Consider the following 267,500-nt stretch of genomic DNA (forward strand, 5'->3'; position numbering starts at 1 on the left):
GTAAACTCCATCCTGTTTCGTGAGCTGAGGACATGCCCCTACAAAGCTCTGCTTGGACACTGATGGAGGGGTTTGTTCATTAGTGGCACGTATTTCCTCCCTCCACACATCCATCTGTGGATGAGGACATGGATAAGTGCAGAATCAGAGGCTTTATCAGTGTGCCGGACGTAACCTTGCGATGTGATTCATGCCCTCGGCCGGGGACGTCTCCTGCTGACTGCCCCTGCTGGTCTCTCTTTTGCCCATAAATCCAGGCGGAACGGCAAAAGAGGATCCAGGCGGATTCGATTCCAGACTCGTAACTCAGGGACCAGTCTTTGGTGGTGGTGTTATAACTTAAGTTACGACATGGCAAACCCCAGTGCCTTGTGTCTGCACCAGAGTGAAACACTCCCAGCGGCCTCATCAGTGGCTAATCACACAAGAAAGATGCCTTTGGGCCCAATGAGGCGTTTAGTACACTTCCCACATCAGACAGTTAAGCTCTAGTCTATTGGTTGTCCTACGTCAACACATATATAAACTTAAGTTTGATTTTCACAAGATATATATAAAATAAAAATAGCATTTACAACACATTGTATCCACTTTCAGTCATATCTGTATTTTTAACATCTGCCCTCTGTGCAGGGCAGTGTAAATGCAAGTGCTGCACAGACTCTGAGGCAGACAGCCCGCAGACTGGGGCATGTGCCAGACCAAAAACAAAGCTGGGCGGAGGCAGGTGGTGCCACCCTCTGCCCGGCAGGACCACAGGCTGCCAGCTACCACACACTACTCTACAGGCGGAGAAGCAGGAGGTGGAGGCGGCAGCATTCAAACATGGAGCAGGAGCCTTAGGATGAATAGATGTCAAATTTGTATGTGTGGGTGTAGCAGACTTTGGAAAACACCAAGCAAATTCCCCTTAAATCCCTATCTCCACCCCACACTTCCGAACCCTGTGGTGCGCATTCTGTTTGATCTGGAGACATCTCCAGGCTTCAGCTCATTGGAGGGAGACAGGTGTGTCAACAGTGATAAGCAGCTTCCTCCATCTTGGCTGGCTGCATAATGGTGATTGTCATGTAAACCAAACTGCCTGTGCTGGCCATCAGGACCCATCAAGCGAAAAGAGTGTTTTTACGTTTGAAAGACAACAACCAAAACAGGCGGCATGTCGTCGAAACCGTGCACAGTGTGATGCTACTGCTGTGGTGATAAAAGTAACCGAGTGGGACCTATTAAGGGGCAGTGTGCTAGAGAAGCCCAGTGGGTGGCGCTGTTCTGATTTGTGACATGGGCTCTGCGATCAGCAGGTGAGAGAGCAGTCTGGATCAGAGCCAGCAGGCTTCAAAAGGCAATGGGCTGCATGAAGCCGTAAAACATTCCGCATCCACACAATTTAACACAGGCCGGCCGCCTCTGTGATCACCAAGGCAAAAGTGCTTGGCCTATTAAATATTAACCATGGCGCTTAGAGAAAGAAACACTTTTACTCCGCAACAGCATTTATGTGGTTATGCACTGCACACACAAAAATGCAAACTCACTAGTCTCTCTCTTTCTCTCTCTCTCTCTCTCCCTCTCTCTCGCTAGCTCGCTCACTCACTCACACACACAACACACACACACACACACACACACACACACACACACACTTACACATGACTTCACATAAACCATGCACTTATCAAACCCACCAAATAGAAATAATAGAGATCAGTATAGGGATACAAAATCTCTCAGAGGGTTTTATAGAAAAGAGCAGGATGGAAATCCTTTTTGCCAGAAAGCACTGGCCTATGAAAAGGCCTTTCACTTAAAATGAAACATTGAATCAGCACAAAAGCAATCTCACATTACAGCTCTCTACTGACACTGATTATGAATGAGAGTCTGTTCCACTGAATAAGCCCAGAAGACCTTGAAGGCATAATAAGGCGCCGTTAGCCCTGTGAATAGACTTTGCATAGAAGGTGTGCCATCCCTAAGATTACTATAAGATGCTAACAGTCAGTGCCTTCATTCTAACACTAACTTGCCAGAGACCAGGCTGTGTTAAAAGCGATACGTGACTCCACGCATCGTCAACTGTGGAGACACAGCGGTCTCCTCAATGACCCTCGGCTCTCAATGAGGCCAGTGCAGCTGGGCCTGAGCTCGCCTCTGCTCAGCGGGACAAAAGGCACCCTGACACCGGGAGAGGACAGAGAGAGAGAGAGAGAAAGACGAAAGTGCAAAAAAGAGCAAGAAGGTCATGTTTGTGTTTTCATTTCTGTGTGGAGAGGGTTAACGGGACGGACGCTCCAGCAAGTCTCTCGCCGCCTCGCCCATCACGAGGAGCTTGTCATCTTTGTCAAACAAAACCAGACGTGTTTGTTCGAGACACACAGAGCGCTCGAGGAGTCCCTGCACACACAAAGACACACTCTCTCGTTACTTCGAGTAACTCTGAAGATTTGCACCCTGTTTATTTGTGAGGTGCTTTATTTTCTAGGGAGCGGGGGCGGCCTTAGGCTCTTGCACAGGGGTTGCTGGGATCCTGCAGGGCAGGGGGAGATTAATGGGGATGACGGCAGCTGTGGACGGGCAGAGTTTACGCATCCTCCAGAAAAGAGGCCAGGAGCCATGGCCGCTCAACCTTAAAAGGCAGCCGGCACCACAGTGGGCCGCGCTCCCGCCCTCCTCTCCCTCTCTCTCCCTCTTATTCTCCCGCCCTCCTCTCCCTCTCTCTCCCTCTTCTTCTCCCGCCCTCCTCTCCCTCTCTCTCCCTCTTCTTCTCCCGCCTCTCTCTCTCCCCCACTTGGCTTTGTTGAGATGTCAGGCTGAGGAGACCGACGGTGAGGAGCAGCCCTTTAAATCACAGCGGTGGCTCAGGGTTAGCTACTCCCCGACAACACTGCTTCTCAGAAGAAAGGAGGGAAAAGGTAAAAAAAAACAAGAAACACTGCTTTTGCTACAGTAATGTCATCGTTAGGCACTACTACCAGAGATTCTTTTCAGTATTTGCCCATGTGCTCTATGCACTTTGTTTCATAAAAAAACACTTGAAACAAAGAAAACACACACAGTGAGGAAGACAGTCATAAACTTTGCCGTAAGAATTACATACAGGAGTCATAACATTGCCATTAATATCATCACTGACAGTTGTTTAGGCCATTGTAGGTGTAGACTGAACCTTGATTTTCCCAGCACTTGAGTCCTTGGCAAAGATATAACTACAAAAGAATCCTAAAAGCTAACATCAGCACCCTCCTCATACCCACATACAAAAACACAAACCAAAGGCATCTGAAAAACCCTGGTGGTCCCTTTTTTCTCTTGTGTGCCTCCACAAAGAAAGACTTTTATCGTCATCATTACCATCATGCCATGACCACAGAGTCTCATGAGCCTTGAATGGAGGAATGGAGAGAGCATTTGAGAACAACAGCATGTTAAATAAGGAGGCTCAATGGGCTGGGTCCGAATGAGAATTGCCACCCTGAAATTTGACAGAATAAATAATCTGAACTGTTCTGAGGTCACTTTTTCCTTTAACTATGACAGGACAAAGACAAACCAGTGGAAGTGGTGGTATGACCCTACACAGTGGCATTGTCTTACATACCGGTACACAGTGTTGGAACCAGGTGGGGATCACATCCGCAGTCCTGTTTCTCCTCTGGGCTTTATTGGTTTCACAGAGAAGAAATCTTATGATTGTTAGAAGATGGACTCATATTAGGGCACAAGAAGAATCAATAAACTGTTATATATCTTATATCAATCACTATATCAGGGGAGAACATATATTTGCTTGCAAATGTAACATTACAGTTTGTACTCTGATAGTCTATCTTCCAGGGTCCTCAGGAGCACCTCAGGAATATGTGAGCTGTATTACAAAACTGTTGTGTTCATCTTGTTTAATGATCAGGACTTGAGTTTAATAACAACCATCAGTTTGCTGAAATGCAGCTTATTACGTGGGCAGGAGTCAGCCATAATCCTTCCCTGTTCACACCAGGGTCTCTTCATTCTGCTTTATTTTAACCTGCAAGGCTCATGTAATCAAAGTGGAATGAGAGGTGCGCTTTCTATCTCCAGGTCTTGCCGCGTGGCTCAGAGCTTTGTGTTAAGCTCACATGATTACCTGAGGCTGAGGCTAAGTTGCATCTCTTTCTCTCCATCATCACCTCTCTTTCTCTCTCTCTCTCTCTCTCTCTCTCTCTCTTTCTTCTCTGCTGGACTTGGCAAGTGCTACCTCTTATTTCTATGCCAAAAAAACCCTGCAGAGGTTACAAAGTTTATGTGACACTAAAATGCCCATAATCAAAGGTCTGGCAAGCCCAAGCAAGCAAGTCTAACTCAAATGAACACAGACTGCTCAGACTCAGCTACTGGAAATTCAAAACTCAATATGTTATTTAGCCAGCAGGACAAAGACCCATACCATGGCAATGTTTAAAATTCCATTAAAAACAATACCTCAGTTACAAAATGCAACATCAGCACTCAGAGATAACATGCGACATGACTGATGTCTCCTAATACGAGATAAGTGAGGTATTAAACTGATTAGTGGTCTCGAGTTCACAGTGTGTGAACAGTCAGACTGCTTTGATTGAGCGGACGCGTGGGCGTCTGTAATGAGATTCCAACAGGAAATTGAGCACCATGTCTGCGATTAAAATGAGATCGCTTTCCACAGACATATGGCACTGTCGTCGCCTGCCGTCGCCGCGATATCCAACCGTGAGAAAGCAGCCTGCAGCAAGCACAGTCTACAGACAGAGACAGAGAGAGAGAGAGAGAAGACAGTGAGAGAAATAAGATAGAGAGAAGAAGAAAGAGAGATAGACTACCACACCATGTAGGTCTTGTGCCATTATGCCATCATGCTGATATTATTTGATCTTTGTAAACAATACATTAGGACTGTCCTGTCAATAAGCTAATTGGAACTGTAAACTAATTTGTGTGTGCATATTGTGCTCTAATTCATGTCATTCTCTCCATTTCTCTCACCACACACACACACACACACACTGGTAGGCTACTTCCCCTACTGACACCATCACATTGCAACACTGTAAACACTAAATATCATGCCAACAGAGGATACAATAATATCTCTTCTCAGTGTGCCGTCATTACTCAGAGAGAGATTGCCTTCATGTAGCTGCAGCTCATTTCCTTGATGAAAGACTCAGTGACAGAGGGGATTTTCATTCTCAGTAATCAGACAAGCGAAGACATGGAACAGACACACAAACACACAGAGAGAGAGAGAGGAAAAACAGATCGACCACAAACAGGAGAGCTGCCTGCCTGAAAATAATGACCTGCAGGTAAACAGTGTGTTCTGAGAAGCTTTTTAGAGTGCGACTGGACAGGTTGTCTTCCCCACGTCTAGGATTTAACATATAACAAGACATATCTACCACAAGGCGGTTACTGGTGGGGCCAGACATGAAACACTGTTGACATTATCCACAATAGCACCTCTTCAGTTCATAGACAGACAGACTTAGACAGACAGCCACAGAAAAATGGACAAACAAACAATAGGTGCACATTGTATGAGACTATAAGTATAAACCCCCAAGGGTACGCTAGCTTGTTAGACTGACAAAACAAACATAACATAAAACAACACATATAGAACAATACAACGGGTTGGGATGACTAAAAGTATACTGGTGAATACACATGACTTTAGGTCTTTGCCAATTTCACATGGACGAATTTGGCATTGAGGGTACTTGACAGAGCCCACAGCCGGTGAAAAGCAGCCTCTTTTTCTGTCTCTCCTCTCACTCCTTTCTTTAACGTCTCACTGTAGTGATGTCTTGCCACATTCCTCTCTTACTGTCTCACTCTCTCTCTCTCTCTCTCTCTCTCTCTCTATCTCTGTGCACTGAGCTGCTGGTGTGTCTCTCTCTTTGTCTCTGCTCAGTACTGCTGGGCTCAGCAGGGGTGGTGGGACTCGCCCGGCAACTCACTGTACGCAGCAGCCTGCGTTGCCACGGCAACCCCTACAGCCTGGCAGTCAGAGAGCTGTGTCTGTGTATGTGTTAAAGAGAGGTAGAGGTACAGAGAGAGAGAGAGAGAGGGAGGGACAAAGAGAAAGAGAGAAATATACTGGGAAAACAAGAGTGCATAGTGAAAGAAGACAGAGATAAAAAAAATAAAAAGAGGAAGATTGGTGGGTGGGAGGAGAAAGGTAGTATTGCCAAATAGGTCTGAAATACAAATAACATGCCAGTGAATAGTGACCTTTTAGTATTCCGCCAGTGTTTACTCTTCAGTCTACTGTAAATCTTAGAGACTAGAGAAGAGTAGATGCCTTTACTGGAGAAAACCAATGAGTAATTTCTGCTGACACAGTCCACTTAGAATCCCGCGGAGCTTTAGACATGCATGGACATTTATCTAGGATGTGTCAGTTCATTAAAAAAAAGCTATCGCTAAATACCTTAATTCACTTTCTTTCTATGGGATATTAGTTTCAACATGCAGTGAAGCTGTAGACAAAACCATACTATTGTGCAAATATGTGATGTGATAAAAAAGCTGCAAAATAAAAAAGTATGCAGGAACAAAGTTGGTTGCTTTAAAGAGGGAGTGGGCTTTATTTTAGGAAAGAACAAATTCTGCTGCAGGGCACCCAGCCTAAAGTAAAGCCTCTCTCTCTCTCTCTGTCCCTCTCTCTCCCTATCTCTCTCTCTTTCTCCCTCCCTCCCTCTCTCTGCCTTTGGGTGCCGCCGCTCCAGGCTGGAAAACTGTCCTCATCTGAACACTCAGAGCAACACACACTCCTCTTATCAACTAATGGCTGAGCCTGTGTGTGTAACAGGCCATCATTAGGTAACCTATCATTTCTTCCAAGACAATTTTCTTCAAGCACTGCAGTCAAGTACTGCATGCTAGCACCCCCCCCCCTCTTTATCTCTCTAACTCACTCATTCTTCTCTCTATCTCCTTCTACACAGACCCCTATCAAACAAAATAAAACTGAAGTTGCTGATACGCAAGCACAAACTTACAGCTCCCCCTACTGACAACGAAGAGTAATGCAGCTTGAGGACACCGTGAGAAGCCGCTTGATGCAAGGCAAAAGTGAGGCACAACAATGGTGCGACCAGGATCTCAAAGAGGTGTGTGGGCTTGAGCAGATGAGGGCCCTCAGGGTCCTAGTGCCCGTGTTTAGGGTGGAGGCTTTGGTCGTGGTGCCAGAAAGATCATTAACTCAATGGGAGCCTGGGGGTAAATGGCAACCAGACAGGACTGCAGGTACAGTAACAAGGGTGAGGAGAGGGGGCTGGGGGGCTGGGTGGGCAGATCAGGTTACTACTGCAGTGGAGGAGGAGGAGGTTGTGGAGGAGGTTGTGGAGGAGGAGGAGGAGGTGGTGAAGGAGGAGGAGGAGGTTGTGGAGGAGGAGGAGGAGGTTGTGGAGGAGGAGGAGGTTGAGGAGGAGGAGGTTGAGGAGGAGGAGGAGCAGGCGAAGGGGGTGGGGGGGCAGGAGAGTGGAGGAGATCAGCTTCACGAACTGTCAAAATTACACAGTCATATTAGAAGGTTTCTGTAAACATTCACATACAGGCACAAGAGCGCAAACCCACACACTCACACACACACACACACACACACATGCACACACACACACACACACACACACACACACACACACACACACACACACACACACACACACACACATACACACACGTGTGATGTCTGAAGCCTTTAACTTTTCTCAAGTATATCTCAATTTTACCGGAAACATCCAATTACACCCATTACCTGCTCAACAGGCCGAGACGGAGCAATCGCTCTGCTTTCAAACGGGAAATGATTCGGTGTTGAGAAACGTGGCAGCTTGAGATTCCCCACCCTCTCCCCACTCTCTCACCTTGCCCCTCTCCCCCCCACTGGCCCAGCCGAGGGGGAGTCAAAACGACACAATCCATAATTGGGCTGATGAGATTAATGCAGATCTCTGCCCCTGTAGACTCCCAGGGAACCACTGAACCACTTTCACGCTCCCTGCCAGATCTGCATGGAAACTCGAGCCAGTCTGCTTCGCTCATTTGCTCTTCCTGGTGTACTGTCATACAATGCAGAAAGTATGCACTCTCTCACACACACACACACACACACACACACACACACACACACACACACACACACACGAACACACACACACACACACACACACACACGAACACACACACACACACACACACACACACACACACAAACACACACACACACGCATGCACACAATCCCTAACACTTAACCTACACACATTCAATCTCTCTCTCGCTCTCTTCTCTTTGTCTAACACACACACACACACACACACACACACACACACACACACACACAAACACATACACACGCATGCACACAATCCCTAACACTTAACCTACACACATTCAATCTCTCTCTCTCTCTCTTCCCTTTCTCTAACACACACACACACACACACACGTAGCACTAGTAGTTCACCCCATAGGCCATGAGCACTGTGTGTTTGAGGGATGCAGAGGAGCAAGTACAGAAGAAAGCCAGTCAAAAAAACTCATAATTTAGTCACTAACTGAATTATTTGGGTTACGGATAGAGGCACACAGATACACTCACTCACGCACACACACTCACAAACACACACACACACACACTCACACACACACACACATACACACACACACACACACACACACACACACACACACACTTATACATATTTTCCAAGGACATGCTCTAATGAGCTACCAACTCAGTCTGCGGTGTGTGAGCGATCAGTCTCCCTCTCTCTCTCCCTCCTTCTCTCTACCCACTCTCTCCCTGTCTCACTCTCTCTCTCTCCCTCCTTCTCTCTCCCTCTCTCTCTCTCTCTCTCTCTCCCTCCTTCTCTCTCCCTCTCTCTCTCTCTCCCTCCTTCTCTCTCCCTCTTTCTCCACATCCTGCGTTTCCCCCTCAAAGGCCTTTCCCTCCTCATTACGCGTGGAGGAGCCTGTAGCAGACAGCGATCTGGGCTTGTGCGTATAACATGTATGACACAGTATCTGGGTTTGCCCCCGTGGGAGCGTGTGCTGGTATTGCATGAGTGGCTAAAGTGGGTTAATCGAGATCACACAAGCGTGGAGAAAAAAGGAATCCATTTGGATATCGAGCCTTCCGCTTGAACTCAAATGGAGGACATGCAGGTTCAGAAACGTGAGAGATGCATATCTACGGCTCATGCTGATCAAAAAAAAAACAGTGGTCAGCCGTTAAAGAAAAAACGAAAAGAAAACATTCATATGTCCGTTACACCAGCTATCTGAGTTAGCACCTCTCTCCCCTCAGGACAGCAACGACCTGCCAAGGTGTTTTGGATCAATTTTAGCCCACCTCCACAAAGCACAAAACAATCCCAAAATATATATATATTTATATATATACCGAGGAGAAAAATAGCCCAGGGCAGTGGAAAAGCCCACTTCAGAGAGGAGCGGATGACAACAAGGGAGCGAAATCGACAGGAGACGAAAAAGGCCTGAGACAGGATGCCGGAGGAAGATTGCACCTTTTCCCATCGGCTCCAAAATCAATAGCTACCAGAGGAGCTGTAGAACAGAGACTGGCTGTAATGATCTGGCTACAAGCGTTACATACATGCAACCCTATGCTCCGAGCCAGAGAGGTATATCGCTCATCCCCTAACAGGATGCAGCCACAAAATAAAAAACAGTAATTTTGCAGCCATACACCACAAGCCAAATAGAGTGCAGAGGAGGAAGAGCTGAGGGTGGAGGGGGGGTTGGCTTGAGATGCAGTCTGGATGAGGGGGGCACAGCGGGGGGGTGGACAGACGTCAGGAAGAGTCAGAAGAGGACAAGGGCCATGGATTACTGTCTGAGTCAATGAGGCACTAGTGCAGAGAGAGAGAGGAGATAGAGAGATAGAGAGATGGAGAGAGAGAGGAGGGAGAGAGAGAGTTACAATGCAGTAGGGAGTTGCGTGTATAGCTGGTGCTGGGTGGACAGACGGCTGGGAAGAAGCTCACTCAGCCATCTCCTGCTGGGACTGGGCCTGGGGATGGAGGAGGAGGAGGAGGTGGAGGATGAAGGTGGAGGTGGAGGGGTAAACCAAGTCTTTGACTGAAGAGTTAATCCCACTTTTATTACAGCATAATACAGGAGTGTGGAGGAGTAGGAGGAGAGAGGGGGAGAGATTAGGATGAATGGTGAATAGGAGGTCTGTGTGTAGTGGGTTAATGAGAGAGCACATGGCTGGCTGTGGGATTCACGTGACCTGGGGAAGATGTGGAGGCAGAGCGAAGATGTTTGGAGACAGAGGATTCTGGGAATATGTTGTTGGTGAATGGATAAGGGGGTGGGAGGGAGATCTTAATAGGCTGAAGATTAAGGTGTGCTCTCCTTTTTAAGAGCCCTCTGAACCAGAGCCCCAGGTGCCACCTCAGGTGTTTGGAAGCTCATTAGGGGAGGATTAACAGAGAGATTGTGGCTCTAGTCACTGCACCAAAAAACTGCCTCTAGCAGAGGGATTTATGATATTTTCGTTCACCATGTTTGAGGAATACTGAATAAATCTAAGAATATTATATTTTGATATCCATCTTATACCAAAGCAAATAGATGTTTTACATGTGGAAAAAAATGTTTGGTGACAGACAATTTAGAAACTGTCAATATGTATATATTCTTGGAACAGAATATGCTGATATTTAATTGTGTTTGTTCAACTAGAGAGATTTGAACTTTTCTATTTTCTATGAATATGGCTCCCATATCAGATCAAGACCGGACTCTTGTGTGTGAAGATGTTGCTGTGTCAGCTTTTCCTCTCTCCTCAGAAAGGTATCCATAATTCATGACTAGCGTCCACAACACCGGAAGCCTGTCTTTAATTTGCCGACGGACACGTTCCCCTGGAGACTGATTGGGAAGGTAACTAAGGGTAAATGATTGAGCTGGAGCTATGGAAGTGGACTTCCTCAAGGTGACTCTCTCACTGGGGTGGGGCAGTAATGGAGCCTCTAATCGGAGTCTTTCTCCAGGGCACAACCATTTGTCAGTGGGGAGCAATGATTTAAGTCTTCCAAAAAACAAGTACACACACACACACACACACACACACACAAACACACACACACACACACACACACACTTGACTGACCTTCATGCTCTGTGGAGCAGAGAGCATCCTAGGAGCTGGTCGGAGCTGAGACGAAACATCTGGAATCTTCTGATTACACTCCAGCATGGAATGCCGCAGGACTGCACCATTTGGCAGGACAGGGCAGGAGACATCCCTCACCTGCAGCCATATGAACCCAATATGCACAGACCAGGCCAATGGTTTGGTCTGCTTGGCCTCAATCTACATGGAATCTAGCGGACTGATCTATTCCCCTGTGGCATTACCAAAGTAAATAAGCTGCATTTGGATGCACTTATAAAAAGACATGTGGATGCACTAATAAAAAGAGATGTTATAATTGTAAATCTATGAGTAAAAACCGCTTCAGACAACACATAGGCAGCACACATAAATGCAAGCATGCATGCACTGGGAGGTAAGCTGTGTATTAATTCATAAACTTGCGTGTCTTACGTTAAGCCTGTCTGACGGAGTCTTGTACTAGTGAACTACAAACGACCCTGAGTTAGTTTATACACTTGTGCACCATCCCAGAGGCTTTGCATGCTGTTCACACTGTAAATCTCACACACACACGCACCCACCCACACACACACACACACACACACACACACACACACACACACACACACACAGTATGCTGATAAGCAAATGTATTCTCTTGATGGCCTCATGTACAAAGACAGTCCTCTCCTGGGAAAGAACTCACTGACAAAATGTTCCAAATCTAGCATTTTGTTTCTGCTTGCGTCAGTTCAAATCTGTGCGTGGTGTGAGTCTTTTCCGAGGGCACTTCTAGGGCTTGGACACACAGATTGGCATGTGGTGGTCAGTCTTGTTGTCAATTAAAGGGTCTGCAACCACTGCTGCCCACCCACTAACAAAGTGGCCTCTCACACAAACAAACACACACACACACACAAAGAGAGAGAGAGAGAGACATACTTACAGATACACACACACACATTCACACACCGATACACACATACAAACTGAGGCAGACGGTTGTGTAAACCTGTGGTATGCACTCATCATTACAGAAGTAGGTTAGAGAGGGAGAGGGGTAAGAGAGAAGGAGCAGAAGAGGAGAGAAGCGGAGGGGTGGAAATAAATAAGAACTAGAGAGATATGAGAGATGGGTAGAGAGATTGGTAGTAGGTGTGGGGAAGAGAGAGCGAGAGAGAGAGGGTGAGGGAGGAGAGAAGAGAGAGAGAACAATGGAATGAAAGGGCAGGAAAGAGAGAGTTGGAAGACTAAATAGGACAGGCTAAGGGGATGGAATGGTAAAGAAGTTCAGTGGAAAAGAGAGGCCTGGAAGAGAGAGAGGAAGAGAAATGAAGGGAGGAGAGAGAAAGGAAGGGAGAGAAAGAAAGAAACCCCTCCGCTATAGAGTGTAGGGATGGGCAGACAGAGGAGTCTTTGTGTCGGGTTTGGGTAATGGAGGATTGCGCTCAGCTCCGGGAACACATACAGTGTGCTAAACTAGGTCTCTGCACACACACACACACACACACACACACACACACACACACACACACACACACACACACACACACACACACACACACACACACACACACACACACACACACACACACACACACACACACACACACACACACACACACACACACACACACAGACAAACACAGAAACAGAAACACATACACACACACAAACACATACAGACAGAAACACACACACACACACACAAACACATACACACACACAAGCGCAAACACACACACTTCCACAGCACGTGTCCACCACACACACACTCAGCACAAGCCAGAGAACAGATTCCCCTTTGAAATCAGACTTAATTGGTCACTCCTTTCTGTGACCTTCAAAACACAAAGCAATGCCAAACCCTGCCAACTAACAACAACAGCGATTTCAAGCAATATCTTCATAGCTGACCAGATCCCTTTAGACTAACAGGTCAAGTAGCAGATATAAAAGAATGACACAAAGAAAGACAAAGACAGTAGAAAGTGTAGAAAAGAGGGAAAAAATTGACTTATGGGGAGTCCACTGTGGATGAAATGGGTAAGCTGCTGACACACATCTCCCAGGTTAAAGTGACAGTGAATGAGAAAAGAGGAGCCTTTTTCATGGTGCAGTGTTATGCAAGTCAGAGGCTCAATCTGGTTTATGAGCATTAGTCCTAATGCTGCTCAGTCAGACCCAACATTCCCAATCTCCCCTCATTCTCCCCCCCCCTCCTCCACCTCCTTGTCCACAGCGTCGTCCAGTAGAGGTCACCTCTGTTTCTGCCTCTGCTTTAAACATGCAGATAGGCACGCAGTTCTCTCAGAAATGTGCCCATAATGGTGCCATTAGTGTAGAGCCACAGCACAAAGTATGTGCAATCTCATTACACAATTTGGGGTTTGGGTCATTTGCCATAATTAGGATTCTTCAGCAGTTCAAGGAGGATTCTGTGTAAAAGAGAAGAGAAGAGAAGAGAAGAGAAGATCCTAAATAAAGATGTCATTGACCTTATGATGCATTTAAAAAAAAATATTGCACAAATTATATTGATAGAGTATTTTGATCACAAATGTCTATTTGAATAAAGTAAAGATTTAAAGAATGTATTACTGTCAACACAGTGACAGAAGAATCTGTTATGTAATTGAACCTAGAAACATTGTACTGTTGAAAAGTCAGTGTTGGTGGCTGCTTTGATTAATTCGTTCTCTGCCCATGTAAGCATTGCTCACATGAAAACACCAATGTGAAGAAACGACTGACACATTGGGCAATCTGGCCATTCGATCGGATCACTGATATCTTGCAGAGATCACCAGCTGCTGTGGAGCTCAAACAGACTCCCCTCCCTGCTTATATTTCCCTCCCTCCCTCTTTTTCTCTCTGCTACCCCCCTCTCTCTGCCTAACGGTCAGATTCAAATCCCCCTGGACCATTGCGCATGCAGAAGAGAGGAGTGCGATGGAAGGATGAGAGGGAAGGGGAGGAGGGGTGGGTGGCTGCTGCTTTTTTCTCTTTCCCCATTGCTCATGCTTTCTCTCTCGGTTTCGATCCAGGCACAGAGGTATTATGGCGTTTTTCCAGGTTGGAGAATTGACAGTGGCATCAACAGAAGGTCTCAGAAGTGGACGCCTATAAAGGATTTTTAGGTGGATTTGCAAGACCAAAATGGAAGAGGACAGTTGGGCATCAATCTTCTGTTTTCTTTCTTCCATCTCTCCTTCCTTCCCTCCATCCTTTCCTTTCATTTCTCATTCCATTTTTTAATCTTAATCAAATGAGTTACAGATGTCGGTTTTACTCTTTCGTTATTTCCCTCTCTTTTCCTTTTCTATTCTTTCCGTCTCTCCACCTCCCTCCTTCTCTCATCATCTGCTTCAGCTTCACTCCTTTCACACCTCCTAACCTCCTCCTGATCCTAATTAGCCTGTCCTTTTTTCCCCCTCCTCTCCCAGCCGTTGGCTCTATTCTTCCTTCTCTCTCTCTTTCTCTCTCTCTCTTTCTCTCTCTCTCTCTCTCTCCACATACCCACCTGTCTCTGTGCGTCTGCGAGCCGGGGAGTGTGGCGGCTGACGCTGAGCACAAACAACAGTGGCCTCTTCGTCGCGCATATGCTTAATGGGGTCAAACGCCCATGACAGCTGGGCCAACATGTACCCCTCCTCAACTCCCCCCAAACGCGCGCGCATACACGCATACACACACACTCACACACACACACACACACACACACACACACACACACACACACACACACACACACACACACACACACACACACACATGACCACACACATACATTACCACACACACACATACACACACACACACACACACACACACACACATACACACACCCAGGGGACCCCAAGCCTTTGCCCTGCTGTCTGCCAGTCGTGCCCTGCTGCCTAATTCTCCTGCCAGGCCTCCTCAGGCTGCTATGGGGGAGAGAGAGGCTGGCGAGCCCTGACACTGGCCCTGTATCTAACTCCGAGAGGTCTCGGTACACCCTGTACATGAGTGACAGGTGAGTGATGGCTCCCACTCCCCTGAGAGTCAGACAGGCCATTCAACTCCTCCTGGGTTAGGCCTCGGGTAACCATCCTGTTAATTAAGAATCCACCCGAGTTTGTTTCTGTACTGTTGCGTCGTGTCTATGTGTGTGTGCATCTGAGTGACACCTCTTTGTGTGAGTGTCAGCCATATCAACATTTATGCCTCTGAACGGCACTGTGCGTGTGCAATACAAAAGACGGAAGGCATGTCGTCATACAGCCCTCAAGTGAATGCAGTGGAAAAGGCGCTTCAACCCACTGAGAATTAATATACTGTGGAGGGCCAGTCTGCCATTCATATGCTAAGCCACAGAAGAAGCCCGAGGGGAAAGGCTCTTTTCAGGGATGTGGTTTGCCATATGCACGGATGCCATGGATCTGATGCCAGAAAAGTCAAATCAGATTGGATGTAGCCTTCTAGAAATAGAAATGTCCGAGAAAGCGCCTGGGCCATGAAACGTCGCGTTCTGGGCAGTAAAACATCAAATGTGTTTGGGAGCAATACCTGGTGAGTGCACTCTATTCTTTTTTTATTGACTTTTTCCATATGTCCAGCACCTGGAGCTTTCCAGTGTGCGTGCCCTTTTGTTGATGGAACCATGATGATGATATTCTTTCTTCAGCCTGCGGTGTGTACTCTGGAGCCCCATGGATTCCCAACAGAGCCATACAAGCACATGAAAAAAGCCCTGTGTGGAAGATCATCAGTATCTGAGGGAGGAGGAGGAGGGAGGAAAAGGAGGGGAGGGAAAGGATGGGTGGGGGGGGGGTGAAGGATTGGGAGTCCTGGTGAAAAATAGGACACGATAATAAGAGACGGGATGGGACGGGAGTCTGGGAAGAGAGCAGGTAGCAACCCTGCCTGGGATCTCTGAAGCGATGCTGTGAGCGTGACAGCTGCGTCAGGAGCGGCTGGGAGTGGATGTGTCACCGGCGGCTTGAAACGGATGTGTCACTCATGGTGCAGGACTGGAGAGGGAGGGTCCCTGGTGTTCCCTCAAACACCACCTCACAGGGCAGTGGGAACCTGGAAGCAAACACTGAGTCAGTGTTAATGAATGAGAGAGACCCTTTTCCTTCCGCTTTCCCTCTCATCCCAACAGTAAGCAGTACAAACTGTGTTATACTAGAAAGGATTAGAGAAACACCTAACATATCTCTGTGTGTATATGAGTGTGTGTTTACATATTCACTCAACACTGCAGACACACACACTTGGCAGGCATGGATGAATACCTGCCACTCAAAACATTCTTCCCCCCGTAGTTCTCCTCTCCTCTCTGTCTCTCGCCCTCTACAACAGGGAGGAAACAAGGCCTCCTCCAAAAGCTGTCTTGGTGATTAATGATCACAGCCTAGTTGCTCATGCACAATCCAGCAATTTGGCAAAGAGCGGGAGGCTGCAGAGAGGATATGGAAAATATATAAACACAAACAGAAACACAATGGGACACACACACACACACATACACATACACGTACACACGTACACACACACACACACACACACACGCACTCACATATATACAGACAGACAGGCACAAACAGGCTGCAGGCTGTTGCTGGACAGCCCTCCCCCTCCTCCATACCCCTAGACACCAAAACAAGCAGCATGGCATGAATTATTCAATCAGAGGTAACCCAAAGAGCAGCAGATGGCCTGTGTGCATGTGTGTGTTACTGTGTATGTATGTGCTCAGATTCATCATTTGAGACATCCACCCCAGAAATGTGCTCTCGTGGTGGGTTAATAACCAGAGAGGAAGGGAGCCCACACTGTAATGAACTGATTCTCTCTGGTCCACCCACAGGGCCAGCAAATGAAGCACATCGTCATTGTGCATGATATAATATTATTGTCTTGATTCTACTGCCCTCTTGTGGTCACTCTTTGTCAAAAATGGCAAGACAGCTGTTGTGTAGGTTCATTGCTGTATCATGGATATAAAACCATGTTAGCATAAAATATATGGTGTAACATACATTACTGTCAGTATGTTGCAACTGTAATTATATATCCTGCAAATCAAAGTCGAAGACCTTAATGTGTTCTCCTAGTTTTCGGTGGATTAACCATTGTCGGTACTGGTTTCCTTTGAAAATGGATTGATGCGTGCATCTCATCGCTCCCTGACATACAGTTGTGTGCAGAATAATAGAAGTGTGTTTTAAAAAATTGAATAAAGCTCAAAATCCTTAGAATAGCCGTTAATTCCATAATATCAATGCATTGGGAACACTGCACATTCAATTTCAAATCAAAACATGACCAAAATTGATCAAGCTTGTGTTTTACCTTTACAGAAAGTGAAGAAAAAGGAATGTTAGGCTGTTCAAAAAAACATAAACAAACATTTAGTGCATGTGGGTCGTTGGACAAACTGTCTGCGGCCCCCAAGCACTGAATTCAAGCCACAGTACACTGTGAAGACAGTAAAGCATGGTGGTGCACAATTCATGTTATGGGGATGTTTCTCATACTGTGGTGTTGGACCTATTTATCGCACACCAGAGATCATGGATCAGTTTCAAAACATCAACATATTTGAAGAGGTCATGTTGTCTTATGCTAAAGAGGAAATGCCTTTGTGTGTTTCAACAAGACAATGACCCAAAACACACCAGTAAGCGACAAAGTCTTGGTTCCAGACTAACAAGATTGACGTTATGGAGTGGCCAGCCCAATCCCCAGACCTCAATCCTTTAGAAAACTTGTGGGGTGACATCAAAAATGTTGTTTCTGAGGCAAAACCCAGAAATGCAGAGGAATTGTGGAATGTTCAATCATCCTAGGCTGGAATACCTGTTCACAGGTACCAGTTGGTCGACTCAGCAACACAGATGTGACGCAATTCTCAGAAATAATGGTAATGCAACTAGAGTGCAGTGATTCAAAGTAAAGTGCAAATAATGGTAATGCAACTAGAGTGCAGTGATTCAAAGTATGGAATTGACAGCTATTCTAAGGATTTTGAGCTTTATTACATTTTTTAAAACACACTATTATTCTGCACACAACTGTAAATGGGGTGCTGTGTGCTGAGTCCATGTGCTAATGGGACATTGAGGTGAACTGGTCAATTCACCAGTTGCACGTACTCGGGTCCAGTAAAGGCTACAGGGCGGCTTGTTCAAGGCCAGTAATTAGAGAACTCACAACATCTCATTAGCCACCATCCCAGTGACAGTCAGCCAGCTAGCGCAATTAATTGTTACTCATAATGGTCACCAAGTAGGCTACACTTGTTTGGGCATTCCTACTTCCAACTGAGATGAGAAATAATGGAGGAGACAGGGAAAAAAAGAGAGGTGGAGATAAAAAAAGAAAAGCAGGAAGAGTAGAGTGGGTCAGGGGAGAACAGTTTCTTCCAAATTCCTCCACTCCAACCTCAGAACGCTGTTGTCAGCAGGTTTGCCTCTCCATTAATTTAGGTGGATGGGGAGAAAGGCGATTAATTATGTGGACAGAGACAAACCAAACAACATGGCCGCCGGTGCATGCCCCTGCCAGTCATCACCAGCCTAGTCACAATGGCCAAGCAAAGGCTAATGAGCGTCCATCTTCCCCCACGATTCCCCTGGCGCAGCACAAACATTAAGCAACACAGCATTACCCAACTAGGCTACAGAGGACAATAGAAACAACTGTGTCTCAGCCAAATATCTGAACTGAACAACAACAGGAAGACAGTCATTTTGGAGAATTCCAAAACACCTTCACACGAGACAAGAGCAGACAACGAGGCGGAATTCCTTTCAGTTGTTTGTTTTATTCCTTCACACCTTCGATCATTAAACATTGTTTATGACGCACATTGTTTGGATGCACCGAGATGATTCGAACGACAAAATCAACAAAAAGGAAAACAGAGAGCATTCGGTTAACTCAAAGGCATGACAACATCTGAGGGGTCCATCCTGTCTTTGGAAATGTAATTTACAGTGTTTACAAAGAGGGAAATGAAAATGCTTCGACAGCTGAATGTCAGTAGTCAACAACAGCCTATTTGAAGCTGAGGTCCATGAATTGCACTACAGGCTTAGAATAAATCAAATATGTTCTTTCATCTACAACAGCAACCTCAAATACAGACCCCATAGACACAGTGAAGGAGAAGTAGTAAAGTGAACAGACACGTTTCCCCAGCACTCTGGGTTCAAATGCCGGACTCTTAACTCACTGTGTAAGACGCCGCTGTGGGCTAGACTTATCTCTAGCACAAAAAGATGTCACACCAAGAACTCAAAGCACAAGGAATAGAAGGTTCTAAAGAGGAACCAAGTCGCTGACGTGGCGGCTCAATTTGGCAGCGTAGACACGTCAGGGATCTCCTGAGGAGGAGAGGAGCACTTATGTAGAGACCCACGTCTCAAGGGGCAGGTGGACAGCCGATCACAGAACACAAACACAATTCATGCAGAGCACAGGAACCTGAGGACAGAGTAGTGTGTGTGAGCAGTGGTATGTGTGTGTGTGTGTCTGTCTGTGAGTAGTGGTGTCTGTCTGAGTAGTGGTGTGTGTGTGTGCGTGTGCGTGTGTGTGTGTGTGTGTGTGTGTGTGTGGCCTTCTATAGTGGACAGAGAACCCAAGCTAAAGTGTGCGCTAATTTTGACAAGGTTTTGACATTTTCCACTGTGACAGTCTACAGACAAATGTTTCAGACCTCTCTAGAGAAAACATGTTATTGCCTTGGGTTAAAAAAAAAGAGCATTAATAAAATAAAAAAAGTACTCGCACCCTTACAATCTAAGGGTGTTGCATGGTAAGGACAAAATTTCCCATTTCCCAGGTTGTTATTGGCACATTCACACAAGAGCTTCAGTCATGAGTAAAACTTCATGCATGACTATGACCATGAAACAAAATTGAACAGATTAAGGATAAATGAAAACCTGACATTGCTTGGTACTTTCTTTCTATTTCAATACAATCAGCATCATCATCCTCCACAGAGCATGACACACAAGCAGTAAAAGCAGCGACCCAGTTCATGGCAATGCAAAGCGTGTCTAACAATGGTGAGAATGGCTTGAATGACAAAGGTAAAAGACAAAAACAAAAACACATCTACAAAAAAATAAAAGGACATGTAAAAAAACCAATAAACAAATCATGGTTAAAACAAAATATTCCTACTATACAAATCTACTCTACCCTCAATGTAGGGCAAAGATACTTCTTCTCTCATTTCTTAGTTAATATTTTTCTCTTCATCTGAGAGGATCTCAGAGGGTTCTGGCAGTCTCCATAACACGATTTTTTACATCTCCAAAGTTCTTCATGCCCATTTCCTCACCCATTTCTCTATTCTCTACCCTCCCCTACCCCACTCCTAACCCCAATCCCACAGACTCTGCTCTCCCCCACTGGCCGCTCCTATTGGACGTGGGGAGAGTCGCTGCAGGCAGGCTCCCCCTGCTGGTCAGACGGCAGTGCAGCAGCGGTTCTGGAAGAGCTGCTCGATGACGGAGGTGTCGGCTAGCGTGGACACGTCGCCCAAGTCGCGCTCGTTACAGGCGATCTTACGCAGCACGCGCCTCATGATCTTCCCTGCGGGAGGAGGAGGGCAAGGGGAGAGAGTGCAACATGGAACAAGGGAAAACTGTTCAAAGAAATGCAGCAAAACATACCTTCATCAAGAATAAGACAAAGGCAATTAAGACAAGACCAGACAATTTTATACTAATATACTACTAATACCATAGATAAGTGCACAAATTAGAAGAATTATGGTAATATTAACTTCAAAGTGTCCAATCACCTGATCTGGTTTTCGGAAGGCCTGGGGCACTCTGGATGTAGTCAGGTGTGGCAATGGCACCAATCTTCTCCCTCACTGCAGAAGAGAGGACCGCACATTTAGGCGGGGATCACATTAGCCAACGGCAAGCGGCAGGTTTCTTATTGTTCTCTATGGTTCGGCAGCAGAACGGTGGCAACGCTGGCGTAATGTTAGCGTTGAACAAACTGAGGAGCGTTGAACTTGGTTCAACTTTCAAAGCACAACGCGAGCGTATTCAATTGACAAACCGTTTGTGTTGCTTAGGAACGAGATAAAACGTATTATGGTCTGAACGTTGCGTTGGCCGCTGGCTGATCCCTGCCTAACTCCAGAGACCAGTCCCACGCGAGGGACGACAGAACATAACTCCTCAGCACTTCTGCTGGGATAAAGACATTATGTGGGATAAAGACATAATGCTCAGGAGACATCTTATTTGTGGAGGTCATTAAAGCCAAGAGGGGGCCCTGTTTAAGGTCTAATGTAATGCCACATCTACAGTACGCAGTCCCAGGGTTCACTTGAACCATCCCAATTGAGGCAACTGAAAGTCCCAAGCTGTCTGAAGTACATCATACTCACAGCTAAATATAGGCCAGCGCAGATATGCACCCCCTAAGCAGGCTAGCACACATTCACACTAGGATACAGCAATAACACACACAAATACACATATCACGTATACAGTCTCACACACACACACACACACACACACACACACCGTTACATACAACATATACATCTTACACACACCCTGCTGTTTGAGCTCAGCCTCTAGCGTGCGGCTGTAGCTGATTCCTTCGTTGAGCGTGACGAAGCAGTAGAGGCTCTCGCCCTTGACCGGGTGGGGCCGTCCCACCACCGCTGCTTCGGCCACCGCTCCGTGCTCCACCAGCGCCGACTCCACCTCCGCCGTGCTCAACAAGTGACCTGGGAGAGGAAGAGGGAGGGAGGGAGGGAGGGAGAGATGGAGAGAGAGAGCGAGAAAGTGACTAATGTTAACCATCAACGTTCATCTTAAAGCTGAACTATGGGACAGAGTTGAACTAAACAGAGAGACCTATAAGCAAGTATATGTTCCTATAGGTTCTGTAAGTAGTACAGAATGGTGAAAACCTACTTTTTAATGAAGGGAAACATTTAGAAAACCTATCTACAGGTAAGGAAGATGAACTACTGAAAAATGTATGTTGGTTCATATAGCTCCAGCTCACCGGACACATTCAGCATGTCATCTATCCTCCCTGTGATCCAGTAGTATCCATCCTTATCCCTACGGCAACCTGGAGGAAAATCAGACCACACCTCAGACACGTCTTGATGACAACCGCCATTTACATTTCAACGGGAGGAGTGGGTGAAAGGCTTGCAAAGGCTCCCATGAAAAGAAAATTCAATTTCACTTAGCCACAGCCCTAAACGGATCAACAAACAACAGAGCCAAGCTTGAGGAAAACAAGCTGCTTTTCAGCAGAGTTCTCTAATCCTGGAGGACGGGGGTGGGGGTTAATGGGGACTAGAGCAGGGCATTCTGCCTCTGCACTCAATAGTTCAGCTTGTAGGAGGCTGCCAGTGAACAGCTAGGCCACATTCAGTGTTTGCCTGTTCAGTCTCTCTATACAACACACACATATAAAACTAGACTTGAAATAGAGTGTTTATGTAGCAAACTAAATAATAGTCACACACACAAAAGCATGAGAGAGAGCTTCTCACCATCTCCCGTGACATAGTACCCAGGGAATTTCTTGAAGTAGGTGGTCTCAAACCTCGGGTGGTTCCCATAAACTGTCCTCATCACACCTGGCCATGGTTGCTTAAACACCTGGGAGGAGTGGGGAGGGAGGAAAAACCTTAATGCTCTATGTGGGCTCTAGAAACCCTGATTCTGTTTCAATGTCATTATCATTAACCTGTCTAGCTGGAATGGTTAGTACTCAGATTACCATCTTGTTCTGGATGTACCCTGGTATCTGGTCAATAACCAAGTATTGCTAAATGACACATATCCAAAAGCATGCTCACAAAGATCAGGTTTATGACCTAGAGCAACAGAGCAAAATATTTTAATAACATGTTTTGGGTCAATATGTAATGTACAGGTGACAAGTGGAATTTGGGACTTCAGGCTCTGTGTAGAGGAGCAAAGCTTCAATTGTAGGCGTCAAAGAGATTTGATAAAATGAGGTTGAGTGTTACTGTAACGTCATTGCGTCAAGGTATAGTCAAATTTTTTTAAAAAAGGGGTCAAATAAAAAAAAAAACACCAGTGTGAATGAGAATGACCTCTTGTATACTGTACTTAAGCAAACGGAATACTGTAGTTTGTTGGAACTACATCCAAGCAGAAACTTGCATAGTGGGAGGACTTACCAGGTAGCCCTCACTTGGTCCCTCCAGCTCCTCTCCGGACTCATTCAGAATTGCTGGAACAACTCCAAAGAAAGGAAACGTCTGCACGGAAACAACCACAAACGTCACATAAGTATACTTTTTTTGAACATGCCTAGAACAGATGTCTTCAAATTATGACATATTATTTGCTTTAGTTAATGAGGTCGATTCTCATCTTTAAATCAGATCATCCTCCAGGAAACGTATGACTCACCGCTGATCCAGGCTTCATGGGTGTTGCGGCTGGAAGTGGTGTCAACACATGTCCACCCTACATATACAAGATAAAGAGTGACCGATGTGATAATCGATAGGAAAAAAGAAGGTTTCATGTGCAAGGCTTCAAGAGACAATGAGATGCCCTCATTACAAATGTACAAATATCTAAAGAGGCATATATTTTCAGGCATCCAGACAGATTGATAGACTTGATAAACATAATACATAAACAAAACATGCAAAGTGAAGGGAACGGAGAGAGGGAGAGAGATGGAGTCCAGTGAAGACCCGAGTGCCCACCGTTTCCGTCTGCCAGAAGGTGTCCACCACAGGGCACCTCCTCTCGCCCACCACGGTGTAGTACCACTGCCAGGCCTCCGGGTTGATGGGCTCCCCTACCGTGCCCAGCACCTTCAGAGAGTCCCTCTTGCACCTGAGGAGCAGCCGACAAGGGACACGTCAAAGGAGCTCAGGGTGTGTGTACGGATGATGTAGACACCTTTGAGTGATCCCTCAACTCAAAACCCTACACACACAGAGAACACCTGTCCTGTGTAAGCACACACACCCATCACAAGCTGGAGAACGGATTCCCCTTCAATCAGGCTTAATTGGTCACTCCCATATATGACTTTGAAAACACAAAGCAATGACACACACACACACACACACACGCACACACACACACACACACTAAACTAACACACACACACAGTAAACTCACTTCTGCACGGGATCACTGCCGTACTTCATGAGCAGGCGGATGGCTGTAGGGGCCGTGTAGAACTTGGTCACGTGGTACTTATCGACTATCTCCCACATGCGGCTCACCTCTGGGTAGGTGGGCAGGCCCTCAAACTGGGTGGAACAGGAAACGGGGAAAAACCACAGGCCAATAAATCACCAGACAAACCCAAAGACAAAAACACAACCTAGTTACTACACAGTGTTGTAAATCAATCCATTTCCTACACAGCTTAATACTAAAACTACACAGGATTTACCACCTCCCATCACAGTATTAATGTGTTCCTGTTGTAATCTTACAAACTCATACACCTCCATCATACATAAACCAGCATGTATGAGAAAGACAAAGTTGCTAACTGCCTCTACACACAGTTGCGTGCGTTGCAGTGCTGAAGACGAATCCCATTCACTTTGCATGGGCTCACGTCATCCGTTGCCGAACTGAATTGTGGGTCCGTTGTGTCGTGTTTCTCCCGTCGCTCGCATTGAGAAGTTCAGCTGTTGCTGCACCGACAGATGGCACCGGCCAATCAAGCCAACCGACGGACGGCACCAACCAATCAAATTACGGTTATACTTCAGTATAGTAATTTGGATAGCTACTGTCGGGAACACCCACTGGCATGCGTTGACGGAACGCAACTGTGTGTAGAAGCCGTAATATTTAACTGTCAGAGGAAGAGTTGAGTTTTTAAATGGGTGTTTATTTTGGCCCTGTTCAGTGAAAAGAAGAGCTGAGTTTTTATTTGGTGTTTAGGCCGTGTTCACAATGAAAGGAGGAGCTGAGTTTTTCTTGGGTGTTTATTTAGGCCGTGTTCACAGTGAAAGGAGGAGCTGAGTTTTTCTTGGGTGTTTATTTAGGCCGTGTTCACAGTGAAAGTAAGCGGAGGTTTAACAAGTGTGGGTTGTACTGTGCCTGCTCACCAACACACTGGATGCCCCGTTGGCCAGAGGGCCGTACGTGATGTAGGAGTGGCCTGTGATCCAGCCAATGTCCGCCGTGCACCAGTACACGTCTGATGGCTGGTAGTCAAACACCAGCTTGAAGGTGGTGGCTGCGTACAGCATATACCCACTCACTGTGTGCAGTACTCCCTGAGACAGGGAGAAAGAGGGAGAGAGGGAGAGAGAGAGAGAGGGAGGGAAGGGGGGGGAGACAGAGAGAGAGAGAGAAAGAGACAGATATTAATCTCAGGAAATGAGACAGTCCACTTTAGAAGAAGTGAAAGTTGGCAAGGGAGTGAGGAAGCATGTCAACTTAAGGAAACAGAGGAAAAATGTGGAGGAGCCAGAACTATGAAAGGCCTTTTATAGGAACAATAGAAAACTGGATCAGGAAATACAATACAGAGGAGAGAAGGGGGACAGGTAGAGATCAGGTAGCAGCCAGATAACCATAAATGGGGACATAAGGAAGTTAAGATAAGGAAAAATAGAGTGAGTGGACAGAAATAAAAAAAGAGCAGAAAAGAGCCACCGAGAGCTAAATTTGTTTAAGAGGAAGAGAAACTCATTATATGGCGGGAAGCGGTGTGTGAGTGGTACCTTGGGTTTGCCGGTGGAGCCGCTGGTGTAGAGGATGAAGAGGGGGTCCTCTGAGTCACACCACACCGGCTCACACTCTTCTGACACGCCATCCATCAGCGTGTGCCAGCACAGGTCCACATCCGGGTTCCACGTCACCTGCACGCAACCAGGGGCATGAGGACACTGCAGAGCACACGCGGTCAACATCCAACATCTCCACACACAACATTACCAGTTGGGGCTAGTGCGTGTGTGTGAAACAGAGTGCATGCATGTGCTTATAAACTGAGAAAATGTGCAGGGACTCCACTGTACATTTTCTATGATCACAATACTTGGGAGAAAGAAAAAAAAAAAGTCTGTTCTGATCTGTTCTGAAGGAGGTGTCACACTTGGTACTCGACACACATCTGGTAATTCTGTCGAGCCCAGCGCAACGTGTGTAACCAAGTGTTCCAGTGAAGACACACTCCACATCCAAAAGTTGCACTATCTGACAACTACTTCATCTAAGCAGAGAGAAAAATCTGATCAGGTTACCCATGATCTATCTGATACTCAAATGACAGGAAAGAAAGAAACAGATTAAAGATGATGTGTGGATGCAGAGCTAAAAACAGATCAAAGAGAGGGAAAAAGATGATGAGATACAGGTGTCTACTGACTACTAATGACTAATGACTTATCAAGACGACATGTATTAGTACTGAAATTCGTAGACTATCTCATGCAATCCTCTAAGCGATGTGCAAGAGGCACACCAGGTCAGCAGGAGAGTACACATTTCATTTAAGTGACAGTCTCATTTAAATGAAGCTCAGGAGGAAAAAAAAAAAAGTGACTCAGCATTTGACTGCACAGCGAGTGGTCAAATCGATGAGACAACGGAGCCAGTACTACAGAGCACTGACTTAAGAGCCAAGAGCCCTCATTTGCTATGGAGTGTTCTGACAGAGAGAGAGAGAGAGAGAGAGAGAGAGAGAGAGAGAGAGAGAGAGAGAGAGAGAGAGAGAGAGAGAGAGAGAGAGAGAGAGAGAGAGAGAGAGAGAGAGAGAGAGAGAGAGAGAGAGAGAGAGATGGACGGTTCAAGGCACTGGACATGAGCAAAAACCAGTGCTGCAATGTGTTTAAATCTGATCCACAAAATAATGCTCACAGTTGGGGGTCAATATATGATCAGAAAAGATACATAAAAATACTGTTTGACAGATAGCATAAGGCTGTATAACACATGTTTTGTTAAATATCGTTTAAGCTGTATTGTGTTAAACAATTACCACTACAAACAACTAAAACCAATTGTTTTTGCTTGCAGGACATTATCATATGATTCATTTAGGGGGTTTGTAGCCGTACAGAGACCTCCCAGCGGTGACGTGTTCATATGAGCGGTACGGGCCGTTAGTGGACACAGGACAGTTAGCCTGAGAGACGAGAGACAGGAAACAGCCTCCCCACCCAACGGCTGCTGAGAAGCGGACAAGACAGGTGTTAAAGGAAGGAGAAGGAAACGATGAAAAAACAACCCAAGGTTCAGAGAGAGAGAAAGAGAGAAAGAAAGAGAGAAAGAAAGAAAGAGTGAAAGAAAGAGAAAAAGAAAGAGCGAAAGAAAGCGAAAGAAAGAAAGAAAGAAAGAAAGAAAGAAAGAGACACTGTGAGTGTGAGCAGTGAGTGAGTGAGTGGGTGAGTGGAGATAAGAAGTGTGCAAGAATGATAGAGATAGAGTGTGTGTGTGTGTGTGTGTGTGAAATATACAGAGTGAGAAAGATAGAAAACACCAGAAAAGCACAGGGTGGTCTATGTGAAATACCTGGGGAACGGGGCGGACTCTCTTTACTCTTTCTTTCTGTTTCTCCTGCTAGAGAAGGGGTTAATGGAAAGGTTATTTCAACGTAAAAAAAATCTAAATAGGAGAAGTGGGGGGGGGGGGGGGGTATATGGTAACACTTTAAAATGCAGGATCCAACACATAGCTCCATTTCAAATACTGACACAAGTCTTCAGTGACACCAGATTACTGTGGCTCCTGCTGCACTTCACGCAAGGCCATGGGTGTCATGGAAAGCTTCTGTGAGCATATGACGGGTCTATGGCATCAAACCCGTCAGCTTAAATGTTATCAATCATTTATGGTTCTATTGCACCGATACAAAACCATACAAGATGAGAACAGAAGGCTTGCAAGCTTATTTGGAAACAAACATAACAGAGAAAAGGGGTCTGGAAAATAACAGAACATGTACATACACATGAAGAAATAAAGATGTTATAGAAGTTAGTGAGGGCAGAGACCAAATTAAATGAAATGAGAAAGCAATTGTTGAATATCTTTGACAGTGGGTCTAAATGACCAGGGTGAGGGAGGGTGGAGTGTTAGCCCTCACCTGCAAGTCAGGACAGGGGCGTTTGGCTGGAGGAGACTGGGAGCCAGGTGCAGCCGCCTCCTCTTTAGACAGGTGCTTCAGCATGATACACCTCTTCACAGGAACACCCCTATGAGAGAGAGGGAGAGGTAAATGGAGAAGGGGGGAGAAAAGGGAAAGTGTGAGAGGAAAATACTCAATGACCACAAACCACTGGCTACTTGCATATCATCACAGTGTGTACAGATGGTAGGGGTGTCACGATTCTCCAAATCCTCGATTCGATGCAATTTTCGATTTTAAAGTCACGATTCGATTCGATTTTCGATCTTTTTTTCAACATTACTATTAATGCATTCCTTATATGTTATTTACTCTTTTTGGCCATTTCCTTTTCTGTTTCGGGGGGCTTTTATTTTGAAACCGTTCCAATCGCGAGGTTGTAATGTAAACAGAACCAACATTAGGCTAAAACAGAGACGTGAACATAGTGAAATGAAACAACACAGAATTATAATTTGATCGTTTCAGCACACTTCGAAGAGACCCAAGGTTAGTGTTCATGGATACTTTTCTATGTGCATTTTAAGCCTTAAAGTAACTTTGGACTGTAACTAGATCATCTTTTCACTTGCTAAGTTGAGTAGGGTAAGTTAGTTTTAATTGACGTGAATGAACGAGTACTTCCACACCGGTGATTTCAAAGTAGCAACAGGGGCTTTGATTTTGGTAGGTTGATGTGTATATTTTAACTGGCTGCAGCCTAAAATTAGAGGAGTGTTGATGCTGCAGTTCAGCACGTGCGTTTGTGCTTCTTGGCATACATGCTGGATGTGACATTGGGGGTGTGGCTGCATCGTCGATTCTACTTTTAAATTCGAAGTTCGAGATTGAGATGTAATTTCGAACGATTTCGATATAAAATCGAAATCGTGACACCCTTAACAGATGGGGAAGTGAAATTGATCTGCACTGAATGGGCATGCTTCTAAGCCATGTAGACTAATCACACAAACTTGCCAACTGTGTATGGGGGGGGGGGGGGGGTTCTACCCTTCACCCATATGACTACACCATAAAAGAGATACAGAGGTTATAGTGTGTGTGTGTGTGTGTGTGTGTGCGCGCATCCCTGGGTGGGTAACACAGGCTGGATGTTGTACGGTGTGTGTGTGTGTATTAAGGAGGCTGTAAGTAGAGTGTCTGCATGGCTCTTACTTGTCCCTGCACTTCTGCAGTGCATCGTCAGCGATCACCTTCAAGTTGATCAGCTTATCTCCTCTATAAAAGCCATCTGAGATTGGGGATGGAGGGAGTGGGGGGCAGAGAACAAGGAGAGACAACATAATCAAATAAAGACAGACTCGAGCCTACAAATCAAATAAACAGAATGCACTGCCATTATTTATGTGTGCAGAGTGCTCAAAATAGCCATGGACAGGAATGCCCTTTTTCATTTTTATATACGTCAAGCAACATTAAAGTAATGTACTGAAATAATGTGACACAAGTACAACAACTTCTGTCACAAACATTCAGCATATGAAGTTCCAACATCCATCATCTAAGGTCCCTGACTGTATTGGCAGCCCTGTCTGTACAAAGAAAATGTTGAACCATGACCACCCTTACAGTCACAACCAAAGCCCCTCAACTAAATAGGGTTTGACCGTAAGCCGATTAGCAGCACTGCAAATCCAGTCTGGTGAGGAGTGTGGTTCGCAGACCTTTCCCTTTTCAAAGGAATGAGAATCAGCTAATTGACACTGAGATTAAAAGGCCAAGTATAATCTCAGGAAATATGAACCATCTGAGCAGGCAGATTTTCATTCACTCACCTGCAGTGATAAGCAACGAACACTGCGAGTCCAAGATCCTCTCGCACAGGGACTCCGCGGAGAAGCCGGCAAACTGAATCACACATACACAACACACACACACATACACAACACACACACACACACACATAGAAACATGCAGACAGATTAGTTAGTACGAGTACACTGATATGGAAAAAATGTCATTATCCAAGAAACACCAAATTTCGCAGGTCATAAAATAACAACCCTGAGCCATTATGATGGTCTTTTACATCTCAGTTCTATATGCTGGTGTTTCTTATGGGCTTCCTCTAGACCCAACTTGGCCCTGCCCACCTGTATTTTCGGCTCATTTAATTTCACTGAGATATTAGTCTGGCTCCCATCAATGGATCAATGTTTCCAAAAACTCAAAAAGGAAATCATAAGTGGCAGTGGTAAATGGTAATAGCAATGCCTGCCAACATAAAACAAATTGCAGTGGAAAGAAGGTATACATGTACAGCAAATAGCAAAAGGTGAATAGATTGTTTCCTGACAGCCAATGTGGATTAGTATCAGTTTGCTGAAGTTTGGCAAATGAGGAGCAGTTAGGAATCCTTGATCATTGTAAACAATTGTCCACCTTAACCAGTCACAAATTACCGCAAAGTCTACACAAAGTCAACACGCAGTCATTACAATGCTAGGGTTGGAAACATTTCCCAATGGAGAGCACCCAGACCTATCTTCACAAAGTGAAACTAAATGAATGAGTCTGGTGACACCAGGCTACTCGTAACTACTGGTCACACACTGAATAAGGGCCACTCACCACAATGGAGTGCACGGCTCCAATACGAACACACGCCAGCATGGCCACCACCAGCTCCACCACCATGGGCATGTAGATGGACACGCGGTCTCCCTTCTTTACACCTGGGTGAGGGGCATGGGAGTCGAGGAGAGAAACATGCATGAAGTCCCTTTCTTTCAAACAAGTACACTTTATATCCCTGCTGAGATGACTTGACAGAGTCAATTAACACAGAGCCAATCATTTCTGATAAAAGTTTTGCTCAATAACAACTGAGATTAGTAAGTTGTGTGCTATTTAATTGTAATGTGTTGCACTAGTAATTAGTTATTATAAAAGTTTGAAAGCCAAGAAATTAGGCTACCATATAATTAAAAGCACACACACACACACACACACACACACACACACACACACACACACACACACACACACACACACACACACACACACACACACACACACACACACACACACACACACACACACACACACACACACACACACACACACACACACACACACACACACACACACACACACACACACACACACACACACACACACACACACACACACACACACACACACACACACACACACACACACACACACACACACACACACACACACACACACACAGCTGTTGTACCTTGTGACTTCAGGACATTGGCAAACTTGCAGACTTGCTGCAGCAGTTCCCTATATGTGACAGTCATCTCGTCCCCTGGCTCATTCCCCTCCCTGGTGGAAAAAAGACACACTTGCATCAGTAGACAATCAAAGTACATACTCCAAAAATAGCCAAAACACAGATAACAGATAAGGGTATAAACATCACTCCAAACTATTACAGATTTTACAGATGTATGGAATATTTTTTTTTTCACATCACATTTTAACACTGTGCATTCTGTGCCCACTGTGCAAAGAGGTGCTGATAAGTGGAAATACAGCAATGATTTACTTTAGCCTTTCTGAAGGCCTGATGTTGCAACATTATTGGTGTAGCAATCTTTTCAACTGAAAACTCCCAGTTGGTTTTTACGAGAAGAATGTGTGGCTCTTGGCACTGTGTCAGACACTGCCTCCGAGTTCAGGAGAAATACAGGATTCACTAGAGGCAACATAGAACACCAGGGGAGGTATGAATACCATAATATTGCTGGGGGGGAAAATACATATGTTTATGTCTTTAGCAGGTTAGGGTCAATCACGCAAGAAATGTAACATTAAACTGGTGTCTTTTAAAGAAGTATGACCAAGTAGGCCATTTCCATAACACATAAAATATTCAAATAGAACAAGCAGGTGAACATGCATAGCGGAATTCCACTTTGGTAGTAAATTCTAGTCACCCTATCTACTCCAGCTTAAATCAGAACATGGGCCAGGAACTCCAGAGGGGATCATCAGCACAGCCTACTATTACTATGACGACATCCCAACACATGAACCTGACATTAGCCCATTGCAAACACCTGGACCTGAACACAAAGACAATGAAGACCCAGATGTGCACAAACTGGAAGAAAAAAAAAAAAAGAAAAAAAAAAACGCCAAACGCTACACTAGAATGCTAAATATAGCACAGCAGGGCAGCACGAGCAGCAATGAATGCAGATACTGTTGCTCTCTGCATCCTGTGCCAAGATCAACATGCAGCATTCCATCAGAGCTTGATAGTGAGCACCTTGTTGCAGAGAGCGGATGTCTTGATGGAGTAATTTCAGCTCCTCGCGGCCGTTAAAGGGGATGTCGTAATTTCCCCCCTACAAAGACAGAGCCTCCCTTGGTAGCCTGGACCTCAGCTGCAACAGTAATTTAATTTCAGGCAGAAGTGCATGGGACACATGCTCAATGCCAACACAAAGCAAGGCTTACTAGGACCAAGTTCAACTTTTTTTCCATCCAACCCCCCCCCCCCCCCCACCATCACCATAATTTGAGTCAAGAGCCACAGTGCTGAGTCAAGGGTCACAGTGGGTGAAATAAGCAATAGCTCTATGTAGTTTCAAAACACACAGGACTGGGGAAAAGAAAAAGTTATCATCATGCTCAAAACACCGCCCATATAGAGCTACTGTTTGTTTACATAGTAGCACTGGTCCTGAGGGGCCGTTTCTGGAGAGAGCCTGCGTGCTGCCCTGAATGCAGACATACTGCTCTCTGCCGTCAAGGTCAGACAAACTTTCTCTATGAAGGGCATGGATGGGATTTGTTCACACAATGAATAAGATGGCACTGTAGTAGTTGCTCATCGAGACATCTCTGTGCTCCTCAACATTCCTCCGAGACGAGATACAAACAGGTAGCGTAGCCTTGCATGACAGGTAGTGCTCAACGTAGCTGACGACAGTGAAGACATAACACTGGGTGACACCACACGGAACAGGTTAGACGAGATGACAGCAAAAACCTTGCCTAAAGACAAATGGAGCCTTCATACTTCAAAGCATGGGCCATCTCTCTCTGATGCACTGTGAAAGCTTGACTTGCTTGGGAAATGTGCCCTGTGCACAGGCACAGGGCCTGGCCAGAGAGTAAGTAAGCCTCTGAGGCTTAAGGATATTTCTGTGTTACTTCTGCATGGGCGCAGACACATCCATAGCCTTTGTCTGTCTGTGCTGAGGCAGAACTGAGTGTGAAAGCCCAGCAGTTATCACGCGTTTTCAGGTGCAGGGGCAGCCCAACAGAGCCTTGCTGGAGAACACAGTTCTCAAAGCTCAGCAGTCAAAGTCACATGGGCAGATGATTCACTATGAACGGCCTTTAGACAACATTTCAATCATAGCCCAAGATAAAGCACAGTAGAGCCACATACGGCAAAAGCAACCCTTATCACTTGCTGAAAGAATCTCATATACACTCAGTCTCAAACAATGGGCACATCATCAAGGAAACAAACAAGTCATGCAACTAGTAATTGATAATTTAACAGTATAATAATACAACTTAGGGCATAGTACAACCATAAATGTATGCAGTAATTTCCTGTTAAGACTAATTCAGACCATTTACTGGGGGGCAAGACAGTGCAGATCCACAGCGGAAATGGTACTCGTTGGATGAGGGAGATGAGAATGAACAGGCCCAACAATGGGAATTAGCTGGCTGACAGGACCTGGCCGATCCAAATGGACATACATTTTACACTTGACAGATCACCAACTTGAAAGGCTTTATGAGGAGGAGCCCCCACTCACACACACACACACACAGGGCAATCATGATTGTCAGGCTATATCTCAGCAATAGAGTTTTTGCTAGGATTACAATCCAAAAAACACTGAATTCAGTTGATGATAAAGAGGACGCACTAGCAGCAGTGTTTCCCATACATTGACTAATCTGTGGCGGGGCGCCACGAAATAAAAATCGGCCGCCACAGATGAATATTCTATGTTAAATTTAATTTAAATTAAATATAAGGTCAAATCCTTGCATTGCCATTGAGCTGCGCTTTTAACACACGCAGCCTTTCCTTGCCCCGCCCCACTCTCTCTCGTAGCCCGCTGCCACTCCTCTGCATGTGCATCGTGACCATGCTGCGCAAATTTGTTCAAAACTGCTGCATTGAAGTGAACTCTGCTAAGGTCTTATCACAACATAGTAGGCTATATTGAAGAGACTAAACTAAGTTAAGTTATGAAATCATACAGTATCTCAAAGCTAACGTTAGATTTGGATGTCGAATTTAGCATGCTTAGTCTACTTACAGCTGCTTGTCAATTTCATTGAAGGGCTCATTTTATTGACTCTGACACTGAATGTTTGCAAAATCCCGATGTAAATGGAAAAGTGTTTTCCAAAATTCAAAAGTGCTTGTCACAAGGAGAAGTACGAACCTTTATTTTAACCCCCCCCCCACCGTTGTCAAAGTCAGCTACCGCCACAAATTGAATCCAATTCTGTGGGACACTGAGCAGGTAAAATCCAACCACAACCATGGTGAAGATGTGGTTGGGAAAGATTCAGACAAGTTCAATTAAATTGATAATATAGTAGTAACAGTAACATTTATTTGGGGTAAATAGCCTAGATGACATAACGTTGACATCATTCAACTTTATTCAATATGTTTGATTCAGGCTCTGCTGCCCAGTGTGATAAGCATAGCAGGTTCAGGCTATCCAAAAGATATTGACCAATTGAAGGCTGCAGTGAAAACAGTGAATGTTATTGTTTGGTATGAAAAACATTCTAGGCCTTGACCTTGTTTTCCTGACCTGTATGTGTACAGTGGTGTTCGAATAGGACCTACTTGCACTAATATAACAAACTTAATGACCAAGATGTCATTTCAGAATAAAATGTGAGGCAAGTTACAGTGCGTAAGCTGGTGCATTAATTGAAAGGTTTCATATCTGTGCTGCTCTGAACACTGCACTCATACCAAGGAAAGAAAACAACACCTTCAGTCAAGTCTAAAGTCCAGAATGTGAAGGCCAAGATGCCTCAGATATTTACTGTGATCAAACACAGACACACGCATTCACTCACCAGTAGAAGGCAATTTTGTCCCCCAGTTTCTTTTCATGTACGTTACGATCCAGCAGATTGTAGCAGATGTTGGTAGTGGCTCCTTCCATGCACTTGATGAAAATCTCACCCTTGGTGACATCGAAGTTGTAGTCCAGGAACTGCCCTGTATGCTTTGTCTTCCAGAAAAAGTCTTTGGAAATGTCTCCCCAGAACTCTAGAAAAAAGGACAGAGCATTTAAGTCACTGGTCAAATAAAATGCTCATCTACATGAACATGGGGAAGATCCCCTTAAGGTAAAAAGACGCTCCTAGAAACTTTAATTCATAACATTTCGATCTTAGTCAGGCATTATAAAATATCCCCTTAAAGCAGTATGCCCCTGAGACTGAGACAAAAGCAAAATGTTAGTAGTAGTAGCATTGCTCTATTGTAGTAGGCCTACATCAAAGTTAAACATGAGAGCATGAGTAGGGCATCTATAGTGACTTCAAATAGCATGAAGTTTAGTTTTTTTCAACAACAATAATAATAATTAAAAAAAAACAGTATTTCAAGTGATGTAATGCTTCAAATGGACTTTAGGTCCTTAGGCACAGTTGCAGTGGAAGAGAGTAAGTGCAGGCCTATGGACGTGGATCAGCACACACGAGAGCTGCACACGTTCACAATGAACGCCTAACAACAACAAAGATACATTTGACAGACCGTCTTAAAAATAGACAGGCGCGCGCCACCATGCTATTTAAAAACAGAGCGCTATTTATCAAACAGTGCTAGGTCCTAATGACGAACATTCAATATTAGCGAGTAAAGTTACATGTTTAAGAGTTAAGCATTGTTGACTGATACAAATTACGCAAAGCGAAAAGCAGATTTGGTAAGGGCGACTTGCTGAAGTGTATTTGTGCATCCTGGTTATCGCAGGGAAACAAAAGTATGTGAATGACAAGGACACCATCTCCATTACAAAAATACGCCACATGTGTAGTGTTCAATGAATAAGCACCGCATAAAAACTATTATAACACGCGGGCGAGCAAATGAATGAAGATTGACTGGGAACCATTCCAGCTCTGGTCAAAGGAGAAGAGTAGAAGAAGGCTAACTACTAGCGTGGCACTGGCCACAGTGAGTTCATCCCAACAAGGAAATGCTAACTTAGCTGCCTGACTTTGAAGGAAACATGTTTACGTTACTTACCGTCAGGATTCTCTATCGATTTCATATACATTTCCTTGTATTTCTCAAAGCTCGGTACGTGGGCTTCTTTCTTCAAATCGCCACCCGCATGAAAGACGTCCTCTCCAGGTGCTTTGTCTGGAATCATCTTGACTTGCTTAGCTAGTGATAGCTAACGTTAGTGTACTGTCAAGTCTGTCAAACAAAAACTGTTGAGTAAGCTTCTCAGTTCTCAGGGTAATTACTAAACAGTGTGACATTTTCTGTAGTGTTTGACGATTTAGCTTGATTTGCTAACTGACCCTTTACTCTGCTCTAGCCATATAATTGACGGATACGAAAGGTTAGCCAGTTAACGTTAGCTCACATTTTTAGCAAGGAACTGGTAACGTGAAATGTCAGCTAAGATCATTTATCTAGCGTTGCTCTCAAACTGTTTTATTGAATTTGGTTTGACCTTCCTCTTCACGATTTCATGACTAACAGATATATCTAGCTCGTCTACTATTCTGTAGCTGCACATAAATGGTTTACTGCTTAGAGGTCTTGAACATCTGTTAGCAAGCAAGTTAACGTTACCAGCAATTAAGGACGAACGAACCCTGTGTTGTGGCTAGCCCTCGACTGTCTGAAAGCGCGAGACCAGGCCGTTAGCAAAACCTTATTAATTAACGTTACCTTTCGATCAAAATCCCACCTTCTCAGTGTTACTGCAGGTGCCTTATACTGTGCACCAAGACAACCATCGGCCCCAGAAGTAGACCTGTTTTACTGTCCAAGCTAATGTTGCTGTGTCCTCTTGTCACTCTGCAAGACAACGCGAGCTGCTGCAGGGAAGAGTCCAGGCTCTGCATGCTCGCCCCTCCTATTTCTCCTCCGTGAACTTCGAGTAGCCCCTGATGGGAGAAAAGGTAACCAATCGGCTGAGAAAATAAAGATGACGAAACTGTCTATTTTGCTAGTGGTAGTGCAACAGTAGCAGTAGGCTACAACTTCTAAATCAATTCATTACCGATTACAGTAGGTAGTCTACACACACACATTAATTATCCACCGGGGTCACAGTCAAAGACGTGTAAAAAATTAATAGGCCTACATTTGATAGTCGACGTAATTGAAATTTGGTTTCATTTTTCTGTTCATTCTCGGCCAGAGTCAAACCAGGCTACTCAAAGACAAAACTGTGCCAGGCTGTGTCAGATAAAACAGTAGGGTAATGTACTGTAGCCCACAGAACAAGAGCTATGGTGTCATTAACAGCCCTCAGAAACCACTGGATTACAATAGTCCTATAGTGACACCATCACCCTCAGAAAATGAGACCGTGCATGGCTCCAATGCATCCTTTCAAGGGGAAAAATGAGATGCACACTCAGTGTACAGTGAGACAGATATATCGCGAGCGCTACAAATGGACAGCGCCCAGTCCTGCACATTCTGTGTGTGTGTGTGTGTGTGTGGGGGGGGGGGGTTATGGGGGTTATGAGTGTGTGTGTGTGTCTGTGTGCATGTCTGCGTGTGTCTTTGTGTGTGTGCATGTACATTTCAACTTCATCCGGCAACCCTACGCTCAACACCATCTGCAGGCCGATTTGTGTACAGTCACTACACATAAATTACCTTATTGTATGGCCCCCCATGAATAATGATCCTACAGATCAAATTCCATGCAGTTCTGAACACGTCAGTCCTGTGATTAGAGCCTCAGTTTTGCTTTTTTTATGTGGCGCTTTACCGTAAATAAATGGTTATGGGATGGGTTGAGATGGCCCCTTGAGCCCAACATCCAAAACAAATGTGGTCCTCCTAGATCCACCGGTTTTCGAGATATTCACAGAAAACCATCCCTACAGTGTCCGCCCTACCCTCCTTTTGGGGGGTCCAGTCCGGCAGGGGGGCAACAGATCAAAACGAAAATCAATGGTTCCGTGTCATCCTTGTGGGGCTACAGTAGGCTACATGCCCACCAAGATTCGTGCAGCCCGGTCTTTCAGTGTCCTGGGAACCATTGACTCAAACAAACATTCTGACCAATGACTGGAAGAGCTTTGTGGATTTAAAGATTGTCATAATGTGCTGTCTCTGCTATTGCTGCTTTTGATCAGTCAGATTTTAAATCTCCTGTGGTGGGTTGGATATATGTAGTGTCATCAAAACGGCCGCCCAGATTCTCCCATTCCGCCTTAACGCATTTACACTGGTGCCAGAACCAAACAATTTTTTTCTGTAAAAGTCTAGTGCTGCTACATGCCCACCAAGATTCATGTGCTCCGGTGTTTCGGGTTCCCGGGTATCGTTGACCAAGAATTCAGGAAATATATGATAAATTGCCTATTTGGGAAAGTGCTAGTGCAAGAGTTTGTGTATAAAAGGCGATGAAACACATGCCTTTGGGGAGCCTGCAGTGTGCATGTTATCCTTTTGTCAGACATGAGCCCACTTTGACCCATTCTTTCACACAAACTCACTTCACAGATGTAGGTATAAGTATAAGTATAAGTATATATACTCTTTTGATCCCGTGAGGGAAATTTGGTCTCTGCATTTATCCCAAGCCGTGAATTAGTGAAACGAACACACAGTGAGGTGAGCACACACTAATCCCGGCGCAGTGAGCTGCCTGCACAGCGGCGCTCGGGGAGCAGTGAGGGGTTAGATGCCTTGCTCAAGGGCACTTCAGGTTAACGCCCATTTGGAGGTGCAAATAATTGCATTTTTTGTTATTTAACCATAAGTTATCTTCAAAACAGGCATTTTACTTTGGATCGACAATAGCAATACATCGAGTGATTAACGTGAAAAAATCTAGACTGGAGTAACTCAACATTAACACCTCCTATATGTTTAGTGTTCTAAAGATGTCAAATAGTCCGCTAAAGTTACAAATTCATAAAGAACCAGAAGTGAAGACACATGGATGGCTATAAAAACTGTGCTTACATTATACAACTAAACACTACAAAATACATTTATAACCCTTGAGCCAGCTCCTTATGTGATCTCAATGGCGATTCAGCGTTTGTTTGCGCCTGGAGGCATGGATACCTCCCAAAAACGTCCACAAATAGGCTACTCATATGTTTGTGTGAAAGAATTGGAAGAAAGTCAAGGATCCATGATCAGACCTGCTTCAAGATAAAATTCCTTAGCTAATACCTCTGCAAGAATATTGGGTTGCATGGTGTTAAAAGCAGATGAAAAGTCACACTTGTCAATTTGTCTCCATCTCCAATACTCCTACTCACTTTTGTGTATGTAAATGAGTGTTTGAGGGGGGGGGCAGTGTGTGTGCATGCGTGTTTATGTGTGCGCATGTGTGTTCATGTATCTTTATGTGTATGTGTGTGTTTATGAGTGTGTGTGCGTGTGTGCATGTGTAGTGTACAGTCACTAAATGTACACATATGAATTTATTATATGGTCCCCCATTAATGGAACTCCACAAAACTTGGCATGCATTCAGAGGGTGTGATAATGATCCTACACTTCAAATTCTGTGCAGTTTTGAACCTGTCATCCAAAGATACCTGCGAATATAATGCCTTTTTGCCTTTTCATGTTTAACTACGTGGCGCTATACATTAAATGAGTGGAATCGTTGAAACAAAATTACTGGGGGGGGGGAATCCGGAAGAAAAAAAAAACTGCTTCGCTGCGTGTCGGTCATAATAAATAAAGTCAGAATTGCATACTCCGCCCCCCTGGAGGCTTGATGAGCAAATTGCATGGGGTCCATAAGGTACTAAACATCATGTTGTAGGGCTGAATAAGAGGAGAAGCTTACATTGATCTCTTCCACCGTTTCCTCCTCCTTAAAGGAACACGCCACCCAAAATCAGTAGTGATATATGTTCTTACCGTAACTTTCACGAGTTGAGTCGTACCTCTCCCGCGTTGGTAGGTGCACTCAAACGCTCTGTCGCGCAGCGCGAATGTGTTAGCATGTTGCTATGCTAGCGGGCTCTGCCGTGGCCGTAGAGAGAGGCACATAGGTATTCAAACACCTCCACGTTTTACCTACTTAAATACAGTTGCACGAGTAGTTGATGAAAAATGTTAGGGCACACAACATGAAACGTGACGATTTTCCAAGCGAATAAACATGAGAACTACAATGTGTGGCGCAATAGCACTTGGGAGTACTTCGACCTAGCGTGGTAATATTATTAACACCTAATTGTAGATCCTATCCACCACAGAGTTTAGAATCCATGCTGGATCGACCCTCAGCCTCTCCCTCCCCTCTGAGCGAGAGAGGCACACACACTAGAGATGCGCTGATGGGCTATTATTTCAACCATAACTGCATAGCAAAACTTATCATCCATCAGCCATCCATCAGCACCAAAGTTTGTTGACCAATTTTCAAAACTGCACCTGCCCACCATCCGCTGGTTGTTTTAATGTAGGCTATATGGGTGATGCAGCGCTGCTGACGTGAGGCTAGAAAGCCCTTGCCTGTTCTAGAAAGACTGATCTAATGCAGCAAATATATTAAAAGGCAAAAGTCGTACATTGGCTAGGCCTATCCCCAGAATATCAGCAGCAAACTCAGTCTCTGTCGCGCAAAACAGTCTCCAAATAAAACGCACATCGGCCTGTTGCCTATTCTGCCAGCTTGTGACAATATATCGTCCAAAATGCTTGATTGCATTGCATTCTCCACATTTTTAGCTACATTTTCATGTACCACATCAGCATTTTTGTTCAGTGAATCTTTTGTAAATTGCTTTACAATTACCGTCGGGCCCTTGTCAGCAGACTTCGGCTTGCCTCTTGCCATATTCACTCCTTGTCTTCCGATGTCATTTCTGAGTCATCTACAGATGTTTTGAAAATTGGTCAACAAACTTTGGTGCTGATGGATGGCTGATGGATGATAAGTTTTGCTATGCAGTTATGGTTGAAATAATAGCCCATCAGCGCATCTCTAGTGTGTGTGCCTCTCTCGCTCAGAGGGGAGGGAGAGGCTGAGGGTCGATCCAGCATGGATTCTAAACTCTGTGGTGGATAGGATCTACAATTAGGTGTTAATAATATTACCACGCTAGGTCGAAGTACTCCCAAGTGCTATTGCGCCACACATTGTAGTTTTCATGTTTATTCGCTTGGAAAATCGTCACGTTTCATGTTGTGTGCCCTAACATTTTTCATCAACTACTCGTGCAACTGTATTTAAGTAGGTAAAACGTGGAGGTGTTTGAATACTGCTATGTGCCTCTCTCTACGGCCACGGCAGAGCCCGCTAGCATAGCAACATGCTAACACATTCGCGCCGCGCGACATAGCGTTTGAGTGAACCTACCTACGCGGGAGAGGTACGACTCAACTCGTGAAAGTTACGGTAAGAACATATATCACTACTGATTTTGGGTGGCGTGTTCCTTTAAGGTGCATTACACAGGCCTACTTATTATAAGCCCCTTCAAGATATGCCTTTGCTAAACAACTCCCTATAGAGCTGCACAGTCCCGCCCACAGCCAAAACGCGGTTAGGTGCCGGACGTAAGCTTCCCATTCATTTGTCCCATTGACGTTTGGAAAAATCCGTATCTAAAGAGTTTTACAGCATGTCTTAGGCTAACTAGCTACGGCATAACTCATAAGCATACAACATATCATTTCGAGTGAAAAAACGAAGAGAAAATCCAAAAAAAGTCAAAGGTACAAGACTGTGTACATATTTTCATTTCCGAGCGAAGGAACTACTCATCCCATAAACCACCGGGCCTCACTGAAAAATATATAAGCAGCACGAACCAGCGCGAAATATTTCATTTCCAACCGGCGACAGCAGCGAACCCTTTCCTCCAAACAGTGATATTTATATAGTGATTGTGCAGTTAATAGCAGTTATTTCAGGAGTAATCGTGTAAATAATAGTGTTTTGATATTGAATTTTATATTTATCATCGTGTATTTTATATCGTGTGTGTGAAAGCGGTTAACGTTAACGGCAGTGCTTCATAACGTTACCTGACTCATCCTATGCTGTCATCACTGCTCAGTCGGGCTGATGCATGGTCTGGTCTGCTCTTGGACCACCATATTCAGTTTATTAATTTGCCGTGAATTATTACACAAAATGTTCATTAAATGCACGAAGTATTCCTAGGTTAATGATTAATATGAATCATACAGTATGAAGGCTACAGTAGCCTAGCTAATGTTAACTAGCACTGCTAGCAGCATTAACATTACAACCTCCCTGCTTAGCTAACTCACCACAACTTTGTAGGTCTTGTCCCTCATGCTGCTGACCCTTACAAAACCCACAAACTGACTCTCGGACACACAACAGTCAACAATGTGACCCGATTTAAAGTGGCTTTCACCCCTTTGGACACTCACTAAAACATAATATTCATACCTGTGTTGCAGCATGTAGGCTAATGTTAGCTGCATTATGTAATGACATACAATGTCGGAAATGCCGAAGGTTAGCCTGTCGGCTAGTGCTAGCCTACCTGAAAAGTTTGAGTGTTTAAACTAACATTTACAGTGGTCTATTTGATAGTGTATTGGCCCTGACTAAGTTCGTGTGATGTATAAACCCCAATCCTTGTTGATACAAGTACCAATATTCGTCAAGAAAGTTTTTAATCACATTAAGATTTTCGCCATAGGCAGTAAAAAACTCCTCCATCTTTGTCAATATTTTTCCGCTGAGAAAGTTTCAAACTATGACCATAACTGCCTTTCCACCAATCAGAGGCATCACTGTGGGTGTGGGATTGTTCAGGATTGTGGGTAATGAAGTACTTATCCAAGAGATCGCGAATAAAAGGCATTTATCTCAAAACAAGGTTAGTGCCCCACGAACTCTTGGTGTCTATAGGAGCATATACAATCGCTTAGTACAACCGTAGCTGGTTTTAAGTCTACCACGTGCAGTTAAGTTTTTATGGCTTACACCGCAATTGTCAATGGAGAAATTGCATTGACTTTTTACATCCGGCATCGGCTGTGGGCGGGACTGTGCAGCTCTATAGAGCATCACAGTTCCGCCCCTCCTCCGAGAGAGTTTCCGGAAGTAAATTTCCCATTCATTTCTCCCATTGACGTTTTGGAAAAATCCGTATCTAAAGAGTTTTAGAGTATGTCTTAGGCTAATCAGCTACGGCGTAACTCATAAGCATACAACATATCATTTCGAGTGAAAAAACGAAGAGAAAGTCCAAAAAAAGTCAAAGGTACAAGACTGTGTACATATTTTCATTTCCGAGCGAAGGAACTACTCATCACATAAACCACCGCGCCTCACTGAAAAATATATAAGCAGCACGAACGAGCGCCAAATAATTTCCAACCGGCAACAGCACACGAACCCTTTCCTCCAAACAATGATTTTTATATAGTTAATAGCAGTTATTTCAGGAGTAATCGTGTAAATAATAGTGTTTTGGTATTGAATGTTATATTTACCATCGTGTGTGTGAAAGCGGTTAACGTTAACGTTAGCAACATTGTGCAGTGCTTCTTATCGGACTGCCATCCTGATGCATGGACCGGTGCATGGTCTGCTCTTGGACCACCATATTCAGTTTATTAACTTGCTGTGAATTATTACACAAAATGTTCATTAAATGTACGAAGAAGTATTTCTAGGTTAATGATTGATGATATGGCTCGTACAGTATGAAGGCTACAGTAGCCTAGCTAATGTTAACTAGCATTACCAACCTCCCTGCAAAACTCACCACACAACTTCGTAGGTTTGATAGGTCTTGTCCCTTATGCTGGCCCATACAAAACCCACAAGCTGACCCTCGACACACAACAGTCAATAATGTGACCCGATTTAAAGTGGTTTTCACCCCTTTGTACACTCTTGATTTCGTCCTTGAAACTGAAATATTCACGGGGGCATGGACGGTTTGCTAACCATTTTACTGCAGTGTCTACCCGGTGGTAGCATCCAGCTTTGCTATCAGCTAGCTAGCTAGTTCAAAGGTTTAAGTTCTTAATGGGGATATACAGAGCTTTTTATGCCTCGACTAAGTTGATGTTTCATATAAACAACAATTCATGTTAATAGAAACAACAAGGTCACTAAAACATAATATATTTCATACCTGTGTTGCAGCATGTAGGCTAATGTTAGCAGCATTATAATGACATTCTAATGTCTGAAAGGCTATATATCAGCTAGCAGCTACCTGAAAAGTTAAGTGTTCAAACATTTCCAGTGTTCTATTTGATGGTGTATTGGCCCTGACTAAGTTCGTGTGATATATAAACCACAATCCTTGTTGATACAAGTACCAATGTTCGTCTAGAAAGTTTTTATTCACATTAAGATTTTCGCCATAGGCAGTAAAAGACTCCGCCATCTTTGTCAATAATTTTGGTTGATAAAGTTTCAAACTATCATAGATATATACTGTCAGTACGGCCTTTCCACCAATCAGAGGCATCACTGTGGGATTGTTCAGGATTGTGGGTAATGAAGTACTTATCAATCGTGAATAAAAGACATTTATCTCAAAACGAGGTTATATTAGTGCCCCGTGAACTTTTGGCGTCTATATGAGCATACACAATCGCTTAGTACAGCCGTAGCTGGTTTTGAGTCTACCATGTGCAGTTAAGTTTTTATGGCTTATACCCGAATTGTCAATAGAGAAATTGCATTGAATTCTTACTTCCGGAAACTCCTGTGGGCGGGACTGTGATGCTCTATAGAGCTGCACAGTCCCGCCCACAGCCAAAACGCGGTTAGGTGCCGGACGTAAGCTTCCCATTCATTTGTCCCATTGACGTTTGGAAAAATCCGTATCTAAAGAGTTTTACAGCATGTCTTAGGCTAACCAGCTACGGCATAACTCATAAGCATACAACATATCATTTCGAGTGAAAAAACGAAGAGAAAATCCAAAAAAAGTCAAAGGTACAAGACTGTGTACATATTTTCATTTCCGAGCGAAGGAACTACTCATCCCATAAACCACCGGGCCTCACTGAAAAATATATAAGCAGCACGAACCAGCGCGAAATATTTCATTTCCAACTGGCGACAGCAGCGAACCCTTTCCTCCAAACAGTGATATTTATATAGTGATTGTGCAGTTAATAGCAGTTATTTCAGGAGTAATCGTGTAAATAATAGTGTTTTGATATTGAATTTTATATTTATCATCGTGTATTTTATATCGTGTGTGTGAAAGCGGTTAACGTTAACGGCAGTGCTTCATAACTTTACCTGACTCATCCTATGCTGTCATCACTGCTCAGTCGGGCTGATGCATGGTCTGCTCTTGGACCACCATATTCAGTTTATTAATTTGCCGTGAATTATTACACAAAATGTTCATTAAATGCACGAAGTATTCCTAGGTTAATGATTAATATGAATCATACAGTATGAAGGCTACAGTAGCCTAGCTAATGTTAACTAGCACTGCTAGCAGCATTAACATTACAACCTCCCTGCTTAGCTAACTCACCACAACTTTGTAGGTCTTGTCCCTCATGCTGCTGACCCTTACAAAACCCACAAACTGACTCTCGGACACACAAGTCAATAATGTGACCCGATTTAAAGTGGCTTTCACCCCTTTGGACACTCACTAAAACATCATATTCATACCTGTGTTGCAGCATGTAGGCTAATGTTAGCTGCATTATGTAATGACAATGTCGGAAATGCTAAAGGTTAGCCTGTCGGCTAGTGCTAGCCTACCTGAAAAGTTTGAGTGTTTAAACTAACATTTACAGTGGTCTATTTGATAGTGTATTGGCCCTGACTAAGTTCGTGTGATGTATAAACCCCAATCCTTGTTGATACAAGTACCAATATTCGTCAAGAAAGTTTTTAATCACATTAAGATTTTCGCCATAGGCAGTAAAAAACTCCTCCATCTTTGTCAATATTTTTCCGCTGAGAAAGTTTCAAACTATGACCATAACTGCCTTTCCACCAATCAGAGGCATTACTGTGGGATTGTGGGATTGTTCAGGATTGTGGGTAATGAAGTACTTATCCAAGAGATCGCGAATAAAAGGTATTTATCTCAAAACAAGGTTAGTGCCCCACAAACTCTTGGTGTCTATAGGAGCATATACAATCGCTTAGTACAACCGTAGCTGGTTTTAAGTCTACCACGTGCAGTTAAGTTTTTATGGCTTACACCGCAATTGTCAATGGAGAAATTGCATTGACTTTTTACATCCCGCATCAGCTGTGGGCGGGACTGTGCAGCTCTATTAGACTATTTGATTTGTCGCCATGGTAACAAGGTCAAATGGAGGATCCAAGATGGCCAAATAGTGATCCCTTGGCTGGAAGAGGTAAGGTTCATTGATTATATTGAGAATAACTGCAACCAAGACAAAACAATAGGTTCAATAAACACAGGTTATATGACTTTATGGTGTTATATGGCTACTTTGCAGACACTGTACTATGGTAATCTTTTTGCACAATTCCCTGGAGGCGCCCAGAAAGCGTCTAGGAGCACGCCGGGCCAAACTCTTCTGCCTGGTGTTCTTGGTGTTATCTGCTCCCTCCTGTGTCTTCTGAAGCTGTTCCTTTATTAGATTGGGCTCTGGAGGCTGGATTATGGGCAAGAGGGCTGTGCAGGGCATTGCCTTGTAAACTCTTAGCTGCAGAAGTGACAAAAAAGGAGTATTATAGCAGTTAGTTTGACTCACAAAACATAGAGAGAGAGAGAGAGTATAAGTAGTAGTAGTTTAACTCTTTTGATCCCGCGAGGGAAATTTGGTCTCTGCATTTATCCCACACTCAGCACACAGTGTACACACAGTGAGGTGAAGCACACACTAATCCTGGCACAGTGAGCTGCCTGCAACCACAGTGGCACTCGGGGAGCAGTGAGGGGTTAGGTGCCTTGCTCAAGGGCACTTCAGCTGTGCCTACTGGTCGGGGTTCGAACCGGCAACCCTCTGGTTACAAGTCCGAAGCGCTAGACCAGGGGTTCTCAAAGTTTTAATTGGTGAGGGCCAATTCAAGAACCCAACATTGAACTGAGGGCTGCTAATGGGGCGGGGGGAAAAAAGGAAAAAAAAAACTTGGAAAAAAAATCCCATTTCTAATCATTTTAATGACCAGGTTGCATCTCTACAGTTTATATGTATTGCATTAAACACATTTTAATTCATAACTGAGGCTAAACCTGCCAAAACTTGTGAAAAAATTGCAATGCACACACAATCCCTGGGGTTCTCTACCCTCAACAGACAAATTTGGGATATAACAGTTCTGGTTACAGTCCATTTCAAGTACAACCTTATTTAGAACAAACAGTCTCAGTGTGCCTTGCTTCTTATCAGCATAGGCCTTATTCAGGAGCAATTCCAGCTACCAAAGCACCACAGGAAAACCCGACGGCCACTAAACACCACTAAACAGAGATTCATTCTTTTCAAAGCACACAGTACAGTTGTAACAGTTTTACAGATGTTATCGCGGGCCGCCAGAAATGTTTCAGCGGGCCGCACTTTGAGAACCTATGCGCTAGACAGTAGGCCACGGCTGCCCACAAGAATTTGTTTGCACCCAGTCAGAGAGAGAGAGAGAGAGAATGTGTATGCTGCCCGTATGTGTGTGTGTGAGTCAGAACAACACTACCACTATGAATGGTGACAGCTCTGAACTACAGTATACCTGCTCACGGCTGCTGAAGGAAGATTGTAGATCAGGGGGGCAGGTGGGCAAATGATGCCTGATTTTCTGTCTGTAAGTCTCGCCAAGAATGGAGCTCTTCTGCAAAATAAAAAAATAATAATAAAAAAATACTGTTCTACTGGTCTGACCCAAAGACAGAAATGTTTGTCAACAGAATTCCGTCATTTTTAGCCATTACATCTACACTAGTACATTAGAGTAACCTAAAACATAGAGATCTCACAGTCACTCAAAAATTCATGTCTATGCTCCCTGGCCAATTAAATAAGTGCTGTAGTATAGCCCCCAGGGGAAATTGGTTGTGTGTTCTGAGTAAATTGATGTCAATAAATGTACTGATTGTGCACAAAAAATCAACTAATAGAATTGCTTTAGCAAAATAATATATACAACTCATGTTTCTCACAGAATGACTGTACATGTGAACTGAAACAGCTGCTTTGTCATTTAGAGTGCTTGCGCTTCCATTTCAATTGCTCACATCTACTACCAAACATCATATCTCTGTGTTCCTGAATGGAGACATGTACCAACCTGCTTGCCCTTCATGGCCCACTTCTCCCAGGTCTGTTCGATCTGCTCGTCAGTGTACTTGGCGATGCGCGGGTCAGTGGCCACCAGCTCTTGCAGGTTATCTGCCGCACTGGACATGGATGCCTGCTGCCGTTGTACAGTGAGAGCGTGCAAAATCCGCCTGGCACAACTACAGACGGGATTGAAAGGAAAATGAGAGATGGCTAAATCAACAAAGATTAGGGGTTATATTTGGCACCATAAGTGGGAATGGGATAACAAGACACAGAGTCACCTTTTGCATTTTCTTTGTTTCAGTAATCTTTCTCATCCAAACTTACTTCCAGTGTGGTCTCCTGCCCTGGTTGAGCACCTTCAGTGTCTGAGAGGACCCTACCCTGCGCAGATCTAGGGGCAGATCCCAGGGGAAAGCATTCGGATCTCCCATGCGCCACGGTGCCTGGCCAAACGTACCTGAAAGGCATCCACCACTACAGTTCAGATTACCATGGGCTCATTCTTTTAATACACATTCAGGTAGTTTCTCAGTGAAAAACACTATCGATTGATATGGTGTAAAACAATACTGTAAACTAAATATATTCGCAATGTGCATGTCAGAGTTTTTTCTTGTCAGAAACACACACCCACATAGCCTCCAGCGATGGTCCACACACGCACGTTACAGTCAAGGCTTGCCGTGACGATGAGACAGAATCGCTCCACATACTCTAGGCTGACAATGCTCTTCACGTGACAGCGCCAGGAGCTCAGCAGAGGAGGTGGGATCAGGGACACGGTCCATCCATCAATCACCTGCTGTGGTGAAAATGCAAATGTGTTAATGCAAAAGCACACAAATATTTTAGATACGGAAAGTAACAGACCAAAAAAATAGACGAGACGATATGACTATACCACATGAGATAGAGAGGTAGCTATTTAAGAAAGCTCTGACTATCAACAGAATGGTCATTCAAATGAAGTACGTTTAGTACTGATCTTTAAAGCACCCTCGCACTCCCACTGCCCCATCTCCCAGCCTTACCTTTGAGGCATCCTGTGTCACTATCCTCCGTGGCCCCTCCAGGTTGCAGTACTTGGGGATAAGACTGGGTAGGTTGATGTCTCCTGGCTGTTGGCACAGGCTCTCCTGCCCTCCTTGCATGCAGTAGCAGTACTTCCCAATGTTCCACAGCTGGGGACAGGAAGAGAGCATAAGGGTCCCCAGTGGAGGACAAGACTTGTTTTTTTTTTTTTTTTTTTTAGTAACTTTACCAAGATTGACTACACACTTAGAATTATGAAAATAATATCACTGCCCAAACATAAAAAAATCATTACCAGCCTGGTAGTTGTCTTGTATGTAGGTGAGAAGTAAACTGTCAAATGCAAATATCCATGAAGTGATATGCATATGCTTTACATGTGACCCCCAACTGAGGAATCATCTTCCCAAACACCATCCTACACACATGAAAATCCACCATCCCACAGACATAGTATCTGTCTAAGCTCTTTAAGCAGTCTAAGCTCTCTGATCTCAGACTTCCAGACTAGCTCACCATGATGTATCCCTGACTGTCCCCAGTAAGCAGCATCTGGTTGTGCAAATCAGTGGACATGGAGCTGATGGACGTGCTGTCTCCGTGCACGGCTTTAAACTTGCCCAGCAGCCCCCCCTGGTGGTGAATGGACCAGGCGTAGATATAGCCATCAGCAGCACTGGTCAACAAGATGGCAGTGTCAGGACTCCTCTCACGTGTGCCCAAGAAGAGAGCCTGATGAGTAGGGGACACATCAGCTAGAGGTGGTTGAAGACAACACTGCTGTTTCAAGAGTTACATTTAGATGAAGCAAGCAAATCAGCAGGAGTGTGTGTGTGTGTGTGTGTGTGTGTGTGTGTGTGTGTGTGTGTGTGTCTCATTCAGACTGAATAAGTGAACATGAGACCTTCTCCACAGCAAGCCGAGGTCTCTCCAGCTCCTCCGCACCGATGGGTGCAGGTTTAGCTTTCTTCTCCTTTGATTTTGGTCTTGCTGAGTTAGAGGACATGTTATTCTCCACATCCTCTTTGATTTCCTGTTAGTTACAAATACAAGTGTAGTTGAAGTAAAACATCCGTTATAGTCCTTAGAGAACTTATTATGTAGGCAAGGGATTTTTTATGAAAGAAAGATTGTAAGTAAATCTTCTGACAGGCAAAGATATCACACTGAAGGACCAAAGTGAACACTTTATATCAATGTTAACTTTGCTAACATTTAAACTTTAACTTTTAGCAGATAAGGCATACACATTAGGCATAAATGAGGGTTGAAAGACTCAGGATATGAGTATGACATCTACACATGAGGGCCTGGGTCATCTCATCACTGACTTGTGTGACCTCAGTCTGTTTGCTGCTTGTCCAATTTGCCTGGGGAGACGAGGTGTGGGAATGAGTCTCATTGTGGCCCTCAGGACCTTCTGTTTCATCCTCATCTTCATCAGACGTCCTGCTCAGTACTGATGAGCAGGACTCTGAGTCCTTACAGGCCTCAAGGCTCTGGCTCAGCTCAATCACCTGCAGACACAGTGGCAGAGAACTGAAGCCAGATCCAAGGAAGACAGAGGTTGTAGAACCTGCAGCTCAATCTGTATTAATCCCACACAGATCAAGTGGTCATTACACACAGTCAATGGATACTTTTGTTGTCCTGTAAAGGATCTGGTCACAAATGTCTGCTGTAAAATGTAATCTATTGTAAGTATTTTTAAAATAATATATCAATGGTATGGGCAGGGAAAAGAGGCAGTTGGTGAGTTAAAAATGGCGCCTGGAATCAGTGTTGACTGCTCACCCGATTTGGCATGAGTGGTCGAGGGCTCTCAAAGGCATTGAACCGAAAGAAGGCTCGGCCCGAGTCAATGTTCCACACGATGATGTCACCACTGTAGGAGGCAGTGACCAGCATCTTGTTGCCGTGGGCGTGCATGGAGAAGATGTCCTCAGTGTGATACTGGTTCCACACGCGGCACTCCATCTCCATGTCCTCTTTCACATCTCTGAAGAAGGTGATCATTCATTAGAGCTGTTTCCCTATGTGAACAATATCTTACACCCAAGAAGTGAATTAGGTTACAACTTTTCACTCCCCTATCCCCCTCTTACTAAGTTTCGTTTGTATCAGATCAGCCCAAACCATAATGTGGTTGTATGACACTGTTTTTAACCCAAGAGGGGTTCTAAAAGCTAAAGATTAGTAAGAGTGCCCCATATGTCAAAAGGGTATACACTAATTAGCAACATCTTGTCCTATTATAGTATTTTTAACAGATAGTTAGCAGTGAAGGAAATGATGGTTTTATCTGAAATATGATAGTGTGAAATATTTTACCAGGACTTTTTAAAGGAGGCAGAAAGAACACATTTACTCACAAATACCACATGACTTTCTTGCTCCACCCAGACACATAGATCCTTTGGTTTATGTATAGGATCCCTGTCACCTGGGATGATCATAAGAGAGACCAGGCACATTGTAAAACTAAATTGTCCATAATATCCAACTACATTACTGCGTTTCTATTGTTAGTAGAAATGTATTTTAATTTATAAATATCACATTTGAACAAGTGGTATTGTTTTTCAAACAGCAACATTCTGTTTATGTTTCTTGAAATAATGATTAATGATGTTATGATACAGTAATTGATTATTGAATGAATGATGTCCAATGTTTCACAGGTGAGAGTAGTCATATAGATTTTTAAGGTGTGGTGATGCTTCCAGGCAGTTCATAGTATGATTAGTTTCAAGGGAAACATGAGAAAATGTTGTTAATTACAGACACTAAAAACACACACAAAAAACATGCATAAATTGTGAATGATAGCCATAATGAAATATCTAAAAATGCCAGAGAAATACAACACAATAAATGAGAGCTGTGTTGGGAACAAAAAAATATCCACAAGTATTGATTTTAAGAATAGAAAATCTCCTCCATGACCAACAGAGTTTTTCAGTATACATAAAGAAGAAACTTGATATCAATAGAGATGGCTCCATGTTGTAGTGTGTGGGACTACTTGTGGTGTAGGACCTCATTTTCTTCCAGCAAAGGGAGTGTGAGCAACAGGGCTCCGTTGTTGAAGTTCCACAGACGGATCATTCCGTCTTTAGATCCGGTGATGAGGCGTCTCTTGGGCCCATCAAACGACATGGCGGTCACCTCCACAGCTTTTTCTGGGGATGTCTGGAACTGCATAACCTTGTCACCGGTCAGGATATCCCACACACTAACCACACCATTATGACACCCGCTCACCACCTACACAGACAGAAGAAGGGGTCAGTGGTTATTACCTGTAATCTAATGTAATCATACATGTAATCACCTCTATACAGTGAGTTAGAAAACAGTCTGAGTTTATACAACCTTTTTTAAATAAATAATTTCTGCTCTACCTCAGACATCAAACAAGGGTCAGAAAAATACCCCATCATCCTCAACTACTTCATGTGTCATGTCCATTACATTCCCCTAACCAAGAGACCAGTATCACTGCCACTTTTGATGATGATTCATCATTACCCTGGATTACTGAAATTCTGTTGCACTTGTGAAACATCTTATGGGCCACATTATTAGAGGCTCTGACCTGTTTGAAGTTGCAGTTGTAAAGCGCAGTACATAGAGAATTCTCATGGGACGTCTTCAACTTATCAAGACTGTCCATGTCATCAACCACTCCATGAAGAACCCCTATCTGTGTGAAGCCATGAAGACACATTTACATTTATTAATTTATCCAAGGTGACTTACAAAAAGGAGGAATAAAATTCAAGCTATAACACTTAGGTAGCAATTAATACCACATCAATCAATACAATAGGCTACCTATCTACTGAGTATACTCTGCATCTATTTGAACAATACACAGGTTTCCAGTTTACCAACAAAACTAGATTCGCACACAGCCGTGGGGCAGAAGACGCTTGATGTCCGTCCACAACGTTATAAACATAACCTAAATAGTCGGCTGCTGTAAGCTACAATCGGAATTTTTTGTATACCCCTGTTGTCTCAATGATAATAACATCTCATTTCAGACTATATTTCAGAGTTTGAAGTTCATTTGCATTATTAATATAACATCGTATTTTGTCTTTTTTGGCATTCCGTTAGGGATACTGAACATATTGAACATTCTCTAACCATCATGATTTCGAATTGGTGCAGTTTTCAGCACAAAAACTAATTTTATTATTTTCATGGAGAGCACTGCTCTATGCTGTTCTATGGTGCTTTCTGCCTCTTAGTTGCGCACGCATGTTTTCGTGACGTTGCATAGAAATCCATGTATAGGTCCGCTTAATACACTAATGTGAGGTCCTATATTTTGTACACAAAAGAACCTGCTCAAGACACAGGTCATGCGACAACACATTGTCATAATGATTAGTAATGTCACGTTGCACTTTGACCCACCACAAAGGTGCCCATCACTAGCGTGTGTGTGTCCGGGTTGTAATGCATGCTGTAGATGGGGAACCGGCCCATGGGCATGTTCCTGGAGTGGATGTTTTGCAGGCAGGCACAGTCCTGCAGGTCCCACACACGAACATTCTGGGGACAGACAAAAAAGGAACAAAAAGAACATCAAGATCTGTGTGTGTGATCCGATGATCTATCAAATGATATTTCACAATTCCAAATAGAGGGGTAACAGCCTGCTTTTTACAGTGGACAAGCCTAAAAGCAAGAGTCACACAATTATTTGACATGGCAAAATGGAATAAGATCTTAATATCTTAAGGACCATCAGAACCTCTTCTTTGTTGATCATGTTTTTTCCCCCTCATCATTCTCATTATTCCTTAAGTGGCAACAGCTATTCTGATCAAAGATTTTAGAGTGCTTGAGAGAATGGAATAGAATGTACCATATGTAATCAGATGAAAATCATTCAAAAAGGTTTAAAAAAAAAAAAAAAAAAAAAAAACCTGACCATGTAAACCCACCTACAGACAGTTTTTTTGTCATTCGGAATAGCTGTTGCTGCTTTACATTTCCTTGAGAAGCTACAGCAGGCAACCGCAAACATGGTTGTTCAATCGGAATAAGAATGGGATACACCACCCTTTCAATCTGATTAAAATTCTAATTGGATCAGACCAAGGTGTTTAAATGTGTCATTTTTATTCCGATTGAGCCATTATTCCAATTCTAATCGGAATAAAAGTGTCCTCTACTGTGATGCAGTATGCAGTGAGTGAGTGGAAGTAATGCAGTGAAGTTATTGAGGTTTTTCCATTTTTAGGTATCCTTAGGACATTTAGTGAACATTTCTGGATGAAAACATTAAATTTAGGTAGTGGCAAATGTTTTATTGGCATATTTCTAAAATGGCCGCCAAAAGAGTCAGATGGACAATAACAATAGCCTATCTCTGCACCTAATGGGTCAATCTTGATGGTTTTGCTATCAAATCATAGATATTTTGGGATGCTGAGTCCATTTCTGGGGTGAATAAAGAGGTTGGGGGTCAAATTTATATTGTAATGGTCAAGGTGATGGTAATTTCGAGCCCAAAAATGAACAAAAAAATAATTATCTCAAATAACAGTGGTCAGAGTTTGTTATTCACTTGCTATCTATCTAGCATTAAGATGAAAAATAAATAATGTTGGTATAATTTGGAATCAGACCTTGTCTTTGGAGATGCTGATGATTTTGTTGATTTGGCCATTGACAGAGATAAAAGTGACCGCAGTGGAGTGACCCTTCATCTGGCTCGTGGCACAGTTGGTGACATAGGGATTCCACACCCTCACAATCCGGTCAAATCCTCCAGTCACTGCAGGAAAGGGACAGTTACATCTGGCAAAGCCACTCTACATATCCTCAATGCTAATTTACTGAATCACTTACTGTATGTTTATGTTCATGGTATTTGGCAGACACTTTTGTCCAAAGCAACTTACAGTATATGAAGACTACATTAGTTAAAATTAATAGTTATAAATAGAGCTGAAAAGCCTACATTAAGCATGATAATACTAGTAATAATAACAATACTATTAATAATCATAACAATATAAAATATCATCAATGAAAATAATATGTCCGAGACCATGTATGTGCCATGAGGATGAAAAGCGGTATGAAAAATGTGAAAAAGAATTTCCCTAAGGGGACAACTAATAAACTAACTAACTAACTAACTAATGAGTTCCCATATTATCAAAAACCATAATCATACAAATCAGAACTCTAAGTTCACTTACCTATGATGTTAAACTCTGCCGAGTAATCAAAACACAGTATCCCTTTCCTTAGCTGAAAGGCAGAGTTACTGAGAGGGAAAAAAACACAAGGAAGTACAACTAAGAGTGTGTCAATATCACATTTTAATGAACTTAACCTGATTTAAGTGTGCAGAAAGTGGCATTTAATAAAATGTCATAGTACATATCTCAATGGCAGTTCTTTGAAGCTACTATGTGTCACATAACAGTGTTGTGACTACTTCATTCAGGGCAGACAAGACTGTCTTTATGACAGAAACAAGAGACAACACATACAAGTCAACTATAGATTTGTGTCTTTATGTTTGTTGTACAAGCAACACACAATTGCACTGATTACAGGGGGCTGGTTAATGAGTGAGCTAGTCACAAGAACACCAATTCCACTGGGTGTTATGTGGCAGGTGGTGAGGGGAAGAGAAGGAGTGAGGAGACCTACTTGACTTTGGCCTTGTGTGAGTGGGGAATGCTGGTCAGCACCATGGCAGTTTGGTCGGACGTACAGCAGGTGGCAACAGCGTTCAGCTCCGGCAGGAAGCGGATCTGATGGCACCATGTGTTGTGCAAGGTCTAAGAGAGAGGAACAGAGAGAAAGAGAGAGAGAGAGAGAGATGTAAATGGGAAGTTGGAAGACAGTGAAAGCATTGTGCAGTAATTGTTGGGATATATAGAAGTGAAAGACAGTTATGGAGGCACACAAAGTCACAGGGAGACACAACCGTCTCTCTCTCTCTGCTTATCTGCCAACACATGTCCATAAAATACACGTATAATTCTCACAGAAGAGATGAAATGCACTGCTGAGGAACTTTCATTCAAGAATAATAGAATGAACCTCATTTACAGAAAGACCGGTAGCTCCCTCACCACTTTAAAGCACAGGTAATAATTGGAGGTGTTCTTAAGAAGTGCTGGGACAGCCAGGCGAGTTCTGCCCCCTAAAATAATCAAGAACACAAGAAACACATTTACAGTTGTATGGAGAGTTTTATACACAAACATATGCTTACATAAGCAAATATACACATATACATACACAAATGAATGCTTACTTACAACATATAGCAAGTACCTGGTTTTATAGATTTAATGGCACTGCTATTGAAAAGCCCATTTTGTACCACATTGTGTGAGATAAACACAGAGATGGCGCCATCCACATCTCCTGCGCAGAACACCCCTTTGGTTCCATCGGACCTGAAGGGCAGACATGACCCAAGACAACAATGAAAGATGGCACACTGTCCACTACAGCCCCAAGGGTTTGAGCTAGAATAAGGCAGAAATCCTCAGCAATTATTTTTCTACATGGGAGATGGAATTCACAGTACAATGTAATACTGTATTACTGTGATGCTCTAAAGACACCATTCCACTTTTTTGGAACCACACAACCTACCAGTAGTCCATGACCGCCACGTATCCCTCTAGGCCAGTGAGTGAGAACACAAGGTCACATTTGTTGGCGCTGATGTCAAAGAATTCTGAAAAACACACACACACACACACACACACAGAATTATGAGGGTTCTTCAAATCATGCTCCAGAGCCCCCTGGCTAAATACTTCATGCAAATGCAAACGATGCATACGGTCAGTTGCACACACACCCACGTCTCGTCCAGTGGTGGCCAGGGCCAGTAGATTCAAGTTGCTGAGGCAGATCATGTCAGTCACCCAGATCTGCTGGGGATGAGAAGTAAGCTGGGTGTGCTTCAGTTGGTCCAACTGAAAGAAACAGAGAGAGAGAGAGAGATTTAGTCTTTCCCATGTTTCATACAGTACTCAAACGTTGCGTTAGTAAGAAGTTGCCTGGGAGCTTTAACAACAGTGTGCAGGTCTCTATCCTTCATTTAACTCATACAGTTCACAACAAATGCATTTCCAGAAAAATCCATCAAAAAACTACAATTTAGCACACAGAAGCTCACAGAAGTCACACACACACTCAAAATATGACTATACACTTTCCTCCTCTGTTATAATGCACCATTTTACAATTACTGTACATTACATTACATTACATTACATTTGGCTGACGCATTTTTAACCAAAGCGACTAACAACATGGTAACAGTTAAGTTTTAAAACAATTCTCTCAACAATTTTAGGACAATTTAAAAAAGGTAGAGTACAGTAAGAATAAGTGCATCAGTGAGTGCTGTTTTTAAACAGTTGAGTGTTAGTTCAAGACAGCTGGTAAGTGCTAGGATCAGCAAGACTTGTTGTAAGTGGTGCCCGACTATTCTATTTGACTCAATAACATTTGTTTGAATAGGAGTGCCACTTAAATTAATTTGATCACATACATTCAATTGGGCAGCTTAGATCAAAGGATGCGATCTTAAATTGTTGATTCAGTGGAGCTTAATGTGTTTATGCAGCTGATGCCCATGTGCCAGCCGCACTCCGCCACTGATCTCTGAACAGCTAAGAGACCAGACAATCGTAGCCTTTGGCAGCCTGCTAGTGGCAAAATGACAGTGGGGAGCAGTAGCAGCAACGAGCGCAGCCCCGTCCGTCACAAGCGTCCTGCCGGAACAGCTGTCACAGCGGCCTGTGCTTGTCCAGCGGCCGCACACTGTCCCCTGCAGCTTAGTTAGCGTAGCGTGGCGCTAGCAGTGGTGACTTATCTATATGGCAGATGCCCTAATCCACCCAGGCACTGGGGCATCAGCGCTTAAAAAAACAGGTGACTGTCGGGCAAGGATGGGGTGGGAGGGGATGCAGCATCGTGAGGTGAACGCTGAGAGAAGCTGAGCATTTGGATTGATATAGTGTTTCAAACTGGTTTTACTGGGAGCCATTCAGTAGTGTCTTCCTCTAAGTGGGTCACAAACATCTTCTTTTGGACTGTTATATATGACACAGACATAAAAATAGGCAAAATTACAGACACACAACCAGACACACACATAGGGGACTGACATTGATGGTGCGGGTGAGCTTGAAGCGCTCGCTCCAGTAGTTGAGAATGCCATCACGGCTTACAGTCAGGTAGCGGCCCAGCTGCATGCGGGTCTTTGGCGCATTACCGCCCTTCTTGTCGGCCTGCAGGGACTGAAACGGATGAAACTGGATCCGCACAATGGGCTCACAATGGGCTCTGCGGACAAACACAAACATCAAAAGACTACAAACAGCTTACAGTGGGCACTGAGGATGCACATATCTACAAATACACAGCTTACAGTGGGCACTGAGGATGCACATATCTACAAATACACAGCTTACAGTGGGCACTGAGGATGTACATATCTACAAATACACAGCTTACAGTGGGCCCTGAGGATGCACATATCTACAAATACACAGCTTACAGTGGGCCCTGAGGATGCACATATCTACAAATACACAGCTTACAGTGGGCCCTGAGGATGCACATATCTACAAATACACAGCTTACAGTGGGCCCTGAGGATGCACACAAAAACAAATAATTACTCAAAAGATCTAATTTCACAGCCATGTTGACACGTAATGTGCTGTGTGTATTTCAGTGTGTCCAAATGTTCCTGTGGTGAGAGACTCTGCCCAGAGGGTCACGTGCTGCTGGTGCCGAGATCTGATCTGTATTCACAGCGCGTCCTGCCTCAGACAGACAGCTTCCTCAAAACGCTAACTGCAGTCTGCAGCCGCTACTGAGCCATTAAGTGCACAGTCAGGGTATGTGTCATCTTTGGCTGGGAAGGACTGTGGTGTTATACACGCGCGCACACACACGTCTACATACAGACAGGTCACAGCCATGGAAAATGAGGGCAGTGAATCATTATCACTGACAAAGAGAGCAAAGCGTCTGTGACACATATGGACAAAAGCGAACAGATATCTCTTTGTACAAAACAGAAATATCCTCAGGAACCTCATACACATGGTAGCATTCAGATATAGCTGAAGTGTGACTAAAGAGGTATGGATTCAGATGATAGTTTAAAAACGATTCATATCAAGGATAGGATAGGATAGGCAAGGATAATTTATTTACTCTAAACAGGAAGTAAAACTGAAGAGGGAAGTGAATTTAAGATTAAAGCAAAAACAGGATCAGAGAGGGGAGTCAGAAAGAGTGGAAGTTATTAATGACGGAGAGAGACAGAGGGGAGACGGCTAGGGTAATGAGTCTGCGACCAGGAAATCCATAAAGCCTATCTCATCTCTCCAGGCAAGAACCTACAGGTCTCCAGACAAGGATAACGATGAGAGAACTCCGCCTGCCATTCTCTCTTCCCCACCCTATATCATTCTGTCCAGCCATCCACCATTCTACCATGTCTCTCCAGGCCTCCACTCTTCCCTGTTTCCTTTCAATGTATCTCTTCATCCGTGTGTTCAATAATATAAATCCCACATTATTATCAGCACGTCCAGCACAGCACCTCCCCAGCAGAAAGGACACTCACACAGGGACCACCTTCAGAGGCTTGGGGAAGTAGAGGGGTCTGTTCTGCTTCTGTAGGGAGTCTTTCTCTCGGTACTCCAGCAACATGTAGTTCAGGTACTCATCCTAAGGTGACACAAAAGCACTGTTATCATGATTTTTAACTTGTTAAAAATACAAAGGCTGTTGCACTGCAATTATACAGCAACATTAACTGTTCAATATATTTTACTATACTAGACTTTATTGCCAAATATTGAATAGATGGTAGTCCATGTGTCTGATACTGATAAGCCATTTCAGCAAGTTTCAAAATCGCTGCACATTTTTGCAACTAAAGATAGAGAGACTACAGATTTTGTACCGGTAAATAAGAACTATATTGTATTGCTGAGAATAGTAACAGGGAAGCTAGTCTTTCTGTGTGATGAACAAATTAAAGTCTCATTAAAATTAGATGAGTGCCTGTAAGATCAGATAATCAACAATTGTACATCATTCTCTTAATAGATATGCTGTTATATCCTGCTGTTTGTCTGACTGATGCCTTTTCAAAGAAATGCTGGGGGTTTGCATTTCTTTACCAAGTGAATCCCTTCATTTCTTTTGGAAAACCCCCGCTCTCTTATCAGAGAGCCCAGTCTCTCTGATCTATGGCTCTGTCTAAGAAAGGGGGTGGGTGAAGGCATTAGCGCTGGCCTGTCATAAATAATGAATGTGGGGGGCAGCTGGCCATTTGACTCATTCTCTGCTCTCTGCGACCTGGGGGGTGGGTGCACGTGCCGATGTTCTATGACATGCATAGCCAAGCGTGGATACACCCCTAGCCCTCTCTCTCTCTCTCTCTCTCACACACATGCTGCCAATCACAAAGATTACATCTTTAATTCAACTTTGACTTTATTTACAACAAACAGGGAAGGAATAATTAACAGAAAGGGGGGGGGGGGGTTAGGTTATTCATAAGGTTATTTATTAAGGTCTGAATGTTACATTAACAACATAGCCATTGTTAACAGTGCAAAAAGGGGACTCAAAGGGGGACTGATATTTGAAACATATGGAACATTTTGGAAACGTATGAAAACAAGCCCACATATGAAAACAAGCCCGTATATGAAAGGAATAAACTCAGTGAGAGAGAGACAAGGAGAAAGAGAGCCTGCAGTGATATGTAAAATATGTGAGAACAGTTGATGTTATTGAAACAAGACACCCACCCAATCTACACTGCCATCACAGTTTGTGTCCACTTTCATGAAGATGATGTCCACGTCCTCATCCTCAACTTTACCCATGATCTTCTTCATTGCCTCTCGGAATTCCTCCATATCCAGACCTGATAGAATATAAACAATGCAACATGGATCGAAAGCAAGACACACCAGGAGAGGGATAGAAATAGCAAGAGAAAAAGCAAGGGCAAGGGAACGAGATGGAACCAATGGTCAGAAAATGGAAGATAATGAGAACCCTAAGGTTGTTAGACAGGTCTCATTATGCTCTCATTTTTTCTTTAGGCCCCTTTGTCTGAAAAAATGATATTAATTCAATATTTCAAAAAGAAAAAAGCACTGTGGTTTCTGGGGGACTATGACAGAATAAGAGCACTCGTATGTATGTATGTATGTCGTGGGGGTTTGACTGGCCTCCTCCTCCGTCTGTGTCGGCCTCATGGAACATGGCCTCAATGCGACGGAGGTGCTCGTTGTTGATCTGCTCCTCCACGCGGCCCTGACCCCGCTTCTCGCCCTCGTCCGATGACTCGCTGGCATGCTGCTGCGGAGGACAGAATGTGACAGGGAGGAGACAAGCGGCACCTAAATGTTTCGTCTCCGCAGTTCAATTCACGTCATGAGACACACCCACTTGCTAAGCATCCCCATCAGATAAGATAAAGTTTTTACAGTCAAAGTACCTGAGCTCCATTGTTTTTATGCCGAACTCCATCTGTTGAAGAACTGATATAAGACATGCAAAGTCAGTGGCAACAAGACATTTCCCTCAGCTGTAAATAATATACTTTATTGCCACACAACAACGTTGGTGGTAATTGTTGTTACAGAAAGTAGATCAATCCAATAAGGGAGAACAGAAAGAAAAACGAAATAAATAAAGTTGAAGTCAGTTTTGTAGTGTTGGTAATAAAGATAAGTCTAAGTGCCTAACAGCATGACAATGCATATTTATGGCTTGAGACAAAAGGCCTATGAATAATAAATGACTCACCAAGTCTCCGTGTTAGAGATGTCATTTATTGAAACACTTCCCATGATCTCTAAGGCCTCATATTACTGCCTTTGAAGGAATATGACAGGCTCAAAGTAGGATAGAATGAACCAATTCCGGAATGTTTTACACATAGATGAGGTCACTGAGGAAGATCATGGTTTGTGACAACTCAACTGGAAGTCATTGAACAGAGGAACATTCCATTTCTCCATTCTATTCCAGTTTTGAGAACCATGTTTCAGAACATGTTAGGAATGAGGAGGAATTATAGGAAACCTAAAAAATAATATTTTAACACATCTACCCTACATTTAAATTCGCCATTTGTTCAACAACTGACTCTGCATTTGCAAAACTCCCATTCAGCTTAGGGAAATCTGACTGTTTTTAAAGACAGATCACACAAATAAAACCAGCACATCAGCTCACATGTAAATACAGATTTATTGTTTGTAAGAAACAGCCTTCAGTAAATACTATTTAAAAAGGAAAAACCTAACAACCTGCAAGTACAAAAGGGGACAAAAGGAGAGTGAGCGTGTGAGCATACAAAAGATAGAAAAAGAAAATGAAAGCAGTTGTGGCCATTGGCCCCACAGTGTACAAGCATCTCTCTGCAGATTGTTCCAGAAGGCCACAGGAGGCAATCAAGCCCACCTTCACCTTTCACACCAGAAGAACATGGGGTGGTTCTAATGTGCATTCCTTGGCTCAACCTCCCTTCAAATAATAATAATAATCGAAGATCTCAAAACTACAAAAACACACACACACACACACACACACAACAAAATGGATTTTAAAAACAGGAGTGGGAGGTCAAATTGGCACAGAATACACCACACCAGTGCAACAGGTAACACCAGGAGACATCAGCACCTCCAGAAGTTGTTAATGTTGAAATGATTGTGCTTAAGCAAGACGTCCTTCCATTTTAAGTCCCAAACAAACATCAATGGAAGGAACTTTTCTTACTAAGTCTCAAAAAAAGATAAAGAAAATAACCTGATATCACAATAACATGGACTCACATGATATTGTAGAGAGAAAGAACTTGGCCAGGTTTGACCTGGGTTGCTACTGCACTGGTCAAAAGCAGTTAAACATATCTGATTGCAGAGGTATGCTCCCTGAAGGGGAAAAATAAAAGATGGCACACAGATGAACCAACATTTCCTTCTGATACATTCCAATGAAATTAACTTCTTAAATAGTCAGTGAAATTAACACTAGAAAATTATACTCTTTTAAAAGGCAACTAATTAATATCGGACATCCGTAGTATGAGCAGACATCCTGACATCTATCGGGAAAGGAAAAAAAAATAAAAGCAACATTCAAAAGCCACACCACTCCAGTCTTAATTAGGGGACAGGGATCAGATTTAATGAGGAAACACTTGCAAGGCAGTTTCAAAATGGGTATAAAATTCTCCAACTTGCTGGCCTTTGTACAAAGACTGGCAGTATTTCTTTTGTAAAGGCATATTTCGGCCAAAGAATGTACCAGTGACCACTGATTCTAGTTTGCTATGAGAAAAACAAAAACACATGCCCTAGTCTTGCATCATCTTTCACAATGCATCAAATGCTTTGGCAAGAAGGCTTTTTTTCAGTCCCATGATTGGGTGTCTCCTAACCTGACTGCTAAAATTGCTAAAACTGCTACACATTTCTGACGAAATCTCCAAGAACTGCATTTAATGTTGACAAGGCAGACAGGTTGAAAGGGGAGGAACTACATTAACCAAGCTGTATGGGCCCAACAGATTGAAAGCAGAACACATGATGGTACTTCTGCATACAAAGTTAAGAACCACTACTGTGATAACATCATTCTTTGTGAAAACAGCAAAAACATAACAAGAACCTTTTCATGATTCATACCAGAAATTCATAAATGTAAATCAGAAAACTGAGGACAAAACTTAAAAGATGAGTGACTCTAGGTTGACTTAACATTGCAGGTCCAACTGAAGTTGATACTGTGATCTTGCGGAAAAAAAAAAAAAAAGGAAGAGAAAACGCAACAGGAAGTTGAATCTTACAGACAAACAACCCTCTGCTCTCATCAGGGGGCGGAACTTAAGATGGTGGTCATCTTGTCCCTGAGCTCCACACTGAAGGCCGGAGAGCTGCCAGAGGCGGGTTTTTCAAACTCAGCTCGTCACTGCTGCATGGTGCTAGAGCGTGGTATGATGCAACAGTTCATTTGGAAAGACTAGTTCCCAAAGGCAGGGTGCGTTCGGGATTAATTTCTCTTTTAAACAGCCGTGGGGCAGGGTGTCCAGAAGAAAAAGGAGGTGGTTGGTGGTGATGGGGAGTGATGCTGGGTCCAGTTTGAGTCATTAAAACTCCTCCTGGTCTTCTGACTCTGCATCCGGTATGACAAAGCCCTCCTGGGAAATAGAGGAGAGATCAATCAAATGGGGAAACAGGATTTAGCTGATAACCATGTTAGTTGATTGACACCATGAACGTACATTGTAGAACTGGAGAGGGAGGAAGTATAGTACACCCATTAATTTCAAATGGCCAATGCTAGACTAGCTACTTCAGTCAAAAGTTTGAAATTCACCGCAACCATCTTTTTCAAAATGGCGTTTCATGGAGCTAGAGTTAGCCAATTAGGTGCCACATTACAGATGGAGTCAACAGTGTTATTACTGCAGAGTGGTGGTTGAGCTGGCAATTTCCTGCTGGGAGGATGATCCGATCCACATAGACAATATAATTTGTGGATAACTGCTCCTCCCAGCAGGATATTGTCAGCTGAACCACCAAACCACACAGATGACAATTTGCAGCCATCGGAATTGGGACACCTAATTGGCTCGATTCCAAAAAATGGTACCAGAAGTGAGCATGTGGCAGCCAGCTGGAATGCTAACTGGCTAAAGCTAACCCTCCAAATCCTGAGCCCCTGGTGGAGACGGAGACGGACACTCCCCCCCCCCGACAACTTTTCAGCTGTTAAGCGTAGGACCAGACCCTTCCCCTGATGCTGCCAAGACCATATCCCTCAAGTTCAGCTGCCCTGTGCCCTGTTAAGAAATCCGTCAGCCTACAAAATTCCTAGCAGATCAATCAGTAAGGAATGCTTTAATAATTTAGGTGTTTACAAGAACAGTTAAGCTGAAGTTGTAGCAGTTAGCATAAATACCAATGCAATACTGAATCCTGCACAGGAATGGGAGAAAAACAGATACAAATTATTCTCACGACAATGTAAAATTTAGTTTAGCACTGACAGCCCATATCTTGCAAACATAGTTTGACATAACAAGATCATAGTGTGACATCTCAAGATATGACATTATGAACCAATTTAAACAATTTCCATCTAATTCTGGTTTCTACACTCCCCAACCACCACACACAGTACAACAGCAAAGAAGTAGAAAGTAGTCAACTACACTTGTAGACTAGCAAGTTTCTCCCATAATTTAACATTCCCTATTTTTGAGCCTTAGTACTTTTAATGAGCCTATAGTGCAATATGGACTAAGCAGTTAGGCTACTAACCATCCAGGCTTACGTACGTCACTCACCTCAAGTAGCCTAGGTCAAGCAAAGTGCAGGCCGAACAGGAACCAAGAGAGGCCTCAGCCTCATTTTATTCACTGTTAGTCACCTGACTGTAGACTGATACTTGTGCTGCTCTTGGTCAAATGGAAAAAAATCACATCAATTTGCCAGCAGTTGCTCAAACAGCAACAGTGTTACTATGCCATGATCTGGTACAGCAGCCACTGGCCAGAATCTGCTTTAAGGCCTTCACTTAGTGTTTCACGATGAAAGTCAAAAATTGAGGCCAATTTGCCTTTTTACATGTGGAGGGATCAGTCAAAATGTAAGTAACAGTATGGCATCAATGCATAAACTAGAAAACACTGAGGTATCCTTTAAACTGTGTTCAAGTCAAATTACGCTCAGCTTACAACACCCTGCAACAGGCTACAAATCCCCTAATACATGAAAAAAAATAAGAGACGTGTTAAGTAGCCCACATGAATGCTGTAGCCCAGCAACAGGAAGCTCGCGAGCTACCAGTAGTTCCCCATCTGTTTCTAAGTAGCTCTCCAAAAGGTTTGAGGAAAATGTTCATAAATCTGATAACCCAGTCACTTGGGAAACATGTTCAAATTCTACAGAGAGAGAAGGTAAATGTTCAGCGGTTTTGGGGGGAGATCAGCTATGTAAATAAATGGCATGCTTAGCCTGGCTCCGCCCGTCTATGTACTTCCGCTCAATTTCAGTTGAAGTCAGAGAGTCTGGTATCATCAGGCTATGGCATGCTACTATTAATATAATAGCTCTCGGCCATGTCCATGTAGTCAAAGTAGCTCTTGGAGGAAAAAAAGACTCTTGGCCATGTCTATTTTGTCAAAGTAGCTCTCGGAGGAAAAAAGGGTTGGAGACTCCTGCTGTAGCCTATCTACGAATGAATGCATGTCTTGTTTATTTACGACCTTTCTACCCGTTACACCTCAGCTAATTTCCATAATGTGGATGAATAAGCAGCTATGAGGCTACACTTCAATAACTCATTTCCAATCCCTTCACACACTTTTACTACATCTTTATTTTCTATAAAACAATATTTACATTATCAAGCAGCTTTATTTTTAACATCAAACTATACTGCAAATCAATTTCTTGTCCAGAGGATATTGCGGTTCTATCTTGTTTTGTCATGCTGTATTTAGCCAGCTGATGGACTTGGTATTCACTTGCTCTGAAAATACGGAAAGTCAAAATTTTAAGCAGTACAAGATGGGACATCCTCTACAAATTCCACAAAGATGTTACCCTTTGGAAGACATGACGGCAAGTGAAGTTTGCATGACTCAGCACTCACATGTACTCATTGATGCTAGGAAACCGTTCAAGTGGATTTCCTTTATGATCAATTATTAAACAGTCAACATCTCAGTTAATTGATGCAGGTCAACGATTTATAAATGTCAGAAATCTATAAAGGTGGGGCCTATATGATTACTCAAGATAACTACAAGTTCTTCTTGTTTGCTGTAAAAGCAGCATAACACTTCTGAGAAGCAAGTATCAATACAGCATTTAATGAAACATGACTGCTACCCATTGAAGACCACTGGTTTGTTGGCCACTGAAAACAAGACTGTTGTAGCCGACCTCCTCTGAGGTAGGAGAAGGGTTGAGCCATGGATTTTATTCATGATGAGTGCAGGGGTACTGCTGCACCTGTTCTTACAACCAAAATGACACCTTCATGAACCCTTTGTCATCAGTGATTAAAAGGTATTTGGCATAACACCATCAGGGTGCCACCTGCTGCATAGAAGATTAGTGCAGGTTCAGTGAAGACTGTTTATCACATCTAGCCAATTTAATGCCAGTGTTGCCATGAAGAACAATGATACCAGGTAGAGATTAATTCATTCACAAAATCAGCAAATCTACACAACAAAATGGCACAAATACAACTATTCATACCATGAATCTGGCCTGTTAATGACATACGCATACAAAAAGGGACATGAAATCCAATAAGAGTGCCGTGAGCTCTGGCCACGCACAGAATGTCACCGGCTAGATATTGGACATCAAAAGTATTTTCAAATGCAGATTAACCATTGAAGAGGCTTGAATTTGCCATTTTCGAATGTGTGATGAACATTTAGAAACCTTTTTTCTTTCTTTCTAAATTTGCTCTCCACCTTCATGTGTGCATGACTTTCTATCAAGCCTCTGGGTTCGCATGCTTCTGAAAAATCAATGCTTACAAAGACCCTTAAAGCAAGGCAATCAGCAAGGACACCTAAACCAAATCAGTGTGGAATAACCCAGAAGACTAGTCTATTTATTTCTTTTAAACTAAGAAACTGAAGGCCGTTTGTAATCACTACAGGCCTGACCAGTTAACTTGCTTACGACCCGACCTGATGTCAAACTGCACTAAAATTCCTTGTGGACCATATAGTTTTTCCTATTCCTATAATGTATACATGCTCTTGGGGGAAAAAAAAAACATGTTCTTTCCAATCATGTATGCAAACAGGTGAGGGGTAAAAAAAGTTGACATTAGGAGAGCCGTAGCGCAGTGGTAGTGTTGGCGATAGGCTCAGTGCCCATGAGGACCCAGGTTCAAGTCCGGCATAAGGTCATTTCTCAAACCCACTCACCATCTCTCTCCCTCCCTCAATTGCAGTCATCATCTCACTATCCTGTCAAATAAAGGGAAAAAATGGGGCAGCCTTTAACGATGACAGGAGGTGGTTTGGACTGCTTTGTACACAACCAATAGCTACCCTGATGGGGTTAGTATTAAGCAATTAGAACATGAATTATCTTTGAAATCGAGTAAACAACTGCATTCAAAAACTTTGTCTACACGTTTGCTGTACTTCCAAAGGTATTCAGTAAGAGCTTAATATTCAATGGAAATTTAATTTCACCAGTGGTGAAATAAACCAAATGTCCAGATATTTTCTCAATTGTGAATTGGTTTAGTGTCAGCTAGGCTAGGGGTCACACCCAATCAGAGATAGAGAAGGGTTGGGTCTCTACTACTTGTAGTCTTCCACCGCCCCCTAGTTGGATCTGCACAAATATCATAAGTGACCTATTCTTTTATACCAAAAAGGTGAATTTCGCTGAAAAAGGAATGAGTTTGCATCTGTCTCACACCATGTTGGGTGCTTGGCATGTGCATACATCAATCGTGGAGAAATAGGGAGAAGACATGGGTAAACTGCCACTTCAAGTGTTGCTCTGGGCCAAACCCAAACTCAAAACTTGGCAGGTTGCCCCAGGCTCACCCATTCTGCCCCCACGGGGACTGCATCAGTAGCATGAGTTAACTAAAAAAAAATCTTAAGTCATCACACTCACATCTGTGGCATAGAGAATATCCACAATCCTCTGGAGCGTGGGGTCCCCCTCTCCTTCCTTCTCTTGGCAAATGAGCTCAATGTTTCTCAATTTGCCGAAATAAAAGTCCCTCTCCTTCTCCATGTCCTGGATTGTTGATTTCAGTAGATTAAGCTGCGTGAAGAGAATTTTTTACAAACCATTAATAAACCTGTGATTTAAGCCATGAAACTACAGCATAAAAGGGTGGGAAACATTGAGCATGTGTTTAATGGCAGGTGGATGTACCTCCTGGACAAGCTCTGCCCGCTCCTCATCACCACTGCCACCTGGCCTCCTTGCTGAGCCAGGTGCCATCTTGGGAGCTACCTTAGCAGCAGGGCGCTGGGGAGCTGCAGAAGAGCAATTAGAATTGATATGTGGAGCAGGGGAGAAGGTCATAACTAACAATTCTCAAAATGATGCCATTACACAAAATGATTAAGCTATGAAAGTTAGGCTATTTAGGCTACAATGGCAAAGTAAAATATAAAAATATTTTGCCACTGTAAGGGGAGCTTGAGTCACCAAAAAAACCTGAAACGGATTGCTTTAAAGTCTAAAATGCCGGTTTGGCTATTCATAGATTCAATGATCTGCCAAATTTTGAATCTGTGTATTTTTTTTTATAAAATATGTTAATAGCAAAAATGGATGCATGTGATTTATTTTGATTAATTAAATCACAGAGTAGGTAATTAATTAGATTTTTTTTTTATGACAGCCCTAAAAAGTATGCCATTATACATTCATCACACATGAAAGTTATTAACTAACCAATCCATCTAATTAACTAAATCACAAAGTTGTGAAAGTTTTCTTTATAATAGGTGTGTGAAGCAGTTTCAATCAATCTTGGACATTTTGCTTTCAGGCAGTGAGTTACATCAGTCAGTGAAAACTACTCATGTGGGAGGAGATGGATATTGTATTGTATGGATATTAAAGGTAAACTTACCAGCAGCCATAACTTTCTTGGGCTTGTTTAGGGCTGGCACTGCCGGACTGGACACAGGTGCAGAGTCCTGACCCTGACGCGCCTCCACTGGGTCATAATCTTTGCCGTCATAGTTGGCGTCAAAGAATTTTTTAAACCACTGGACAAATTCAAAGTTGTCCTGGAATTTGCCTTTAACCAACTTGTCCACAGGGATAATCTGGAGAGAACAGGACATGGTTGCCAGAATGCTAGAAAACACAGACTTCTGACTTGATGTGCTACACAGTTTGGTCTCCAAAATATACTGAGGACGGGAGTAGTCCATTCATAGTGCATTTGGGGTCAGGCTGAGATCACACAGATTAAGCTCCCATATCCTTCTTGCATAATTGACAGCGTAAACAAGGAACCATAATCAAGGCCAACATTTGAATGACAATTAATTACAAAACAGAGCCCCGTCTGTCTGGGATGCCCATCTGACTTGTTCCTCTATCTCAGAAAATGTGTGAAAGAGCAAAAGAATATCTCAGATCATTTAGCCAGAGCTACTCTGTGATAAACACAATTAGGATGCTGCTGGACCATGAAGACCTATGACTGACATCATAAGGGCCCTTCAGACAGACGCAAGCAAATAGGACATCGAGAGTGCACACAAATAGGACATCAAGATCAGAGAACATTTAACAGAAGCCCTACAGGCAGTGCAGATGTCTGAAAAAGGGCAGCAAAAGTAAGCAAGTCTGACAAGTCTGTCAAGACACACAAATTCTAAAACATAATTGTATTCTGCCTTAAGAGGTGCCCGTGAAAAGCTTAGATTATAATGCACTCAAAACACCAAGCCAAACTGACACAACATACAACTGTCTTAAGCAGACGCAAATGCATAGCTGAGCTGAACTGCGAGTTGTTTCACAGTGCTTACTAAAATGAATACAGAGGTACAACTTTGAGGGCATTCAGGTGAGATATTTGTAAATTAGCTTTACAGGTTTTTACATTTGGTTTCAAATACTAGTGTAATGGTGACTGAAATAGCACTCAACTTACTTTATCAACACCCATTCTCTTGAAACCAGCTTGCAGGACCTTGAAGTTATGAATGTATTCATGCTCTAGTTTGGCTGCAAATTTAACTTTCTTCAGAGGCACACAGCCAGGGAACAGCATATCCATAAACTGGCAGTATGCGGCACCTAGAAAAAAGTGTATTTATAGGGGAATGACTGACATGAGAGGGCAATATTATGTACAATTCACAGAGAAGTAATGTAGATCACCAACGCAAAATCACTTGCATCCTGAAATCATCAGTGCTGACCATTCCTAGATCATTGGAGTTCATTACCACCGATGTTGTCAACCTTCCTGGAATCCTAGTGTCTCGCTTACCTGAACACAGATGCTCAATCTTGGTCAGGTTGAGTTGTAGGGACTCATTGATCCACGCCAGCATATCATGGCGACTCAGGTTGTCGCTGGTCACAGAGGTCGAGTACACATTCACCGCCATATGTAAGCTGCAATATATGAGCAGAGAAAATAATAACTGTGATTAATTCAAGGCAAGACTGAGAGCAAGGTGCAAACCGAATTCTGTTCGACTGCTTAAGTAGTCAGATATGTATTCCTCCATGCGGTCATTGCGAAACATTAATATAACCTGCGGTTGGACAGAGACGAAAAACATTACCACTTAATGATAATTGCTTGTGTCTTTCTGGCATTGGCTCACTGCGCACACGATTGGGCTACTTCCATGGGGCATGTGTCAATCATCAGGATACTCACTGGTTGTTCAGTCTAGCTAGATTGCTTGCTAACTGAAGAGAAGACATGGTGATGTAGCCAGCCAGCTAGCTAAATGGAGCGGATTATTATACTCGTGAGGCCGACTAATGACGTTGAGCCGGTTTAGGACAGCTGGGGCATTCATTGGAAAGAGGGAGTTGTTCAACTTATTCGACGCAAACCGCTGAGCTAGGCCTAACGGTTGGACATATTTCTAACGAGTTAACTTTAACGTGATGCTAGCTGCCCAGCTAATGATGATTATAACTACCGTTACGTTAGCGACCCAAGTTAACATTAGCTACCAACGCGGAGTGGGTGGCTAATCTAAGATGAGTTATGATTAGATACAGACTCAACCCACTGCAAGTAGTGATTTAAGGTATTGCCACTTGGTAATGGAACGAAGATGCAGCCTGTATTAAACTGTAAGCCGTTACAAAAAGGTACAAAAAATGTCCCCACCCTCCTGTTAGCGAACTTAGCTATCTATAGCTAGCTCACTCACCTACATTCAGTCTAGAAGGCTAATGCTAGATAGCTAGTTTCCTAATTCAAGATCAGTTTGTACACATGCTAAAGTCGCTTCGATATCGTCCAAACGCATCCATTCCGTTTTCGTATCATTGACCTCAACATCACCTGTATTTATTACCTGGTTGTTGTAGATGTGTCAATTTATGTAAAGAAAAGACACAGTTCGTTCCTCTCCTAGTATTTCTTGCCGGCAGGTCTTCCTGTGATACATACAGCCGGAGATGCTATATACTGCGCGGTGTGTTTGCGGCAAATGGCGTCACCACGTAGCTGAGTAACGTAGGTCTGAGCATGTTCATGGGTGCGGCATTTTTTCATAGGGTGGTTCGGTTCATGCAGCCATAGAGAGAATTTTCTTTATCACTCTGGGGTGGTTGACAAAATGGGTTAACTTGTAATCATGACCATTCCATTAGTCCACAGAGATACAAAAATCATAACAAGGAACACAAATAAAACATCAGCAATACTCCTTTTTCAACTGATAGCGTATGGCTGCAACTCGGCTATAGAAAAGTAGCCTATAGTTTGTTTCTGTGTAATTGTAATTTAGAGTGCACACTGCACTGTTATAGGATGTTTCTTCTTATTATTCCGCTGATCACTTTTTCTTAATTTGAACTTAGTGTTTGTAAAGTTGATACTTTTTGAGATATTAACAAAAAACAAGATTATTTTTCCAATAGACTTTGCATTGCCGACTACATCATAAAAAAGACAATTAAACTGAGTTGCACCTGTTCTAACTGTCAACTGCTTCTTGACTCCCTTTCTCTCTGTGTCTCTTCATTCAACAAGAATTGCAAAGCACCTTTATGGCGTCAGTTAGCTGCCTTAATTTTGTGAGCGCATAAAGAATGAAATCGATCGCAGATTCAGGAATAGAGCGACAAAAACTGAGGGGTGAAAAATAATCTTGTGGTGAATAAAACTGTTATCACAACTGTAGCAATTATGATTGAGGGCACAGAAATGACGTTCGCATTGGGCCGCTCACCGGCTCTGTCTTCTGCTTGCTTTTGCTTTCAAACTTTCTATGCTCTCAGTGTAATTTCTCCAACCGGAAACACGTCATGGATTAAGGCTCCATCAGACGATCACCCGTGTGTCGATTGAACTGAGAATTGAAACTTCTAATGTGACTGTAATTGATAATTTATTTAATGATGTATAATTCAACTTAACATCAATAGCACTAGCCTGTTCTTGTTAAGCAGATCGCTGGTGCACTTGATGGGTGTTGATCGTCTGAGCTGGTGATGGGTGTCTAGGGTGTTGATCGTCTGAGCTGGTGAGAGGCCCGATGCAAACGTACATTTCTGTGCTCTCAATAATAATTGTTACAGTTGTGATAACAGTTTTATTCACCACAAGATTATTTGTCACCCCTCAGTTTCTGTATTTACACTCTCGATTCCTGAATCTGCGCTCGTTTTCATTCTGTATGCGCTTGCATAATTAAGGCAGTTAACTGATGCTATACTAAACCATCTATCCATAAACATCCTTTAAGCAATCTGTCTATCATTATCCATTAAACCATGTAAACCTAGCAACCGCCATAGTAACCAAAGATTATGCAACCAGCATAGCAACCACTTTATTTGACATAGCAACCACCATATGTACCTTAGCAACACCCTAGCAACCATCTCAATTACCCTAGCAACAACCACTATGTCAACCTCGCAACCATCATTATTACCCTAGCAACCACTTTATTTAGCATAGCATCACTCTACCAACCATCTCAATTACTCTAGCAACAACCTAGCAACCACTTCTATATTGTCAACCAACATGTTTACTCAGGAACCAGCATAGCAACTGCTTTATTTGGTATAGAGCAAGTCCACGCAAAACTGTCACGTCCATTACTGCCATATTTGTATGATACAAGTTTTTCATTTAAGTTCTACAACCAAGAAGAGTGAATGCTCAAATTTCTAGTAATCATTCATGTAACGATTACCGGTATAATGGTAAACCGCGATAAAAATGTTGACGATAACAATTACCGTTTTCATTTCAAATATCATGATTATCACGGATGATTACCACAGTGTGGAAACCGTGTTTAATCCTTCCCAGCTTCATCCAAGCCTGCTTTTGACATACAGTAGGCCTGGTACAATGAAACAAAACTGGTACCCTACTGATGGATTTAATTGTGGCACAAAGCCAATTAAACATGACCAAGGTAAAAGTGAATGTGACAACACACATGCCATGCCATGGTAACATTATGCTATGAATTAAGAATGCTCAGCTCAGCCAGGTTTGTTTGTGCAGTCAGGATGTAGGCCTATGAATGTGAATGAAAATATGCCCAGTTCTACTTCAAACTATTCATCAATCTATAAAACTATCAACATCAATTAAACTGCCTATCTACCAACATCCATTAAACTATATATCAACATCCATGTCTAATTAAATTACTACTTAGCAACCTCCATGAGTACCCTAGAGACATAACCTAGACACACCTTTCATAAGTGTGAACTACACTAAATGTAACTATTTTCTCTCTTCTTACCTCCATATCTTTGCTTGCATTATCAATGTTAGTTATAAATTATATGACACATTTTTTTCCATCTTTAGTTTAATTCTGTTTTTTTTTATTTAAACTGATACAGACCCATGAGATTGTGCTGTATGTTATACAGTAGGCCTAGTTGTTATTCATGCTTGTACACAGGAGTCCTACCTTGATTCCTGTTTAATTTAGGCCATCTGCATGCATAGCCTACTGTTCTGCATAAGGTTCCTATCATGATAATAGTCTAGACTTACCTGCCAAATGGTATAGGCTATATATAGGATTGGGACATTATAGAACCTCAAATAAAATATCACACAGAGTAATTAGCCTACATTTATTTGAAGTATTGCATTTGTGATTTTCGCCTTTAACAAAAACATTTACCCAAAGCCAGTTTTTCCCCATCAATATGGAAGCTCCCTGGGAATAATTGTGATGATGTTTGATCAAGGGTCCTGCAGAAACACCTACTCGTGGTGATCATGAGTACGTTTTTGAGTAGTTCTCTAAAAATAAAAAACAAATCTCACAGCAAACATAAAAAATAAAAATCAGATGACTCCATCTGTATGAGGTCAATGTGCTTCACATTTCATAAATTAGCACACAGACAGTGAGCATTTTACAAGATCATACTGTACAGGAGTTTCAGGAATAGATTTAGAAAATGACATGTAAAAAAAATGTGTAGGTTGAAGGTATACATTATTGTCCCCAAAGGGAAGTTTGTGTACATCCAACACACTCTAATGGTTGATTTGAACAACACAGGATTACCAATTCTGTGCATACTGGTATTCAATTCTATCTAGCAAAAAGCATAAAAAAAAAATATTAAAATCATTAAAATGTGAAAAATCAAAAACACGGCCAGAGGTTTAAAACCTAAATACAACCAGTTCCTGTTTGCAGCAACTGTAGAAAATTCATCAAGATACAAATACATTTCTTTGATGATCCTGATTGATCATACTACTGTATTAGCGGTGGTGGCTGTGGTCATGTCATAACAAGCAAAATAGTCCTTGAGAGGGGCAAATAAGTGCCTGATGACTGGGACACTCCAGGACTTGCCCAGGACCTTCTGCCGCTGCTGACGTCCCATGTTCTTCACATCTGTGTAGTGTTTGGGAAACCCAAAGATCCTAGAAATGCAAATGGTGGCAAACAAACATCTTATGAGTATGAATCTAATGAAAATTCATGACATAAATCAAACATGTCTCAAAGGAAGTGATATGTTCATCCACAATTTAAATATTGTTGAATTTTTGTATGGGGCTTAAAATGCCATACAATCTATCCCAGATGTAAGTTTGCAATCTAATTTATGCAATGTGTGAGATGCAAATAACCTTTCCAACTCAGTGATCCACAAATTGTCATCTTTCCCATTCATAGTGACAGGATACAGGTCTCTTGGGCCTTGCTTCAGAGAGTTAGATCTTGTGGTAATGGTCCTCACTTTGGAAAACTGTTTGAAAATGATGTTTATCATAATCACATTCAATCCTTACCAAACCATTTCATGAGAATTAAAGGGATTCAATCAGTTATTTTAGCACATGGTGATGTAGAAGAACTTTCTTTAACCTTCAATAGATTCAAAATAATTTCCTAGTAAAGATATAGTTCTCAAGAGCCTGACCTTTGCTATGCGGCCAATCTCCAAGCATTCTTGTAGGGTCAACTTGTCATTCTGCGTGGCAATGATGGGCCTACAGACCACAGAAGACAGAGCTTTGATTTTCAGGAAGATACCACCACATGCACCTTAGTTTTCCTGACCACAAAATACAGCCATGACCCAGTGAAGGACTCCATTCAGTAGAAAGGACAAAACTAGCCAGTCATGTCCACTCTTCCACCATCTCAAGCACTATTTCAAAGCAATTTGAATCAAAACACTGGAATAATATGATGCACAGACCTGTTCATTCCAGGAAGATTTCCCCAGAAGCAGCGAGCTCTATGTGCAGGACTGACTCTCACAGCATCAATCAGCACTGGATTACACTGCAGAGCACAAACACAAGGACTACTTCAGGATGACGACAAGTGAACGATAAAATTAAGACATGCTTATATCAAGGCACTTATCTAACCAACCAAACACAAAGAGCCTTACCTCCAGATAGCGACAGATGTCAGTCTTATCTCGGCGAGACATGAACGACACATTCTCAAACAGCCAAAAGAACGGTTTCGGATCATCCTCTTTGGGCCTCAAGATATTGAGCACTCGGTAGAAATCAAAGAAGAGTCTCCCCGTTCCCTCTGCAGCAGATTATACCATTAGGACAGGCTTTAGATCACAACCAGTGAATCAGCACTGATATTCCCATGGTCATCATGGGAGGAATGCACAAGATGACTTTCAAATGGGTGCAATACTGCCCTCAAGTGATTCGTAAATGTCACCACACCACGTCTTCAGTTTACACATGGCAAACAATTAATCCCGATTCAATGATAATGATTTAACACTTCAAAGACTATTTTCACTACTCTAAATACATGTGAATAATTACATAATTTCCTAATAAGCAAACAAATGTATGAGGGGAAAAACGCATGGGAGCTCTGCTTACCATATAATCCTTTCCGTGCAGGGTTAACAATGGACAAGTCATTGCATGGGCTTCCCCCGATGAGGAGATCAAACGGCCCCCACTTCTCAATCTAAGAGAGACAATTTTGCTTTGTGAGATACAATTCAACTCCTACCAATGACTCAAACAAGTAATGCACCGAAATAAAGACTACATGCACGAAAGGCTCTCTCATTCATTTCAAGTTGAGTGTTAACTGTTGTAACAGCATCTTCTGTTATATTCTGCTCCTTACATCTTCACTGACACTTAATATCTTGTTTGCCCACTTATAACAATTTTAGCACACGCACAAATCCTTCTTTATCGCAAAGTACGGATTACGGAAACAAACGAGTGCAGAGAGCCTTTCCTGCACATAGCCTATTCTGGGCCAATACCGATGCCAGTACAGTTAGATTTTACTTGTATTTTTTTTTTTCAGTTTCTGTTGATTATATCCTTTAATGGCAGGGGAAAATGGTTTTGTGATGAATATTTTTACGTCTCTCAGCCCTTCATAGCACTATCTCTGAACGCACAACACTACTTTTAGCTACGGCAGAATTGATGCGACATATCAGAAATATATAAGCTACTATCATCAGTAAGTGTGATATTTGACAATGGGCCAGTCAGCCATACCAGTCAACAAGGCCAATATTGGCCAATATATATCGGTGCATCCATAAAAAGCCCTAGGTGAATTCCTTTTACACATGTAATCAATGACAGAACTGACAGCTCCTATACCAACTGCAAATGTATACTTTATTTAAACATAAATTAGAGGAAGGAAAAACACAATGTCTAGACATACCTGTTCCTTTGTGATGGACCGAACATCCTCCTTGTACACAATTTTGGCCTCATGGTTCACCATGGATACAGAAATGGACTCATCATCAATCTCTGAGGCCACGTATGTGTCCACTTTAAATCCCAACTCTTTCAGAACCAGATATCCTGTAAGGCAATAACAACAAAAAACCCATTTGAATTTACTTACTTTACATTTTAATTTCAAAACTCAAACACATTTCTTGCCTATTGATTAGTATTCAATATTTCAGCTCACAAGGCACCAACCTGTGGCTATGCCATCAAACAGAGAGAGAACTCTGATGGGCCTTCGCTGGCTGGCTTGGACGGACGGGTAAACCCGGTGAGGTTCCTGAAAGGTAAAAAATAAATAAAAGTAATAATAAATAGATCAATAATTTTAAAAACAGATCTAAAAACACATTTTAGAGTCTGTGTGTATTCTTATTTTTTCATTTATGAGTGGATGTTCACAGTGGACTGTGTCCAGTGTACAACACAATCTCTTGAATGGTTATTAGCAGTGGCCTCATAACGGCTACCCCAACCAACACACACACACACTTACAAATGCTAAGCCGCTGTCATTGGCAAAAAACTCCTGGACACGGATGCTCCAGTCCTCCCGAGGTTTGAGGGCGCCTCCTGCACTGCTGGGCTCACACAGGTAACAGATCCAGGGGTCGACCTCCTTCAGCCGGTCAAAGGTGCCCGCACCCACCAGGATATTCAGGCAGTCCACACAGTATGACCTAAGTAGAGGAGCGAGGATTGTGTTGACATCACAGCCATGTGACGGTGGAAGAGGGTGTATTCTACAGTAAACTTACATTTCCAAAAGATGGTAGAAGACAGAGGAAAGGAAAGTAGAGACAGCGGTTTGGAATTGAGATTTGATATTTCTCAGCAGGTTTCGCTAGGCTGGTTCCCTCTCAAGAGAAAGCAACATAATCAAAACGTCATTGGCAGCCAACGGCACATTACCCTACAGTCACATTAGCTACAAAAGACAGCCAAAACTCCACCAACTTGCCACTGAGTGGGCGGTAAACAAGGCTGTGTTTCGCAGGTGATTGATTGCTACATGCTAAGTGGCTGGCAGATAGATTGGGACCTCAGATGTATTTTTTTTGGTTACCTGTAACCAGAATTTTTAGATTTAATAGTGATTATTTCTCAATAACCTTTACAAAGTAAAAGGCCCTGAATTTACTTGTTACTACAGAAACACTGCCGTCTATGAGTAAGCTCCGCTATCTTTGATTATTTTTTCGAATGAACGCAAGTCGTCTTCATTCCGATTGGCAGTTGCCTTGCCTTATCACTCAGCATTTGCATAAAATAGAGTCTAGAATCAAAAGTCTATGCTTTCTAAAAGTCTATAAGTGGTTGTTATGCCGCGAGCACTTGTTGCTTGCTCTGTGAAACGGCCACTCCCATTGAAAGTTAATGGCAGCCTGTCGCCTTCTCACCGTCTCTTGTAGCTAGTGTGACTGTAGGGTAACAGAGAGGTCCTGACATACCGGCAGCAGCTTTGATTCCCACACAGAACCACCTCCAACCCAGCGCAGCACACTGTGCAGTACGACTGGTAGCCATCCTCGTCATAGCGGTAAAGTGTCTCAGTAAAATTATCCTGGGGGAAAAAAACACTGCATATTAATTTTCACATTATTAACCCAATAGAAATAACATACAGTAAATCCCAAAACATACAGCACGCATTCCGCACGAGCAACGTACGTTTTAGTCGTTCAGTCAACAGTTCACTTTGAGTCTGAAGTGACAGGTCAGACAAAGACAAAGAAATGAGGCCTGGAGGAACTCACATTGCACTTTAAACATAGACTTCCTTCAAATAATGGATGAAAGATGCTGATCTGAGCCGTTCCACAGGACAAGCAGAAATCTTCAGGTAAAGAGTGAGAAAATTAAAGAAGAATGAGAATTTCCACTAACACCAATTCTGATAGAAAAAACAGGACGCAAGGAGCATAATGTTCATTTTCACAATAAATGACACACACATACACACCCACGCGTTAAACACATTTGTATACATTACCTTCAATATTCTTTCCCTTGACCAAAACCTCATTTACCATTTGATCTGGGGGGAAAAAAGATGACGAAATATGTGATGCCTTACTCAGGGGAGAGCCACTTGAAAATCACACTTAACGTGTGTGGAATGTAGCAGAAAATGGACATGTAAACAAAATGCAACAATGTTGTTTTTTGCACAAATAACTTTGTAATAGATATCAAGGAATAATATGAAACAAATCAGAAGTGTAGGGCATGACTCCTTTAGAGTTTAGTAGCAACTTACCTCTGTTGAAGTCTGGTTCTGTCTCTGGCTCACTTTCTAAAGATCGTTTCTGAGCCTTGTTATTCTTGAGGCCATTTTTGTATTTTCTAGGGCGACCCAGAACACTGGTGTGAGGAGACTTTGTTCCATTTCCATCAATTGGTTTTGGTTTAATGGCTATGGTGCCATTTTCCAGGTTTAAGGAGTTAATTTTTTTCAAACACACAGATACTTGTTTCAAGCTGGCCAGAGTAGACTCATCCAGTTTGTTTTTCACAGAAGTTGTTAAGTGATTTGGCAAGCCATTCCCATTCAGTATTTTTTCTGCAATTTTGTAAAAATAAAAATTTAATTACAAATGTATTGTAAATATATAAATAAATGCTGTAGATGTATATTTGAAACACCAATGTGATCCCATTTTCTGTTGTTCACCTGTGGGGCTGTCTGTCTGGGGCAAAGGTTTGAGGCCATCAGGTCCAGACGGCATGAAGCCATTGAAAGCCCAATCCAACATTTGTCGCAGAAGCTCGTCTTTATTATCGGTCTTCAATGTGAATATCTTCCCACACCGCTCTGCTGCTGTCTGCAAAGACAAGGACAGAAATGGTTATACTGGGGCATTATAAAAACATAACATTGTTATTAAACCTGGGTCAGCAGTAAGTACAATTACTACAGTATTTTCACTACAAAATGATAGCATAACATAACCATTAACATAGTCGATGTGAGCGAGCAAATATGCATGGTCACCTGCAGGGACTGGAGGATAGCAGCTTTATATGGGGCAAGAGTAGCCAGAGATTTGTGGCAAAAGCTCTCAGCGAAAGCTGAGAAAGGGTGAAGTCCACCAACATGAATCTATAATGAATAGATATAATAGAATAATTCACAAATTAACAGCATGTAAGTATATCAATAAGGTACTGTTTTGAACATTGCCATAACAAAAATATTATTAAATGCAAACAAAATGATAGCATAACACAACAACAAAAAAAACCGGTGTTCTGCTCACCCTAGAAAGCAACCCATCCCCAAACCACTTCACTTTCCGGATGCCAGGCTTTGTGTTCTTGGTTCGCCATGGCAACACCACCCCAGGCCATCTGGAGTAGCCAGTCACATTGCCCCAAACCAGATTGCCAGCTTCAAAGCCCCTCCCATCCTGCATTGGAGAACAGGGTAGTTAGCGTATTTAGCAGAGGTTTTTATCCAAAGCGACTTGGGATCGCAGTGGGATCAGGAATATAACCCAGGTATGAGTGGTTATGGATTGGGTTGAAATGGCCCCTTGAGACCAAGATACAAAAAAACGTTGGCATCCTAGGCCCTACAAGATATTCACAGAAAACTGTGTCCGCCCTACCCTCCTTTTGGGGGGTCCGGTGGGTGGGCGACGGATCAAAACGAAAATTAATAGTTCCGTGGCATCGCTTGACTAGTGCGGCAGTCATAGTAAATACTGAGTAAGATGAAAGTCAGACTCATAAATAAGCGCAAGACAGACACCACAATTTCTTACCTGGTATGGGTAACCTTGTTTTTGCCTATCAGGAGTTGATGCCAAGCTCTGTGAAAAAAAAAATCATTAAGATATTAAGTTTGTGTAAGAGAGCAGGGATGCAAAAAGAGGTATGGTCAAAAAGGAGTGAGATTATCGAAGCCCACGCCCCCGCAGGAAATATCATATAATTAAAAAAATAAAAAAAAAACAGTCTAAGATAGTTCCAGAAATGTATCTTTATGGATATATAAAACCATTATCATTGTTATGGTCTTGTTGTTGCACAATTGAAACTAAAGCAGTACATGAAAACATGCACATCGGTGGACTGCTTTACTAATGCAAAATTGCAAACTATTACAATGATTTCATTGCATTACTCAGCATGGTTGCACAGTGCTTGCATGAGAAATACCTCCCAAAAACCTTCCCTAATTGTAAGGATGCCATATAGGGGTGTAAATCACAAGTTTCATCACGATTCGATACAATATTGATTCTTTAAGCCAATGATTTGATTATTTTCGATCCTTCAAAATTGTTAGCAATTCCATGTGTTACTGGGGTCTGTTGTTCATAGGAAATGATAGATTTTGATTAATTTTCGTGGATTCAAAAATGCCAAATATTAAAGGCTTAATTATAGGCCAAATACTGAACATTGACTGTGGAATCAGGTGACACACTTTTTTCTCTTTTCCTCCCCTAAAACCTCCTGTCACTTGCCAGATGCTTTTGAATTTAACATGGTTTAACTCATATGTTGCAGTCAAAGTGAAAGGAAACTAGCCTATTTGGAATATTCTGTAGGCCTGCTGTTCCTTTTATGAGAGCAATTTAACTGACTGAACAAGTTTTCATCAGGCTATTGAATGCTTTATATGTGAATGCTATATACTTAATTTACCATTAGCTAGATTAGAATGGTTCTACGCAGTTGTCATTTAAATGCAGTGTTTTGTAGTAGGCTATTCAAAGCATTTCACGTTCATCACTCGTGGTGTAGGCCTATGTCTTGAGTGATCGCTGTCCCTTTAAATGTCTGGGACTTTAAATTAGGCCTACGTTTTGACTCTGTGCTGTTTTTGTTGATGGACGGCGCCGTCTTTCATTCAGTTTTCCTACCGTTTTAATTAATGACACACGCAATTCCGTGGTTGAAGTAAGGAATTGTTTTTACCCGTATTCTTGCAATTCCCACATAACATTAAATACTAGGCCTAGTTCACTGACAGGAATAATTTTATTATTGTACGGTTCCGGATGATCAGTCAGATGGCAGCGTGTTGCGTGTTAAAACTTCCACCTGAAGTAGCTATACTGCAGAGGTAAGAGCGCGAACTGAGAGAGTTGCCTCCTAACGGAGCCCATTTTCTTAGCTGCTATCAGAACGATAGACTACAGCTCCTTTGCTACATGATCAAAGATGAGTGGAGGTTATCAGAAGCACATTAACCAGCAGGCCCATATGAGAAACGCTCTGGTTCCTCTTGTAGCCTGCGGTAGATGACGTGAAAAAAGCTAGAGTCGCCGGAAAGCATCCTTGATGATCAGACACCCCCCCCCCCACTTAAAAAAAACTCGATTCACACAAGTCACCCAAACTGAAAAAAGTGGGAGGCGCCGAAAAGCGCCGTGTTTGCATCCCTGAAAGAGACAAAAACAGATGAAAACACAATCAACTAAAATCCTTACCGCATTATGTGATACATCTGTCCAAATGACCTCATCAACATCATCCTCCTCCTCCAGATCATCAATTATTATGGACTCCGATATACTTGGTTTTGTTTCTAAAGAAAAATGGTAGAAGGTTATAGACAAAAGAATATCTACTAAATGCAAAATTTTTGCCTTACTGCATTGCATAATACTAGCATGTGTTGGATGTCTTGTGCCAAACAGTGCACTTACCTTTAACTAACACAACATCTTCTTTAGGCTCCTCCTCAGTATCCATCTCACTCAGTTCTACCACATCTAGAAATATTTAATTGTCAATGTCAATGAAACAATAACTCGTTCAGGAAGTGTAAAACGAATAACAGCATATATCAACGCTATCAGATTTTTCAAACTGACCTGACAATGAGGATGTCGATTCTCTTTGTGGCCTCTGTGGGGTAGTGACCTCTGCGCTGCCACCCGAGGTATTGTCAACGTCAGTGTCCGGTTTCTTGGGATCTTCTTCAATATTTTCCGCTGTTTGAAATACCTGCAATACATATTGTTTACGTCAGATTTCCTGATAGCTCAAAATTGCAGTACACCTTTGTAGTTCACACACACACACAACGCACGCACTTGCGCGCGCACACACACACACACACACACACGTGTAATGTGTTCCAAGCTCAGAAAATACCTGACACACACCTGAGAAAAGATCCTGTCCTCTTTTAGTATTCTAGGGAAAGACATAAAGCTGAGGATGAGTTTACGAAACATGGACGACTTTCCCATGATCCTCAGCGCTCCTTTCCAATGCTGATCCACATTGAGCTGGCTGTCCACGTCCTCACAGAGCTGATACTCAAGGAAGTCATCTGTGAGCTGGGCCACCTCCTCTGGGTTCTGGCACAGGCCCATCTGGGTGGCAATGTCCGTCACCGTTCTGCTCGTCACCTCAAGCCTCCCCTCTGGTTTCAAGATGCCAGCCATGTTCACAAGGGCCACAGTGGAGAGAGGCAGGCTCTTGACAATGCTGGACGTGACTGCTGCATAGAAAGAGACCGTGCTCTTGTGGAAATCTTCCAACAATGCAGTGAGCTCTGCCTTGTGCAAAGACAAGAAATCTTCAACTTCGTGGCCCACTTTCACCTTGCCTATGGGAAGGTGTTCTGCCGCATCATTTAGTAGTGTGTCATCGTAATTCCTGAGGTAGCGAGCGATGGCTGTCAACTGGAGGAAACTAGAGGAGTAGCCCTGGATCAGACCAGATGAAACATTGAGGATCTGGCCAAAATTTGAACCCTTTTCCAGTATCTCTTGATATGTAGCCAGTGGTTCCAGGGCAAAGCTTAGGAACATGATTATCAGCCTCAGCCTATGGTCTAAGAGGAAGGAATGGATCTGACCTGCTCCCTCCTCCTCAACCACCTGAGAACCAAAGTATTTGGTCAGCGTAGACCAACGACTGGAAATCTTACCAAGAATCCTGATGAATAGCAAGCACTGCGCAGTTAAGGGGCGATTGGTGTCTAGCTTTGCCAAGTCACTGAAGAGCTGCTTTAGAGTCTCTCTTGTGACAGACGAAGAGTTGTGCACAGACATCTTCCTGATAAGTTCTAAGACCTGATCATAATGTCCTGTTGCTGTGAGACCCTCATGACACGCTTGTGCTGTTAAACTCACAAGGCCACACAACGACACCACTGAAGGCTGCATGGCTTTTAGACCCAATGTGAACACACTGCTCTGGTCACGGTCCACCAAATTGGAGTAAAACACGGTGAGGTTTTCCATGGGAATATCAAACTTTTTCAACGTCTCTGTCAGACTTGTCAACCCAGTTGTCTCTGTATCTTCCATGGGCTGGATAACATCCAGCATACGCAAACAATAGTTTCCAGCTGTTTGGTCAAAGAACCCGATCAAAATCACATTTCCTGTTTCCTTCTCTCCCAGTTCCACACCCACATACAGGTACAAACAGTATGGCGTTTGGGCACATATGGCTGTAATATCTTTTGGGTATCCATGACCAAGAGCAGCCCTGGCACCTTTGAAGGACATTGGTGAGCTGGAGCCAGCTGATGGTTCAGGCATATGTTTGCGAATGAATCTTAATGTGGCTATACTGCAAGAAAAGGAATCCATCGAGTCGGCCTCTGCCATGTCCGTGTTTGGGAGATGAGTCTGTGCAGATTCACAATCCCCAGAGTTATTGGATTTGCCCTCTTCTTCGACTGTGACATGGGGAAAAGATTGAACAATGCCAGTGTGAAACTCATGTATCAATGACAATCAATAAACTATTTTGACAATTAAATAAACTATTTTCCTTAAAAGGGAAGTTTTTATTTTTTTTAAAGCCAGGATATGATAAACAGAAGAGCCTTACAGAAGTTCAGCTGTGTGAATGCTTTTGTTCGCTGAGCAGGTAATGGCACCAATCTCTCTGCATCACAGGTTTTCAAAGAACTGCATTTCTGTCCTTCACAGTTACGGTTGAATAAATCTTTGAACCAAAGCAGAAGACTCAAGGCCTCTTCAGATTTTCCTTGAATCAAAGTCTCCACAGGGATTGTCTGCAGTATAGAGTACAAGTACATGACATGACAATTAAACAAATACTACGTAGAACAGAGAAAGCTTGATTGCTGAGGCAAGGTAGACCGACTTGTAGAGCAACAATTTCCATAACACAGCCTTGCTGACTAGCAGTGAAACCCAAGTCAATGAAGACAACAAAAATAGGGGCTACAGTTGAGTCAACAGTATAGTAAGCATTAAAAGGCCATTTCATAATTATGTCAATGTTACGGCCAAATAAACCGACTTGGTCTGCAAACCTCTGTTCCCCTTTCCTCCTCTAATATATTTCCTGTCGCTCCATAATCACTTACTTTAGTGATTCCTTTCTTCCTAAAGGCAACTTGAAGAAGACTGTAGTTGTGGAGGATGTCCAGTTCCTGCTGTGCCTGAAAGTTGACCCGATCCATATTTACAGAACCAGGGAACAATAGGTCCATCAGCTGGCAAAATGCAGCACCTAAAAGTCCAAAATCACACAGTAATGATTAGAAACTACAGAAAAAAGGATTTATGGACACCATACTGTGTGCTTTCCCTTTATCACATTCACACACAAACACTAAAGACAGTAGACTGTTCGAACCAGTGGTCAACATGAGTTTACCTGAGCATGTCTGTTCCACCTTGGTGAACCCTGCTTGCAGTGACTGATTGAGCCAGCACAGCAATTCATTTTCACTCTGCTGCTCAGCTGGCGTCGGTTCCATTTCCACAACCAGCTTCATGTCTACCTTAACAAGGATACATGGGGGGGATGCACAGAAACTAAAAATATTACAACACATTAAAGGTTGTATCAGTGATTGTATGCTGTGACACGAAAGTGGCTCTCTTTCAGCATCGCTGTATCACCATGGTGTCAACCAAACCTGGTTGGGAGCAGGTTATGTGCTAACCTAGCGTTCATGGGCTTCGGAAAAAACTTTTTCACAGTGAAAACATCATCATTCCGCGTCATTCACGTCACGTAATGTGTGAGTCAGAGGTCGAAAACTGGGGCTAGATTTTGCTAACAGAGTTGCCCAGTTAGGGGCTCGTCATCACTTTTGTCGTCACGTTGTAGTTTGTTTGTATTCCGTGTGGCCTTTCATGTCCAACAGTTTTAATGTGAACTTGGGAATTTGCCGTTTTTGTCATTTGAAAGCTGCATATCTTTCTTTCACAAGCGTCTTACACTATATTTTAAGCAAATACAGTTGTTTATTTAGGATTAGTGAATGTTTTAACCTTTGTAGTGGCATTCGTGTTTGTCACACATTCCGACGGCAAAGCCAGGGCTCCAGAGTGCGACCTAATTTTTCAAAAGTGCGACTAAAAAAAATCGGAGGTCGCACCGGTGCAACCAGCTATTCGAGAGAGGAAAAAGTGTTCGCATTGAAACTCTACCTTTGGTTCAATAACACACATATTTGGCCAATTTTGTGGTTTAAACAAACCTCCCCTCTGATTGGCTGTGGCCCAGTGCCTGTGTGTAAATTTGAAAATGCGTGTGCTGCAGATAGAGAGACAGAGGTCAGAGACCTGTCAGATAAACAGAGTGGATGTAGTTGCATTACAGTGTGGTCACATAGGTCGAGATAAATTTCCCCTCTCCCCACTGCCTTTCGGCGGCTGGCAGCAGCAAACCGATCAGACGAGCCCGAGATGATGATCAAGTTTATCGTTGCCTACGATAGGCCTAGTAAAACTTCCCTTCACCAAGTTCAGTCCGAAATAATTATTCACCAGAAAAATAGTTTGAACGTAAACCCGATGTACAGGAATGCCACTTGCGCCAAATTTATAGGAGTCATTGCAGATGAAAAGACGACTTAAAATTGTGAACAATGCATACAAGGCCTTCCCGAACGACAGATACAGATATCGCCGAAAAGGAGTGCGTCATTGACCACAGTTACATGCAGGGAGTAACCCGGTTTTCAACAGCAATATTTGTTTTGCGCGCGAGTTGTGTAAACTCATTCTGATGGCATCAGTCAATTTAATCCGGTATTTGGCGCAAACCGAATATCGCTGCTACATTTAAAGCCCGAATATTCCCTGCATGTATAACTGTGGTCATTGTGTACGGTGAATTGAATGGACACATTTAGATCGAGCATGGCAAGTCATACAATAGCCTATAATAATAGGCCTACCATTTCGTTACTGCATTAACCATAGTGATGTTCTTATTGAAAATTTAAAAATACTAAAATTAAAAAGTAAATTGCATTGTGGGGCTGTCAAATGATTAATGCAATCATCATTGTAAAATCACATAAAAATCCCCCAGGCTACTTGGAACATCTCTTTAAATTGTGCTCAAATACATTTCTATGGAAGATGCTATGGCGAGCTGGTTTAGCCAAGGCCTAAAGATCATGAAGGATAGTATGTAAGACATTGAGCCATGAGATGTGCAGTTTGAAGCCCTTAAAAGACGTGCACTGTTAATTTACTCACTGTTATTTTTATTTAATTCATCTTGAGATGTTTTAAGTTTCAATTTCAGCTCAGTGAAGCACTTAAAGCACCAACACTTCATTAAGTTACTTTTCTTGTAGAATTGTAAATCATAAGTCATAGGACAACCTATATAGGACAGTAATTAAGGAAAAAAAGTGAACCTGCTGCTGTGTTAAATGCGATGTGGTTGAAAATTTGGGTGCACCTAACTTTTGTGCTGGTGCACCTAAGAAAAAAAGTTAGGCGCACCAGTGCAACCAGTGCAAAAAGTTAGTCTGGAGCCCTGAAAGCACATGAACACTTGCTGTGGGAAAAACAAAGAGCCTCTATTCAATTATTTTCAGCCACTGACTTAGTATGTAGATTCATATTATGTAAATTGGGAGATTATTGGGGGCCAAGCAGCGAAGCTGCGAGGCAACCATTGAGTTACTAGCTTTTCCTATTATTATTATTCCTCTGACATTGGAGTCTATGGCAGCCCATAGAACGCCTGGCTAAAAAGTTCGGATTTTTTGGCAGAAAGTTTTGGGACACTCCACTGATCACTCACACTCATTTACGGACCTCTACACCCAGCCGTCTAGCGCCACCAACAGGTTGAAATCTGGCCGATAATTGAACCGCTGGGTCTAAAGTTATGAAGTTCGGCACACTGATTCAGCACTGTCCCATGATCACTCTCACCAATTTACAGAACTCAATGCCCAACACTCTAGCGCCACCAATGGGTCAAAACTGGATTGCATTAACGCATGTGACCATTGAACGGTGCATCCGATTTTCACAAATCAGGCACTGAGACTGGACTGACCTAAGTTCAATGACTCCTATTACGTCACTTTCCGCCATATTGGACCGCCGCCATATTGGATTTAGTCCAAACTCTACGAAAAGTTTCAGCGGTTACAAATTTCATCCGATTTTAACAGAACTTGGCGGAGATGATCTTCAGACCGAGCCGCAGAAAAGATACTGGTCAGATTTTTTAATTTCATTTTTGTTTGCTCGTGACAGCCAATCAAATATGGAGATGAAGCGCCAAACAGGAAGTGGACTAACATCTTTGTGCCACTTTGAGTTAACATAAAAAAAACTCGATACCATTAGTCAGGACACTGTCCCAATCACTCACAGCAATTTATATGCATATACATTGAACACTCTAGCGCCACCACCAGTTCAATGCTGGACATGTGTTCATGCGTGTGATCCTTGACTCTTTTGTCTGATTTTCACAATTGAGGTAGTGTCTGAATCCTTGGACCATACAGAGTTCATCGACCCCTATCCTATCAGTTTCCGCCATATTGGACCTCCGCCATATTGGATTTAGTCCAAACTCTACGAAAAGTTTCAGCGGTTACAAATTTCATCCGATTTTCACAGAACTTGGTCGGAGATGATCTTCAGACCGAGCCGCACAAACGATACTTGTCAGATCTTTTAATTTCATTTTTGTTTGCCTGTGACAGCCAATCAAATATGGCGATGAAGCCACCAAACAGGAAGTGGGCTAACATCTCGGCTATGCTTTAATGTATGAAGTCCAAACTTGGTACAGGGACTTGGTATCTGATTGTGAGGACGCACTACGAAATTGGCATTATGTGGCCTCTATAGGGGGCACTGTAATACAGGAAGTGAGCTTGTATCTCAGCAACGCTTCGGTGTAAAAAGTCCAAACTTGGTATAAGGACCTGTTTACCTGATTATGATGACCACTAGGAAATTGGAATCATTTGGCCTCTATAGGGGGCGCTGCAATACAGGAAGTGAGCTCCTATCTTAGCAACGCTTTGATGTATGAAGTCCAAACTTGGTACAGGGACTTGGTACCTCATTGTGAGGACACAGTAGGAAATTGGCATCATTTGGCCTCTATAGGGGGCGCTGTAATACAAGTGGGCTCATATCTCAGCAACGCTTCGTTGTATGAAGTCCAAACTTGATATATGGACATATTAGCTGATTGTGAGGACATGCAAGGAAATTGGTCTCATTTGACCTCTAGGGGTGCTGTAATAAAGTAAATGAGCTTATTTCTCAGCCATTCTTTATCCAATTGCAATCAAACTTGCTGTGAGTGCTTGCTCATGGCATGGCAATGCCATTCCTGCTATAGCGCACTGCTTGGCCCCCGCATTGCTGCTTGCAGCTATATTTCTTATTGTTTTTGTGGTAGTTCATTGTCATTTTTTACCATTTGGCTTTATGGAGAAAGATGAGTTATGCTAGTTAGGGCAGTGAGCAAACCATCGTCAATAGTCAATACATGTAGCCCTACTGATAGATATGTAACAGGAGTATTTTGCTCTCCATAAATATCCTCTGCGTTGTGTTTTTAAAAGAAAAGTTGAAATATTGCAACGTGACGTTCGAACTGGGTCTTACTGAATTTGTTTATTTTCGTACACAGGCTATCACATTCAGGTGCTCCTGTTGCGTGAAATCTGACAAGCCCGCCTGGGGTAGTGGGACACTTAGTTAAAAGTAATTTTTTGTGGAGCATAGGCCCAACGTCACACCTACACCACTCCGCCTTACCCTTAGATTCCTGTGGGAAAATAAAGAAAATACAAAAACTCCAAAAAGAAAAGCACAACTCATGTGGGGAGATTCAGGGAAACAACATTAACCCTGCTACAGATACACTGCTTAAGGATTAAAAATGTTGAGTATACAAACTATATGTTTTCTGATTCATTTTACAAAAATAAAAAATAAGGATTTGGATGGGTGAAATATGTTCAAAAAATGCCTTTTTCCAAGGTGGGCTAAAATGGTACAGTGACCCAAAAAACAGCTAGCGTAAGCTAACTTAAAATAGGAATTCTTTGTTAATTCAGAGAGTTTGGCAAAAGAGGTACTATGATGGCAAGTGTTAAAGCATATTTAGGCTCAGGGCTCTACACTAAAAAAAAATTTCAGGAGCACTTGTGCGCCCAATTTAAAAAATTTAGGAGCACAGACAAAAATTTGGGCGCACAGTCAGTTCTGTACTTAACTTACACATAATCTAACATTATACTGCAGCTAACAGTTAAACATGCCAGTGCACCAATTGCGAATATTAAGAATGACTGACAACATTTAGGCAACAGGAAACAGGATTTTAAAGATCAGTAACTACTTTATTTTCAGTCTGTTCTATTTTCCTACATTTTGTTAATGTAAAATAATATAATACATTGCCATATTTGCATTTAGCCTGTATATCAAGTATCCTGCCAAATGTAGGCTAATTTATTTATTTGTGAATCCATCTATAGCTAATCCAACCTATCTGACTGCATACTGCCTAATACTACTACTAAAACAGTCAATTTTCTCTTCCACAAAACCCAACATAGGCTAATCAAGGATATATGTTTTAGGGTCATTCCGTGTGAAATCACCCAATTTCAGCGCAATTTGGCAGGTGACCCTCTCCGAAAAAATCTGAAAAAAATCACAGGTGTTTGTAGACCAAATCCATGCATAGATCTTAAATAGTATATCTGTATACCTAATCGTTGCAAAACTACAGCCCTTTGAAACTTCAAGTCATTTTAAGCATTGTGGTGAACAATCCTTTTTGTTCAACTTCCAGCATTATTGGCTCTTTTGGTATTTCACACACATTAGTGAATCTATGTAAATAGAATTACATTTTCCTGTTGAATTAAAAAATCCAATCGGATCAGACGTATCTTGTATACTTTCCCCTCTGCAAAGCTCTGAAAATGGCTATAAATTCATAATGTGAAAAGACATCATCACCTTTGAGGGCTTCTCATTCAAAAAGTATGTGACACAAATTCATCAGATTTTTTTCCTACACATATATGTATTATAAGGTCCTGTCCATGCATTAACTTTGGTTGTTATCATTTTCATATTTTCAGAGCATTTTTTTAAAATTGGGCTTGATTTCCAAAAAGCCTGTTTTCATCTTCTCATTTCACCACGTGGACAGTTAACAGGATTTTTTTTAATTTTACCATATATCATTCTGTATGTGAGGATCATCTGCCCAAAATTTGGGCTTGTTGCTGAGTTTCTTCATTGAGATAAGATTTTTTTTAAATATTGTCTATAAATCCATTGAATTTGTACTGGATCTGCAGTACCACTTTGCACCACATGTGGTGCTCTTTTAATACAATGGAAGTCAATGGAAGAGTAAGAGAGTCACTTGTTTGCTGCACATAAATCTACACACACAGTTTATGGTTCATAGTTGAATTGGTCCAAATAATTATTGCAACATGAACAACATACTACTCATACATAAATCTTATTTAGAGAAAATAAACTGATCAAGTAAATTATACACACATAAGACTGACTGGTCATCATACATGCAGCAAGAGGATTTAGCATAATTACCATCTTTGTAATGAGTTTTCTACACCAGCTTCAACCTATCAGTGGCAAGAGGCATTTGTAAAAAGATGATGAATCTTTAGTATTGATTTTTCTGCATCTGACAATGCACTGAATTTTAGAAACCCCTTTTTACTTGAACCATATGAACCATAAACTGTGTGTTTAGATTGGATATGTGCAGCAAACAAGTGACTCTCTTACTCTTCCATTGACTTCCATTGTATTAAAAGAGCACCACATGTGGTGCAAAGTGGTACTGCAGATAAAGTACAAATTCAGTGGATTTATAGACAATATTTGTAAAAAATCTTCTCAATGAAGAAACTCAGCAACAAGCCCAAATTTTGGGCAGATGATCCTCACATACAGAATGATATATGGTAAAATTAAAAAAAATCTGTCCACGTGGTGAAATGAGAAGATGAAAACGGGCTTTTTGAAAATCAAGCCCAATTTAATAAAAATGCTCTGACAATATGATAATGTTAACAACCAAAGTTAATGCATGGACATGTCCCTATAATCCATACATGAGTGGGAAAAAAATCTGATGAATTTGTGTCACATACTTTTTGAATGACAAGCCCTCAAAGGTGGTGATGTTTTTTCACATAATGAATTTATAGCCATTTTCAGAGCTTTGCAGAGGGGGAATTACACAAGATACACCTGATTTGATTGGATTGTTTAATTCAACAGGAAAATGTACTTCTATTCACATAGTTTCACTAATGTGTGTGAAATACCAAAAAAGCCAATAATGTTGGAAGTTGAACAAAAAGGATTGTTCACCACGATGCTTAAAATGACTTGAAACTTCAAAGGGCTGTAGTTTTGGAACCATTAGTGATACAGATATACTATTTAAGATTCATGCATAGGTTTGGTCTACAAACACCTGTGATTTTTTTCAGATTTTTTGGGAGAGGGTGACCTGCCAGCCACTGGGTGATTTGACACGGAATGACCCTTTATACTTTTAGTTTTCATTTGAAATATCTGCATTGATGGGGGCAGTAAGCAAACGATAGGCCTACTTTCGTTTTGCACTTCAGCTTGTATTCGGTGTAAACAAACAAGAATGCGTGGAAGCCTGGAGTTGTCAGTAGCGTTCTACCTTTGAATAAAATGGGATATAATATTACGGGAGGCTACTTTTGTGCCGGTTCGCTACAGCTATATTTTGCATATTGCAGCCGATACGTCAACTGGGCTAAAAGGCATGTTAGGTTACCTTTCCTTCTCTCACTGCATTCTCAGAATCTCATCCTGTTCCTCCTATATCCAATGAATTCGGTGGATAGAATAACTAATTTCTTCAATCTTTGCATCTTGGCTGGCTAGTCTAACTTTCCGCTTTTTCTGCGCGCTCCTGGATTTGATAGAAGCGACTACTAGCGAGTCACAACGCGAAACTGCTAACGTTGATGGGAGGTGTAGTTTTTATGCTGCATTCGCAACGTGATTCTATGGTTTGCACCAGTAATGTTTCTCGATGTTGCAGTGTATTTTGTAAACAAACATTGACATGGTTAGAAGTCATTTGCACCAGTGCGCCTAAATATTTTTTTGCACTCGCACGGCATCATTTTTACTCGCATGTGCGAGTGAAATGGGCGCACTGTAGAGCCCTGTTTAGGCTACAGGCATTTCTGTATACATTTGATCATGTTTATAAACCATCTTAGTGTCTATGAAAAATATGTTAACTTAGAACAGGGGTGGGCAAACTTTTTGGCTCAAGGGCCACATTGGGTTTTTAAAATTGGCCGGCGGGCCGCACAACACCCCCCCCCCCCCCACACACACACACACACATACACACATTTTTTATAGCGTATAATTTAGTATGAAAAGTATTTATTTTAATTTAAAAATATTACTTGCTTAAAAATACTGCTAATTTTATGCTGTTTAACAAATGTATAAATTGTGCAGTCGCTTTAAGACAGTCGCTTTAATTCACGTTTATTTCTCAAGGATCTTCTGCCTGCTCCGCTATGGCTAGTGCTGTACCTACGGCTGGGTCCTCTCACAGTTTTTAAATGGTCAGTAGTGGGAACTACTGTTGCCTTCATGATTTCCTTTTAACAGTTTCTTATAAGGAGATATCAATGATCGACAATGACAAGCCAGCTGGAACATGCGGCTCTCTCCCTCTCGTGAGTGCAGACGCGTTCCCAATTAAATGGATCGCATAATGTTCACGTTAAATCTGCTGCAAAGGAGATAACTAAGAGTTATTCTAAACTTATAGTTTAACATAATGTTCTCTCTATTTAACATGATGTTTTGACATTGACATTGTAAACGTTCTCTAAGGAGAGTGAAAAGCAGTTTGCAGTAAAGCTAACCAACGCCGTCTATCGCAGGAAAAAATAGCGAGCAGCCTGATAACCAAATGAAATGCTCGGCGGGCCGGATGAAAGTGCTTGGCGGGCCGGATCCGGCCCGCAGTTTGCCCACCCCTGATAGAAGGTTCAAATCTCTCGTCGTGAGTGACTTGCGCAACAAAAACGAGAGATTTATTATTTAGCAGCTGCATTTTAACAGTGAAAAGTGATTTTGCAACTTTGGTAGCTCTTGGTCTGAATGCATAGTTAGACAACAATCAGACAGCAATTTTCCCTCTATAACCTTTATAATGTAATAGCACATAATATTATATATAATGCTGACTTCATATAACGCAGCACCAATGCCAGCTTTACTAGATGATGAGGGAGAAACTGAAGAATCAACACCAATTTCTGATGATTAGGATGATAACTGAAGTGATTTATTATTATGAAATGTCTCCATTCAAGAAACTAATGATGAACTTGACTTACTTACCCTAAAAAACATATATTTTGACCTTTTAATTACATTTGTATCAGGTTTTAAGCCTGAGATATGGAAAAATCTCCAAATGGCGGCCATTTTGGACGCCATCTTGAATATCTCAGAGAGCACATGGGGGATTCACGGGGACTTTTAGTATGTCATTCCTAAAGGTATTCTGAACATATCCTGAAAAATTCAGCTTGTTACTAATTTGTTCCGGGTGTAACCCTATTACTACTGGACTATACGGTCGTTTCCCTACCGACAGAAAGACGCAGGCATAATTGCGTCAAAAGTTTGCTTCCCTACAACCGGACATGCTAACTATTCTTACGGGAACCCAACGTTACGTACGAGGTAGTTGAGCCATGAAGATAGTACAGAAGCTACAATGTCGGCACTTGATATATGTTATATGAAGTTATAGGATTTCAAAAAAACCCAAATGAACGGGCGTTCTATGGGGTTAGAGAGTTGATAACCACGGCTCCATGGGTGGTTCAACTTCCGGGAATTCGCCTGCCCCCTTGGTAGTATACCCAGAATTTCTAATGAGGAGACACAGCAATCAAAAAATCCTCCATAGAAATGCATGGGGCTAGTTTGTAACGCGTTGTCTACACATATACCGCTGGAGCAAGATTGGTGTCATGAAGCCTTGCGCACGCTCATTTCTGCCGAATAGGATGCCCGATGAGTACCCAAAAAGCGTTGCAATATGGCCGCCGAGTGGAGGGACTTGCCTAAAAGGACTTTGGTACACCCCACAGATCTCAGAGCCTATAGGCTGGCTACAGAGACGCAGCTAGCCGATCGTTAGGAATGTGATCATTTATGTTTGGGCCTTTTTGGGCCTGCAATATAGCCTGGATATTCCAGACCCTGGTAAGAAAGATTAAAGGTGATCTAAGCGATGCCACACGTTTTTTAGGCTAAAACATTTTATGTCACTTACAGCAAACATCACCTAACCAACCCGCTAGCTGTCTGTGTCCTGAATACACTGTACACTGCCCAGGCTCCAAAAACGGTAACAAAAACAACCTGGGCAAACCTAGCCCATAAAAAAACATAATAAACTGTTCCAGCAAATCACAGACGAGATGCGTGTTTAGAAGAGTTTCAATTGCACGGGAGCAGCATGTGAGGGAGGGGGAGCGAGCTAGCTCTCTGTTTTGTTTGAAAGTCAACAGAAGTGACATTACCCAGCATCGCTTAGAGCACCTTTAAGGGTCTGGCCAGGAATAATATATGGTCCAACTCGAGGGGCAGCACCAAGCGTGCATTTGAAAATCTCACTACACGCAATTGGATAATACGACCAACGTTTACTGACTGATTCCGGACTTCGACGCAATTGGATAACACTACTGTCATCTGTTTAGCTCGCCTCTGGGCTGCCTGACGGCTCGTGTCCATTATCGCGGCAAAGCCCACCGCGCCGCACATAGCCCATTGATTTCCTATGGAGAGCGGCAAGGCGTGGTTTACGCTTCCGCAATGCACCTTGGGAAGGCGGCGCGGCCATTCAAACAGAGGCGGCGTGTCAAGAAGTTGGGCTCGGCCAGAGCCCGTCTACGGAGAGCCTCCCCACTCTCTATTAATCCCATACAAACCGAATTTGGCTGCAGTTCACCAGAGTTCACCTAGATGGCGATCGCGGGCGAGTCCAAAAACATGGGGTCCTATGGAGCTACATGGCTACATTTATTGTTTTCACCTATTTAACAACTGAAACCCTCAGATTTTATTTTATTTTTCGCAAAATGGATATGGATTATCAATCAAAAGTGAAATAATCCGGGAGTGATGTCCTTTCGTTTTCTTGTTGCCCATAACACGCTAGCATTGATGCTATGCTATGCTATGATCATGCTAATGAATGACGTCATTGACACGTTTGAAAGGCTTTTTAGAACAATTAAGTGACTTTAAAAAATATAATACTCAACCAAGTGTATTGTCTTTGTCTCCCCTTTCGAATACAATATTCAAATTACTTGAAAAAAAAAATATATCCCGAGAAAAATGGATTTTGAGGGGTACAGCTCCACAGACCTTCATTCATTCTGGACTCGCCCGCGAGCGCCCCTAGATGCAGTACCACACCGGAAGAGTTCCGAGCATAGACTGTACAGTCTATGGTTCCGAGAGTGAAGGTTCTCCCCTTATTAGACATTCTCTGGCTCGGCTGAACTTTATCAGAGAATGTCTAATAAGGGGAGAACTGCCACTCTCGGAAAACTTCCGGTTTCTAAACTGTTCTGAACTGGTTGCAGTTCCTTCTGTGGTTCCACATGAGGGCGCTCGTCCACGAGTGCAGAATGCATGGAGGTCTATGGAGCTGTACCCCTCAAAATCCACTTTTCTCGGGATATAATTTTTTTCCAAGTAATTTGAATATTGTTTTCGAAAGGGGAGGCAAAGAAAATACACTTGGTTGAGTATTATATTTTTTAACGTCACTTAATTGTTCTAAAAAGCCTTTCAAATGTGTCAATGACGTCATTCATTAGCACAATGCTAGCGTGTTATGGGCAACAACGACCCAACCTGTAAGAAATCAAAAGGACATAAGTACTCGTTCATTCAACTTTTGACCTATAACCCATGTTGAAGTTATACAAACTACAATCAAATCTGAGATTTGTCAACGACAATCAGGTGAAAGAGGCAAATTTAGCCGTCTAGCTCCATTGACTCCCATTCATTCTGCACTCATGGCGATCGCCCCCAGTGGAACTCTGGTGGAACTGCAACCAAAATTCGGTACAATGGGACTTAATACGGAGTGGCAAGGCTCTCCGTAGACGGGCTCTGACTTTATGCAAATGAGAGCGGTTAACGCGAGGCGGTTAGCCAATGAAAGTACATCTTCGGTAAACAAGTTCTGTCCTTTGCTCTAGTCTTCCGGTCCGGAACAATAGCCTGCCACAAAGATTTGTTCCGCCTGATAATCGTGTAGGTTTTATGAAAATATATTAGGCTATATAGTGGCGAAGAAGTTAAGTTTAGAACAAGTTCGCCACTGCACCCTATCAAAGAGACCTTGTTGGCGACTTGAACCAAGACAGAATGTGCTTTGGAGGAACATGTCAGTGATATGTGTGAGTGTTTCAATAAAATATGTTAACAGTAGTAGGCTACCTCCACTTTAGTAGCCTACGTTAACTGGCATTGTGTAATTACAAAAAATAAAACGTTACACCATACACTTTAGCCCACAAGCGGCGACGGGAGAGAGGGCTATAGGCGTCTGCAAGCGTCTACGCGCCGCAATAATGGACACGAGCCGTGAGGCTCCCCGCGACACAAGTGGCAAAAGTAACGTGCATCATTACTCATTTGCCAGATGTGTCTCGCAGAGACCATTCAAATTGTGTTCTTGCGAGAACTATAGAGTTTCCAGTGTACCTGCAATCGCTGATACAACCTTTAACAGGCAACATGTATGATAGAATCGAAACACTGTATTTAGAGCAAAGCAGTCTGACAACTGGAAAAAGTGAAAGGAGGATTGTAGTCTGTAGACATTTGTGCATTAACAAACACGAAAGTAAACAAACACATCATGGAAGGGACATCCACATTATGTAAAAGGGACGTTTAAAACGTTGAAGCAAACTACTGTTTCGAAGTGGTTCGTGTTTAAAACTTACGTTTAATTCAGCATAGGCTAGACATCCGACTTGTTGTGACACGAATGCTCTTTCTTGACTCAGTCATATAGCCTGTGTGTAGCCTATTTTACCGCGCAAAAATAGAGAACCCGCTCCTCCCACTAAAACTCAGCCCCGATCTGCGCACTGCAACCAGAGATCATCTAAAAAGAGACAATCCATCCCCAGTTGAAAACAGTGGTGTAGTCTACTCTACGTGATACACACTACACAGTATACCATTTAAAAAGTATCACCATCTCAGTACACCCACTTAAAATAGGCAAGGATACGTATTACACTAACATTTGGGGTTGATCACAGTATACCCACTACAGCTACATCACAGTATATCTACTACAGCTAACTAGACTAGCACTGCTTGAAAAGACAACCGGCGTTTACACCGAAGATTGGAATTTTTCCTTTTCATATGGTCCCTCCCTGGTCGGACCCGGAACGCGCACAGAGAATTCTGGGAAATTATCTTTTCTCTCTTGGAGCACAAAGAGGACACCCTAAAAAGCCGGTCACGTCGAGCCAACTTAAATCCATCTTAATAGGCCTACATTTAATCAAATGTCCTCCTACTACTAGGCCTACATAATTTCTTAGATGTACGCTTGATTTGGACATGCAAGTAAAGCCATAGCCTTCATTTGTAGCCATGCGCCAAAACTGAATCAGTATAAAATTAAAATACCTATTTACCAGCCTAAATCAGGCTGATTTATAAATTACCCAAATACTCAAGAAGCCGGAGCAATTTTTGAATAGTAAACAGACACGTGCCAGTGCCCCACTTGACTGTTGTGGCCTCCTAAACATGGCCTTTCTTGAGATATCATTTTGCAATACTGAAATAATGTTGCATTGCTGCGTTACAATGTTGCTAAAATGTCGACGTTCGATGTAATTCCGTAACCTATGGGTCCGTGAATGAGAAAGCAAAGGCAAATAACAGATTTAAATAGCTAAATATGGTGTCATTAGTCCCTTGGCTATCTATTTTGATTTTGTTTTGTTTTTAATACAGGTTAACACGTGTTTCCGTAAGAGTTTGGGCTGTAGTCTGGTAGGCTGCCGATGTAGGCTAACCATCTTCCGCGTGCATGGCCATATGTATGTCAGAGCTGCGTATATCTAGGCTAACGTTAGTCTACAAAATAACCTTCGACGACAAAAAATGGCAGTCAAGAAAAACCGTGACTTACCACCATCCGAGCTTCAAGATGTGACTGGTGTTCAGCCTAGCTGTATTTTTTCCCCAGCGTCCTCCCCCTGACCCTTTGGGGCACCCTCTCCTGTGATTGGTCTAGCAAAGAACAATTGATCGTAAAGACTTCGTAGCTTTTCATAGCTCACGCCCAGTGTTCAAGGCGAATTCCGGCGATTTTGCACATATCGCTGTTTCTTGAGGTCACTCGAGTAGGCTACTGGTAGGCTCTACGAAAAACAGAAAAAAAATCGGTTCTACCTAGCTGAAGTGGCTGCAGCCAACAGTTAGAGTTGACAGGTAGTGCTACACTCTGGGGTCATGTTAGTATATTTAGTTAATAAACCTAGTAGGCTAGGCTACAAAACGTCCTGCCAAAGTTGTTTTGATCAGTAGATGAACGAACGTTGAAACCACAAGTTAGTTGCGTAAAAAAATCCCTTTAAAGTAGCCTAGATCACAACATTAGCATTCCGCAAATTCTGGATGAACAACGATTTTATGTTAGTGATATCAATATTATATTGATATCACTAACCTAGGATATTTGAGTTAGCGACGCTATCTACAATTGGCAAATGTAGCCTATTTATCTACCATGAATCAAAGGTTACAGGACGACTCTCATTAAAAGTATTCTAAGCTAAAACATTTTTTTCACATAGGCTACAGCAAATATTTCCTCGCGATATAGCTGCCTGTCCACTGTAAAAACGGTAGACATCCCAAAACAGCAATAGGGCTACAACCGCCTGGGTTGTCTACAGGAGACATGCAGCTATCAGATTGCGAAATGTTTACTGTATGTGACTGTTTTAGCTTAGAAATCGCGTAGACTAACATATAAAATAGAAGAAAATTCGAGTTTATGATAGCCTGCGTAAACGTCTTTCTAGCACCGTGGTAAAGTTGGTTTTATATTGGACGTTGGATATTCGACACATTCGAAAAATCTATTTAGCACTGACTACGAGGGTCGAGTTTGTGTCAAACCAACTTTAATGTGTTTAAACAAGGCCTGCCTATATTACACAAAGCTTCTTTTGTCCAAAAACCCATGTTTTGATTTTATTAATTTTTTAGGCTGATAAAAGATTTCAATCTATTATGCGGCTTCACCTTTTGACTTACCCATACTAAAACACATCTCCTGAACTCGGCTTACTGCCCTTTCTAGTACACAAAGCTTCTTTTTCCCTAAAACCTACTCTTTGATTTTATACCATTTTTAATGTTAAATGTTTCAAATCTATTATGCGGCTTGCCCTTTTGACCTACCCATGTCAAAACACATCTGGTGAACTCGGATTACTGCTCTATATAGTACACAAAGCTTCTTTTTCCCAAAAATCCATTCTTTGATTTTATAAATATTTTTTAATGTAAAAAAAATGCTTTAAATGCTTTAAATCTATTATGCGGCTTGACCTTTTGACCTAACCATGTCAAAACACATCTGTTGCACTCAGCTAACTGCCCTACATAATACACAAAGCTTCTTTTTTCCAAAAAACTCACTCTTTGATTTTATATAAATTTTTTACTATTCAAAAATGCTATAAATCTATTATGCGAATTGACCTTTTGACCAACCCATGTCAAAACACATCTGCTGCACTCAGTTAACTGCCCTACATAGTACACAAAGCTTCTTTTTTTCAAAAACTTACTCTTTGATTTTATATACATTTTTTACTATTCAAAAATGCTATAAATCTATTATGCGGCTTGACCTTTTGACCTACCCATGTCAAAACACATCTGTTGCACTCAGTTAACTGCCCTACATAGTACACAAAGCTTCTTTTTTTCAAAAACACACTCTTTGATTTTATATACATTTTTTACTATTCAAAAATGCTATAAATCTATTATGTGCCTTCCCCTTTCGCCTTACCCATATCAAAACACATCTGCTGCACTCGGCTAACTGCCCTACATAGTACACAAAGCTTCTTTTTTCCAAAAATGCACTCTTTGATTTTATATACATTTTTTATTATTCAAAAATGCTATAAATCTATTATGCGGCTTGACCTTTTGACCTAACCATGTCAAAACACATCTGTTGCACTCAGCTAACTGCCCTACATAATACACAAAGCTTATTTTTTCCAAAAACTCACTCTTTGATTTTATATTATTTTTTTACTATTCAAAAATGCTATAAATCTATTATGTGCCTTCACCTTTTGACCTAGCCATGTCAAAACACATCTGTTGCACTCGGCTAACTGCTCTTCATAGTGCACAATGCTTCTTTTTTTCCAGAAACTCACTCTTTGATTTTATATAATTTTTTTACTATTCAAAAATGCTATAAATCTATTATGTGCCTTCCCCTTTCGCCTTACCCATATCAAAACACATCTGCTGCACTCGGCTAACTGCCCTACATAGTACACAAAGCTTCTTTTTTCCAAAAATGCACTCTTTGATTTTATATACATTTTTTATTATTCAAAAATGCTATAAATCTATTATGCGGCTTGACCTTTTGACCTAACCATGTCAAAACACATCTGCTGCACTCAGTTAACTGCCCTACATAGTACACAAAGCTTCTTTTTTTCAAAAACTTACTCTTTGATTTTATATACATTTTTTACTATTCAAAAATGCTATAAATCTATTATGCGGCTTGACCTTTTGACCTACCCATGTCAAAACACATCTGTTGCACTCAGTTAACTGCCCTACATAGTACACAAAGCTTCTTTTTTTCAAAAACACACTCTTTGATTTTATATACATTTTTTACTATTAAAAAATGCTATAAATCTATTATGTGCCTTCCCCTTTCGCCTTACCCATATCAAAACACATCTGCTGCACTCGGCTAACTGCCCTACATAGTACACAAAGCTTCTTTTTTCCAAAAATGCACTCTTTGATTTTATATACATTTTTTATTATTCAAAAATGCTATAAATCTATTATGCGGCTTGACCTTTTGACCTAACCATGTCAAAACACATCTGTTGCACTCAGCTAACTGCCCTACATAATACACAAAGCTTCTTTTTTCCAAAAACTCACTCTTTGATTTTATATAATTTTTTTACTATTCAAAAATGCTATACATCTATTATGCGAATTGACCTTTTGACCAACCCATGTCAAAACACATCTGCTGCACTCAGTTAACTGCCCTACATAGTACACAAAGCTTCTTTTTTTCAAAAACGCACTCTTTGATTTTATATTATTTTTTTACTATTCAAAAATGCTATAAATCTATTATGTGCCTTCACCTTTTGACCTAGCCATGTCAAAACACATCTGTTGCACTCGGCTAACTGCCCTTCATAGTGCACAATGCTTCTTTTTTTCCAGAAACTCACTCTTTGATTTTATATTATTTTTTTACTATTCAAAAATGCTATAAATCTATTATGTGCCTTCCCCTTTCGCCTTACCCATATCAAAACACATCTGCTGCACTCGGCTAACTGCCCTACATAGTACACAAAGCTTCTTTTTTCCAAAAATGCACTCTTTGATTTTATATACATTTTTTATTATTCAAAAATGCTATAAATCTATTATGCGGCTTGACCTTTTGACCTAACCATGTCAAAACACATCTGTTGCACTCAGCTAACTGCCCTACATAATACACAAAGCTTCTTTTTTCCAAAAACTCACTCTTTGATTTTATATAATTTTTTTACTATTCAAAAATGCTATACATCTATTATGCGAATTGACCTTTTGACCAACCCATGTCAAAACACATCTGCTGCACTCAGTTAACTGCCCTACATAGTACACAAAGCTTCTTTTTTTTCAAAAACGCACTCTTTGATTTTATATTATTTTTTTACTATTTAAAAATGCTATAAATCTATTATGTGCCTTCACCTTTTGTCCTAGCTATGTCAAAACACATCTGTTGCACTCGGCTAACTGCCCTTCATAGTACACAATGCTTCTTTTTTTCCAGAAACTCACTCTTTGATTTTATATTATTTTTTTACTATTCAAAAATGCTATAAATCTATTATGCGGCTTGACCTTTTGACCTACCCATGTCAAAACACATCTGTTGCACTCAGCTAACTGGCCTTCATAGGACACAAAGCTTATTTTTTCCAAAAACTCACTCTTTGATTTTATATTAATTTTTTACTTTATAAAAATGCTATAAATCTATTATGCGAATCGACCTTTTGACCTACCCATGTCAAAACACATCTGCTGCACTCAGCTAACTGCCCTACATAATACACAAAGCTTATTTTGTCCAAAAACGTACTCTTTGATTTTATATAAATTTTTTACTATTTAAAAATGCTATAAATCTATTATGCGGCTTGACCTTTTGACCTACCCATGTCAAAACACATCTGCTGCACTCGGCTAACTGCCCTACATAGTACACAAAGCTTCTTTTTTCCAAAAATGCACTCTTTGATTTTATATTATTTTTTTATTATTCAAAAATGCTATAAATTTATTATGCGCCTTCATCTTTTGACCTACCCATGTCAAAACACATCTGCTGCACTCAGCTAACTGTCCTACATACAGTAGTACACAAAGCTTTTTTTTTCCAAAAACTCACTCTTTGATTTTATATTAATTTATTACTATTCAAAAATGCAAAAAAACAAGCTACCTCTTTGTACGTAGACATACATCATTTATATTTATTAAGTTAACTATATTTTGTTTTCCATCCAAAGTTCCATTTGGCTGTGTAAATCAACTGGATTTTTTTAAATTTTCAATAAATGTATAATATAGATTTATAGCATTTTTTGATAATAAAACATCTATAAAATCAAAGAGTGGGCTTTGGAAAAAAATAAGCTTTGTGTACTATGTAGGGCAGTTAGCTGAGTGCAGCAGATGTGTTTTGACATGGGTAGGTCAAAAGGTCAGGTCGCATAATAGATTTATAGCATTTTTGAATAGTAAAAAATGTATATAAAATCAAAGACTGCGTTTTTGAAAAAAAGAAGCTTTGTGTACTATGTAGGGCAGTTAACCGAGTGCAGCAGATGTGTTTTGATATGGGTAAGGCGAAAGGGGAAGGCACATAATAGATTTATAGCATTTTTGAATAGTAAAAAATGTATATAAAATCAAAGAGTGTGTTTTTGAAAAAAAGAAGCTTTGTGTACTATGTAGGCAAGTTAGCCGAGTGCAGCAGATGTGTTTTGATATGGGTAAGTCGAAAGGGGAAGGCACATAATAGATTTATAGCATTTTTGAATAGTAAAAAATTTATATAAAATCAAAGAGTGCGTTTTTGAAAAAAAGAAGCTTTGTGTACTATGTAGGCAAGTTAGCTGAGTGCAACAGATGTGTTTTGACATGGGTAAGTCGAAAGGTCAAGCTGCATAATAGATTTATAGCATTTTTGAATAGTAAAAGAATTATATAAAATCAAAGAGTGCGTTTTAAAAAAAAAAGAAGCATTGTGCACTATGAAGGGCAGTTAGCCGAGTGCAGCAGATGTGTTTTGACATGGGTAGGTCAAAAGGTGAAGGCACATAATAGATTTATAGCATTTTTGAATAGTAAAAAAATAATATAAAATCAAAGAGTGCATTTTTGGAAAAAAGAAGCTTTGTGTACTATGTAGGGCAGTTAGCCGAGTGCAGCAGATGTGTTTTGACATGGGTAGGTCAAAAGGTCAAGCCGCATAATAGATTTATAGCATTTTTGAATAGTAAAAAATTTATATAAAATCAAAGAGTAAGTTTTTGGACAAAATAAGCTTTGTGTATTATGTAGGGCAGTTAGCTGAGTGCAGCAGAGGTGTTTTGACATGGGTAGGTCAAAAGGTCGATTCGCATAATAGATTTATAGCATTTTTATAAAGTAAAAAATTAATATAAAATCAAAGAGTGAGTTTTTGGAAAAAATAAGCTTTGTGTCCTATGAAGGCCAGTTAGCTGAGTGCAACAGATGTGTTTTGACATGGGTAGGTCAAAAGGTCAAGCCGCATAATAGATTTATAGCATTTTTGAATAGTAAAAAAAAAATATAAAATCAAAGAGTGAGTTTCTGGAAAAAAAGAAGCATTGTGCACTATGAAGGGCAGTTAGCCGAGTGCAACAGATGTGTTTTGACATGGCTAGGTCAAAAGGTGAAGGCACATAATAGATTTATAGCATTTTTGAATAGTAAAAAAATAATATAAAATCAAAGAGTGCGTTTTTGAAAAAAAGAAGCTTTGTGTACTATGTAGGGCAGTTAACTGAGTGCAGCAGATGTGTTTTGACATGGGTTGGTCAAAAGGTCAATTCGCATAATAGATGTATAGCATTTTTGAATAGTAAAAAAATTATATAAAATCAAAGAGTGAGTTTTTGGAAAAAAGAAGCTTTGTGTATTATGTAGGGCAGTTAGCTGAGTGCAACAGATGTGTTTTGACATGGTTAGGTCAAAAGGTCAAGCCGCATAATAGATTTATAGCATTTTTGAATAATAAAAAATGTATATAAAATCAAAGAGTGCATTTTTGGAAAAAAGAAGCTTTGTGTACTATGTAGGGCAGTTAGCCGAGTGCAGCAGATGTGTTTTGATATGGGTAAGGCGAAAAGGGAAGGCACATAATAGATTTATAGCATTTTTGAATAGTAAAAAATGTATATAAAATCAAAGAGTGTGTTTTTGAAAAAAAGAAGCTTTGTGTACTATGTAGGCAAGTTAGCCGAGTGCAGCAGATGTGTTTTGATATGGGTAAGGCGAAAGGGGAAGGCACATAATAGATTTATAGCATTTTTGAATAGTAAAAAATGTATATAAAATCAAAGAGTGCTTTTGAAAAAAAGAAGCTTTGTGTACTATGTAGGCAAGTTAGCCGAGTGCAGCAGATGTGTTTTGATATGGGTAAGTCGAAAGGGGAAGGCACATAATAGATTTATAGCATTTTTGAATAGTAAAAAATTTATATAAAATCAAAGAGTGCGTTTTTGAAAAAAAGAAGCTTTGTGTACTATGAAGGCCAGTTAGCTGAGTGCAACAGATGTGTTTTGACATGGGTAGGTCAAAAGGTCAAGCCGCATAATAGATTTATAGCATTTTTGAATAGTAAAAAATGTATATAAAATCAAAGAGTAAGTTTTTGAAAAAAAGAAGCTTTGTGTACTATGTAGGGCAGTTAACTGAGTGCAGCAGATGTGTTTTGACATGGGTTGGTCAAAAGGTCAATTCGCATAATAGATTTATAGCATTTTTGAATAGTAAAAAATTTATATAAAATCAAAGAGTGAGTTTTTATGAAAAAAGAAGCTTTGTGTATTATGTAGGGCAGTTAGCTGAGTGCAACAGATGTGTTTTGACATGGTTAGGTCAAAAGGTCAAGCCGCATAATAGATTTAAAGCATTTAAAGCATTTTTTTACATTAAAAAAATATTTATAAAATCAAAGAATGGATTTTTGGGAAAAAGAAGCTTTGTGTACTATATAGAGCAGTAATCCGAGTTCACCAGATGTGTTTTGACATGGGTAGGTCAAAAGGGCAAGCCGCATAATAGATTTGAAACATTTAACATTAAAAATTGTATAAAATCAAAGAGTAGGTTTTAGGGAAAAAGAAGCTTTGTGTACTAGAAAGGGCAGTAAGCCGAGTTCAGGAGATGTGTTTTAGTATGGGTAAGTCAAAAGGTGAAGCCGCATAATAGATTGAAATCTTTTATCAGCCTAAAAAATTCATAAAATCAAAACATGGGTTTTCGGACAAAAGAAGCTTTGTGTAATATAGGCAGGCCTTGTTTAAACACATTAAAGTTGGTTTGACACAAACTCGACCCTCGTAGTCAGTGCTAAATAGATTTTTCGAATGTGTCGAATATCCAACGTCCAATATAAAACCAACTTTACCACGGTCTTTCTAGCAATGTAATGGCTTACACTAATTTCTTCCCAATCTAAACACTCTCAGTGCAAAACCACTGTAATGGACAGACTCGTACATTAACCTCTAGCCATACCTTCATTAAATAATTTAAAACCGGTTTAAGTGTAACCACGAATTAATTCAACACGAACGTATCATTCGCCCGGCCTAATCGTCAAATTATCAATTGGCTTTCAGGAAGACTACACAGTTACGGGTAGGCTAAATTGTAGCTCGGCCCTGTAGACCTAAACATTATTTCACCAAACCTTATAGAATGCAAAAGATTTGCAAAATGGCCTCCTCCAAAAATGTCGGTAGGCTACATGCAGAAATCGAGTTGCATAGTCGTCACCAGCATGCTCGACTGTCTTCAACATCACACATTAGGCCTAACCCTAGCTTTTGTTAGGTCGCAGGCTACACCAACATTAAGTTGATACAGGGCCGTAGTGACCATAGACATTGAGGGGTACGTGTCCCCCCCAATATTCAAATATGACCAAAATGTCCCCCCCAATATTCGGACATAGAAAGAACAAGAATAAAGCGCTATACTAGGCCTACACTACAGGAAACCAACGCGTACTGTATCTGAAATGTAATCAAACGTAATAACGCACAAATTAGTGACCTATGGTCCCAGAGTAGCCTACACCCCTGAGTGGTTTGTCCTGGTGATTTTCCGTTTTTCGTTAGTGGAGTGAGCTATCAAAAGCTTCCATTTACTGCACCCTGCGGTGAGGTAGGGCTGTTAACAATATCGCAAAAGCTACTGGTACAATTTCCACAAAACTTCTTGAAAAGGTGTAGCACAAGCTAAGGAAATCCCATACATGTTTGGAGCCGATCAGACTGAAAGGGAACATTTTCCATATTGTAGCCTATTCTCGCAACGATAGCGAAAGTGAAACGTTTTATTTTAAATGATGAATTTGTGAAGCCTGTGTCATTTCTTTCACGTCTTTCAACATAAATAATGCATTCATATGCTAGTAGTAATGCCAGAAATTACCGTTTATAGGCCTCTTAGAAATGATTGTTGCATCTGCATATTATTTAGATGCGCACTCAATCGCGCATCCATGCAGGCAAAACGATCAAATGTGGCGACGTTTACAATAGGTACGTGATAGCCTACAGTTAATGTGAATCGCGGACAATAACCAAAGAAAGGAATTTGCACCTCCATTCACCAATTAAAGGCTGTAGTAGGCCTAGTGTTTCTACATGTTGGCACAAAACGTAATTTCTGTCAGAAGCCAGTCTATAATGCATACCGGGGTAACATATGGGTCAGACAGAAGAGGGGCCTGTCTTATAGCCTATTCCAGAATCCTGTCCCTTTCAAACCATGTTAAAATTGTATGATTAGCCGCCAGCATAATAAAATCTAAATTAAAAGACAAAATCTTATTAGGCTCCAAACCTATGAGTCTAAGCCTTAGTTTAAAACAATCTTCAGGTGTAAGTAATAGGCTAAGTCAAAGAACCACATTCTGTGTAATATAGAGGTTATCATAAGATACTCTAGTTTGTAATTTCTTTTAAAGTATACATTTCGAACACAAATGGAAGTTGCTTCTTCTCCACCCTCACAAAACTCACCGGGGGGGGGTATCTGTGTCCAGGGGTTCATAATCCATCCATGCCATGCCTATGTCCGTCAAAAGTTTGGAATAACCTAATTGACTGACCTGACGACTTGTTTGTGATTTTGACTAATATTTTTGCATGGTAGGAAATGTATTGAAATTCTGTTTGGGGGTCCCTCAGACCCCACCACAGATTTGGTCTCCCCCAATGTTGACATCATGACTACGGCCTTGAGTTGATAAGATTAGGCTATCACAAGTGAAAAGTGAAACAATTATTTTGATAGGTAAAGCAAACATGTGCATTTCAAATATATGAAATATTTTTGAATGCATTGCAACTCTCATAGGCTACTTCACAAAACTTCAATTTCTGTTGTTACCCTTAGCTATTGCAGAATGAAGACCAATATTTTACAGATATGAAGTTAAAATGACACAAACTCTCCACTTTGAGACCTGCACCTCACTTTTTGAAAGTTTAGTAAGCTATTTGTCTCAACAGAGAAACAGGGGTAGGTAACACTGTAGCAAAGAGAAAGAGCAGCCAGGCCTCAAACATGGGCCTAAATGCTAGCACACCTGCAGCTTGACCACAACACCAAAGAGCCAGGGCCATTGGTATGGTAGTCAGAGCACATAGTGATGGCATTCCATAAAACTTCAAAAAGTACACTCTAGTGCCTCACTAATGTATCACTCCTTTCTGGGGACTGACTCACCTTCTTTTAGTAACACAGCAAGCCAGGGGTTAGGACACCAGATACCATTGTTGAGCCTTTTAGGTGTCGTGGGCCTAATTCAATTAAAACATCCATGAAGGAAGGTGCCTGCTTGACAATCTGTGAAATGCTCTTGAAGTCTGTTCTGTTGGTGATGATTTTTGCCAAAGGTTGATTTGTTAGTGATTTTGTTTTTAACAGTAAATAGGCTCAGTTGTTGATTGGCCGCTGTGTGAAACCCCCTACCTATAGCACTAGAAATTGAACATCTCTATATATTTTAAATTGTTATGGCCATAGGTGAGTGTTATGGTACAATGTTGCCATAGGGCAACATGCAGTCTTTTATAATTTCATGACACCTTCCTTGATGTGTTATGAGAAGTTGTTAAAAATATACTTATCAATAAATGTTGCTCATATTTTATTCATGATGATTTACTGGAAGAAAACTGAAAAATGGCTTTTTCGCAAAGGAAAATATGGCGTCGCCTTGCATTGGATAGCATTGGGGTTTCCACCCCTGATGAAGAGTTATCCAATCAAATAAGTAGTATATAAATGTAGAGACCAAATTTCCCTCACAGGATACTCTTTTGATCCTGTGAGGGAAATTTGGTCTCTGCATTTATCCCAATCCGTGAATTAGTGAAACACACTAAGCACACAGTGAACACACAGTTAAGTGAAGCACACACTAATCCTGACGCAGTGAGCTGCCTGCTACAGTGGCGCTCGGGGAGCAGTGAGGGGTTAGGTGCCTTGCTCAAGGGCACTTCAGCCGCTCCTACTGGTCGGGGTTGCAAGTCCGAAGCGCTAACCATTAGGCCACGGCTGCCCCACATGGATGCCATAAAAAGATGATCCATTCTGTTCAAACAAGCCAAATTAGGTTATTGCCTGGAGGCAACACCATACCACTGCCCAATAATGTTCTTGACATTTTAGCATCTCTTCATAAATAAAAAATCTTCCACAGTCTGGGACTTTTAAGCCAATCAGAAGGCTCAGTTCCTAAGATATTCACTCTAATGTTCTGTTGTGCCCTTGAAGAGTGGCAAATTTAAACATGGACACTTGATAGAATCCCAGTGATACATGGAGAAATTAAATAAGTTAAATCGATAAGCATAAGAAAGATTAGACAGAGTGTGTAAAATGCACAGGGTGAAGATCACTGACAAAAAGGCTAAATAAGGAAAAAAGGTTCATTGTATACAAAAACTATGTTATAACTATTCATGTTTCATCAGGTCCCTTGCTACAGGTGTATAAAATCAAGCATCATGCAGTGTACATTCATAAACTAGTTGCTTGATTGTATACACCTATGGTATACTATACTAACCAGAATTGCATTACTATATGCCTATTTGAACCAATATTTTGTGAGAGGAAGAATATGTGACGGCCTGCTGGCCTGGTCTGCTTCTATGTCTGTCTTGCAGTCACAAATTGAAGAATTAAAGTGACGAATATTTATGACTAATTTATGACTAGTGTAACCTACTCTATGTAGGTTATAGGTCTATATTCATGTTTATCTGATTACCTTTTCCGGGTTTTCCTTGCAGGATAAGTAAGCCTAAATGCTAAAGTGTGTCAGCATTAACAGCATTATTAACAGCAATAGTTAGGTCAATATGTGACTCCTTTCAACAGTATAAAAGGGTAGTCGGATTGAACCAGTGGCTGGAGTATACAATAAAGCAAGGACCACGTTGCAAATCCAACGATGGTAAGAGGAAAGTGTTATAGTTATAAGTGTTATAAGTGACTTATATATTTCCAGACTGGCCAAAGGCTGCAGGACTGTGAGTGAGGTTTTAAGCATATCCTTTACTCCTAAATGATTAATCGGTTATTTTAGCATCGTTACAACTGGCTGGCTCAAAAACAAGACGTTGGACCGTTTGAATTTGTAGACTATTAAAAAGATTTCTGTTCAAATCGGTCTCTGTTGCAGGCCAAACCAATCAGATCTGTACCGTGAGTATTCTTGCAGTGAGAAGATTAATCATTGGGACCATAACAGAAGCTCTGGAGTCATAACATGGAGTATCACTTCCATGTAACATAAAAAATCTTATTCATTGTTTTAATACTAAACTCGGCATCACAATGAGCCAAAAGCTACCATAAAGTTCATGTGCCAGGTTACCTTTAGGCAAATGTCTGGTCATTTCCTACTTACATTATTTTACATTATAGTTTACATTATTTATTGGTATGATAACCTTAGAAGTGGAGTAGCTTAACAGTGGTTATCAACCATTCTCAATTTTTACCATACAAATCATACACAAAGAGGTCATTCTCCAAAGTTGCAAATGTCATTACTGTAAGTGTGTCAGATGATTTTGCAGTTGCAGAAGTGCCCTTTTTATAGTCTATGGGAGAGCCTGGCAGATAGAGAACCATTCATTTACTGGTGTTTACTGGTGGAGTTTAGAAGGGGCAAGATAGAGAAAGATGGACGGATATGATATGTTGTACATTAAAATATGTGAATAGAATGAAGATCCCATGGATAGAATAGTGTTGCAGAGATTGAGAGAACATTTATGAAAGACAAAATAAAGTGCTTGCAAAGCAAAACAAAAAATGAAATATACAAATACATTTCCAAATGCATATTCAAAAGATACGTAATGTACGCTCAGACAGTGCTTTACATACAATTGAAGTGAGTTAACATAAATGTTGAGGACTGATTGACTGAGTTCATTTATTGAAAGCCTCAGATTACAAAAATGAGTTAGAATTAAAAAGTTTATCATACACAGGTCTGAGCAACTCTAAATCAGAGAACTGAAATGGAGAACTAATAATGAAGAGAGGCTCCTGTTGCATGCACAAATATAATGACTTATAATAAACCACAAAAGTAATTCAAAGCTGCATGTTATAAACATAATAATGTGATAATTTCCCACAAACATTTCATTGTTGCCTACCACACATGCAATACTGTAACCCATTTCCCACAAATCCATACACTATCTATTTTCAATTCAAGATGAAATGTAGGAAATTCTGTGGTTGGTTTGTCTTTGTATTATTTTAGCCATGAAATATGGTTTGTTTACCATCCTTGATGACCTTTTAGCCTGTCCCTTACTTGGTGGCCTGAAAAACAAAAGGACTTTCTAAAAGTGTGTTTCAGTGGACAGGGCTCTCTACATACTGTACATCCCTTTATCAAGAATCAGTTATATAATTACTGTCTTCTCTTGTCACTTATGTCCTCCAAGATAAAAATGTGGATCATTCGTTCTGGATCGTTGCAATACTTGTGGTCCATTGTTGTATTAGCTTGTAATGTATGACCTTACAGCTGGATGTCAAAATACAATAAGATTCACAAACAAGCAAGGTGTAACATAATGTATTATCAGTTTTATTGACAGTGTTCAAGAATATCAAGTAAAACAGTATAAAAATAGAGTTGTGGGTGCTTTTATGTTAAAAGGAAAGTCTAGTTCTTGAATGTTTTATTCGCAGAATAAAACCATAGCTATGGTTAAAATAAAACAACTGGGTACTAATACAGGGCTGAGTATACCACAAACTATTCTTTCACAGAAGTTAAAAAACACAAATGTTTTTATATAACATAATATAAAATCAAAGACTACTCAAAACTATTTCAAAAGCTGTCCTTTCTTCTACTTTGTATCTTTAAACATAAAGGCTTTATGTATACATCAAGGTTTAAAGTATTAAAAACATGAGTAAAAAATAGTGGGTTAGGAATATGGTCATGGCAGAGCAGAATACCCATTAGCCAAGAGAAAGCGGTTGTCTTTTCAAGCATGTCAACACGTAATTAGACCGGATTACACTTGAGAAAGTTCCATGTTTCAGTAACAGCAACTTAACAGAATCTTTCATTACATGCTGTGATCTATGAGGAAGTATTCACTTTATCCGTGCACCAACAGACACCAGGAAATAACAAAAACATTTAAAAGTGAATCTTTTTGAAAGAATGAAAATAGTAATTGCAATAATGTGAATTCTTGTAGTGAGCACCAGATTTATAAATGTTTGTTTATAGCTCTCTGTCCTGACAATTATCAAAATTCTGTAATATCCAGTTGGTATGTAGGCCATGAGAATACACCTTACATATAGAGAATATACTAGCAGTTGCTCAAAAGACATTGTATACATAAAGGTATGAGACAAAGATGCTAATTACAAAATGATTAGCAGACAGTAAAAATGAAGTACAAGATTTTTCTTCAATATAAAAAGCTACAGCAGAGCTTGTTAAGGCAAACCTAGCACCTTTCCATCTCTCCCACCACTCATATGTGTCACTACCGAGAAAAACAACAGGCTTATAGAACATTAAAAGTGTTCTTTGTATTCACCGAGGAACACCAACGTTCTGTTGATTTGGACTTTGGACTTTCCATTTCTTAAGATCTTTACATTTTAAACGCAATGGTGAGTTGTAAACATTGGGTTCGTCAAAAGACCAGACACAGTACAGTACAAAATCTCAATAAAAGTGTTCAATGACTTGATTTGTCAAGACAATGTAGACATGTTTCCAAAAATCTTACAAGCATGAAGATAATGCCCTCTTGTGGAGATGACATAAATGTCCTTTATACTTAAGAGTTCTGTTTCAGTTTTTATTGGATAAAAACACACAAATTCTAAATCTGGCAAACACAAAATGAAACTTTTCCGGCCAGTTCTGGATATACAGTATATGTACTTTGAAATGGGAAACTTTCTGATGTCATTTATATGATATTTATGCTAAGTGATTTATATTTAGTTATATATAGCATTAAATCTTACATTTTAAAATATTGTACTTTTGTGCATCATTCTCATGCATTCTTCAACCCTTCAAAGTGACACCAACACTATTCTATTTTTTCTTGGATAATATTCTTTTTTTTTTTTTCAATTTTAAGACATTGTACAAATGTACAATTGCATTATTTTTGCAAAGAAAACACATTGTTCTCACAAAGGGGTATTCCATGCAATCTACATAAACTATAGTGCCCAAATACAGCCAAAAGTCAATTGGTGTGGTGCATCAAAAAACACCTTTTTGCATTGATTAGGGTTTCAAGTATCTCTATAACTGGATATAAAAAAATCTTTCTAAAAATGTTCCCATTTATGATGAAACACGTTCTTGATCATTCTGTTAAGTGTTTCTTACTGACATACATAAAGGACATTTACTGATGGCAAATGGCATCTATCAACAGCACAATGTCTCCAAACAAATACAAACGATGTCTTCTCTCTGATAATTCCAGCATCTAAAAGGACATTTACGTATCTCACCCTGAGTTTGGGAGTGACACTGAGGCTGAACTTGAAGCCTGTCATGTAGTCACTTTACAGTAATGTGGCACCGGTTGTTCCAGGCTATTGAACTGAGCACCTTTGCCTTTCCCTGGCATTTAGGGGGAGCCCCTTGGACATGTCTGACAACAAATAGTTATCATGAATCAAACACTCTTCCTTTCTCTCTCTACTCCTCTCTTGCTCTCTCTCAAACACACACACAGACACACAATCTCATCCAGGGCCACCTTGCTTCATCTTTGCCAGGTATTTTCACACTGAGGATCCTGGTTGGTCCGTCCACCAATGAGGGAGTTATGTGGGCCTAGTTGTTATGAGATGACACTGTAAGCTCAGCGCTCATTGGAGCTCCCTATCGCCATCAGAGATAGACCCCCGTTGTGTGTGTGTGTGTGTGTGCGTGTGTGTGTGTGTGGTCGTGGAGGAAAAGCAGGGCTTGGTACCAAGAGGCTCATTATTCACAGGCAAAGTAGTCCTTCAGGGGGGCGAAGAGGTGACGGATCACTGGCACGCTCCAAGATCTACCCAGCAATTTCTGCCGAGCACCTCGGCCCATGTTGGACACGTCTGTGTAGTGAACAGGAAACCCAAAAATCCTGCGGAGGTACACAAAGAAAGACTGAGTCAAGGAGACTACACACAAGCATAGACATGTTTTTGAACTCCAACATGTGTTGCAGTGCAAACCACAAATGAAAAGCTAATCATCACAATTATTTCTGTTTAATTGTGTAATCCTGTTGGCTGAGTTGAACAAAATGGCCAATGGACTTAACACAAGCACAGACATGTTTTTGAACTCCATATCATGTGCAAGTACATTAAAAGCTAATCATTATGATTATCTCTGTTTATAAAACGGATAGTTCCAGTCCTTGATTATGATTGGTTGAATCGCGTTCGATGCCGTTGTATATTTTCCCGATATAGCACGGCTGAGACCGTATTTCGTTCTATATTATTCCACTGCTTGGTTGAATTTCCCATTGTCCTACGTAATTTAGAACGACCATTAAAGGGACACCAGGCAAGCCTGATGCTTTTTCTCTACGAAACTCCCCCTTGCTCAGTCTGAAGCTCTTTTCCTTTTCTTTGCATCTTCCGTCAAGGGTTTTCGCTGCTTCTTCGCTGGCTCTGCCATTATACACACGTTTGCAACAATCGCTAGCGTTTCGTTAGCCTGCCTCTGTGCTGTGGATGCAGGATGTAAAATTATCCTGCTTCGGTCGGCGGGTACGATACACTGAACTTGCAAGCGGGACATTATTCCCACAGGCAGTAGGGGCGGGCGAGAGAGTCTTCATTCGCCCTGTAATGAGTCCTTTAACCATATACCGACTTACAAAGATGAGTAATTAACACGAAAACGTTGCCTGGTGTTCCTTTAACCGTATGTTATTTGCACACCTATGAAGTAGATCCATTTTTTTGGCCGTATCACACTTGTATATTAATTCGCCGAACTCGTTGTGAAGTTTAAATGAACTGTCACGTTGCATCCGAGCTGTAAAATGCAGACGTTCAGAACATGGCAACATTGTAGCATCCATTATACCTCCGCTTCGCGTCGGGCCGTTTTACAACCTCGACCGTGCATTAACTTCTGTGAACAGACCACCGTGTCGTCCATTATCCCTTACTTGATGCGTTTCGAATGCATGACGGTAAAAATTCAAAATGGCTGAGCAACAATTCCGAAGACAAGAATCTACTAGCGGTGGAACTATTCTATGGGGACTCCGCGGAAGAATGGACATTTGTAGATGAAATAGCTTTTAAATTTCATGATTATTTGTTTATTTTGTATACATTTTTAATGTCCTATATGTGGTAGCCGTTTTATAAAAGCAATGAGCCCCTTGAGGCCGTTCTATATCGTGAATATAGCACAGCTGAGGGTTGTTTAATGGCACCCAGCTTTGCTTCGCTTGCTTTGTGCCTAACAACACCCCCCAGCTGTGCTATATTCATGATATAGAACGGCCTCTCAGGGCTTATTGATTAATTAATTTCATAATCCTGTTGTCTGAGTTTAACAAAATGGCCAATCATTTCCCAACTTAAAGATGACTGATGGGATATTTCTCAACGTCTTTCTCAACTTCAACTTCTTGTCATTAATGGTCCCAAAACCATACCAGCAGGTTTGAGGAAGTGGGATTGAGCATTACATGTGAATTGGCAAATTTACAGTTTATTTTAATTCTTTGTCCTGTATATTTGTCCAGAATAGCTACATGTTCATTAAAGTGATTAAAAGCGAATCATGGGCTTGTTTAGTGAACAAGAGTGAACAAACCAATAAAATAGAGGTAGAGTTGGTTCTTGCAGAATTTGTGTGTTAATTCACAACAGCACTTGTACCCGTAAGTTGTTACGAGCAGGAAGTTGCAAATGGAACGTCCCTTGAAGTCGTCTTCCTTCTTGTCAGCTTGTTAGAACCGAGTACCCGAGTTTGCATTTCCAAGATGGCTGCACTCATTACGTGTGTGTGCATGTGTGATGGCATGTGTGCTGGGCTGGTGTGTGTGTGCTGGCATGTGTGCCTTACCTTTCCAGCTCGGTACACCACAAGATGTCCTCCTTCCCATTCATCAGGACGGGGAAATGCTGGTCCTTGCCTTGCTTGATGGAGTTGGAGCGGGTGGTGATGGTGCGCACCTTCCCAAACTACACAGAGGAGGGCAGAGAGAAGTGGTCAGATCCATAAGTCAACAACAAACAGAAACAAACAATGTACTCGCACAACTTCGCTTCCTGTGATTTTGTAGGTGGGATTTAAAAAAAAAAAAAAAACAGCTTCCTTAGTAAACGATTCAACGATTCCTTAGTAAATTTCTGACCTATAGCTGGCATTAAAAGGTTGCTATTTTTGACGTATCTTTTGACACATCTGCTGATACTGTTGTCTTTGCCCCTATCATTCCCCCATCTTGCATGTATATGCATGACAGCAGCCCAGCATTCAGGGGTTCTTGGCAGGGGCTGTTTTTTCTTTACCGGTCTTTTACCTTTGCAACCCTCCCGTGCTCCAGACAGTCTTGCAGCTCCAGTTTGTCCATGCCGGAGGCACAGCGGGGCCTGAACAATGGAAAACTTCATTGGGTTAATCTCTACGGTATGAATCTGCAGGGCACTCACTTGGGAGTTATTAGTTTTGGAATTATTATTATTATGTTTGGCATGATGAGTAGTCTAATCAGTCAAGGGGAGGCAGGATGGCTCTGGTGAAAAGCAGTCAGATGTCAGTGTCAAATGCAGTATGTATGACTGGGATCCATATACCTGTTCATGCCAGGTAGATTTCCCCAGAAGTAACGTGCCCTGTGAGCAGCAGACACCTCAATGGCATCAATCATCACTGGATTACACTGTAGACACAAACACAGACACACACACAGACAGACACACACAGACAGACACAAACACATACACGGGAGAGGACATACAATGTATTGCAATTGCCTTGGTTAATTTTCCCACTTTGACCATAAAAAAAAAACAAGTAAATTTGGTTGGACGAAACACATCCAGTATACTCTGATTATAAGTTAATGAGAGTGACAAACCTCTAAGAAGCGGGAGATGTCCCTCTTGTCGTTAACCCCCATGGCAACCACGTTCTCAAACATCCAGAAAAAGGGCCGGTCCTCGCCGTCTTTGGGCTTTGCTTCACTCAGGAGGCGGTAGAACTCAAAGAATAGCCGGCCAGTGCCCTCTGCAGAAGAACACCACACAATGGGAGAATTCTGTTTAAAACCAAAACCTCAGAGAATAACCGTGATTAATAAAAGAGTTTTTAAAAAGTCAAACATTTAAGGAATCTTTTTTTCATGGATGCTAGAGGCAATTGAATAAGGTGCATTAATGGTAATTGCTAATAGCAAAAGTTTCTCAGCAAATGAAGCCTTATTTGACACACTTTGACACAATAGTAGAGTCACAGCAATTACCATAGAGGCCTTTTCTTGCTGGGTTGACAATGGAGAGGTCATTGCATGGACTTCCACCAATGACCAGGTCAAATGGGCCCCACTCGGCAATCTAGGGAACACAACAGTGCCATCTAGTGTCAGTTAAAGTATACTGCATGTTCTTGAATGTAGTTTGTTTAATGATTGAGCATAGGAGTCCAGCTTTGAACAATGCTTAATGTCTTTTGACATTAACCACACCCCGCAGATATAGATGTTGTGCTTCACTGAGAATTCATGATGCATACAATAAGCACAAAGCTACAGGTTAAACATACATATATACAGCATGCAGAAATATTGCACAATTACATGCCAATACAAACATTCATACACAAACATTCATACCGTCACTATGTCAGAGCCCAGTGCGCGCGCACACACACACACACACACACACACACACACACACACACACACACACACACACACACACACACACACACACACACACACACACACACAACCATCATCATTTCAACCCGCACACAACAAAAGCTCCTCTTTAGCCTGAGGGGGGAGAAAGGAGAGGCACTGAGCTCCAGGCACCCCTGTGCTAGAACATCACATCACACCAACCAGACCCCCCCCCCACACACACACACATCCAGCCCATCTCCCTCCCTTCCTCACTCTTCACAGCCCAGAAGGGGGTGGGGGGAGCAAATGGAGGACAGGGGAGGGGTGTGTGTGTGTGTGTGTGTGTGTGTGTGTGTGTGTGTGTGTGTGTGTGTGTGTGTGTGTGCGTGCGCAGGGGCCTCTGATTTGAAGAGGTAGCTAGCATCCAAGCCCCCCTACCTCCAGCCCCTCTTTCTCAGTCCCCTTGCAGGCCCCACACAAAGGCTGAATGGCTGAGTGAGTCCTGGGGATTTACCCTACCCTAGCCTCCACCCCGTGCTCTAGCTCCTCAATATCGTCACTTGCCGACACAAAAGCAAACCTACAGCTGGAGATGGAGCACTGGGGTTAGGGTGGAGACTAATGTTGCCTGCCATTTGTACTCGTAAGTCGTTTTACCCAGATGTTTAGTTAAGACCAGGAAGTTGCAAATGGAATGTCCCCAGAAATCGGATTTCTTTTGTCAGCTCATTTGAACCCCAAGTACCCTGAGTTTGAATATCTAAGATGGCTGCGTCCATTAACAGTAAATGAAATAACCATAAACTGTTTATGGTTATGGTTATGGAATTTAGCAGACACTTTTGTCCAAAGTTTATTAGCAGCTCTGTCCTATTTGTGTCTCATTAAATCTGTGGCATAAACAATAATGTTGAACCTCTACCTGTTGCTATGATATATGTTTGTGTAAAACACAATGCTAATGCTTCATTACAAACTGGTAGTCAGTTTTTACTCAGATGTGACATTCTCAGTCCACAGTTACTCAAATGTGACATTCTCAGTCCACAGTTACCATTTAATAGAATAGAAGCTGGGGCTGGAGCACTGGGGGTTAGGGTGGGGAGCTGGAGCTGGAGCACTGGGGGTTGGGGTGGGGAGCTGGAGCACTGGGGGTTAGGGTGGGGAGCTGGGGCTGGAGCACTGGGGGTTAGGGTGGGGAGCTGGGGCTGGAGCACTGGGGGTTAGGGTGGGGAGCTGGAGCACTGGGGGTGGGGGATGGTCTGGTGCTGGTGCATTATTAGGACGGTGAGTATATCTGCCAGTGGTGTGCACGCATGTAGATTCCAGGGCATATTGTGAGTGTGTCGAGGTGTGAGTTCCAGCACAAGTGTGTGTGTATGTGTGTGTGTACGTGTCTGCGTGCATGAGCACTGGGGCACAGTTGCAAAAGGCTGGAGACCGTGAGGGCGACCTGAAGTATTCACTCTTATCATCGTCTGTATGAACAGCCTAAAGCACCGCTGAGTAAATACACTAGTCTGGCGCTCTCTCCCTGTCTGTGTGTCTGTGTCAATGTGTGTGTGTGTGTGTGTGTGTGTGTGTGTGTATGTGTGTGTGTGTGTGTGTGTGTATGTGTGTGTGTGTGTGTGTGTGTCTGTGTGTGTGTGTGTGTGTGTGTGTGTGTGTGTGTGTGTGTGTGTGTGTATGTGTGTTTAAACAATGAGACTCGAGGGCAGACATATAGGCACCAGTCGTCACTGGATCCTCCACACCTGACATAATGATGGAGTGGTTCTGCACATGTTCTAATCAGACATTTGGGGAGTGATAATGATTTACCTGAACTATGCTAAACACAAGCCCCATAACAGACGTACGGACAGCAGTGTGAGTATTTTGCTAATTGTGTATTAGATCCTTTTGTGTATTCCCTTTCTTGGCCTTTTCCCTTTCAGCCCGTGCTCTGTCGTTGATGATCACACATAGAATCACAGATTCTATGCATTGTGCATTCTGCATAACGATTCCATTATGCAGCTCAGTATTGTGGGGCCTCACTTACGTCCTTCCTGGAGATGTTGCGCACATCGTGGACATATTGGATCTTTCCTTCATGGCGCACGGCGCCCACGGATATAGAGTCCTCACAGACCTCAGAGGCTATGTACATGTCCACCTTGAAGCCTAGGTCTCTCAGCACCAAATAGCCTGTTATGACAACGCAAAGACAGGGAAAGGCTTACACGGTGATGAGTCAGAGGTTATGTTCACACATGCACTTCCCAGGCACTTTCTTTTATTTCCTCCTCTACCTCCTTCTTTCACCATTTTCTTCTTTGACTACACTTCGACTAGTACTTCTGCTCTCATCCTCTGGTAATAGTATTAACATATTAACCTACTTAAGGTTTCCTCTGCATTATTCTTGTTATTCCTCATTTTTTTTAGTCACTTTGGATGAAAGATAAAAGAACTTTGAAATTATGCTTTGATAGGAATGTTTTTCTTTTTTTTGGGGGGGGGGGGGGGGGGGGGGGGGTTGGTGGTGGTGGTGGGGGGGCATGCAGGTGAAAGGGAGAGGCCTGAGATTCAAGTAAGGGATAATGGACGACACGGTGGTCTGTGGTTAATGCACGGTCGAGGTTGTAAAACGGCCCCGACGCGAAGCGGAGGGCCGTTTAAACCTCGTAGTGCATTAACTTCTGTGAACAGACCACCGTGAAGTCCATTATCCCACTTATTCCACTGTTGCCACTTGCGTTGTGTTCATTTCCTTTTACAATTTAAACGTTTTAATCGCTAAAACTGTCTTGTTTGTAGAACTAATTTCTTCCGACACATATCAACTAATTTCTCAACTCACAGGACAAACTGCCGTTACTAGTTCTAAATGGATGGTTGCTACGGCCAAAGGCCAGTCGTTAGTTCTATCTCTCCCGTTGTCAAGCGGGCGTATCCCAAGATTCTGATGAACTTTAGCTTTGAAACATCGCTATTTTACTTAGCCTGCTGTCATCCATCTAGCTAAAAGCCACCTCCGTCATATGCTACAATGTTGCAGTGTTCTGAACGTATGCATTTTACAGCTCGGATGCAACGTGACAGTTCATTTAAACTTCACAACGAGTTCGGCGAATTAATATACAAGTGTGATACGGCCAAAAAAATGGATCTACTTCATAGGTGTGCAGATAACATACGGTTAATGGTCGTTCTAAATTACGTAGGACAATGGGAAATTCAACCAAGCAGTGGAATAATGGCAGATAAAGAACAGGTGAGGCAGGATTAGAAAAAACAACTTTTGAAAATGGTAGGAAAATATGCAGTAGGTGCCGCGAATTCACTGAACATACGCACGCACACACACAAACACATGCACACACACACACACACGCATACCCACACACTGTAAATACAAGCTCAGAAACCTCTCTTACCTGTGGCAATTCCGTCAAAAAGAGACAGCACACGGATGGGGCGCCTCTGTTCTGCTGGGACTGCTGGGTAGATTTTGGGACTTTCCTAGAGCACACACGCACACAAACACACACAACAAGACATCAGGCGGGTATTCCAGAAAGCAGGTTTACTGGCTTAACTGGGTATGTTAACCCAGAATAAGCAGTAAACCTGGGTTTTCAGTTCCAAAATGGTCAGACTATTTAAGTCACTATGGTAATATAGGCATTGAACTTAATCTGGTAGGGGGTAGGTTTTGTTCAGGTTATGTTCAGGTTAGCAGGTTATGTTTGGGTATTTAAGTGCACGTTCTGCAAGGCCGCTGCTTTGACACTTGTCAAACAATAGCATTTCTTTTTGAGGAAGGTCTGATTGATATAGAAGCACAAATGGTTATGGTTATGGCATTCAAGACAACTCGAAGCCTACAGAAGCCCACATAGCTCCTTTAACATGAAAAAACCTCAGTAAGGGTCAGTACTCACAAACTCCTGTCCGTTGTCATTGACGAAGAACTCCTGCAGCTTGAGGCTCCAGTCGTGGCGCCGCTTGAGAACGCCATACTGCTGCAGTGGCTGGCACATGTAGCAGCGCCACGGGTCCAGGTCCCGCGCACTGTTAGCTGCGCCCGCACCCACCAGCATGTCCAGGCAATCCACACAGAAACACCTGCGGCGGAACAGACACAATCAGTCTTACACAGGGTTATTACTATTTGTTTATTTGGCTGACACTTTCATCCAGGGCCAGTCTCTCTAGAGCAATTTAGGGTTAAGTGCCCATTTTTGTTTATCTACACTACTGATGCAAGGACTTTTTCCTGTACTAAATTCATGATGGGACTGCAGAGAAGTTGCTGGATCAGACTCCTGTTATTATATATGGTTACAATATTCAGTTCATCACATTTTTAGTACAGCACTCTCCCTAGACAAGAATGTTATTGTGGCGATAGAGCCGGGAAGACAGGTCCATGGTTGGAGGGGAAGTGACATCACCTGCAGCAGTTGGCGTTTCCACAGAGCAGAACCTCCCTGCCTCCGCAACACACTGTACAATAAGACTGATAGCCGTCGTCATCGTACATGTAGGACATCTCCAGGTACACATCCTGATAGCACACAAAACACAGCATGACAGAGATGAGGATGGACATTATAACCTAAATACTGTTTTACATATATACATATATATATATATATATATATACATATACTGTACATACGGTATACATACATACATAGTGGTCTTAATCAACAACAAAGAATTTACAGACACAAAGAACAGAAATCTTTGAAAACAATCTACCGTAGAAATGGAAATAACCTATAGTTGTCAACTTGAGTCTAACAAATCCAGTACATCCAGCAGAAAGTCACACATTCCAGTAGAGATAAGTCATTGTGCATGCTGGCTGGAAGCTAAAGTTTCTGTCCGGCGCTGCCTAAGAGCAACGTCCTCTTAGCTTTTTCACACAAAACCAAACTTCTAACTGGTAACCACAAACCAAACACGGTGTCTCATTTTGCACACAGTAATAACTCAACTCAATGACAACCTGTGAAAAAAATGATGACATTTTTGATCTGCCTGAATGTTGACATCATACAAATAGATCTCCAGAGAGGATGTGGTAATGTGCTAATCAGGCGCGCCTGCAGGTGTACGTCCGTACGCACTGTGCGTACCATCACTCAACAACGAGAGAAAATGTACCTGTGTGTGTGTATATTCACACCATATTGGCCTACCATACCTTTCCAACTATGCACAGAATCCCATTAGTTGCATGCCATCAGGCTATTTACAATTTTCTATTAAGTAAAGTTAGTGAACACTTATCAAAATTAACGCGCACACATGTTTGAGCAGGAGAGAATACGCACGCAGGCACGCATAGGCTACTTGTTTTCTTTTACTCGGCTTTCTATATGGTTATCAGCACACAATGTTGAGCTAATTCACTAACTCAATACTCATCATGGATATCACAAGTTTAAACAACGAAAACAGAAAGGATGGAGGCAGCAAAGCTAGAGGAGCTATTCAAGATGGGCAAGAACAAGGTTGGCTAAGCAATTGGTGTGCTTGTCAGAACGACTGCATTACAGCTGTTTAAAGCCAGACGTTACAGTAGCTATAACACAACTAAAGGTAGCTTTAGCCTGTATAGGGATGTATAAAGTTGCCCAAATGAATAGGTAATTGTAGACGTTGTTGTTGCATTATTGCATGTGGATGTTGTTATGCTATGTATGCACGAACCTAAAGGAAAAATACTGTCCACGCGTGAATGTTTTTTTTTGGGGGGGGGGTGATGGGTGTGCGTACCATAGCATTAATTCCTGCAGGCGCTCCTGGTGCTAATGACTCCTTCTCACAAGGCAGTCATGTTCAATCCTGCCCTAATGCAGAGTCATCCCTCCTTATAACACGTCACACTTCAGCTACATTAAACACACTACTCCAGAGATGGTTATATATCTAATTGCAATATTTTTCACCCACAGCTGGTTTCTAAATTGTTGTAGATTGTTCTACTCTGGGCATAAAGGCCAGCGCCCACTGGCAGCAACATGTGCGTCTATGGATTTGACGCTTAAGTAGGGATGTAACGGTATGAAAATGTAACCTCACGGTTATAGTGACCAAAATTATCACGGTTTTCGGTATTATCACGGTATTTTTAAAAGTGTGTTCAATATGGTCAGAAAGCACTGATAGGCCTACACAAGCTGAAATACTTTCAAAAAGTGTCCCAATCATGTTTAATTGGCTATGTGCTTATAGCTTAACTTACCCTAACATTACTTGGAGGTTGCTATTACTGCTATTTGGACCCAATCAGTGAGACCAGGCTTGGAATTTCACCATTCTGGGGGCAAGGCCACTTGGCCTTCAGTTGGGCATATTTGGTGGAGGGCACAAAGGCCACATGTTAGGGCACCAAGGCCAAAGTTAACTATACAGTAGTAGGCTATAAAAATGATCAAAGTTGTATAGCCTATTCACTGCAGTAGACCTGCATCACTGTATGAAACATTACAAAAACATGAAACATGACATATTACATAGAACTGCAAATCATCTGATCATCTAATATTTACAGATATCTAGGCTATATTTAACATTTATTTTATATTAGGCCTGTTATGAAATCATGTATTGAACAATTTAAGCACAGTTCAGCTTTAAGAAACTCAAATTGCCTAGATGCATGCTTAGCTTTTTCTGATCTACTTTCACAAACTCTTAGTCAGCTGTCCTCTGATTTACCGATATCTAGGCGATATTTGTAACATTTATTTTGTATTTGGCCCGTTATGAAATCATGTGGAACAATTTAAACACATTGTAAAACTTAAAGCCCAAATTTGGAGACATCCATGCATGTTGAAATTTACTGCAAATTCAAAACTGGATTACTCTGGAACGGCTAACTGTACAGGGGACTGCTTTACACCTTTGTTTTCGGTAAGGTCTGCTGTTTATTCTGATATATGGTTTGTCATGTGTTAAACGAAAGGTTCGTGAAGTATTGCACCGAGAGGAATGGGTAGGGAGATGGACGCAAAACCTTCAGTAGAATTTATGATTAAATTGAATTATATTATTTACTTTCTTGCGAACCGTTCACCACAGCAATTCGCGGCTAACATTGTTTAAAAGCTGAGAAAAAGCTCATCCATGTGATACTTGTGATGTCTGTGTGATGAGTAGGCTACTTCGCGAGTAATTCAACTGAGAAGAATGGGTGAATTTAGACGCACTTTCTTTCTTGCGCTGTCACTTTCTCCACTGCGTAAAAGACTAAATTAATTTGTGCTGTGAATATTTTGACAGCCCATAGGCTAAATAAAAATCGCTATTAGTAGGATGCAAATAGTGTTAATTTCGTCAGACGAGACGAGAGGAAATATGTTCGTCAACAACCTTTTTTTTCATGACTAAGACGAGACGATGACGAGACGCCATTAATGTCCTGAGACACTGACTAAGACTATCTTAAGATGCATTATTGTTGACGAAAAAAGACGAGACTAAAATGTTTTGCATGAAATAAAAACTAAGATAAAATCTCTCTTCATTTTTGTCTACAAAATGAGAAGACAGAATATCTAGCTGTTACGTTATCAAAATATTCCGAATGAGTTTATGCTCAACAGCTTTCCTGTAGGCTAGTCTACGTGCTGTTGCTGCAACCCTGTGGACCGGACCACACTTTGAGAAACACTGGTCTATGAATATCATGACAGTGGTCCAGTCAAATCTTTTACTGTCTATGGTCAAATCCCAGCCGAGCTATAACTAGCTTGACTTACCTGTGCATGTAAACATACTGACTGACAAAAAATCAGAATGAGTAATAATAACAGACGAGTAGCCCTGTGGACACACAATATTGTTGGAAAATTGAGATGTGTGAAACACTATTTGACTCGAATGGTAATCAGAAATAATTTGTTATAAAAAAAGAAGACTAAAATGTTTTGACTAAAACTGACTAAGACTAAGATACCTTTAGTTTTCTTTTGACTAAAACTAGACTAAAATGACGAGACTTTTAGTCGACTAAAACTTGACTTACAAAAATTATATTTGAATGACTAAATATGACAAAGACTAAAAAGGACATTTTGTCACAAGACTAAGACTAAGACTAAATTAAAAATAGGTGACAAAATTAACATTAGATGCAAAGCAGAATATTGAAAGAAGGGCACCAAGGCCACCGTGGCCTGTAAACCTCTGATTTCCAAAGGGCAAGGGGCAACAACGTGGCTGCCGTGAAATTCCTACCCTGAGTGAGACCAAATTAAGTGTTCGAAATAAAACTTTAGGCTACTGTGTTCTTCTGATAACGTGAGTGGAATGGATTTAATGTGGACGCGAACATAAAAAGACGCAGTTGCTAAATGATACAGTGCAAGTTTTGCGGTGAAAATGTTCCGCCTTTTAAAATCAGTTGTAGCCTAATCCAAATAGCATTTAAAACCATCAATTAGCCAACAGAATCAGTAGGGTACCAATTTTGCTTCATTGTACCAGGCCTACTGTATGTCAAAAGCAGGCTCGGATGAAGCTGGGAAGGATTAAACACACGGTTTCAACACCGTGGTAATCAACCGTGATAATTATGATATTTCAAAAGAAAACGGTAATTGTTATCGTCAACATTTTTATCACGGTTTATCATTATACCGGTAATCGTTACATCCCTACGCTTAAGAGATAAAACAATTTTCTAAACTTTGGTGTTGACGTGCGTCAGACGCCGCCAGTGAGTGTTGCACTTAACTGATCTGCCTTAAATGGAGACCCGTGTTTGTCCACACTTAAGTGCTGATCCCAGCAGAATCATCTATGGTTATGGTCATGGTATTGGGCAGATGCCTTTGTCAAAAGCGACTAACAGTATATGAACACTAAATTAGTAAAAAATAATAGTTTCCAATAAAGTTGAAAAGCCTACATTAGGCATAATAGTAATAACAACAATATCAACAACAATATACATAAATAATAAATTATAATAAATTCAGTAACAAGAAACATACAAATACAGACCATACCTCTGTAAGAGAATTAATTAATGAACTGTATCATCATTATTTGATTGAGAGCAGAGCAGGCTGCAGTGCCCTTACCTTGCATGCCTGGCACAGGCCTCCTTCAAAGAGCGGGTGAAAAGTTGCCACTCGCATTTTCCCACAGGACAGGCAAAAATCTGAGATGGAGGTAAATCGTTTTTTTATTGCTATCTCTGCACATGAGCACCAACAAATGCCTTAGAGATAATCGCATGTTCGCACTTGATGCTCCTTACGTACCTTCGATGCTGCCGGAATTCTTCAAGACTTCATGGACCATTTGCTCTGAAATGAAAACAGGAGGATAGGGTAAGCACATATGCACCTGAGAAAACACTTGAAAACCATTGACAACGGCACCGGCACTTCAGCAACTCGGATAACCTCCTGACCTCTGCTGTAGACGTCCTCCGTGCCCGTCTTGGTCTTGCACATGCTAATCCGTGGTCTCTTGGACGTGGGGAAGTAGTCGGACAGGCTGACGTCCAGCACATGAGAGGTGAGAGGACTGCTCTCTGGTTCAGATAGAGGAGAGAAGGGGAGAGAGTGAGAGACAGAGAGAGATATTTGCAGCAAACTTGTGGGTGGTTTGTGGGAGACAAAGAGTTCACTAGAAAATATTGTCAGAAGTTTGCCAATGTTGGCTGCTAGAGGCAAACCTCCAGAAAAGTTCTGGCAACAATGAGAAGTTTGTTCGCCAGAAATTTGCCACCACATTTGCCAGTACACTTTCAGTGGATTTTTGGTAACAAACCTAATTTGCATATGACATTGCTGCAAATTTGCTGCAACCTTGCCAAAAGTTAACCGCAACTGTTTGCCTGAAACTTAATTTACATGTGAAAATATGACTTTGATGCAAATTTGCGGCAACTGTTTGCTAGAAACCGGAAATTGCTGTAAGGGTACATTTCAGATGGCTTTAAAGATCCCAACTCCACAATCCCAGCAGTGATGACAGACTGTTTCCATTATGCTATATAAACCTTTTCAGAAGTTTAGCATTACGACCTACTTCAATACCCAAAATTGTAACTAACAAATAGCAGCAGACTACACATCTGTGAGGCACGTGCTGTGGTTTCACAGAATCACAGATCTCATAATTCAAAGATATGGGTTAGACGTTAGAGAGTGATGACACTTTGCTATAATCTGCCTCTAACTTTCTGGTGGTTGTGAAATAACTTAATATACTTAATAAGGTTTTAAATCAAAACAGGAACATTTTCCTGTACTTCATACAGATGTGCCTTGTCTTAGAGACACAAGTACAGGGCCACCAAGGGAGAATGTGAGGACCAGTGGGGTATACTATGAAGCACGTTAGACATATCTAGGCTATCTAGACATATCGAGGCTTCACAAAGGGGTATAAGTTAAGTGATACTACGATAGCAATTATGTGATATATTTGTCAAACTAGGCTTTCAGCTCAGATCTGTGCGTGTTCTCGGTGTTGGGATGATGTTAGCCAATCGTGAAACGTGGAGACGCACAAGACCGCCTATATTAAAAAACAATTACTTCCGGATTTATGTGCGATAGCGTAATCTACACTGCGGGCATTTTTAGTGTCTAACCTATAACATCAAATAAATCGATTGTCATCAGTTTTTGAATGGTATGCACATCCATAGTGGGATATTTGCACGCACAACACTATTAAAGGTGCCCTGCCACACAAAACCGTTTTTACTTGTATTTTTTTTTAACATGTTAGGTCCATGTGTTTGTGCTATGTCGTGAATGTGAAAATAAACAGCTACCTCCTCTGTCAGCTCTAGCCACTGAAAAGAAATAAGCAGAGAAATTAGGCCAATTGCAAAAGCTCTTCAGATTGACGTGGAATTGATGAGCTCATTACTATTCATGAGTTCGCCCAGTTGAGACAGTTTTAGTAGGCCTATGCAAGGATGGCTGAATGTCAAGGGACTTGTGCGCTATGCACGAATAGAACTTCAACAATGCATTTTGCCCAAGAACCCAGACTTGAGGATCAAATGGCTTCAGTTTATTTTTTGGAACAATGCTACAGGCTTTGCAAAAAGGTACTGTTGAAGCCTGGAGCAGTAGGCTACCATCGCAGCAGTCTACGACCAGTGCCCGTAAGTAAAACGTTATTGTCAACTCAAGGAAGTGCTATGTTATACAGGTTTAATGAACTCACTAGCCTAGCAGGTTTTATTTATGCACATTTGGACAATGCTAGCACTCGCTAGCCAAGCTAAGTTCATGCCATGAAGCTAAAATTAGTTGATAACGGCTGTCATGTTATGGACGAAACCTACTAGCTGTTAGCCAATCAGAGTCAAGCAGCTTAGCTCGTTGAATATTAATGAGAACTGGCGCAAATCGAGCTGAGTCTTCATGCAGGCTTTCAATACCACGCTAGAATGGCTTGAAACAAGGTAACCAAGGCATGTTTTCCACAAAAAATGTTACAGAGTCCATGGTAGAACTTCAGACATTACCACAAAGTAATAAAATATGTGTGGCAGGGCATCTTTAAAGCGCATGCAATGCATATCCAAAATGTTTGTAGAGGCGGAGCTCCACCTGTAAGATATATGACAGAATCCTACACGTGAGATAACTTTTTTGTTTTTCAAGATAATTGATTGGTCAGTGGGCCGTAGCTTCACATGATTTGCGCTATAACTTAGCACATAACCTGCTCCCGACCAGGTTTGGTTGACAGCATAAGACACCATGGTGATTCAGCGTTGCTAAAACAGAGCCAATTTCGTGTTACAGCATACCCTGGCTTTGAGCGCAACATACCTTGCTAACCCACTAATCGAGATTCATAGTATAGCCCACTGGTGACCCAGGAGCTATATTTGTTTTCACACCCACAGATGTTTGTGTGATGCCTGGTCTCGTAGAAATCGCCATGGGGCAATGACATCCAATTACTGAAACATTCGGATGAGTTAATACATCATAAACTTTTTTGCCTATTGAGAGAGAGAAAGGAAACTGAACTACCCTGGAGTTCAAGACAGTTACTGAATGTAGCTTCTACCCGAAAGTGTTTGAGAATATAGTCTGTCAGCACTTGGCACTTGTCTTAGGATGGCTCACTGGATGATTTGGCATTTACCTTTTGCTACCATTACCATTGCACCACCACATTCATTATCCTTCACTCCATCTGTCCTAATGCTGATGTCAAAGCAACTAAATTCAATAGCACATCAGTGTGAAGAGTCAGTTAGGCTATATCAGGCTATTTATGAACACTAAGGCGAGGATCACATCAGCCAGCGGCAAGCGGCAGCAGCAAACGTAACGCAACGCTTAGACCATAATAAGTTTTATCTCGTTCCTAAGCAACACAAACGGTTTGTCAATTGAATACGCTTTGAGAGTTGAACCAAGTTCAATTACACCAGCGTTGCCACCGTTCCTCTGCTGAACCATAGAGAACAATAAGAAACCTGCTGCTTGCCGCTGGCTAATGTGATCCCCGCCTAAAGGCCTCCGCCCAATGGCGCCGACATCAGTGTGGCACTCTCCACTTTGTTCGATTACATTAGATTCCATTGTTTTCAATACAACCCCGCACACCAGAACTCTGGAAAAAAAACTGCTTGTTTTTCTCTGCTTTTTTTTGTTGGTGCCTGTTAGGATAGGTTAGGTAGGGAAAGCACTGACTTACAGGCGGGGCTTCAGTGATGTCACTACCTGTGTCTAATAGGTTAAATTAAACACCTGTCCACACCTTCAGGGCTCACATTTAGGCTGTGTTTACACTGGCAGGAGTTGATGCACAGTTCCTATTTGCTGTCTATATCCGAGTTTTTAGACTGCCTGTTTACATCTACGTTTGTAGATGCCTGGTTACATCTACACTATTCAGGAGGTGCGTCGGTAGTGAGCTATACCGGGACAGTGAGAGTCACAGGTAAGGGACCTCTCACTGGAGCTCTGCCAAGCTGACACACACATTTCAACCACACACCTAGGTCTACTTCCACGTCTTTACATCACATAGGGCTAGTGTGTAGGTTAGCTACAACTACAGACAGCTACAGTGACAGCTACAGAGCTACCCTCTGGAGGCATGAACATGAGTTTAGCTGTCAGCTGGCAGCTCTAGCTGTTGGCTGCAGCAACTCGAGCTAGGTAGAACCTTCATGCAGACAGTAATGGTGACCTCAAGAAACAGATATCTATGTGAACAATTGCCGGAATTCTCCTTACAAATAATACAAAAAATCATGTGGTCCATGTGTCTTCTTAAAACTCACCACAGTTTAGGTCAAGTTTTTTACTGTGGGTTTTCACTTATGGGAATACTAAAGCGACTCGAGAAAATGTACACACACATGGCCTTTTCTAACCCTCAGCGCAGCAGTAGTACTACTACATAGAATAGAATGACAGTTCAAGCGAAGTTAAGTCAAGGGAAGGAGAAGAGGGATCAACATCAGTTGTGCTTGTGACTTGTGCTTTGGTGCCACTGCTACTCTGACTCTGACTCACCAGAGTTTTCGGTGGGCTTGAGGCCCTCCAGGCCCTTGGGCAGGAAGCCTCCGTTGGCCCAGTCCAGCATAGGCTTCACCTGGTCCTCCGGGATGTCTGACTCACAGGGCGGGAAGGTCTTCTCCGCACGCGCGCTCGCCACCTGCCAGCCACGGTAGAGACAGACAGACGCAAACACACAGGGAAGGGGTGAGACACGATGAGATAAGACTGAGACAGTCTAGTGTGATAACAGAGTCTCAGCAACTGACAGGAAACAGACAACAGAATCTCAGTGACTGATAGGCATACAGACGACAGAATCTCACAGACTGACAGGCTTGGCTTCTAGACTGGCAGCTGAATGGTAATTGAGACACTGGGAACTGACACAGGTTGAGAGAAGTAAAGTGCAGACCAGGTCTAAGCTATCAAACAAACACCTGCTAAGCTACAGGTGCTTCTCACATGATGAAAGCAAACAAGCAATTTATGAACACATGAGACTGGGACAGAACCTTTAGGGTAAAACACTCAAGAACCAGGAAATGTGATGTGTCTGGGCATGGTTTTACCCCCCTGCAGTTGTCGTACAATTTGTAACTTGACAAGGCAAATACCGTTGGGGAATTCCTAGGACTCTCCCACGAAGTTCCTACTCACCAACTGTCACACGACACTCTCCCACACAAGTCTCTCTCTCTCACACACACACATCTCTACTCATTCACAGACCATTTACCTGTTCATTCATTTACTCATAAACACACACACACACACACACACACACTCTCCCACATAAACATCAACTCATTTGCACACATACAAATTCTCTCTCTCTCTCTCTCTCTCTCTCTCACACACACACATATATAAAGCACCTGCTGCCAAGAGCAGCTATCTCATAACAGAGCACCTGCATTAGATCCCTGGGCAGGATTGAGCAGTTGTTCTTGATTGCTTTTACCTGCTTAAGTAAACTAGAACCTACTTGGTCTTCATGACTACTTTCTTTGCACAGCAGAAGTCATCTCTTGCGAATGTGTTCACACATTTTCATTGGGTTCACACATTTCTCACACCCTTTTGCAAAACAGTTAACACAGGTGTCATTCAAAAGCCCCAAACTCTATTGGTTTTCCCATGCTAAACAAAAGGAAAACATCTTTTCACAGGTGGTATAGATTCCTTGCATAAGTCTGAATCTCTGATACACCTGTGTGAAACTGCTTTGCACAATTCTTCAATCAGCAATCATTCATTATACATAAGAGATGTCTGTTCTGTGTTGCTATTTGCAAGTATGGATCTAATGCACATTTAGACAAAGTACTGTATTGCCTATTTGGTGGAGAAAACAGTACAAAAGGTGTTTACTGTAAGTCTATTTCGATGAAAGTTGTAGTTCAATGACATTTACAGTATCTTGCTAGGTGTTTGCTGTATGTCTTACATGTCAATGATAGTTACATTTTGGGAGGAATGAATAAATCATTTTTTATTCAGTACATTTTGTCTTTTCACAGTTTTTTTCTGAAACCAGAAAAATGAGAAAGTAATGGAACAGACATAGCAAAAATGCTCATTTTGAGAACTAGATTTTGCATTTTGTTTGGTGTGTAATGATTGATTAAAGAGTGTTTTTGAATTGGCAACAAGTTGTAGTGTTTGAAGGCAAGATTTGCTTTTGCTGCATGTTTTAAGTGTTTTGAGAGAGTAACAGCCTTTTGCAAGCAAAATGTGTCATTTTGTCCAGAGTGCTTTTGTTCAGACACGGGTGTTAACTATTTTGAGAACGTGATGTCAGAGTTGACACAGGTATCAAAACAGGTATCAAACCTGTTGTATTTTCGCTGTTAATATTTTTTTTGTATTATTTTATTCAGACGAAAAAGAAACATTTAGATTCTCATGTGAACAGTTTAGGAAAAAAGTACCTATTTTGAATTTTGTTTTGACATTTTTTCTACTGTCCCACAGTTATCCCAGACATCTTTCTATTGTGTCCCGGGAGCAATTTTTATGGTCCCCAGGACATCGGGACACCGTTAATTTCTAGACCTGCACACACACACACACACAGACACACACACACACACACACACACCTACACTACACACACACACACACACACACACACACACACACACACACCTACACTACACACACACACACACACACACACACACACACACACACACACACACACAAACTGGTATCTCACACTGCCCATGACCTTGCACGCTACTAAATCAGCAGAGTAGTGGGAAGAGTATCCTCACTCACCTCGAGAGCCTGGAAGATGGCCCGGCGGTACGACGCCAGCTTGGTATAGGAGGATTGGTTGAAGTACTTGGGGAAAGCTGTGATGGCCTCAAGCTTATCAGCTGACACCTGAGAGGAACAGACAGCGATTAAGAGCCTCGTCTTATGTTCACTCTTCACTTATCTGGATGATTCAGGTGATAGGCCGCAAAAATACTTCAGTGTTATCCACCCCTTGACAACAATAGTAAAATTTACTAAAAAATGGCTTGTGTTATATTACCCATATTCTACCCATTATTGTTACATGTACAAAAATCTTTGTACATCGCTGAATGGCAAAATAGAATTGCCAAAATGCTACTGTCTCTGATTTCACCTTACCTCTGAGAATTTGCCGTCCCCAAACCACTGCAGCCACCTCATGCCGTGGGTGGCCTGCCGTTTGCCTGTGGCACGCCAGGTCACCACAATGCCGGGCCACCAGGAGAAGCCTTTGATCTTCCCCCAGACAAGCTCCCCGATGCCAAAGCCTTTAATGTCCTGAGTGGGAGACAGGAGAGAACGAGGTGAAGGGGTATCTAGACAGAGTGTGTTGGGTGGAAGGAAAGATCATGGGAAGGAAAGACAAGCACTTGCAGGAACTGAAAGACATGAAGGACAGGGATTGTCATGTCTTCTACTTGACTTCTGAAAGCTCTGTCAGAAGCTGTGTTTTCCAAATCTGGTCATCAAGTTCAAGTTCAATCCTAGTTCATCTAACTACCAGATGTTAATAAAAAAAACTGCAATAGATCTTCATGGGAGACTCAGAATAGCTGTTTTTTGTGTGTGTGAGTTGGCTTTATGGTGCTGAATAACAATATCTTTTTGTGAGGGATATTGCTTGTGTCCTGTTGGCCCATCTGCTCTTCCCCCCCACCCCCCCCCCCCCCTTTGTGTCTGTCATTGAGACGCAGCCAGGTGGACAAACACAGGGATAATGGTGAGCAAGATGGCAAGACGAGACAAGTGGCAGGCTGCTATGGGCAGGAGAAGTGTGTATGTATGTGTGTGTGTGTGTGTGTGTGTGTGTGTGTGTGTGTGTGTGCACGTCCCGGGGGGTGAAGGGGGGTGGGGTGGGGCGAAGGGTGCTGCTCCCAGCACAGCACGTCTCTTCCTGGCATCTTAGGGAGCCACACACAGCCAAGAGGACACTGAGAGGACGCCCCACCAATAAAATCCATTGTTTACTGAATGCTTGTCAGCTGAAAATTTCAGTGCCGGTGTGCATGAGCAAGTGACAGAAAGTGTTGCCACACTCATTTCAGTGACTATGTGCGGAGGCCTTCAGGGCTGGCTGGGTGGATGGAGCTTGCAGGAGCTTCTGGCTACCTGTGGATAGGGCTCTGTGTCCGGGGCCTGCAGCCAGGCTGCTCAGGGCCCAGGCGTGGAGAGGAAGCACAGACTTGTGTGACAGGAAGGGCTTGTGTTGCAGCTGCACTTGGAAGAGCAACGTCCAGGTGTTTGGTTTGGAATACTGTATGTTGCTCACATCCCATACTTATCCTTTTCTTTCTTGCTCTGGTAGTGAGTTCTGAAACTGCTCCTGGCACAGAGGACAGGCCAGCTGCCACCATGGCTAAGGTGTTGGGGGGGGGGGGGTCAATTAGAATGTCGTAGACTGGATGTCATTGAAGTCCAGCGTGATGTGGTGTTTTGCACTATTTCTATTTTCATGTCGCTGTCATTGTTCTGCTAAAAAGCACACTGAAAGGATCCAGTGTGGAAAGAGAATTCAATGCTACGTGACAATTGGATGCTTGCATGCAGTTAGGACTGTGATGTAAAAGTCCCACCATGTGCTTCTACCTGTGGGCGTATCACAGGTGATATTCACTAATTAGCTGATCTATCTACTTGGAGAGTTGTGCTAAATAGAATCAGCTAATTTAAAGAATGGTTGGGGGGCGCTATGGTGCAACTGGCTACAGCTCCCATACCATATTTGGGTCGAAGTGCGTACGGGGACCAGGGTTCAAGTCTGACCCGGTTCCACCCCATCTCTCTCTCCTACTCACCTCCTGTCAGTCTCTCACTATCCTACCACAATAAAGGCAAAAAGGCTCCAAAACACTTACACTTACACTACAAATTATTCTTTACATTTTATACTTTTACTTACTATACTTTTACTATAAATTCAACAATAGTTGGAAGAAATAAGTGGTAAGACTTCTACACCTGTGGTTAGGATGGGCTGTTAGGTGGTGGGTACCTTGTACTCGGGCTGGCTGGTGACTTCGGTGGAGCCCAGGGAGGGGGCGGCGGAGGTGGAGGTGGAGGTGCCGCTGCTCTGGGCAGAGTCCTTAGAGTCCTGCTCCAGCAGCTCCAATGAGGGGCTCTCAGGGACCCCTGACGGCACCACGGTGGGCTCACTGCAGGCAGACGTCTGTGTGCAAAAAACAGAAAGAGGGCCCTAGTTTGAATGATGGGTAAAGTCTTCAGTCCAAGTGCAAAGTACAAAGTCTTAAGTTTAACTAAAGCTCATTTAATAACTAGGCAAAATTAGTCCTCTAATTTAACACTATGGGCTCTATTTTGACCCAGCGCAAAGTGTATTCTTATCACAACGCAAAGCGTATTCTTAGCCTACACTCGAATTTCTCGGCATGCGCATCTCTTTTATTGAACAATGCGCTCAGGGGTGTGGGAATTAACAACCTAAGGTGTGGTCTGGCACATTACGCCACTGACAGCTGAAGACGCACTGTCATGAGATGTAAGCAGCAACTCCACTGTAGGATAAATGTCCTTAGGTTTTTTATTCAGTCATTCGAACATTATTGGAGTAAGTGTTGCTTTTTTGTTTTCGATGGTAACACATTGTCAGCCAATAGTGAAAGTAATTAACTGTGTATAATTGTTTTGTCATTGACTATGACACCACAGTGAAGTTAGTTTCACTTTGCCTATAGGTTCAAATAATAGACGAGTGTAGATGCGTGTAGGCTATACTCTACTAGGTTTTAGTAAAACATGGTTTAGTAGAACACCTATTCCATATGGCGGTCTCCCCTGCAAGCAGATTCCTTCAAATACGCCGCTGATCAAAATACCCATCGATTAAAATACTGATTATATTGGAACCGGGTTTCGGTGCCCAACCTTACTTTTGGGTGGCATTGTTTTGGCATTGTTGCACCACTTTTCATCACTGGGCCACCGTGTGAAAATTGGGATTAAAGAATGTGAGTGTGGGTGTGGGTGTAACAATTTGTACAAGCATTTTTCCTGATAAGTTTGTGGCAGGTGAGGGGTGAAAGTGACTAATCAAAACACTGAAACAAACCCTGGATCAATATAAAACAATTGCTCCAAGGGACAATACCACATTTTGGTGTAAATTTAATAAATCTAATAGCCTGATTTTGTCATACTCTGATACTGCTCCATTGGGCTGTGATTATGAGGTGTGTTTTAACCGATACAGGGGGTGAATCCTGTATGAAGAACATCTGAACCATCCTTCTTCTCCACAATTGCCTTAACATTGTTTTCTGGTTGTTTTTTTTAAAGTTATTGCACTGTCAATATCTTCTACAACAGACGCGATGGTGAAATCTAAATGTAAAACTTCCAGCAACAGCGTTTTTGTTAGGGAGAACCGGGATGAATGAAACACTTTGTAATTAAATGTCATTTACAAAGACATCGTACCACACTGAAAGCTAATATTTTGTCACTAGCACCCTACATCTGTCCTCAAACACAGTTGTATTTTCAGCTCTGAACAACTGTTCAGGAGTTCTTCTGGTCCGAACCACTCTGGTTCGGGCATAGTTGCTCCACAACGGATCAAGTCCAGACCGAACTTCCCGACCTCAAATGTTGTGGGCGGGGCTAAGTTCGGCTGGCATCCAGGCTGTAAATCTAATGTAATAAATCAACTTTGACAGCATATCTGTGAGCCACCTGAGACACAGGTGTGTGTGTGCAACTGCAAGTATAGTGTATGTTTAGTGTGTTTGTGCATCTCCTGTGTGCATATACTGTATGTCTGTCTAAGCATTATGAGCATTAGCGAAAGAAAAGAGAAAGTGTGAAAAACAAAAAAAGTGTGTGTGTATGTGTATGAAAGAGAGAGAGAGCAAGACTCCCGGTGTGTGTTGAGTCAGTGTCAGAGAGCTGTCAGAGGAGTCACAAGGCCCTCCACCACTCAATCACCACCACAAGCGAAACTGGAAACCACACACACACCCCTTAAAACACAGAGAAACACTACCAGCACCGTAATCAGCCCTCAAGCCTGAGCAGGCAAGCAGGTCAGTGTAGGATGAGGGCTTATAGAGGTGCTGTTTGTTGTTTTGTTTCGAAAAACAACCACATTCCACATCTGTCCCGGCGTTAATCTCGCTGTGTGATTGACAACTCATAATCCCCAGCGCCCTCTGCTGCGGCACCTCCAGGCTCGGAGACAGAGGAAGCCCTGTGGTGGCTACGTTAGGGAGAGCTTCCTCTCTGCAACTGGTTTAACTCTTAGGTTGCCATTAATTTAGCTAGACAAGAATGATGACGTAAGTTAGCCAAGCATGCGTGAAAATTAGTAACCTCTTCATTATGATTATTATATGATGTTCATTATGATGATGGTCATTTAGCACATTTTTTTCCCAAGATCACACAACACAGTCCAAATTAGGATTAGTAAATGTACAACAATGTCTTTGGTGTGTGTGTGTGTGTGTGTGTGTGTGTGTGCTTGTCTGCTTGTGTATGTGTGCGTGTGTGGAGGTGATATTTCTCTGCGTGATGTCTCACCAAAGGGCTGCTGCGGTCAGCCTTGCTGGCCGGCTGGCGGCCTCTGTCTCTGCTGCGGGGCTTGCTGAGGGGCGTCAGGCCAGCCTGGAAGATGGTCCTGGGGGGTGGCCGCTGCCTCAGGCTGGACGCACAGCCTGGAAGCACACGTGCCTTCTCCTCCTGGGACCGGACAGGAGGGCACAGGAACATTACAAATGCGCATACACACCACTGGAACAAATGCGCATACACACCACTCATACCTACATATACACACCACACATACATACCGCAGATACACGTACACACCACAAATACACACACCACATATTCAAATACACATCACAAATATACATACACATCCACACCACAAACACAAATACACACCGTAAATACTCATACACACTGCACAGATACATACACACCACACATACACACCACAAATACACACCGCAAATACATATACACCACAAATACACACCGCAAATACATAGACACCACACATACACAGATACATATACACCACAAATACACATAGACACACATACACAGCACAAATACACATCCACACCACACACACACATACACACCACAAATACACATACATACCACAGATACATGTACACACTGCATATACACACACACACCACACATACACATACACCGCAAATACACACACACCTTTTCTAACAAAGCTAGAATGACTGAATGACTTTCATTACTTTTACAGGCCAGGAAAATGGGATTTTAAAGTTAACTGCCAGAAACAACATCATGACTACAAGTTATTCACAAACAACCTCAATTGGACAAACAAAAGCACCAGACAATGATAGACCCAATCTGTGTATTCAAAGCCATGTACCAATTACAGACCCTGAACCTGTTTGTCTGACCACCTTGATACAGGCACTCATTCATTGTGTGGCATTGCCTGGATCTGTAGCTAAAGAACTACAACTATGGCTGCAATGGCAGCGAGTCAAGTTTCTGCTTATGTAATCTAAGACCTGGTGTTCAGAGACAGAGATTTCCAGACATGCCCTACCATCCAGTAACCTCCTCTGGCATTGTCGACCTTTCCTGCATGCCCAACAGTATCTGCTGCGTCTAATGGTACTGGCTACATCTAATGGCATAAGCTCCATGTCCCTTTTCTCTCCATTATTTAACCTGTTGTGGTTTCGGGTGGGGGCTCTGGGAGGACCACCACCCAGAGGGTATGCAGAGATTGCTGTACCTCGCTACAGGAGGACTCGTCTTCTGATACGGAGCGCTTGCGGATTCTCTTCCTACTGGCTGACAGCTGGTTCACGTCTGCGTCTGTGTGGGGGGGAGGAAGTCCATGAGATTATGAGAGACAGGGAGGCACAGGTGACAGGTGGGATTAGATAACAGAGACCTTGACAGTGTCCAAGCTGGTGTGTGTGTGCATGTGTGTCTGTAACTTATTCTGTGTGTGTGTGTGCGTTCATGTGTGTGTGTTTGTGTGTGTGTGTGTGTGTTTGTGTATGCCTCTGTGTGTAAGTATGTGAGTGCATTTGTGTTTGTCTATTTCTCTGTGTGTATGTTTGTGTGTGTGAGTGTGTGTGTGTGTGTGTACTAGTCTGTGGGTAGAGAGAAGAACTGAATCTGCTGCAGTTCAGCTCAAGCATGAATGAGGTCTGGCATTCTAGGGAGAGACTGAGTGTGCACATGTGGATATGTGGATGCTTGTTTGAGCCGTCGCATAAACCCAGATGGGTTCAGAAAGTATTTTTGTTAGCGTTGCTGTCAGTGTGTGTGAGTGTGTGTGTATGTGTGTGCGCGCGTCTGTGTGTGTGTGTGTGTGTATGCATCTGTGTGTGTGTGTATGCATCTGTGTGTGTGTGTGTGTGGGTGTGTGTGTGTGTGTGTGTGTGTGTGTAGGAGCACATGTGCCTCATGCAGAAACCCATAAAACTACATTTGAAAGCAATATAATTTTAGACCACTGCACGCGAATGTACTTAACAGAATGTCAAGAGCATTTTCCATCAAACCAACCATGCAAGCACAACAGAACTCATATTCTACAAAATGATTTGAACCCTGAAACCCCGAACCCTGCTTATAACTTAGAAACATAACTGTAAGTAAATCTGTAGTACATCTGTAACTTCCTTGACTTCCTTCAGTGTGGTACAATGGTCAGAGTGTGTCCAAAGACCAAACATGTTTTTCAGCCTGACTGTTCTGAGGGAGAGTATGGTTGTGTAAAAGTGAGGTTGTGTGAGAAAGGAGACGCCAGGCCTTGTAGCAGGCAGTGAAGAGACTGACGATCTGGCTGAGGGGGTGTCTGGTGGCAGCCTTGAGGATGGAGGAGAGATTAGAAAATGCTGAGAGGGAATGAACGTGAAGGCTCCCAGCTCTGCAGAGCGCCTCCCTAAAATACTGAAGCCCACAGCAATAACACTCTGAATCAAAGTGACCTCTGTCCAGCTGCAATGCTTTCACATAATCCAGCATTGACCAACACGAACCTACAGGCCTCCTAATTATATAGTGAGGACCATACACATATATGTGTTTTCTAAATGAATTTACTTTAGAAACACTATGGCAGTGAACACTGGCAGAGCCTCAGGTGAAGTAACCAATGGTGCTGCAGTTGAGGGCTAAGTCAGTTAAATGTTCCCAATGGACAGATCTGATATTTCCTTTATTTTTCAATTTAACATCATTGAAAATATCCACAATCTTTTACCTTTTCACAGTCATTTTACACATAATGTTCCTTTTAAATGTTCCTTTTAGCAGAACGGTTAAATTAAAATGCAAACGAAGATGGAAAAGCTGAAATAAGGAGTCTCCACTTTTCGCCTTCGCCTATTTTGCAGACTTCAAGTTACGAAAGTGAATAACTAGCCATTGAAATAGCCTAATAATACAAGCAGAAGCTTGTGATACTTTGTACATTTGCAGTGCCGTCTATATGTTTGCTGTCATTTCAGTGACCAAACCCTTTCTTGAGCATACAGGTTGTCTCAAGTGTCTTTAAGTCTTTAAGTGTTAAGCAAATTAGTGAACCATGTAAACACAGTAATCTGATATGAGCCACTTTGAAGTTTCAGCGATTAAAAAGTGAAAATTACAACAGCAAATTAACACAAGTGACAACAGTGGTATAAGCAGGACACTGGATTCATATTGATTTTTTTAGTATTACATTGGTCTTTAATGTCATTACATTGGTGGTGTGTAGGTGTAGTTGATTGCCTCTCACTTTAAAGAAGCACTATGCAGGTCTGGTTATTCCTTCGCTGTTACTGGGTTTTCGCCGGATTTGGGCTCGCATTTTTCACTACACAGCTCCCCCTGCAGCTTTGGAATACGTGCTAACTAGCAGAGGTCAGGGCATTGCAATAGTGCTATTATGTTCAGCCGGACATAGAGAGAGTGTGTGTATGTGTGTGTGTCGGTGTGCAGGTTACCCGCAGGTGAGGCAGCGCCTCCGTTCTGCTTTGGGCTGAAGGGCGAGGGGGGTTCTGCGCCTCCGTTCTGCTTTGGGCTGAAGGGCGAGGGGGGTTCTGCGGCCGTCAGAGGGCTGCTCTCGCTTGTCATCTTCAGGCCGCTGTCATTCTCCGTGGACAGTCCATCCACAGCCAGTGCGTCTCCATTCACCGCAGCCTGAGGGACACAGAGTCTTTCATTGAAAGTCTTTCTGTAATGCGTAGCTTATAACCTAGGACCTAAATGCACGATAGTTAGGCAAACAAGGTAAACTTTGAAACAAACAGGAATCTTAATGTACGAACTAGGATTACAAGAACAAGAAACAAGCAACATCATAGCATGTGGACACGACCACAAGAACAAGCAAACACAACAGGTGGACACAAAGCCAAAACCAAAACAGTAAACCTCAAACCGTGGTACGCAATGAGCCATCCCATGGCTCACGGCACAGTGGAGGCCACTGTAAGAAATCCAAAAATGGCTTCATCAAATGATCCAGCACAAACAATGAGCAATAATACAAAATGCTATTGGCCAACATTACACCTTCATTCCACGTGGTTTGATCTGAACAGGCTGCTGCAGGTATCTGAGGGACATACAACATTAGTGCTGCATCAATAGTGGCATTCCATCTGTCATCGCTGCTAGTAGCTGCCTCACCTCTTCTATCCACTTAAAAAAAGAATATTTATTGTACAGTACTGTGGAAAAGTGTTAGGCACCTATAGGATTTGTTGTTTTAGCAATGCTATGAAGACCATATATGCTTATTTTTCATTGTCTTGAAGACAGACAGAATATAAAAAGCACTAGAAAATTTCTGGTTCAGGCTCTAGTCTTTTGCATCTATTTAACTGGTTATTTTTTGCAGTGTTATAATGACCAATCTCACGGGAAGCTGAATCCAGTTGGTACTGATACTGGTACTGGTGCTGGCTCTGACACATTGGTATCAGAAGTGTGAAGGAGATGACGACACTTTGACAGATCAAAGATCTCATTAAAAAGCTACAGCTGGAAGGGTTCATTGCTCATCTAAAGGGGAAAAGGCAAGGCCAAAGATTTCTAAAGAGCCTTGGTGAGGCAGGCTGACACTGTATTCCCACCTGAGAGGTCACTAGAGATGTCAGCAGCTGATCTTGAGACCCCCATCATAGCTGGATCTACCAGCAGCTTCTGGCAGGCCAGGCATGCCCGTCAGCAGTGTTGTAGTACTCGAGTCCGAGACTCGAACTCGAGTCCGAGTCATTAGCTAAATTTAGAGACTCGTGACTTGACTTGGACTTGAGCACTGATGACTCGAACTTGGACTCGGACTCGTGCATTCGCACTCGCGATGACTCGTCGAGGACTCGACTTTTTTTTGTAATATATCATAAGGCTATAATTGTAGTATGTCATTAGGCTATAATTTGCTATATGATTTTAATATCTAAATTATTTGTAATACTAATTTTAGTTCAAGGGAATGTTAGGCTACTGCTTCGTGTCGTAGGCTACATCGCAAGTCACATCATGTTCACATGCAAAGCAAACTAACGTTAACTTTAACACCAAAATGCCTGGAGATATGGCCGCCGCTATTTCAATGTAGTAGGCTATTGCCAGGCAATATTAGTTCTCATACATGACATAACATTACCTAAGATTACACTCAGCCTAGGCTAAACAACACACACTGCTGCTGGATAGCTGATCATCGTGACTTGGTGAACAGTGTTTTCCCTGACTGACGCGAGAAGCGAGGTTCCATTCATTCATTCATTTTCATTCGGGGCGTGCCCTGCCGTGCTTCTGTCTGTTAATTTGCAGCATGCTATTATCGGATGAAAGAAAAATAAACTAAACGTTTTCCCGATCAAGATATAGCATACTTCTTAATTTTGGTGTCATAAAATATAGAAGCATAACATTAAATTGCCTAGTAGAGAGTAGTGTCAATGTAGGCCTACGTGTCTGCGCAAGTGAAACTGACAAACTGAACCTCTCGTGGGTAGGCCAGAAACAACTATATTTAAAACCACGAATGAACTGGATTACTGTTACTGTTCAAACGAGCGATTTGATAGCCTAATCCACTGCACGAAAAAAAGGAAATAGCAACGTGTTCTATTTCTAACAGGTGAATATCGTAGCAAATAGTATGGCGATGGCAGCTTAAAAAAACATTTATTTCACTCATCTCGCTGAAATGAACGTGGCCTGTTGCACAAATAAATTAATTAGGCAGATGATCTACATCTTCGTTAACCTAAAGCTAGTTTTCATCTCTATTGTTGACGTGAAATATGTCTCCATAGTGTCAGTGAAGTGATAACATAATTATGCAGTTGCCGGTAGCCAGTGTGCATGTCATGGGAGTCAGAAAGAAGCTACCAAGACGGGCCCTGCTCCTGTCCCTCCCAAACTGCGCTAAAATTGTGTAGGCTATTTAACAGCCAGAATTTAAAAAAATGCCCTTTTATGATCCACACTACCTCTTACAAAATAGGCCTACTCCAACGTTCATCTAGCTCTTGTGAAGTATGAACTTCTACAACACTGCCTATACAATTGTCAGCAGTCAGTAACAGCATAATGTGACTTAATGGCCTGTGTGATTGGGATGTGGATTGCTCATTTATTATGAGTAGGCCTATAGGCTATGGTATAGCTATAGTATGGTATTCTCTCCGATATAATAAATACAACACATTGGGTTTGGCAAGAAATTTGGCAATACTACTTTCACACAAGTGATGGCACCCCTTGGAGACAGAAGATTGTCCGTTTTGCTTTTAAGGATTTCATCTGCAATGGAAAAAAATGGAACGACATGTAGGCTATGCTTACTTTAGTGCTGGACGGACTCGACTCGATCAATAGGGACTCGACTCGGACTCGACGTGGATCAATAGTAGGGTTGGGCACCGAAACACGGTTCTAATATGGCACCGGTGCCGACACAAACGGTAGTAACTGCATCGAATAACAACGTGGATTTCGGTGCCTCATTTCGGTGCTTAAATAGCGTTTTATTTATTTATTTATTGTATACAAGGCATCACTGCATGTCATGCACCATCTCTAACGTCTTGCTCTGATAGCAACACATCCAGATACAGTTAGCTAACATAAGTTGATGTATATACCAGAGGGGTGCACCACATAGGCGAGTGGACAGTGTTTGACAGCTTGCGTGAGCCCAAGTAGCTTACTTTAAAGCGATATTGCTAGCTCCTGTCAAAATCTAGCAGTGGGCCTAACTACACACAAGCAAAAGGCTATGAAACAACATCAACAGCAGCCTAATACCTTACACAATGTCCTTGCTAATGCGCTAACTGCCATTTATTTGAAATGTTATCAGCAAAGTTGTAAGGTGAAAACTTTATTTCACAGTGTGTTCTAAACAACATAATGGCATGATATTAATCTTTCATGTACATGAGGCCCATATAGCATCACAATGAATATGAAGATCATGTTAAAAGTTAGCTGGCAAAAACATAAATATGTAGGTTACATACCTGATATCTCTGTAGCCTACGTTATCGCTAATTAAACTCAGCTGACTGGTGTTAGCGCATAGCCATAGTTGCTGTTAAAATGACTAGCTAGCGCTGGGAATCTAAACACTTCAACACCGACATGTAGCATGACATGTTCAAAACTATTGCGTGTTATGGGTTAAGACATGAAATTTCTTGAAGCATTTGGGAACACACTGAATTAACTGGAAAGTAGAGTCCCTGTTAGATTAGCTTGCTTGCAAATGCCGTTGTCCATGACCTGGCAGTTTTATGGCAAGCGGTTTTAACATACCTTATGGCAAACCGCCTACACTGGGTAAACTTGAAAGCAGAGCTTACCATTGTGTGTGCATGCATGGCAAGTTGTTTTAACATTTAAATGTATTATTTGTAGGAGCAATGATATATTGATAGTAAATTGAATATAACAGTTCAATTTCATGTTCAAATTTGTCTTATCAACAAAAAAAAAGCCATTCATGCTTTAGACCATTTTAATTTAAAACATTTTAAAAACAAACTACCGGTTCAGGCACCGTTTCAGCACCGGCACCGTTTTAAAAGTATCGATTTAGCACTGGTATCGGATAAAACCCAAACGATACCCAACCCTAATCAATAGTGACTCAACTCGGACTTGACTCGGATGAGTAGTGGACTCGACTCGGACTTGACTTGGAATTTTTTTTTAATGACTTGGGCTTGACTCGGACTTGAACACTGAGGACTCGAACCTGGACTCGGACTCGAGGCATAGTGACTTGACTACAACACTGCCCGTCAGTGACCTGGGTAGGGAATGACAGCTCAAGTCAAGAGCTCCCCCCTTGGGTAACTGGTCATTATAACACTGCTAAAACAAAAAATCCAATGGCAGCTTGAGATTGAAATTGGACTGGTATCAGAACAAAAACGAAATGTTGTGTATTAAATACTGTGTACATATTTCCTGTGTTCTCTTGTCATATTCTAAGAGTGAGAGTGAGAAATAAACAATATGGTCCTTATGGCATTACTGAAGCAAAACATGTAAGGTGCCTAAGACTTTTGCACAGTACATGTATGGCAAGGTTACAGGCCATCTGTCAGCAAGCATGATAACTGCATGCCTGTTCGCTTAAAGGATTAGGGTTGGGTATCGTTTGGGTTTTATCCGATACCGGTGCTAAATTGATACTTTTAAAATGGTGCCGGTGCCAAAGTGGTGCCTGAACCGGTACTTTGTTTTTTACAATAAAATGGTCTAAAGCATCAATTGCTTTTTTTGTTATTGATAAGACAAATTTGAACATGAAATTGAACTGTTATATTCAATTTACTATCAATATCCTATTGCTTCTACGCATAATATGTTTAAATGTTAAAACAGCTTGCCATGGATGCACACAAATCTCTGCTTTCAAGTTTATCCAGTGTAGGCGGCTTGCCATAAGGTATGTTAAAACCGCTTGCCATGGAACTGCCAGGTCATGGACAACGGCATTTGCAAGCAACCTAATCTAATGTCAGGGACTCTGTCTCTGCTTTCAAGTTCATTCAGTGTGTTCCCAAATGCTTCAAGAAATTTGATGTCTTCCCCTTAGCAGCCTAATTAGCGATAACGTACGGAGATGGTTCGTTGTCAGCGCAGTGGTATCAATGCAGAGGTATGTAACCTACATATTTATGTTTTTGCCAGCTAACTTTTAGCATGATCTTCATATTCATTGTGATGCTATATGGGTCTCATGCACATGAAAGATTAATGTCATGTCATTATGTTCCGAACGCATAATGAAATAAATGAAATAAAGTTCTGAAATAAAGTTTTCACATTACAACTTTGCTGATAACATTTCAAATAAATGTCAGTTAGCACATTAGCAAGGTTATTTGGTAAAGTATACTGTTGATGTTGTTTCATAGCCTTTTGCTTGTGTGTAGGCCTAGTTAGCTCGTGATATTGCTTTAAAGTAAACTACTTGGGCTCATGCAAGCTGTCAAACACTGTCCACTAAGCTTATACATCTAGTGTTATGTTAGCTAACTGTATCTGAATGTTGTTATCAGAGCAAGAAATTAGACGTGTGGTGATGCCTCGTATTAAAAAATAAAAAAAATGACTTAAGTGGCACCGAAATGAGGCACCGAAATCCACGTTGTTAATCTGTGTAGTTACTACCGTTTGCGTCGGCACCGGTGCCTTATTAGAACCGTGTTTAGGTGCCCAACCCTAATTAAGCTATACATTTTTTTTCTGATTTTAACATGTAAATGAAGCATTTTGGTGTACTCTGAGGAATTTAAGTAGGGCTGTATCTTTACAGATTAAAATTACCGTATTTTCCGGACTATAAATTGCACCGGAGTATAAGTTGCATCAGTCAAAAAATTTGTCATTAAGAGGAAAAAAACATATATATAAATATAGCTGCAAGCAGCAATGAGGGGGCCAAGCAGAATAGGCCGGAGTAGCCACGGCGACAAGATAGAACTCAGCAGAAACCCGGGATCAACAGGGCTGAGTATTGCCACCCCCTTCGCCAGCCAGCCCCCCCCCCCCCCCCCAACTAATCACCCCAGCCCGTCCCACCCCGTCCTGCCCTGCCCTGCCCTGCCCTTGCACGCACGCATTAGAATGAACTGGATGGAACATGTTGTCATCAGTTTCACATCAAAAAAAACTAAAAGATTGATAAAACACATCAGCAACTACACATCAAAATGCAATATTGCTAATGGCAGCACCCCCTACAGGTCAAATGTCACCAAATGTTTTAAGCGTCCTCCTAATGGGGTCATGAATATATGTAGTAACTTTGGTTATGATACATGGCAGGGTTGCTGAGATATGAGCTCACTTCCTGTTTGGCGGCTTCGCCACCAATTTCGATTGGCTGTTATGGGCGAATGCTTTTGTCAATTGTTATAGAGAGCAATATATTGATAGGTTATGGTCTGAAAATGGTTTGTGCCAATTTTGGTGAGGATCCGCTGAAATTTGTGACCTGCGAAAACTTGTACGTGTTTTTGATTAAATCCAATATGGCGGCCGAATCAATTACGATGACATCACAAGTTGGCTTGGGTCGGCCTAAGGACCTCCAACAGCATTACCAGATACCACTAGTGCTTTTTAATTCTAAGCACAACTGCAGCTACAGGCCAAAAGGCATGTTTCTTAATTACAGCGCCCCCTAGAGGTCAAAGGTCACCAGATTTCTTGAGCGTCCCCCTGATTGGGTCCTGAGTCCATATACTAAGTTTGGTTATGATAGATTAATGGGTTGCTGAGATATGAGCTCACTTCCTGTTTGGCGGCTTCGCCGCACAATTCGATTGGCTGTTACGCGCGAATGGTTATAGTTCCGAAGACAAATTGCAATGCATTAATGAGGCATGGTCTGTAGATGATATCTGTGAAGTTTGGTATCAATTGGACAAAATTTGTGACCTGTGAAGACATTTCAGGTTTTTTGATGAAATCCAATATGGCGGAAAATCCATCATAGCGGAAATTGACGTCATAGGGTGCGTTGAACTCAGCTTGGTCCAAGGATTCCAACGATACATATTTTTTGACAATCGGCCATACGGGTCAAAAGTTACGTGCGTGAACGCACATCCAACTTTGGCCTGTTGGTGGCGCTAGAGCGCTTGAGGTGCCGGCATGAAACTTGGTGAAATGAATTATTGGACTGTCCCAAATTAGTGTGCAAAATTGTATAACTTTTTACCAGACGGTTCTATTGGCTGCCATTGACTTCCATTGCAAAATAATGCGCATCAGCAACTACTGGCCAAAATGCATTTTTGTCAATTACGGTGCCTCCTAGAGGTCAAATGTCACCAGATTTCTTGAGCGTCCTCCCGATGGGGTCTGAGGTACATGTACTAAGTTTGGTTTTGATACATGAAAGCGTTGCTGAGATATGAAATCACTTCCTGTTTGGCGGCTTCGCCGCAAATTTCGATTGGCTGGTACAGGCCAATGCTTCTGTCAATTGTTCCAGAAATCAATGCACTCATCAGGCATGGTCTGAAGATGGTCTCTGCCAATTTTGGTGAAGAACAGATGAAATTTGTGACCTGCGAAAACTTGTACGTGTTTTTGATTAAATCCAATATGGCGGCCGAATCAATTACGATGACATCACAAGTTTGCTTGGGTCGGCCTAAGGACCTCCAACAGTATTATCAGACACCACTAGTGCGTTTTAATTCTAAGCAAAACTGCAGCTACAGGCCAAAAAGCATGTTTCTTAATTACAGCGCCCCCTAGAGGTCAAAGTTCACCAAATTTCTTGAGCGTCCCTCTGGTTGGATCCTGACCTCATGCACCAAGTTTGTCTTTGATACATGCAAGGGTTGCTGAGATATGAGCTCACTTCCTGTTTGGCGGCTTCGCCGCAAATTTCGATTGGATATTACGGGTGAACAGTTATAGTTCCGAAGACAAAACACCACAACTTTTGTGCGGCTTGGTCTGAAGATCATGTGTGTCAAGTTTGGTGACGATCGGACAAAATTTGTGACCTGTGAAGTTTTAGTTTCACTTTCACTTAAATCCAATATGGCGGAAAATCCATCATGGCGGAAAATGACGTCATTGGGTGCGTTGAACTCGGGTTGGTCCAAGGATTCCAACGGTACCTCATTTTTCAAAATCGGGTCAACAGGTCAAAAGTTACGTGCGTGAACGCACGTCCAACTTTGGCCTGTTGGTGGCGCTAGAGCCCTCGAGGTGCCGACATGAAACTTGGTGAAAGTAATCATGGGACTGTCTCTAATCAGTGTGCCAAATTTCACAACTTTTCACCAGACGGTTCTATGGGCTGCCATAGACTCCAATGGCAGAGGAAAGATGTTAAATAATAACTAGAAAAGCATTTCCTGAAGGAAATACAGTGCATGAAAATGCAAAAATATGATGAGTTCATATGGTTAAATTATTTGCTTGGTAGATAAGGTTTACTATAGTTGGAATGACTGAACAGTTAAATAGGTTGATAATTGAAATGGTTAAATTATTTAGGCAGATAGTTGACGATAACTAACAGTTGGAATGGCTCCAATGTTTGCTAGTAGTTATGCTAACTATGTTAAAGATAATAATGGTAACCAAGTAACTATGCTAACTAGCATGCTAACAATATTAAAATGTTAACTATGCTAACCATATGACTTAGCTAACCTAGCTAATAATTTTTATTAGTTATGATAACTATGCTAATTAACATGCTAACATGCTAATTATGTTAACCATGTGACTTAGCTAACTTCGCTTATCATTTTTAACAGTAATGCTAACTAGCATGCTAACATGCTAACATGCTAACCATGTGACTTAGCTAACTTAGCTAATCATTTTTAGCAGTTTTGCTAAAAAATGCTAACTAGCATGCTAACATGCTAGCATGCTAACTATGCTAACCATATGACTTAGCTAACTTAGCTAATCATTTTTAGCAGTTTTGCAAAAAATGCTAACTAGCATGCTAACATGTTAGCATGCTAACTATGCTAACCATGTGACTTAGCTAACTTAGCTAATCATTTTTAGCAGTTTTGCAAAAAATGCTAACTAGCATGCTAACATGTTAGCATGCTAACTATGCTAACCATGTGACTTAGCTAACTTAGCTAATTGTTTTTAACAGTTTTGCTAAAAATGCTAACTAGCATGCTAACTAGCATGCTAACATGCTAGCATGCTAACTATGCTAACCAAGTTACTTAGCTATCTTAGCTAACTAGCTACAGTGGGTAGGAGTCATAGTTGATGACAAGTAACAGTTACAATGGCTGAACAGATAAAAGTTCAGTAGTTTAAAGGGTTAAATTGTTTAACAGTGAAATATTGTAGTGAGGACTTTTATTTTGAAACAGTTTTTGGCAGAGGAAGCAGTTGAACAGGATGTGTAGTCTTAATAGGGCCAGTTTGTATGCTTAAAGCCTGAGACTGGCAGTTGATGCAGCTGGCCCGAACACCTGCCATAGGATTCTAATTGCTTAACGGCTCTATTGTGATGTCATCAGCCCATGTTAAGTCTATGGGGAAATTTTGAACAGTTTTTAATTAATAGTTTAAAAAGTATAAAAGTTACAAAGCTGAAAAATACAAAGCACCCATGTCCTAAGTAAGACCTACGTAACATAGTTTGAATGAAGTTTCTACGTTAAGCGGTTGAAGCTGCATTAATTGCGTTAGAAGAAGAAGAATAAGAAGCCTAGGAAGAACAGTACAGTGCATTTTCATGCACTGTAATAATAAGAAATCATAGAAACACAATGGGTGCCTTCGCAGCTTCGCTGCTTGGCCCCCAAATATATGTTGCACCTGAGTCGCAGGACCAGCCAAACTATGAAAAAAGTGCGACTTATAATCCGGAAAATATGGTACATAGGCCTAACAGCTTTTTTGAGTTAAGGCTATGTTTAGCCTAATTGAAAAACTTGATGATGGAGAAGACATTTTCAGACCTACCAACCTTGAAGACATTTCTGGAGTACCACCTCGAGCCTCATTTTGTTTTAAAGCCTAATCATGGTCTGTGAAAAACACTGGTGTTGATGGAGGGACTGTGGATATGTTGTCCATTTTCATGTATTTGGTCTCTATTCTATCATGTCTGGTTTATTATTACCTCTTTTCAATCCCTTATTATTTGATATTTCTTTTGTGAAGAAATACATCGTTCCCTCATTATGGTGATAATACCACTATGCCAGACCAAAGTTTTCTAGAAAAGGAACGTTTTTCTCGCGTTTTACACAAGCAGTTTGCTTTTCCGATGATTGGAGCTATTATTGAGAATAGATCATCTTTATTTGTTTTATTTAAAAACTGAAACTAACGCTGTAATCATGGTGCAGTGCTTCGCTCCTGAATGCCATTATGTTTCGATCTGTAGTTATTTTCCCCTCTTGAAATGGATTTATTCTCGTTTTCAAAGAAAACGCCGGTTCTCCCCTACTCTTGCATAGTATAACACAAATGGAATGTTGAAACATTACACTCCCCAACACACAGGCGAAAGGTCGGGTTTGCTTCATCTTTTGATGATAAGTTTTGAAGTTTTGTTAAGAAAACCTTGAATCCATGTCATAAGATGGTCCCTCACATAACACATCACAACATTACACACTATGTGCACCAATGTGCAGGCCAGTGTTTCAAAGATTTTTGTATTTTTATTCTTTGTGGTGATGGCGGTGACAAGCTCAGACCCGCGGTAGGCGTCACGTGACCACGGTATTCCGCTAATGTGGTTTCCGTCCCAGCCCTATCTGACACGAATCTTAACAGGGACAGTCTCGGCTGGCTTTAGTACAGGGACTTACCCCAAGGCTTCAGACTACCCAGAACACTCATGGTCACAACATCCTTAACCAATAACAAGACTGTTCCAAGCAAAACAATGTCATTAAGTACCACTTAAAACAGTGTGTTAATGTGTGTTATTGACTTGAATGGGATTTCCTAAAGTTCTAGCGGTCATTATTTTTGACTAGAAGACCTCTGAAAAAAATAATGACCGCTGTCAATGGCAACAGAGTTTGTGCTTCTAATTCAGGTCTTTCTCTGCACTCACTCCGCAACTACTGGAACTTCATTCAAAAGTGAAAAGCGATCAGCTGTGTTCAAGAATGTTTGATTCAAGTTCAGTGTGTGTTGTAGCGAACTATTTGTTTCTTAGCAAAAGCCACGATGAACGGTAACAAATAGGCTATAGCCTAGGCTATTTAGGCTAAATAGTCATATTGTTTATTGGTTTAGTTTTGGCAAGTAGCCATGTAATAGGCGGGATAATGTATAGAAAAGGCGGTCACAAGACCCCTCCGCTGCGCTGCACATACATCAGATTATGATTCCTGCGAGCATAAATATGGTGTAATGTGTCATGTGGAATCTATTCTGAATAGGTACAGAATTTGTCTATATTGTGTTGATTTTGAGAGTCCGCTCTCACCAACTAGGCCTTCCTATTTAAGCTAAACTGCAACAATTTGGCAACAAATTGCACTATTTTGGAACAATAAGCTGATAACTAATTACACCAGTATGATCATTAGGAGCCGACACAAGTCTCAACATGGAGACACAGCATGGCTTTCATTTGCACTGTATTCCAGTGCCTGGCAACGTCTAGGAAAGCATAACAGCCTGTCTCCTATGCTGCGTGAATGAATTAGTTCATTGCACAGACAAGTATGAGCAGCAGTCTCGCCCTCACCCCTCTGCTCTCTAACTTTCTGAAGAGTCTCATAGAATTAGGTGACGATTTACATGTACATCACTGAAGACAGGTCTGAATAAACACTGTGACAAAGCTGCTGAAGAAACACCTGCTGCCCTTTGTGGGAATCACAGAGAACAGCCATTAGTGGGGAGTTCAAAGCCAGCTGGATTTGCTTTTGTGTGTGGTAAATATTGTGGGATAACCTCACTGGGCCTGGTGGGTTTAGAAAGACAGGCAATGAATATATATGAAAAACACGATAGGTTTTGGCAAGGAGATTCCTCAACACATATTTAATTACCACTCCCTATCTCATCCCCCCTTCTCTCTCTCTGTCTGTCTGTCTCTCTCTCTCTCTCTGCCTTTGCCTGGCTGCTGAGAGACCAGAGGGATGAATGCCTTGCCAGCATCGGCCATGTTACAACATGATGAACAACAGTACAAAATGTTAACATTTTGTAGCATTCAGCAAACAAACTCTGCTCTACTACAGCAGACAAGTGGATGGCCAATCCGCTGTTCTCACTGCAGCCCGAGGGGCTTGAACACACCAAGACCATCTCACTATTCAAATCACATGCTACGGCGTCGCGTCCAGAAGTTTGTTGTGCCAGCCAGGTTTAATCTGTATTCAGTACCCCCGGCACTACTTTGTGCAAAGGCACAGGGGTGCAAGTTGCGGCATGCAAAGTGAAAGTAGCTGCGGAGGTGTGACGAGTGTCTCCACACATTTGTGGTGCAGCAGGCAGGACGGGAGGGATGATAGGCTAGAGGAGTGAGAGTGGTGTGAGGGGTGATGGGCAAGATGGATCCCAGGCCAGCCGGCAGAGCGCGGTGCCGAGAGAAGGGGGCTCATTCTTGGGAAACAATGCAGGCCGCTGTCACATGGACCGGGAATCTTCCGCTGGAATGCCAGACATCATTCACGCCGCAGCTGTGCTGCAGCTACACGGTCAGTCGGCACTGCCAGAGTAGACCGATGCATGAGCACACACACACACACACACAGATACACACTCTATCACCATCACAGGCACGCTCGCACACACACAAACACACACGCACACACACACACACACACACACACTCATTCACTTACACTATGGAGTCCCCGTTCTTGTTAGTACAGGCATGAAGACAGACAAATAAGTAATTTGAATAGAAATAAATAAATATATAAATATTTAAATAATAAATAATTAAATAGATTTGTACAAGAGCTTTTCCCTTCAAGATTATGACTGCTATTGGTAGGGAGCACTCTTTGTTTAAGCCTACTCTTCCTCTGACTGTCATTGTTTCTGCATGCATTCCCTTAGTTTCACAAGACTCTGAAGACATGCCGCTCTTAACCACATCGGCAACAGGGAGCGCAAGCCAGTATGGTCAAACGAGACAGAAAAAGAGAGAGACGGAGAGAAAAATGATAGAGCAGGAGGGAAAGAGTGAGAGAACAACAGGGCGGAGTGGGGGGGGCAGGGTTGGAGGGGAGCATAGCAGAGCAGCAGCCGAAAGAGAGAACTCCGATGAAAGAAAAGAAAAGACTTGGCCTGAGGGAGGGGTGAGTACGCCCCCCTCATTAGAAAGACCTGAGCGAACCCCATCATCCACCCTCTGCTACCCCAACCCCTGCACTCGCCACAATCCCCCCCTCAGCCACAACCCCTGCACTGCCCCCCCCCCCCCCAAGCCCCATTCCCTCTCCCTCATAGCCTAGACAGGCACACCGCTGCGCTCACAGCCCTCATGCCCCTCCCTGCCCACACATCGCCGTGGACTCAGTCACCCCGCAGCCCAGCCCAGCCCAGCCATCCTGTCCCTCAGAGTGGCCGGGGTGGTTGGAGTCGTGGGTGGGGGCCATGTGGATGTCTGGTCCCAGGACCCTTTACCGAGCCCCTCCACTTACCACAGGACCCTGCACACCTCCCAACACACTTACCACAGGACCCTGCACACCTCCCAACACACTTACCACAGGACCCTGCACACCCCCCAACACACTTACACACTTACAACAGGACCCTGCACACCTCCCAACACACTTACAACAGGACCCTGCACACCTCCCATTTTTTGTCACATTTAGCAATCAGCTCCTCACGACCGCTAGCTGTCCATTCCATGAGTACAGTGTAAAAAAACTGGTCTCTGTAGGCAGCCCAGGCTCTGAAAACTGGAAATAAACAAAGTGTGGGCAGCCTGTCCCCCAAACAAAACCATGTGTGGAGCTTCACTGATACTGACGGGAGGGTTGAGCTACCACTCACTGGTGTGTTTCGTTTGGTCCTTGGTTTAAATATAATGTACGTTGTTTTGGACAAAAGCGCCTGCTAATGAATTGAAATATAATCATTGTTAAGACACATGGTCTACACAGAGGCATGAAACTAAATAAAATATGTTGTGCGGGACAATACATTCTGGAAGCACATTAGTGCCAAATTACAAAACGTGGAAGCACCTCCAACTAATCTTAAATCCATACTTTTACAGCAAACAGAACATAAACTTTGCATTCACTGTATTCTGCTGCAGAATTCTGCACTATATACTTTCCTTGAACATCTGAATAATGCTACTATATTGGTTAGACTACAAAATGTATTTTCCAAGAACTTGTACCACAGCTACAGGTGAATGAGGTTCATTGTAAGGCTATACAACCAACTTAATGCGGTTTAAAGCTGTTTTAAGAGGTCTTATTTCTTCATTCAGCTGAGGTTAACAGTGTGTGGTGGTCTTTTGATAAATGAGTCATTAAACCGGTTTGGCAGAGAGATTATATATCATGGTTGATGTCGCATGCCTAATCGGAAAACAAACCACTGGTGAAATGTCTCCACATGCACACACAAGTAAAAAACAGAAAGACAGGCATACAGATCTATAGTTTCACTTCAACTTTACATCTCAAGCTCTGGGGAGAGAGAATCCAGTTACTGGTACAGTACTGTAGGTGTTCATAGATGGGAAGTTTCTGATCAAAAGTGTCTAACACACTAAAAGATCAGAGTGCTTTTCAGCGAAAGCATTTTTTTAATTATGATTGCACTCCCTCACTCTTCATCTAAAACATTCTTTAGTACACATTCCCTCTTCACGCCCCCCCCCAACAATCCTTCCGTGTCAAACAGCCACAGCAGCACACGTGCACCCCCTCTAGTTGGGGTGTGTGTGGTGTGGGGGTGTGTGTGTGAGTGGGCGAGGACGTGCCACTGATGTACAGAACAGGGGTGAACCAGTTTAGAGGGTCATTCAGTCCTGCTCCTCGCCTTTGTCCCTCCCCCCAAACCCCCCCTTGTCCTCTCCTCTCTCCTCCTCATGCAGATCACTGCGAGCAGGGCTGAGGGGCCCCATAAGATTCCTCTGAGGGCGGCTTTTGTGAGATTGAGGGACGGAAGAAAGGGAAGTCAGGAGAAACAGAGGCAAAGGCCCAGGTGGCTGAAAATCCCCTCAGCATCACCGCTGTGTGCTACCGTTACACAACACACATATTTTCGCTCTCACACCTTTACATTTACATTTACACACACAAACACACACATATGGTATGCACACACACACACACACACACACACACACACACACACACACACACACACACACACACACACACACACACACACACACACACACACACACACACACACCATATACCATATATGCTTGTATGGGTGATAAATGCAAGCTTATACTTACATACTCAAATTGCCACAATGCCTTTTAAAGATAAAACACAAAACATGCATAGCATACATAGCAAAAATACAAACACATGCTTGCACAGTCACACACACTGTACAGAAATATATGCTCCGAGAAATGTCTTTAGAGAATAAATCAATGATGCCTAATCCTCTACAGTGACCACTGCAAATGTGGAATTGGGATCTGTGCCCAGGCATATCCATGCTAAGGTTACAACTGACACGCATCAGTCACCTCTGCACATACACACACTCATAACTGACAGACACACATACACTCACACTCACACACTCACACACAGACACACAAATACACACACACACACACACACACACACACACACACACACACACACACAAACCATTAACCCCTGTAAGTACACATCTGCAGTAAAGAATTAAATCCTCTGCTGCTACCATGTGACAGTTTCATTGCCTAGCAGACACGTTGTGTCCAGGCAGGCAGGCGTGAGAGAGTGGCCCTGGGCCAGAGGGAGGGAAACCGACCTCATCTGCACACATGCACACTTCCCAAAAGACTCCCTCTGCCCTCTCTCACACACACACGCACACACACACATAAACTGCCCGTAGGCCTGCAGACTCCAACTCCATCTCCTGTCTCAAGGCACTCTGGGAATGCTGATCAGATAAGGGGTAAATTTCTCGAGCTGACATGTGACTAGGGATGGGCATCGTTAAGAAATTATCGATATCGATGCCATTGTCGAACCTGCTTATTGATACGATTCCTTATCGATTCCCATATCGATTCCTGTACCATTTGCTGAACACTTATAGGATGGCTTTGAGAGTTGTTGGCTCTCAATGTCTAATTTAAAGTGGTTTTAGAAAATGAATACCAAGGCTGCAATATCAATACAGAACTGTGTTTCCCCTAGAATTTTTTCCAGCAGCGGTGCTGTTGATGATCGTAGGAAGCCCCCCCCCCAGATTTTGAAAAAAATACTCCTTAAATGATGACTTCTGGTGGATTTTGTCGAAAGAAATTGACAGATTGAGTTACAAATTATGAAAATAAAAATTAAAGCTTAATCACAGGCCACTGTACAAACTATTACTATTCAGAATGTACAGTGCTGTGCACAAGTTAAGACATTTATTTATTTACAATATATTATACATACACAAAAAATTGATGTCCTTAAAGGCTTGATTTTTCCTCTTAATTAAGCTATTAAGATCAATTTCCAAAAGATTATTTGTCAATTTCAGCATGGTGTCTTAACTTTTGCACAGCACTGTATAAACTATATGGACTTCTTTTTCATGTCATTACACTGTATTGGTGCGGTGCAGGTCAAATTGAGTGCCTGTCACTTTAAGGCCGTGACGGCCAGAGAGGCTTGCTTGATTCTCACGGTTTTAAGCTAACTTAGTAGCGTTGTTGTGCATGGTGCACAAGGATATATGGATGAAATGAATTGTGTTTTCCATGTCATTTGGTAAAATAAATGCTCAAAAGCCTAACAACTCGAAGCAAATCTATCTTGGATTATAGCAGATAAGTGTTTTGTATCATTTCTATGATTTTGGTGAGCTCTACAGGAAATTACAAACTATCTCCAGATGTAAATGGTTGCGTACTGTAGGCTATAGGCTATTCAATTAAACCCACCAATAGGCTAGACCTTAGTTTCACAGCCTAGGTATGTTAGCAACACAGGGCTTGAAAGCATTGACTTTATAACAAACAAAAACGAAACAATGCATGGAATTTATCTGGGAATAGGCTACTGAAGGCAGGGGCGAGCTACCTCGCTGGCGTGTTTAATTTGGTTCCTTGGTTAACCGTTAACATAATGTAGGCTACGTTTTTTTTAACAAAATTGCGTCTGCTAATAAACTTAAAACATAAACACAAACAAACGTGATTTCCTGTGGAATCCCTGCCTGACACCGACTGCGCCTTCAACGTTAGCCTACTATTATTTGTTGACATCGAACCTGAACGAACGGCAGCTGTTCCCGAAGTTCACTTGCATGTTTTTTTTTTTTTTTAATTAGGCAATTTTTTGCAGCAGCGCTTGAATTCTAGGAGTGGCGCTGCTGACTAGCCTACATTGTAGGGGAAACACTGCAGAAGTTAAATGCTTTAATATTTCTAAATTTCGCATACTGTGACGTCGTGCCGCGACGTGGGAATGGATGTTCTGAATCGTTAGGTGGAATCGTTAACGTGTGTACGTGTACGATTCCGATGGATCGGAACGTTTGGAACCGGTTTCAAACCGGAAACTGGAACCGATTCCCAAGCCTACATGTGACGTGACAAACGCCGACAGGAGCCAAAAGAGGAAGTGTGCATCCTTACACCCCCCCCCCACACACACACCCCGGTCCACCACACAGCTGCATAGGCTCATACCACAGGCCAGTGTCCTGGAGGAGAGAGATCGAGCGAATGCTCTATGTTGGCCATTTATGCACTACATTACAAATGGACATGTGACCACACGTGCTGGGGAATGCAAAAATGTGCATAGGCAGACGACCACCTACAGGATATACTGAACCATGATATCAAGACCCACAAGCATACACCTACACACAAAACAAAGCCTACCACTAACACACCAATAGCATAATCAATTTTGTACAAACCCAAGTTTCAGAAACTGTGTTTTTGGAATGAGAGACAGAAAGAGTGAGAGTGAGAGCGATAGAGATAGCACAAGAGCGAGATAGGGACAGAGTGAGAGACAGAGGGATAGAGAAAAGAGTGAGAGAGGGATAGGGAGATAAAAAGAGAGAGAGAGAGAGAGAGAGAGAGAGAGAAAGAAAGAGAGGGAGGAAACTCCCCTCTGCTCGGTCGTTCCCCTTCCACTGCCTCCACTCTGTTGAGTCATCCACAAACACAGCCACCGCAGAGCTGCGCACCTGGGCTCCGAGGTGTGAGTGACTCAGAACAACCAGGCAGTGGTCTCCAGGTGAAGGAGCCTGAACTCTATTGTGCTGCTCAGCAAATGTGTTGTGTGGTGACAGATCAAAGTAAGGGGGGAAAAGCTTAACTTAAGTCCTTAACCTTTGCAGGAGAGTTCATCGTCTTTTGTGGCCTCTTCACTAACTACTCCTAAAGATACATTCATATACTGTACTTTTGTGAAATTTAACCTTTTGACGAGTCAGCAGCGTTAACAAAGCTAGGCAGTTATGAGATGCAGTGTTTCCCACAGAATTGGATTAAATTTGTGGCGGTAGTGTATAGGTCTAATTGAGTGCCTGTCACTTTAAGACGTTTGAGGGAACCCTTGCAACTGTAACACAGTTGAAAGGCTGCTGATATGTGGAAGCAATTCATAACGTTTTCTACATAGTTAAAATAAAGGTTCGTACTTCTCCTTGTGACAAGCACTTTTGAATTTTGGAAAACACTTTTCCATTTACATCAGGATTTTGCAAACATTCAGTGTCAGAGTCAATAAAATGAGCCCTTCAACGAAATTGACAAGCAGCAGTAAGTAGGCTAAGCATGCTAAATTCGACATCCAAACAGTATTCTAACGTTAGCTTTGAGATACTGCTTGATTTCATAACTTAACTTAGTTTAGTCTCTTCAATGTAGCCTACTATGTTGTGATAAGACCTTAGCAGAGTTTACTTCAATGCAGCAGTTTTGAACAAATTTGTCACGATGCTAAGCGGATTTAATAGCAATTTAGCCAGACGTCTTCTATGCAATGCTTCTATGTGGCAACAACAATCCTTCAACAATCGTGAATATTTTGTTAAATGCACATGCAGAGGAGTGGCAGCGGGCTACGAGAGAGATAGAGAGCGGGGCGGGGCAAGGAAAGGCTGCGTGCGTAAAAAGCGCAGCTCAATGGCAATGCAAGGATTTGACCTTATATTTAATTTAAATTAAATGAAACATAGAATATTAATCTGTGGCGGACGATTTTTATTTTGTGGCTCCCCGCCACAGATTAGTCAATGTATGGGAAACACTGTGATGAATGCTTGTTGGAGACCATTAGAGTTAATACAGCCTCATCCATGTAATATTATTATCGTTCTGATAACAGAACTCAAGCAGATAATTTGCGGCAATAGTTTTTTAAGCCCTAATTTCCCGACTAGGCGTACATTAAGGCCCGTCTGGCTACACTGAGCTACTTGAGCTTGGTTGGCTATACTTCTTCCTCAAAATAATGTCAGCGGTGTGGATGTATTTCACCATTCTAACAAATCTGTGGATCTGCGTTGAATCTGTGCATCCCAAAATCCTCTCGTGAATGATCCTCCGTTTAACTTTAGCAGAGCAAAGCTCAGCCTACTTAGAGTCGTCTTGTGCTGGTGTGTTTGCACTTTACCACGCTAGTCGGGAAAACAAATAAACAAACTCTTCGGTGGGATGAGTAGATAAGTAGGCCTAGTTCTAAGTTGTATTTTAGTATTACATCTGCATTTCGTTAGGTAAAATTACTGCAATTAAATAATGCTTATTAAATGCTGTCCCCAATTCATGTTCATTCAATTTTTTTTCAAGAGTAATATTATCGGTTATCATATCGGTATCGGCCACAAAAAAACAATAAATATCGGTTATCGGTATCGCTCCTAAAATTCCATATTGGTGCAACTCTACTAATTTTAGCCTTGTACACTGCCAGCATGTTAACCTGTAGAGCAGGTGTTCTTGGTAAGGCCTGGTAAGTCACAGAGAATCACCACACATAGCTTGCCTACTCTGTAGCCAAAAGCAAATTTCCTCCTCTTCTTAAAGGGAATGGAAGGGAAGGGAAAACTTCACCATAACTTAATTATGTTACAAAATGCTAAAAAAAATAGCCTGACGAGCCAGACCCATTAAAATGTAGGGTCTGGGCACTCACCGTTCGCAGTGCTCAGTCCGAGGGGCGGGATAATCGGTTGTCTTTCAAATTCCCTCTGCACGCAATAGGACAGCGCTATGAGTCACATGCGTTTTCCCACCAGCGGAGCTATGGCTAGTTCAAACTTTTGCCAACTTAAAAAAAAAGCTTAACTCGTGTCACACTGTTCGCTAACAGCAACATCCATCTTCTTTGTTTTCAAGTAGCAGGGAATTCGAGCCAAACCGTTGCAACTCTGCCATCAATCATAATGTTAAGCACGCCTAATTTGATTGGCCTGATAGAAGTTTAATTTTTCCAGCTCACAAGCCAACGAAGAGTTGCTAGACTAGCCCCGCTAGGGTGCGTCTAGATTTCTAGGCTACTAAAACATGAAATTAATCTAAGAATAATTATACTTGGTTTTAAACTAAAAGCATTCAGGAACTGAGACTACTCAAACTTCTCATTTGTCAGCAACAGCGACTACTCAAACTTTTCATCTAACTTCAATGGGAAATTCCAAAATAATAAGGAAGTAAAAAAGCAAACTACAGATAAAAAAGTAACTGACCACACTCACAGATTAATCCTTAATAGAATACGTAGATATATACCCTGTAGTATCACAGAGAAAATCCCACTCACTGTTATGGACGTGCAAAGAAGAAAAGTGCAACATCCAAAAAGCATGGTGAAAAAACAAAACACTGATACACTCAAACAAGATAAAGCTTCCTATAAAAATCCCTTGAACTGATGGCAAAGATATTGTAAATATTTTCTCCAAGGCTATATCATAGAAAGGGAAAACCCCACCGTAACTTCTGTGATAAGTTACAAAAAGCCAACCAAAATGTAACCATTTCAGCTGGCCATGTTTACCTCCAACTAAACTGAATATCACTTGTGACTCTCCATATCCAAGAACTGCAGCTAAACGGCTACCGCTAACAGACTACGGAGACTCTCCTCCTTCCAAGCGGTCTTCCCCAGTCACATAATGAGGCCACTGTGGCATGGCTCGGTGCCCCCCCCCCCTTCTTTTTCTCTCGGGCTGCAGCTGCCTGTGGTCTGCCAAGGGATGCCCTGGCCAGATGTCCGGCTCTAGTCCGGCGCCAGTTTACTCTGCGAGCCTAATGGATTGTGCACGTTGGTCGGGGACTGGAGGCCTGACAACTGGCCAGTACGGAGACGGGAAGGAAGGGAGGGATAAAGGGAGTGGGGTGGGGTAGGTGGACGAAAAAGGATGGACAAAAGGATGGTAATGCAGAGTCAGGAGCCTACAAACACACTCTACAAAGAGACATCTATGAAAGTGAGAGGGAACAACAACAGGAGTAATGGGAAGTTAAGGACAACACATTTTATCACTATCCTCCGGAAACACTGTGTGCAGACAGAATATCAGAGAGAACCATGGGCTTAGTACCGGTATGTGCACAGGGCTTAACTGGACATGTATCAGAGGCTGGAAGCACTGCACCCTCCACTACACCCACCAACTTTGACAACCTAAGAAATTACTCAGTGATTTACTGGAGAATGAAAGAACTGCCTACTCAAGAGGACAGGCTTCCAAGTGTGAATCGGGACCTCATCTGGGGTGCTGATGCAACAGTTGTGTAACTCCAAGCCAAGCCAAATCAAACTCTGAGGAGAAGACATTCCCGGGATGACAGCATTATTGTCCCTATTGTCCTGCACACAACCAAACTCCCTTAAATTGAAAACTGTGAAATGTGTTTTTTTCTAACCGACCAGCCTTCAAATGTTGAAAGTAGGCTTGAAATATAACAATGCCGTGGATAAATTCAAAATTGTGATTTTGATTAAAACTCGTTTAACTGTGTATCCCTAGTGTCTTCACTGTAAGTTGTTCATTAGTGCTTTCCATGTTTCAAACAGCACTTGCTGTCAGTATGGTGCTCTCATTATATGAACATGACAAGGTTGCTGCTACGTTTACGTTAAAACAGCTAACTTTTCTGCTTTAAATTATGAAACAAAAGGGAGTGAAGGCTGGTATTCATACCCACTCTCTTTCAGAAAATTGTGTCGGAAAACTGTGACTGTCAGAAAACTGTGGCGAACCAGGCTACAGCGTCCGTACCACCTTGGGTCCAGGTGCCCACAGGGACATGTCCCGAACGCACCCTGTCTCTCGCTCCCACTTGCTTCCTGTCACTCTTCACTGTCCTCTATCAATAAAAGACAAAAGGCCCCCAGAAAAATTCTGCGCTCATCATTTCACCTTTGGTCCGCGCATGAACCATTTACGTGACGATGTGGGTAACAGTGAGTAATCTGAAACTCCTGCTTAAAAAACATTCTGCACACTACCATGCAAATGAATGTTCTCTGTACTACTGTGGCTGTGAGCGTAGGTGGGACGTGACTGGAGCCATCCACATTCCTGCATTTATCTCCCTCTCAGCTGTATACTTTTAAAACAGTTTGAAAAGTACAGAAAAGTACAGTGTTTGACTAGTACTTACAATGTCAGCACTCTTATCCTCTAGTAATAGTGTAGTAGTAATTCCTAGCTATGCTAATTCCTAGCTATGGTCTCCTCTGCACTGTAGATTGAATGTTATTCTCTTACTGTAAGTTGCTTTCAATAAAAGTGTTTGCTAAATGAATACATGTAAAAAGTAAATGTCCTCTTACCGTGGCGGCAATCTTGCCACTTTCCTCCATGATGGCAGAGGAGTACTTGTTGGATGGCATTACTTTGGAGCTGTGCTTTCCTCGTTCCTTTGCTGGTTTGGCAATCTGTGTGGGCAATCAGACAATAATACACATTTAAAATTAAAAATATTAAGACGTTCAACATTGAATAAAACACAACACCGACAGTACAATAAAAGGATAATAGGACATTCTTGTTCAGCTTTCATTGGAAGTTCCAGATAGATTATACAATATGATCTACAGCCTAAAACTTGATCGCAATCTACACCAAAAGGTGTAAGCCCCATAACACAGAGCTACTCTGTACTAACATTAGCCCCCTTCAAACTGTCGAGCCAAAGCCGAGCTAGCCAGGTCGTACTGGGCCTAATTGCTTTCACACTTTCAGGTGCGGGTGCTAACTGGTGCCACTTGGTTGCTATATTGGTGCTACTGACCCCTGATTTCGAGCCCAACCACTTGGGCCACTTGGGTGGGGTCAAGGTGAAGGCGGGGTCAACCTGTTGTTGTGTGTGGAGTCGATAAACATTTAATGTCTATGAAAGCACAGCAGTAAGTTTGCTAACACACCGAGTTTAGAGATAGCGGTTAAGTCCGTGTTGAAGATGTTTGCCTGTCAGTAGGCTAAATCTGTCTAGAGGTCGCCATGTAGCACAGTAAAAAGTGAACTTATGAGTTAACTAACATAGACAAGCGTCCCACTAAATTATTCCTGCCAGTGTGATTTATGCTATATATCCATAGTGTGGAATAGTGTGGAGAACTATCGTAAAAGCACCAATTTCCACCCCTTTTGGAAATTCTAAAATAAAGATGTTGTTGTAAAGATGTTTTAATACTTCAAAATAACATTTGATAAATGAACATTTTCCAGTAGCCATAGGTGTGTAGTAGATTTGAACAAAGTCTGGTTTGGTTCTTAGCAGGAGCATCCACTGCCTTCAAAATCCTATTTTCTAAACTGTGCGCTCGGAGTTTGGTGCTGGGCTGGTGAATGCCCACTCACGCGGCACATCATCGCAGAATCTAAATTCCACTGGAGCTCCAAGCGGATTTGTACACGCAGCCTTACAACACTGTTTACAGCTCTTCAAGTCATGGTAAAGTGTAATTTTTGGTATATAGCTCATTAAGATACACGTATGTTGTGTGTGCTGGTGTTTCTTCGCTGTCTTGGTTTTTATAGAAATTAATATAAAGTGACATACACGTAAAAGGGCGGAAATAGGTGACTGACTTCGATAGCATACAGGATAGGATAGAGATAGGCAACTTTCTGCTTAAACTATTTGAAAATGGGTGGTATTGGTGACGTTTTCACAAGCGGGGGCGTGTTGAGGTGTAATCAGGAGAGGCTAGCCTGACAGTCTGAACATGGGATATGATCTCCGGGATATGAGGCTTGTAGACCTGGCCAACTATCACCAGGTGGCCCCCAAATAATCCTAGCCTGGCCTGGCTCGACGGTCTGAAGGGGGCTATTGAGATCAAAGGTCTGGCCAGTGCCACTGCAGCTAGTTCTGCAGCATATGAAGAACCACACCAGACCAGTCAGCATGGCTCTGGGGTGAACACCCACTGGGCAACCCATGGAGGGATTAGAGGTCACGTCGTCATGCTCCCTCAGGAGACAAACAGATTTCAATTTAAACCTTTCATTTCTGACCTTTGCCAAACTAATTTACAAGCGTAAAGGAAAGACAATAGCCAGGTGAGCATGGGGGTCAACCTTTCATCATGGCCTGCTGCAGTTACGATACCATCTCATTACTCTAAGCTACAGAAAGTCAACTATAAAATGGTTTTACCAAGTCATACTTGGTGATTACATTGAAATATTAATAGATATGGTTGAAGACATTAACCAAAACAAAGATTTCAAAAGATAGATGAGAGACTGTTGCTGCAATTCATTAAGGTATGTGTAACCTGGACAATAAACCAAACCAAGGTTGTAACTGATCAGGTTCAGTGCCTGTGTTTTCAAATTTCAGCTTAAGAAAAAATAAATAGTTGCAGGAGTGCAGTTATTGGAAGTTTCACTCCAAGCTCTGCCCTAAGTAGAGAAACTCCAGACACTCCCGTGCTCCAAGGTCACCAGAAACAATCTGAGTAAAGATTAAATTCCATAGGAGCAAAGACACGTCAGACAAAACACAGCAAAGTAGAGCTAAGTCAACCCATCCCGCACTAATGGGCTCCATCGCCCGAGGGAGTTATGTTGACACGAGAAGTTATGGCCAATTGTGTGTGACTGAAAAGCCCCCCTCGTGTCTTTCCTGAGCCGCCTTCTCCATCTTAAGAGGCTGAACCCAGTGACCGCGGTACACTCGAACCCCATTAACACCACACTGCTGCCGCAGGAGGCAGAGCAGCCAGATGCATCCTGACAATTATGGCAACCCTCACTGACAAAACGATACAGTAGTCACACTCATGCATGCATACAGTCCAATAACACACACAAACATATGCAGGTTTGGACACATACGTTACACACAGACAGACAGACACACACACACACACACACACACACACACACACACACACACACATACACACAAATCCAACCACTGCATGTGCAGAAACCCATCGAGAGAACAAAGCGTGTAGTTTTCCTCTGACCTGATGAATGTGTGTGAGTATGAATGCACCTGCTTTTACCCAAAGTGTGCGCCTATAGCCAAAGCTCTGCACCATTGTTAAGACAGGAGGGCTGGTGAAGCTGAGAAGGAAGAGCACAATAGGAGGCCACATCAAAGTTCTGCCTGAGTGTTGGGAGGGATAAAGCAGGGGCCAGGGAGTTTGCCCTGAAGGACATGTTCATAGGGAGGGGTCACCTGCCATTTTGCCACACTGGGGATCTCAAGGGGTTGAAACGGTACCTAAACCTGATCAAATGCATTACATAGCTGAAATTAAACACGTGTATTATAAAATAGTTTTCAAGAAACCCACCTGTAATGGTCATGGTAAATAACATGTAGAATAACAGATTGTGTTGAATAATTTTAATACTATGAATCAAAGCCTTAAGGGATATTCCATCTTCCGTGGTTTCACGTATGGTCAGCACGCAGCGCCCACGTCATTACACAACTTTCTACACCTCATTTTGTAAAAAAAAAAAAAAAGATCAAGGGCTACGTTAGACACACACACACATACACACTATACACTAGCGCGCACTCACACATGTTTAGGAGATATATCCAAAATTATATTGATACAAACCAGTGTCCAAAATGATATTGATAAAAACCAGTGTCAACGTGTAGGCTAACCATGGGTTATCGTTTGACAAAGAGCCTTGTCAAAAGCGACACATTCCTCCGAGAGGCCCAAGAACGAACCCGCACGCAAAGACGCAACGTCGAGAGCTAATTGTCGCATTACTCACTGCAGTTCATTGATCCCCATAAATCCTGATTGCGTCCCATTACTCCCATTCTCAGTAAAGGGAAAACTATCACGGACTACACTTCACTGTGGTATTCGGTGGTTTTGAACTGGCTATGCATTGCCAAAGACGAATGGCTTGTCAAGTGAGGGAAAGTTTCATAGGGAAGAGAATAAATCTAGGATAGCTCTTGTGACGTTACCTTTATCTGTAGCCTACGTGTTATTTCGAGATAATGAGCCAAATGATGACATATCTGACAGGCATCAAATCAGTCCAAATAAAACAAGATATTCCAAGTGATTGCTTGTGATACACCAAATAGTCCGAACTGTAGACTATTGCACACTTTCAGTTGATTTTGATATAACTTTTTATCTGGCGACTGCCAGGTGAATCGCAGACATCTTTGCATAATTTGGTCAATAATGTCAAATGACGAACATCAGCTTTTACAAAGTAGCAATTAAAGTTTTGTTTTTGGGCATGCGCTTGCTTGCACAGAAAACTTGCACGCTATTTTGTAACCGAAGTTGTACGAGCGCACGCTTTGAGCACGCTTCACTCAGGTCTAGTTCAAGTTCGTGGACACGACCTTAAATAAGGTTGTAATTTCAAGTACAATTAAATTCCATATATACTTCATTCTTGCAACCTTTTAGCAAAAATAAGCATCTTCGTGACCAGAAAAAATCTCAAAAATGAAACTCTTCCAATTATACAGCAGCAGAAACATCTGGATAACGTCTTCCAAAGGCATGTCCAGACACGCTGAGAGTTTAATTGTTTAACACTAAACTAATCCTTTGTTGAGACAGAAATTATCGATCTACATTCGCAAAGTGAAAACGGTTTACGTCGAAAGTTATAGTCAAGTTTGGTGAATCCCTTTCCTTACCTTACATAATCTTCAGCGTCCACCTTAATGCATTATGCAGAATTAATTACGGGTTTCTTAAAAATGCACCAGTTATAAAAAGAGCAATACTTTGCCTTCATCTAACTAGGTTACAAAAGCGAAAGTTGGTTGTTTGTAAAACCTTTAACTCAGGTATAGCCTACTGTTCCTTGGGTTGCCCGCAGCCATGCTGGTTCAACTCTCAACGAATACGCACAGCGTGTACAGTAGCGAAGCTGGTCAAGGCAACCCGGAGTTCGAAGAATTTACCTGTTGCTGCAGTCTTCGTCTGATTTTGAAAAAAGTTTTAAGATTGATTGATCCCTCCTGGTGTTGAGCAGTTGCCAAGGTGTCACGGCTTGTCACTATCCACTTATCCTTTCTTCCGTGCGCTTTTTGTACCTCGAGGGTGAGGAGGCTATGTAAATGGGTATCAAGATTCTTTACGAAGTCCGCTCTCTGCCTCACTTGTCAGGCGTGACTTTTCCCGGGTAATACTGTCTCGACTCTCGAATCGTACTTTCAGAATAAAAACTGAATTTACCTTGAAAGAAAATAAAGTCTGGGAATAATCATGTTCCCCTGATTTCTGTATACGAAATGGTCTATCTAACATTATTATTGGACACACATTCTCATTTTACTAACATTTTGCATTTACCATTATTAGACCAAAAGAAGTCCACCTGTTGATAAAAAAACACCACATTATTTCATAATAGATATGTGAGATCAAAATGCAAACATAAACCCTGTGGAAAGGAACACAGTGTAGCCTACAGTAGCCTACACACATCAGTGATTTAAACAAATGTGCACTTTAACCTATCTTTGATTATACACCAGGAAACAGGACGGAAACTATGGAATAAACAAAGAGGCATTTGTCTTGTGTAGCCTAGTATAAAGGCACATGCTGAAAATTTAAATACATGTTTGTCTACGTTGATTTTTCTTATGGTTTCTCAGACTCATACTAGGCTATTTCACCCAGAACCAATGATGCATAACACTAATCACACATTAATGATCAACGGTGGTTTGAGTAGTACTGGAAAAAAAAATTGAAAAAAACATTTTGTTGATTTGTTTGCTGTTGTATGGCAAAACTGGTTACACCTGCATTGACTTGACACATATGTATTATGCTGGACTAGGCCTACAACATCTCAGCGCAGAAGTATTTTGTTATGTTGTGAAGTTACAGTTAAAAATAGCCCTCTGCCCCAGCATGTGTGGTGAGTAGAAAGTGGTCACCATTGTTATGTTGTTGTCACAAACTAATCAATAACGCAGGCCTAACTGCATTATAACTTGCCCAACAAATTCTTTATAGCAGACTATGCATTAATTGCACATGGACCTTAATTATTTATTCATTATGCTACTGGAATCTGCAGATATCCCTTCCTTTTTCCGTCTTCACTCATGGAAGATTCTGAAGACTGAACAACATCATTTATATACATGGCACCACATGGACCAACATTACCAAATTTGATGTAAGGGGCACAGCAAAGGAAGGTAGGATGCTATAAGCTATAACATTGCACTTCTATGCTAGCTGAAAGGAGTTTGTAATTATATATTGTTTAAAACTTTTGTTCAACGCTACTTGCATAACATTATAACAAAAAATAGATCATCGACTGGCAGAAATATAGCCTTGTACAAGACACACATGATGACCCTGCAAGGGGACATGGATTCGAACATCTAATGAATATTAATTTAGGTTACTTTCAGTTCACAATAGCCTACCCTTACACTTTATACAAAACTGTTTGTTTAACATGTTATGTAGCCTACTCATTCCCTGATGATGGGGCGAATGAACAGATTAAGAAGATTAGCTGCACTCTGTGATGAAAGTGCGAAAGCCAAACCAGAGGATAAAATTGTTACGGGACCGCCGTACACCGGAAATCAGTCGTCAGATGTTGGATGATACTGAACTGTGATACTGTGTGGATGAAACAATGTTGCCGTTACAGTTTACAAAAGATCCTTTGACAGAAGCGGTGACTACTGACTTTCAGAATTTGAACAAATTTAGTGAGCAGGTAAATTAATATGATTTATCTAAGAGCTTTACTGAGATGTGGGACTGTCTGAGGCAGAGCAGTAGCTAATCTAAGTGATATTTCGGTAACGTTAGCCAGCGTTAGGTGTTTACTAGCGATTTGGAACATACAATGACTTGTCATAAAGCCTAGACACTATAGAGGCTATTCCGTAAATATTAACACTGCACTGTGTTCTTACTTGACAGACGGACCGACCTAGGCTACTTTAATATCTTCCTATAGTTCACACACACACACACACACACTATCACACGCTTCATATGCGGCACTGTACCACTTGCCATTTCAATAGCATGGATGAATGCAGTGGTTGTAAAGTCCTTTACATTAGAAGGGTTGTAACTCGCTTATCAATGAATATGCGTTTATGCAGACTATTGGGTTATCTGATATAGCGACACTTGAGTAGGCTATGCAGGTGTCACATGTCTTGTGTCACAAGATGCATCTCGTTAAAGCACTTGCGTACTATATTGACAGACGTGAAGACATTGGTTGGGGCTGCAAATTGAAGTTAATCCCTTTCACCCATAGCAGTTGTTAATGGATCTCTTGGCCATCATATGATGATGTTAGGCTACTCTCACAAAGGCTCAAATGTCATGCTATTTGACGCCATAGAATCTTCCCACTCAGCGTGAGGCGAAATGCTTGTTAATGACAGTGGCGTCGTCCATCTCATTAACATGTAAAATAGATTACCTTTGGAGATATTGAGGAGACGCAGACTTAATTGTATAGTTGTGGTATGGCGCTTAACTTATGTAAGTGGACCTTGTAAAACATGTATGTCTGTGCAACAAACCGTATCCTGGTACTGCACCCCACACTCCAACCAAATCCACACAAAAAAAAGAATCTCAGTTAGAGCTAGTTTAGTTAGCCTGTGTTTGTTTTTGGGTATGGGTGTTGCACACATATGGCTGTTCATCTGTTTTAGCACGTTCCTACTGTGTCTGCTGGTGTCCAGAGGCGGACAGAGTACACAGCTTCATTACTTGAGTAAAAGTACAGATACCCTTTGCTAAATTTTACTCAAGTACAAGTAAAAGTACAACAGTCAGATGTCTACTTAAGTAAAAGTATTGAAGTACTTGTTTTTAAAAGTACTTGAGTATCAAGAGTAGCCTACATTTTTTAAATATTGCATTACTACTGCCACAGTGCTTACATTTATGTACAGAAACGTCCTACATGGAGTTATGAAAAATGTTAATGTTAATACCTTGGAGAATGTAAACGGAATTGAAAGTAAAATCAAGTCATTTTTATGTTTTTACCATGTTGCCAGGGATGGGCAGTATTTCTAATACATGTATATAAAATACGTATTTCAAATACAAAATACTATTTTGTAATTGAAACACTTGAAGCGAAAACTATCATTAACTTGTTCAGAAAATTGAAATAGTCTGGCGAGGTGGGGCCACAGGTTGGCACATTCCCGGGATGGACCTGCTGCGTCTTCATCCATTGTTTCGTCCATGGTTTCGTCTCTTATTTAAATCTGACCATCTGAGTTGACTTTGGCGGAAAGCTGAAGGTGATTGCTGATAGGCTGTCCCAATCAGTGGCGCCTGCACAATCCAATCATGTTGGAGAGGGAAACAACAAATTGAGGCTTTCCGAGATTTTTCTTTTTTCCTTTTTTTTAGAAGAAGTAACGGGTACTCACGGTTATGGATAGAAATGTAGTGGAGTAAAGAGTACAATATTTGCCTCTCAAATGTACTTGAGTAAAGTCATGAGTACTCCCCCAAAATGATACTCGAGTAAAGTACAGATCCCTCAAAATTGTACTCAAGTACTGTACTCAAGTAAATGTACTCCGTTACTGTCCGGCTCTGCTGGTGTCATTTTAAACCTCGGACCATCAAATTAAACAGGTTTTGATGAGGAGCTGTTCGATAATAATGGGTTTTGGTTTTGTCTTTGCATTTAAGGCCACAAGGTTTTTAGTTTCAGGCAAAAATGCTAAAAAAACAACAACATTCCAAGGATTGGAAAGTAGGCACTGAAGTTACATTTCCCCTTTCTCTACAGCAATTTGCCAGCCTGACAGAAATCTTATACCAGTTTCTACTGGAGCCAAAGGAGGTAAACCACAGACTAAGCTATGCATGATTTTATAAGTTGTTGCTGATAAGATGTAGCCTGAAAAGGCTTGTTTGTTACCCACTGAGCTATGTTTTGTCTTAGGGATTTTGGGCTGATGTTGATACTGATGTATGAGATAACAATGTGTCTGATAACTAATATAGATTATTTTTTTGTTTGCTTAGTTTTTGTTGTTAAATGTATCCTTTAGTAGAGTGGAAATGAAAATATTTATAAAAAATGTAACCATTTTCAAGTCTTTTAGGCCTTCATAATACCATCTCAATGTCCTGGTCTCCACATAACACATCATTTCCTCAGTGCAGAATTGATGACACATGATAGATAAACACCAGCCACTGCCATCAGTAAAAGCCATTTGCTGATAGCTGACATCAGTCAACAAGACTGATATATCGGTGCATCTTTAGTTTTTTTCTTCTACTTGAGTGCTGTGAACTTAAATTTTTGGGAATGGCAAAACAGATGTTTACAATTTAATTCTATAAACTATTTTTTAAGTGTGGTGGGCTTTCCCTCAAAAGAACACACCAACATTTTAGAAAATTAGCTTATTCGCCATCTCCCCCAGGGTTAGATAAGATGATACATACCCTTCTTGTCTCTGAGCGTGCAGTTACTCCCCCACTGTTAGCCTAGCCCAAGTTCAAAGTATACATGCTTAACAAATCGCTGTGTCTCATTTTTACATAGGTGTTTGTACATGTTATGTATACAAGTCACAACATGTAAATAGGAAAATCTTGGAGTTTTTTGTCTCTTTTGGAAGCTGTTAACTAGTTGGTTCTGACCACCTCAATGAACTATGCTAAGTTAGGCATGGTGGGCAACAGTGGGTGCGCCAGACTGCGTTACTGCATGCACAGAGACAAGAAGGGCATGTAGCATCTTATCTAGCACAACAAAAAAGTAGTTTATACAGTCAAATGGTTTAAACATCTGTTTTGCCATCCCCCTCAAAATATTGGCGTGTTTCTTTGAGTGTAGAAGTGATTTATGGCTTATTTGCTTGTCATATCCTAAAAGTGCAAATCCTCTTCTTACAGAGGATTCAGTCAAATTCAAGCCAAGTTTTAACACACACACACACACACACACACACACACACACACACACACACACACACACACACACACACACACACCCCATACACACTGTTCTGGCCATAATTTTTCTTTTTTTTCTAAAATGGGAAACAGACAGACAAGTTTCTCACACAGCTGAATGAGTTTGCTGGGGAAAATGGCATGAGTGCTGGTCCTCTGAGGAGTTTGATGAAGAGTGTGCTCCTCCTTCCTCATGGTAAGGACAAGAGCCATTCTCTCCTGAGACAGCAGACAGACTGATACCATCTCTCAAATAGTCATACAGTATGTTTGTCCAGAGGAGTGGTCAGGATACCCCCCAGTGGGAGAGGCCTATTGTTTTAGTTTCTTTTTCTTTTTTGTAACTAGGTGCTCTGAAAAAAAATCTTACTGCTGAACAAGTAAAAGAAGACCTCCTTAATCTTGGTATGGGATAAATTTAGTAATTATTTTGATATATTTGTGTTGGTTTGTGCCATTCAATCTAATGTATGCCTTGTGCTTGATTTTCCCTGGTTGTAGGAGTCGATGAAGATAAGGCTGTGCATTTCTCAAATCAGGTACATCACAGGAATCTTTCACATTTGGCTATGAAAGTAGGTAGTGTTGCTTTGGTGGCTGACCTCTTTACAAATTTAGAAAACACATTAAAACATTTTACTTTTTTTGGCACATGTACCTTTTGCAGTGGAAAGTCCACTATGCTGTGCTCTCCAGAGTGGCTGTAGGACAGACTTTGATGGTCAACCAGCTGGTGGACATGGAGTGGAAATTTGGTGGTTAGTATAAAGGCCTCTGCACATAGGCGCCGACATGAGTGACGCACACTCCGCTTTCAATGTTTGATTGGATTCCATTCCATTGTTCCCAATACAACCCCCCACACCACCGCCAAGCCCTTTCGCCTCATAGATTACAATTCAGTTACATTTTTGTCAGCGTCACTCAATAAAATCCATTGCTTATCGAATGCTCGTAAGCTGACAGTTTTGATGCTGGTGTTATGTGGGCAAGGGACAGAAAGCGTCTGCACACTTATATCGATGGCTATTTGCGGGGGCCTTAATTCAACATCTCATTTGCTTAACATATAAAAACCACATGGAGATTTCAGCTGTGTGCCCTGACATGGTGCACTATGAGTGTGGTGAATGATGCCTGCATTTTGTCTGCAGTAACTGTAGGGACCAGTGAGATTCAGAAGACTGGGAACATCTTTCTACAGGTAAGGAAATAAAATTGCATGATGTTCTGATTCTGTCTGTGGGCTTTTTACACATTATTCATAATTGAAATGGGGATCTGTCAGTCTATGTAGTGTTATTGGGGGGTACCAGGAGCTTGCTAAGTGATGGGTCTATACATGTCCATCTAGGCAACTAACAGGCTTTTTTAAGTGAAGAAAGTATGAATGCCCAGACATAGTGGTCGATTTTCTTTTTTTTTCAGGTATAGTGATGAAAGACATCAAAAAGCCAAAGACACAGTTGACAGGCTGTTAGACTTAGAGTAGCAGTGTCATGCTACTGTAGTTGTTTCTGCAGCTGTTTCATTTATCGCCACAATGACATACAAGTCATCCATGCGTTTGCCTTTGGTGTCCTTTTGCTGTGCAGAGCTGGTAGAGTGTGTCTCAGTCTCAATTGCTCCCACCCCACACACTGATTTGTTTTCTTTTCTCATTTCATCATCGTCCTCTTTAACAGTCTGTTTCGTAGCAGACTTGGAAAATCCCCACTCACTTAAGGCACTTACTTAAAATATTTGGCTGACAATTGATTTTTAAACCAGCACTCTCTGACTTAAAAACGACCATGTTCTCTGTGACGTTTTTCTCCTTGTCCATTCTCAGCTCAAGCTTATCATCAGAAAAGGGAACTCCACAGAAAACATCTACATGGGTGTGTCCTCTTTTTATTCGTCCACTTTTATACACTTTAATTGTTTATACGGCTCTTCACAATGCAAGTAGAACGCTCCATTGACTTAAATGGGATTTCCCAAAGTTCTACCGGTCATTATGTAAGGGATAATGTATAGAACGCCGGTCATTACTGTGAAAATAAGTCCCGACAGGGCGAACCGGACCCCGACGCGCAGCGGAGGGGTCTTGTTCCGCCCTGAAGGGACTTATTTTCACAGTAATGACTGGCGTTCTATACATTATCCCGCTTATTATACGGCTACTTGCCAAAACGAAATTATAAACTCCCCACGATATGACTTTAGCTTACATAACCTAGCCTATTTGTTACCGTTCATCGTGGCATTTGCTGAGAAACAAATAGTTCGCAAACAACACATGCTGCTGAACTTGAATAAAACATTCTTTAGAACACAACTGATCAGAGATGGGCAGCCGTGGCCTACTGGTTAGCACTTCGGACCTGTAACCGGAGGGTTGCCGGTTCGAACCCCGACCAGTAGGCACGGCTGAAGTGCCCTTGAGCAAGGCACCTAACCCCTCACTGCTCCCCGAGTGCCGCTGTTGATGCAGGCAGCTCACTGCGCCGGGATTAGTGTGTGCTTCACCTCACTGTGTGTACACTGTGTGCTGTGTGTGTTTCACTAATTCACGGATTGGGATCAAAAGAGTATATATACTTATACTTGATCAACCGTCTGCTTTCACGTTTGAATGAAGTTCCAGTCCTTGCGTAGTGATATGAAAGACGTATCAGAAGCACAAAACCCTTTGCCATTGACAGCGGTAATTATGTTTGCAGCGGTAATTACATGAATTTATTTACCGCTAGAACTTTGGGAAATCCCATTCAAGTCAATGGAGCGTTCTACTAGCATTGTGAAGAGCCGTATAATAATTTCATCTAAGGACCTCTAAATAATGGCCGCTGCCAGTGGCAACGGATTTTCATTCAAAAGTGAAGCAAAGAGTATAGAAGTAACGAAGGCAGGCGGTTGATCAGCTGTGTTCTAAAGAACGTTTGATTCAAGTTCAGCGTGTGTTGCGAATTTGTTTCTCAGCAAAAGCCATAACGAAACGGTAACAAATAAATGTAAAGAGACATATCGTGGAGTTTATTTCTTCATTTTGGCAAGTAGCCATATAATAAGCGGGATAATGTATAGAACACCAGTCATTATCGGCGTGTCTGGGTCCATTTCGCCCTGTCGGGACTTATTTTCCCAATAGTGACCGGCGTTCTATACATTATCCCTTACATATTGATCATTACTGACCACTGTTTTGGTCACTGGAGGTATTCTTCATGTTGCTTCATCCTTTTTGTGTTTTACAGAGCTGACACTACCGCAGTTCTATAACTTTCTCCATGAAATGGAGCGAGCAAAGGCTGCTATGGACTGCTTCAGCTGAGCTGCAGTGTCGGCATGGGGCTCAGCACACCTCTGTATCCGCATCTTGCCCTCTTGTGTGTGTGTGTGTGTGTGTGTGTGTGTGTGTGTGTGTGTGTGTGTGTGTGTGTGTGTGTGTGTGTGTGTGTGTGTGTGTGTGTGTGTGTGTGTGTGTGTGTGTGTGTGTGTGTGTCGTTACCCAGCCTACACCACATATTAACTTCTGATTATTTTTTCATGTTTGTAAAGCAAATGGTCCTCATGTAAGTAATGATGTGTTATATGAGAAACATTCTCTGATTGTACATTAACTTTCAATAAATAAATATTTCCAATATTGCACTGCCTTGTAAACATTAGTTCAGTGAATGGCTAAAGGAATAAAATGGTACCTGCTCTAGGCCTAGCTTGGGAACTAGGCAGATCCATCTTGACACAACTGTATTTAGAAACTTTGTTTACAAGAAAGCTATCTGTATAGTACTTGGGGAAGAATTGGGTAAGAGTTTAATGTTCAATTTTATAACTATATAAATAACTGGTAGGCTTCAAGGTGGTGTTAGCCCGGCTACTCCAGGCCCTTTTTTCGTTAAAATTTTTTTGTTGCTTTTAGTGAAGGAACAATGTTACCTTAACGCTCCTGTTGTGTTCACGGTCATTTTCTTTTTTTTTGTGATCAACTGTTTATTGAGTTTATTGAGTTATATAAAATTTGCCCGATTTACATTTTTTTCTCTTAAAAATATTGTTATATTATTCTGACTATCATGAGGCTCCATGACTGTCAACAGAGGGCATCTGAACACAAAAAACAAATGTTGATCATTTTCATAACAATTTGGGTGTTTTATTTAACTTTAATACACCCATGTGTATTCCTGATAAAAACATGAGAAAATTTCGGTGAGAAAATGGTCGTTGTATAAAATTGAGTCCAGGCGCATACCTATTGATCAGATCACCCTCTTGGCTTCTATGCCAGCCCCCACTGGAACCTTTCCCCAATAGTATCTTTCCCTTTCTGACTTGCATGAGCTCAGGGGGGTATTCCAAGTATGTGGTTTAGTGGTCAATGGGGCCTGCAGGCCATAAATAGCAAATGGAATTTCACAACTGATAATATCCAATATAACTCAAGTTGATACAAAGGTCTATCACAACATTAGATGATAATGCATTTGTTACTATGGATTTATAACAAGTTATAATGCAGCCACCATTTTTGACCAGGAACACAAAACTGGTAAACATGAAACGAACACAACAGGAGTGATAACATGACGGCTTTGAAAATCATTTTGATGGAACACTGACTGGTGATAGGGTGAATGGTGTCTGTCATTGCCATTGCGTGTCTGGAATGCCTGGTATTGCAGTACGCCACTTTGGTGTACCAGGCTGGAGAAGTGACTCCTTTCGTCACTTTTGCGCATAGGTAAAGCCCCTTTAGTGTAGGGATATAACAGTACACAAAAATCATGTTTCAGAACGTACCTCAGTGTTGAAGTCACGGTTTGGTTAATTTTCGGCACAGTGAGCCTACAAGTACTACTAGATTGCTGTACCATCCTGTAAATGTCCTGTACCTAAATGATTTGGTATGAACACATGTACCTTTACACACCTAGTCTTTCTGAGGGGAAAAAAAAATCTACTGGAGTGACGATTGTGGTTACTTACTTACTCTATCCATCAAAATTCCACAGTGTGATACCTGGCATTCTGGGCATGCACGATTCTGAATAATAAAATAAAGATTTTGTTTTGCTTTGCAACTGTAGTTAAGCTTCCATGAGAAACCTGTAATATAAAACCTTGGAGGGAGGAGGACCTTAGACTCCCAGGTGTTCTAGTTCAGACCTCCACTGGCAGACTGAATGCAGCAGGAGATAGGGATTTCATTAGACGGTGACTGATTGTGTACCACCTGCAGATGAATGCTTTCCAGCACGCTGTAGTTCAACCAGCATTACAGGTATTTAGATTTGAAAGATTGGGAAATGAGTCGTGCGGAGGGATGACTAAAACCGAGAACCCCTTATTATGTACAGCTCTGTGATCCAGTGGAAGTTCTGCAACACTGCTATATGAAGATAGCATTATGTAGATAAAAATGTAATTATGTAGAATGAATTACTGGAAAATGGACATGAATCATTGAACATTATGAAAAATACAATAGGCCAACTTTTTCCCTTTTGTATGCACTATGGATGGTAATGATGTGAAGCAGTTGGCCCACAGAGTTTGTAATCATGTTCCATGGAACTGAGGGCTCAAGAATAGGAAGTCATATATAATGAAGATAACAGTACGTATGGCTTTCCCCTGTCATCCAGATCAGCCAACTTTTATGCTCATAAATCATCAGAAAAAAATTCCCTCAAAAGCCACTGACCACCTGGTGTGTGTGTGTGTGTGTGTGTGTGTGTGTGTGTGTGTGTGTGCGCGTGTGCGTGTGCGTGTGTATGAGTGTAAAATAATAAAGAATTGAATCCACGAGAAACCAGATTATTGTTCACAGAGGTTATTCAAGTAGACAATTGATTCGACAGAAGATGAAAATAAATTGTAAATTAGTGTAGCGGTTTTTCTGATTATGCAGAGGATATGGCTGTTGATAAATTGTACCATGTAAAATTACATGATACATCTTTTACAGTAAATCTGAAGTTTTAGTATCAGTGTAATTATGAGTAGTAGAGTGTAACATAACATTTAGCAGTATGAAAAGCAACAGAGTGGATGATTATTCTTGCATGTGTGTTTTTCAGCTCCGTGTATGGCAGACTCTTGCCCCAGTCCTGTATCTGCTATGTTGATGGTATCTGTGCCACTTGTTCCCCAACTACATTTGTAAATATGTCAGAATCCACCATAATTAACATGTTTGTCTCCCTATTCCTTGAGGGCATGCATTTCTTGTGTGTGTGTGTGTGTGTGTGTGTGTGTGTGTGTGTGTGTGTGTGTGTGTGTGTGTGTGTGTGTGTGTGTGCGTGCGATAGTTTCTCTTCAAAGCCTGCATTAAGTCAGACTTCAATAGTGAGTGAGCAAATATTTGTCCCAGGTGCTGTACCCTCCACCATCGCTTTCTTGTTTTCTCCCTCCTCAAGAATGCATAACACAAAAGAGAAAGGCACAGACGGAAGACAGCCAGAGAAATGGACAGACGCAGACAGACAGACAACAGCCAGATCAAGTAGACAATACTGTCCTTTTGAAAGGCCTGAATGAGACAACGGCAGCCAGGGAGGGGACTCATTAAGAAGGCAACAAAAGAGATGGGAGCTCCAAAAACAAACATTCCATCATGCCGTTAATGCCCCCCCCCAACACCACATCTAGAGAGAATCTGAGTAATGATGCTGGGCTGGGTTGGACCGGACGACTCGTCTCTCTACCACTGCTAGAAGCAGGCGTGCCTGTGCTCGCCCCCTCTGTAAAGGTAACAGTGGCAGCTCCGGGACCCCCCACCCCCGAGGCAGAGAGAGTGCCTCTCCCTGAGGCTGACAAGATTAGGGCTGACAGACCGATGGGCCTGCCTCCTACCGAGCCTCTCATATCTGGGTGCTCGGATGACCTATGTTAAGATTTTTTATTTTTTTTTACTACAAAGCACAAATCCTAACAGAACATGACAGTTATAGAACCATGTGCAACAGCTGCCTTATGATTCACAGCTTGTCTGATATATCTAATAGTACATCTACTCCTGTGAGCTGTGGCTTTGTAGATTTATGTGTATTGCTTAGGCGTTTATCCAAAATGTTGTTCTCAAAACGGCACGTCAGCCCAGCACAGCCTCCCTAAACCAAGACAGTCAAACTATTATATATGCTCTCAGTGTGATTGTGATCCTACTAAAACTGATTTGACTGAAGACAAGTTCTTTATTGTTGGTATTTTTCCACCTCCACAGACAAAGCCACTACCACACCACACTCACCACCGCCATGTTACTTCTTCTATTAACCGGCATCTGGTCTGTCCATGTTGTCCGAAAGCAGAAGTAGGTTTTGTGCAATCATTCATTTACCCTGTTGCCCCCACCTCCCTACCACCACCCTCATACATTGTCACCCCCGCCAAAAAACCCTCACCACCCCACCCTCTAGAGCAAACCCAAACATATGAAACCTGTCCAAATTGAGAGAGCTCATGGTGGTCTCTCCTTCAGTAAGAAGCATCTTTCTGCAGCCATGCTGCCACCCCAGTGTGGACTGAGACAGCAGGACGCCGGAGGGGGGAGCCATGGCAACCATACGGACTAGGCTTGTCTCCGTGGTCACCAGGGAAACATGCGAGCTGAGCCTGCCGTGTGCGATGCTATAGGTTAACACGTTCCTCGGCTGCCATTCCGCCCGCGGTGTGAGAGGGTGGTATTTACGTGCTGTGTTCTCTCCACACCATGGGAATCCAGAGAACATGATCTGAGTGGCACGTCAGTCGGGTGCCATGCAGTACACAGGAAAGGGGCCACCAGAAGCAGCAGAGATGTGGAAATATGTTGCTTGAGAGTGTGACAGGGAGAGATGGACGGGATGTGTGAGAATTCATGAATACAGCATGTGAATTTTGGAACGACATCAAGTGTATTTGCAGAGAGTGCTCACAAATTAAAAAAGCATATAAATACTGTATGCTATGTACATATGAGAGACCAGGAGGGGAGAGAACATGTGTCTTGTATGTCTGTGGTGTGAAAATGTTTGCTCTCTTTTCTCTTTTCTTTGGCCTTGCCGCTCCACGAGATAACTACTTCCCTCCTTTCTGTCTCAACAGCGCAGTTTCAGACAGGAAGTCAAGTCAGCACCCTTTAGTTTCCCTCTTACAAACGATGTTGTCTGTCCAGTCCACAACTCTTTTGTTCCCTGGCTGAAGGGATTTCTTTAGGTAATTCTCCATTACTTTCATATGATCCATCTGTTGCATAAATTTGACTCAAATTTGAATTCTTGTCTGCATCTCCTCTGGTATACTCTGTTCATTTGTAAACACATACACACACACACACACACACACAGAAACATACATGAACAGACCTGCATACACCACACATGGGGCTTAGTACAGGCACAAACACAGATAGTCACTCATAGCCTTGAGCATATGAATAGCCTGTCTCTTTTTTTGCCTCCTCCGTCTTGTTCTCTCACAAACACATATAGTTCCCCTAGTGCAGTGTGCAGTGGGGGGATAATTGATGTCTTCCTGCCCTACGTGTGGGAGCCCTGGCTCCAGTGGAGCACAGACCACAAGCCCAACGGTGCCGTTGGGGGCCTGTCACACACAGGCTGCAGGGGGACTTCCGGCTGTATTTCAGCAGGCTGTGGGCGCTCTATCTGGGCAGGCCACACACGGCCAGGCTCCCTGGAGGAAAGGGGGCCTCTCCCAGTCCCTGCCCCAGGCCTCACCGGACAGTTGGCCTCCCACTCAAACTGAAACTGGGGGGAGAGAAAAAGGCAGACGGCAGTGGTGGCAGTTGGGGCAAGTAGAGGCCCAGGAAGGGCCTCTGGGATAGAGATGACTGCCAATGTTGAGTTTTTGTTTTTAATTTAGTGTGTAGAGTATCTGTTGCTCTTTTTTGTCACTCTTTCTTTCTTTCTCTCTCTCTCTTTCTCTCTCTCTCAGAATCACACACACATGCACACAAATAGTCAGTGCTAGTGAGAGGGTTATCTTCCTGTCACACATCAAAATGTGACAGCCTAGTATTATCAGCTGCAGGCTGTGGGTTGTCCTGTGTCCCATAAAGCCATGATCTTCTGATATACTTGCAAGCACACACACACACACACAAAGACACTGCATGCATAAGCAGTCCTTGTGAATAATACATGTAGAACAGACATGCATAAGACATATTTGTATATTGAAACGCATAAGAACAATCTGACTCAACATGTATCCATCCACAAGCCATGCTGATGTGTACAACTTTGTACTGTGGGCGACATGAATCAACACATGGAGCTTTTGGTGGTCTCAGTTTGTCAGGGCACAAATGCAGAGCGGGTGTGCCGGTGTAAATTATCCCAGACTGCAGGTAGAGCTCCTCTGTTGTTTGCTCTCGTTACCTAGATACAAGAAGCTGTGGCTGCCTCAGCCAACTGTGTTGCCTTGGCAACCATGCCCATCCCATTGTCTCATCAGTGCTTGTGGGAGACTGCGGGTGTAGCGCAGGCCCGTCCCAAGGCTTCTCCCCACCCTCAGCTCTCGTTTCCCTTCCCCTCTTGTCCATTCATCTGTGGCCTCGACACTGAGAAGGGCACCAGGATGATGGTGCCACCCCACCCCACTCCACACCTCCACCCACCTCCAGCCCACACAAACAGGCATCTGCACTGCAACTGCAGTCAGTTACCAAATAGACAGGCTTTTGTTAATGCAATCAGCAGCTGTGGGTGCAGTCAAACCCCCCAACCCCCCAGCCCCAATGCAAATGCAGCAGGGGAGGATTGCAGTACCCAGCATTTATGTATGCTAATTACACAGGCTGCCGGACCACATGAGAAAAAGAAAGAAAGGGTGAGGAGAGGCTATGACTGCTCTATTTCAAATCGGGGAAAGCAGGAACCCCCCCGCCTTTTGTTTGTTTACATGGGCTGAAATTAGAGCCATTAAATTGAGCCTCACAGCCATTGGAAGAAAAACAAACTCTCTGGAAGCCATCTTTCTGAAATGTGCAACTTAAGCTCTATGGGGACGGGCACTACATAGAATCCCAGTGAATGTAAGGAACCTACCAGGGCTAATCCTATTACTCAGTTTTTCTCAGTTGCTTTGGTGCTTTTCTCACATCACTATTAACATTTGCACAACAGTTAGTGCATTTCTCAAAACAATTAGTGCAAACTGCAAAACCTAGTGGATAAACTGCACAACTTGAATTTGAAAACTACAGTAAAGTTACAAATTGCTGTAGTTAGGGGAGTAAGTGAGTACAAGACATTGAATATGTACATTTCACAGTTTTACTGTATATGCTCTTTGCAATTCTACAGCATTGTGACAGAATTTGATAACTAGTTTACCAATTTTGTAATGACTCAAGCAATGAAATGAAGACTATTAGTTTTATTGGGAACGACTATTCAGCATCCGTAAGTAGTTCATTTTGACTGACATAACAAAGCAACTACATGTTCAAAAGCATTTGCAATTTGTTCAGAGGAAGGAGAAATTGCTACTATGATGTGCACAAATGACTAAATGTTGTGGAAGTTGAACTAATAGTTATGAGAATTTTCATTCTGATCTGAGAAAAGCACCAAAGCGACTGAGAAAAACTGTACTCAGGGTCAGGTTCTCAGATAATGAATATTTCTTGATTCATTCTTGACAGATACACCTACAGACACCCTCTGTCTATCGTTAACACCAACAGCAGTTTTAACAATAATTTCAATTTCAATTTCATATCACTTATAGAGCGCCAAAACATTACACATGTCTCATGGCGCTTTACAGAGTGTTAAACAATCAGAGAAGTGTGCTGTCAAATGTGTGTTCATATATCAGACAGACAGACAGACAGACAGATATATATATAGATAGATAGATGGATATATAGATAGATAGATATATAGATAGATAGATAGATAGATAGATAGATAGATAGATAGATAGATAGATAGATAGATAGGTAGATCTGTGATTTAAAATAGATACCACAAGGGGGCAGCATTACATAATTTCAGACATGTCTCTATAGAATGCAAGCTGCACCTGCCCTACAAACTTTGAGAGGATCCTATAAAACCTCTTCCACACCATCATGCACATCATCTCCACCTAAATTAGGTTTATGCATTGTACATATACGTAGTGCACAATTTCAAAGAAAACCTATTTTGTGATATGCAATGACTTAAACTGTGACTAGTGCCATTAAATTTGATTCTGATGAGATCAGTAACTGAAAGGACAGCTTTGCCTCAAATGCATCTTGACAACTTGCATAGCATGTAAGAGTAGTTTTGTAGTAGTGAACTGTCAGTAGCAGTGTTGCAGTAAGGGCTACTAATGTAGGGGTCACAACATTGTTAACACTAATTGGAACGAGACTAGAAGTTGTCAGACTGACTGATCGAGTAACAAGGTACTAATAATACATACAGGTTTGCTTCTGAGGGATCATATGTTCCTGATGAGAATGTATCTTGAAACTGTAAATTGTATTGGATAATTCAGTGTGAAATGAATAAAAATGATATCATCCTTGCGTTGACATAAAGTCAACTTGTGCTAAGGTTGCAAAATCTTTGCAAATTATTTAAGCGGCATAGTTTGGTTCAAAGTCATGTCCATAAGACACTGTATCTGTGGTATTTCCTGCTTGATGTTTTGTCAGTAGCAGTTGCTTAATGGTGATGTGGGGTGGGGTGGGGAGGGAGAGAGAGGGAGGGATGGGGGAGCTCATAAAGTACACACCTTTGGGCTGTGTGCTTAGAGAGATCTCTGTAGACCTGTGGATGGTGGCTTTTAGATGAATTGAGTTTGATGTCTCTCGTGGCTCCATATGTCAGGAATCCCTCTCTGGTGAATTTCATCCTGCTTCTTCTTTGTTCTGGAGTAACAGGGATGTCTAGAACCCTCTGGTGAGAGGGATGCCTCGTACCTCGCCTGGCTTTGTGCCTCACACAGGTGAACGCTGAAAATGTTTCCCTGTATGGGTCAGGCGCACTGAAAACGCACTCCTGTCACCACAACAGATGGTGCCACCCCTCTCTCTCCTGGGGATGTTCCCATTCATTGTCTGCCCATAAGGCAACCAGGCTGAACATGCGTAGATCTGTTTAGCCCTGCAAGTGAATGGCTGTGAAGATGGACTTGGTGAAATTAGGAAAATGTCATGTTTTTGAATTGGTGTATATTGTTGTATAAAGTCCATTCTGCGCAATATACATCAGTGTATGTAGACCTGAATAGAATCTCCCAGAGATTCTTTATATTATTTATGAGATGGATAACAGAGAGAGAGAGAGAGAGTGTTGAAGGGAGAGAGATAGAGAGAGATAATGAAAGGTAAATAGAATGAAAGTGGATTGGTAACTGAACTCAAACAAAATAAAGAGAGAAATGGCACATTGAGAGAGGAATTGAAAGACGGATGGCATGCACAGAGTTGGCTATGCTATGCAGTGGAAAAACAGGAATGGAAACATGTTTAATCTGAGGCTTGAAAGGAAGACTGGCCACGCTAGGTGAGCCAGTCTAGGCATAGCTGCTGGTGAATAGCACATACAGGATCACACAAAAGAGGAGTCAGACAGGAGAGAGGTATAGAAATAGACACAGAATTCACCTCTCAGTATTTTCACAAGCATTCATAAAGAGAAGGATGTCAGTGTGTTGTGGCAAGTACAACCTCAAGTATACGAATCTCACAAATTGCTAACAAAAATCTTATTTACCACTGAGCTATGCTGCCTGATACCCCCCCCACCCCAAAAAAAAAAAAAAATTGTGATAGAACATGAAGAAATGCAAATGCCTTTCCTGTAGTTTAGCTGTGTGTGTGTGTGTGTGTAGTGAAACTAATTGCCTTTTGTTTCAAATGTGAGAGATGGTGAGAGATCCCAACCCTCAAATCAAAGTACTGTCTTTGCTCATAACTTCTCGATGTTGTTGAAATACACACTGGCACAGATATTTTACCGTACCTTGTCAGAAAATGAGCCTCAGATCACCAACAATTCTCCATTCACGCTTCAGAGGTACAGTGAGTGAAATTCATTCCTCTGCCGCTTCCCTGCCTGAGGGACCCAGAAGACGACTGTGTTTGTCAGGATTGATGGCAGGGAGAGAGTAGAAACAAAAATTGTTGATTGTAGCTTGAAAAAACGACAGGGATTTTACCTTGGGCAATCTGCTGTTGTTGGTACATGTGATGGCAGGAAAGAAACAAACTGCTGACAACAATTTGTTGGAAATCACACAGAATTTCCCAATGAATTGAATTGACTCGATGTACAGAGAACAGGGAAGGGGGGGGGGGTACAATGTTGTTTGTACAACCTCACTTTAGAAACCTCACTTCTGCTTAATTCTGTGATCCTGCAGCTGGTGTCTGTGAGATGGAGGCTCTTCTTTCGCCCTTCCCCCAGTAACACCCCCCCCCCCCCTCCGCCACACACACACACACACCCTCCCCGTGTGGGGCAGGTAGGGGAGCAAACGAGATTAGGCACAGTCCCAGAGGGGGGCACCTGCCAGTGCACACCTGCTGCTATCACTCGCTATTTGCACAAACCATGGGGCACTTCTCAACGGACCCACTCCTGTGTGTGGGGAGTTGAGATGAGGTTTGGTGTGTGGTGAGAAGAGTGTGTGTGTGTGCGCGTGCATGCATGCGTGTGTGTGTCTGTATGTCTGGGGGTGTATGTCTGTGTGTGTGTTTGTGTGTGTGTGTGCACGTGTTTATGCATGTGTGTGTTTATGTATGTGTGTGTGTTGTGCGCGTGTGTGTGTGTGTGTGTGTGTGTGTGTGTGTCTGTGTGTGTGTGTGTGTGTGTGTGTGTGTGTGTGTGAACATCAGATAGTGCTGTGCTTCCTTTTGTTTAAAGTACCCTTTCTTAATTGTTGCCTGATTATTAGGCTTAGGTGCAAGTTCCCATTTTGTTGTAAAGACTAAACCTTTACATATACGTAAATGTGGTGACATTTACCACAGTCTGTGTATATTGTGGGCTAGTACTGCACCATTTTTACTGGCTACAATTATATACTAAAAACAAAATCTCTGCCTGGGCCATAGTTTTAGTACAACTGGGTGTTCTGATCTGTTGTATAGTCATCTTATTTTCCAGCTTTCAGAGCACCAAACCCCTCTGTTCCTCATCATCATTGAGCGCAAAGCTCAGATTGTTCGGAGAGGAGAATCGGGTGTCTCGATCTTGACTGAGCAGGTGGGTTGGTGGCCATTCCCCCATACACAAAGCTGCAGAGGCAGAGGAGGTGGAGGTGTAAAGAGAGGGATGACGGGATGAGGGTGGCCGCAGAAAGGAGGAGGAGGGACTGGAAACCCTTTTCAGGGGAGCTCTCAGGCTTGCCCTTTTAATTATGGCTGAATTGCCATGGCCAGAATTGAGAAGGTGGGTCTTCTCACACCTCATTCACACACACACACACACACACACACACACTCAGGCAGCTGCAACATAGGCACACGCTAGCCCTGACCTGGGGCAAAGCCTGATAGGGTGGTGGGGTCAGGGGTCAGATGAGTCAATAGGTCTGACAAGTCTCTGAGACAGATGGACTCAATAAACACTGACATCATTATTGTGTGTGTGTGTGTGTGTGTGTGTGTGTGTGTGTGTGTGTTTTTTAATGCATCTGCTAGTGTTGGTTCCTTCTAGTCTTAACAATAATAAATGATAATAATGGTCAAGTCAAATCTGGGAAGGTAATTCTCTGCTGAGACATCCTTTGGCTGTACAAATCTCAACACCTCTTGAGAGCTTTGGACACTAACAACCACACAAACACAAACACGGGGAAACACATGTCGCAGATACGCATGATGCACACACACAAAGCATCTCTCTCTCTCTCTCTCTCGCCCCCCCCCCCACACACACACAAACCGAAAGTGCCAGTCACCACACTTCCAAATTTCGAAAGGTCATGTTGCCTTAACCTGCTCCCTCGCCTTCTTGCCCTGTGTGTGGTGTCTCTTCCCCTGAAGCAGGAGGCTCTGCTCCAGCCCACACGGCAGCGCGGTGCTGCCTCCTCAGCCGCTGGGGACGGACAGGCTCTGCCAGCCCCTGGCAGATTAGCATATTTTCAGTGGGACTGAGGTTTCATGGCTAGGCACAGCTCTTCTGAGGGGGATGGGATGGCATGGCTGCGTGTTCTGAGCTCTCACAAGATGGTGTGTGTGTGTGTGTGGGGGGGGGGGATGATGCAGAAAGAAGACAGAGAGAGAGGGAGAGAGAGATGGAAAGAGAAAGAGAAAAAGAGGTGGAGTGAGTGAAGATTCATTTCACAAAATCATAGACAGGAATATGAAGAAATGGACAAGGTAAAGTAAAGGTAAATGGAGAGAGAGGGATAGAGAAATGTAGAGGAAAAAACAGAAACAGAAAGCTAGGTCTCATAAGAGCAATGCATAGAGACAAGCAGGAAAAACAGATATGCTTATTACTGGGAGCATAGATAGTAAACACAGACATAATGTTCAGGTGAAGGAGTCAACAGACCCAGCACAAGAGGGTTGGTGGGCGGTAAATCTGAATGCAGCTCCCTGGTTCTCCCTGTGTGCTGAACGGGTCTCTGATCTGCTTCACTGAAGTCCAGCTGGCCGAGAATAAGAGAACCACACTGTCTGTCCACACTGCTGCATACACACATTTTATGCATTCATAGCTCATCCCTCTCAGGCAATGCAATTCAGTGTTACTGAAGCACGGTCCCTAGCCATCATCAAACCCTGAATGTCTCAGGTATCATTTCTCTCTCTCTCTCTGACTGACTGTCTCTCTCTCTATCTCCCGCTATCTCTCTCTCTCATACACACACCTCCTTCTGTCTCCCCCAGCAATAAAGTTTGTGTGTTGGAGGCTACATATATGTACATCTATTTGTAATAGACTGCTGACTGATGACTGTGATGACTGTCATACAAAGATTTTTGGTGCAAATCTTGGTTAGTTAATAACATCTCATGGCATTGGAATTTTTTGTGGAAATGTTCACATTCTGAACCCTAACAACTATTCTAAATGACACACTTCAATATTATTAATATATTTACCTGGAGATCAGGCAGGAAATTGCAAATATGTGCAAAATGAGTGGATTTTAATTATTAAATTGTAGATCACCTCATCTAACATGATAAGTATATTCTTTCCTTAGTCACAAATAAGTTGCCTCTCTGACATTCAGAAACCATTCATTTTGGAACCTCAAACACTGAAATCCATCTACAGCAGAGGTGAATGTTCCCGGTCCTTTTTAAAAAATGATCTTTATTAGGTAGGCTTCCAAAAAGATGGATAGAGGATCGTTAAATAGCTATTATGGCTTGTGAGCAGTCTGTGGACGCCGTAATAATTAGATACGGCATTATGGATCGGTGGGAGTTCGGTTATTTGGTGTTTGAGCCAGAGTGCTGCTGGCCTACTTTCTACCTGTGGGAAAGATAAATGAGCTGGGGGAGACAATTGCCTTTTCATTGTAAATCCAAAATCTAACTAGTACCTTCTTTAAGCTGAGAGAGCTGTGTCTGTGTGTCTACACAATGCCTAACAAATTCTTGCCGTCCCATGCTGAAGTGAAACTGGTGTCGGTGTGTTCTTAAGTTCCAGGACATTGCTCAATGTTTACACAACATGGCGACAAATCTGCTTGGTTGATCTGGTGCTCCCTGCACACTGCAGGCAGAGAGGGGGCCCCACTGCTGGTTGAGGTTTGCTATCTCCTGTTTGGTACCTCTCAGGCAGTCCTATCTCCACTCGTGTTAGAAGCGGATCCATCTTGCAGAGGTGTTGTTCAGCTGAGGTCAGTCCTGTGCGAGAGTGCATGGGGCAGTCTAAAAGATATGGATCGTTTTTTTTCTCTTCAAGACTTCCTGTTGGTATGATCTCGAGATGCAAAATGCAACTGCCTAAAATAGGGCTGCCTTTAGTTTAGACTGACTGAAGTGTTAAACCCCCATACACACCTCTGGCACCATAAAGTGACTACATGCCCTTCACCCCCCCATACACTGCTGGGATAGATGAGAGGACATGGCCATAATGCACTGCTTTGAAAAGATCTCCATGGCTTATATGCACCTTTTTCACATTTGCAAAGCAAGCATGGTCTTTTATGATAAGGTCAGTGAAATGGATTTGCCTTGACCTCTATCTCTGAGTGTGTATAGAATCTCTCTCTCCCTGCATGTGTGTGTGTGTGTCTGTGTAAGTAAGATTCAAAGAAATATGTCAGTATCTGTATGTGCGTGAATGTATGTGTGTGTATTCATACATGTATACATGTGTGTGTGTGTGTGAGTGCATGTGCATGCAGCTAAGGATATTGCCTCACTAGTAGAGCAGACAGACCTAAGCTGAACCACCGCTTCACACGCCCACAGTCCAACAGTTCATAGCTACAGATAGACTAAACTAACCCAGTGCAGTTCTGCATGGAACTGGACCACAGAACTGGTGAACAGTCCTGCCCCCGCAACTCTACATAGAGTAGAGGAGGGAGGGAAGTCAAACACACACACACACACACACACACACACACACACACACACACACACACACACACACACACACACACACACACACACACACACACACACACACACACACACACACAGAGACACAAGCACAAGCACAGAACCAAACACAAACCACACATCATACACAATGTTGTAATACAATGTTGTGATAAATGTATGCATACCTCTTTGGAGAAGAATGATGATTAATACAAAGTGATAGTTTTCTTTATTTATGTGGTGGTATTTGCTGGTCACTAAGGCAAAATTGTTGGGTCATGCCTAATTGGATAGGGATTGTTGACATAGGTCTGATTTAAGCCACACCGATAATTCTCCACACACAACATACTTTTTTGTTTGCTTTAGGGCATAACATTCAATACATAAGGTTTCTCACACACACACAAATCACAAATCTGTATCTGTATTTTACACTGTAGACGGTGCCTGTGACAATTATACTTTATGAATGGAATTTTACAAATGAAAATACTTCAGTGAAAAAGGTTCCAATGAGTATAATTGGCAGGGCCATAGTCACCATAGACTTTTCAGACGTGACCAAAATGTCCCCCCCAATATTCGGACATAAAATAAAGAAAGAAAAAAACACTATAGGCTATTACAGAAACCAACAAGTCCCGCCATCTGAAATGCAATCAAACGTAAGTAACGTACAAATTAGTGACCTGTTGATGGTTTCAGAGAGAGTAGCCTACACTGTGAGTGGTTTGTCCTGGAGGTTTTGTGTTTATCGTTTGAGGAGTGCGCTATCAAAAGCTTCCTGCACCCTGCTGCGGTGCGGGCTGTCAAGAATAGGCCTATCGCAAAAGATACCGGTACAATTCTCACAAAACTTGTTGGAAAGGTGTAGCACTGTCTAAGGAAACCCCATTCATTTTTGAAGCTGATCAGACTCAAAGGGAACTTTGAAACAATTCCATATTGTAGCCTATTTTCTCGCAATGATAGCGAAAGTGAAAAAGCGAAAGTGTCCTTTTATTTGAATTTGTGCGTGCCTGTGTCATTCATTTCTTTCACATGTCTTACAACATAAATAATGGATTCATATGCTAGTAGTAATGTCAGAAATGAACCGGTTTATAAGCCTCTTAGAAATGGTTGTTGCATCTTGCATGTTACATTTAGATTCGCGCTCAATCGCGCATCCACGTAGGCAAAACGTAGCACTCAAATGTGGCGACGGCACAAAAGTTGAAAAAACTTTTACAATGGCGGTGATAGCCTACAGTTAATGTGAATCGCGGACAATAACCAAAGAAAGGAATTTCCACCTCCAGTCACCAAAAAAAGGCTGTGTTTCTACATGTTGTGTGATTTGCTGCCAGAATAATAAAATCAAAATACAAAATATTATTGGGCTATAGGTCCAAACCTATGAGTAAGCATTCGGTGTAATATAGAGGTTATCAAAGATACTCTAGTTTGTATTTTCTTTTAAATGATACATTTTGGAGACAAATGGAGTCATACCACAGGTCTATATCCAGGGATGGATTATTGAATGGACCTACTGGGTCCAAGAGCTCAGGGGGCCCTGAAGCCTAAGACTGTGTGAAGTTGCTTCTCCGCCCTTCTCTTCTATTTCCACAAAACTCACAAGTCGTCATAATATAAAGGGTCATTTTTTTTTAAGTCTTCCGGGGAAATATGCCCCAGGGCGCCCCTATCTTAACAGGGGAGGGTTTTTTTTGCATCTATGCCCAGAGGTTCATAATCCCTCCGTGCCTATGTCCGTCAAAAGTTTGGTATATCCTAATACTGACTTAACTAATGACTTGTTTGTGATTTTAATAATATTTTTGCATGGCAGGAAATGTGAATTGAAATAATGTTATTGAAATTCACACCGCACCACAGATTTGGTCCCCCCCAATGTTGACATCATGGCTACGGCCTTGATAATTGGCTTAGCTGTGGTTGAAACTCTGGGCACACCATCGATAAATTAGGAAACCAACCCCTCTATCTGACTCTTAGGCAGGTTCCTGTTTTCTGGTGGGACAGTTTGACTTACACATGCTTTGTCAGCACTGAATCAATCAAGGGAAGTTCAAATGTCAATTTGAACTGAAAAAATCCACATCAAGAGAGTGCGAGCATTGTATCTCAGAAACTAACCTTTGTGTATGGATGCATGCATGTCCTCAAGTACTTGTATAACACATTGGGATTTTTTATTGTTACTCTGACGCAAGATCTACTTCTGAAAGTGATAACTCTATGATACATCAGTGACACACCAATTTGCAACTTCTTTGACAGTTATCATAATCCTGACACATTAAAAAGTTATGTAAAAAATGATGTTCTATCTAACCGAATCCTCTAAATTAAGAAACATTTAAAAAAAAAAGGACTGTAGTTCCAAAACTCCTTTGGTCTGGTGTCCCCCAAGCTGAGCGGTTGGGATTTCGACAGAGAGGGCCTCCAGTGTATTTTTTTGCAGAGGGGAAAAAAAAACGGGTGGGTTAACCGCAGATGACTGTCCAGTTTTCTGTCCAACCAGCCCACTGCAAACCTCCTGCGCCGTGGACAGAAAGGGGAAAGGGAGGAAGAGTGAGCTCTGGGAGGTTTTGTAACAGACTTTCACTTCCCATTGTATGGGACTATTTTGACATTTGTCTTGGGGCTCTAACTCCGGCTCCGGGGAGAGGGAGGGAGGGCAAGAAGAGAGGGGTGGAGGGGTGAGTGGGGTTGCGTAGGATGGGAGGATATTCATTAGAACCCCCACAGGCACAGGGTATAATAGAGATGCTACTATCTTAATGTGCTGGTGTGCAGTATGATATTTCCTCTCTCTCTCACACACACACACACATACACACATACACACACACACACACAGACATGCACACACAAGCATGACCAGTTGTACTCTAGTTGGTGTCAAGGGACTGTGAGAGGGCTTGTTTTAAACAATCAGGACAGGTGTCACCTCAACCGTTCATGTGCACCAAACTGCCTGGAGGTGGGCCAAGAGAGAGGGTCTGTTTTTCACACACACACACACACACACACACACACACACACACACACACACACACACAAACTCAGGGAACTATTCCCTTCAAGAATAATAACAGCAACTTTTGCCGGGATAGAGCCTCTGTGAGGAATCATTATTAACAACTAAAGATAGGTGTCCTCCGTACTGCACAGAACAGGTTGTTATGTTATTTTCCTGAGCTGTGCGGGAACTACATCAGCTCTATTAGTGCTGATGTCGTCTAGACTAGGAGGGATCCTGTTGTGGGAGTCCTGTAGACTAACCCAGGCATAGTGCACCACGCTTACCCAAACACAGCCATTTGGGAACGGCATGTTCAAGCAGCGACTCCAGCTCTTTCAAGGTTGTTTTAAATTATATCTGCTCTTATTCCCTTTGACTGACCAAGTGAAATTCTCATCTACTGCACTGAAATTGTACAATTCCAGTTGTGGTGGGTAAACGCTCAGATTTATGATCATTATGAATGCAGAAGACACAGAGAAATAGAAACATAAACAAATGTAGAACAATTTAGTTCCTCAGTTCCTTAGGTAAAACCTGCAGTATTTCAGGTTGGGTGATTCCTACTAACATTCTAAAATAAGTTTATGCAGAGACAATAGATGTAAGCGCTTTGGAGTGAACCTATCAATCTTAATTTCTGTGGCTCTGGTTGTCTAATGAATATGTCCACAACAGTAATGTTGACTACTAGTAATCTAGTAGTAGTCCTTTGGTTCAATTTTAATTTGCACTCAGACAATCGTTTTCACTCGTTTCACTCCCAATGTCCATCATTGCAACTCATGACACACAATCAATATTAATATGTAGGCTATGATCCAATGAATGAAATCAATCTTGTCTTAACTAACTTAATATCAAAGGCACGTTAGGTTAGATTGTGGCATAACAACAAGCTCTATTTGCCTGTTTTGCTTGAGTGATTTCGAGATCATATCTGGCGCATAGATGGGACCACAACAGCAACTAACAACAGAGAGCAAAATGACTTAAACGCAACTGAAACTTAAACGCAAAACGCAACGCAGCTGGAAGCCTACCAAGAGGGAGGACGCTGTGTGCGTGTGCACCCGCCGCAGTGAAGAAACTCTGACCAGGTGAAAGAGTTTTTTCCTCCTCTGTGCGTGAAAAGAACCAAGAGTAAAGTTAAAAAATAGACATAATTTAGGGAGTAAATTAGAATTTTTTTTTATTTAAAGCTGCACATTAATGGGAGTATTGAAGTTTGTGTCATTAAGTGTTTTGACAAGTAACATACCTATATACCTATATCAATGATTGATGAGCTCTAGATGTCATTGGATATAAGAAGTTTTCTGATAAAAAGTAAACGGTTAAAGTGTACACATATTTTGGGTAATTGGAATAGATTCGTGAACGAATTAAAAGAAGTAATCGATTAACTACGGACAAGCTTGGGGGATTAAAGCTTTTCTTTTTCTGTACTGCCATTACATGCTAAGCTGTGTGGGTTTTGTGATAAATGCTGTGCGGGTGCCGAAGAGAAAATAGAAGGAGTTACTGTTGCTACAGTCATTGTTGCTGAAGTGAACTGTGTGGTTGTTTCTCAAGGTCTTTGTTTAGTTTAATGGCCTAGGACTAAACTTAGCGTTACAGTGATACAGAGAGGAGACGAAATCACCAGAGGGGGGTGTTTTGGTTGTGCAGTAATTGAAAAGTGGGATAGGGTTTCCAACCTATGTTTTTGTTGACTTGGTCAACTGTGAATTTAACGAGAGATTGTTAAAGGTGTGAGTGAGACATTAATTGTTGTCGTTGTCCAGCCGGTTTTTGGGAGAAAGGAAATAGTCTGAGTTAAGTGGAACTGACACTGGTGAAATTTATTGTTGTGGCTTCATGCTGTGAGTAAAATAATTTACCAAGTGCCAGTTTACTGAACGAGAGAGATAAAGAGAGAGTGTTTTCTTTTCCCTGGCGGGAGCAGCGAGCGTGTGTGTGTGAGTGTGTGTGGAAAAAAAGGAGAAGGACAGAGAGAGAGAGAGGTTCTTTTTTTTCTTTGGCCAAAGCAGAATCGCAAAAGTTGGCACTAAAACATCACACACTACTGACAAATTTAAGTTAAAAGTTTAAATAAAGGATCACGTCACTGCACGAAACACATAGTACAATTTAATATTAATTGATATTAGCACAATCCAGATATGGGTCTTGGTAGGAAAACTAAGTTGCAGGCCTATGTGTCAGATTGGATGGCAGTGAAATTACAATTTGGCAAATTTGAGAAAAAATTACAAAGGACATTAGAGAAGTTGGAATTAGAGATCCGAGACAGGATTTGGAGAACAGAGACTGAAAGACGTGATTTGGAGGAGCAACTCATGGAAGCAGATGTGTTGCCAGAACAGAGTGAAATGAGGCGAAGAGGAGTGGTCTCAGAGGCCCACTCAATGGGGAGGAGCCAACTCCTCCCATACACCCCGGCACCTATTGTGGGCGGGGGTCGCAACAGGCAACCAAGCACCCGCCTCAAACCGACTCTGCCTGACTTGGACTCAACAGCGCCATATGCCATGGTGGAGACATCTAGAAGTGCAGTGGACATTGATAAAGACAGCTTCATTGGACAGAATGCTGCTGTTATGGGAACCCCACCTGATCAACAGCCAGCAGGTGACACGAAACAAATCATTCTGGCCCCATCAGCAGCCACTGCTTTCTACAATCCACAAAGACAAGGAAGAACGTCTGCAACCAACCATCATCAAACTGCTCCACTCCAGTATGGCTATCAACAGCCACTAGCCATAGCTTCAGTACCTCCTCCTCTATTGTTGTTACCAATGCCACTGGCTACAAGCCCATACCCACCTCACCCACCTGTCAACTCTTTCCCTACCCGACCACAACCACCACCCCCGCCCCCACCTGTCAACTCTTTACCTCACCCACCCCCACCCCCACCTCCCCCACCCCCACCTGCACCAGTGAATGATGGGGCATCTACATCCAATGCTGCCCAGGGAGCGACTGCTCCGGTAACAAGGCCTAAGACAATGAAAACCAGGCCAGCGATGGAGGACTGGGATGCCGGGGATGAGTCAGCTGACGAGGCACTCATATGCCCTGTGCGCACAGTAGCCACCACCGACGGCGTGTCTGTGCTTTACCAACCAGCGAGAACCGATAACACCCTCTATGCTACTGCCTTGCGTGAAGAACACATCGAAATTGAATTCTTGATTGATACTGGTGCTGAACTTACAGTCTTTTCATCCAACATTTCCGACCTATTGAAGAAACACGAAATACCTCTGTCAGGCATCATCAAGACAGCTGGTGGACCAACCGGAGAAAAATGCAGTCTGAAGCAGACAGCCCCAGTCACCATAGCCATTGGAGAAGGAGATGGAGAAGTCTTGTGGAACCTGAGAAGGCTAAAAAGAGAGGATCTCCTGGAACATCCAGCATGGGCTAGGGGAAAGAATGACTGTGGACTGTTGGAAATGGAACCCGTCAGACTGACTGGAAAACCACCTCCGTGTGTGAAACAAAGTCCCATCAAGAATGGACAGCTTGTGGCAGAATTGTTGGATGCAATGCAGCTGCCAAAAGACCTGGCAGTGATCAAAGTAAAGTCACATACAAGGCAAGACACCATTGAAGCAAGAGGCAATGCAATGGCGGATGCGGTGTCAAGAACAGCCGCAAGAAAAAGAGAGGGGGGGGATAACGAAACGACTAACGAGAATGGACACGGAAATGGAAACACGGACGGATCTAACGGTAACAGGAACATTTTTGAAAATGACGACGAGAAATGCATGATGAGAATGACAAAGAAGGTCAAGGAAACATCTGAAGAGGGAAAACGGGAAAGTTTGGCCAACATCAAAGACATGCAGAACAGCGCTAGCCGAGAAGAGAAGTGGACTTGGATTGAAAATGCGGCGAAGCTCCATGACGACAACCTGTGGAGGTTTGGAACACGAACAGTGGCTCCAGAAAGTTTTCTGCCATACCTGGCGACGCAAATTCATTCACTTGGACACGTGGGAGTGGAAAAGATGAGGAACAGATTCATACAGGTCTGGTGGGCCCCAAAGTTCACAGCAACGGACAGGGACATCGTCAAGCGGTGTGCCACCTGTCGGCAAAACAACCACGACAGAAAGGTCAAGCTGCCAACATTGAAAACACCTGCTCCACCAGGGCCTTTCAGAGTTCTTCAGATAGATTACATCACTCTTCCAAAGTGCAAAGGCTATCGCGACGTTCTGATTGTTCTGTGCAAGTTCTCTAGATGGATCGATCGAGGCGTTCCCTGCACGATCCGGAACTGCACTACACACTGCCAAAGTCCTTGTGAAAGACATCATTCCCCGATACGGTTTGCCAGAACAGATCTGCTCAGACAACGGAACACACTTCACTGGAGCAGTCTGCGCCGAGGTGGCCCGCATGCTGAATGTGCAATGGTCCCTGAACTGCCCTTACCACCCAGAATCCTCTGGGCAGGTGGAGAGAGCCAACCGGACGTTGAAGGAACGACTGGCCAAGAAACATCAAGAAGGCATTCCTTGGGTGGACGCCTTACCAACAGCCCTGTGTAGCATGCGTGCTACAAGCAACAGAGACACAGGACTCAGCCCATTTGAGATCGTGACTGGCAGGCCTTTCTCTGCACCAGGCACGATTGATCTGAGGAAAGCCGACATCCACCTGACATCAGATGCAATGCTGAACTACTGTGTGCAATTGACAGAAGCGGTCCAGACAGCGGCTAATCAAGTGAAAGAGGCGTGGGGAGACCCTCCGGAAGGTGGGCACTCTCTAGTGCCAGGTCAGTGGGTGATGGTTCACAAGCCCCAAAGGTTAGCGCTAGGGGCAAAGTACGATGGGCCATATCAGATTTTGTTGATAACACAGTTGGCAGTGAAGGTCCAGGGTGAGAGAAAAGTGGATACATGCGAGCCATTGCAAACTAATAGAACCGCCTGAAACATGACGCACTTGGGGAGGGTACGAATTCTATCTGAGTTTTCGCCAATCTTCTTTTAGGGGTGAGGTGTGAACTAGAGGGGGGAAGATTCACGGGAGACTTTCATTATGATAGGGAATTTATGACGTCAGGAGAAATGAAAGGTTAGGGATCCGAGGGTAGAATCTTTCCTTTGAGAATCCGAACATGCTCAGAGTGTTGTGGTAGTGGACTCTTCTTGACACAAACTCATGTTATGAAAAGTTATAGACTTAGATAAGTCTTATAATTGATTTTGATGATTAAATATGTGTGATTACTGATATATGAAATGTTTAATCTGAGGATACAATTACAATTGCCGATTTTTGAGAATGATTACAGTTAAGCTAGATCAAGAGGGGGGAGTAATCCTGTAGTCCTGGTTCTAGAGGTTGGTTTCTGGGGACACCCGTAAGGGAGCTGAACACGCAGCAACGGGTTAACCGGGGACTCACTGGGGGACCAGGGTTGGGAGGTTGCTACACCCCTATAATAGATGATTATATATACTATTGTTTTCATGACTATCCTTCAACTGATACTGCTCTTTCTTTTCACTCCACATGTGCCTATGAGGTTGCCGGGAGCCACAGACAACATCTGGGACAGAGACTTTGCCTCTGAACTGAACTGTTGCCTGCCGGTCTCCTGCACTTCTCCCCAAAAAGACTCTGTTTCCCGAAGGAATCCTCAACTCCATCATTCTCTAACAGCGATCAGCTCACTGAATTCTGTGTTGTGTAACTGTTCTTGTGTGTCTCCTTTATCATCTGAAAATGTCACCGAAAATGTTGTTTTGTTGTGCTGTTATCCTGTGTCACCTGGTTATTGTTACTGATACTCTGTATGACAGCCATCATGATGTGCACAAGGACAACACTTTCCTGAAGACGGCTCATGGGTTGGCCCAGGCCAAGCGTAAGCATTCGTGTTGGGTATGCGGGTTAATGCAATCTGCCTCTGAAGTGTATCCTTACATAGCCATCCCCTTTACCATCCCAGAGTATGTAGCAGCCTTTAACAGTACTACAAATGGTTCCCCTGATGACATCTTTCCAAATCCTCCATGGGTCGGAGGGCCCCCTACTAAGCTTAAATTGAGTTATGCCCCACGTGGTGTGATCTGTTGGGTGGCCGACAAGAGTGGACGGTCGGTGGTAGGTCAGAGCATCTGCCCATATGTTGTGTGTGGACAGTATGCATATTCCTATCTTCCCCCTAATTGGCAAGGCTCCTGTTATTTAGCTTATGTTGTTCCAGCTGTGAGGATTGTGGAGAGGGAACATTTGGTGGGTGAGTCAACATCTATACACCCTAGGACTAAGCGTGACGCTTTTGGGGGTCACAGTATTGTCGCAACCCCGACACAGAGATTCTTTGCCGCTTTAATTCCAATTTATGGCCTAACTGTGGCGCTTGATGAGATTAGAGATCTGGTACACATTGTTGATGTAGTAGCTAATGACACTGCACGCGCTCTTTCAGACATTGAACGGGAACTGTATGCAGTAAGACAGGTTGCCCTTCAGAATAGGCTCTGCCTGGACGTGGTTTTGGCCAGTAAGGGAGGTGCTTGTGCTCTGATTGGACAGGAATGCTGTACTTATGTGCCTGACTCGACCGTTAATGTCTCCAATTACATCAAAGATATTTACGCCAACGTGCAGCAGCTTAAGCGGGATAATGGTAGCTGGTCCCTGGGAGGTTGGTTGAGTAGCTGGGGTGGCTCCCTGTTTGCTCAGATTGTCCAGTTAATTTTGCCCCTGCTCATTCCCATCTTTGTCATCTACTTAGCTATCCAAGTGGTGTTGTGTATCATCAAGCGTGCCACCACTACCACTCCAAGATTGGCCCCTGTTAGAGTACCTCCTGCCCAGCCTCGGGATGAACCGGGGATGTGGGTTTGATTCCTTTCCTTTTTAATTTCTTTTTATGTGTAAGACAATCCTCCGGAACAAAATCAGTTATTATGTTTTCTTTTAAGACACCGGCACTTTTTCCTTTTTCAAAGTGCTAGAGAAGTAATCTTGTCTTGGTTTGTCCTCTGTTCTTTAGACCACATCAGACTCCTTTTATTTGTTTTGTATGATCTATAAAAATCTGTGTTTTTTAATTGATCAAGAGGGGGGACTGTAGAAATCTGGGGTATTTCTGTATGTATTCTGATGTGTTCATCTGTGTTACTTTTGTGTTACTGTGTGTAGTATACAACAGGGAGAGGTTCATATTATTGTACATAACTGTGCCTTAGGCCTGTGTACCAGCAGGAAGGTCATACAGGCCGATGTTTAGGAACATCTGAGGAACATCAGTGATAACATGGGCCGAGGGAGACAGCATGTCTGCCTATTCGGGCTAGTATCTCCATCTGGCCAGGGCCGGGTTTTGTACAGTGGTTGGTACCTTCCACGTTGGCATGATTTACGTTGATATGATTTTAGTATAACAGGCTTTGTCTCAGGTTTGGACTTCGAGACGGATCGAGGAAGCGACTCGGGGAGCATCTTATGCCAAGACGCTCAGCAGCAGCCCGCTTCTACTAACTACCACACCTGTTAGACTCTGTGCAGTTTTACTGTTTGAGACTTAGCCTGTGCTCGGTTAGTGAGTGATGTACCATCTACAATAAATTCTTTTGATCACCGATCCTGATCCAGCCGTCAAGCTTTATTGACCATCTTCAATACAGACATCAAAACTAAAACACAACGCAAAACGATCGTGAATCCAACAGGACAGAGAGAGCCTCAACGAGCTGCACTAGCAAAGACAAAAGATGTCACTTCCCAAAAAAACACGCACGCGAATGAAGCCAGGATTATTTTGAATGGCTATTCGCTTCGTAATTCATGTTCATCATTTTCTAACAAAACACAAAATGTTTTATTTGCCTTTTCGGATACGGGTGTCGATTAAATTTCGTTTTATACTATGAACTCTTTTTTTTTTATATGTCAGTGGCGCTCAAGTTCAAATTGAACGATTTTTTTTAGAAATAGGAACGTGTCTCACAGTGAAAGGTGTTCTTCGCCTCCTGGGACAGCCACGTTGCTTCGTTTTCATTTTAGGCTGCTGCTGAGTGATAGCGTACAGGCTACTTCCTGTATCGTGCGCACCCAGTCCCAGCAACGCAGGGTGCGCTTTAGGGGTGGAACAGACCACAAACCGTCCCCAAATCACGTTGCTCCGTATCCTTGTTTGAGTCATACCCAAAATGTATTCGAGAACTGGTCAGGGTAGCTTCATGCCCTTTACAGAGAGAGAATAAGCGATTCGGGGCAGTCAGCGTATCCGTCCGATTCTAACAGGTGGTGTACTAGTGGACTAGGCTATCAGGTGGTGGAGTTGAAAGAGAGGGGGTGTAGCCTATACGCAGGTTATTCAGCACAGTTCATGGTGCTTTATTAGCTGGCGTTTGCACCACGCTCAACAGCCCGACGAATATACATATTTCATTCTAGTCAATTGTACGACACATTTATCCGTTGTTAGTGGTTTGATATCCGTGATTTGATAGCCTATCCGTGATTTGGTATCCGTTATTTTTATTTACCAAAGCGTAGCCATTACCTTCATATTTCCAAAAAAGACAAAAAAACGACCTAATTAGCCAGAGGACCAACAAGACACAGGTGGGAGATACCCGTTTCGTAGGACAGCCCCTTCTCTCAGTTCCTCAGTGGAGGGTAGGCTCGTGGGTCTGACATTTGTTTGTCATCCTTTGGGACAGGAGACCAAACGATTCCGCAAACAGGTGTGCGTGCTCACAAATCTTCATAGATTGGGAACCATTTCTTTTTTGTTCAAATAAGGATGACTAGTAGCTTGATATATTCTCAGAGAATACTTTAGTTCATTACAGAAAGCAGAGAGTGGTTTACACAGAAATATATAGCTCTTTCAGTTTGGAGGGCTGGGGTTTTCGTACGGAAAAAGCGATGTCAACCAAAAGAACGAGCGTGGTGTCAACGAAACGTAGCCAGAGCCCCGTTGTGTGGGAAGGAGAGATGTTCGGTGAATTTCAGGACTGGTGTCTCCGGACTTATGGTGACTCGGGTAAAACAAAAACAGTCACCCGACGAAAATACAACAAAATTCTCCAGACCCTCATGCAAGGCGACGACTCCGACGGCGTCTACCTCGAGAGCAACCATATCAACGCCAAATTTAAATTCTGGGTGAAATCCAAGGGGTTTCAGGTCGGGAGCGCTGAGGACGAAAATGCGAACGAGGGCTCTGGCAGACCTGTCCTGTACGTCCCCATCAAGGCAACGGTTAGTGTAAGTGTCTTTTCTTTTGACACAATAGCATACATACATACAAGGCGACGGGCAGCCTGTCTTATTTGCTTATATGCAAATTCAGAGGGGGTTTTCTCCCCGCGGGGCCACCATGCAACTGGTAAATTGCCAGCAACTTTCGGTTCTCAATTTTATCCCTATGTGTCACACACACTTGATATTACTACTCATTGAAAGTGTCCTGTAGTTGCTCATGCCCCGTCATTCCCACCGTGGGCACGACCGGTGCCACCCCAAATAATGAAAGTCATATGGCATATGCCTGTTCCCTTGTGTTGCATACTAAAACAAATGTAAGCTTGTCTTGTAAATACACGATTAATTTAACACATCACTTGTTAGTGTTTAATCATCAGTTGAATTATGTGCGTGCCGTGAGCCTGCGTGTCTGCCCAGTGCCAATGAGATGGAGAGGTGTGTCATGTTCGAAGCATCACGGACGACAGAGAGTGCTTTTTGACGCCTTTTACGCGCGCGATCGTAGGCTACGTAGCCATTCCAGATTTAATATGTTGAGCTATTTATTTTGGCAAATAACAATGGACCTTTATGGAATAGTTATTTCGCGTAATAGATGTACATATTTAGTAAGTAGGCTGTAACATTTTCCAGAAGTGTCCTGCTGTGCCGTGTGGTAACTGCCAAGCGCCAGCCTAACCCCATGTTCCAAAGCGGAGGTTTGTCTCTGACGGGTCGGTCACAGAGAGGTCGTGATCTGGCCATTAGCTGTTGCTGTTTTATCGTCCAACTCCGCCATCAAACTATTTGAGATTTCTCTTAAACATGTAACAACGTGTAATTTTGGTATACAGTAGAGATACTTAGGCCATGGCCAATAAATAACATGTCTGATTACTAAATTATAATCATGTTTTGTTTTAGTATTCAAGCTAGTTACAGAAAAATTTACTTTATCCAAATGAAAACCAAGACCCTTAAGTGTAAGGCATGCAAATAAGTATGAGCAAGGATCCTTTGTGTCTGGGGTCCATAGAGCTTACCAATCCATTTGCTTCTACCTGAGATGCCACCCCCTGTCCAGGAGCACTTCCCCATATAAGCTCCATAGCAAATGGAGACTATGAAATGCTTTGCCCATGTCAGCCAAATGTCTTTTGTGTGACATAGTCAGCGTTATTGTGCCGTGTTGCCTAATGGTCAGACCAGAATACTAGTGTAAAGGTTGCAGTTACTTCAGTGTTGTGGAGTAGGGAGTAGGATAAAAAAGGAAGATGGAGATTTTTCTCACTTTATGCTTATTCTTTCACAAAATGTTTTCTAAAAATCTCTTAATTTTCCCATCCCTATTTTAGCTTTCCTATCCACTCACAGCATTATTGATTTTAATTAAGCTTTTTTAATAGTGAATGGGTCTTTCTGTCCCTCTCTCTCTCTCTCTCTCTCTCTCTCTCTCTCTCTCTCTCTCTCACACACACACACACACACACACACACACACACACACACACACACACAGCTAACTGGTTGAGTCTGGTTGTGTTTGAAACTGTTCACCAAACACACAGTGTGTGTTAATGGGGGTTTGGTAGTGTAATGTGTTGGTGATGTGTTGATTATTAATGTGGTTTCTCCTTATTTGTTGATTTAAGAATAATTAGGCTAGTTGTAGTTGGTTCTAGTTTACATTTACATGTATATTTGTTTCTTTAGCAGACACTATTACCCAGAGTTATTTACTAAATGAGGATTAACATTGAAGATACATTGCAAAGAAGACCTAGGTAACACTAAATACTACCTTACAAACACCATGAGACTACCAGAGGATGAGAGTGCAAAAGTTAGAGTACTTGTCAAAGTGCAGTTGAATGAGATAGTGATGGAGAGAGAAGGAAGTAGAAGGGAAGACAGGAAGTGTATGGTAAGTGTGTTGGATTGTTAGATGTGTTAGGAGAAGAGGTACTCAGAAGAGTTGGCTATACAAGAGCTTCTTGAAGTTGTGTTGGATATGCTTGTGTTGATATATCTTTGGATATATCCGCACAAGTACATATCCAAAGATAATATTTGATATGGTTTTGTTGTGGAAATGAAATGTCCATCCATATACTGTGTCCATCCATGTATGGAGTGTTAATGGAGAGACTATTGTAGTCGATGAATGAGGCCATTTATGGTCCAACCACAGGGGCGTAGCCAGGATTATTTTATAGGGGGGGCCAGCTTGGTCCAGACTTTTTATTGGGGTGGCACTTGGGAATCAAAACTACCATTTGAAAACTACTCAAAAAGTTTTGAAGATTAGTATAGCCTATTTTAATAATGGCAATAAATTGTGTAAAGCCAACACTGATACACAGGTCAGTTTGTTGTCCACTCCAAATCGTTTTCCATAAATAGGCCAATGCTATAAAAAAAGTACATTATGATAATGCACCTTACTTAATCAGTCTTATTCAAATGATGTTAAAGAACAATAATAAATACTACAAATATTGTATGCAGATATTTAATCTTATACTGATGGCCAAACTATATTTCTTTCTGATATCCACTCCAAGTACTTGACTTTAAGTAACATAGCTCTGAATTAAGAAATTAACCCATAGAACCCTAGACTGTTTTAAGGGCCTTTTCACTACCTTTAGTCAGAAGCATTTATCCTGGTCAATGTAAGTGCCATACACACATGCTATACATTGGGTTTTTTTCCCAGCAGAGTCTAGGCTACCCAGATCTGCCACAATTGCATGTATTAATACTTGCATTGATTTAATTTAGATTTTTAAATAATATATTTTAACATGTATCTCACCACTGCAAGCTGTCAGCTGGCACATGTGTGTGTAGAGCAAACTGTCCTGAATCTGGCAATATCATTGCCATGGTGGAGGGATTCTCTGGGGCTGAGCAAATGTGAAAAATATGTGGTGTGTGCCTTACGAAAAAAAAAAGCCCTATGAGCCCTACTCTATTTTTGGCCATTCTCACTACCTTAGTTATAAGCATTTATCCTGGTCATTGTCAGTTCCATATACATATGCTATATTTTTTCAGAACAGTCTAGGCTACCCAGATCTGCCACCAATTCATATTAATACTTGCATTGATTTAATTTAGATTTTTAAATAATAGGCTACAAAGACAAAAATTGTATTATACCATTCTTATTTTGAAATGTATCTCTGTCAGCTGGACATGACTTTCATGTATGTGTAGGGCAGACTGTCCTGAATCTGGCAATATAAGAACCATGGTGGAGGGGGGCTTTGGGGCTGAGCAATTTACAGACATGTGGTGTGCGCCTTACAGAAATAAATGCCATTTTTTTATTTAGTAATGAAAAATGCCCTTTCTGCGCTCCATATCTGTGACACGAACTGATGTGACCTGACTGAACCCGAGTTTGCATGTTCTGTGTGTACACTCATGATGATTCTAAAACAACTTTACTGCATTGTCACGAACAAAGTGAAGGCAAAAAGGTGTTTCTTTGTCGAATAAATTGGGATGCAATGTGACTCTCGAATTGGATGCCATGCAGGAATTTGCTGGGATCTCAAAACCGCATTATGAACTTTGCCATAGAGAAACACATGATAGCGTTGGATTATGTAGGCTACATGCCTTGCCACCACAACACACAAAAACGTGGGGTAAGTCGAGCTATATGAAGTTTATTTTGATGTCATTTCGTCTGTTTTATAACCCATAAGGATGTACTTGGTATCAAATGATAGCTCTGTATCTCCTCTTTCATCTGACATGCGTGGTATATCTATCCGATCACGGGTCCGTGAGTAGCCTAATTCAAACGAGAGTTGGTTTTTGTACATGATGTTATTTTGCAGTCACGTTGTCTGTTTTTATAGCCCAGAAGCATCAATATACTTGGTACCAATAGATAGCCCTGTGTCTCCTCTTTCTTCTGATATGCCGTGGCTTCTGGTGGCCGTGGCCCCCCCTGGCCACCACGTAGCTCCGCCCCTGTCCAACCACCAGACTGTCCCATGCTAGAACCGTGTATTTGTGTGTGTGTAATGAGAGAGAGACACAAAGAGACAGAGAGAATGTGTGTGTGACTGTCTGTGTCTGTAACACTCACTTCTTTTTATGTTAACATTATTCATGAGTCATTGGGTCTTACATTTTGTCTACCAATTTTTTTGTACTATTCATTCCCCTGTTGGGTGAGACCAGACATTTTCAGATTATTACTTGTTATCTCCTCTGAAGTGCAGACAGGTGTCTTTAGGGAGTAGCAGTCTCTCAGGAAATACAAGAGCCAAACACAGCTACACACAACAGTGGAGATAGCAATATCTCTTCAAGACATATGTTAAATGTTTTTGCCATTATTTAAAGAATAGTGTGCTTCCAAAGTCTATGAACACTTTATCCAAGTCAGAATTATTGCACAGAACATTCCACTTAAAAAAGAGAGGCAGAGCAGCACTCCAAGGAGGGCAGAGTGAGTCGTCATCTGGCGTGACCTTTAGAGACCTTTAGCGGGGGAAAATAACAGTGCAATGATGGTGGTGCTGGATATGGATGATAAAGAACCAGCGGAGAACAGAGAGTTGATGGGGTGGGAAGAGTGCAAAAAACAACACATCTGAGTGCATGGAGATAAATAGGAAGTATTTGCTACAGAGGGATTGTGAGAAAGGAGGGAGAAAGACAGGGAAGGAGGGAGGGGACAGCATAGTGTAGTGAATGGGACGGCAAGACAGATGGAGAGAGAGAGAGAGAAAAAGAGGCAAAAGGAATCATTGGGACGCTAAAGAGGAAGCTATGGTGGAAGAAAGACAGTTGTGATAAAGAAATGTGTAGAGAGAGAGAGAGAGAGAAAGAGAGATTGGAGGGGGAGAGAGGGGGGGTAGAGATGGAGAGAGAGAAAGAGAGAGGGATAGAAGGGGTCGAGTTGATGCAGCAGGCAGTGTGCAGGGGGGAGGGGGGGGGGGGGCGGATTTCACCATGAGCGGGGGACATGCAGGAGGAAGCAGACGGCCAATTCAGCCATCACATGCAGTTGACACCAGCGTCTCAGCGGACACTATTAATAGCCCCTCAACGTTCGCCTCTTTCCTTCTCTGGACGGGGTGCTCAGAGACAGGCAGGCAGGCACGCACACAGTCTGAATTGCCACTGTGTGTATGTGTGTGTGTGTGTGTGCGTGTGTCTGCTTGCGCATATGTGTGTGGATGTGTATATGCATTTGTTTGTGCTAATGTGTGTCTGTCTATATGTGTATTTTTTTTGTGTGTGTGTGTGTAGGTGGAAGAGCAAAGTTAACAACTCTCCCAACAACTGTTGCTTCCTCCCTCCTCATTCAGAGCTTCATATGGAGGCTGCCAGTCTGGCGGGCCCACAGTCCACCTGTCTGCTGCAGCCAGACAGCATGACAGGCATAGCCAAAAGAGCCAGCCAACAGACAGAGAGATGGGGAGAGCTGGGGAAAGCATAGTGAGTCAGGGAACAAAAGGACAAGAAAGAGAGAAAAGAGAGGGAAATAAGGAAGAGACAAAGAGAAAGAAACAAAGAAAAAAAGAAATTTGCCAAGAGGAAAAGCTGGGTCATTTTGTTAGCTATTTTTTTAATCCATTTCCTTGAGCATTGGCTGCAGGCAGTGTCGGCACCAGACGCCCGTCAGAAACGCTCGCCCACGGAGCACACAGCGGGAGGGGGGCTTCCACTCTGCTCCCTCCCTCTCCGGGCCGACGACGCTCGCGCTTGCGCCCCCCATCTCAGCTGGCGGCGCTTGTCCCGGCCCGTCCCGGCCGCCCTGCAGGTCACATGAGCGTCTGCCGTACTGCTGTGCCTGGGCCCCTGCGTCTTGTTCCTGTCACATGAGCATCAATCACCAGTGACATCAGTACCGACCCCCCCCCCCCTCCACCCCCTGCATGAGCCTGCACAGGGGAAGGACAATTAGCATGAGAACAGGCCAGGGAGCAGTTAGGTGTCGGCAAGTGCTTGTGTTTATGAACATGAGATTGTGTGTGTGTGTGTGTGTGTGTGTGTGTGTGTGTGTGTGTGTGTGTGTGTGTGTGTGTGTGTGTGTGTGTGTGTGTGTGTGTGTGTGTGTGTGTGTGTGTGTGTGTGTGTGTGTGTGTGTGTGTGTGTGTGTGTGTGTGTGTGTGTGTGTGTGTGTGTGTGTGTGTGTGTGTGTGTGTGTGTGTGTGTGTGTGTGTGTGTGTGTGTGTGTGTGTGTGTGTGTGTGTGTGTGTGTGTGTCCGGGTATCTTCTGGCTTTGGTTTGGTTGGCAGTGATGTATCGGCGGTTTAGGATGTAATGTGGGCCTGCAGGGGTAACTTAATTGACGACCCCCCCCCCCCCTTCACCCAGCCACTGCCCCTATCAGCTCTGGGATCTCTGTAATCTCAAAGGCTGCCCCCCTCCAGCTGAAATAAATATGCTAAATTGACGTGAATTGGCAGGACCCTCATAGGGCTGCCCCCAACCCCCTGCTCCCAGCCTACACACTTCTGCTCAGCTGCTGAGAGGGCGGCTGGCCCGGGGTGAGCCAGGGGACACCAGCTCTTCTCCAAGATGGAGGGCTGGTGTAATGGTGGTCAAGTGTGTTTGTATGTGTCTGTGTGCGTGTCTCTCTCTCTTCAGGTGGGTATAGGTGTGCTTAGATGAGAATGTAAGTTCAATGGTTTGGTATTTTCCTGTGCATTTTGTTTGCATGTGTATCTCTCTACTCTGCTTTCATACCTGTTGACATCTGTGTGTAAAGATTGTGTGTATCTATGTTTGTGTGCCTTTAACGCTTGTTGTTGACAGTTGGGTTTTGTGTTTCTGTGTTTGTTTGCATGTGTTTTATGTTCTTGCATGTATCTGTAGACACTAACGTTGATTAGTCAGGTGATCTGAGTTATACTCCAGGTGCAGCGCTGACTGCAGCTGGTTGGGGTGAACAGATATTCCCTCCTCTCTCCCCTTTCCTGTACTCTCGCCTCTCCTCTCCTCCCCTCTTCCCTCCTCTCTCTCCTCTCCTCTCCTCTCCTCTCCTCCCCTCTTCCCTCCTCTCTCTCCTGTCCTCTCCTCTTCTCTCTTCTCCCTTGTACTCAGGCCCTATTGACACCCAACCTGCCGGCCACCCCCACACCTCCCCGTCCCCCTCACACTCCCTCTGTTCCTCTCAGTGGCTCGGAGTACAGAGTGATTATGAGCGCGGGACAGCTTGTCATTGTCCCTGGTATTCTAGACTTGTGTGTGTGTGTGTGTGTGTGTGTGTGTGTGTGTGCATGTCCGTGTGTGTGTGTGTGTGTTTGTAGCCTCCCTCCAACCCCTGTGGTCTCCTCTAGCTCTGGCCTTGTCACAGACACCTCACTCTGCCTCCCCCTCAAAAACACACACACACACACACACACACATGCGCGCACACACACGCGCGCACACACATATGCACACACACACACACACATGCGCGCACACACACACACAGTCGCACCCCACACCCCTACCCCTCTGGTGCTGGCTTTGTGGCATTGCCTGGAGAGTTTCAAATGTCACAGAGCAGGATGCAGGCGTTGAGTTCAACCCCAACACAGTCAAACACGTACACGTGTACACACACACACACACTCACACACATATGCACACACAGTTAGTGATGGGCAAGCTACTATCTTAAAAGTAGCTTAAATAAAGCTTAAAGGAGAAATCCGTAGAGGAGAAGGTGAATGCTGAAGAGACTGGAGGGAGGGGGGGGGGGGGGATGGGCGGGGGGCGGTGATGGTGGCAGCTATAGTGCTGAATGAGGGTCCACCTCCCTGTGTCTGTGTTTGTGTTATTGTGCCTTTGTGTGGACAGGGGGATGCACTTATTACATTCAGAGTCAAAAAAAATTCAAATGTTGTCTAATATGCAGCATGTAATATAGGACTTGTTTATTCTCATTGTCCTGCAGCAGCCTGAAATCAATTGTTTTTCTGCAGAAAAGATCTAAGTTGAGTAAAGGCAATAATGTGTATGGAAGACCGGGCCATATTAACACATCATGTTGGCAGTCAGAGGGATAGGCCCTACTCCAGAAACACACAGACATACCCAATGCCATCCCCTAACACACCACCCCTGACCCCATTTTTGTGTGTGTGCGCGTGTGTATGTGTGCAGACCGGTGTGGTATCTGCTTTCTGTGAGGTTGTAAATCCTTCGCTGGCAGTAATTGTGTTACTGGGAGTCCTGTGCCAGTGTGACTGTGAGGGGAAAACAGAGGGAGGCACTGGGAGACAAGAGGAGGGTGGAAGAAAGGATAGAAGGACAGCAGAGAGAGAGGGAGGACATGAGTGAGAGGAGAAGAACAAAGGAGAGATGCAGAAAAGAAAGGTGGAAGAAGAGCAGAGATAAAAGAAAGGAGGTTTGGATAGGGTAATGTGGTGGTGTGAAATAACACATGATTGTAACATGAAGGGATTCTTTTAGTAATTATATTGGTTTATCTTTGTCTCTATAATAGTCGTTTCACCAAAACAATATTGATAGTGTTTTAGTATGGTGTTCAACAGTACCATCAGTACTGTCCCCAAAGTGGTTATATTTTCATCGATGATTTTGGTTGAAGGCCATGGGGATGAGGATTACCTTTGACACAGGTATGCCTCCTGAGTTTAAACCATTACTGCAAATCCAGACTTGCACTCGCACACAAGCACAGCCTCACTTCACCTCCACTCCAAACACACACACACACACACACCCTCCAGCACACTCCCATGTCACTGAATCCACTTCATTTGGAGGAGCGTCCGTGAAGAAAAGGGACAGTGTGCCCCTAGGACATTCAGCTGTTTCAACAACCAATTTGACCCACACATGACTACATATGAGTGCACGTGTGTACGTGTGTAGGGCCAATAAGCTAGTTAAGAGTGTGTGTGTGTGTGTGTGTTTGAAGTAATGGTTTTGTGTGTGTGTTTGAAGTGATGGTTGGGTGTGTGTGTCTGTTTGCAGTGATGGTTGTGTGTGTATGTGTTTGCAGTGATGGTTTTGTGTGGATGTGTTTGCCGTGTGTGTGTGTGTGTGTTTGCAGTGATGGTTTTGTGTGTGTATTTGGGGGGCAGGACAGTCACAGACTTACATTGAAGATTTACATTCAAGATCCATTTCCCTTTGCTGAATAAGGTGGCTGATTTGCTCAGAGAGCAAGAATTGGTCACCATTTTATCATGCATCTCTCTCTGTGTGTGTGGTGTGTGTTTGTGTATGTGTGTGTGGTATTTCTATATGTGTATGTGCTTGCCTTGAGTGGGCTTGCCTTGAGTGGGCTTGTAGGAGTGTGTGTGTGTGTGTGTGTGTGTGTGTGTGTGTGTGTGTGTGTGTGTGTGTGTGTGTGTGTGTGTGTGTGTGTGTGTGTGTGTGTGTGTGTGTGTGTGTGTGTGTGTGTGTGTGTGTGTGTGTGTGTGTGTGTGTGTGTGTGTGTGTGTGTGTGTGTGTGTGTGTGTGTGTGTGTGTGTGTGTGTGTGTGTGTGTGTGTGTGTGTGTGTGTGTGTGTGTGTGTGTGTGTGTGTGTGTGCGCGCGCGCGCGCGCGCATTATCTTCAGTCATGTATGTGTTGGGAGATGGCACAGGTTGTTTGGATGGGTCGCATCTGGGAGAGCCTTGGACTTGAAGTGTTTGGTGTCTGTGGGAGTGCACTGGGTAATTGGATAACAAGACATTTTTGTGCACTCAGTCTGTAAATCGAGCCGTGTCTGTGTGTCTGTGTGTTTTGTTTCTTTAAACTCGACATGTTCAGGGTCACTCGCTTAAAGATGCTCTCTATCTTTTTCATTCCTGTTGAACCTTCATAAGATGAGGCCTTGTGTGTGTGCAAACCCCATTCCAGTTGCTGGTAGTTATTAGGTTACCAGGACACTCTCTATGAAAGAAGAAACATCCAGTGCTCAAACAGTCTACTGTCCCAGGTGGCACCTCTACTGGCTTTTAACTGGTGCTATGTTATTAACTTGGAAGCATTTTTATTTTTACCCATTTGTGAGGACTAGCCTAGATAAGTCATCCTCAGCTTCCCTGGAAATGGCATTCTGTAGAAACCCTGTGTGGACGCACACTGAATGCTTGAGTTTCTACAAGGGTTGATCTCGACCAGGGAAATTCCTCATTTCAAATTGGTTGGTTGAGTAGGTGGATGTGTCAAGCTTGGTGAAGATTCCCTATACGTGCTGTACTATCCCTGTACTCACTCATGTCTATGAGTGTGTGCTGGACTAATTGTAAAGGTTCTCTATGGCAATGGCATGCGATGGCTATAAAGGTGATGATACATGCGGCGATGTTTTGAGCAATGTTGCCAGGCAATCACTGCACCTGTTCTTAACATTCTGATTGGATGATCTTGAGAAGTTGCCTGCTGATTAATTAAAGTCTTCAGATAGCAAACAATGTTGCCCAATATTAATGGTTAAGTGCCCAAATAAAAATGCTCAGGAACATTGCCCAGCAACATTGCCTGCCCTGCAAGTTGCCCTGTGTATTGGGGCTGTTCTTAGGCTGTGCAAGTGTTTAACACCCTGCTGGGGCTGTGACAAAGAGGAGCTCAACCACTTAGCAGCCGCATACACACATCACCCCAGAGGAGCCTAGAGTAAAGCAAATGGGCACCTGACAGCTCCCATCGTTAGTGATGGCCACCAGAAAAAAGAGCACGAAAGACCAATTGAAAAGAGGAGAAAGAGATGGTGCTAAAATCCAATGCCAATGACTCCTGGTCCACCACCAGGTTGCAGCAATGAATGAAATAAAGAGAGAGATAGATGGTATATAGTTTTTCTTTTACAGAATTGTGCTGTTTTTAATGGTAACATCTCGGATGCCAGTACAGAGGTGATCATCCTCGAGCCAGGTCGATGCTAACTCAACAATTTTGTTAATGGTAATTGCCCCTAACCACCCATTGACCTGTCAGTGTTTGTTGAGTGTGGACAGAGGGCATAATGGTCCGTTTATTGCAATTTTCTGTCTTCTCTCTTTTGTTGTAAATTTCTCGAGCTGGATGTGTAAAATATGTTTTGAGAATTCACACACATACACACACATACACACACACACACACACACAAATACATACAAACACACACACACACACACACACACAAGGAGTACCCACTAACAGACCCAATATATACTGTTGTGAGAATAAGTTTACACACCCATGGTAAAGTTGACTAAAAAGAGGAATAACAAATCTTTTGGAAATGTATCTTAATGCCTTAAAAAATGGGGAAATATTCTTTGTGATGCTATGCATCCTGAAAAAGTTCTCTTAGCCTTCACCATACCTAGATTGGTATGGTTTTATTTCAGTTAGCCTAATAACTGGTTTGATTTGCATTCAGAGATGATCTTATGGAAAGTACTCCATGCCATTGTCTAGGTAGGGTGAAGGGTATGTGATGATGTGGGCTCTATTTTAATTTCAAAGGTCAAGGGAACTTTGTCAGGATGCATAGTATCCTGGATCCATGAAATAACTGGCCTTTAAAAATAAAAATCTGCCTGCCTGATTATATGGGAATTTAACATATGTGTGTGTATACTCATGCCCCCTGTATTTTAAGGAAGAACATATTGTTTATTTACGATACTTTATTCATTCACAAAGATAATTGGTGTCCTTAAAGGTTGGCTTGGGTGTGTAAACTTTGTAATGTGAAGTTTCATTAGTTACAACAAACCATACAAAATGTCTTGGACTTTTCCGACTGGAATTAGGGCGTTGTTTTTTTTCCTTCTGAGTCCTAGATACCTTTCCAGAAATTGCCTAAAGCAATGTTCATCAGTGTAAAATATTAAGCAGTTATAACTAAGTACTGCTCTTAGAGCAGTCTGATTCCATATGCAGAAAGTGCCTGCTTGGAGTGTAGCATTTGGGGTAGTCATTATAGAACTGGCATATGTAGGCAGACTGAAACCCACACGGGGAGAATGTGTGTGTGAGTGATTTGCACTGGTCCTTTTGTCTAGCATACTTTTACATATATTTTACTTGTCTTTTATGTATATTTTACTTGTCTGTTTACGTTTACATATATTTTTTTTGGGTAGGCCCTTGATATCTTTGTGTATGAGAAATGTCATGTTGCCTGTGTTGTCTCTAAGGTACTTAAAAACCAAACACAAACCATTATGCAGACACACACATATTGCACAAAACCACAAAAACCACAGTGAACTCCAACTCCTATTACCAAACAGGGCTAGAGGTTGTGATTTATTGATCTGCTTAACTGACTCTGTGGAACAGAAACAGAATAGAAACTTTTTGTGTTATTACCAGTATTCATGTGTTTTGTTTTGTTTCCTAATGGTATGAGTTAGGCAGCTTTGCTATGGCTATACAGATAAAAGCCCGACCTAATGTCCCAGAATGCTCTGGGGGAGGCCGGGGGTGAACGCCTTCCCCTCCCGTGGCCAAAGTACGCCTTGCTTTTCTTCATCCATCTGGTTGCCATGGAGATGAGCGATCTATTTATGCAGTCCTTTTTATGGAGAAATTAACACAGCTTTTTAATTGAGTGTGTAGATGTGATTTGAGACACCTACACCAGCCCCCACCCTAATGCAGAAGGTGCACAGAGTGAAGACAGACAACACATACGCACACATTCTTTCTTTCTCTTCTTCTCGTTCTCTCACACACACACACACACACACACACACACACACACACACACACACACACACACACACACACACACACTCCAATACCCATGTTGTCTCTGTTCAGGCTAGGCTCAGGTTTTAACAGCTGTTTAATTCAGGTTTGAGTCCTCTCGCACCTACACACTTTAGTTTTCACCATATGGTTAATGAATGTCTCCTGCATAATTTTGTGACATATTTGTGGTATTCAGCATTTGCACAGAGTATGCGTGTGTGTGAGAAAGAGAGAGAGAGAGAGAAAACAAGAGAGAACAAGAGGGAGGAGAGAGTGTATGTGATGCTGAATCCATTGTCAACAACCCCTGGCTCTCAGCTTTCCTTAACCATCTCTGGGGAGGATGCTGCAGTGGGACAAAGGACCACCTAGTCCCAGCACCCCCACTCCTGACACACACACACACACACACACACACACATACACACACACACACACACACACAAACACCCCCTCCCCTGCTGCATGCAGTGTGTTGTCAACGCTGTCAGATAATTAGCTGAGCTTTGCTTCTCACCAGAGCATTGCTCCATCCATCCACATAATAATAATTGATGATGGTATTAATTAATGATATTTGGTAGATTGACTGATTTATTGATATGTTGAATGATGAAACTTGTACATAGACATTTATACCTGTACACATGTATGCATATTGCATATAACATAAACATGTTATTATTATAATTATTAGTCATGTTTGGAATGCTGATATGGTGATGTGGGTGATATGAAGTTTATGGTGGTAGTCATGATGATGTTTGTTTAGCACGTGAGTTCATTTGGTGTTGTGTTGGCAGCTGAGGGAGGAGAGTACAGACTCAAACAGGATATTAACTCATAGGCACACAGTGCTGTGATTATCTGGTATATTAATCTGCCACCAGGAGAAGCACTGCATGGGTAGGTAGGCTCTGTCGCATTAACCAAGTCAAATAGGAGACACTGAAATAATATAATAGTAAAGAGAATAAAAGAGAGATTTAAGGAAATACATTTGCTCTAAAGTGAATGTCTCTCAAGTACTTATTTTTCTATTGAAGAGAGAGACTGTGGCAGTAGTGCTGGGTCTGACTGAAAGAAGGCAAGGGAAGTTTCAAGGTCACTTTGAATAGGCGTAGCAGTGGGAGAAAGGCGAAGGAGAGGAGAATGGAGCAGAGATGTGGACTAATGAAAGAGAATGGGGAGAAAGAGGAGTAAAGGAGAGAAGGGAAAAAGAAAGAAGAGCCGATGAGAGAGAAGGATAGAGAGGAGGAGGGAGAGAGAGGGAGAGTGTTAGGCTCTGGAGCAGATGTTGGCTAGCCGTCCCTCGGCCACCTCTGTCAGGCGAGCCTGCTGCCGCCTGGCCACTGAGGCTCCATCATTTGCCCATCAGTTTGTTTATGGACGCAGCCATTCGGCAAGATCGGCCCATAAAACGTGACCGCCTGTCACATTTACAACAGATATTCAGGGCTGCGAACACAGCCGACCCCCCCCCCCCCCCACACACACACACCAAGCCCCTGCCCAGCACCTCTCTGGCACCTCTTCTTTTGTCTTCCACTATCCCCTCTGTTCATCTTGTCCCATACCTTCTCTCACACCTTCACTTTCTTTCTTTTTCTCTTCATTCCTTTCTTTCTTTCTTTCTTTCTATCTACCTACATTTCTATTTCTGTCAGCCTCCTGCGTTTCTCTCTGCTGTAAGAGTGTGCCGTTGGAGAAGTGATGTCGGAGCCCTGATAGAGCTCTGACCTGTCTGGCCTCTCTGGGATGGTGTGCAACCGCGAGGAGGTGGCTGGCTCTATTTAGCGTCGCTCCGCTGTCGCCAATCTCCTTTTGCGCCTGCCTGCGGCCTGCCTGCCACTGGTTGATCTCTCTCTGCTTCCTCCACTCCATGTGCCAGAGAGGTGGCTTGCTAATGATAATGCCAAAGAGACAGAGAGAGAGAGAGAGAGAGAGAGATGGGAGGAGAGAGAAAGAGAGGGAGTAAGACAGAGAGAGGGAGAAAGGGAACATGGAGTTTTTTCGCCCGCGTCGTGTAGCTGACCCGATGCATGTGTATCTCTGTCACCAGGGCTGTCGTTATTTTCGCACCAGCTGAAGCAGCGGTATTTTAAGCACTCCGTCTCTACCTCGGTGCTTTTTCAGTGGCAGGTGCGGGCGAGAACGCTGGGTTCTTTTGCTTGTTTGTGTCTGTGTGTGTGTGTGTGTGTGTGTGTGTGTGTGTGTTTTGAGAGAGAGAGAGAGAGAGAGCGCGCATGCATTGCCTGTTTGCATTCACACAGGCATGGCAGGTCTTCTGGCTGGACTCGTTTGTCTGAAGGGCTTCTAGCCTCTTCCGCCATCCCTCCATCCTGAGCGGTGGATTGCTGAGAGGGCTGGGGGAAGGAGGGAAGGGTGGGGGGGGGGGATGGGGCAGGGCAAGGGGCCGCCAGCCGTTTACTGAATCGACCCCTCACGTCTCCTAGCAACTGCGCTGTTTGGAACGGGACGGGGGAGTGCGAGAACGAAAGAGAGGGAGAGGGGGAGAGTGAGACAGAAATGGGAGAAAAAACCCAAGAAGTGAGTGCTGAGAGAGAGAGAGAGAAAGAGAGAGGGGGGGGGGGGTGAAAGATGGGGGGAGTGCAGAAAAAAGAGGCAAATTGAGAGAAGCGAAGGAGGCTATAATTATTCTGTGCTGTTGGAGAGCCACGGCCTGGAGGTGCAGGGCAGAGGGAGAGGTGGCGAGAGAGACAGAGGTGGAGAGAGGGAGGAAGAGGTGGAGAGCGAGAGGAAGAGACTGAGCAAGAGAGTGGGAGGGTGAAAAGGGAGAGGTGAGGGGGAGGATAGCACAGAGGGATAATCAGAGCGAACCGCAGCAGGAGTGGTTTTGTTTGTGCATGTTGGTGTGAGATGGAGTGTGAGGGAGAGGGGCAGGAGGTAGAGAGATAGGGAGAGATGGAGACACAGAGGTGAGGTTAGAGTGGGTGATATGGAGGGAAAGAATGGAGGAGCAGATGTTTAATGTGTTTAATTAGAGCTGTCCCCACTCTCTTACTCTCTGATATTCTCATCATATATTTCCTTAGGTGCCATTAGGTGTCCACATACCCTCCCACCCTGGGTGTCTGTGTGTGTAGATTTGAGCATTAATGAAGCACATAGGGCCTAAGCTGGATAGAAATACAAACTGATAGACTGGGTTTGTGTGCAGGTATTTAATCTTGTCCAGGACTTCAGCTGGGTTTAAAGGAAGAGTATTTCTCTGGGCCCATGGTCTCTGGGACTCTGACTCTTTTTCTGTGTGTGTGTGTGTTTGTGTGTTTCCACAGCGGGCTGCTGAGCTTGTTCATATATGTGGAAGCAACCTTCATATGTGTTCGCGTGACTGAGCTGTACAGCTGTAGGAATGCAAATATGTGCATGTGTGCTATAAGTGTATGTATGACTGTCTGCTGTGTGTGTGTGTGTGTGTGTGTGTGTGTGTGTGTGTGTGGCTGCAAAGTCACCGTCAGGCAACCCTTTGCGCTGCCCTTTCTGGATGCTGTGACTTTGACCCCTGCTCGGCCAAGAGAGGGCAGGGGGTAGGGGAGAGACCGTGTGTGAGTTTGTCTATATGTGTATGTGTGTGTGTGCGCGTGTGTTTGTGTGTGAGGGGGGTGGGGGTGTGTGCAGGCACCCTCTGTCCTGCCTGCTCTGCCTTAAGGTGCATCCATCCCCCTCCCCTTCCCTCCCCCGCCGTGCCCCACATAGATCCGTGCGGCGGGGGCTTCTGCTGTCGCACCCACTATCGTCCCGGGCCACTGATGTGCCCCACAACCATGGGGGGAGGGGGCATCGGCAGGGAGGCCGCGGAGGGGAGGGGAGGCATGAGGGTGGAGGGCAGGAGCAGGGGGATGGGGATTGGGTGGGGGAGACAGGATGGGAGGAAGAGGAGGCGGAGGAGGAGGGGCAGCGGTGGCATCATGCCCAGGCAGGGTGAGTCCTTGGGGCTGAGCTGCACACACGTGTCCCGTCTCCTGTAGGCTAAAGCAGTGGAGAGAAGAGGGACAGGGAGGAGAGGAGTGGAAGGCCCTGATTCCCCCCATGTGTTTGTGCCCACAGAGCCGCTAAGATGGCGGATGTTGTGTGGCCATCAGTACCCACCAATAAGTCTGTTTATTCCCACTGCTTTCATAATTCTCCACCTACAGCAGATTGCGAAGACTGACTGACATGAGTGTTTGCACCATCGGTATTTAACTGCAATGGGGGCCCCAAAATGATGTCACCATTGTTTTTCTGCATCTGTTGGCGCTTAGTATTTGAGGTGGGCATCATCATCATTATCACCATCAGCATCATCAGCAGTATCATCATTGCTCTGCTGGAATGGAATTAACGGTGCTGCGTGTAGATTAAGAAGCTGCCAATTCTTCACGCCGCTCTGTGCTGTCATGGCAACGTGCATTTACCTGGCACGGGGCGGGGTGGTGGAAAAGAGTGGGAGGGGGATGGGGGGGTGAGATGGAGCGAAGAAAAAGACAAAAATGTGTCTGGATAGAGTTTGAGGAGGCAAGAGACACAGAGAGAGGGAACGTGAATGAAAGAAAAGGAAAAGGACGAATGAAAGGACGAGTGGAGATTAACCCTGAGCAGCGTTAGGATATGAGAGCAGAGAGGTGGAGTGCAGGCGGCCAGGTGGAGTGTGCAGAGCAGAGGGTTTAGTGGAGGAGCAGGAGCAAAAGATGGAGGGACAAAGGGAGAAGGACAAAGGGAGAGAAGGACAGAGAGGGAGGAATGGGTGTAGAGATGTCATACAAGGACTACATCATAGAAGTAAAAGAAGAGAGAAAATATAGGGTGTTTTTTTCTGTCTTTCCCCTGACTCCAACTGCTCCTTATTATACTAAAAAAACAAACTCAATTAATCTGGAATCATGTGTGTATGTGTGTGTGTGTGTGTGTGTGGTGTGTGTGTCTTGGTTTTGTTTGGGGTGTGGGTAGACAGAAATCCCCAGGCTGCAGTTGTCAGGACCATTGTGGCTGTTCAGGTTTGACTACTGGAGATGCATCCTCATGTCACATGACCCTCTGCCCTGCTCACCTGCCTGAGAGGTCTGTGGTGGTTGCCAAGGTAACATGGTCTGCCTTATGGCAAGCAGCAGACAGAAAATAGGAAGTATGATTTTTTTAAGTGCAAAATTGTTGTACTTCAATTTTTTAATAACAAGGAAACATGCCACAGCTGTTATGGCTTCTAGCTTTTGTTCTCGTCAGACACACACACATAATATCCCGGGAGAAGAGTGAATGAGCCTGTAATCATTTCTAAGCAGGAAAAGCGTTTGTATGTGCACCCCGGGGGACATTCATTCCTGTAAAAAAGTGTGATTATTATCACCAGACAAAGTGAGGAACTGCTCTATGTCTGGTGCAAAAATGGTCTCACAAAGACTGAAAATGCCCAATGAATCTGAACACGCTGTCGGAGGAACATCCTTTTTTCACTCAAAATTTGATGTAATCATTTGATTCCAGTAGCGCTGCTGCTGACTGGTGCAGTGCAGAGAGCCAGGTGCCCAGGAGAACATGCTGGAATGCAGAAACAAAAGCACACAGACCCAGACTCAAAAAGTGTGTGTGTGTGTTTTGTGGCACCACCTGCTGTGCTTATCCGTGGCTACGTTTCGCCTTTCAGGTGAACTCCCGTACCTCTACCTCCCCCTGCCACCCCCCACTTCCAGCCCACGTACCCCTCACTCCCGCTGGGTGGGCTCTGCCCCCTGCACTGCTGGGTGTGTGGGTGTCCTCCTTGACCAGCTTGAACTAGTGCCAGCTCTCCGTGGGACACCCCCACCCTCCCAAAGCATACATGAACACACACACATACACACACACACACACACACACACACACTCCACCACTGAGATGGTGAGTGCCAAGAGCAGCTGAGGAAAACACAAAGGTACACACACACACACACACACACACACACACACATCCCTCCTCCCTCTCATCCCACAGAAACAGCCATCATTTCCTCCTGCGCTCTGTGTCCATTTATGATTATTTACTCCTAGGCACCCCGCCACGCGTTCACACGCTTCCACAATGAAGCAGAAAGGAGCAGGTTAAAAAGCCACCTGTGGTCTCCTGTAGAATGGACATAATAAGCTGTGTTTTTTTTAGCTGTGTGTGTGTGTCGGTGTGCGCATGCACCCACATGTGTGTGTCTGTCTGTGTGTGTCTGTGTGTGTGTGTGTGTGTTTGCTGAGCCTCTGCTCTCTATTTAAGTGCTGCCCTCTTGTCCCCTGTGTGCAGTGTGTGGACAGCAGCTCTGGGCAGGACGGCGCGTCCCTGAAGAGGGTGGCGGTGGTGGAGGACTTCTTCGACATCATCTACGCTATGCACGTGGAGATCAGCTCCGACCCCGGCAGAGCCCCAAAACACGCTGGCCAGAAGAAGACCTACAAAGCGGTGAGCTAACCGCTGCAATCACCTTTCTTCTCTCATTTGTCTGTGATCCTTTACGTTTATTTATTCATCATTCTCACCCTTTAGTGTGTTTCTGCTTTACTTTTACATTTGTTTTCTTTAGTCCTGTTACTGCAAATTGTATTAAAAACTACATCCAATTACGGTTTTGTAATTTGAACAGAAATGGGGCAAGAGAGCAGGCCCACTACTACATTAAAGCCTAGTCTTTCATTACATGCTTTAATTTCATATGAATTCATTTTAGACTTTCACACATTTTGAAATAAGGTTTGCAATACATTTAACAAGGCAGAAACAGTATCCTCTTAAAGCATGGACCACAGGTACAAGCATGCAGTGCAAAACACTAACATACAAATATGCATAAATACATGTTTTCCCAACCTTACTTGAACTCATATGAATAAAGAAAGAGGGAAAATAAGCACTGCCCTTTTCCCACCCTTATTATAAGCAGCATAAATACAGCATAGAAGAATTTGCTGAGGTGTATTTTCCCCACTCATCCCATGCATGTGAAAGAAATATTCAACTCTTTTCATTAAGGGAAATACAGGAGGATATTAGACTTGAGCTGCACTTTGACCTGCTGATCATGGGCACAGAAAAATGTTCATGTCCACTCAGCTTTCTCTCCGTTTCTCCCTCTTTTTTCTTTCTCCTGCCGTCCGCACAAAGCAGGAGGGCAGAAGTGGGGTCATATGTGTCCAGTGGGTGCTGGAGGCCCATATAGCCCTCACATACACCTCTGGCACCTATAGAACCAGAGCAGAGTTGGACCTTGCTGCCGCTGTGGAAATGTGTCCTTAAAGTGCATAAAGTGAAAAGGGAAAGCCGAGAGACTTCGACTGACTTGGGACTCTGAATGGGCATTTAGCTCCCTACTGGCTGCAGTTCTCCTGCCCTGCCTCTACTGCCCTCTTTTGATGAGTCACTGGCATTGCAGTGCTGTGCGACTCCCAACTCTCGCCATGAGGTTAAATTGCTCTGATTTTAATAAGAGGCTCTATTCATGTCTTGTGTGATTGACTCTGAATACATATTTCAAAGCTAAAAAACTGAGGCGTGGACATGCATGCACACACAAACACACACACACACAAATATATATACACACACAAACACAAATACATTATATACACACACACACACATACACACACACTCTCACACTCTCAAACAAGCACTGCGGGACACAAAGGACTTGTTGGCCCTGTTAGTGCTTGTCAGTTGTGCCTGACCCACCACCGCTGCACTGTTTCCTCCACCGCTCTGCTGTTTTTTGTTGTGGAGCTCGGCTGCAGCGTCGGGGGCCCTGAGCAGCGTTTGTGCTCCCCACGGAGCTGGTCTCGCGCCGGGCCCCGCGGGCTCAAAGCTCACCCCTGCACACCCTGCTCCTTTCTGGAGCTGGTGCGCTGTGTGAGCTGCATTGTAAAAAGACAAAACGACAAAACACCATTCTTTCGGCCTTGGAATGGTCCACTGCGAGGGTGGGGGACTCGAGGTGGACGAACGAGTAACAAATTAACCTAATCCTGATTTGAGACTCAGTGGTGCTTTTGTACTCTGTGAGCTTTAGGCTGTGTGTGTGTGTGTGTGTGTGGTTGTTGTTTTTTGTGAGCAAATGCATTGTCTGTGTGTTTCTGATGTGCTGTGTATATTTATTTGTGTCTATATGTGTGTGCGCGCATTTGATGTGTGTAGTGTTGTTTATTTACTCCATCTTTGTGAATGGCATTTCAGGCACTTGGAATTAAAAAACAAAAGTCCTACCTAAAAGAGACTTGCCAAAGGCTGAAGGAGTGATGAGTAGAGAGAAGACTAAGGGGAGAGAGAGAGAGAGAGAGAGAGAGAGAGAGAGAAAGCGAGAGCGAGAGAGCAGCAGGAAAGAGCAGAGGGAGAGTATGAATTGGAAATGGGGAGTGTGAAAGAGAGAGAGAGATAGCTAGAGACTGTGTGTGTAAAAACAGAAGGAGCTGTGGGGGTGGAGGTTGGGCGTGCTGGTGGCAGTAGCAGTGTGATGGAGAGACAAAGAGAGATGGAGGAGGCAGGGCACGGGTGGAGGTAGCAGATGAAGGTCAGGGGGGCGGAGGGAAGAGAGAGAGGAGGGCTGCTTCACAGGTCCCTATCCGTGTTATCGCCTTGCCTTGGTTTGCCTGAAGGGTGTGTGTGTGTGTGTGTGTGTGTGTGTGTGTATTTGGGAGGCAGAGGTACCGATGAGGGATTTCAGCTCACGTACCACAGAGAAGTCTCATGTCCTCGGGCTATGCCAACGGGAGCTCTGTGTTGGCCATGGAGCCTGATTTACCATTTATTTTGGCTTCTGTTTTAATGCACCAAATTGGAATTCTGTGGGTGGTCCCACACTTCTTTCTTAGCAAGGTCTGCCTTTGTTTGCTAGTATTTTTCGCTATATCCACAGGTGCGGTTGTCTGTGTTTGTGCATGTGAGCGAGTGAGAGAGAAGGAGAGAGAGAGAGTAAGAGAGAGAATATGTTTTTGTGAACACGCATCTGTGATTGTGTGTTTAACTTTCAACTCTGGAGACGGTGGTCTTTGTTCCAGGTTACACATTGTTGCCTGCGCAGTGTGCAGCAGATTGACAGCAACTTTGAATGAGCTGTCACCAAAGGCTGGAGCTGACATTTGTTAGGCCTCTCCACTCTGGCATCCCCCCTTCTCTGTCTGTCTCAATCACTGTCCAACATCTCCACCTCATCATCATCCATTTCTTCATCTCCCTCCATATCATTGCTCTGGATGTTGTTTTGCCTGGGAAACGGAGTTCGAGAGCAGAGGTAGAGGTAGAGGTAGAGGTAGAGGTAGAGGTAGAGGTAGAGGGAGAGAGGGAGAGAGGGAGAGAGGGAGAGAGGGAGAGAGGTAGAGAGAGAGAGAGAGAGAGAGAGAGAGAGAGAGAGAGAGAGAGAGAGAGAGAGAGAGAGAGAGAGAGAGAGAGAGAGAGAGAGAGAGAGAGAGTGAGAGTGAGAGTGAGAGTGAGAGTGAGAGTGAGAGTGAGAGTGAGAGTGAGAGTGAGAGTGAGAGTGAGAGTGAGAGTGAGAGTGAGAGTGAGAGTGAGAGTGAGAGTGAGAGTGAGAGAGTGTGTGAGTGTGTGAGTGTGTGAGTGTGTGAGACATAAGGACTGCATGCTCTAGTGCATTTCTCAGGGCAAGGTCAGTGCTCTCCTCCAGGAGGATGATGATAATAGGTTAGTTCCAACGACTGCTGTAGAGCCTTTCTCTGCCCTGTGCCAGCGGCATTTCTAACCAATGTTTATTCCGTTTCCATCTCGATCCTGTCTCAAAGATCCTAAAATAAATAAGTGTGTTCCTGAGTTGTTTCTTCTCTCCATTAGATGTTTGGTCGCCGCACAATCACAGTCAGCATATTTAGCTGTCCCAGTCCTTTGTTTCTTTTTTGGAATGTCCTCTTTCAACCCACATTGATATGCAAATGCTGAAACAACTCCTCAACCTCTTTCCCTCTCTCTTTCTCTCTTTCCGTTTCTCTCCCCCAGATTGCAGAGACGTATGCCTTCCTACCCAGAGAGGCGGTCACCCGGTTTCTGATGAGCTGTGGCGAGTGTCAGAAACGGATGCACATTAGCCCCAGCAGCGCCGACTTCAAAGGTACCTGCCCGCTCTCCCGCCACAGCCCTGGCCCGTTTTGGCTCCATGCGGACCAGTCCGACAGAACCATACCATTCTATCACGTATACCTTCAGAAACCTTCAGAGTTAGAACTCAATTAGGGCTGCTCAATTAATTGAATTTTAATCGAATTCGCAATGCCAATTCATGCCATCATCCTTGTGTGGCAGACAATGTAGCTCACTTAGCCGGGATGCTGTGCTTCTCATGCACTAGGTCTGCTCACCAATCAGAAATTGAAGGGACATTTGGAATATTGAACTGAAGCTTGTCTTTCTGACAGAAAAAACACAATTAGATATTTTCCCCAAATTGTGCCACCATAAAGGCCTTAAAAAATAAAAAAACCCAGACCTTTGTGTTCATTATGGCCCCATTCTGCGTCGCTTAGGCAGTTCTACCACCGTCCCCCACCACTCCCTCCTGCTGCCAGGCTGAAGCCAGCACCCCCCCCCCCCCCCCCCCCCTGCCACCACCACCATCAGCACTGCCAGCTCCACAGACCTCCCCCCACTCCCACCCCTCTTCCAGTGTCTCATTAGAGTGGGAGTCATTTGAGTGTCCTGCCTTCTCCCCAACACACTGCAATTAGCCCAATTAGGGGGCTTTTAACAAAGAGCTGGAAATGAGCTAATTTCTACAGTAAAGTGAGAGAGAAATAGGGAAATGGAGAATGAGAGCAGGGAGGAGGGGGGTAATCCACAGGAGAGAACAAGAGAGGGGATGGAGGAGTTTTGGGAGAGCAACGCATTGAATAGGACCAAAGGAGCAGCAATGAGAAGAAGGCTCACTGATTTCACTGCAGTGCTCGGCACCTTTAGGGGTGACGGGGGGGTATGTAAAGCTGTCATGTCTTCAGATCCAATGCCGCACGTGTCAGATGGAGAATTGAGCAGAAAATAAGTTGATTATACCAAATCCCGGTCATAACCATCCTGTTCACATTCTTGTACAAAAACACACTCACACACACCCACACACTCACACACATACACACACACACACACACACACACACATGGAGAACCTTCAAGGCCCAAGCTGTCAGAGCGTTGTGTCAATGCTGAGCCAACACTGGGTGTCGCTCATAAAGAGAGCAGCTAATTGGCTTTCTGCCCCATGGGGCGGGGGTGGGGGTGAGTGGGTGGGGGGGGCAACCCACCCCCCATCCCCCCGACAACCCTGCCACCGCCATCACTGCTCCCCCATCCTGCCTCTCCCGCCTGCCTGCCTAAGCCGCCCACACGAAAGTTCAGAGCTGAATTATTAAACGCAATTAATTACTGTACACCAGGGCTATTTTTAATTGACATGACTTGTCGTCAGTGGAGGGTCTTTTATCAGCGCTCCTGTCTTCACCTGCGGTGCACACTCATGATGCCTTGAGACGAGCTGTGTACATGGAGAATGAAAACAAATTACGTTTTCTGTAACCCACTGAGGGCAGAATTTTTATATCTAATGATTAATATTAACCTTTTTGCAGTTAAAACAGATCCACTGAGAGCATTCTACAACAAGGAAGTGCATTTTGTTTTCAGCACGTGACTTAAACATATTAGTTGTCCTTCTTTGTTAGTAGTTGCACACCAGTGAAGGTAGAGACAACATTCCTGTCATTGGCGCACACAAGAATGTTCCTCTTGCATAAAGGTTGACAAATACAGTTGTGCACAAAAACTGTAGGTGTGAAAAAGCAATTCTGAATCTGTGCAAATCAATCAAATAAAAAGAAAAGGCAACTCTATGCCTGTGATGTTACTGGAGTCGCCAATTGAAAGTGGCATCTCTATTGGCCCTGGTCTGAATGATAGACAGAGGACGAGGAGATTGTAACCGCCTGCTCGCCATGAGCAGCAGAGTCAGTGCGTCAGGGCTGCTGTGGAGGAGATCACTCGAAAAGCTGAGGTGCTCAGAGCGAGCCTCACAGACGCCGTTCCCTTTGAAAGAAGCCACAGACAAAGACTGAAAACTGCGCTCTTTGTGCTGGCAAAAAAGGAGGAACACACACACACACATACTCTCTCTCTCTCTCTCTCTCTCTCTCTTTCATACACACTCACATTTATATACACAGACACAAACAAACATTCAGCACACGCATACACACTGATTAACAGTTAGTTATGGGGACAGTGTTCATCGAACTGTCACGGTCATGATCATTCTTTTTTGCCTATTCACCATCTAATATGATTGGGACTGATACCATGTGGACAATCATGACTGCAAAAAGGTGTTTTGTCAATTTATCAATAGATTATTTATATTATCTATTGCCTCTGGCAGGAATGTTAATATTTATAGAGTAACAACACAGGGTTCTAAGTATCCACAAAGCCCAGATCTCAAGGTTCTTTGACATTGTCCAGGTTGGCCACCTAGTGGTCAGAGTCATGACACATTGTGGTGAATCTGTTATGGTGATTTTAACCATAAGTCATAAGTATCAGTGACTGATGATTTTGTATTGTGGTATTACTCAGAATGATGAAGTGATTTTTTTGTACATATAAGGAAGTTATGAAGACTCATAACTGAGAGTAGTTAAAGAAGCAAAAACATTCATGGAATTTACACTCTTTCTTGTGTTTTCTCAGAAAATGACCGACCACCCTCTCTGACACCGGGACTCATTGACTACAACATGCCACTGACCACCACCTATCTGAAACAGATGAAGCTTCAGTGCATGAATAACAATGAGCAGGTAAGATGAGACCTCAGCTTTTACATTAACATTTAGTAATTTAGCCAATGCTTTTATTCAAATGGGACTGCCAGTCAAGCAAAAGCAAATATTTTAACTTTAGTATATGTGTGCATTGTGGGAATTGAAACGACTCAGTATTGCTAACAACTCAACGATTTGAGTTACATTTTCTAAATGGTTTGTGCTGTTAGCAGAGGGCATTATTTTCTCTTCATCTCTAACCCTTAGTGACTGCAGAATCACACCTGTCATCAGTATAATTGCATGAATTTATTTCTGGCTACTGGCTATGAAACATCACCCACTGTTCACCTCTGCAGATGTCCCTGCAACAAGGGATCACACTTATGCCACAGAGAAAACTATGCAGCCTAATTACTCATTCAGTACCTGCTTACTTGATAATATGAGGTATTGTATTTCTGAGTGAAACTGTTTTGCTTATGAGTTTGGTAGCCATGTGGTGGCTTTCCTTGTTTAATGATCAACTAAGCGCAGCAGGTTTCATGCTCATTTCGGCCTTCTGTGTGGTTATTTATGTCCCACAGATGACACATTGTCAAAATGGAGTGCCCGTATATCCCCCCGTCCCCGTAGGTCAGAAAATGTTTCTGATCTCTGTTAACTGATAATATGGCTCGGCTACAGCTGTATGTGCATATGTGCATATTTGTCTTGTTTGTGAGAAACTGATATGCTTTGTGTGTGTATGGCTGCATTTGTGTGGCGGTGTGTGGGTGGATGACCGTGTGTCTTCTGTGTAGGGCATGATTACCAGGAAGGGAATACGGTTTTGCTTCATTCCAATTAACAGACCCTCTAAGCAGCAGAATAATTAGCAGAGGTGTGAGAGAACTAGTGGAGTGCCAATTTACGGAAGAATGCCAGTGTGGCCTAACAGGGAGATTCTGATTCTGCCATTCCATTACTGACAGACTGGAAAGAGTAGAGGACAAGCCGGAAAAAAGTTCCAATCCTACAGCACTTTCAGTTTGTTTCCTAATTAAAAATAAATAAATAAATAAATAAAACGCTAATAAAAATGTGTGCCTTTAAAAATGTGATGCTTAAATAAATTAATAAATGCATGTATTATTAATTTAATTAGTGTGACAAGACAACAAACAATAACCACACACACACACACACACACACACACACATATATATATATATACCTCTTACTCATCACCCTTGAAAATGAAAGCAGGTGACTGTTTGGTTTCTAGTGTTTGGTTTCCTAGGGTTTCCAAGGCTGGTTGGGGCTTTGCTAGGAGTGACCAGACAGGAAGCGAGAAACAATGACCCACATACAAACAGGGGGCTGAGCGCAGGGTTCAGTGGGTTTAGGGTGGGTGATGGAGGGCATGTCAAAAGGATGCCTGTTCCATGCTTGAAGTCATGAGTTCTAACGTTTTTATGTTTTTTTTTCATGCCTGTGATCTAGAGAGAGAGAGAGAGAGAGAGAGAGAAAGAAAGAGAAGGGGGGAGAAGGATATGGTGGAGTGGCCGGACAACCCTGCAGGACGTGTGTGTCCAGAACAATTCAATAATGGAGGAAATTAGCAAGCATCCTTCCTGCTGGCTGGAGAGGAGGGGCGGAGGCTCCTCTCACTGTGTGGGTGCACACAGAGTGTGTGGAGAGGAGGAGTAAGAGAGAGTGGAGAATGGAAAGAATTAAAGGTGGAGAGAGGGTTCATTATCATTTATGGGTCCGTTTCCCATTTACTCAATTTTCTCGACAGGAGTCATCTAATTTTCTAACCTCATTATTATTTTTTTTTAGTTGAGCTGAATAATTTGAGGTCACATGAGACAAGATAAAATAATGGTTTTAAGTACCATAAGGCATTTGAATGTGATGCATACTGGACTTTTGCAAAAGTCCAGCATACATCACGTTAAGTCAGATCTGCACAGCGCTGCATTAAGTTGAATGAGTCTATACATAATCAGAAAAAGAAAACACATCTGTTAAATAATTAAACAAACTAATAAAACAACAAAATATTTTCACAAACAGTTCCTCAAAATCGACAGGAATTGACTGCCATCATGACACATAGCTAATACAGTTATTGATATTGTGTAGCCCTCTCCCAATGTATCCAATCACCCCATGTTAAGGGGAAGGCTGCCATACATGCTATAACCTCTAGATGGCAGTTTTCCCATACTGTTACTGACTGGCCATTTGACAAAGCATCTGTTGACTGTATTTTTAAGACAAACAATGTTAACACTGGTTTGCATTAATTTAGTTGTTAGTGTGCCCCTAAGGTCTATGGGTAAATATCATATGTTCTTCTATTTCCACTTGTGACAATTCATGTTGTTGTCTAAGCAGAAATTTCTGTCACATCTGGGAAACAGTTACAGTAGACTATCTCAGCAAGTGGTGCTTGCTGCAGAGCCACCTAGGTCCAGCGAGGAGGAGCCGCTAGGTCAAGGTCTACCTCTCCAGACCTCGACTGGTGACTATCTCAGAGGCAATATTGAGTAGTTCATCTTACAGTTCCTGACAGATATGAAGATGTTAAAAACTGTGTTCTTATTGACAGTAATTGATGATTTTATGAAGGTGTGATTTATCAAGATCGATTCTGTGGGTATCATGTGTGTTGCCTCAGGGTGTCAACATGTAGGCCTTCAATAGAACTCAGGTGTCAAGATTAAATCCTTAATTTGTGATCTAGACCTGTGTATCTTTTGCATATTACCTGTGTTTTGCCACAGGCCTTAATGCTGAAGATCGTCCATTGACTGATGAGCTGACACAAAAACTGTATTATTTAAAAGGTTCTTCTAAACTCACTCCAGGCCTGACTTGGCACTGCATTAAACATTAGGCACAGGCAGATATCCTAATCAGTTAGCCTAAGCATATGACCACTGGCTGTTTAGGTTCTTTGAGCTGAGAAATAGTTTTACAATTTCTGAACTCTACAATGGCATTCATTTTTTGCTGTCAGTCATAAAAATGGGCTCTGTTGATTTGTAGGTAGGCTAGGCTACTGTATTGCACTTTACTGTGTTTAGCACGAGGCGTGACGTCAGCCGCCACTGCCCCGCCTCCGTCTTCAGGCTGGTTGCCAGCGCGAGCCACAGCGAGGGTCCTGTCTCTCTCTCCAGTAGCTCGATATTGTTAAAATATTAAATCGCGTGACATAGGGGTAAGCAGAAGAGCTATCGAAGAGGGAGATACCACGCACATTTAAAATATCACGGAAAGAAAATAAGGTAATTCTTTTACCTGCTTTTTTTGCTATTGCTTTTATTTATTTTCTTCCTGATAGACTGGAGATGGATAGGATAACCAATGCGTTTCAGATATTTTCCTCAGTTGTACCGTTAACGTTAGGTCTATTTTAGTGGTAGGCTTATGCCCTTGTCTATACATGTAACACTTTAAATTATATTAAATGAACATTTCTGTAGAATTATTATGTCTTGGTAATATTCCAGGGCATAAAGTATTTCTCACGTAGCCAATTGAAGGACAAATATGATTATTAATGCGGTGGTTTTAGAGTAGCCTACCTTACAGTAGCCTGTCACATCATGACTATTAGTCTTTTAAAGGAAGTGCCTGCCGCAATTCAAATGTTAGTAGCATAAGCTATGCGGGACACAGGTTAACGACAAGCGTTTTCCAGGAATATTTATTCTAAGCAGATAGTCATACTGCCATCGTTAATGCATGACAATACTTCGGCTACAGTAAAACACGCTATCCGGCCGGCAATGTTTTGCTGTCTGCACGCCTTTCACCCAAAGTCTTAAAATTATTTGAGCATAAACGGTCAGGTCAGAACGTTTCCTCAAATTCGTAACAGTCCTACCGACACATGTGATTGCATATTAAGTGCTGTTTAATATGCGTTTCGGTGGCACTGTCCATTTTGAATGAACACTTTTTTTTACCATTTAATCTGGTAATGTTGATTGGCAATCGTAATTTCTTCTTTGGCGTGAGATCTAAATTCGACCATTATTATGTTTAACACTTTAATGTTTTTTATGTGATCTCTGTGAGTTATTTCACACCCTAACAGCGCGAGCACACTAGTCGGTTTTCGAATAATGCCATTGCGAATTATGCCCACGTTCTCAGTAGGCCTAAGCAGTGGGGACGCCAATTAGATGAGGAGCAACCTGCTTTACAGAAGTTGTCAAAATTTAAGTGATGGAAATGATTGTTACACAGTCATGACATACCTACTTGTGTGTGTGTGTGTGTGTGTCTTTGTGTGAGTTTGAGGCTTCCTCATCACCAAAAGACTATGGTAAATGTCTGACACCTTTTTGTCAGCCATCATATGATAGCCTAACAGTTACACTGTTGCTAAGGCTAATATAAACAAATAGATATAGTAACTTTACTTAAAAAAAAATAGAAATAGTAACTTTACTCAAAATCAATCACAGCCCAAAACCTACTGTAGCTGGTCTGCCATAAACTAGCCTAAGTGTAATGACTGGGGCAGTGGCTAATGTGGTCTGCACTCTAGCTAGGCTACTGTAGACCACTGCAAGCTCAGAAAAGACTAATGTGCAGGGGGGGCATTTTAATGCATAGGAAACCCATAAATAACCAGACATTTATTTTTCAAAAATAATTGTTTTCAAAAATAATTGTTTTCAAAAATAATTTTTAGTGTTGACACAGAAGCAAGATTGTGTTGCCTTTAACTACCAAGATTTAGTTCAGTCTGTTTGTCTATTAAGCGTTAGACCAGTATATCTAATCCATTTCGTCTACATGCCCTATACCTTAGTCTATAGACTTGCCTCTTTTGGAGTGAGAATTTTGTTGTTAGTGTATGGCAATACCCCACCCCCTGTTATTATTACCCCGACACACACACACACACACACACACACACACACACACACAATCATGAGCAAACTTATCCTAAGAAGCCATACAGACCCTCATGTAATTCACATCAACCAGCACCGCCAGGGCTATACCTTGGCTTCTGCCAGCAATCGGTTTTGAAAGAGCGTCACTCTTCTGTCATGTTGGAAGTGGGCTGAGGTAATTGCAGCTGACATTTCAGAAAGGACGTAGTGGGAGCAGAGAGGACTGTTGGCACATGAAGGGTTAATAGCTTTAAAACAGTCTTTATTATCAGCTGCCTTCTGCCACAGCCTCACACGAATAAAGCCCTCCTAAAAAAATCACTTTTCCTGACCCCTGTGATTCACTCCGCCAGTTGGAGGGAGGCAGTCCGAGCAGTAATCCCTTCCTTGAGCTGAGCTGTGTGGTAGTGAGGATCTCCCTCTTCGGTGCCGTCCCCTCTCTCGCCCTGTCTCTGCCTCACCCCATTCCCTCTCCCTCTCTGCCCTTTGCCTTGGCCCTCCACAATGTGTTTGTCAATCTATCACACTCCACTTTGCTCAAGTGGAGATACACCTGATCCTTCCCTTAATTTCATTTAGAGCCATTGCACATATATACAGATCACATGGTGAGCAGAACCTCGTTGTTTGGAAACTGTCCAGCCAAGAATTTGTAATTCACAGAACGAGTGAGGTGAAACATTCTGCTTTCAGGGATCTGATGACAAAAAGAAAACTAAAACAACTAATAAGCCTGAAAAATAATAGACCTAATCATAATGAAATTATCATTATCAAAGTCATTTTTATTGTATTTGGTAACTAATTATTAGTGGTGACTTCTTTTTTCTGAAATTAAATTATAATGGCTGACCTTGTTTAAAAGTACCTTAGGCTTTTCTTTTTAATGGACAGGGAAAAGAAAAGCACTCTAGTTAAAAACTACTTTGTCAAATGGCAGTAAATTACTAGAATGTGAGGGAGCAGAAATTTATTTTACATTTTTACTCCTCTGCTCCATAAAGGACCGTGACTCTAGAATGATGTAGTATTCAGTGACCAGAATTGTGTTTAACATTAGCCTACTTTAGAATATGTTAATATGGCCTTTAAGTCACTGTTTAGGTAATTATTTTTCATTTATCATACTTGCTTATTTTTTCTAGTTAACCATGTTTATTGTATGTTTTTTCTTGTTAATTGTTTCTTGTTTTTGGTAAACAATTTGCCAGGACAAAATATCAGTTCCTTAAACATTACAATAAAATGTATAGCTAAGGGCATTCCATTTAAAATGCCCTTGTTGTTGCCTACTCATTACATCATTAGATGATAGGAGACTTTTTTCCCTTGAACATCTCTAAATTACTCTGATATCTTAATACTAAATGTCTGCTGTAATGTCGACCTCTCTTCGTAATGGCCATTTGTAGAAAACAAATTGAACAGTAATTGCTGTATCAGCATGTCTGCAGTCAGATAATAATGGGAACTTTTTGGTGTTTGGTTATAAAGCAAAGTTTTGTCTGCTCATGCTTTTTGTAGGGCTCATCTAAAATGTTCCTGATGTGTTTGTTCGTGTTAATGGCTTCCGCACAACAATAACATGGGTGAACAGCTAGTTTAATGCTGTGATCCAGTTGTCCATTTAAAAGTGGTAAGTTGTCTGAAAAAAAACAGAAGTTACGCAAAATTACGCAACGACATGCCCATTTCAAGTTGTCTGACGAGAGGCGATCTCGTACAAACCAGAGGACCCCCAAGTTCGGTGTAGAATTCTTACGACTTGAAAACAAAGATGGCTGCGCCCTGTGTTTGTAGTAGCTGTGCTATTTTACTCTTCTTTCTACTGCTTAGCAAATGTGAATGTCCATTTCAATAACTCATACACATGCCAATGCGTCAAAGGTATGTGTTATGTTGTCTTGTTGTTTGTGGAATATCATGGAATGTGTTGTTTATCTGTTGGTGTTGGTAAAAGTGGCTAGTAATGTTGCTGTGTTGCTAAAAGCAAACACTGGACAACGGTACGTTACTCGAGGTGCTCTCTGACTCATGTTGTGATGAATGTAAATGCAAACTGGAACGCTTCTTACGAGGAAGTGACGTAATTTCAAGTTACGGGTTGTCACAATGGACATCGGGATCAACCCGTAAGTAGTGACCTTGAACTTGTTGAGTTCAGTTTGATGGATTTAGTCACAAGTTGGTCTCCAGCATGTGACAACAGGAGAGGAGAACCACTGGGTGGTGCGTCCGTGACTTGACGTTGTGTAGCGGTGTGTCCCCACTGTGTAATTTCCTGGCTCTTCATGGCTTGTTTCCTCTCAGCCAGAGTGAGGCAGACCATGCAGAGAATGAGTGGAGCTTTGGGGGTAAGGTATGAGCTACACCAGGCGCGTAACTGAAGTGTTCCGTTCGCGACGCGTAAAATCCATTTTAGATGAATGGTCTATTTTTTTCGAACGTACGCACCACTGTCACGTCTGGTGTAGCTACTTCCATTGATTACAATGGAAGCTAATTGTTGCAGCAGACGCAACGCTGACTGAACGCTTCAGTTACGCGCCTGGTGTAGCTCAGCCCTAACGGGTGTGGGGGCTCGGGGACTCTCTCGCTGCCACTGCGCAACCCCCCTCCCCCACCTTTACTCATAACCCCTGGGTCCCTGCTGGTGATGCCTATGTGGGGAGGTGTTTGCTGTGTGTAAGGCTCAGCCACTGGAACGGCTCCTTCGCAGAGAGGTGCTTAGCGGTATTCCTCCTAGCCAGTAGCGTTCCTGAGGCCGTTTTAAGCTGAGGAGTGCAGCTTAAGCAGCCTAAGCAGTTTTGGTATACTGCTGCAGATCAACGTCACGACCCACAATGATACATCCTGACCCTGTATTTGTCAGATCAGTTCCAGAAGAGAAGAGGGTTAATCGGTGCTTTTGAGATAGATTTGTGGCTGACTGGATTAAAGTGGAATGGGTGTGTAGGACTATGTGGTAATCTGGGTTGTAGATGGTGGTCGTGATCAGATAAGGCCTTGGAGGACTATTCCCCTCTCAAAATGAGAAATGGCTCGTTGACTGTTGCTTGGTTCACAACAAATTGTATGAGAAATACTATGAAAAGTAACCCTTTGTGGTAGCATTCCTGTCAGGTGTGCGCTCTTTCATTATGGATCTCGGCTCATTTTCCAGTGTGTCTGTCACCATTGCAGTGGTGAAAGAAGAATTGATCAAAGGTCCTTTGTTGAGTGGGGAAAAACCATGCGTATCCAGCGTAGCAGTTGGGTTGAGTGGGGAGCACAGATGATGGTGGTGGGGGGTTGAGCTGGCAGGAAGTGACAGAGATTGGTTGCAGAGGTCACTAAGAGACACTTCTCCCGGTTCCTATGTTGACCTGAATAAATCCACCTTGTGCCTTGTCACTTTTCTGAGGAAGCGAGCTCAGTGTGTCACAGTGATGGAATTGAAGGCCACAGGGGAACTCTGCATTGAAGCTGGATGGGAGTCACAGCCATTAGTGACCACTATATCTAAACCAACTCGGGAAAAAGTCCAACGAGAGATGCAACATTTTGACTTAAGCCAGTATGGTTAGCCTAGGATGAAACAGCATAGTTGTTCTGTTTTTCTAATCTGTATTTTGACAGTGTGTTGGATTTATGTGACTGACAGAACACACTCCACACACTATATGGAAATGCACTGTTATCCTCTGTAGTTTATTTGATCACATCATGGTTTGGTGACACAGCCTCTCTGCGATTCTGTGTGATTTGCTAACTCTATGGCCATTCCTCACCACGCAAACTTCCGTGGCATATGAGAAAGCATTAAGGTGATCTGTAGACCTGGACGGATTGACACCTTTTTATTTGATTGAGGAAGTCGGGTCAAATAAAGAATTGATTTGTTTCTGGTATCTTGTCAAGGATAGAGCAGCAGTAAGGTGTCTTGGAATTTTGGAATTCTAAACAAGCTTTTGTTGAGGGAGGTGAGTGCAGTCTTTCTCAGACAGACACAGCCCATGTGTCACTCATCCATCCTAAGTAGACTCGAGGTGAGCCATTTCTCAACAGGATGTGGAGGGTTTGCGGCTTACAGATTGTGTGTAAGGTTGCTGCCTGTCATTCGGGTATCTTCCTCATGTTTCTTTTGTATTGACATTTTTTTGCAATTGCACAGTAAAGCTCTGGGGCCGTATTCACAAAGAATTTTAAGGCTAAAAGTAGCTCCTAAGTGGCGAATTTAGGAGCAACTCCTAAAAATAATGGGCGTGTCACTCCTAACTTTAGGACTCCTATTTTTTTTCACAAAGGGCCCTATCATGACATTCTACAGTGCATCGTCACTCGTCAAAAGTCTATTCAAATTTAGTAGGATGTCCAGTTCACATTGGGAGGGGTTTCGTTATCAAACGTGGAGCGCATGGCGCAACAAGGTGTTCCTAGGTTTTTTTAATCAGTCATATGGGTGTGTTTGGGGCGTAACATCATTTTAAACCAATGAGAATGACATTTGTCATTCCCTTTAACGGCGCAACGCGCGATATGTCAAATAAATGCATCTGTTTGGCATTCAACGGCGCATTTGAAGGAGGCTGCTTGCGAGACCGTATGGAATAGTCATTCTTAAACCATGCTTTACTAAAACCTAGCATATCACGCATTTGCACTCGTCTATTATTTGAACTCATTGGCAAAGTGAAACTAACTTCACCAAGGAGTCAGTCAACGACAAGACAGTTATATGCAGTTACTTTCACTATTGACTGACAAAACATAGGCTGGAAAAAGCACTTACCCTAATGTTGCTCAAATGACTGAATAAAACCACATTTATCCTGCAGAGGAGTTGCTTATATCTCGTGACAGTGCGTCTTCAGCTGTGCTCCATACGTGTCTCTCGCCTCTCCCCTAATCACTTTTAACCGTCATTACCAATTTGCAAATGATGGTGAATAACTACTCATCATGAGATGTACAGTATTTAGTAATATCTTTATTCTAATTATGTTTCCCATTGTGTGCTTTGCATGGACGTGCGCTGGTGTGCGTTCATGAATGATAGAAGGATGGTGCGTGCACCTGCCAATATGACTGTTGACATGCGCTCTTAAAATAGCATATGAACAACTTGCCATTGACTTCTGACCAGGTTTAGGTGGTGTATGACAGCGATTTTTAGACAACGCGCCAGGCCCCTCCCTAGGTTGTTAATTGCCACACCCCTGGGCGCAATGCTTAAAAAATAAACGTGCAAAATACCAAATTAAACTTTCCGCGGGTGAAAAGCGAGTTTTACGCCATGCGCTGGAGCCCAAAATACAGCCCTAAAAGTAATTCACGAAGCATTTTAGACCTAAAAGTAGCACCTAAGTCTGGGACAGCTTAAAAGAAGTCGAGAGGACTCCTAACTCACTAAGACCTATTCACAAACAGCTTTTTGTGGTATTTCACGTTGCGATTTTTTGAAATGCGTATGCGGCTACAGGAGCTTCCAATCGTGAGGAAACATGCGCTCGCATTCTCAGACCTGTCACCTGTCACTCATCATCGTAAGGGAGGTGTTTGGAATCATTCCCGCGTTACAATCATCAGCCAATCAATGTGGCCACTTCAGTCAAGCTCGTGCATGAGTAATGACGTCATCATAGCAACGAAGACTCCTAGTTTAGCAGTTGTCATTTTTCCTTACTAAGAGTAGGTCTGAAAGGCTTTGTGAATAACCTTTAAGAGAAAACTCCTAGCTAAAATCTTTTCGTGAGATTTAGGAGTACTCCTAGTGATAAGATAAAAGGCTTTGTGAATACGGCCCCTGAACTGAGCTACTATAGTATTTCGGATATTCCTTTTTTTTAGCAGCAATTGGACTGTGATCTCATTCATTGCATCAAGCCAATTGAAAACCCTCTCTCCTGTCAAACAACAGATAGGTTAGGTATTCAGAAGATGGGAAAAGTAGATCTACAGTATAGGAAAGAAAAAGGCTTTATGCCTTTGCCATTATCAACCCATTATGTCACCTGTATACAAAGAGCTTTTTCTACTTTGCTACCCCGCTCTATATTGTTGACACCCATCATTTATAGCTGCCTTGACATACCTTGGCATCATCCTTACAGGCATTTGAAATGAAACATAATGGACTTTTGCATTCTTCACTAGATATGATGTACATTGTAGGTTTAAATGGTGTACCAGCTAAACCATCAGCCAGACCTTCTTGAAGAGTTTCCTCCATAGGGTCTTCCTGTGTGAATACAAAACTGAACAATATCTTTTCAGGGAGCATGTAGCCTATTTATAAAGAATTTGACCTAGGTGGCATTTAACATTGATGTACAGTATATTGGTGCGTCAAAGCCAAAAGTTTGCCATATCAAGCAAGGCAACTTTCAAAAATGTAACCCTTCACGGTGAAATCTAGAATGTTTTTTTTAGATGGAGGCATTGCAGGATACTAAAAACCTATATTTTTAAATCATAAAAATAGCACATTTTGTGATATCGGCAAATATACTGAATCTTTGCGTTATGAAAGTTTATGCTAGACTCTACTTTAAAATATTTTTTAATACTGCTTATGTTTCAGCTAGCAGAGTTGATGAATCATCAGCAGCTTTCCAAAGGGGCACCATTTGCATCTATTTCCTATCGCCAATTTAATCACGCCCATCGCTTGGGCGTGTCTCGATTCAAGGAGCCGCTGTAGACCCCTCAGAACCAGTGTGATCCAGGCGAATGGAGAGGCAATGAAATGAATGGCTAATCGCAAGCATCCCGCCATTCCACTCTGTCTCCATTTGGCACTGAGCACCGGGTGCCGTATCCATCACTGTAATTAATAGGCTGACGAGCCATGAGATTTATGAACGACTGTGTTCTCACCCCCTCCCCCCACATCCACCCCACCCCCCATCCAGCCCAACTCTTGGTTCCTGTAGCCCCCCCCCCTCCACACACACACACACACATTGTGGAAGTATCTTGGAAGCCAGGTGTTCTCTACTAATAGATTTAGCCGTCGCTGACACACGTAGATGGGGTCTAATTGGGGAGGGCACGAGATCCTACCACCCTTTACATGCCACCAATTTCAAGGGTAGTTGTGGTTGTTGTTGGCTGGAGCACGATGCAGAAACAGGAGAGGCAGCTTGCTCCCAACGCCCCTTTGTCCATTTCCTTTTTTACCTTTTGTTCTTGGGCTGTCAGACAACACTGTATAAGGTAACATGCAGCGGCAGTGTAATTGACTGCAGGGATAGCATTTCAGATGCATTCTCATTCACTCCAGCCCTCCTGTTCCCAACCTCTCGCCCCCTCCACACACACACACACCCTCCCTCAGAGCCCTCCAGAGTTTCTGATCGGATTGGGCTGTGTGATTCTCCCCTCTGTTAGCCATGTGACAGAAACACATCATCTGGATTCCAACAGCCACAGAAATAGCTGCCCGGGCTTGCTGGGCTAATCAATGAAGGTCAGCTGGAATCATTGATTAAAGTCCGTCTTCATGTAATAGAATGCTTTTCTTTTTTTATACAGTGGTGTAGTGTCACCAGCAGGCACTGAAGTTAATTTGCGTGTTCATCCTTCTGGAGGCTCCTTCACCAGCACCCCTGTTTACAAATGATTATTAGCTTTTTCTTTGATGGCATTACTGTGTACGAGTCTGTTAATGCATATGTGCATCTATGTGTGACGTGTGTGTGTGTGTTTGTGTGTGTGTGTGTGTGTGTGTGTGTGTGTGTGTGTGTGTGTGTGTGTTTTATTTCTTGTGTCTGTGTGAGTGTCTGTGTATGTCAGTACCGGTATTTTCCCCTCTTCACGGCTGGTTTTCTGCACGATCAATACTCTGCAGTGGAGGCTCGCAGTCTGCACCATGTTAATCCTTGCAGGGTTGCGTGGTGTGTGGATTCGCATTGCGCCTTGACCAACCAACGGCACTCTTATCAATACCCTCACCTTTGCGACGAAGAATGATACACTCTGCCAGCCGCACTCCCAGTTTGCCATTGATTACCGAGGAGGGAAGAGAGGGAAGCACAACTAACAGGCGCTGGGTGTCTCAGGACTGTGGGAGATAATGAATGATTGGCACTTGTCATTATGCCCCTTTTAATCTCAAGTCCTTTGTGAAGGCTTTAAGGAAAGCTGTACATTGGTACCTGACAAATAAAATATCCTACCCTTCCTGTCTTAAGGTACACATTTCTCAAATGATTTGATTGAAGAACAAGATAGGTTTTTTTTTTTTCATCAATTGGCTTGAAGGTTTCTTATTATCACGGACAACGGCACTCGGTAAGAGCTTTGGTATGCATTTCGACCAACCTACCCTTCAGCATAAATGATTTTGTGAAGCATGCAGCTCTTCTGAATGTAATAAAGGGGTGTTATTCTGGTAAAATATGATCTCCTGGATACAGGACGCTGAGTAGCAGCCATAATTTACTTATTGGGTTTGGGTCCGACATAAGGTTCAACTTCAGTTTCCATGGCAGCCAGTAAACATACCATGGTCTCTCCCTATTTTTAGAGGACTAGGTTCTGCCGCAGAGTAGGCATCTCTCAGGCTTTCACAATGAGCAGAGGGGAAGAGGAGGAGGGGATGGAGGGAGAGCCAGAGAGGAGAGCGAGAGAGGGAGGGGGGAAGGGAAGGGAACAGGTGGAGGAATGCTTGTGTGCCTGCTGCGGAGGAGCAGGGGTCTCTGCCTCCCTGAATGCAGGCTTTCACACAAAGAGGCAGAAGGGCCTGAGTGAGTGAGCGAGCGTGGATGAGGAAACAAAAGAAACAGCCAGCAGGAAGGGGGATGCTGGATAACTGGATTAGCTTCAAATGACTCCAGCCAGGTTCCGGCTTCTGCTAAAAAGCTGCTCTCGTGACAGTCCCCATGGTGCACATGCTTATCTCCTTATAGCATAGATGCTGAAGGAGAGAAGCATTGTCGCTTTGAATCTTTTCCGAATTTTCTTTAAGTTCATAAATCGATTTTGAGGAGGGAAAAAGAACAGAAACGGTATTAGCTTGAACCTTCTGTGATGTTCCCAAGCACTAGCAAAGTTGTGTGTGTAAATGAAACTATAGCAGCCCTCTATATATGTCAAAGCTTTCCATATGGAATAACAGCCAAAGTCTTTCTTGGAGGATCATCAGTCATTTTGGTTTGTGGTAAGCATATCTATATTTATGAGCCTAGATGTCGTGTTTCAGTTCAAGGAACCGTCATGAAGCAACGTTTCAGTTTCCTTCATCTGGGCCCAACGAAACTTCAGCGCCAAAGTCCAGCCTGCTTCTGACAGACACGGCTGTAAGCTCTCTCTCCAGTGTTAAAAATAGAAGCACACCCAAGTTAATGATTTTTTAAACAGCCCAGGCCCCTTTCTCTTAATTCGAAATGCCATAACCGCCCTGCATTCTAGGATGTGGTATGTGTACCCCAGCATAAAAGAACCTGCTAAATGCAGTCTTTTTTCAGCACATGGGGTGATGTTTGAATTTTTAGGAATGCCAGAAGGCATCTCAAAACGACAGCAGCTGTGAAGGTGTAAGCTCAACCATTTTGCCTGCTTTTTCAGTTGCCCCCCATAATCAAGCAGCACTCAGGATCTTGGAGGTGCTGGCATTATGAGAGAGCCTATCATTTATCTGGGGAAGTAAACGAGCAGTTTGGCTCAGCAGATGAGACGGCTGCTGAGGCAGAGTTGAGGATGGGGTGTGGGTGTGTTGAGGCTCTCTTCAGTGCAGCCTCTCCCAATGAGAGACAACTCTTTTGTGCGTTTGTAGCTGTCAGCCAAAGACAAAAGATGGATTCTGAACTGTTATTTCAACTCACATCATCTATTCACCAGCTTGATAATCTCCATAGACCAAGGATGCTCTCTGTAAAGTTATATCAGCTGAGCTGGTCTTTTTTGTTTTGTTTTTAGTTTGCTGAAAGAAAGAAAGTCATGCTGAAAGAAATGTTACCTAGCAGGCCCTTGTGTTTCATTCTCTGCAGGCAGTGATTTGTTTTGGGTGGGTGGAGGGTTGTCGTCATCTGCATATAGATGAGGGGAATGCATTAGTGGAATCATTAATGAACGATAAAAAACGAATAAAGGGGAGGGGGGGGGGCACTGCAAGATTGAGACACCGGGCTAAAAATTATAGCAAGTAGATTTGGTAACCCCACCATTGTTTCCAAATTGGATTTTTATCTGTGCCACTCACGCACAAGGCAGCCAGTTAAACATGATTTTTAAATGTAACATAATTGAAAAAGATTTTACCCTTTGAAAAATTGCTAAACTTCCAATTAAATGAAAGTCCTTTTCAATCACTCATTTTCTGAGCCAACCTGAGGTGTGACAGTACAGTTATATTCCTTTAGCAACAGTAGTTGGTTCACTGAAAGTCTATAGCTCGTTGTCAGACTGCTACACTTCATCTAGTGATTACAATTCAGTGAAGAGGTAAAGCACTTCATAGAACACAGTTCTCCCCACTGTCCTCACCCAGGTAGCCTGTACTTGTTGACGAGTTGAGTGAGTAGAGGCTGATTGTGCCGTTTTGAGCCGCTTGGCCTCATGAGGTTATCCTTTAATGACCTAACTGACCTTGTACTTTGCACCAGTCATTCCTGGACAGACCACTAGTGACAAAAGGACACCTGGGTCATCCTGAGGGCGTCCCCGCGCTGAGGCCTTGAACCCTCTGTTGTTTGCAGGATGGCAAGATGATTGTCAGTGCCAATGCCCAAAGTGGTCTCAGCATTAGCTGTACGATGAAGTTCACAAAACAACATTATCAGACCAATAAAGGGGTTGTATTGGGCCAAAGTTCCATATGGGCTATGGAGAATGCTTGTGCCAGTCGGAGTCTCTGTCTCCACTAAAAAGGAACCTTACAGTACAAGGACACCTGGGACCTCGCTTAGTGTAGTTTTGTTTTTGTTCGTTCATTGTGTCTGATTGAAGACCAAAGTATTATTTGACATTACAATCAGGAGCACAGTTTGTTCTTGGGTTGTCCTTGCAGTGTATACATTATTTGAGGGCTTAGCTTTTAAGCAGACTGGCATGTTTTTCTCTCTTAAGAGAAAAACATCTTGAGTCTATCAAGGATAAAGTTTCCGTGTCCTTGCAGTAGTTTTTAAGGTGCTTCTAAGTGTTCCTTTCTGTTTATCTTATTCTCTTTTATTTTTTGGTTATATACCAGACCGGTTTAATTACTTTGTGCTAAAGATTCAGATGTTCTCGCTTCACATTTCAGAGTTAATGTGAACATTTTAGTCAGGGGTGTTGGAAAGTGATGGATTAGGAGAGGGATAGAATAGTGATGAGATATAGACTCTCTCACATTCTCTCTCTCTCTCTCCCTCTCTCACTTTCACTCTCTCTCTCTCTCTCTCTTTCACAGTTTCACTGTCTCTCTGTCTCTCTCTGTGTGATGCCTGAAAGGCAGCTGTTGCTCTCTGGATCTCATTACTGAGAGTGCTGGGGCTCCTCAGATCCACCTCACAAAAGTCAAACAAACAGGAGCGAAATGAATGTGAAATCAGGTCATGAATACAAATTAAGCGAGCGAGCCCCGTCTCACATGTGCGCTCCCACTCTCTCTCTTTCTCTCCTTAAAGCACCATCATGCTGGCTTTGGGGTGGGTTTGGATGCACCTCTGCTCACCACCCGGGATGATGCAGAGGAAACCGGGCGTATGTGCAGAATATGAATCAGGCCGTTCCTTCAGTAGGAAATCGTAACCATGCTGAGTGTTGTATTATGTATTAGGGTATGTATAGTTTTGCAATGTGGGCGTGTATTGTTGCAGTGAAAAGGGCTTTCATTTCTTTTGGTCTTTTGTAGTTTTGTGTGTGTGAAGAGATTCTTAGAGGAGATTGAGCAGGTTTTTTTTTTCAAGTGTGTAGTTTTGCTCTTGTTTTTTTCCCTTAGTGCTTCCGGGTAGAATTGTGCTCAAATAGTTAATAATACAAAGGTTGAGGCCTGTTTTTTGATCTGGACAACACTTAGAATAAATGCTGCAGATAGATGTGCATCCCTGTGGTGTGTATGTTTAGGCTTGAGCATCACACCTCGTGCTCTGTCAGGCTCTGCAATCATGTCACTCCTTTGGTTCCGCAGTGAGTGGCTCTACTGTAAGTCAGCTCCACCCTGGCTTCCATCCCCCTGACAACCTGTTTCTGGTGTCATAGACAATCACTGGCCTGTCCATAAGAAGCGATGTAACCTTTCCTGTATTTTGGAATGCTCGAGCACACAAACATTCTCTCAGCTCCTTGAGCTGTCTCTTAAGTGACAACCCTTTGTTTTTGTCTCACCCCCATTCCCCATCTGCATCTCTCTGTCTGTCTCAGGATGAGAGTTCAGTGAGCAGCGAGGACTTTGATATGAGCGACCCCACATGGATATCAGCTGAACACGGACCCGCGTCTGACCCCAACGCCCCCAACCACACAGACAGAATGCACAGCCCGCAGAACGCACACAAGGAGGAGGACGGTAAGAGTGCTCCCTATCTCTTTTTCTTCTCCACCCTCTGTTCCCTTGCGCTCTCTCCATCACAACCCCAATCACAGCTCAAGGAGAGTAGACGTGATTTCCTTGCCTGATAAGAGACAGTTACTCCAATCCACACACACAAGCAAACACACACACAGAGAGGCCACCCCTTCAACAGGCTGAGCTGCAAGGAAAAATATGACTCCTCATAGGGCACTTGTGTATCCCAGCAAGGCATGTGCTACTGCTCACTCAAGGGTGTAGTTTCACACACACACACACACACACACACACACACACACACACACACTTTGCACACATTTCACGGTGTTTGCTCGGGGAAAGAGCAGACTCTCTGCATAGTGATGTGAGGGGGGTGGATAGGCCAGGGCAAGGTGAGGGGAGATGCAGGAATCGATTCTATTCAGATGCCCTCACCCCTCCGCCAGGCCCTGCTGGGTGGTGGGAGAGGGGAAGCAAAGGGGTACACGGATGAGGAGGTGTGGGAAAGGTTGAGACAGAGAGGACCCTGGTGAAGGAACCGTGCAGGAACTCTTGTCAGATTGATGAAATTCTCAGTTCTCACCATGATGTTCACCCCTCCCATAGATCCGTGTGGGAGCAGCAAATGAAAGAAATAAGAATCGGAAGGACACCTGGGGGGAAAGAATCCCACTGTTACATCTTATGTAGTGACTTCTGGTGCGCTGAAACTCACTCCCCTGAACAGTGTGTGTTACTGTAACGCTCTGTAGGATGTTGCATCTAACCCTGTCCTCGTCTGTCTTTTCTTTGGCGATATGGGGGCAAGTGGTGCAGCTGTCATTTTGTTGCAGTGGAGGTTATCGGCAGAGAGGAGGCCATCAGCTCAACGGGAGCTCTGCTGAGACACAGTGGGAAGCAAATTGAACAAATCCAACAATAGCTGCTAAAGGACCGCTGTCCTCACAGGATTTCATTTGCTGCTGTTTTGCACAGAGCTAAACCATATGAAGTAAAATGATCAGCAGCCTTTGCCACCATCACCTGATCACGGTACCTGACAAAAGCATATAAGTGTCCAGGTGATCCTGCGTTCAGGTGGTCATCCATCAGATGATCTTGCATTGCTGGAGCTTTCAGCAATCAATCATGAGCCTCACTTGACAGAGCATTGTCTTGAAAAAAAAGCAATGTAATGTAGAAATGGTAACAGCTTTTCTAATTCGCCCATGCTTTATGACCATTTCCTTTCTGTGGCTATTACAGGCATGGAAGGCAAAACCTAACTTTGAAAAGCCCCATATGTCCCCTAGTCACATCAACTTATTGTAAAGCCAACAAAAGCAAATGGTTTTCTGTGGCAATACCCCTTAAATCCTCTGCCATTACCGCTGGTCATGAAAAGGTCTTGCACTGAGATGTTCACAACCCACCCCTGTATCAGTCTCAGACTGCGGAGGTGATTAGCAATAGCTCCGGAGAAAGTGGAGAAGTGGGTCTTGATGCTCCCTACCCAAACACACACACACACATACACACATACACACACACACACACACACACACACACCCACGGGCACCTCCGTCTGAGAGGCTGGTGCACAGAGCTGTGGGCCGGCTCTTGAGGAGCTCTCAGCCTGAGCGGACTGGAGGGGTCAGAGTCAACTTGTGACAGCGAGACGGAACACTCGGAGACCCTCAGACGCGGGGGAGCCGAGACGGAGAGGGCCGGCCAGGATTGGGCAATCAGGACACTTCTCTCCAGGCTGATTGGCCAATCAGCACACCTCTCTCCAGGCTGATTGCTGCCGCACGCAACGTGACACGCATACACATGCGCTCACTTCTTTTTTACATGTTCATTTACATATAACATAGGCTTTTATCCAAATTGACTTACAAAATGAGGATTAACTTGCTAGCTACATTTTTAAAGAGACCTGAGATGACAGTGAATACTTTTTTAAGAACACCACTAGTTAAAGTGAAGTCGAAGGATATAGTGGTAGAGCGCAAAGGAGTTAGAAGGAAGTAGAAGAAGGGAAGAAAGGAAGTGCATGGTAAGTACATGTAAGGTGTGTTTGTGTTAGGAGAGAGGGAGAGAGGGTACTCTCAGGTACTCTTAAAGTCTTAAAGTCTCTGGCTCTGGGTAGGCTATGTGTTTTTGTGCCCTTGGTAATCAGAGAACTAAGGGACAGTAATAAGTGTTATCTGTCACTGTGTGATGCTCTATTTCCCTCACCTGCACCAAGCAGGTGGTACACACATCCTAACACATTCTGGAGAATGCACAACCACCCACGCATACAGACACATCCACGATAAACAGTCATTCTTGGTCAAGGCTACTGAAGTACAAGGTCTGCACCACTCCCCTTTCAGAACCAGCTGAAGCATCAGTAATGTAACCAAATCAGTCGATGCAGGAGCTGCCATCACTGGCAGATGTGTGAGGGTGATTACTGTGCTCACCTAAGTTAAGTTAAGTTTTATTTAATACTCACATTGCAGTTTTAATAAGAAAACTGAAATACATGAGCATTTACAGTCAGGACAAGAGTTAAAATCATAAATAGGGTATTTAAGCTGAAATACATAAATGAGATTGACATGAGTTGCAATGTATTCAACTACTTTAATGTCCCATTTAGAAGTTTAGTCAGGAATGGTATGACAAACATTTGTTCACCCTGGGTGGCGACGTGAACCTTGGGTCTACTCCCCACCATTCTAACTCCGAGAACCCTATAGCCTCTGGCACCGGTCATCACAGAACACATTGCCGGCTGTTTGAAGAAGCCAGCATGACTTTGATGGGCTTCCCGCTGCAGGTCAGAGGAAAATGTGTGCCGTAAAGGAGAAAGGCAGAGATGGGAATGAATGCTCTGGGTTATTTAATGGCTGACATGACGTGCAGTCACCCGGTAGCTTACTGCCAGAGTTCTGACATCTTTGGCTTGCTGGGTACTGCAGTTGGGAAACTGCATCTGACATGGGAATCACACCTTCACATAGGGACAAATATATAAATATGAGCTCAGCCAGAAGACCACCTCAGGCTTCAGCACTCCGGCTGACTGAGGTTAGGCTGGTGTGAGGTTTCCCGTCATTAGACAGACGCTGTTAAGAGATGTGCGTGGAGAACTGGGCTTCTACTCTATCAAGGAAAAGCAGGCCTGTCAAATCAGTTGTACCATCATTCTGTGTGCTGTGCATACGTGTGTCTGATGAGATCCACGCAATCCCCACGTCAGACTGATAGTCGCAAAACTACTGCGAAAATAAGTGCTCGCTGTAAAAGAGACAGCACAATTTATGCTAATAATGTGCTTTGATATGAAATCAAACATATCACATCAGTGTCTTCCTCCATTTTTTTTTGGCTACCACTAATGGAACAGGCTCTTGTCCTGATTGGATCCATAATTCCTCTTAGATTGGCCTCCTAATTCTGTATAATTTTTGAAATTCCACAGTCTAATAATAATTTTGTCATGTTTAGGTGTCCTTTGCAGTCCCAGGGATTATAAAGTGACAGGGGAACCAACCAGGTCAGAGAAGTCTATGATCATAGGGCTGCGACTAACGATTATTTTTCAGTTGATTAATCTCTTTAGTATTTTCTTGATTAATCGAGTAGTTGTCTAATAGATAAAATGGCAGAAAATGGTGATATTTCTCAAAGCCCAAGAGTATGTCCTCAGGTGTAGTGTTTAGCCCACACACTAAAGATAAGTGAACCATCATAGACGGGTTAATAAAGCCGAATATATTTGTGGTCAAGGAATTTAACTTTTGTTTTAGTTGGCCATTAATTGTATAGTTAAAAACAAATTGATTAATCAATTAATTGTTGCAGCTAGTAGTACTCCTGAATCGCACTAAAAGATTTTAGCTAGGAGTTTTCTCTTAAAAGTTATTCACAAAGCCTTTCAGACCTACTCTTAGTAAGGAAAAATGACAACTCCTAAACTAAGAGTGAGTCTTTGTTGCTATGGATGACATCATTACTCATTCACGAGCTTGACTGAAGTAACCACCTTGATTGGCTGATGATTGTAACGCGGGAATGATTCCAAACACCTCCCTTACGATGATGAGTGACAGGTGACAGGTCTGAGAATGCGTGCGCTACACAAGTAGTGCGAAGGACGGAAGATGATGAATAACTGAATAAAAAGGCCTAGCCTAAATGAATAAAGAGTAAGGCAAAACAAATAGCCTAGTAGCCTAATAAAACATAGGCCTACGGATTGATGCAGTAGGCTAGGCTATCTTTGCAACATTATTAAATTAATCTGTCACCATATGCCTACGTTTGCAAAGAGGAGAACATTTTAATTTGATTCACAATGAAATGTTACATTTAATTTACATGTTGACAATGAGTAGTTTTGGTTATTGTTGTTGTTATAGCATCCCTTTTATGCCTACAATGCAAAATTGTTCCCTCGCGATTGGAAGCTCCTGTTGCGCATACCCATTTCAAAACATCGCAACGTGAAATGCCACAAAAAGCTGTTTGTGAATAGGTCTTAGTGAGTTAGGAGTCCTCTCGACTTCTTTTAGGCTGTCCCAGACTTAGGTGCTACTTTTAGGTCTAAAATGCTTCGTGAATTACTTTTAGTGAAAAAAATTCCCAAAGTTAGGAGTGACACGCCCATTATTTTTAGGAGTTGCTCCTAAATTGGCCACTTAGGAGCAACTTTTAGCCTTAAAATTCTTTGTGAATACGGCCCCAGAAAGGGGAGGCAAGGGAAATCGTGATGATAATCATGTGATGGCCTAATGGAAATAATATTAAAAATGCAGGCCCATTAACATATGACATTTCACCGCGTGTGTTCCATTTGATGATGAGTGTGTTTGCCAAGTTAATCTCAGGGACTTTTGAAAGAAGTCTTCTGAGAGCTGGAGAGTAGTCGAGAAAAGGGGGTGGAGAGGTAAAGAAACAATGAGATAAAATGAGATGGCAAAGTGAGGATAAAATTGAGGCTTTTTACTGATAACTCACTGAAAAGCGTATGTTGTTGCTGCTGCTGTCCTTCAGCCACAGGTCAAGCAACTGTCTTGAGTATGGGTGTGTGTTTGTGTGCATAGTGTGTATGTGTGTGTGTAGTGTATCTGCCACTGACTGTGTGTGTGTGTTTTAAAGGGAGGGGGTCTGCCTGGCAGGGCCTCATTTAACACTGGGAGAGGATGCTTTCTACTGAGATAGGGCCAGAAGCCTGTTAATTATTAACTGCCACCCCTCCACGGCGCACCAAAATAATAAGGGAACTAAATTAATTATTACACGCCAAAGCCCGCTTGCTCGAGTGACGAGGAGCAATTTGTGTTGTTTACAGGAATGACCGCCTGCCGTGATTTAACGCCTGTTGGCGTGTTTATTAGCACCGAGTCTTTCCCAGGGAAGCGGCAATTAGACGCCTGTCTCTGGATCGGACCCGCGCTGCAAGTGCCGTCCTAATGAGGAAAGGGCACGGAGTGAATCGCAGATCACAATGTCGTGGCTCCACACGAGCACAAATAATAGGGGTGGCGTCTGGGAAGGGGGTGACGTTGAGAGAGAGAGAGAGAGCGAGCTCTCTGTACTTCATCTATGCCTAACCGGCTAACTCGCCTTTCACCTGAGCTCTCAGCTTCTCACCCAGAATCCTGCACCTGCACCCTATCAGGAGGGTGTGTGTGTGTGTGTGTGTGTGTGTGTGTGTGTGTGTGTGTGTGTGGTGTGTGTGTGTGTGTGTGTGTGTGTCAGTTCACTTCAAAAAACACACCAGGGCCTTGCTGTGTCCCTGATTACTTTATGGTCTGGAGGAGGGTGCTTTTTCTGAGAGCCGGAGGGGTAAAGGTTGGTCCATAAATCTCCAAAACGCCCTGAAATTTGTACTTATCGGTATCAGTTAAACACACAGGTTTTTTGTTACTTGGGGTAACTAAAAAGCTGGAGCAAGAAGATAAGATAAAGTTTGTCTGTCTAAAGAGGAGTACCTCTTCTTATTCTTAAAAACATGTTACACTAAACCTATAAAAGATTAAAATAAAAGGCATCAGAGGGGAACGTGTTCTGGCATCATGTAGCACTTAAACTTAATACATGTTTTTTGATGGCCAAATCAAAATTCCAACAACGTGCCTTGTGATAATCACTAGGTCAGTTAACTAACACATGGGTTGTTCCAGTAAAATCATGAACTTGTGAAAAAAAACCCAGATAATACAGATTGCCCTTCTGGGATTCCGATGTTTCATACTGTATAGGTATATTTTTTTCACCCAATCTCCTGTGCTTTTGAACTGCCAGGGCAGGGGAGTGATGTCCACTCTGCAAAGTGAGGGAAGAGGAGCGGAGTGGAGGAGATGAGACAGATGTTGGAGAGCGGTAGAGAGGGTGGGGGATAAAATGAGATCACCCACGGATTCCACGGCTGGTCCGACTCAGTGACATTGGTCACAGATGTGGAGAGCAGAGTTAACCCTCTTGCGCCTACCCTAAGCAGCCTAACTCACTGCCCATCACCCACCCTGCACCCATCCTCTCTAGGGTGGGATGTGTGTGTGTGTGTGTATGTACGCGTGATACGTGCACGTGTGGGTGTCATTGGGGGGGAGGGGGGTTGTGCTCAGCCCTTTCTGATACCGCCCGCTCATCTGCATACCGCTACCATGAGGCATGAAGCTCCCTCCAGGGATGGTAGTCGTCACATGAGTTCATGGTGTGTTTACATCTGCCCTGTTTGCATTTGTGCTGTTTACATGTTGTATCTGTCATCACTCAGAGAGATAGAGAGAGAGAGACAGAGGGAGAGAGATACCTAAAAAAAAAAAACCCACAAATAAACTAACAATGTGTTTAACCTCAGCTCAGCTCCCCAAAGATCAGCATGTGGAGATTGCAGCCCCATATGCCTCCACACGCATGTGCTGTAAATAAGATGGAAAACGGAGCACAGCAGTGTGCCGTTCTTCTTTCAGTTTCTGTTTGTTCATAAGGAGCTCTGCATAAGGAGTGACATTGAGGACCCCCCACCCCCCACCCACTGCCCATGGTAAACCGCCTGCTGGGGCTGATCCCCGTGCCTCCCTCCTCCCTGTGGAGATTGGGTTTTTCACTGGAGGGAAATGAGATCAGATAAAGCTCTCTCTTTCCCTCTGTCTATTTCTCTCTCTCTCTCTCTTTTCCTGTCTTTTTCTGTCTGTTACTTCCTGTCCTTGTCTCACACAACCACTACCCATCTCTTTCTCTCTTTCACTTACTCACTTGTTCTGCATTGTATTCAGTCTGTCTCTCTGTCCCTCTTTCTGTCCTCCTCATTTCCATGTGGGACGCAGAGTATATGTGGGGGTGGTAATTATCCAGAACACTGATGCAGATACACCAGACCATTTCACCCCCACCCCCACCCCACCTTTCCACTGAAAGAAGCGAGCTTTGTCACATGACCCCCCTCTGACCTACCTGTCACAACTATCGAGCGAGACATCAGCAGTCACACATCTAGCGTTCCATGACGTGTGTTGTTTGTGTGTGTGTGTGACTTTGTGCATAACATGGTAATTTCAACATGAGGGTATCCACTATATGGCAGCAGGGAAAGAGTGATCCTGCATTTCCTTCTGGCACCATTTCATGGTTTTATTTCCTTCTTCTCAAGTCTACCCACTTGTTTCTTCTCCTGTTCTCGGCACCCTTTTGGCACTCCCGTTTAATGTGCCATCCAGCCTTGAGGATATAGCCCATTTGAGCTGATGGAGTAGGGGAGTGTGTGTGTGTGTGTGTGTGTGTCTGTTTGTGTCTGTGTGTGTGTGTGTGTGTGTGTGAGTGTGATTGAGCATGCGTGCAGACTGTGGGAGAGTATTAAGCTGCGTAGATACTTTATGGACTCATTCGACAGTTTGTCTAAAAGCATGAAGACACCCCCCCCCCCCCCCCAACTGCTGCTGAGCTGGCCAGAGAAACTGAGATAATTGTCACTGTGTTGCTGGACATTGTCACTGACACCGAAGGACGTGTCCACAGGGAGACTATGTGTTCTAATTATGAAATTGCAAATAACAGTCTGTCCACCAAATTTCTCAGGAAAACAAAAAAATCAACATTAAGACAGAACTGACAGTATGGTCAGTGTTCACGCCTCTTGGTGACAAAAGCGAGACTTGCGCAATAGACCTGAGCGGTCGGTTGATGTTTTTTCAGTGAGATTGAGGTTATTGGGAGATAGGGAGGTGCCCTGTTGGCATTGGAAAGGGTGATAAAGGAAGGCGCCAGGAAGGAACGCTGGGCTTTTTGGGCCTGGGTGTTTGGTCTTTTTTATTTGCACTCTAAACAAAGGAGACAAAAGTGCAGACAGCCATAGGGGCAGCCCTTGAACCTGACAGTGAAACAAATCTGGGAGTGGAAGGAGGAGGAGGAGAGATGAGGTGGGAGATCAGGGGCAGAGGAGGTTATTTGTGTGTGCGTGCGTGAGTGTGTGTGCGCGAAATTTGTGTGTGTGTGCGCGAGATTGTGTGCATGCTTGCGTGTGTGTGTTTGTATGTATGTGTAAATGTGTGTGTGTGTGTGTGTGTGGTTTGTGAGTGGAAGAAGTGTGTGTGAGGGGGTGTCAGGGTGTCGGGCCACTCTCAAATGTTTTATGAAAGGGAGTCCTTGGTCTGGTGTAAACGCTGATAGGAAACACTGGCCGCCTGTAACCTTGGCCATCATTGTGTGTATGTTTGCACACTGCCATGAGTCTGTGTGGCGTGTGCATCTGTGTGTGTGCATCTGTGTGTGTGTGTGTGTGTGTGTGTGGGTGTGTGAGTGTGTGTTCATATTTGTATCTGCCAGAGCACCATGTGGGGGAAGGGCAGAGCCTGTGCCAGCGCTGGTCTCCCAGAATGCATCTCTGTGTCACTGGTCCTGCCTCTGCCTGCCCCTTATGCAAGAGAGTGCTAATGATTCTGGGAACAAAGGTCACATACACACACTCACATACATGCAGACGCACAAATCCACACAGTGCTAAGCACTGTCTCGCTGCTCTGCACAGAATTGTCCTCTGTCCCCCCATCTAGCGCACAAGGGTCCAGTCCTAGCAGTGCCCAACCCCTAGTGACAGCAGCCCGTCTTTTGAGTTACAACCCCGGGCCGAATCGGGGCCTCTTCTCCCCCATCTCTGGCAAATAGAGATCCAAGGCCTTGGCTGCCTATGATTTTTTACTGCGGGTTGTAAAGTGTTTATAATGGCTGATGGATGGCACAGGGTGTGGGCCGTAAAGGTGCTATCAGTATGCCGACGTTAATGGACCACAGAGACCCAAAAATAATGGGCCCGTGCTTGGCCAGCGCCCCGTGTGCCTGCCTGCAGCACGCCGGCCCCTGAGGGCAGGGGCATGTATGCACACACACACACACACACACACACATACACACACACTCTCTCACACACACACACACACACACACATACACACACACACTCTCTCACACACACACACACACACATACACACACACTCACACACACTTAACTTCAAGGTGTGTTCCCATGCTCCCGCGTTCCGCGTTCAGTTTCCATCAGAAAGGTTTGAGATTTTTGGCACTGCTGAATGCTGAACTTAGTGTCTGTGCACACACACAGTTTATTATGACCGTGCTATCTTCCCTTCCCTGCAGTCAAAATGCAAAAAAATGGAAAACAAATTTTCAAGAACGCTTCAAAAAGCCCGTCGGCCATTTTGAGGGGGAAGGAGAGGAGCCGAGTCTTTGTGTAGGTCTCCGCCAAATCATGGGGCCGTGCCTGGCTCCTCCTCTGCTGCACCAATATCGATAACCAGCCCACCCCCCTCACCCCCACCCCCTCCTCCTTTGCCTTACTCCTCTCCCATCCCTTCCTCCTCACACACACACACACACACACACACACTCCCACACACAACCCCTCCCCCTCCCCGATTCCAGCAGTAGTGGGCTGTGCCCCTAGCACAGGCAGGGACAATGGCACCGCTCTCTCCTCACTGATACCCAGCCTTAGTGCTCTTAATAAGGATAGACACCAATGGCATCTGTCTCTGGCTTTGTCTGCAGTGAAATATATTCAAAAACACTTCAAAGGTGGTGTCTGTGCATTTCTATGGACACTTTTGTGTGGGGTGAGAATTTTGGAGACCTGTTAGAGAGTCTTTGTTAGAGAAACCAAGACCGAAGAACCAAATAGGGCATATCACCACAAAATCAGTCCAGTTTGTCAAATAAATAAATGTATTGGTTATTCAAATATAATGGTTAATTAACTTTGAAGGGGTCATTTGTTGAGTTTGCCGATCCAGAGAAATGAGTGATAATCTGAAAAGAGTAGATCTATGCCATATGAATAACAGAAAAAAACATTTCTAGTGCTTAGCCTAATGTTTTGACAATCTATTCCAAGATAGAAATGAATTCGGTAGGCTCATTTTATTTGTTGTCAGTTTACTTACCCTATCAGTCACTGACATTCAAAGAAACAAGTTACCCTTGGATATTGAATGTCTAAGAAATGTCCTTAGAAATCCGTTGGTAGATTTGATAGCTGCCCTGTCTTCACCTTCTCTGCTTTTAATGGCTTCTTTATTAGAGGAATTCAGATATGGAAAAATAACAGGCAGACATACATCGGCAAAACCTGGTGAAATTTAGTCAATGGCATTCACCATTTTGATATGCTGAAACAAAAGATGTCTTTCCCCGCAGGCCCGTGTGTGTGTGTGTGTGTGAGCAGAATTTGTTGCAATGATTGAGTGAATGGATAGTTTGCACTAGGAAGGCAATAATGTGTGTGTGTGTGTGTGTGGGGGGGGGGGGGGTGTTCATGGGTGTGTTTTTATAATTATGACACATAATCAGTGTGATTAAGTGGGGAATCATTCTTAAAGGTCATTTTCAGTCAATTTGATCCCTGAGACATGCCACATTAACTAATGTCAGGCTTCCTCTGCATCACCTAAAGAAGCAAATTAATATAGAAAACAAATAGATCAATAGATTGGACTGTTAACCTCTACCCAGACATGCAGCATTTCTTCATTTTCATGTTTCTATCCTTCTCCCTCTCCTTGTAATTCTCTCTCTCTCTATCTTTCTCTGTCTGTTTCTTCTCTCTTCACTCTCTCTCTCTGTCTGTCCTCTTCCTCTCTCTCTATCTCTCTCTCTTCCTTCTGCCCACTGCTTCCACTCTCTGACCGGCTGATGCATGGTCCTCCCACTCCAGGGCAGGGGCAGGCAGACAGGCAGGCCTGGGAGTTCTGTCTGCTCTCTCTCTCAGCTGAGCTCCAGGAGGACTACCTGTCTCTTCTCCCAGCCCCCATGGTCCACTGCCCAGGATGTCTGCGTAGGTTGCAGAGATCCAGGCAATGCCCTAGCAGGCTCCTTCTGTTTGTCTTTCTCTCTTTCTTTCTCCTCCACTCTGCTATTCCTTTCTCTTATTCTTTCTTTCATTCTCTCTCCTCCCTCCCCCTCGCTCTCTCTCTTTCTTTCTTTCTCTCTTTCCTCTCTCATCAGCAAGACAGCAGGTATTGTCTTCACATTTGAAGAGTGTGGGGTACTGGGGGGGAAGGGGGTTGGGGCCCTGGAGGGAGGTGATGGTGCTGGGTGGTGTGGGAGCCAGGGGTGTGGAGTGGGGAGCTGGGTGCTGGGTGGTAGGCAGGGCCGCACCAGACTGGGGAGGGATGGGAAAGGCTCTGGAGGGTTGAGCCGAACAGGCTGCTTCTTTGTATGTGAGAGAACTGCAATCGTGTTGGAGTGAGAGCAGGGAGGAGGAAGGAAGGGCTGCTGGGAGCCTCTCTCTTTCTCCCTCCCTCGTTCCCCATTGCTCTCCCTCTCTCTCTCTCCCTCTCCATCTCAATCGTTCTCTCTCTCTTCGCCCCCCCTTTCTCCTTTTCTCTCTCCCCATGACTATCTCTCTCTCTTTTTTTCTCTTTCTCCATCACTCTCTCTCTCTCTCTCTCCCTCTCATGGTATTGTTTTGCACCTCTCAAGGCCGGAGCCATTGCCTGATAAAGAAGAAGGAGCCGAGCCTGTCAGCCCGAGATATAGAGAAGCAAAGGGGGATGCTGACAGTGCAAGAGACACAGGCTGGGTCTCAGAGACAGAGAAAGGCGTATCATAGGCTCAAATGAGGCTAATGAAGATTTGTGCCAATGGGATGTGCCAGCAACTATACCAGAGACATGGCGGATCATCATTACCCAGCATCCACGCAGTAGATGGGAGAGGGCCAGCTTGTGAATAGCACTGGCACGAGTGAGTGGCAGCTAGTGTGTGCTTATCGGAATGAGTGTCTGATCTTTTATATGTGTGTGTGTGTGTGTGTGTGTGTGTGTGTGTGTGTGTGTGTGTGTGTGTACTGCAAAGAGAGAGAGGGAGAGCTTGAGAGTGAGTGACATCCATCAGCATGTGTCTGTGTGTCAGCCACAAGCTTAAGGGATTAGTTACAGGAGCATGGCATACACTCACACACACACACAAACAAACACACACACACACACCACAGCTGTAGTGTTTGTAGTTTTTCCATCAAGTCTAAAAGGCGCAGTGATAATGCCGTCAGAGTGCGTGCAAAACATGGGAACATCGTAGATGGCAAGAGTAACTGAGATGAGTGCCGATTGTGATTAATGATGCATTCGCACAACGCTGTGTGTGTTTGAAACTGCGCTTTGTGACAAGATAATTGAATTAGTGAATCCCTTGGGAGCCGGACTCCGCAGGGTGTGTGTATGTGTACATGATTGTGTGTGCAAAGTTGTGCCTGATGACGGCCCGTGGGAATCCCAGCCGAATCCAACTGGAAAGTCGGCCCAAATGAGTGTGCTCTCTCACACAGCTGTGTGTCCACATCACAATCGAGAGATGTCCTCTGCTTGTGCTACTGTGTTTCTGTCTGTGTTATGGAAAGTCAACTCCAGATAAATGTATGTGGTCATGCAGTTGGAAATGACCCACACAGCATACGTCAACATTTTGTGCAAGCCATTGGCTCTGTCATGTGTTTATTTGTTCTTTCTGTGCACAGCTATCGCTGTTACTTGACAGGAAGAGCAAAACCAAGGCCACAGCTTTGCAGTCGGAGAGCAGTTTGCTTGTGATTGACATCGCAGATGTTTATCACTGACTCTTCCCACTTAGCTCCTCTGACTCTGAGTGAGAGGCCGACTGAGGCAGAGTGAGCGATGGAATGCCTCAGACGCAGACAGGACGAGCAGATCGGCTCAGAGGGGGCCAAATCCTCTCTCTCACCGATAACAACAACAGTGTATAAATGGAGGAGAGTAAAGAGAATTAAGTATAGTATAGTATATATACTCTTTTGATCCCGTAAGGGAAACAACAGCGGCGCTCGGGGAGCAGTGAGGGGTTAGGTGCCTTGCTCAAGGGCACTTCAGCCGTGCCTACTGGTCGGGGTTCGAACCGGCGACCCTCCGGTTACAAGTCCGAAGTGCTAACCAGTGGGCCACGGCTGCCCCAAGTTATGAGTTAAGCTGAGTTATGAGGGAGGGAAGAGTGAGTCCACAGAAGAAATGGGGGGGGGGGGGGGGGTTTGGCAGATGAAGTACGGGAGAAAGAGGAGAAGCATTGGCAGCAAAAAGAATGGAGAAAGCAGGATAGAGGAAGGAAAGTGAAAGTGAAAATGGGGAGTGCAAAGAAAGTGGGATGTGAGGTGAGAGGAATGAGGATGGAGGGAATAAGGATAAGAGAGAGAGAAAGAAAGAAAGAGAGGAGAGGAGCAGAGGCTTAATAAAGAGAATCAGTGCTAAATCACACCGCCGGCACGAGGAGCACGGGCCAGCTAATGTTTAATGAGTGTGAGAGGCTGAATATTAAACATGATGAAAATCCTAATGACGTCCCTTAGAGGGGAGCGGACGCGAAATGTCAGTGACCTAGATTGAGATCACCTTCCTGCTGAATCTTTTATGGGGAACAAAAATTGGAGCAAATTTAATTTACCGTAGCTAAGAGCCGAATGTTGCGGCTTGGAGCGGTAGTAGATGTGAACATGGAAGCACATGCATGTGTAGGCTATGTGAGAGTTGCATATGTTTGTGTTATCTGCAATGCCAGTGTCGCAACCTGCAGCAAAAAAAAGTCTGTGGGTATATGGAAGAGATACGAAATGGAGATATGGCACCCAGGACTCCTCAAGCTAAATTTAGTGATGGAGCTGTGCAGACCCCGGCTGGCTTATTCTTCCGGCAGAGCTGAGCTGTCTGTCTCAGTGCATGAGAGGAGGCGGTCTGTGCTCTGCAAAGTCCTTGCTTTCCTCTCTCTCTCCCTCTCTCTCTCTTTCTCCCTCTCCCTCTCTCTCTTTTTCTGTGCGTACAACATCTTGCCTGTACACCTAAATTAAAGAGCTCTTTCGTCAGCATGGGAAATACCAAGAATTAGGTTGAGCGTGAAGCATCACAGAGATGTCAGTTTTCCTTTCACTCAGATGAATAGTGGGAAAGAACGCAAGTATTTAAAAAAAAAAGACATGGATGTTCCCCTCCTCAAATGCCCCAATAAAAAACACAACTAAAGCTCAGTTCTTCCCAGTCATTTTCAGCTGGAGGCATGCAATCTCATCTTGAACATGCTCACTATGCATGCCATTCATTTTGTTCCAAAAAAAAGTCACTGCCGTATGACTACATATATGTTTTTGTTTTCCGCCATGGTCATGCCTCATGTGGTCGGTCCTACAGCAACACATGACTCAGGGAGGGCTAAGCTTTTGGCCTGTGGCAGTCGTCCCATCACTCACTGTGCGCTCAGGGCTTGGAAACTTGACCTCTGCAGTGTCTTCCAAAAGCTCCTCTTCATCCCCCTGAGCCTTGTCTTGTAGGACCCAGGTGGGGGTGGGGGGGGGCACGCTCCTGTCACACTCACCTATGCAGATGGGTCAGGGCTCAAGTGTTTCGGCTGAAAGTCGTCTTCCACAAACACACACACACACACGCACACAAAGAGTGACCGACAGGAAGAAGAAGCTTACCACTTACCTGGGTGCTATAAATAGTGAGCTACCCCTGATCTCAATCTCCGAGTCACAAAGACCTATGCCTGTACAGACGACCCTAAACTCCCTCGGCACGCAGTCACTCACACAAACACTTGTCTGTGTCTCGAAACCACAGTCCCCAGGCATAATTGACAAATAGTTTAAGGCTTGGCTAAGCAGCTTTGAGATCGAGAAGCAGGGCCACAGACATCACATGGGGGGGGGGGAGCCACTGAGGAGTGAATGCCACAACCTTTTCCTAACGCTCAAACAGGTACAAATGCAACTGCCAGCACAATCTCTCTTACTCCAGCCATAGGGAGGGAGAGGGACAGTAAAACACAGAGGGAGAGAGGGAGAGAGAGAGAGAGAGAGAGAGAGAGAGAGAGAGAGAGAGAGAGCGCGCAAGAGAGCTTTAGTGCTCTATTTGTAATGGGAGGCAGTGTGTCTCTTAGGATTGGCCTGGGCTTTTGTGGTCCTGTCATGTGGCGCTGTGCAGAGAACAAAAGCAATCCACGCCGCTGGGCCAGTCCCGCTGTCGGGCTGCCATACGTGTGCCGCCCGCACCCCGAGAACATCAGAGTGCCACTCCTATCTGACTAACATCAGCTCACCCTCTCAAAGAACACGGCCTGCTTTCATTTCTCCGGGTTTGTGTTGTCTTTGTCACCAACGTTAATAAAAGCCAGCTGGCTGTGTTGGGGGATACTGTGTGGCAGAGGTGTCCGAGGAGATCTGACCTGATCTGAGCAAGGGACTTAGAAATGCTCTCAGGGAACTTCTTCTATGTGATTTTTCGATCAATTACTGCTGTTTAGATGCCATTGGTGCTGTCGGGCATGCAGGTGGATACTGTTGACGTGTGGGTTGTTGGAAGAGAGTCTCTGAATGTCAGACAGTGAAGCAAGGACGCCAGCAAACTCACAGACCCCCCCACTTCAATTATCTCTGTGCTGTAGGGACCTAGGCAACAAGAAGGGGGTGGCGTCTGTATATAGCACTTCACTGAGTCACACCAGACCTGGAGAAGAGAGATGGTTCCTCATGGCCTTCAGTCCTCTCAGCTGTGTGTGTGTGTGCTTGTATGTGTGTGGGTGGTATACACTTATGTGTCTGGGCTCATGTGTATGTGGAAACGTCCGTCTGTTATGTCGATCTAGGCCTGCACTTTATATGTGTCTCCTTGTGAATGAATGTGCACCCATTTTCTTGTGCTACGTATGTAAAATAACATTCAAAAATGAACTATAGCAACAGAATGAAAAATAAATCCTGTGGTGTCTAGATATTCATTAGTTAGCATGCTAACCAGGTAGCTCTGGCCTGCTCTTACTCATTATGTGACTTTGCACATCAAGAAGTGCTAGTGAGTCAAATGTAGCCATCACCAAAAATTACATTTATTAAATTAGTGACCATAAGTATGTGTTAATTTGTGGAAAAATGGAAGGTTATTTTTTTTTTTAAGTCTCAGTTGATTTTCACAAATTTTGCTGTGTCAAATTTGCGAAAGGAGCTAAATATGGCTGTCCTGTAGTTATGCTGTGTTCCACACAAGTCAAAAGTTGAATATCTCCAATTTCAAATTTTCCATCTCAAATTTAAGGTTGAGGTAGATGGATTTGCCCTCAAACTCTGGGTTTGTGTGGATCAGAACTGAACATTTCTCTGTGGGTATATCAAACTTAGCTGTTGGATTGTTCAACTGCATTATCAAGTAGTAGTAGTAACAAACCAATTTGTCAAGTAGTAATAGTAGTAGTAGTAACAAACCCATTTGTGAAAAATAATGGTTAGACTATCAGCTAGCATGAAATCTCAAGTGCTTAAATGAAGACCCCCAGGGTCAGTTTGCCTGGACTAAATTAATGTAACATAATAACAATTGATTTTGATTATTTTATGCTAGCTTTAGCCTTCAGCCCCTGCCGCCTTGGCCGAACAGTTTTATTTCTGTGAAGAGGAGATGAGGCTGTCCAACCTTAATCATACACTGCTGTCCCCAGTATGCTTGAGGTGGGGAGTATGAATCGTTTAGTTACCAGCCAATAGCTAGTTAGGGGTACAAAATAGCCCCTTTAAGTGAATAATGTATGTTGTAGGTCTCTGTGAAATACAAAGGGAAGGGAGACAAAAAAAGATAAACAG

At 43.0% G+C, this 267,500-nt stretch overlaps 8 protein-coding genes across 17 annotated transcripts in view; 3 read left to right on the plus strand and 5 right to left on the minus strand.

The window, feature by feature from the left end:
* Positions 1-18,946: 18,946 nt before the first annotated feature.
* acss2 (acyl-CoA synthetase short chain family member 2) lies at positions 18,947-37,364 on the minus strand. 3 transcript variants are annotated; one of them, XM_076277540.1, is made up of 20 exons: positions 37,211-37,364; positions 36,535-36,708; positions 35,352-35,547; positions 31,501-31,592; positions 30,867-30,970; positions 30,071-30,143; positions 29,451-29,526; positions 28,254-28,362; positions 27,680-27,727; positions 25,888-26,025; positions 25,267-25,437; positions 24,317-24,450; positions 23,893-24,025; positions 23,588-23,644; positions 23,353-23,433; positions 22,696-22,804; positions 22,194-22,262; positions 21,733-21,909; positions 20,959-21,033; positions 18,947-20,747 (listed from the first exon to the last, which is right to left on the minus strand). In XM_076277540.1, the coding sequence occupies exons 2-20, from the start codon at positions 36,659-36,661 to the stop codon at positions 20,620-20,622; spliced, it is 2,097 nt and encodes a 698-aa protein (XP_076133655.1). In that variant the 5' UTR covers positions 36,662-36,708; positions 37,211-37,364; the 3' UTR covers positions 18,947-20,619. The 3 variants fall into 3 exon arrangements, with proteins under 3 accessions (XP_076133655.1, XP_076133654.1, XP_076133656.1); XM_076277539.1 differs by having other exon boundaries at positions 37,192-37,364; XM_076277541.1 differs by lacking the exon at positions 27,680-27,727 and having other exon boundaries at positions 37,192-37,364.
* Positions 37,365-46,850: 9,486 nt separating this feature from the next.
* LOC143114958 (WD repeat-containing protein on Y chromosome-like) lies at positions 46,851-62,231 on the minus strand. The gene is made up of 26 exons (XM_076276802.1): positions 62,217-62,231; positions 62,001-62,130; positions 61,572-61,690; positions 60,374-60,477; positions 58,899-59,076; positions 57,581-57,698; positions 57,370-57,454; positions 57,030-57,167; positions 56,838-56,901; positions 56,410-56,540; positions 55,950-56,017; positions 55,371-55,519; positions 54,151-54,288; positions 53,321-53,428; positions 52,762-52,989; positions 52,095-52,165; positions 51,517-51,721; positions 51,054-51,239; positions 50,627-50,755; positions 50,239-50,454; positions 49,722-49,871; positions 49,321-49,489; positions 49,015-49,147; positions 48,695-48,863; positions 48,140-48,238; positions 46,851-47,118 (listed from the first exon to the last, which is right to left on the minus strand). Exons 1-26 carry the CDS (start codon positions 62,229-62,231, stop codon positions 46,882-46,884), a joined length of 3,537 nt encoding a protein of 1,178 aa, XP_076132917.1. The 3' UTR covers positions 46,851-46,881.
* A 777-nt stretch (positions 62,232-63,008) lies between these two features.
* On the minus strand, positions 63,009-73,007 carry mapre1b (microtubule-associated protein, RP/EB family, member 1b). 3 transcript variants are annotated; one of them, XM_076277390.1, is made up of 8 exons: positions 72,866-73,007; positions 71,812-71,939; positions 71,470-71,615; positions 70,432-70,630; positions 69,723-69,826; positions 69,456-69,608; positions 68,747-68,788; positions 63,009-64,981 (listed from the first exon to the last, which is right to left on the minus strand). In XM_076277390.1, the coding sequence occupies exons 2-8, from the start codon at positions 71,930-71,932 to the stop codon at positions 64,931-64,933; spliced, it is 816 nt and encodes a 271-aa protein (XP_076133505.1). In that variant the 5' UTR covers positions 71,933-71,939; positions 72,866-73,007; the 3' UTR covers positions 63,009-64,930. The 3 variants fall into 3 exon arrangements, with proteins under 3 accessions (XP_076133505.1, XP_076133506.1, XP_076133507.1); XM_076277392.1 differs by lacking the exon at positions 63,009-64,981 and adding an exon at positions 65,540-67,320; XM_076277391.1 differs by lacking the exon at positions 68,747-68,788.
* A 2,608-nt stretch (positions 73,008-75,615) lies between these two features.
* On the minus strand, positions 75,616-100,153 carry LOC143114064 (uncharacterized). Of its 2 annotated transcripts, none has more exons than XM_076275494.1 (25): positions 100,091-100,153; positions 87,391-87,517; positions 87,098-87,243; positions 86,593-86,779; positions 84,906-86,437; positions 84,612-84,744; positions 84,444-84,509; positions 84,225-84,322; positions 82,548-82,595; positions 82,041-82,190; positions 81,776-81,883; positions 81,455-81,605; positions 81,041-81,343; positions 80,774-80,818; positions 80,538-80,617; positions 80,232-80,344; positions 79,277-79,460; positions 78,976-79,060; positions 78,707-78,852; positions 77,887-77,977; positions 77,424-77,572; positions 77,226-77,311; positions 76,944-77,013; positions 76,651-76,769; positions 75,616-76,440 (listed from the first exon to the last, which is right to left on the minus strand). In XM_076275494.1, exons 2-25 carry the CDS (start codon positions 87,509-87,511, stop codon positions 76,263-76,265), a joined length of 4,389 nt encoding a protein of 1,462 aa, XP_076131609.1. In that variant the 5' UTR covers positions 87,512-87,517; positions 100,091-100,153; the 3' UTR covers positions 75,616-76,262. The 2 variants fall into 2 exon arrangements, with proteins under 2 accessions (XP_076131609.1, XP_076131610.1); XM_076275495.1 differs by having other exon boundaries at positions 87,391-87,513; positions 100,091-100,148.
* Positions 100,154-114,858: 14,705 nt separating this feature from the next.
* Positions 114,859-172,932, minus strand: dnmt3bb.1 (DNA (cytosine-5-)-methyltransferase 3 beta, duplicate b.1). 3 transcript variants are annotated; one of them, XM_076277531.1, is made up of 22 exons: positions 172,727-172,932; positions 168,135-168,239; positions 145,161-145,356; positions 142,949-143,031; positions 141,730-141,888; positions 139,187-139,360; positions 137,314-137,472; positions 136,951-137,058; positions 134,686-134,827; positions 130,587-130,709; positions 130,435-130,479; positions 130,252-130,331; positions 125,602-125,714; positions 125,089-125,272; positions 124,582-124,666; positions 123,204-123,349; positions 120,779-120,869; positions 120,395-120,543; positions 120,111-120,196; positions 119,837-119,906; positions 119,377-119,495; positions 114,859-117,421 (listed from the first exon to the last, which is right to left on the minus strand). In XM_076277531.1, the coding sequence occupies exons 2-22, from the start codon at positions 168,192-168,194 to the stop codon at positions 117,280-117,282; spliced, it is 2,514 nt and encodes an 837-aa protein (XP_076133646.1). In that variant the 5' UTR covers positions 168,195-168,239; positions 172,727-172,932; the 3' UTR covers positions 114,859-117,279. The 3 variants fall into 3 exon arrangements, with proteins under 3 accessions (XP_076133646.1, XP_076133645.1, XP_076133647.1); XM_076277530.1 differs by having other exon boundaries at positions 119,837-119,921; XM_076277532.1 differs by lacking the exons at positions 168,135-168,239; positions 172,727-172,932 and adding an exon at positions 165,486-165,936 and having other exon boundaries at positions 119,837-119,921.
* Positions 172,933-174,373: 1,441 nt separating this feature from the next.
* On the plus strand, positions 174,374-181,401 carry commd7 (COMM domain containing 7). Its single transcript, XM_076276550.1, has 9 exons — positions 174,374-174,519; positions 176,587-176,640; positions 177,861-177,963; positions 178,116-178,172; positions 178,269-178,306; positions 178,435-178,525; positions 178,922-178,971; positions 179,599-179,647; positions 181,007-181,401. Exons 1-9 carry the CDS (start codon positions 174,436-174,438, stop codon positions 181,081-181,083), a joined length of 603 nt encoding a protein of 200 aa, XP_076132665.1. The 5' UTR covers positions 174,374-174,435; the 3' UTR covers positions 181,084-181,401.
* Positions 181,402-202,600: 21,199 nt separating this feature from the next.
* LOC143114967 (syncytin-1-like) lies at positions 202,601-205,456 on the plus strand. The gene has a single exon (XM_076276810.1). The coding sequence runs from the start codon at positions 204,083-204,085 to the stop codon at positions 205,211-205,213; it is 1,131 nt and encodes a 376-aa protein (XP_076132925.1). The 5' UTR covers positions 202,601-204,082; the 3' UTR covers positions 205,214-205,456.
* A 1,311-nt stretch (positions 205,457-206,767) lies between these two features.
* Positions 206,768-267,500, plus strand: part of nol4lb (nucleolar protein 4-like b) — an 86,531-nt gene continuing 25,798 nt past the window's right edge. Inside the window, exons 1-5 of one of the 3 annotated variants that reach the window (XM_076275791.1) lie at positions 206,768-207,586; positions 226,507-226,662; positions 230,196-230,307; positions 232,928-233,037; positions 250,230-250,374. In XM_076275791.1, coding sequence (XP_076131906.1) covers positions 207,245-207,586; positions 226,507-226,662; positions 230,196-230,307; positions 232,928-233,037; positions 250,230-250,374 — 865 coding nt within the window. In that variant the 5' untranslated portion in view covers positions 206,768-207,244. Of the gene's footprint in view, positions 207,587-226,506; positions 226,663-230,195; positions 230,308-232,927; positions 233,038-236,201; positions 236,280-250,229; positions 250,375-267,500 lie in introns of those variants that run through there. The other 2 variants (XM_076275792.1, XM_076275793.1) reach the window with 2 other exon arrangements.

This window comes from Alosa pseudoharengus, unplaced genomic scaffold (genome assembly GCF_046254945.1).
Source record: "Alosa pseudoharengus isolate Yale_2024_CS ecotype anadromous, Long Island Sound unplaced genomic scaffold, YU_APseudo_1.1 YU_APseudo_1.1_scf_9, whole genome shotgun sequence".
Classification (NCBI taxonomy): Eukaryota; Metazoa; Chordata; class Actinopteri; order Clupeiformes; family Clupeidae; genus Alosa; species Alosa pseudoharengus.

Bases quoted from the DNA above. Each gene is read 5' to 3' on its own strand.
- LOC143114958 (XM_076276802.1), bottom strand. The intron at 59,077-60,373 runs GTGAGTGTCCTT...GTTTGTCCGCAG, and splicing joins CCTCTGAAGGTGGTCCCTGT to AGCCCATTGTGAGCCCATTG. The intron at 57,168-57,369 runs GTAGGTTGTGTG...TCTGCCCTTCAG, and splicing joins GTGGCGGTCATGGACTACTG to GTCCGATGGAACCAAAGGGG.
- commd7 (XM_076276550.1), top strand. From the start codon at position 174,436: ATGTTGCCGTTACAGTTTACAAAAGATCCTTTGACAGAAGCGGTGACT. The intron at 174,520-176,586 runs GTAAATTAATAT...CTTTCTCTACAG, and splicing joins TGAACAAATTTAGTGAGCAG to CAATTTGCCAGCCTGACAGA. The intron at 178,173-178,268 runs GTATGGGATAAA...CCCTGGTTGTAG, and splicing joins AGAAGACCTCCTTAATCTTG to GAGTCGATGAAGATAAGGCT.
- LOC143114064 (XM_076275494.1), bottom strand. From the start codon at position 87,511: ATGAAGCTGGTTGTGGAAATGGAACCGACGCCAGCTGAGCAGCAGAGT. The intron at 80,819-81,040 runs GTAAGTTGCTAC...TTTTCCCCCCAG, and splicing joins AGAACCAGACTTCAACAGAG to ATCAAATGGTAAATGAGGTT. The intron at 80,618-80,773 runs GTAATGTATACA...CTTTACCTGAAG, and splicing joins CAAGGGAAAGAATATTGAAG to ATTTCTGCTTGTCCTGTGGA.
- dnmt3bb.1 (XM_076277530.1), bottom strand. From the start codon at position 168,194: ATGCCATCCAACAAGTACTCCTCTGCCATCATGGAGGAAAGTGGCAAG. The intron at 143,032-145,160 runs GTAACCTGCACA...CCCCCCACACAG, and splicing joins AGGCGCTGCCTCACCTGCGG to ACGCAGACGTGAACCAGCTG. The intron at 130,710-134,685 runs GTGAGTCAGAGT...TATCTGAACCAG, and splicing joins CAAGCCCACCGAAAACTCTG to AGAGCAGTCCTCTCACCTCT.
- LOC143114967 (XM_076276810.1), top strand. From the start codon at position 204,083: ATGTCACCGAAAATGTTGTTTTGTTGTGCTGTTATCCTGTGTCACCTG.
- mapre1b (XM_076277390.1), bottom strand. From the start codon at position 71,932: ATGGCGGTGAATGTGTACTCGACCTCTGTGACCAGCGACAACCTGAGT. The intron at 71,616-71,811 runs GTAAGCGAGACA...ACTTTTTTCTAG, and splicing joins GATTGAGCATCTGTGTTCAG to GTGCCGCATACTGCCAGTTT. The intron at 69,609-69,722 runs GTACATCCACCT...CTCTTCACGCAG, and splicing joins GGGCAGAGCTTGTCCAGGAG to CTTAATCTACTGAAATCAAC.
- acss2 (XM_076277540.1), bottom strand. From the start codon at position 36,661: ATGATTCCAGACAAAGCACCTGGAGAGGACGTCTTTCATGCGGGTGGC. The intron at 27,728-28,253 runs GTGAGGGCTAAC...CCCCTTCTCTAG, and splicing joins GCCCCTGTCCTGACTTGCAG to CAGGAGAAACAGAAAGAAAG. The intron at 24,451-25,266 runs GTGAGCAGGCAC...TGTTCCACCCAG, and splicing joins ACGGGGCATCCAGTGTGTTG to TTTGAGGGCCTGCCCACCTA.